At 36.9% G+C, this 288,358-nt stretch overlaps 1 protein-coding gene and 1 long non-coding RNA gene across 15 annotated transcripts; one reads left to right on the forward strand and one right to left on the reverse strand.

The window, feature by feature from the left end:
• Window positions 1–54,465: 54,465 nt before the first annotated feature.
• LOC112677943 (uncharacterized) lies at window positions 54,466–65,919 on the reverse strand. Of its 2 annotated transcripts, none has more exons than XR_003147301.3 (3): window positions 65,807–65,919; window positions 63,318–63,395; window positions 54,466–54,818 (listed from the first exon to the last, which is right to left on the reverse strand). It is a non-coding gene; the product is annotated as an uncharacterized LOC112677943 (long non-coding RNA). The 2 variants fall into 2 exon arrangements; XR_007413342.1 differs by having other exon boundaries at window positions 65,203–65,861.
• On the forward strand, window positions 65,832–236,068 carry SLC16A7 (solute carrier family 16 member 7). 13 transcript variants are annotated; one of them, XM_049115106.1, is made up of 9 exons: window positions 65,836–65,961; window positions 70,680–71,015; window positions 89,837–89,894; window positions 130,613–130,668; window positions 159,438–159,567; window positions 161,869–162,112; window positions 220,656–220,799; window positions 223,793–224,614; window positions 228,336–236,068. In XM_049115106.1, the coding sequence occupies exons 6-9, from the start codon at window positions 161,899–161,901 to the stop codon at window positions 228,605–228,607; spliced, it is 1,452 nt and encodes a 483-aa protein (XP_048971063.1). In that variant the 5' UTR covers window positions 65,836–65,961; window positions 70,680–71,015; window positions 89,837–89,894; window positions 130,613–130,668; window positions 159,438–159,567; window positions 161,869–161,898; the 3' UTR covers window positions 228,608–236,068. The 13 variants fall into 13 exon arrangements, with proteins under 13 accessions (XP_025332563.1, XP_025332567.1, XP_048971063.1 ...); XM_049115107.1 differs by lacking the exon at window positions 89,837–89,894 and adding an exon at window positions 144,992–145,215; XM_035721650.2 differs by lacking the exon at window positions 130,613–130,668.
• The last annotated feature ends 52,290 nt before the right edge of the window (window positions 236,069–288,358 follow it).

Here is a 288,358-nt window from a genome sequence, read left to right on the forward strand (position 1 = left end):
GTCATCATCTACAATGTGGGTGGAGATTTGATGGATTAAACGGACAGATGTTGCACATTGCCTGGCACATAATTGGTTTGCTAGTTCTAGTAGTAAGATTATTAGTACTAGTACTACCAGTACACTAAATCAGTGATAGTTGGGCAATTTTATAAATGTTTCAAGGTACAAGAAACTTAATGAAATCATCACAGCTTTTAACAGTTAGGGTGCATTTAATCTCAGTTCTGTAGACACAATTGAGAATCGTGACTTGCTGTTCATTTTTATTTTCATTAGGGATTTAGGAGTTTTTAAAAATAATTATGACACTGTTTTATTTTATTTTTTATGAAACTGTTTTATATCTGCAAATTTAACACATCAACTTTCCACATATTTTTTTTTTATTTTACCATAAGATTCTTCCTGATTTGTTAGAATTGGAGCATAGAGAAAAAGTAAATACTACTCTTTAACAACCACATGTGTCATTTTATTATATTTTAATACAGCTCAATAGTAGAGCTCATCCAGAAAAATATATAATTTTCATATAAAACGTAACTGACAATATTGCAGAAAAATACCATTTTTTCTTATTGGTAAAACTGTACTTGAAATAAAGACATGTTTTAGGAATATAAACTTTATTGTAGGAGTTTGATTTTGTGTATTAATCTACACATAAAAATAGTTGTCCTTTCTGGAAAAGAAAAGGATGATTTTATCATATAAACCGGTAATTTTTAAATAAAAATAATATGCATAAATAAATGCCAATTTTTCTAAGACCAAGAAACAGTTTAATCTTTATGGTTATAAGCTTTGAGATAAATTAACTAAAAATTAAGGAAAGAGTGTTGCTCCTTTGGCCTATCTGTAACTGCCCCATGTACTGTGCTTGGCAGGCATAGGCTCTGCCTACTCTCCATGTCCTGCAAGCCATGTTTTTACCTAGACTGCCAATAGGGGCAAAGATGACCAGGATGGGGGGCAAAAAAATGATAAATGAAGCTGGAAGTATTTGGACCACTTATGAAAATGAACTTTACCATATTTGTAACCCTCAAAAGGAATTGGAAAGATTTGACTCAAGGGGGAGTTTAGCTTCATTGATTACCTATGAAAAATGCAGCTTCGAAGTATGACAGAAATAATTTGTAGGATAACTGAGAAAGATTTCATTAGAGGCAGTTTGTTTGGTTCTAACAGGATGTCTGGAAGCCAGCAAAGAGGAAGTCATGGCCAGCTATCAGGGAAGTCAGAGGCAAGGCAGTACTCTACAACAAAGCCACAAGAAGCCAGATCAAACCAGACAGGCCCAAGATGGCTGGTAACAAAACCCCTGACCAAATAAGGAAGAAAGGGCTGGAATTTAAGTCCCTGCTTCCAGAAAATCCATATACAAGTAATGAACGTTGCATCCTCCAGGTAACAACTGGCTATATAAAAGAGAAAAACAAACCCCGGGTCACACAGCTCTTCTCCTTGTGCTCACCCATTCTTGCATCTTGAGAGTGTGCTTTAGCTTTAATAAACTTTCCTGCTTGCATTGCTCATCCACTATGTTGTGACTGTCCTTGAGTTTGTTCTCTTGAGGAGACCAAGAACCTCATCTTTGGGACAGGCTGAGTGGAGGCCTCAGGGCCCAGGGTCTCCCTCATTCACCCAGCAAATTGAATGGCTAAGTCCAAAAGAGGTTTAATAGTGCAGTGCACAGGCAAGAACAAAGGACTCAAGTGTCTGAAGATTCCTTGTCATTTCCAGGCAGCTCTGAGGTGAAACTCATTCTCAGACTTAAAGAGGCTGTGTGGTCCAATGGTCCTATATGTCACTTTCTAAAGACAGATAGTTACAAGGGTCCCTGGGTGGTGCAGTCAGTTGAATGGCAGAGTCTTGGTTTGGGCTCAGGTCATAAATTCAAGGTCATAAGATCAAGTTCCCCCATCAGGCTCTGAACTCTGTGCAGAGACTGCTTCAGAATCTCTCTTCCTCTCCCTCTGCCCCTCCCACTCATGTTCTTTTTTTTCTCTCTCTCTCTCAAATAAATAAATCTTGAAAAATATATAGAGATAGATAGTGACAGATTATTGCTGCCAATAACAGTTAGTTATTCGTTATTCCTTGGCAAATGTATGAAGAATGCCTGAAAATGTAATTCTCCCAACCAAAGTGTCCAGTAGACTATGCTTTCACTCTCTTGTGTCTGTCCTCCTGAGAGAGGAGCAAAAACTCCTATAAGTAAGGGGCATCTCAAAAAAAAAAAAAAAGGACTATAATTGAGGCACATATTTCATTCAGAAACATTTCCCAACACAGACCCCCCATCATTATCTGCTATCAATGGTGTGAAGCTTGATGATCAAAATACATTTTCCCAGGATCCTTTTATTCTACTAATGAGTCGGAGATAAAATGCAAAAAAAAATTATTGGCCTTATGTTGAAAAGCTGTCATTCAGGTTTATTGTATAAAAGTTTCCGAAAAATACATGATCTAGTGGTTGTGTTCTTCCCCACATACTAAGTCCCATATACCTGAATCTTCTTTAGATTATCTTGTACCTCTGTTCCATATTCTACAATTATTAGGATCTCATGTATATTGCAACATCTACAGATAGACACATCAGTTCAGGTTAGGCATGTTCTGAAAGATGAAATCTTATGTTAGATAGTGAAGGAAGACAACTATGGCTGGAAAGAATTGAGCACTGATAGACAACAGTTAATTCTCTATGAGTATGACCAATGTCAGGAAGGAAGAATTTCCTGTCCCCTTCTAGGTTCCTTCTAGCTGCACTAAGGATCAAACTGACATGAGACATACTAACAGAAGAAAATCAGATTTAAGTGTATACATACAGGGGATACACACACATATGGAAATTTCAAATACAGTCAGGCAAAATGAGATAAACATGCCACTCTGAACTAGGGAGAAGAGGGTAGGAATCTGGCACTTCTAAAGGAAAGAATGAAATTCACAGAAAGATGAAAAAAAAAATGTTTGGTAAACAAATGTTTACTGGGTCACTCAGAAACAGTGAGACACAGAGGACTCTGATCAAACAGGTCTTGCTAGCTTCCTCCATGTCTAGTTTAGAGTATAATGGAGTTACCTATGGTGATTGGCCTCTTCTCGGAACAGGCTTCTCTTTTTTTAAAAAAATATTTATTTATTTATTTATTCATGAGAGACACACAGAGAGAGGCAGAGACACAGGCAGAGGAAAAAGCAGGCTCCCCCTTGGGGGGAGCCTGATGAAGAACTCAGTCCCAGGACCCCAGGATCACAACCTGAGCCAAAGGCAGATACTCAACCACTGAGCCACCCAGGTGGCCCCACTTCTCTTTCTTTTTACTTTCTTTTTAGGCTTTTGATTGGGGGGGGGGGGGGTGGTAAAGGGCTTTTCTTGAGTCTGCTGGGATTTTATTGCTTTTTCATTCAAAAATCATCCTCATGCCAAAGTGGCCCATCCTGAGGCAATCTGCCCTTGGCCCCTACTATCAGTGTTTGGAGAGAAGTAACTCGAGGTAACAGGGATTCTTGAATAAGATGATGACCTTAGATATAAGTTTTGTTTTTAGTAAGTGTATAGCATTAATACATTTATTTAAAATTTACTTAAAAAATGTACTCTAAATTTACTTAAAATCTCCGAATCTTTTAAGTAACATCTGTGAACAGAGGATTTACTATTTTCTTTGGCTCTAAATTCTCTGACATTAGGAACAATGGAAGTCTTATTCATTGATTATTTTTTCTAATTACCAAAATGCCTGCCCAACGTTCAACACAGATACAAAGACCTTAAAATGGCCTCCAAGTCCTAAATAATTGTTCTACACCTTATCTTGTATTCTCTCCCTCCTTCATTTCAACCACATGAGACTCTTTATTTAAAGTACACCAAACTTGCTACTGTCTCAAATCTTTGGGTTTTTTTTTGTTGTTGTTGTTTGTTTTGTTTTGTTTTGTTTTGTTTTTTTTCTGTCTCAAATCTTTGTGTTTGCCATTTCCCTCTCCTGGAACTCTCTTCATCCAAATATCTAAGTGATTCACTGCCTTTCTTCCTTTAGACACTGCTCAAGTGATGCAATTATTACAAGGTCTCCTTTGAAAACTATAATATAGCACCTACCATGTACTTTAACCTTCCTTATTCCCAATCTCTCTTACCCAATTTTATTTTTTCATACAGCTTTTAATATATATTATAATGTCCTAGTTCATTTATTTGCCGTTTAGCATTAAGATAAAGATCCACAAGATAAAATATTTATTAATTAAGTTGTCTATAATATTGCTAGTAATTGACAGTCAGGATTTAAATATAAGCTTGATTTCAAACCATGTGTGTATGTGTTTTACGAGGTAATACTGTTTATCATTGTAGAGGAACAAATTTTGCCACCCCAAGACATGCCTCTTTGACATATTATTTTAAGCTAGTTATTCTTGAGAAATTGTAGACAGAAGAGAAGCTTTGAAAATCAAGTGGAAGTTACCCTCTTGTAAGAGACTTTTACATGTATAAAGGAAATCTCCATTTGTAAGGGTGTTTCCCTCTGTACCAGGAAGAACCTGGTGGCTTTAAACCTCTAGAAACTATTATCTGTGAAGAAAGCACAGGCTTAAATCTACATTACAGCCTGACCTTTGTTTACTGTTCTTTTCCTGATAATCTCCGTAACTGAATCCCTATCCCCAACATCATCTTTTGTCTTTCCCTGGAGACAGTATTTAAGGTGATAACTTTGACTATTTTGGGAAGTCACTCCTTTTCCCTGGGTTTCTCCCATGTATATAGAAGGTTCACATGCTGTTAAGCTGTTTGATTTTCTGTTACTCTGTATCATGTCAATTTGATTCTTAAACAAGCTAGAAGAATTTTGAAGGATAAAGGATATTTTTTCCTCCCCAACACCATGATTTCCTAAAGTAGATCACTTCTAATACTTTTGTGCATTTAATATCGTAGCTGTTTGAGGTAAAATAAAAGTACTTCTTATATATCTACTCAATACTTAAACCAGTATCAAATAATTGTTTACTGATGTGGAGAACAGAAGCAAAAAATACATAGAAAAATTAAATTTCCTTACATCTTGCAGCCCCATTTATAAGTTCTTAAAGACAGGCAGAGTGACCTCGTCAAGAAGCTCAGCTGCCTCAATGTTAATACTTTGCTAGAGGCAAAAGGCAGTCTTAGCTTGACATTAGCCTGACCTCCAGAAAACCACAATTATTCTTTAACATATAAAAATCCCTTTGGAAGCTTCCTTTATCTCTAATCCCCCAACATAAATGTTAGCAATCATCTCCCAAACATTTGGCCCCACTGGCATTTATCTGAAGAAATATAGTCTTACTAGACACTAGTAAATGACCTTATCTTAAACAACAGCTAGCCCCTCAAGGTCCTGAAAACCTTGCTTTCAAGTTCCTTAGAGACTTACCTGATCCCTAACCCTCTCAACTTAAAAGTATATGTCACTCCTTACAATCTCAATGCAACTTTTCTGCCCATTGGTCCTATCTTTGTGATTTAATAAACACACCTTTTTTTGCACTTAGGACATCTCAGGAATGTCTTGACCATATGCTCCCAGACCCCAAAACACATCACGTCATTTATATTTAGCAGTACATGTTGGCTAAAAGAAACTAATGAATCACTTTCTTTTGGGTCTTTTGTGCAAAAAGAAATTATTATCAGAATATTTCTATTTTGAGACTTCTATGTCTTAAAATCCATTTTCTTAAAAGTTCTTCAGCACTAAGGAATAATTCTTGAGAGAGAGAGAGAGACAAAGACAGAGAAAGCTCCAGACATCTTCAGGAGGCCCCTTTGAGGTTTTAGCTACATATTATCATTGCATTTGTGTGAAGAACCAACTGAGGCTAGTAAAAGAATAACCAGAAAAGATTTGAAAGGACAGTCCTTGGATATCTCACAGGGCTGAGAATTTCTGCTCCCACCAGCCAGAATGGAAACCCTCATAATTATAGATATATGGGATAGTACTCAGAAGGGTGTTGCCTCAATAGTAGGAAAAAATTAGGGCTATATGAAATGTTATGTTGGCCCTGCCTAACAGAGCAACCCTGAAAAAGTTAAATTCTTACATGCTGAATCCTGGAAAAATGCTTGAATCATTTATATAAACTACCTTTACAAAATAAGGTAAAATTCACAATGTCTGGCCTAGTAAAAAATCAAGCATGCAAAAAAGCAAGAAAATGTGACTAAAACACAATCCTTGAAAACAGACCCAGAAATGACTCAGATGATCAAATTAATGCAAATGAATAATAAATCAGCTATTATCATTATAATCCATAAATGAACATTTAGGTATAGAGTAGAAGTCAAACTTCATCTCCAGCAGACTGGTACTATAAAATATGTTCTTAAAAAATCCTTCAGGCACAAGTAAAATGAAAACAGTTAAAAATCTCCACCTGAACCAGAAATGGTAACTACATGGGTAAATATAAAAGATGTTTTCCTTAATATTTACAGCTATTAAAAGAAAAGAAAAGTAATAATGTAGAAGTGAAATGTATAACACAACACAAAGGCCAGAAGGAGAAAAAAAATAGAAGTATAATTTTGAAAGTTATTATACTAAAGGTGATGAATATAACTTGAATGTAAGCTGTGTAAAGGTAAAGCTATATACAGTAACACTGAAACAACCACTGAGAGAGCTAATAATCCAACAAAGTGGGTAGAATGAAGTTGTGAACAATACTCAATTCAAAACAAAGAAATAAGGAAAGATAAAGAGGAAAAAGTAGCAACATATTAGATTTAAAATCAGTCTTCTCACATTAAATGTAAATGGACTAAATATATTAATTGAGATTGTCAGAATGAATAAAAAAATAACCCTTTATGTACTGCTTATAAGAAATCTGCTTTAAATATAAAAACACTATCTTAAAAGAATGGGTATTAACTCCTTATATAGATATTTACAAATATCTTCTCCCACCAGTAAGTTGCCTTTTCATATTGTTAATGGATTTCTTCACTGTGCAATTTTTTTTTTTTTTTTGGTACAGTCCCAATAGTTTTGTTCTTGTGTGTGTGTGTGTGTGTGTGTGTGTGTGGTTTCTTTGGGGTTTTTTGTTTTTTGCTTTTGTTTCCTTTACATTAGGAGGTATTTCTAAAAACATGTTACAAAGGCCAATGCCCCAAAGATTACTGCTTATGTTTTCTTTAAGGAATTTTACAGTTTCAGGCCTCATATTTAGACCTTTAATCCATTTTGAATTTATTTTTGTATGTGATATATAAGAAAGTGGTCCAGTTTCATTCTTTTGCCTGTGGTTGTCCAGTTTTCCCAGCACCATTTATAAACAGAGTATCTTTTCTCCATTATACATTCTTGCCTCCTGTGTCATAGATTAATTGACCATGTAGGTGTGGGTTTATTTCTGGGCTCTCTATCCTGTTCCATTGATCTGTGTCTATTTATATGCCAGCACCATACTATTTTGAATTATATAGCTCTGTATATATTGAAATCTGGGATTGTGACATTCCAACTTTGTTCTTCTTTCTTGAGATTGCTATTTTGAGTCTTCTGTGGTTTCATACAAATTTTAGGATTACTTCTTCTAGATCTGTGAAAAGTACAATTGAGAGACTATACTACTCCACACCAAAAAACAAATAATATAATTAAAATGAGCAGAGGACCTGAATAGACATTTTTCCAAAGAACACATGTAGATGGCCAATAAACACTTGCTCAACATCACTAATCATCAGGGAAATGCAAACCAAGACTACAATGAGTTATCACATTTTACTGTCAGAATGGCTAGTATCAAAAACACAAGAAATAACAAGTGTTGGTGAAGATGTGCAGAAAAGGGAAACTTCATGCACTGTTGGTGGGAATATAAATTGGTATAACCACTGTGGAAACAGTATGGAAGTTCCTCAAAAAATTAAAAACAGAGGGACACCTGGGTGGCTCAGTGGTTGAGCATCTGCCTTCGGCTCAGAGTGTGATCCTGGTCCAGGGATCAAGTCCCACATCAGGCTCCCTGCAAAGAGCCTCCTTCTCCCTCTGTCTATCTCTCTGCCTTTCTCTGTGTGTCTCTCATGAATGAATAAATAAATAAATAAAATCTTTTAAAGAATTAAAAATAGAAATACCATAGGATCCAGTATATCACTACAGGGTATTTTCCCCAAAGAATACAAAAACACTAATTTGAAAAGATATATGCACACTTATGTTTACTAAAGCATAATCTACGTACCCAAAATATTGAAACAACCTAAATATCCATCTGTAGATGAAGGTATAAAGAAGATCTGGTGTGTATACACACACATACATACCAATATGTATACACACAATAGAATATTATTCAGCCATGAAAAAGAATGAGATCTTGCTATTGTGACATCATGGATGGACCAGGAGGATATTTTGCTAAGTGAAATAAATCAAACAAGGCAAGACAAATACCATATAATTTCATTTATATGTGGAATCTAAAAAAACAAACAAAACCACAAATACAGAGAATACATTGGTGGTTGCTGGTAGGAAAAGAGTTGAAGGCATAAGTGAAATAGGTGAAGGTGATCAAGAGGTACAAAGTTCCAGCTATAAAATAAATAGATCACAGGAAAGAAAAGTACAGCACGGGGACACCCCCGTGGATAATATTGTAGGGACACCTGGGTGGCACATTTGGTTAAGCATCTGCCTCTTGGTTCCAGCTCAGGAGTGATCTCACATACACCTGAAACTTGCTATATGTCAACACTTCAACTTTTAAAATGTGAAAGAATGGAGAAATGTGTAAAATGTTAATATTAATCAAAAGAGATCTGGAGTTTCTATAGTCATATTAGACAAAGTATATTTCAAAATGATATGTAAGTGAATGCATCTAGTGCGTATAGCTATTCTCAACATTATGCACCTAATAAAATACATGGAACAAAAACTATGGAACCAAAAAGAGAAATAGATGAATCTAAAATTATGGTACAAAATTTCAATACTCTTCTCTCAATATCTGATAGATTAACTATGCACAAATGTCAGTAAGGAAATAGGAAATTTGAACAGCAATTCAATCATTTTAAACTACTTGACATTTCTTGAATGTTCCATCCAGGAAAAAGTGGAAAAAAATATTTGTCAGAAGTGCACTGAGAACATTTACCAAGTAAGATCACATGCCGTGCCATAAAAAAAACTAACTAAATATAAAAGCTTTCATAAAAAGTTCAAAGTTACATCTACCATATAACACGGCTGTTACAATCCTACATATTTACCCAAGGAGATAAGGAAGTGAATTTCCATACAAAGAAGTATATGTAAGTGTTCATAGCTATTTACTTATTAATAGCCCCAAACTAGAAGCAACACAAATGTTATCCACAGGTGAATAAATAAATAAAGTGCAGTATATCTACACAGTAAAATACTTTTCAGCAATAAAAAGCAATGACTTATCAACACACAAAAAAACATAGATAAGTTACAAAATAATTATGCTGAGGGAAAGAAGCCAGACAGAAAGGGTACATACGGTATGATTACAGGTATATAAATTTCTAGAAAATGCAAACTACGGTAAGAGAAAGCAAATCAGTGGTTGCTTGGGGAAAACCAAGAGGGGCAGGACAGAAATTATGAAGAAGCCTAAGAAAATCTTTGGATGTAATTAATATCCTCATTTCCTTGATTGTGGTATTAGTTTTTTTTTTTAAGATTTTTTAATTTATTTATTCATGATAGACAGAGAGAGAGAGAGAGGCAGAGACACAGGCAGAGGGAGAAGCAGGCTCCATGCCGGGAGCCCAATGCGGGACTCGATCCTGGGACTTCAGGATCGTGCCCTGGGCCAAAGGCAGGCACCAAACCACAGAGCCTCCCAGGGATCCCTGATTGTGGTATTAGTTTGATGGTTGAACACACATATAAAATCATTGAACTTACACACTCTATATGTGTGTAGTTTATTACATATCAGTTATAACCTCAATATAAAATAATCACACACAATTAACCCTTGAGCAACATAGAGGTGAGGGCACTGACTCCCTGCACTGCCAAAAATCTGTGCATAACTTTTGACTCCTCTAAAATTTAACTACAAATAAGCTACTGATAACATAAAAGTTGATTAACACATTTTTTGTAAGTTATTATATACTATATTCTCACAATTAAATAAGCTAGAGAAAATGTTTTTGAGAAAAATCACAATGAGGAGAAAATACATTTACAGCACTGCAGTGTATGTGTCAAGAAAAATGCACATATAAGTGGACCCACGCACTTAAACTTGTGTTGTTCAAGGGTCAACTGTGTATGACTTCCCATTATCACCGTGGAGTCATTTGGAATTTACACGCAATGCATAAACCAAAACACCATGATCTAAAAAAAAAAAAAAAAAGTGCAATAGGACATAGGCTTACTTATTTTCTAAAATTGCTCCTTTACTAACTCTTCTAGACAAAACAAAATAACAGCAGGATTTTATCACATTACCTATAAAATATTCCCCGGGAATAATTTAGGCTTATAGGAATATGCTTTCATGATTTAAACCTCTAGTGCCATTAAATGCCAGTTGAAGTAATTCATTTAATGATTCCTCAGTGACCTCAAAGAATGAACACACCTGCCAAGGTTTCTAACCAAGTCTTAGGCCAGAAGAAGGAAACTGGCAAAAATCTTTTCCTTTTTTATTTTCATTCGCCCCCACAAAATTACCAAAGCATACCACTGTAGTGTAGTACAACTCAGATTTACATGAATTACATACAGACTAATAGTGTTTAATTATCTTTTCATGAATTCCTGCATCAAATTACTTTTGTTGGGGGATGGATATAAATTTTGTATTTCTTATAAGTAATTAAACTAGTTTTCTTTCCTTAGATGATGGACCTTTTATTTTAATAAGCTTGAACTTTTGAACTTTGGATCTTCTATTTTTGTAAGCTTGGTAACTCTTGAGAAAACTTTTTCCATGTTTAGTACTCATGGTGCCAAATGCTGAATTCTGTAATGGGAAGATAATCCGAAGAAATAAACATATTTTGATGACACCAACAATTAAGACAGGTTGTGGAGGCCGAAAGAGATAAGACCTTTCTGTGGAGGCCGAAAGAGATAAGACCTCTGGCTACCATCTTAAGGCCCTAGATAAGTAAAAGTCAACAGCTGCGGCCCGTAGCCCAAGTCAGTTCCAAGAAAGACTGCAGACCGTCCTTGACAGAAAGACCCATATCGGAATGAAAACAGAGCTTAAGAAACTCCCCCACCCTTTCCCTCATATCGGAATGAAAAGGAAAAAAAATTTCCTTAATCCCTTCTGAAAATCCCCTAGACCAGCCCATAAAAACCCAGCTGGAACCCCCCTTGGGGTCCAAGCCCCTGCTCCACTCTGTTGGGGATACTTGGGCCAAGCTCGAGCTTGCTAATAAACCTTCCTGCACTTGCATGGATGTCGGCTTTTGGTGGTTTCTCGGGTACGCAATCTTGGGCACATTTAGGGGCTCGTCGGGATCCAAGAGATCCCCAGGACCCCATCCGGAGGGTTCCACACCTGGTGAGTACTCAACTTTTTCTACCTGTTGCATGCATATTCTCTGAGAGCTCTATACTGTATTTCTACCTGTAGGAATTGCAATCTGTGCTAGGTTGACACTGGCTTAGGTGGACGCGCTGGCGGGCTGTTGACAGGGGTCTAGGGGATGTCCCTTGCCCCCCACCAGGAGGATGGGGTTCTCATCTGTAAGGAGGACGGGAGTCCTCATCTCTAAGGAGGATGAAGTACCCATCTGTAAGGAGGATGGAAGTCCCCATCTGTAAGGAGGATGAAGTCCCCATCTATAAAAAGGACAGAAGTCCCCATCTGTAAGGAGGACAGAACTCCTCATCTGTAAGGAGGATGAAGTCCTCATCTGTACAGAGGATGAAGTTCCCATCTGTAAGAAGGACGGGAGTCCTCATCTGTAAGGAGGATGGAGTGTCTGTGTGTAAGGAGGACAGAACTCCTCGTCTGTAAGGAAGATGAAGTCCTCATCTGTAAGGAGGACGTGGTCCTCATCTGTGAGGACGGCCGACTGCCAGCCCGTCGGTTGACTTTCTGTTTTGTCTCTGTGGCCACACTGGAACGTTTGTCTGCGTTACTGTGTCTTTGTTAAGTGTCCTAACTGTCTGTGCCTTGCTGTGGACAGGGGACATAATGGGGCAGACACAAACCACCCCCTGTTCCTATGCTCTCCCACTTCTCGGACGTTAGGGAAAGAGCTCATAATCTGAGCACAGACATACGGAGTGGCAAATTTCAGACTTATCACATGTCAGAATGGCCAACCTTTGATGCAGGATGGCCCTGAGAAGGAACTTTCCACCTACCTATTATCTTACAAGTTAAGGCCCTGATCTTCAGGGACAAACCAGACAGCCACTCTGACCAGGTGCCCTACATCCTGGTCTGGCAGGACATGATCGAGGATCCCCCTCCTTGGCTAAAACCATTTTTACCCTCCAAAGCAGGACCCACTGAGATTCTAGCCCTGCGGAAAGCCGAGAAGGAGACCGACTCTAAGACCCAAGTGCCCCTTTATCCGGTCTTGCAGGATTTCTCCCCAGAGGACCTGATCCTCCTGCCACCCTACTGGATGCCCCCTCACCCTACCTACCACCCCTCCATCGGGAGCACCGGGGAAGCTGCAGAAGGGGCGCCACCCCTCCCAGATGAGGGAGTCCCTGTGTGCGCGGATGGACCCACTGGGCAGCCCCAGTCCCTATCGCAGGGTGGCCGACTCCCCCGCCCTTCCCCTCCAACCATGGGCCCCTGATGAGACCGGCAGGCAGCCGATGTTATATTGGCCATTCTCCACCAGTGATTTATATAATTGGAAAAGCCAGAATGCAAAGTTCTCTGATAATCTGAGAGATCTAATCGGGCTTTAAGATCCTGTTCTCTTTACCCACCAGCCTACTTGGGATGACTGCCAACAGCTCTTGCAGGTTCTCTTCACCATCGAAGAGAAAGAATGAATTCAGGTGGAAGCCTGGAAGTCTGTCCTGGGAGAGGACAGACAGCCGACTCAAAACCTGGGCCTCATCCTTTCCCTTATCCCACCCCAGCTGGGACCACAACTCGGCTGAAGGTAAGGAGAGGCCCCGGGTCCACCGCCAGACTCACCTGGCAGGTCTCCAGGCTGCTGCACGCAAACCTACCGACCTGGCCGAGGTCTATGGTGTGAGGCAGGGTAAGGATGGGAGTCCAGCAGCCCTCTTAGAGACAGTCATGGAGGCTTTTAGGCAGTGCACCCCATGAACCCAGGAGCCCCAGAAATTATCATGGCCTTTGTTAACCAGGCCGCTCTGGACATTAAAAAGAAATTGCAAAGAGTAGAGAGGCTAGGAGAGAAGAGCTTGCAGGACTTAGTAACAGTAGCAGAAAGTCTATAATAATAAAGTCCGGAAGAGCAACAAACTAAACTAAGCAAGCAACCGGCAGACCCAAAACCTGGCCAAGATCCTGCTGGCCACAACCATGGACGACCCACAGGAAAGACGGAGGCACCTCAAGAAGCTGGCTTTAGGGACAGGTACGGAGGATGGCCCTGGTCCCCGTCGGGAGTGCCCCAGACTGAACAAAAACCAATGTGCTTGTTGCAAAGAAGAGGGCCACTGGGTGAAAAGCTGCCCTAACAAAAGACCTGAGGCCCCTGCCAAGATCTTGGAGATAGAGGACCTGGACGATAGGGGAGTTGGGGTTCGGCACCCCTCCCCAAGCCCAGGGTAACTAACTCTCAGAGTGGAGGGGCAACCGTTGAATGGGACACTGGGGCACAACACTCGGTTTTATTACAACCCCAAGGGAAATTGGCAAGCAAGACCTCATGGGTGCAAGGGGCCATGGGCACCGAACAGTACTCATGGACTACCCGAAGAACTGGGGATCTCAGCATGGGCCGGGGATCCCACTCCTTCATGGTCATCCCTGAGTGCCCCTACCCGTTGTTAAGTCGGGACTTGCTCACCAAGACGGGGGCAAAAATTCACTTCCACCCCGAAGGGGCAGAAATCCTAAACAAGGAGGGGCACCCAATGCAGGTGCTTGTCCTGAGTTTAGAAGATGAATATCGTCTCCACCAAACACCCTCAGCCCCAGTGACTGACATTGACCGTTGGCTGCGGGAATTTCCCCAAGCATGGGCAGAAACTGGGGGAATCGGGCTGGCCCGGCACTGACTGGCCATATACATAGAACTAAAGCCAGGGGCAGACCCTGTCAGGGTCCGCCAATCCCCCATGCCTCTCGTAGCATGTACAGGAATCACACCCCACATACGGCGACTACTGGACTCGGACATATAGAGGCCCTGCCAGTCGGCCTGGGGCACTCTTTGCTGCCGGTGCAGAAACCGCACTCTAACGGTTACAGGCCGGTCCAGGACAAGGGAAGTCAACTGGCAAGTAGAGGATATGCACCCTATGGTCCCAAACCCATACACCCTCCTCTCCACCCTGCCTCCAGACAAAACTTGGTATACAGTATTAGATTTAAAAGATGCCTTTTTCAGCCTGCCTTTAGCGCCCAAGAGCCAAGACCTTTTCACCTTTGAATGGATGGACCCTGAGAAAGGCATCAATGGCCAGCTCACCTGGACTTGACTACCACAAGGATTCAAAAATTCACTGACCATCTTCAATGAGGCCTTACATGAAGACTTGGGTGAGTTCCATTCCGAGCACCCTCATTTGACCTTATTGCAATATGTAGATGATATCCTCTTGGCGGCGGAGGACCAGGCCACATGCCTGCGAGGAACCAGGGACTTGCCCCAGACCATAGTGGCCCTAGGATACTGGGTCTCAGCTAAAAAAGCCAAGATCTGCAGAGCAGAGGTGAGCTACCTAGAGTGCAAATTAAAGGATGGACAGAGATGGTTGATGGATGCATGGAAGGAAACCATCCTAAGGATCCCACAGCCAAAAACTGTCCGCCAGGTACGTGAATTCCTGGGGTCACCAAGATTCTGTTGACTATGGATTCCAGGTTTTGCTGAGATGGCCAGACCCCTCTATGAGGCCACCAGGCACCAACAAAATTTTGAATGGACAGAGGCCATGAACAGAGCTTTTAATGACCTTAAACAGGCCTTTTGTCTGCCCCAGCTCTCGGGTTGCCCAACCTAGCCAAGGCCTTCTACCTGTATGTAGACAAGAAAGATGGGGTGGCAAAAGAGGTCCTTGTCCAGTACTTAGGTCCCCGGAAGAGACCCATAGCCTCTCTCTCCAAAAAGCTGGACACGGTGGCCGCTGGATGGCCCCCATGCTTAAAAATTATTGCCGTGGTGGCCACTATGGTCAAGGACACAGACAAGCTGGCCATGGGGCAAGAACTGCATGTCACCACCCCACATGCTATGGAGGGGAAACTCAAACAGCCCCTGGACCACTGCATCAGCAATGCCCATCTGACCCATTATCAGAGCCTGCTGCTACACCCCACCAGGACTTTATTCAAGCCACCGACAACCCTGAATCCGGCGACACTACTCCCTGCCCCAGACTGGGACCCTCTCTTCATGACTGTCCAGGATTTCTGGCACAGGTGCACGGAGTCGGAGCCCATCTCCAGGAGCAGCCACTGCTGAATGCGGACACCCCCTGGTACATGGACGGCAGCAGTTTTGTCCCGGAAGGAGTCAGACATGTGGGGGCAGCCCTAACCATAGAAACGGAGGCCAGCTGGGCAGAAAGTCGGCTCAATGGGCAGAACTGATGCTCTGGCCAAGGCGCTGACCATGGGGGAAGGTACACGAATAGGCATCTACACTGATGGCAGGTACGGCCTCGCCACCACTCACATCCACGGAGCCCTTTACAGGGAGAGAGGGCTTCTGACAGCAGAGGGAAAGACTGTTCAAAACAGAACTGAGGTCCTTGGGCCCTCTGGCTGCCCAGGGCCCTAGCCATCATCCATTGTCCGGGACACCAGAGAACAGACACCCCAGTAGCCAGGGGAAACTGGCTCCCCAATTCGAAAGCAAAGGAGGCAGCCCTTTCGATGACCCAGGTCTTAGCAACCACGCTGCCCTATCTGGGGGCACCCTCCCTGCCCGACACCCCCAACTATACTGATGCGAACTTACACTGGTTCAAATGCTTGCCTGTGACCCAGTGCTTGCGTGGCTGGTGGAGGGCTGTAGGCTCCAGCATCACCCTGCCAGAGGATCTAGGACGACAAGGCCTATCCAGAATGCATCGGGGTACTCATATGGGGACAAGGAAGATGGAAGACCTCATACGACATGCAAAGATCACTATTAAAGACTCTCGAGCAAAGATGGAGCAGATTGGGGCGAGCTGCCATGCATGCCAGTTAACTAATGCCACCGCCCATGGGTCTAACCCGGGCGCCCAGCTCCGAGGGGATCACCCAGGAGCCTACTGGGAAGTGGACTTCACTGAGGTAAAACCTGGAAAATACGGATACAGGTAGTTACTAGTGTTTGTAGATATTTTTTCAGGGTGGACAGAGGCATTTCCCACCAAACATGAAACGGCACAGACCGTGACCAAGAAACTGCTGGAAGAAATCTCACTGAGGTATGGTTTTCCTGTTAAGATTGGGTCAGACAACGGCCCAGGATTCGTCTCTAAGGTAACACGGGGAATGGCCCTAGTACTTGGGGCAGATTGGAAATGACATTGTGCATATAGGCCCCAGAGCTCAGGACAGGTAGAGAGGATGAACAGAACATTAAAGGAGACCTTAACTAAATCAGCCCTGGAGACTGGCGGGGCCTGGGTGACTCTCCTCCCCTTCGCCCTATGTAGGATGAGGAACTCCCCATATAAGATGGGACTGACCCCCTACGAGATCATGTTCGGTCTTCCTCCACCTATTATCCCCAATTTAAAACCTGAGGTGCTTGCTGAATTTGATGATCAACAACTTCTTTTCTCCCTCCAAATGTTACAAAGAGCCCAGAGCAGGTGTGGCCTAAGCTGAGGGCCCTCTATGAGACTGGGCCACCTCCAGACCCCCATCGATATTGGCCAGGTGACTGGGTGTACATGCAGAGACATCAACAGCAGACACTCCAACCTCACTGGAAGGGACCTTACATCGTGATCCTGACCACTCCCACCGCTCTCAAGGTCGATGGAGTAACTCCCTGGGTCCACTACACCCACATCCGGCCTGCTGATCCACACACCATCCTCAAGGACTTTGTTCCAGAATAGAAGTCAGTCCGACAAGGACAATCCCCTAAAGCTAAGACTGCGTCGCTCCCACTTACCCCACTAATATTACTTGCGCTGTATCCCCTCAAGGCTGAAACTAACCCCACTCACCACAAAATCTGACATGGATGATAGTTCATAACGCAGCCATGGGAGAAATTTTAAATGTCACCACCGGGTTGCATCCACCCAGGACTTGGTTTCCTTCTTTAATTTTTGACTTAGCTTAACTCCTTCAACTAACCTGGGACTGGGCTTTCATTAGCACCATTTTTATGTCTGCCCGGGACACACTGGGAAAAAGGCCTAACAATGTGGGGGCACAGCAGTTACTATTGCTCCTCATGGAACTGCGTCTCCACTGGCCACACCTGGTGGGATCCCCCAATAAGGGATGACCTGATATCAGTCAACGAATTGGCCCTATAGGCCAATGCTCTAAAATAGGCCCTAAACATAGCAAAGACACCTGCAATCTGGTAAAGATTACCTTCAGTCCTAAAGGACAGGCAGAGACAAGTTGGAATACTGGACGCTTTTGGGAAATAAGACTTTATGAAAAAAACAGAATCTTCCCAGGAGATCCCAGGGCGATATTCGGAATCAGACTCGAGCAGCGACCCCTGACTAACCCAATTGCCTTAGGCCCAAACAATGTGCTAGTGTCTTCTCAGGCAATATCTACAGCACCCCCTTTGAATTCCTCCCACAACCCGTCCAGCTGGGGCACCCCAGTCCCGACTCACCTTCCCGTGCACCCCGCTCCCCTGCCCCTCGACCCTTCTCAACACCCTCTTTGGGCCCTGATGTCCCAGACTTACAAACTCCTCAATGCAACTAAACCCAACCTTACCCGATCCTGCTGGCTGTGCTATGACATCCGGCCCCCCTTCTATGAAAGAGTTGCAATAATGGGTCAATATAACACAACCACGGACCCTAATGCTTGCAGGTGGAACCAAAAGCCTTTTAGTAAAGGCCTCACCTTACAATCCGTGTCAGGCCAGGGGCTCTGCATAGGCCCTCCTCCTCTCCACTACCAGAATCTGTGCAACGTTACACAGCCTATAAACCGTACAGGGTATCATCTACCGCGCCAAGACAGCTGGTGGGCCTGTTCCGAGGGATTAACTCCCTGCACTCACAGACAGGTTATAAACAGAACCGGGGGCTTCTGTGTGCTGGTTCAACTACTCCTTAGAATCATCTACCATTCAGATGAGCAGGTACTTCAATGGATAGACCCGGGTACCCACGAGCGAAATAAACGAGAGCCCATCTCTGCTGTCACCATCGCCACCCTACTAGGGACTGGTTTGGCTGGCGCAGGAGCAGGTATTGCCTCACTGGCCACCCAGGCTTCCCACTACAGTAGCCTTAGGGCTGCCATGGATGTAGACATAGAGCACATAGAGACCTCCACTTCCCACCTCCAAGATTCCCTAACATCTTTATCTGAAGTGGAGCTCCAAAACAGGAGTGGGTTAGACCTAATTTTTCTAGGCAAGGGGGAATCTGTGGTGCCCTGAACGGAGTGCTGTTTCTACACTGACCACTCAGGGATAGTCTGAGAATCAATGGCAAAGGTCAGGGAAGGCCTGGCCAGGCGAACACAAGAGCGAGAGCAGCAACAGGGGTGGTTCGAATCCTGGTTCAGTCATTCCCCCTGGCTTGTCGTCCTCCTTAGCCGGCCCCTCATCATCCTCTTCCTCCTTCTGACCTTTGAGCCCTGTCTCATTAACAGACTAGTGGCTTTAGTCACCACAGTTCAGCTCATGGTACTCAGACAATAATATCAGCCACTGGACCTTGTTGCTAAAACCAGCTTGGACCTATGATTGGGTCTTTCCTGAGGTTCCTCTGAGAGGGGGAAATGTGGAGGCCGAAAGAGATAAGACCTCTGGCTACCATCTTAAGGCCCTAGATAAGTAAAAGTCAACAGCTGCGGCCCGTAGCCCAAGTCAGTTCCAAGAAAGACTGCAGACAGTCCTTGACAGAAAGTCTCATATCAGAATGAAAACAGAGCTTAAGAAACTCCCCCACCCTTTCCCCCATATCGGAATGAAAAGAAAAAAAAATTTCCTTCATCCCTTCTGAAAATCCCCTAGACCAGCCCATAAAAACCCAGCTGGAACCCCCCTTGGGGTCCAAGCCCCTGCTCCGCCGTGTCGGGGATACTTGGGCCCAAACTCGAGCTTCCTAATAAACCCTCGTGTGCTTGCATTGGTGTTGGCTCCTTGGTGGTTTCTCGGATTCGCAATTTTGGGCACAATTCTACCAATATTAGGCAAATCTTTTGCTACTGTATGTTGAGATCTATATCCTATGTGTAAAGATATCACATTGAGAAGAAAAATATGAGTACTTAATAGTGATTGAATGATATCAAATTTATTCATTTTGTGGAATAAATGAATTAAAACATTCTACTAAAGTATATTTTTCTCATTTGTAAGAAAAATTCACATTTACGGTTTAGTGATAGTGAAGAATTGGACTAGGAGTTAAAAGAACTAAATTTGGGGACACCTAGGGGGCTTAGAGGGGTTGGGCATCTACCTTAGGCTGGGATCATGATCCCAGCATCCTGGGACCGAGCCCCGCATCAGGCTCCCTGCTCCTCTGGGTGCTGCTTCTCTCTCTTCCTCTGCCTGCCGCACTGCCTGCTTGTGTGTTTGCACTCTCCTGCTCTCTCTCTCTCTCTGTCAAATAAATCTTAAAAAACAGCAACAACTAAATTTTAAACCATGATTCACCTTTTATGAGTTATGTAATTACCAGGGAGGAAGATCTTCCTCTGCCCTAGGGTCCTTCTAGCTGGATTTATAATCAAATTTGCATGAGACAGATTAACAGGAGAAAATCAAATTTAATAGGTGTATATGCAGAGAATCCACACGGACATGAAATTCCAAAGACAAAGAGGCAACATGAAGCTTATATGAACTAGGGAGAGTAGCAGGGTCTGAGGATACAAAGGAGAGGAAGGCACCCCGCAGGAAGAAAGGAGATGTTTGGAAAACAAAGGTTGTCCTATTATGCAGATAAGTTCCTCCAGTAAAGGGGAATCTTTGTTGATAGCTGTTTTCCTACACAGGCTCTCCTTTCCAATGTAAGTGTAGGCAGTTGAGGAAGAGAAAGAGAGCTTTTCCTCCAGCTGCTGGATTTTGATCACCTTTGACCCAAAATAGTGTTCATGCCAAAGCAGCCTGTCTTGGGCAGTCTGCTCTTGGCCCCTACATGATCAAGCAATGCAACACACTATTGCCATTTTCCTCAATATCACAATCCTTATTTTGCAGTTATTTCATAGTATTTTGTTTCTGCATGTTCCATGATGAAATGATGGACATTGAAGTGATATCCAGACATTATCACCATAAACAGAGTTAACAAGTAGTAATACATTATTAGTTTCCACAGTGATGTCTGCACCACAATAGCATCCTGTTGGTAGAACTCCTATATCAAGATAAGCCACAGATCCCATTATCATGATAATGAGGCTCATGGTCAATCAGAAATCCAAAAGCCCTCAAGATAGAGATTAAACAAAGTACATAGGATCCAAGATGGTTCCATCTGTGATTCCAGATTCATCCATTATCTCTGTCTCCAACACCATGCCTTCTGTCCCTTAATGGGCCATAAACATGTGCTTCCATGCCTTTGCACGTGTGGCATCCCCTTTCCTAGATACCACTTCCCTACTCCCTCCCTCCATGTGGCAAAGTATCATTTATATTTCAAAATGTACCTCTTTGATTATTCCCCTTTCTCCAAACTGATTTAGTTACTTTGTGTGTTCTCAGGCAGTTTTTACCTCTCCCTGTTACAGCACTATGATATATGCTTAATAAGACCTAAGACCAGATTCTCCCCAGCATCATATACCCAGTTCTGAGACTAGTGTTTCGAGCTGAATAAAATTCAGTGCATTTAAATTGAATTCAGTGGGTGTAATGAACTGAATCCTATGTCTCCCTCAAAATTCATATGTTGGAATCTTAACCCCCAACATTAAGTATTATAAAGTAAGGTCTTTAGGAGGTGATTAGATCATGAGGGTGGATTCCTCATGAACAGGTTTAGTGCTATTATAAAATAACCCTACAGAGTTCTTTTTCCCCTTCATGTGAGGTTACACAGTGAGAAGATTGCTGTCTATGATCCAGGAAGTGGTCTCTCACCCAACACTGAGTCTGTGTGTTTCTTGATCTTGAACTTTCCATCTCCAGAATCGTGAGAAGGAAATGTTTATATTTAAGCTACCCTATCTGTGGCCCAAACAAAACAAAACAAAACAAAACAAAACAGGGAAGAGATGAGATAGGCACAGAAAGGATTTGTCTTTAAGTATCCTGCAGGATGCAGTCATTCACTTTCTGCACAAACTAATTCTTAGAGTATTTTTATTTGGTTTTCAACATAAAAACCTACTTTTTCAGAGCTGAAAAAAAGCCATAGTCAATTCACAGCTTTTTCCGTCGGTGTTGACCAAATGAGCTAGAACACTTACAGAAAACTTTCTTCTAACAATGAAACCAGTAGCACAGAGACCTGGGGGTGAAAGTGAGGCTAATGTGGGGAACAGAGCATGGAAGCTGGAACTGATTGAAGATTACAGGTGAACCTGCCTTTTCTGATATCCCAGGAGAATGTGTGAATCAAAAACAAAGTCTATGAGAGTGATGAAGTTTTGGAACAGAGGTGAGGTTTGGTGGGGTGAGGTCAGGAGCTGATGACCAAGAAAGAATTATTGAGATGTCTTTGGTGCAAAAATAGTGGTTTTAATAAAGCAGGGGGACAGGACCCATGGGCAGGAGAATTGCTACCCCGGGCCTGTGAGGGATGGCTGATTATATACCTGGGAGTTGGGAGGGGTTTTGGGATAGCATACTCTCTAAGGAATGTAGGCAGCAAGGTTTCCAGGACCTTGAGGGGGCTGGCTATTGTTGGTAAAAGGTCACTTATTACCATCTAATAAAGCCTTAGTCAACAGACCCTTCAAATGTGTATCAGTGGGCCTTGTGCTTGGGGGATGATTGCCAACACGTATCTTGGGGGTTTAGAGATAAAGGAAACTTCTAAAGGAATTTTTATATGTTAAAGTAGATTTACAGGCTTCTGGGGGTGGGGCTGAGATTGCCTTTTGCCTTTAGCAAAGTATTAACATAGAGGCAGTTGAATCCTTAAAGGAATGTCCCTCTATTTCAAGGACTTGTCAATGTGCTGCCCCAGCCTTCTGCTTTGTCCTCAGCTAGTCCTCTGTTCCCCCATTGAGAGTAATAACTGGGGATCCCAGGGTGGCTCAGGGGTTTGGCACCTGCCTTTGGCCCGGGGCATGATCCTGGGGTCCCTGGATCTAGTCCCCTGTGGGGCTCCCTGCATGGAGCTCCCTGCAGGGAGTCTGCTTCTCCCTCTGCCTGTGTCTCTGCCTCTCTCTGTGTTTCTCATGAATAAATAAAATCTTTAAAAAAAGAGTAATAACTGGACTTTAGGTTGTTAAGAGATAAATGCTTGGCATTATTATTAGAACAAGAGATAATAACAGTTACTTCGATTAGCACAGGCATCAATGAGACAAAATTAGAAATTAAAAGAAGACAAAATCAATATGTGAAAGGAACAGAAGTAACCCCCTCTTACTCTTAAACCACAAGATCATCACCTTACCTTACCAGTCTCTGGGCTGATACATTATTCTCAGAGTTAGAAACTTTGCGTTAGAAATAACAATAACAGAGTGCAGTTTAACCCAAATCTTTAGTAAAATGAATTATACATTTCCTTTTGTAATAAACTAAGTATTTGCTTCTGTTCAGAGTTCCTATTTAAGAACCAAGTAGGTTCTTAAATCCAAATAAGGTTCTTAATATCTAAATATAGAAGACACAATCTAATGACTACAATGGTACCCCAGAAAAAGCCAATTGTTCCTAATATGTCAATAGTTGTGGAAGACCTAAAAATTGATTAGATGCAATTATGGAAGCCTGAAGAATTTTCCCAGGAGAAGCCATATATCTAGATAATTCCAAGAAACTCGAATTTCATAAGGAATTGCTACTGTAGAGTTTTGGTAACTAACAGTATGTGCCAAAATAATGCATTCTATCATATTAACAGAAAACACATACCTTCTATTCATAGGCCAGAAAATAAGATGGAAAACAATGAAATCCATTTCTACTGCAGGATCTTATAGTGTACTATACAAATTTACTAGATAAAATAACAAGTCTAATATTAAAACTCCGTATCTGTGTTCATAAAAGTATTGAGTCAAAGTTGTATGCTGTTATGAAGTCTTTGAACAAAGCCTTAGAAAGGTGTATTGCACATTTATGGAGAATAAATGTTTTACTATAAGTAAAATATATAGCATAAATTAATTTAATACTATAAAGTTTTTAGTACATTTCTGTATAAATGGAATTTTCTTTATTTTGCATTACATTATTATATATTGTATAATGCATCATTTTAATACAGGAAGACAAGCGATTTTTAAAAAGTTGGTCACCCACCAAGGATTAAAGTCTTTCTTTTTATTTGCCCTTCTGGTACCCAGTTGCTGTTGTTTTTTAATCTCAAGCTAACACATCTGTAGGTTAAAAACTATCAGATATCTATAATTTTATATGGCTTAACCTAGTAACAATAATCTAATGAATATAATTGCAAACTAGATATATGAATGAATAAAATTTTAAACACAATAAAAGCTATTTTAGGATATGTAAAAAGAAGATGCCCTCTAAGGAGAAGAGACCAATTAAGAATATTGAGGCATCTAACCTAAATAATATCAGAAACCCAATGTCCAAAATAAATTGCATTAATATTTGTAATATCTTAATTATTGAAATTGTATAGCTTACAATATTTTTAAAAAATTAACTTTATAGCTGAGCCCATGGATTACTTTTAAAACTAAGAAGAGCCTGCTAAATATCTAATTTTCAGTATTTCCTCTGATTAGGGATTTAGTCATAAAACTTTCAATAGCATTAAATCAGTGTCAACACATGATATATATGTACTTTATATATTATGTCATGAAGTAGATTTGTTGTAAATTTCTCAGTGATAATGAACTCCAAAGTATCAGATATATTAACCACATTTATTCTTCATATACTATAGAACTTATTTGCAAACATAAGAAAATTGTACCATGAACGGTGTTAAAACAATGGGTTATCGATTTTAACCTATTGTTATACAAATCAAGTCATTCATATCATGAAAAACTTTAAACTTCCAAATAATAAAAAGTTCACATTAGAGCTATATAGAGCTATATAGTTTAAAAATCTCTTTTAACCATAAATTAACAGTTCATCTTTCACCTTTCGTATTTTGATTTGAACGATTAGCAAAGGATCTTACCTAAAGTGTCCTAGGAAAGGTATTTTGTTTTATTTTCATCCATATTATAGACATTTACAGTTTTTCCTTTACCATATCTATTTGAGGGAATCCCATTACCTATCTGTAGGGACAAAGTATGTGGGGAAAATGGCATAGTAAGAAGGAGAACTTCTGAAATCGGGTCACTTTTATAGGGAAAACATTCCTTCATAGAAAATAATAGTAAAATTATGGCAATATGTCACATTTGTCTAGCATTCAATGTTTTCAAAAATACTTCCTTGTACTTTACCTTATGTGCAGAGGATTTGATATATTTGTAAATGATCAAACATCAGAGGTCAATAGGGCAAATGACAGACAAGACATTGGATCGAATAAGATTCCAAGCAAACTAATAGGTAGATAAGTAGGTAGGTGGGTGATAAAGGAGATTTCTTTCATAGATTATAATAGCACATAGAAATTGGTTTGCCGGGCAGCCCCGGTGGCTCAGCAGTTTAGTACTGCCTTCCACCCAGGGCATGATCCTGGAGTCCCGGAATCAAGTCCCACGTCGGGCTCCCTGCATGGAGCCTGCTTCTCCCTCTGCTTGTGTCTCTGCTTCTCTCTCTCTCTCTTTCTCTCTCTCTGTGTCTCTCATGAATAAATAAATAAAATCTTTAAAAAAAAAAAAAGAAATTGGTTTGCCTATATCATGAATTAACACTTCTTTTTTTTTTTTTTTGAAATCTTTAAAGATTTTTTTTTAATTTTTTATTTATTTATTTATGATAGTCACACAGAGAGAGAGAGGCAGAGACATAGGCAGAGAGAGAAGCAGGCTCCATGCACCGGGAGCCCAACGTGGGATTTGATCCCGGGTCTCCAGGATCGCGCCCTGGGCCAAAGGCAGGCGCCAAACCACTGCGCCACCCAGGGATCCTGAATTAACACTTCTTTTATTGGTTATATGCAGTCATGAACAGTTAATGTTCTACATTGTATTTCAACAGTTACACTCATGTGAAAGAGTTATTTCCTTACCCAAAACACATATTGCTCTTGGAATTAATAATACACTATTGGTCAAGGCTATCTATCACAAACACATGGCATAACCTAGTCTTCATAATTAAGCATTAAATCCAAAAATGCTATTTATGATTGATTGTAAAATATTTTAAAGCACTTTTCCATTGATGATGTTTATCATAAATATCTTAGAATATAAAAAAATTGCATTTTGAGAGATTCACTTTGAAAATGAAATGACTATTTTTATGTCCTAGTTGACAAGTAAAATATTCTTTCACTCAGAAAGATAGCATTTCTTTCCCAACTTTCAAAAAACATATAAGAATATTAATTTAATGATTTCCACATTTCATAGATTAAATATTTTTATTTTAACATTTCTGAGGAATTTGGTCTGTTACAGATCTTATTGAGAATTTGAAAACATACATTAATTTGATAAGTCAAAGGTTTCGACATATTTTTCCACAATGCCCTGCTGACCTTTAGAAAAGGTGTGATATTTTCTTTCTAATGTCTTATCTCAAAAAGAACATGAGCAAAACACCAAGGCCTTTGCACTCTGAATCTCAAGGTGACATTTAAGACTGACATCTAGCTAGCAGAAGAAGATCTCAAAATTTATTCTTGTCCTGTGGGGATAAGCAAATCATTAATATAAGAAGGTATCAGGCCATTAAGTGCTTTAAACGTCAACAATAAAACTTTAAAATCAATGCAAACCCTGACAGGAAGTCAATATGAAAACTGGAGGACAAAACTGATGTACTTTGAACAGGTAAGTAGCCTCACACTGTGAATGAACTGAACCTTGGAGATTGATTTATCAAGAAATCGAAACATCAGATGTTGAGCTAGTTCAGTCGCAGTGATTATCACATTGTAGTAGTTTGAGTGCCATTCACATGCCTTTGCTCTACTCAAATGATGCGCCCAAGAAAGAACTAGCTCATAACAAGAGCATCATCTTATGCTGAAACCCATACCTAGACACAAATGAATAGTAACACTAACCTTTTTACGACACTTTAGAGTTCACAGCATTCTTTTTTAAATAGAATTTTCTGTGATCAAGGAACAAGGAGATTCACAATTGAAAGAATATATTCACCTGCTTACTTTTGTGCTACTATTATTCTGATCATGAACTTAAAAATGTTGAAGATAAATCTTAAAAAGCAAGAGTCATACGGTTCTAAAACTTACTCCTGATGTGCAAAATCTCTAATTTATGGAGATTAGTTCTAATTTCTTTTCAATATGCTTTTGTCCATTTGATACCTTACATAAAACATAACATAAATGGGGGGCCTGGGTAGCTGAGTCCGTTAAGCATGCAATTCTTGATTTCTCCTCTGGTCATGATATCAGGGTGGTGGGATCAAGCCCTGTCTCAGGCTCTGTGCTCAGCGGAGTCTGTTTGAGTGTCTCTCTCCCTCTCCCTCTGCCCCTTCCCCCACTCACACGCATGCTCTCTCACACTCTCTAAATAAATAAATCTTTAAAAAACCCCATGTAATATAATAACAATGCTAATAATAGCTGACACTGACCACTTATTATGAGACATTCATGGACTGATTTAATCTACTGCTACCATCCTAATTTTACAGATGAGGAAACTGAGGCAGATAGCCAACAGCAGTGACTAAGATTCTATAACTTAAAAATGTTGGAACTAGGATTCTGACCCCAGAAACTAATATGCCACATGTGCCATATATAGACACACTATTTAAATCTCTATCTATGCTTAATAGTGTGTTGTGTGTTTAATTTGTAATGATACCCCTTGTCGCATTGCAAATAGTGAAAAAGCAAAGTAAGAGATAAATATATTCTCCAAATAACATCACTCTTTTTTTAGTGAGTAAAATCTTTTGATGCCAATGTTCATACCCAAGTGACTATTTCAAACCATGGTGATTAGAAAAGGAATTTTATGGCTTGTTTGCTTTTTTTTTTCCTTTCCTTAAAAGAAATTTAAAGAGTGTGTTCTTGCATTGATTACACAGGATCAGATCACTGAAAGATGCACAAGTCTCCTCAAGGTGTACTCACACAAGATTTGTTAAATATAAAAGATATAGGGTGCAATAGGAGAAAGACACCACAGGCAATCATCAAAGAGTTCCAGGCCTGAAGATTCTTTCTTAGCCACACAGAGTGTGCTTTGTTTTCACATTATGAGCAACCAAGCTACACGCAAAGTGCGTATTTCTTGATTTCAAGGGAACCCAAGAAAAAGTTTACAGCAAGGCCCTTTATAACCTGCTACTCACATAAGTAAAACTGCCGTGTAACCAGTTAAAACAGGTGTAGAACATCAATAGAAACATTTCTAAACAGCATAGACAAGCTTCCACCAAGTGCCTCCAGGGAAGTTTGAACGTTCAACATCAAATCACGAATGACTAATACATCTCGCCCTTATCTTAGCCAAAGATCAGCTCCAGATTTCAGGCATCCACAGACATAAGCATAGAGCTTTCCTAATCCAGCTATAAAATAACCGTTTTACACAGTGCTCATTACTGGGTGAGGCAACTTATCAAGCAGGTGCTCAGTAAGTATTGGTGGACTCTCCTGGACACCTTGCTAAAACTTATGCTTCTCTCTTTGTTGGTCCTATATCCTGTTATAAATGTACCAGCCCCTTCTGGAAGGGGTGGTGGCCAAATTAAGAAGTTGATGGTTTTCGGGATCCCTGGGTGGCGCAGCGGTTTGGCGCCTGCCTTTGGCCCAGGGCGCGATCCTGGAGACCCGGGATCGAATCCCATGTCGGGCTCCCAGGGCATGGAGCCTGCTTCTCCCTCTGCCTATGTCTCTGCCTCTCTCTCTCTCTCTCTCTCTGTGACTATCATAAATAAAAATAAAAAAATTAATTAAAAAATTAAAAAAAAAAGAAGTTGATGGTTTTCTATAGAACTGAGAGGGATCATCTTGTTTTTAAAAAATGAATGACTAAGTTAGTTAAATGATACCACAGAGGGGGCACCTGGGTGGCTCAGTCAGTTAAGTGTCTGCCTTTGGCACAGGTCATAATCCCAGGGTCCTGGGATCAAGCCCTGCTCATCTGGGAGCCTGCTTCTCCCTCTCCCTCTGCCACTTCCCGTGCTTGTGTTCTCTCTCTCTGTCTGTCAGATAAATAAATAAAACCTTTTTTAAAAAGTCATGAGAAGCAACAACATGGACGAGCATATCCTATTCTCGATATAGGGGGGATATGACTTAGTGCTCGCCTTTCTTCACTTCTCCTAGCAGCTGCAAACACTAACCAGGAGATATTAATGGGAAAGGACAAAGAATTAGCCAATTCATTCGAGCAAATGGAGGCCAAATATTCACCTATTCCTTGGAAATGGTAATGCAAAATTCACGTGTCTCCAATTTGATTCACGTGTTTCCAATTCAGGTGCCAGCCTGAATTACAAATGGCACCTCAGAAGCATAATTTTTCTTAGATGCAGAAGAGGAGTTGCAAGTCAGAATGCTGCACCTTTTTCCTGTGCTGTGTGTATAAATCATGTTTCAATCACCACAATCTCTACATCATGATGTTGATTATATGTTACAGATTAGCTTCTACTTATTTATTTGTTGCTGCTATGGTGACATTATTATGCCCCTGATAAAAATTATAATACAGCATTGTTATTTTTAAATAAATGTTAGGAAATGAATTTCAAAGACGTTGAGAACCCCCAACTCTCTTTTTATCTTTAAGGCTGGGTAGTTATATAAATGTTCAAGCCTATAGGTCATGAAGGTGGAGATTGATGGAGGTGGTGGAAAGAGGTAGATGGCATGTGTGGAGAAACAAAGATGGAGCCAAAGACTGAACTATGGAGTCAAACTGTCATCTCTACAGTGGCTTATAACATAAGATTTGTACTTTTATGTCATATTATCTAATGAAGTCATTATATATCTTAAAGTAAGCTCCAAGCGTTAATACCAAGACTCCTACTGATCCAGACAGGTAGGATAGAATCAGCAAATTGTCTTTCCTGCCATAAAATTTCCATATCCCCATTCATATCAAACCTGAATGTGAAACAGCAGGATATCAAATTACTTTTGCCTTCCCATAGCCACACACGTGTAGTTTATGAAAAAGCTTGAATACTGATAATGCTACAGGGAGTGTGCAGAAATGAGACTTCTAAAATCGTGCTTATAATCAGTGAGCTAGAACTTTAACTATCATCTGTTCATGCTGATATCATCTTGGTAAGCAATTTTCTATTTTTTCCTCTAGAGGAAACTGACTTTTGTCCATTGTTCCAGCTGTTAAGAGTGTGCACATTTCAATTCAAATGCAAATTGTTTCAAAAGTCTTATACATGTCTTTTGATCTAATTTAATAATGCTTATTAACAGAGGAATAGACCACCAACTACTTATCTTTTAGCAAGGATTATCAAGTTTACCAAATTGTGTAATAATGCATTTATTTTTTTATTTTTTATTTTTTTGCATTTAATACCTTATTGATTCGCTCCTCAATCTTTGACTTTTGATACAATAATAGCAGTCCTATAAAAAGACACTGTGGTTCATCAGCAGGAGGAGCTATTTATTTGCTGGCAACCGACAGTATGAACATAGTAGGTATTCCTGTTCTCATTAAAGGAAATCAAGATTTTGTGTGACTTCCAAGCTAATTACAGCACAAATTCGTAGCTGAGATTAATGATCATTCCCTTATTTAGAAGATGCTCTCAAATTTGGCAGTATGACTGTAAATGATAACAAAGGCAAAGAGGAATGTTGTTCCAGTATATGCTAACAAGAATGAGATCGTTGGGCTTGTTGGACTGTAGATGTTTCAATCAATGTTTATTTATTTTTGCTCCTCTCATAGGGTGCAAGGACTCTCATGACTTTTATTTGTCTGCATTTAATTAGAACCAGCCTCAATACCACATTTCTTCCTGGGTGAAAAAGCTGGCACCAAAGGCCAGGAGCTAGCATCTTCCTCTTGATCAGGGACCATAGAACACCAAATGGATTCTCCGTAGGCTTCCATTCTCAGGCAACAAGGGATGTTTGAATTTGTCAGCCCACATCTGCTATACCTACCGTTACTCCTTGCTGTCGCACACCCTGTTGTAGAAAACTGGTCCTGTGTCATCTTTCCAAAGATGCAATTGCACTGCAGGAAAGTCTTACTTTGCCTCAGTTTCCTTCTAAGGGGTTCGTCTCCACAGGATAATTTTCCTTTTGTATTCTGTTCAATCCTGGCTGATCCCTACCCTGGCCCTTAATGCTCATTCTTTTTAGCAATCACCCCCATCCATCCCATTCTCCTGAAGTCTCACTGGCCAAGAGATTCTCTGCCTAGAAAAAGTTGAGCTTAAAAAAACTTCAACCACTAAAAACAAAAAACAAACAAACCAAAAACAAACAAAAAACTTCAACCACTGTTTTTCTTACCCAGGAATACCACCCAAGGATCTGCTTTCTTTCCAATACATCATTGGTAGGAGCACTTAGCTCTTCTCAATCATAAGGAAGATGGAGACCACAACATAAAGGAAGTCTAATTTAGCCGGGAAGCAAAAGCCCTTCTAAGGAGTGGTCCTGTCCTTTCTTCCCATGTCCACTACTGTCCTCAAATACTCAGTTAATAATTTAACACAAAATAATACTATAATACTCTGGTGAAAGAAGTACTGTAGACAGTAAGTAGTAACACCAGTTAAAGGCCTGGGGATCAGAATAAGATTAGCAAATTTTGTAATAATAAAAAGATCAATGTAACCAGAGCAAAGTGATAAAAAAGCAAGTTAGTGGGAGAAAATTTTGGAGAAAAAAATTTTAGATTTACAGGGCCCAGTTAGCCACTGGGAAGCAGTTTGAACTTTAATTGAGTGCTTCGAGCAAGGGCTTGGTATGATCTCATGTTTTAAGGAGAGCGCTTATGATTGCTATTGGGAAACAATTCAGACCTAAAAATTTATGTACAAAAATGATGCAAGACTTATTTCCCATATTTATTTACAAAATAAACTTAACCAATGTAGCTGCAGTATCCTGTGTACATTTCCTTGATCAGATCCTCCTCCTATCCCATTCTTCCCATACACAAGTAATTTTTATTCTGAATTTGGTGGTTATAATTTTCATTTCTTTATACTTTTAGAGCATATTAAATATTTAATGATATTATACTCTACTTGCTCATATTTTCTCAATGATTATCTATATTGATATGAATTACTCTGGTTCATTCATTTTTGCTGCTATATATTATTCCATGGCTGAATATTTTCAATTTTTTCTCCCCTTAATATTACAATTAATGATTCTATGAATATTATTAATGTCTCCTTCTGAGCTCTATTACATTTGTGTACATTGAACCATCTTTGGATCCCCTGAATAAATCCCACTTGATCATAGAGTTTGATCCTTTTAATGTACTATTGAATTAGGTTACCTAATATTTTGTTGAAGATTTTTGCATTTATGTTCATCAAGAACATAGGCCTATAATTTTGTTTTCTTTTGGTGCTCTTGTCTTGTTTTGCTATCAAGGTAATACTGGCCTCAGATGAGTTTGGAAATGTTCCTTCCTCTTCTATTTTTTAGGCGAGTTTGAGAAGAATTGGTACTAATTTTTTAAATATTTGGTAAGATTCACTAGTGAAGCCATCTGGTCCTGGACTCATGAGAGACACATAGAGAGAGAGGCAGAGACATAGGCAGAGGGAGAAGCAGGCTCCTCGCAAGGAACCTGATGTGGGACTTGATCCCGGATCCCAGGATCACGACCTGAGCCAAGGGCAGATGTTCAACCACTGAGCCACCCAGGTGCCCCTGTTGGGAGATTTTTGATTACTGATTCAATCTCCTTACCAGTAACTGATCTGTTTGGATTTTCTATTTCTTCACGATTCAATGTTGGTAGGTTATATATTTCTAGGAATTTATCCATGTCTTCTAGATTGTCCAATTTTTTTGGTTATATTTGTTCAATTATAATAATTGATTTTATTTAAATGTACCCTATCCCTTGATGAGTCTAGCTAAAGGTTTGTCTATTTTGTTTATCTTTTCAAAACACCAGCTCTTCATTCCATTGATTTTTTAATTTTATTTTATTTTTGAGAATGAGAGAGAGTTGGGGGGCAGGCAGCAAATGCAGAGGGAGAGAGAGAATTTTCAGCAGGCTCCATGCTCAGCACAAAGCCCAAAGCAGGGTTTGCTCTCACAATCCTGAGATCATGACCTTAGCTGAAATCAAGAGTCAGACATTTAACCAACTAAGCCCCACCCAGGCACCCGGCCAATGATCTTTTCTATTATTTTTTAAGTCTTTATTTAATTTGTTTCCCCTCTAATCTTTGTTATTTCCTTCTCTTTACTAACTCAGCCTTGTTCTTCTTTTTCTAGTCCCTTTCAGTGTAGAGTCAAGTTGTTTATGTGAAAGATTTTATTTTCTTAATGTAAGCATTTTTATTATGAACTTCCCTCTTAGGATCACTTTTGCTGCATCCCTGAAGTTTGGGTATGTTGTGTTTTCATTTTCATTTGCCCCATGGTATATTTTTATTTATCCTTTGATTTCTTCTTTGACTCATTCTCCACATACTGTGAATTTTTCAGTTTTCTTCTTGTAATAGATTTCTAGTATCATACCATTAGAGTCAGAAAAGATGCTTGATAGGATTTCCATCTTTCTTTTATTAAGACTTATTTTGTGACCTACCATATGATCTATCCTGGAGAATATTTCATGTGTACATTCTTCTTGAGAAGAATGTGTTTTCTGCTGACGTTGGATGGAATGGTCTATAAATATCTAAGTCCATCTAATCTAAATTCCGAAGTTTCCTTAGTGACTTTATGTCTGGATAATCTATTCATTGTTGAAGGTAGGCATTAAAACCCCTACTATTATTATGTTGCTGCCTATCTTTCCTTTCAAGTCTGTTACTATTTTCTTCCATGTTTAAAGATGCTTGTGATTACATTGGATCCAAGTGGATAATCCAGAATTATTTCTCCTATTTAAGATTAGTTTTTTAACAATCTTAATTCCAACTACAACTGCAATTCCCCTTTTCCATTTTACCTAACATATTCATATGACCCAAGAATTGCAACATGGGCATTTGAGGGGGGCGGTATTCTGACTACTACATGTACACACAGTAGAGTTTTCCAGGAGTATGATTGCTTAGGAAATAAGCAATTATGATAGCCATTGCTAAGTTGGTCTTAAGTAGCAATATTGCTTCATATCCTTACCAACATTATTAGTATTACTTGCAAGTTTGGTATATGTGAAATGAGATCTCATCCTGGTTTTAATTTTCATTTCTCAATACTTGTGAAATTAAGCAATTTTTTCTTAAGTGTATTGGACATTGGCTTTTCTGCTTCTATGATCTGCCCAGTTAATATCCTTTAGCCACTTTTTATCTTCTAAGTAACATTTTTCTTACTGATTTCTGGAAATTATTTATATGTTCTGAATTTCAGGGAAATAAAACTTCTTTGGATTTATCAGTTGTCCTTCAAAAAGCTCTAGTCTCCTGTGACGTGAAATGTATATGATTTGAAGGCAGGGAATGTTTGCTTTCACTTCTTCCAGAAATATATTACTCTTAATATACCTTGAGAATCTGACCTGTTTCTGTAGTTAATTGCTCTGACACACACATGCAAAATAATAAAACTTCTCTTTTTTCCCTGAGTGGACCAAATGGTTGCAGCCAGTCTAGATACTCAGATTAAGCCTCTAGTGTGCCAGGAAGACTGGAGCATGATCTCCCCAGGTATTTATAGTTCATGGTGGAATGAAGTCAGAACTTGTAGACAACTCTAGTGTCTTAAAAGGCAAGAACACATGGGGTTATCTGACTCCTTGAGATTTTATTTACACACTAATAGCTGAAATAGGAAGGAGACTCTTTTGGAAGAGAAGAGCATGCCTGTTTCCTTCATCTTTATAAGCAGAGCAACATCCTTTTTTTCTTTATCTCTCATCTATGGGGGGGGAGGTCTAGCTGCTTGCATAAAACAATTGACTTGTCTCTCATCCTGTTGTCCTAGACATAAGGACTAATAATGAGACATAATCTCATTATTTTCTGTGAGACATTTATTAAGGTGTCTATCTTTAGCCAGAACCTTGTATGTGTACATTCAGATAAAATTTAAATATAAATATTTTAATAAATTTAATATTATTTAATAATAATTAAATTTAATAAAATTTAAATATAAAGATTTAAAAATCAATAAAAATGGGTAGAAAAATCATCTGGGTAGTGGATGAGGGATATCTATTAGTAAGCAGTGACTATTCATTCATAGGGACTGGATCATGGGTAGAAGTCATAATTTCTCAAGTGATTACATACTTTGGGGAAATATTGATCTCCTTTCCTAAGTGAGCAGGAACCAACCTTTTCAATTTGGCCTTGATTGTCAGGAATAAATGCTGGGTGAGATAGTAGGTATGGCAGGTTTCTGTAGTAGATTGGAGGAAAGACGAAATGAAGACATCATCTTGCATGGGTGAAAAGGTCAACAGAGATAGGCCTAAATATTGAAAGTGGTAAAATGGTTAGAAAACAAAACCTAGATCCCAATCGAAGGGTCTACAGTAGAACCAGAGAAGATAGAGCAAGGTTTTTGGAAGTACAGCCACAGTTTAACAGAGGAAAAAGTAAGTTGTATGTTGGGGGTCGGGGTAGGGGTGTTTTTATTGAGTACTTTGGACGATAAAATAGCTGTGGACATAGCCGAAAAGAAGGGAGAGAGAAGGAAAGACAGAGAGATGGAAAGACAGAGAGAGAGAGACAGAGACAGAGAGTGAGAGAGAAGGAGAGAAAGGAAAGCAATATTGATGTCCCAGAGAAAATGGAAAATTAAGGTGGAGTCAATTATGAGAGAAGATAGAGAGATCCAGTTATTGAAACTACAGAAAAAAATGAAACATTTTTATAATAGGCTAATATAAGAATTATTCTTTTTTCTTTCTTTTTTCTTTTTGCCTAAGTATTTATTTAAGCAGGGATAAATAAAGCTAGTCATTTAACCCCACCCAATGACTCTATGACAAATCATTTGCTTTTTAGTAGATGTTTCAAAACAAACGTCTTTTAAGATGGAGAAATTTTGGAGTACTCATTTCCCAGATTATGCAGTCACTCTTATTTTGTAAATTGAGAGGAATTTCTTAAAGATGAATGTCTCCGATGTGTATGCTTGCATAATTTTCAAATAGTATAATCATATTTAAGAAATATGTTTGCCACAGGATGCAGCATAGAAATATCTTTAATTATCTACCATAGTATGAAAAAATAAGGGCTACATTCAGATTTTAAGATCCAGGGGGGGTCTGTGCCTATTTTAGTTGTTTTATTACCCTGCAGTAATATCAACTTGCTAGGGACGATTTACAACAATTTTCATAATGTTTCCCAATCTTAATGCAATTTTAAAGTAACTCTCCCTTCTTTTAAGTATGTGCCAAGCTTGAAATTGCAACACCAAACTATCAAAAAGAGCCAAAAAAAAAAAAAAAAAATTTACAAAGAGCCAAAAAAGTCAAACGAACAAAAGAGCTGTGTTTACCGTCTTGTACTTCTGTTACTGAGAAAAAGAAGATGGTGTGTTAAAATCATCTGAAATGAAGCCATGAAGAAAATGTTAATTAAATGAAAGCATCTGAAATACATCTGGCAGTTTATCAAATATAGTATCCTGCTTTGTTAAAGGCGCATACACTCAAATATATAGGATTATAAGAACATTTTACAGGAGCATTATTGGTCAAAGAGCAAAAGAGAATATACAAATTTAGAAAATATGAGATATTAATATTAATAAATATTGGAGAATTAGTCAAAGAGCAAAAAAGAATATACAAATTTAGAAACTATAAGATATTAATATTAACAAAATTGCATTTATTTGGGGAAAAGTCAATCATTTTTGTGAACCACAACCTGCTAATCTTTGCTTTGTTTTGAAACTATTAGGGAAATATGGTTACATAGTGGTTTAAATGCTCTCAAATTTACAAGTTGCCCACCTAAAACCTCGTCTGTTCCTCATGTCCCTCAAGGTGTACAAGAATTTCAACCTTAATCTTACTAGAAATTGATTTTATTCAGGCAACAGGTCTTGATTTTTCACTATATGCAGACCTTTGTACCATGTAGTGATAGGAACTGGGTGGGGGGGACTAAGTAGGAAGATAAAACATACATGTGTCAAACATTTGATGAACTCCTCATAAATGGCATGAAAAATAAGAAAGTGATATGCAGAGTACCTGGGAGGATTTCCGAGCTTTACATAGTAGGAGACACTGCTAAGTGCTTGAAAAATAAGAAATGGGCATGTGATGGAGAACCCAGGTCTTCTGAAGCTTCAAATGCATGTATACTTCTGTAGGAATACAAATGCCTGTGAACAGCCCATCCTCTATTATTTATCTTTCTATAATCTGCCCTTTACCTAAACCAGAAATGATGAAACCAAATTAGAGTTCATAAGAACTGAAATGAGAAATAGGATAGGTTGCCATCATTCATTGTCTTTGTTTTCCTTGTTTTTTTCCCCCCGCTTTCATTTAGCACAGTTAGCCAAGGCCATGCTGTGACTGTAATGCCTCTGCGAGCCCTCTGCCTGACGGCACTGAAACTCGTCTCAGATCTCAATGGCCTGTGTTATCAGGTTGAACCATTTAAAATTGCCAATATTCAATTGTTTCTTGCCTACAAAAATGGACTCTTCTTTCTTCTGAGAGAGAGAGAGAGAGTGGGGAGAAACAGAGGGAGAGGGGGAGAGAGAGAATCTTAAGCAGGCTCCATGCTGGGGCTTGATCTTGCAAGCCTTGAGATCATGACTGGAGCCAAAATCAAGAGTTAGACACTTCACCGACTGAGCCACCTAGGTGCCCCCAAATTGGCAATTTCAAATGTTCAACTTATAATATTGGTAGGTTCAATTCAAAGAACCCTGATTTTAATAATCATAATTATAACAATAGAGTTAATTTATAGGTTATTGTATCAGAGTGAAGTAAAAGCAGTTCATTTTATTTTCATATAACATAGAATATTTAAATTATTTCCATTTGCTAATCTATGTCATTAAAACTAGAAAATATTCAGACATTTTTCAATTTCTTATCTAAGTCTTGTTTTCATTTGTGTGTCTTCCAGTATTCTCCCCTTCACAAAATAAAGACTTTGGTTTTATTTATTTATTTTTAAAGATTTTATGTATTTATTCATGAGAGACACAGAGGAGAGGGGCAGAGACACAGGCAGAGGGAGAAGCAGGCTCCTGACAGGAGCCCAAAGTGGGATTTGATCCCTGGACCCTGGGATCATGACCTGAGCCAAAGGCAGATAGTCAACCACTGAGCCACCCAGGAGTCCCAAGACTTTGGTTTTATAACAAATAAAATTGACTACTAGTCTTTTTGGAACTTCAACTTTCTTAATTGGATCATCTACTCCTTAATGATCTCTTTTTTAATGCTATAATATAATATAAAGTATAACCAAATATTAGTAAGACAATTTAATTTAATAACACCTTTTAGGTGAAGAAAACCTTTTAGGCTAAGAAGTAGAGTTAAGAATATTTAATGAGTGGTAATGTGCACTAATATGAAAGCATCATCAAGATATGTTAAAGTGACAAAAACAAGGCACAGAATAATGTATGATTTGCTATCTTTTATGAAAGAAAGAAAACATATCTATCAAAACACTAGCAGCATATACAATAAACTAGTGAAAGTGATGGAGAGGATGAAAGCAAAGGTTGAAGCAAGAATAATAACTGCATATCTCTTTATAAATTAAATGTTAAAAAATATATAGGAGCACCTGGGTGGCTCAGTTAGTTGAGTATCCCATTCTTGATCTCAGCTCAGGTCTTGATCTTAGGGTTGTGAGTTCAAATCTCACGTTGGGCTCCACAATGGGCATGGAGCCTACTAAAGAAAAAAGAAAGGAAAGGAAAGGAAAGGAAAGGAAAGGAAAGGAAAGGAAAGGAAAGGAAAGGAAAGGAAAGGAAAGGAAAGGAAAGAAAAAAAGAAAAGAAAAGAAAAGAAAAGAAAAGAAGCAAAGAAAAGAAAAGAAAGAAAAGAAAAAAGTCTAAAAGGCACCAATTTGCCATTGTATTGTTTTCTTTTTTTTTTTTTTAAAGCAATTGGTTCTTTTTTTTTTTAATTTTTATTTATTTATGCTAGTCACAGAGAGAGAGAGAGAGAGAGGCAGAGACATAGGCAGAGGGAGAAACAGGCTCCATGCACCGGGAGCCCGATGTGGGATTTGATCCCGGGTCTCCAGGATCGTGCCCTGGGCCAAAGGCAGGTGCTAAACCGCTGTGCCACCCAGGGATCCCTGTATTGTTTTCAATATAAGAGTACAGCTGTTACAGAGATGCTTTGGTTTAACTATAGCAGCAATTTAGGAAAGAAATTCTCAAAAATGTTATGTAAAAGATAACTAATATTTAGTACAGTGGTTCTCAAATTTTATTGTGCATAAAATTTCCCAGATGCATTGCTAAAAACCCATATTCTTGGGGCCTAATTCAGATTATAAATTAATAGGTTTCAAGTAGAGTTTAAGAATAAGAATTTTAATAAACCCTAGATAATGATCATGCAAAAAATTTATTGGACCTACTTTAAGTAATACTGTTTTATATTAGAATGTCTAATATCTTTGCATTTTTATGCTATTATAACATTAACAGTTTCTCAAATATATCATTGCTTAAATAACTGAAAATAACAATCTCCTAAGATAATTTTTTTTCAAATTTGATATGATTTAATTATTCCAATTAGCTAATTTTAAAAGTTAATATTTAAAAGTCCAAATCTTTCTTTAACTGGTAAGGTTATAAGCCATAAGAAGACAGTAAAGAACATTATAGATTTATCATTCAAATAAAAAAGAAAGGGTCTGTAGCAACTACAGAATAAAATTCAAAATTTTAAAGTGGAATAGTAGATATCATTCACCTTTGTGCCCATTCATCTTCTGAACCTCATTTCTACATCCTTTTTTAAGATTTTAGAATTTTTATTTATTTGACAGAGAGAGAGAGAGAAAGAGCACACAAGCTGGAGGAGCAGCAGGCAGAGGGAGAAGCAGGCTTAGATGTGCAGCTTGATCCCAGGACCCTGAGATCATGACCTGAGCCAAAATCAAGAGTCGGACACTTAACCAACTGAGCTACCCAGGTGTCCTGAACCTTATTTCTGTATTTAGGAAAATTCTCCCAAGTTTTGTTCAGAAGCAGAACCTACCTTTCAATACAGAAGCTGGATATTCTCCTCTCAAAACATTATTTAGAACTGCAACCCGACATGTAGAAAGGCTAGAAAAAGCAAAAGTGGGAAAAGTAGGTTTAAAAAAAGTTAGATAGTAAAAGGACTGGCTAAATCAAATTTTAAACATAGGTGAAGATTTCTTACAATGTTAGTAACACTTGGTTAAAAAAGAACCGGTAATAATTGCTAACATCATAGCGTCAGAAACATACTGATCTATGTTAAAGGTGATGGGAAGCTTCTAATAGTTGTCTACTCAGTGATATGATATCCATTACTGGAACATCTTTTCAGCATATTATTTCACACAGTATAATATTTAACTATTTCATGCGAATGGTTAGTATACTGACTTAGTTTCTCAAGGATATATACCATAATTAAGAGTGTTTTAATTTATGATTACTCTTCTTTAACAGTAATTTCTAGCTACCAGCAGATAAGGTTTTTTCTTCATACCTTATCAATAAGTTAATTACATGAAGATATTTAAAAGTTTAATTGGTACTTCTATTTTAACATACTTTGCTTTAGTATTTTTAAGTGAAATAGCAATAATTTCTCTGTGAAGAGAACTATACTAGAATGTTTCACAAGTATTTTCATAAATTGTGTTTTATATAATAGGTTTTCTCAAAAGAAGAACAATCATTACCATATATTGCATTTTGAAAATGAATGTACCCAGGTATCCCAGAAAACATAGATTATAATTATATATATATATATTACTGATTTAAAATTGTCCCAGGCTTATAGAAATAGGAATATTGGGATCCCTGGGTGGCGCAGCGGTTTGGCACCTGCCTTTGGCCCCGGGCGCAATCCTGGAGACCCGGGATTGAATCCCACGTCGGGCTCCCTGCATGGAGCCTGCTTCTCCCTCTGCCTGTGTCTCTGCCTCTCTGTCTCTCTCTGTGTGACTATCATGAATAAATAAATAAAATCTAAAAAAAAAAAAAATAGGAATATTGTTTCAAAGAAATCCAATTCAATAGGTTTTCAATGCAGGGCATTATTATTGTCTTCACATGAACTTTTATTGAAGAATTCTCACTGGGAAATAAGTAGACATTAACAGAGTCCAGGCTATGAAAAATCCATTTAGGCCACTTTGAATATCATGCTAGATGTTATTAGACATTTATAAAGTGATGCATGTTGACACTCAGGAGTTCTGATTTATTTTAAATAATAAAAATACAACTTTCCATGAAAATTTGATGCAATATAGGAATTACTCTGAAAATTCAGTTTCTCTAATTTAAAAAGTTCCAACTGAATTATACCTTCCAGTAGAAATACTCATAAAATTGTCAGCTTGTGTCAGCAAGTTGCATGAGAAAGATGATGTAAATTTTCAAATAAACCTAATTTAACACACTATTTATAGCAACATTTTAAAAAATATATTTTATTTATTTATTCATGAGAGACACAGAGAGAGGCAGAGACATAGGCAGAGGGAGAAGCAGGCTCCATGCAGGGAGCCCGATGTGGGATTCAATCTGGCTCTGAGCCAAAGGCTCAACCACTGAGCCACCCAGGTGTCCCTATAGCAACTTTCCTTAAAATGATATTCCTAATCTTCTATTTCTCACATTCACATTTTAAGAAACCCCATTCTGATGAGATATGTGTTAATAAATGTTATAGCTATAGCTATATATGTTTAATAACTATTAAATTGATTTTGGTAAATGTTACTATACCTTAGCAACTACATTTTACTAAATCCAAATTCTTATGGGGTATTCCTTTCAATATATACACCCCACCAAACTTATACACTGATCGCTATAGACTGATAGACAATGTATTAGTTCAGTCTCTGGTTTGTTTCAGGATTGGGAAAAAAAAAACAGTCCTCATCTTCTTAATTGTCATTTGGGAAAGAGTCCAAATTATATATTGAATAAATGATTTACAAAATGTTTGTTTTCTACATTCTGTTTCCTTTGAAGAATAAAACTCGTGGACTAGAATTAAAAAATTTGAACTCTAGCCCCAGAATCATCTTAATAGATTATTTTGAAAAAATAACTTTTGCTTTCTGTGCTTTCCCTTTACCTATAAGTGACAACCACATCTGTCCTTTCTAACTCATAGTCTTTTGATGATAAAATTATTTTAAGGGTCAAATCAGTATCTATGACTGATTAAAGGAGGCATTGGCATGGTCCCTTAAGGTTTTGTTGTTTTATCACTGTTTCAATGATAAAAAAGGAGAAGACAATCTTTGGGATATATGTTCAATTTTTACATACTTCTGGTAAACAAGAGGAGAATAATGGCATATGGATATTTTTTAATGTGTTTATGTTGCACTGGAAAAGAGTGGATAGATTTTTTGTTTTATGCAATGCAGACTGTGTAATTTAGACCACAACTTACACATAAGACAATTCTATATAAAATATTTCAAATACCTTCTCTAGAATACTAAAGAGCTAACAGCTGTACTCTGACAGTGACAACAGATTGACAGCTGTCTCCTCAATAACAAAAGAAGTCAAAAGACAGAAATAATTTATCAATAGGCTGAAACTAAGCATTTTTACCATAACCTAAAAGAATCTCCGTTAGAATGAGACCTGCAGAGGCACCTGGGTGGCTCAGTCCATTAGGCATCTGCCTTTGGCTCAGGTCATGGTCCCAGGGTCCTGGGATCGAGCCCCACATCAGGCTTGCTGTTCAGAGCCTGCTTGTCCTTTTCCCTCTGCCCGCCACTCTTCCTGCTTGTGCTCTCTCTCTCTCTCTCCTTCTCTCTCTCATAAATAAATGAATAAATAAATATGTAAAGTCTTTAAAAAATGAGACCTGCAATAAAGACAGTCTCACACCAAAAATGTAAGAATTCAGTACTAGCAGACTGATGCTAAAGGAAATTCTACTAAATGACAAGTTAATAATGCATGGGGGGCAAAAACAGAGTGCAAAAACTACTGAATATGTGGAACAACTAAGTTAACATTGGCTTGTAAACTAATAATAGATATAGCAATAAAAATAGTAATGTTTCATGGGATTTAAAAGTGTAAGTGTAGTATTAGCCCAGAGATATGAAATAGATCAGTAGGTTAGAGAATCTAGTAACAGACTTGGTGATGAATACACACTTGGCATATGACAAAGGTAGTTTTGCATAACAGTGCAACAATAAATGGTCCTCAGACAATCGATTGGAAAAAAATGAAATAGGACCCTACTCCACAATGCCAATATTTATAGAACTAAATGTAGAAGGGAAAATGATAGACAAGAGAGACTTTAGAAGATAATAAAGAATATCTTCATAATATTAGGACAGGAAAATATTTCTAAGAGAGGACATAAAAATAAAGAATGATAAAGAGAAGATTTATGAATTCAGTTACATTAAAAGTAAAAACTTCTATTAAGGGCATCATTGGGGGTGTAAGGATGCAAATCACATAACAGGAGAACATACAGCATATATAATTGACAAAGGGCTTGTATCCAGAACATGTAGAGAATGTCTACAAATCTTAAATAGAAAAAGGCAAGCCAATGGAAAAATAGGAAAGATGAAGAAAAGAAAATATGTAATTGGCTGATCTATACATTAAAGGTACAACCTCATTATAAATCAGGGAAATTAAAATTAAATTCATAATGAATTATCACTGTGCAGGCACCAAAATGGATATCATAGAAATAGCGGATGACACCAAGCATTAGAAAGAATGTGCAGCAACAGGAATTCCTACAAGGCTCCTAGGAATATAAACTGACACAACTACTTTGTAAAAAGCATCCTGAAATTATCTAAAGTTGAAAATATGCAAAGCCTAAGGCAAGCAAATCTATTCCTATACATTGAGCTGTGGAAATTATGGGCATATGGCGCACTAGGAAATAAACATGAATAGGTGGCTAGCAGTATTGTAGGAGTGAAGAATCTATCAATAGCAAAATAGATAAATATGTTTTGATTCATTCATACAATGGAATCAAATAAAAGGAATGAATGGACTTGAAACATCATTGGCAAAATTGTAAAAGCAGTACAGAACAATGGAATTCGAACATGGAAGAAATACATGTATTTCTGGATGATTTAATTTGTATAAAGTTTTAAAATAGCAAAAATCAAGTTATGGTGCTTAGGAATGCATTTTTGGGGCATAGAAATATACAGCAAAACAAGGAAGTGATTACATAAAAGTCAAGAATGGGAGGTGTGGAGTGGAAAACGAAATTGGGGGAACTCTGGGAACTCACAATATTCTCTTGACCCGGGTAGTTCAGTTGCTGTTCACTTTTTAATAATTTGAAACTGTATACATTTTTGTTTTGTATAATTTTTCTTGTGTAAAGAACATTAAAAATAAGAGAAGGAGTCCAAAGTGGAGTCACTTATGCAAAGCCCTCATCAGCAAGCTGTGGCTTGACTTAATTGTGGTTTCAGTTCTCCTAGGAATGGAATCATAAGCCAGATACTCAGGAATCATATGATAGATCCCTGCCGTTCCCCAAAGGAAAGTAACCATGAAATAACCAACTTCTGTTTTGCCTGGTATAACTTCCTTGTCCCTGCTCCCTTCTGCCTGTGAAAGTCTTTCATTTTAGACAGCTCCTTGGAGTTCCTTTCTCTCTGCAGGATTAGATGCTACCTGACTCATGAATCATTGAATAAAGCCAATGAGATCTGTAAAATTTATTCAGTTAATTTTTTTAGCAGTCAAAATAACATTTTTCTTTATCTTTCAAGGCATCATAATCCATCTGCTCCTACCTCCATGAAAATTCCTTATTTAAGGGGTTTCTGCTCCTCCATATCCCTCAAATATACATCTTATCCATGGTTCCATCCTTGAGCCGCTTTTTTTTTCTCTGTTTTCCTTGATAACCCCATCCCCTTTCTAGTGATTAAAATCACCTACATATCACTGATTCCCAAACATAGTCCTTATTTCTGTTGTTCTCTTTGCATGCTGGATATTTCCACCCAATTCCTCAATTTCCCATTTCCAAAAAGGAATACATAAATTTTCTATTCTGAATCAGAATTTCTTACATACCTGATTTGGGTGAACAGTATAATTATGCATGTAGTGATTCAAGTAGAAATCTTGAATCGTTTAGCTCGTTTTTCTCCTTCAGCATTTTCAACCTCCCCTTCTATACACACACACACACACACACACACACACACACACACACACAGACCATCATCATCATCATCGTCATCATTCTTACCTGCAGTCTCCAAATAATTTTGTTCTCTATAATACTGCCAAAATTCCCTTCTTAAAAATCAAGCCTGAATATATATTTGCCTGCTTAATGTTCTCTACTACAACATAATTCTTCTACTTGACAGAGAATTTTTAAGTCAGCATGTAACAACCCAGTTACATCTGGTTTTATACTTTGTTTACATGTCTGTCTCTACCAGAATATAAATTCCTCAAGAACCACTGATAGACTTCAATCCTCAGAATAATCATTATCAAATATAAGAAATATTTATGGAATGGATGCATTCTTTGCATGGCTCTTTGCTATAGACTGACCATGCTTTAGAGCAGGAATTATTAATATAGAGTCCTTGGATCCCCATGGGGTCCATGGATAAAATTTGTGGGTCAGCAAACTTGGTTCAAAAAATATTTACTTGGGCAGCCCAGGTGGCTCAGCGGTTTAGCGCCGCCTTTGGTCCAGGGCCTGATCCTGGAGACCCAGGATAGAGTGCCACATTGGGCTCCCTACATGGAGCCTGCTTCTCCCTCTGCCTGTGTCTCTGCCTCTCTCTCTCTCTCTCTCTCTCTCTGTTTCTCATGAACAAAAATAAATAAAAATTTAAAAAAAGAAGATAAAGGCTAGACTGGATTTTTTTAAAAAAAGTAAAAAATTAAGTAAAGTAAAAAATTCAATCTGCACTAACCTCTGGCTAAAGTTAGCATTGTCTTCAAACCAGTTGTACCTATAATTTTGACACTATAAAATCATAGATTTATTCATATTATATATGAATTATTAGAGGTATATTGAATATCTTAAGCCCATAACTACTTTAGAATATGGTCATTATTAGATCCATGCTATTCCATTCTATGTAATCTGTTAATAATCATATGCATATATTACTGTGTGAAAACTTATATTTTCATAAATGTATTCCAAAGTAATACATCCTTTGCATTTTATTTTCTTTTTTTCATTACTCATGAAAACCTGAGAAAGAAGGGTCCTGTGGGCTTCAACAGATGGCCAAATGGTCCACTCCACCAAAAATGTTTGGAATCACTGTTTAAAAAATGAAATAAACAGAACACACCATTAAGAGATTTATTTTGATTCTTCAATTAAATAAACAGCTTTCTTGCTATTCACAAAATCACTAAGAATGGACCAATAAATCAGTTTAGTAAAAACTCCCCAAGCCTCAAACGATGTGAAGACCAGCAACATAAGCAGAAAAGAGGGGGAATTATTATCAATGTCTGCTCAAGGAGACAACCAGAGGCATGAGTAGAAAGAAAGAAAAAAACATAGAACTAACATTAAAATACAAGAATCTATAACAAAGACTAAAAAACCTTCATATAGTTGAAATGAATGGACGTTGAACTATTTAACTAGAATGTCTAAATCTGGGCAGCCTGGGTGGCTCAGCGGTTTAGTGCTGCCTTCAGCCCAGGGCGTGATCCTGGAGACTCTGGATTGAGTCCCACGTTGGGCTCCCTGCATGGAGCCTGCTTCTCCCTCTGCCTGTGTCTCTGCCTCTCTCTCTCTCTTTCTCTCTCTCTGTCTCTCATGAATAAACAAATAAAAAATCTTAAAAAAAAATAGAATGTCTAAATCTCCTAGAAAATACATAGCAGAAAGATAAAAACATCACCAAAGATAATGGTTTGCTGAGATAGTTAAACAAAGAAGATCTGAAGCACTTAGGAAGAGTACAGATAAAGACCAAAAAAAAACAAAAAACAGAACAAAACAAAAAAACAGGTATAACTTGTAAGTTAGTGAATTGTTATAAATTCTACATAGAAGAGAATTTCATTGTCACATATCAAGTCATAATTATATAGTTTCCTTAAGTAAAAAATGTTACTAATTTTATGTATTTAATTGAACTTGTTAGGAAATTCACCTTCAGTTTTATTGTCATTATCGTCATATTTCGAATTTCCTACTTTAGTCTTTGGTAGGTTTTATTCACATTCCAAGTACAGATTAACCACATTAAGCATCTGTTACCTACCCTATTTACTACCACCCAGTGATACAGCATTTTTGACTCTTTTTACTTGTGTCTCTTACTACCAAGCAGAACAGAGAAAGAGGTGGGAATATGGATTCACCCAATGAAGCAGAGACCATTTCAAAACCACTGGGAAAATATGACTGACGGTGCTGTTCTGACATGGAAAGGTGCCATGAGTCATTCTTTAAATATCACAAGATACCTTGAGTATAATTCTGCGTCTGAGAGGCCCTGTGTTAATGACTGAGGAAAACGAGAAAAAGCAGATACCATCAGTACCCTCATGAACTTACCATCTTGGTAGAAGGCAAATTCAATCAAATCACAACATATAATCTGATCTGACGAGTGCTATGAACAGCATAAAGGGAAGATGAATGGTATGGAACAAGGAGAATTAACCTGGTCTGGATCCCCAAGGAAATGATCTCTGTGCTAAGATCTGAGTGATGAGGGGGCTGGGGGATGAGGGTGGAAAATCAGAGGAGGAGGCAATACAGACTCAAGATGGCAGAGAACTGATATGGCCCAGAAATGGAGGCTCATCAATGATGCGCACTGAGCATGTAGTATTAGTCTACTTCTCTGTATGACAGGATCATGGTATTAGTTAGGAACTGCTAGTATCCCATGTCAGAAACAATAAGAACTTGAAGAGGGAAGTTTAATTTCCTCTCAAAACAACAACAACAACAACAACAACAACAACTGAGATAGGAAGTCCTGATTTGATGTAGCCCAGTTATCTTCGATCTTTGTGTACATTCATAGATTTTGGCTTCTCCTTTTGTCATCCCTCGGTCTAGGATGAGTTCCTGAGTTCCAGCCACACTGTCCACATTCCAGGCAAGATAAAGGAAGATTGAGAAAAGAAAAAAAAGGACAAAACAAGGTCTATCTCCTATTAAGGAGCTTCCACCAAAGACTAGGACTAAAAAACTTCCATTTATGTTTCATTGGCAGGAATTTAGCAACATGGTGTCACCTAGTTGCAAGGAAGCCTAGAAAGTATAGTTTTTTTCAGCTGAGCACATTCTCACCTCATCAAATAAAATAGGGTTTCTCTTATTAAGGCAAATGGAGGGAGTAGATATCGGGTAGGGAATTAGCAATTCCTGCAAAAGACACATTAATAGTTTTTTAGTCTAACTGAAATGGAAACCATTAAGAGATTTATGTTTTTAATTACTATACTTTCCTACCTTTTTCTCTATAAGAAGTCGTCCTCGATTCCTTCAACCGTAAGAAATTGCCTCATCCACCCTAGCCTGAATTGCTATACTGCTTGATCTAGACTTCTAGCCAGTCATTTCTAGCTACCGTGAGTTATAATTATTTATATAAATGTTCTAATTAGATTATCTACTAGGTGGTAAAGTTCTCCATGGCAAGGCTTCTCATTCATTTTTGTTCCTACAACCTAAAAGAGCATAGCACTATTACTTATTGGGTAATAGTTCAAACTCTAGAATCACACAGTCTTGAGTTACTAGATGTTACTGATTTGCTACGTGACTTGAGCACAGCCCCTAAAATTTATATGCTTTTTTCCTTACTTGCAAAATTTAGTAAAAGTCTTTCTCTTGTGTTTATTCTAAACATTAAATGAGATAATGTATATAAATATTTAATATAGTTCTTGATACATAGGGAGCACTTAGAAAATATCTATTGTTTCCATTTTCCCAGGACAAAATAAAGCCTCTGTATTTATCTGTTGAATTACTGATTCTGTCTTTGAGATCACATATGGATCTGGTTGGTAAAAAGCACAAAAGAGGCCATATCTAGTTAGTCACAGGAGAAGTGTCTTAAAATACAATACAATCAAGTATTTCTGCTTCAAGGTACATTGAATAATTACCTATTCAGATTTTAACTTACAAGGAATAGCTGTCGATTATTACCCAGCAGTTTATTCTTATGCATATAAAATGACATTCATGAGATAATATCAGATAGGGAAGGCATAGGGACAGCTGTATTTGAAAATTTACCCAGAATATTGCAATATTTCCATCTGTAAATGAATAATAAATTGAAACGCAAGACTAAGGCTAATTATATCTGTAATTTAGGAAATGAAAATAAGAAATATTAAACATAATTATTCAAATTAAATCAATTGGGACTGAGAATGAATGGGTTTATGAACTGTTTATTGTTCTAAATAGCAATCTTTTCTATTAGCAGATGTTTTCTACAAAATAGATAGCAGATAATTATTTTCATCCAACTCTGGACTCTAGTCGTTATAGATCACCCTCCTTTGATTCTCATGTTGAAACACTACATGAAAGATTATGACTTAGGCAAGTAATATTGCATACTTGAATTTTTTTTCCTCAGCCTACTGAAAGATATAAAAACATAGGACCCCCCCCCCCAATTTCCAAATCACCTTCTCCTGTTATATTTACTTTTGGCTAGATGGGAAATGCAATATGAACTATTGCCATTGTGGAAATGCAAACATTAGCTGTATTTCTTTCTCAGAAGGACTTCCCCAAAAGAAAGTTATTGTATTACTTTGGGTGGGGAGTGGAGGCATTACTTTAAATGAATGTGCATGGCATTTAAAATGCCACATGTGCTTTACACGGTTTCTCTTTACACTTCACCTTCTTAAACCTCCGGTCTCTTAGAAGACTTTAACATAATATTGATAATACCAGGGTTCTTGCCGAGGGTGAAATGCTGAAGGAGAAATAAGATTGGAGGTAGGGAAATCACTTAGAAGAGTATACCAATCATTGAGGTGTGGCTTGATGAAGTCTTGAGTTTCTGTTATCTAAAAATAAACTTTCTATCCTTTATAGCTTTTTAGTTCAAGTTCTAGTAGTAAAGGTTTTTCTCATCAAATGGACTCACAATTCAATGAAGCAGTAAGCCATTCAAATCTGAAACTTACAGGGAGAAAGTAGGTGATAATACTCAGAGTTACTAGAGTTGAAACATAAATTCATTTGATTTCATGAGTCCTGGAGCGTCTATGTGATTACTCAGTTCAAGTGGGGAATCTTCGAGAACCTTAAAGCAGTGAACTCTGAGGGAAAAAGGATCTAGCTTGACTGATTGGAAAAGACAGAAGGTGAAGCTCTGGAAGTAGGTGATGTGGAAGCTGGATTAACACATCATGTCATGCAGCAGCAGAAATTCTATTTAGGTGAATGCAAGATGTTCCAGAAGATGCGAGGGAGCTATTTCCTGAGCGGTTATCCTGATGTCTCTACATTGGAGTTAGCCTAAAATACCAGGCACAATCATGAAGGGGGATAGTTAAGAGAAAGAAAAAAAAAAAGTTAAAGAGTGGGAAAAAAAAAAAAAAAGTTTAAAACTACAAAACAAAAACCCAGACTGGGTGTTGTCAAGGGCTTGGAGTAGAAGCAGTGGATTAACTACACATTTGTCAAAACTCATTAGACTATTTTCATAAAAAAGTGTGAATTTTCCTGAGCATTTATACCTCATTAAACTTGAACAAAAAATATTCAAAACAAACATGATTTGCTTAGAAAGGTGAACATGATGGGGCAATTGGGTGGCTGGCTTAGTTGGTTAAGTGGCCAGCTCTTGATTTTGGCTCAGGGTCCTGGGATGTAACCCTGCATGGGGCTCCATGCTCAGTAGGGAGTCAGTAGGGAGAGATTCTCTCTCTCCTTCTCCCATTGCCTGCTCCCCTGATCATTCTTTCTCTCTAAAATAAGCAAATCTTGAAGAAGAGGAAGAGGAAGAAGAAGAAGAAGAAGGAGAAAAAGAAGAAGGGGGAGGGGGAGGAGGAGGAGAAGGAGGAGGAGGAGGAGGAGGAGGAGGAGGAGGAGAAGGAGAAGGAGAAGAAAGAAGAAGAAGAAAAGAAAGGTAGACATGCTAATAGAAGCCAAAAAGGAAAAAAAAAAATGTATGTGAGAGATTTAATCCACAACAATTTTAAATTACAGCATGTGGATTAAGAGGTGACCAGAGTTTAAAAAGAGGAAGGGAATGGGAAATTGCATATTAATTTGATTTTGTCATTGCTGGGTCAGTGATACCGTGTATTCTTTATGTGCAGGATTTTCACACAGTTCTGTGTCTTGAACGTGGATCCTGATGGCAGAGGTAAGGAGACATGGAGAGATGGTGCTCGGTGTGCCCCTCTATACTGGTATGTCCCTGGATTTTCCAGGAGCTAACAGTGATGCTGTGTTTAGTTAATGAGGTGTTTCCTAGAGAAAGGAAAGGGGAGTAAGAAAGATTGGGCAGATGAAGAAATCCTGCTGTGATGAGCTCCGCAGGGCCTTGGCCAATTTGACACAGAGTTCTGGAGAGAACTCGGGTAATCCTCGGGGGCATCTACTGGTCTTCCCGTCCTTAGCTGTGATAGTAAAGCCCCAGCTGCGCAAAGTATCCGGTGGTGGGGCACCCTGCCCCGCTCCTGCCTCACTCCATCAGCAGGTGCTGGTGAAACAGTGTGCACAGCTGAGGCCCACCCTGAAGAAGCTCACCCTGAGGCTGTCTGGCTCTGGCCACTGCACTCCCTGAAGCAAGTCATTACTTGAAGGGCAGCTGGCTGATGCACCTTCGCATTTATCACTGCTCATCCTTTGTACCACTGCCATAGACTTCCCCATATATGTTCAAGCATCAGCTCCCGGTGGAGCATGGACTGGCAGGCCTCTCTTCTGGGAGGGACACTTGGAAGTAGGAAGTTAGTGACACAAATGACAGGTCCTGAAATGGCAGTTGTGCTTGGAGCCTCAGCTGATCCTCAGTTGTGAGCTTCTTCCTCCATTATACCCTCTAGGTTTCCCTCCGCCTTCGCTTCCCTTCTGCTTATATTAGGGACTCGTCTAGTGGTGTGAATCAGACCCTCACCGCAACAGGCTTGAGTCCCTGCTCACCGAGCCCTTCTCAGTCTGGGGTTGATGTACCCGTCTACTGTCCCCTTTGGGTCAGGGGTTATCAACAGATGCCAGTGTGGATCACCGGAGTTCCACATGTATCATCTCTCTGCCCCTAGTGCATTGAAAGAAGCCCTATGGCCCCTTGATGATCAGAGTCAATTATTCCTGCAAAGAAAGTTATTTCTTTTCTTTCATGTTTGTCCCCGGACATAAGGAACCCAGAATGGCCAGGCACCAGCTCTAGGTTATCATTGAAGGAGATACTGGCAGTGGCCCTTGAAGAACATGTGTCCTCTTTGGGAACCAGCACATCAAACATTGTAGGGCCCAGAGCTATTGGGGACAAAAGCACAAGGTCATTGAGAATGATCATAAGTGGGGCTACTTTTCCTTCTACTCTCTGATTCTGGGTCCCATATGTTCTTTACTTGGGGAATATAGCATCATCAAAGAGTACTCAACTTTTTTTTTTTTTTTTTTTTAAGATTTTATTTATTCCTGAGAGACACAGAGAAAAAGAGAGGCAGAGACTCAGGCAGAGGGAGAAGCAGGCTCCATGCAGGGAGCCCGACATGGGACTCGATCCCAGGACCCCAGGATCATGCCCCGGGCTGAAGGCAGGCGCTAAACCGCTGAGCCACCCAGGGATTTCCCAAGAGTACTCAAGTTAATGTATATACTACACTCTGGAGGATGGCACCTCATCCTGTGGACTGTTGCCTCACAGCTGCCACTCCGGCTGCGTCCTCCACAGTCTGTTAGGCCAGAAACCTTCTAGTGCTGTAAGTCTACCATAGATAACATGGTCTGTTTCCTTTGTTGTAAAGGGCATTCCCTGATCTGTTACATGGGATCACATGCTTGTAGATCAGACCCTCTGTAAGCCTTCAGTTGGCAATGGTGGCTGAGGTCCTGAATGCAGAGAGGACAAACCCATATGGCAAATATGCTGGCTCGTCATGACTGAAGGGGCCCAACATGGTCCACCTGATACGGTTGGCTGGTCTCCATAAGGAATTGTGTCACACCAGCCCTCAGCACTGGTCTCTGTTAGCGACAGAATGACTACTTGGCAGAAGCAGTACCTCAATCAGCCCTAGGGAATCAGAGTCCAGGCATGACCTCCATTTCCATCTCATGGCTGCTTTCTTTATGTGCTATTATAACTTCACTCGAGGGGCCAACGAAAGAACCTAGCTGTCATCATCCTGCTGGTCACTTGGAGCACCTGATTGTTCAGTAACTGTTCTGTGGCAAATGCTCCCCTGGGGCCATTAGCAAGCAGACTGAACATTTTTACACTTTACGGCCACTATCCTATGTTTATCCATGTGCCTGCACTCCAGACATTTTTGTCCCCAGCCTTCCAATCTTTTTCTTTCCAGGCCTCTGAGCAGAAGCCAGGTCTCTTGCTACTGCCTACGAATCTGTTTATATTCTAGCTGTGACCCACAAGTTTGTCTACACAATGTGGATGACCAGATGTCCCACCTGAAACTTTTCCTATTAGCAGGGCTTCCCCTCATCACTGTCTTTCAAGGCTGCCCGTGAATGGATCTGTAACACAACTGTCCATGTTGAGTGGATCTATCCATAAACCAAGTTTTACCTTTTATTTCCTCCTTCACTGAACTGAATGGCCCCATACAGCCATAAGTGTGGGTGAAGGGAAGTGTGCTGAAGTAGCAGCGGTGGATCCCATGAGAGTCTGGGCTAACTGCTCCTATAATTTGCTTGTACCCTCTGGTGCTGCTTATGCTTGGTTTCAGATGCACCATTGCTATTTTATAGTAGATTGTTCCTGGGTTTACCTGACCTTATAACTTGGTAGGGCTGCTAGGACTAAGCTGATTCCTGGCAATCTCATCTGCATAGTCATTGGAAGTCCCACAAAGAGGCATTCTATCTTTAACAGGGCCCAGTAGTCAGGAGTTGTTTATAAACTAGTGTAAAAGGCGTAAAATACCACAGATTACATAATCTGGCTTTAGAACCCCAGTACCCTTCAATATGTTCCTCCCACTGGGGATTGCCACAAACCCTGTATGGTCTTTTTTCCCCACTACTGATACAACTAACACAATAAGAATGTTGAAATGTGTTTCTCAGGAAGCAGGGAACTTTCTTTCTCTGGGCCCCACCCAAAGACAGCAGCTTTTGCATCCCTCAGTCTATGGGCCAGAGCAGTATCTAAAGCTGTAAAATATGTTGCCTACAAAACTCAAAGAGGCAAACAGATGACATTCTCCCCTTTTCATGGTAGGAGGCGCAAAGTGTAATAATTTGTTTTGTAGGGGGATATCCTGGCACATTGTGAAACACTAGACTCATAAATTTTAGAGAGTAGAAGATTCCTTTTTTTTTTTTTTAAGATTTTTATTTATTTATTCATGAGAAACACACAAACAGAGAGGCACAGACAGAGGCAGAGGGAGAAGCAGGCTCCATGTGGAGCCTGATGTGGGACTTGATCCCAGGTCCCCAGGATCATGCCCTGGGCTGAAGCCGGCACTAAACCGCTGAGCCACCCGGGCTGCCAGAGAGTAGAAGATTCCTAAGTGTGTTTATCTCACATCCATGTGACTTGTCAAGAATTCTAGCATACTTGTCATTTTTTTTGGCCATTTGGCCTGAAAAATCTAATGCCATTAATGTAATAGATCAGTAGGCAGATCTGTAGGATATCCAGATGGTCAGATCTCTTCATTCTAGATCATGGGAGAAAACAGGAGAGTATCAGAGCCTTGAAATAAAACTCTAAATGCGTATTATTGGTCATTCCATATGAATGTGAACTGGTTTCTCATCCTCCTCTAAATGGCATGGAAAAGAATGTACATACCATAGTCAGTGACCTCATGCCATGTATTTGAAGCTGGATTCATCTGCTCTAGCAAAGATAACGATTTCTGCCATGGCGACAACAGTAGCCACTACTCCATTGTTGAGCTTGTGGCAGTTTATAATCATCTTTCAGAAATTATTTATTTTCTGTAGGTGCTAACTCAACTCATTAAATGGTATCACCATCCTTTCTTCCTTTAGGCCTTTAAGGGTGGCACTGATCTCCTTAACTCTCCCCCTCCTCCTTACCATGTGCTGTTTTTTATTCTTATCATGGTTAGAAGGGGATGAGTTAGTTTCTAGGGCCTTTACTTGAACTTTCCCTCTATAATAACTTGTACCTCAAAGACCAAGCATTCAATGTGGGAGTTACTCCCCAACTATCCAGTGTTTAAATCCTAGATGGGAAATGACCACTGTTGAATGGGTACATTGACTCAGTGAATTTACTGTAAGCTGGATGTTGGCAACACTTAATTTATTATCTGGAGACCATATGCCCAAAGTCTAAGAAGGAGTGTGATGATATGTTGAGTTTTGGGGTGTCGGTGTCCACTCATTAACTCTCTCCTTCAGTCCTCATGATATCTGAACTTCTTTCTTTCCCATTGAAGAAGCTGTGGCTCCTTTGGGGGAAAGCCTAGGGGGAACCGCTCAAGTATACTTGTGATAGTGTTGCAGGGTTATTTCTCCTAGGAACCAGCCATCTCTCTGACCAGTGCTACAATTCCAGGTCTGGAAATAGGGAAATAATTTGTGGTGTGTGTTTTTGTTTGTTTGTTTGGTTGATTTTTTTTCAGTTGGCTGCCCTCCACGTCCCCTCCCAGTGATCCAACTTTGATTTCTTCTCCTGGTTCAAGATGCCCTTGTCAGCTGCCCATCTATTATGCCCATTGATACTTCATGTTCTATTAATTGTTTTAATAACTTGCTGTGAATGCACCCTCCTGGGATGCCAGACCAAACTTATTAGTCATTACAATTATCAGCATGTCCTGAGTTCTGGAAGTTAAGCATTGTTATCTATAGTATTTGGGGATCATATCAGCCCCACTGTTAACAGTGAGCCTAGTCCTGGAATGTTTCCACTGAACATTCTATTGATGCTGGTGCCCCTCTTACCAGCATGTTCCTCATGCCATTGGTCAATACTGTGCGGTACAGGCCTTCCTGTAGAATATCTACATACTCTTGAGCTTCTCTTGAGAATGCTAAGCACTCATCATGGGCTATCGCTTTTTCTACTTTCCTAATACCCTTTGTAGTAGAGAGTTCATACCAACTCCTGATGCAGGTGCCACTTTGGTAAATCCCGTACCATGAGAATGCTCTTTTGGGTTCCTGTACCCAACTTGTTTGTGTGTGTGTGTGTGTGTGTGTGTGTGTGTGTGTGTGTGTGTTTAGGCTTCCGTACACACAACAAGCAATTCTCAGACACCAGCAAAGTATCCGAGAATTCAGCTCAATTCTGAAACTATTTGCGTAGATACAGAATCAGATTCCACAGGCACAGGGCTTGGTTCTACAAGACTGCCTTCTACTTCAGATGACAAGAGCAAGCCCAGGCTGTCATCCATGCTTCTGAATGACTGGCTATAAACCAGAGGCTCTGATAACTCCTCTTTGGGTTTGATTATTTTGCTAGTACAGTTCATAGAACTCACAAAACCTGTTAGCTGACTGGATTATCAATTTATTGCAATGGATATTAAAGTAGCAAATCAACAGCCAGATGAACAGATATATAGGGTGAGGTCCGGAACAAAGGAGCTTCTATCCTTGTAGAGCTTGGAACTCAGCATGGTGCCACATGGAAGCATTTCATTTCTTCAACCTGGAAGCCTCTGACCCCCTTCCTTTTAGGTTTTATAGGGGTTTTGTTACACAGGCATGATTGATTAACTCAATGACCATCGATGATTGCTTTAATCTTCAATCTCTTTCTCTCTCTCTTTCTGGAAATCAGGGGGTAGAACTGAAAGTTTTAACCCTCTATTCAGGATTGGTCCCCCTGGCAAACAGCCCTCATCCCTTGGTTCTTTCCAAAAATCATCTCATTAACTTAAACCCAATTATGGTAGAAAGGGGCATGTTATAACAAGACATCCATTGCACTTTTATGGCTGAGGCATTTTCAGGAGCTGAGGACAAGAGACCAAACAGTATAACAAAAGATGTTCTCATCACTCTTACCGCTCAGGAAATTTCAGGGGTCTGGGGACAAGAAAGTCAGGAATTATGAATGAAGATCTTGCATACATGGTTATCTGAGTGACCAAATATATATATTTCTTATAAATCACAATATGGCAACTGCCAAGTCAATCAACTTTTTACTATTTAATGTTTTGACTCCCTTGATTAAGCATCCTTAGAACCCAGTCACATAAGCACTCCCCCAGTTTCACTGGCCAAGTCTAACTGCTTTGGGGTAGGGTTTCTGTTTTCCTAGTAGATACTGTTTTCTTCATACATCTAAACAGTATGATACTTAGTTCTCACTAGTGCACACCTTCCACTGGCATGTGCCCCAACACTGCTGAAAAGTTTTAACAAATGGACCACCACCCTGTTCCAGAAGCTGATTGTGATGGGGTCCTCCCTGCCAGTGAGGTGATGAATAATGCAGCTCTAAAAGCCTATATAGTTAGTTGCATTCACAGACCCCTTCTGATACCAACTTTCAAAGGTTGGATTACCTACAAGCAGATTCTGAGAAGTTTGGGGTGCAACGTACTCATTAAAAATCAACACCTAAGAAAGGAACGAGGGCTTGGCAGGCGTGGGCAGAAGAGGAAATCAAACTGTGACAAAACTCAGCAGGGATCTCTGCAGCCAGCACTACCCACCAGGATATTTCACATTGGGCCCAAATGACTGGTTTTTATACATTTACCACACTTAGTCAACAGCTATCCAAAAAAAGGAGGTGACATCAGAAGATGTGACTTCCTGCAGCTACACAGAATGTGAAGTTGCTGACGTGTGGGGGATGCCTGCTAACCACAATGTGCATGTGGGATCTTGGAAACACAGAGGTGTTTAACTCATGGTCTAAAGTTTCCAAAAATAGTAGGTAAAACAAAACAGAACCAAGAAACACTGACCGTGACTTGCTAGTTAACAGCAGAATGTGGAGGAGACACTGAGTAACTCTGAGTTTAGGTCAATCTCCACCTGGGTCTTGGAAGGCCAGCTCTCACTCGGCTGCCTTTTGGACACCCATCAACTGTAAGAATCCTAAGCCATATGGAGAAGCCATGTTTCAGTGCTCCCATTAGGAGACCTGGGCAGGCCTAGACTTTGACTCAGTCTTGCCCAGGAACCAGACACATGATTGAAGAAGCCCCTAAATGATATTAGGACCCTGTGTTCCATTCTTTCTAATTGAGCCTCTAGACATTATAGAGCAGAGACAAGCCATCCCTGTTCTGCAAACAGAATCCATGAATGTAATGAAATTGTTGTTGACTTATAGTAGAGTTTTAAGTTTTTCATATAAAAATAGTAACCAGAACAGAAAGGAAGGAAGAAAAAGAGGGATAATCTTTACAGATCCCATACCTAGATCCGCACCTAGGAAAAGAGAGAAAATTCTCCAGACTAGTTATGAGGAAGAATTTTATTCTCAAGTTATAATTTGTTTGAAAGACAGAGGCAAAGAATATCATTTTATGTACTACTCTACCAGTGGATCTGTAGCTCCTGTATAATAAATGATTTTTCTTATAGTTACTCAAATATACATGTGTAATCTTAACTGAACAGGAACTTACTGGAGTATGAAGCCAAGAAGTGATTAATTTTTCTTTATAAAACTATTTCTTTTTTTAAAGATTTTATTTATTTATTTGAGAGAGTGAGCAAGAGAGAGAGAGAGAGAGAGCGAGAGCGAGCTTGAGCAGGGGAAGGGGAGGGGCAGAGGGAGAAGCAGACTCCCTGCAGAGCAGGGAGACTGATATCTGGGCTCAGTCCCAGGACCTTGTGATCAGGACCTGAGCCCGAGGCAGACGTTAAACCAACTGAGCCACCTAGGCACCTCTATCAAACTGTTTCTGGATTTTACAATCATCTGATTTGTTCTTTAAAAAATTATTAAGGAGATACACTTAAATATCAAATCTTAATTAATTTTACATTGAGTGTTCTCATAATTCAAATGATATCAAATCAGTTTGTTTTACTTAGTTATTTTATTTTGGAGGGATTATTTCCTAAATATGTACATATTTTACATATGATAATACCATCTTTCATTTCTGTTAAGCTTTCTAATTTAGAAAGCAATTCCATTCACATTGTCTGGTTGACCCTTCTTAATAACCAAATCAAATTTTTACTACTTATGAAGAAAGTAGAGTTTAAACCGATTTGTGTCTTTGCCAAATTAGTGCATTAATGCAGTGCCCAACTAGGCCTATATCCAGTTATTCAGATGCTAAGTATCTGAAATACTCATTTCAGACACTCTATTGCTTTTTTTTAAGTTTTTATTTTACGTATTAAAAATCAAACTTGATATGATAACACATGTCCACAGAAATACTTTCGTTTAAATATGTATAGAAGCAAGTAATAAAAATCATCCGAATATCCATCAACATGCATGTGAATTGAGAAAGAATTTGTGGCATTTCCACACAATAGAACACTACTCAGCAGTGAAAAGAACAAACTACTAATGCATACACATGACACAATGGATAAATTAAAGATAAACATGCAGAATGAAAAAAATCAGTTACAGAAGTGTAGAGAGTATATCATTCCAGTCGCATAACATCTAGAATAGGGAAAACCTGCTAGGCTATGATGATAAGAACGAGATCGATGATTGCTTGGGTTTCATAGAATATTGTCTAATAAGAGCAAGAGGGAACTTCCTGGGATGACGGAAGTTCTCGAAATTTCGATCTGAGTAGTGGTTAAGATTCATCTAACTGTACACTTACAGTGCAAGCATTTTAATGCATGTAAGTTATACTTCAATACAAGTATATGTAACATGAAATAAAGCTGGTATATTGACAGAGAAATCCACAATTTGTGTTTCAGTCTTTGGCATCATGAAAGGAAGCTCCTTCTCCTCCACGATGGGTACTGAGCAAGAACTCTACATGTCTTTTTTGAAACATATTTTTGAATCTGCAGATAAAATTCAACTCACTGACTAGGGTGGTGTATTCCAGTTTAAATAAAAAAAAAACAAAACTACAAAGAATATTATTCAAAACACCTAATATCCCAGTATTTATACTCTAGTATGTATGTATGTGTATGTATGAAAAACATAACTATGCAGTGGCTGTAATCACAGCATTAGGGTTATAATCAGTCTGAAAATTAAATAAATAATGTATAGGCTTTTTGAGAGAAGCATTACTTTCATTTGAAAAGTTTATTGCAGTGCCCGGCAGATTGCTTAACAAATATGCCGAATGAATGAAGCTCATTGAAGATAAGCATTTCAAAGTCATTGTTGGATTTCTTGACTCTGGATCTGTATTGAGAAATGAAATTTTGGTGGGCCAAGATTAAAAAAAAATAGAAAATCAATAAACTTCAGGTGACCACCTACATTGCTAGGCTCTGGTCCAGATCATAGGGCCTAAGGCATAATCACATTTTGTGGATTTGACATGGATACCTCATTTCATGTAACTGATCTCATACAGATTATTTCTTGGGAAAAGATTTGTAACGAGTGATTGTTGAAGATCACTATCAACAAGATCCCAGAGAAATTAGCCAACAGTAAGAAATCAATCACCATTACATAGCAAAACGGCACAAAACAAATATGTAGTTTGGGTCAGTTCCTGGCAGAGAGAAAGCAGAAAAAGAGTTCCTGAATGAAAAACCAAACAGCAATATGGCCTGAACTTCAGCTAAAGAAGCCAAGAAAGGGCAGCTGAAAATGTAGCTTACTGAGAAGCAGGTAGCTGAGTTTTTTAGCATGAAACTCTCTGGTAACCTGGGAGGCATTATGTAAATGCAAACAGTGACTCAACCTTCAAGGACATTCCAGGCACAGGACAAGTTACACAATGTTACAGGCAAAGCTAGTAACTTTATGGTTGCGATATATAAAACACATCCTGATCAACACTACAGACCAAAATATAAGTAAATACCTATTTTTTTGTTAATTAGGAACAAAACTCTACCATACATAAATATTTTCATTTATTAAAATTATGCATAATCTCTGTGGATCTTTGAAGTGCCTGAAAGTGCCACAGAGATTTAGAAAGTGAAGCTAAGATTAAGTGACCCATCTAGGACTATATGCACAGGAAAAGGCACTGGAACCTAGGTTCCTTGGTACCATACTCAGTCATCAGTGTTTTATTTTTAAAAATTCATTAAATATTAAACAATTTTAAGGCACTAGTTACAAGATTCCTGCCAGAAAGGTTTACAGTTTATAATGAAAACTTTTAATCAAAGTTTCTAATTTTATATGCTTTCAGAATAATTAAAATATTCAGGGTTGCCTGTCTGGCTCAGTCCACAGCGCATGCAACTCTTGATCTCCTGGTTGTAAATTCAAGCCCCAGGTTGGGGTAGAGATTACCTAAAAATAAAATCTAAAAAAAAAAAAAAAAAAAAAAAAAAAAAATATATATATATATATATATATATATATATAGAAACATATTTTTGAATCTGCAGATAAAATTCAACTCACTGACTAGGGTGGTCTATTCCAGTTTAAATAAAAAAAAACTACTATATATATTTATATATATATTCAAATGAAGGCATCTATAAGACACTTGCAATTAGAATCCATTAAGCTCACTTGATGGATAGCATTAAATAAAATGTAAAATTAGAAAAATGCCAATGGATAAGAGTTTGAATGCAGAATCTCTTTTAGAGTCCCAAAGGTCATTTATTTTACCAAAAGACCTCTCTGCGTAATTGTATACTTATGGAAAGTTACACCATATATAACAATGTCCGACATAATTGTTTTCTCTCTCTTTTTTTTTTAAGATTTTATTATTCATGAAAAAGAGATGGAGCAAGAGCAGAGAGAGAGAGAGAGAGAGAGAGAGAAGGAGGGAGAAGCAGACTCCCTGCTGAGCAAGGAGCCCTACATGGGGCTCATCCTCTAGGATCATGGCCTGAGCTGAAGGCAGACGCTTAACCCACTGAGCCACCTAGAGTCTCTCTCTTTTTTTATTTTTTTGTGAAAGGAGACTAGATTTGCATTCTCCACAATTCTATGGGAAGCTTCCACAGAAGATATTCCCAAAGTAGACAACATGGGTATACTCAAGACATAAATTTACAGGCAGTGGAAATATTTCTTTCATATTTTGCACATTCTATGAAATCAGGTCAGAGCAATCATATTCTCGGCTGCTAGCCAGCCACAATCTCAGCCATTGTATGCTGCCCACTGGATGGCAGGTAGGTACATGGTTCTTTTCACTCAGGGGAATATTTGGGCATTTGGCTTTTTGCTCTTACTTAAAATCAATCTATTGTGTGTAGTTTACACACACACACACACACACACACAGTCTACTTTGGTCTCACAGTCTTGCCATGAAAAGGCCATTAAATATCAATTTTGAGTTGTGAAGTATCTATTTTTAGCCTTGACATAAGAACACATTATACACATTATAGCATTCTCTTAAACTCACTGTTTCATTGGGTCTTTATTCCATTACGATTTATTTTATTTTTTTAAAGATTTATTTATTTATTTATTTATTTATTTATTTATTTATTTATTTATGATAGACATAGAGAGAGGGAGAGAGAGAGGCAAAGACACAGGCAGAGGGAAAAGCAGGCCCCATGCCAGGAGCCCGAGGCTGCACTTGATTCCAGGACTCCAGGATTGCGCCCTGGGCCAAAGGCAGGCACCAAACCGTTGAGCCACCCAGGGATCCCTCCATTACGATTTATAGTCTTACTAAGTAACATCACGTATTGGTCAGAATAAGTTAGGTTATGTTCTCATAACTAATAATGCCCAAAATATCAGTGGCTTAACACAATAATGGTTTCTTGCTCACACAAAGTCCAGTGCAAGTCAAGGAATCCTTCTTTATCTCTTAATGACTCTGTTTTATAGCTATTCCATCTAAAACATGAGACTGAGAAAGGCAAAAATGGAGGAAGCACACGAGCTCTTAACTTCTTTGCCCAGAAATGATATATGTCACTTGCATCTATACTTGTTAGAATTAGTCACATGGCCCCAATATAACTATAAGAGAAGCTAGGAATAGCCTTGTCATGCAGATCATGGATAGTGTGAGCATCAACAGCCTCCACCATATAACTGTTCCTTAAAATCACACGATCATTTCTTTCCTCTAGTTGGCAAACATTATTACCTTGTATCTGCAAGAATTTGTGCCAGATACTGGAAGACTGCAAAGACGAATAAAATGTCTTCTCTGCCCTCCAACAACCTAATAGATCGGGGTGACAGAAAAAAAATATTTTTGTAAAGTAGAAAGAAAATGTCCCAAACAGAAGCATACACCATGTTCTATGAAAAGGAAAACCGAGGAAGATGGAATTAATTCTTATTGAAGGAATCCTTGAAGTGCCGGAGAAGTGATGACATATTTGCGGGACCTTGAAGGTAAAACAAGGCTCAGCCAAGTTTGATATGGAAAAGAGAAAATAGGGAATGCAAAAAGTCAGCAATATGTGAGAAGATATGGCATGGCTGAGGAATGAAGAACCTGAGGGTTCACAGCTGAGGATAGAGAACCTAGAATTTGAGGCTGTGGGTAGACAGTGGAAGACATTTGAGCTTTATTAGTTTATACGCTATTTATGTTTTTACTAGTTTACTTATTTGTGGAAAATGGGTTGCTAGTATATGGAGCATATTGCTGTTCTTTGTTTCTCCACTGTTATTTCATCTCATGAATAGAAATTCAGGCCAACAAAATTAACCAAAAACATTTCAAGTTCTGATCCTATGGATTGCCTTTTCTCTAAATTGTTTTCTCTTCTCAGCTTCTGGATAATATTAAGACTATAAGTCATAGGATAAATTGACTGGATTTATTCCCACCTAATTCTCCTTTCAGCTTCCTTTCTAATACAATCAAATATTTATGTAGCATGACTAGCCATAGCAATAAGGCAATTTAAAGATGAATCCTCAAATACTAACACTGGGGTAGTAGGTAAATTGGATCCAGAGTTTTAATTGTTGGAAAAACAAGACTTAAAAGAAAACTACAGTTATGATTCATGCATTCATGCATGCTAGTTAGTGACGTTTAGGAATCTGACAATGAGTTAAATAGACCAAGAACATGGGTCTGTAAAAACAAGCAAACAAATACAGAAAAAAAAAAAAAAAAAAAGAGAGAGAGAGAGAGAGAGGGAGAAAAAAAAATCAAAAAGAAAGTAGAGAATAGGGTCAAAATTCAGGAAAGTTTTGGTCTTCTTTCTCTTCTTTGGAAGGAAATGAGTAATGAATGAGCAGGAAAAATGTCAATAGCAAACACTCAAGAACATGACCTGGAGATGTGTCTTACTTAGTGTTTTCTTTTCAAACTTTAACATTATTTTTTCTTATGAAAATGAAGTGTCTATAGTCACTGTTAGACATTCTATTACTCTCGTATGCCTATCATATTTTATATAAATGTCATTTTACACATTTTTAGTCCAAGAAAAGCTAGTCCTTTCTGGAATTTTCTGCCTTAGTTCCTTAGTTTCCAACATCACTCCCTCTGTAAAATGTCTTCCAAACTCCCAAACTTCCAAGCTCCCTCTGTAAACTGCCTAATAATAGGCAACATTTATTCACTCATATTATCTACCATCTACTACACATGTATCATCTCACCTAAATCTTACGACAGCAATAATGGGTTGATATTGCTTCTATTTTGTAGCTACAGAAACTACCATTCCAGTTTTGTAATAAGCCCACAAACCAGCTGTGGCCGAAGCAAGGCAATGTGAATTTAGCTAAGTGACTTAATTTGTGAAGGGGGGCAGATAATGCCACCCCGAAATATGCCACTTTGGCACAGTGATTATTTTGAATTAAAGTTACTTGGGAAACAGCCAGTGCCAGGAGGACACTCTGAGCACCCCCCCCCCACCCCTCCCCACCCCTGCCTTTGTCCCCCTGAAAAGAGGAAGTACGTCTCCCACGTGAAGTTACCCTCCCAGTACCAGGAGGCAGAGAGACCCCTTATCACCAGACACAGAGAATTCAGGGCTGAGAAGAACGTATAAACAAACCTTGTCTGCTTCGGTCACTTTTGAGTCCCATATTTTTATGGGCTCCTAGATTTTTCTCCTGTTAATCTGCTTTATGTCAGTGTACTTGTGAGGCCAGCCAAAGAACATGGAAGGGAAGAAGAAAAAAGTCTTCCTCCACTATACTTGTCAATTTCCAAATTCGTAAAATGTGAGAAATCCTAGTATTCATCTAACAGGGTTATTGTATCAATTGAAGTAACCCATAAAAGTGCTTAGTTAGGGCAGGGCTTGACAATGATACGCACTTAACACATAAGTGTAATTATTACTGTTCCTTTTCTTGCCATTTGTTTCCTGTCCCTTTGGCTTCAAAGCTTCAGTTATTTCAACCAAGTTATCTCGGCCTCTCATAAATGATTTCAGTTCTAGAATAAATAAGAAGAGCTTCCAGGAAGTTATTTTAAGACCTAGGATTAGCATGACTTTTTCACTTTTCAGGAGCAGAGATGTGTGTGTAACGTAGGTGAGGGTCTGCTAAGTCGCCAGAAACAGGGCAACAGGAATTCGCAAGTTCAAGCCCGCGTTGCTTTAAAGGTTCCTTTTTGTGTGAGCAGGACTTCAGCTGTGAAGACGTTTAAGGAACCTGATCTCTGGTGTCACCAAACGTTCAGTCCCAGCCCTTCCTCTTTCCGGCTGCCCCAAGAGTGTTCTGGACGGTGGAGGAAGGAAAAAGAGGGCAGAGGAAACCAGACCGACGGTTGTGGAATTGGCGCGAGCCCGGGCACGGCTCGTGGGCAGGTCGGACTCGCCCTTGGCGGAGTGAAGGGATTCGGGGGCTACAATGCAGCGGCCGGTGCACGGGCGCTTTCCTTCGCCTCTTTCCTGGTTCGGGGTCTTCTTGCACTAGTTTTTGTGCCCCGCGCCCCACGGGGTGAGGGTTAGGTTTCCCTTAGGTGTCGTGGTGGGGGGCCCCATCCCCAGCACTGCCGCTCCTCCCCGCGCCCGGGAACACCTCGGTCCCAACGGCGGCCCCCGGACACCTCCACGGCCGGGACGGGACGTCCGACCCCCGCCCCCCCGCGCCTCCCTCGCCCCCCACCCCCCGCGCAGCCCCCTCCCCTCCGCGCCCCCCCGCGCATCCCTCCCCCCACCCCCCGCCCCCCGCCCCGCTCGCGGGCTCCCCGCCTAGCTCGCTGCCGCCCCCAGCTACGCCCCGGAGTCCCCGCGCCCCGGGCCCGCGTCCGCGGGGGCACAGCCGCGGGGAGCATGCTCAGTCGGCCCCGAGTCGCGGGGCGGGGCGGGGCTCCCCCTTCCCCTCCCCCCTCCCCCCGCGCGCTCCCGGGCACCCACTGGGGCGCTCTCGGGCCGCGCCTCCCTCCGCCTCCCCCCCGCCCCCCCGGGCCGCGGGGCGAGGACGAGTCCAGGGACATAAATAAATAAATAATTCCATCCACGCGGTGGCGGCGCGGCGAGCCGGCGGCGGCGGGGGCGGCGGCGCCCCGGGGTGCGGGACGGCGGGTGAAGTAAGTGCCGCGGGCGCGGGGAGGGGAGGGGGAGGGGAGGGGGGAGGGGAGGGGAGGGGCGCGGGGGCGCGCCTCCGCGGGGCCGCACGCCTGGGTCAGGGCAGCGCCCCGGGGCCCCGCGGAGGCACAGCCCCGGTCCCCGGGCGGCCGCGGGAGGGCGCGCAGGGCAGGGGCGCGCAGGGCAGGGCGCCGAGGGGCCCCGGGCGGGGAGCGGGGGACGGCGGGTCCCGTGCGGGCCGGGGCAGCCCCGGGCGCGGCGGCGGCGGGGAGCGGCGGTGCAGGGCGGGGGGGGGGGGCGGCAACGGGGCGGAGGCGTCGCGGTCCCCTCCGGCTGCAGAGCGGGGCGCGGGGGGCCTGCGTGGGGCGGAGGGAGCGCGGCCGCGACCTGACGGGCTGCACACGGCCTCGGCGGGGGCGGCCGGGGCGGGCCGCTTTCCGGGGGCTGCGGGGTTTGGGGTCTACTGCGGGGATGTGGAAGTCGCACACGCGCGCACGCGCACACCGAGGAAGCGAGCCGCGGTTTCCCCGCAGGTGACTCCGCCAGGAGCAGAGGCGCCCAGTGGGTTGGGTCGAGGGAGGCCGCTGGTGTTTGCAGGAGAGCTCGTAGCCTACGTCCTCGCCCCCCTTCCCGGTCCAACAAGAGGCGCCGTGGAGCCGTAGGAGAGTGAGCCCGGGTGAGGGCAGCAGCCTGGGGGGCCCGGCGGGGACGCGGGACGCCCTTCCCTGGCGCCGCTGCCTTGGCCGCACGCAGGTGAGCGCAGAAGCGCTGCAGACCTCGGGGTGATCTCCGGGAGCCTCCAGCTCCAAGCGTGCATTTCCAGGGAGCGGGGCTGAGACCCAGGGCTGAGACCCAGAGCCCGAGGGGGGTTGCAGACCGTGGAAGAGGGAGCCAGGAGGTCAACAAGGTGACCCTTCTGGGCTCCTCGTAGAGCGATCGCAGCTCCACTTTGTGCTTCTGAACACACTGCCCTGAAAGCAATCTAAGCGGGCAGGCAACCGAGTGATTCAGTGAAAGGGAAAGATTATTACCTTAAGCAACTCGGTGTGTTGTGTAACAACTCATAAAGTCAGAGGCGGTTGGGGCTTTTTTTTTTTTTTCCCCCAAAACTCACATCAGCAGTTTGCAGTTACATACTGCTTTTCCCCCCAGGGAGTGTTTTAATAATGGTAAGTGATCTGGAGTTTTAACGTTGGTTTCCCAATATTCAAGCTCTTGAATCCTCCCATAAATGCTCAGCCTCTTTCTGGAGACGCATGGACTCTTTTATAATATCTGGCTTACATTTTCACCCGGGAGCCCTCCTGAAGGGAAGAAGGGCAGACTGACCTATAGAAATATCTTTTATCCAGAGTCATATTCCTGGATCATGAGTCTGGAATAAAAGGAGACTCTTGCATTTACTTTTACGTCTCTCTTCATTCACTAAACTTTTTTTTTTTTGAGACATTCAGAGTTAGACACAGACTTCAAGGTCAATTTCGTACTTTTGTAAGGTTAAGTAATTATTTAACAATCTCCTCCTCGGTTTTTCTTATCCCTACAATGTGGTTGGTGCTACCTACCCTAAAGTGCTATTATGAGGAATAACATATAGAGAAAACAGCTAAAATACAGACTAGCAATTTTTGAACCCCTTGCACCATTCCAGACACTGCACTGTGGTTATCAAGATGGATGAGGCTGACATTCCGCTCTCAAAAAATTCACATGTGGCCATCCGGGTTAATCTTCCTCCTATACTTTTGTTGTTGTCAAAAAAATTAAAAGTTTTTATTTAAATTCCAGTTACTTAACGTACAGTGTAATATTAATTTCACGTGTATAATATAGTGGTTCTACACTTTCATACAACACCCGGTGCGCATCACAATATCCTATTAGCTTTTTACCAATTTCCTTCTCAATGGAGCAAAGGAGACATATATCCTACTAACTTGAAAGGGATTTTGCTGTTGTAAGAAATAAGAACTACTAAAAGGCAATTTGAGAAGGGCACCCCACCTCAGAAACTGGTGTGTGCAGCCCATTAGTTTGCCTATTGAGTACAGATAGGAAGTGGAGGGTTTTCTTCTTGCCTTGGGGGAAAGACACTCTTTCCTTGGAAATTATCCTTACCAATGACTTGATTTCCATTTTTTTTTTGGAAGAAGAGGCTGGCCTGCAATTTCTATACTTTGGACAGAGTACAATCCACCTACTCTGAGAAGCCCAAGAGTATAGTATTATAGTATCTCTGTAATGGTTACCAAGTTCTCTGCATTGTGCTCCTACTTTCTTTAAGTCTGTTGGTTTAGGCACAAAGAGTTAACTTGTTCAGGTTGCACAGCTGGAGGCCCAGGTCTCTGGGACAAAGGAGGGAAGAGGGTAAAAGCAGGACCTCTGTAGCCTGGTCAGTCTGGGTTTTCATCTTGGCTCTGCCATTTACTAGCTAGGACAAATTTCTAAACCTCTCTAGGTCTTGATTTCTTCATGTGTGAAGACTTCCCAAAAACTTTCTTCATGTACAAAAAGAGGATAATTCAATTTCACATAATGGGAGCAAAGATCAAATGAGATAATACCCGTGAAACGCTGCTTAGCACTGTGCCAACCACGTGCATTATGGCAGCCTGTGGCACATATTAAATATGTGGCCTTGAGGCTCTTAGGCTCTTATCAGGATGACTGGTTTATTCTTCTTAATAGATATTTGAGAACCCTTAGAAGTGCCGTGTTTCCCATTAGACGGCCTACCGGAGTTGGATTGTGTCATAAACTGTTACACGGACTCTCATTGTCTGAGGTCATTTTGGTTTGTCACAGGCTTTCTCAAAACTGGATCAAAGTGATTAGGAAACTTATTGAGAAACAACTGTACACCAAGTCTCAGTCAGAAACAGACCTTAAAAAAAAATTAAAGAGAAAGCGTTGTTTTCTCAATTGGTCCCCAAAATAGTGATCCCTGGGGTCTAGTCTGCCTAGTTGGGGGAATCCAATCGTTTACAATCATAATGTGAGAGAATAGCCTAATATGGACGATTGTCTAGAGAAAAAACAAAACATTTACCCTATATACATGGCAGCTGCTAGTAAACAAGAAGGGGTATGAGCATTTATGTATAAAATAATCAAGAACACTGGGGAAAGAATTAACCACAAGTTACACAAGTTGAACTTGACTATAATAAAACTAGTCCAGCTAGCACTGGACTGAGTGGTAATGGGGTGCACCAGAGACGTTTTCAACATATTCATAAATATCAGTGTTAACAGTGATGCCAGTATTTTTGAAAACATTTTCTTGTCCGAATACAAAAATCTCTTGCAAATGTTTTCATTAATATTCATTGAAATCCCAAATGAGTTCGTGAAAATCTTGCAGGGCGTTTGAGTGACAGCTAGGCAATGCTGGCATAAAGATACTTGTGTTAAAACTTTTGTGCAGTTAGGATAGCCTTATAAAAATTGACATATGCGATTCAGTTATCTAAACTGATAATTTTTGGTAATACTTAGCTTTAAAACAGCAATTTTTTGATTAGAAATATTTGGTTCAAATGGTAAACACAAAAATATTTGTTTAGAAAAATGAAGATCTGCATAAAGTGTTGGTAGTTTTTAGAAAATTCTCTTGTGTCACTAAGACTGTTTCCTTACCTGATAACATGATAAATGTGTTCTTATTAATCATCTATACCCCTAAACAGATTCTGATTAGAGCTAATATGCAGATGAATTATAAATTATAAGAAGAAGCTGCCCTGCCAAGTAATTTACTTGCAGACCACTTTCTTTTGGAACTAGATTAGATAAGAATAAACAGCAAAACTAAAAGGCATGAATTTACTTGAACAGTTTCTAAGGGATGAACTGTAAAAGTGATACTTGCCTTATTTTAAATCTGATGCTCCGAAATTTCAGAATCCAAAGTTCTGTCGGCTCTTCTCAACTATGCAAAAGGTGTATTCAGTGATAAACAGCATCATGTGACGTGTGACGGTGTTTCCCAACAGGTGATACTGTTGGCATTTTGGCAGGACACCTCTTTGTGTGGGAATGCCTCTTTCACTGCAGGACATTTAGCGTCTATGACCTCTGTCCTCCATATGCTGATAGCTTCCCCTCAGTCATGGTGATTACCGAAAATGCCTCTGATGTTTAATTATACCTCCTGGAAGAATGGAATCAGATGCGGCTGAAAACTATTGGCCAGTAGGATCAAATTGAGAATTTCTGAGAAAATTATCCTTGAGATCAGAGTATCTCCAAAAGCATCTTCTGCTTTTTCTTCAAAAGACAAGCTCATGTGAAAAGACCTGGATTTGAAGGAATAAGTTCTTTTTTGTAAGGTATAGTAAGTATAATCCTTTAATAATCAGGTTATCCTAGGTTCCAGACTCTCATTTGTTTTAAGCTGTCAGGCTTTGGCAATATGGGCACCTGTTGCTTCTTAGACTCCTGTTTTGGCTTCCAGGCACTCCTTGTTCTTCCTCTTACTTCTCTGACTGCTTATTTGCAGCTCCTTCTTTCCTTCTGCTTTTATCTCCTGCTCAGTTTTTCTTTTGTGTATATTCTGTTGATTGACAAAGCTCATCCTATGTGACCTCTGCTTTCTCTTTGGTAGGAATAACTCCGATGTCATTATCTTCAGCCTTGACCTTCGCTAAGCTTCAAGCTGACCTTCCCAAGTGCCTGCTGGACAGCTCCCCTTCCCTGTGCTGCTGACACCTTCAGCAACATCCTCTGGACTCTCTGTCTCCCTTCTTTCCTTTGCTCCTACTGCTGCTATTAATATTAGCATTCTAGTTTAGAAGGTTAGAGACTTCCCTCCTGGTCTTGCATCTCCAAGTCAGTTGCTGCGATCTGACAATTGTACAACCAAAATACTTCTTTCATATTTTGCTCTTTTCTGATGTTGCCACAGAGTTTGGGCACCTTTGACATACTCCCTAGAATCATGTCAGTCTGTTAGTGGCTCTTCTCGCCTCTAGCGTCTTACTCTATTACTTAATTCTGTCGTTTGTCACGACATAGTCTTATGGAAGTACACCTCCCTCTCTGATATGTTCCTAACACTTTAGTGACTTCCATTTCCTGGGTCTAAGGACTAGCATTTCAGTCCTTATAATTCCCAAAAAACTTTTCTGGGCTCATCTCCCACCATCATCATACTGGAGTCCAATTGAAATGTGCTTTCTGGCTCATTTATCTGCATTCCTTTTCCTGCCACCATACCTTTGGGCATGTTGTTTTTCATCTTAAAATGCTCTAACTTCCTATTTCCGTTTCTACTTTAATCTCCTCTTCATAACTGAACTTACACACCATATTGAAATTTCCTTTGATGCCCCTAGATAAGTAGAAAAAAAAACTTTTAAAAAATTTTAGTAATGTTGCATTTGTAATCTGTCTTATTTGTTTTAAACATTTTATTATAATTGCATTTGTATAAGTCTTTAGTTTCTCTATATAGTACAGAGTTCCGGATGCCAGGTGTAATTATCTGTACTTACGTATCTTTTAACACTTTGGTGGAGTACAGAGTTGCAAGGAATTTAGAGGACTTCTGTTTCCTCCTGTTCCCTTTCATTTTTATGTACTTTAGCATCTTTAATAAACAACTGTCTATTGTTTAAGTGTACATGCTGAAGCAGTCTATTTTTTTAAGGCATTTCCAATTATGACAATGTTGTTGCTTCTACCTAGAGTTCTTACTTGGCGTTGAGGCCACACAAAATAAATCCCCCCTTTTTCTTTAAATTTTATTTGTTTCTTTGACACACAGAGAGAGAGAGAGAGAGAGAGAGAGAACGCGAGCTCACAAGCAGGGGGAGGGGCAGGCAGAGGGAGTGGGGGAGGGAGAAGCAGGCACCCTGCTGAGCAGGGAGCCGGACATGGGGCTACCATCCCAGGACTCTGGAATCATGACCTGAGTGGAAGGCAGACACTTGACCGACTGAGCCACCCAGGTGCCCCAATCCCTTTGCATTTTATTGACCGCCTATACATATGTGGTGATAGCTTACATGTCTTATATTTTCTCTATAAATTTAACATATTCAGTCTTTCTACCTGCTGTTTTTATAACCTGGTTAGGGCCACTGTATTTTTGGAGGCATTCAAGTTTAGAAAAGTCTGCATAAGAAATTGGTGAGTTGAAAAAAAAAAAAAAAAGAAATTGGTGAGTTGTTACCTCAAATCAACCTCTGGAACTAGCATAAGTTGTGCTTATGATTTTCAGAGGCATAAGCAAGAACCGATTCAGGTCAAGTTAGTCTTGCTAAATAAGCTAAATTAAGCTTTGTTTGTATGACTAAACTGGCTTTGTCCACTCGGGAATTTTCAAGGCTGATCTCTGTTTTTTATTTTAATAATACTATTTAATTGCCTTCTGTGTGTCTGATTTTTATATATAATATCTCTAATTCTTATTATTACCATGTAAGATAGATTATATTCATTTACAGATAGAATAAAGACTCAGCAAAATAAGGCTGTCCATTAGGGAACCCCAAGAGTCAGGGCCTCAGTAGATGTTTTAATGCAGGTAAGATGCTAATGGCAACTAAATCTTGCTCCCATGTCTTAAATTATTTCAAATCAGTAAATAATTAGCATTGCTATATGAAGTACTCTACATGGAGAGCTTACCTTATACAAGGTATCATTCCTGACACCCTGAGGAGACTGTAATTTCGGAGATGTTCTCAATGGGTGTAGTAGGTATGAGTATAATCCAGAGTGGAATTGTCAAAATAAACAGTAGAGAGCAGTGATAGTCTGCAACAGAGGTTGACAAACTGTAGCCCTTGGGCCATATCTAGCCTGCTGCCTATTTTTGTTAATGAAGTTTTCCTGGAATACAACTACACCCATTTGTTTTTGCATTCTCGGTGGCCAATTAATTTCCTACTGCTGGATAGAGTTGACTAAGCCCATAAAACCTAAAATATTTACTATCTAGCACTTCGAGGAAAATGTTTGTTGATCCCTGCACTAGGATTTCAGAAGAGTGAAACTTTACTATGTAATAAAGGAATAATAAAGGACTTTAATGAATGAAGTGGAATTTGTTTTAAAGCTCAGAGTATAGTCTTTAAGTGAAATTAGATGCTGAATGTAGGTGCCACAAAACTCAAGAGCAAAAGAAAACACATGGACAAATGTAAAAATTCACTGAACAAGGATCATAGCATTGTATATAATCCGTGTAATATTATAACAATTTGTGAGTGTACCTTTTGTAAGTATTCATCTAGAACAATGATTCTTAAACTTGATGAGACTTTTGAACCAATTGGTGAATTATTTATTTATTTATTTATTTATTAAGATTTTATCCATTCATTTGAGAGAAAGAGGAGGAGCAGAGGAGGAGGAGTAGAGATTGGAGGGGCAGAAGCAGAGGGGGAGGGGACTCCATGCTAAGCAGGGAGCCCAATGAGAGACTCTATCCCAGGACCCCTAAATCATGACCTCCTCTAAAGCCAAGAATTAGGTGCTTAACCGACTCAGTCATCCAGAGACCCCCAATTGGTGATTTATTTAAAGATTATATATATATATATATATTTTTTTCTTTTTACTCAGTAATCTGTGATACTAAAGTATAGTCCATATGGAAAAATTACTGATCCAGAATATTATTCACTTGATCAAAGTGATTATTTCCTGTAGAGGACAGAAAAGTTGTTTTTCTCACAAGTTATCTCAATCTTCACAAAGTACGTGTGTGCTACACATGTGTTAATTATTTTTGCTAATCACTATAGTAAAAACAATACTGGATATTGAGAACACAACTAAGTGCCACCACTGTGTCAAGAGCATTTTGTACCTTATGTAATTAAAAACTTAGAATAGCCTTAGATGTTGTTGTTCTCATTCTACAGAAGAGAATACTAAGGATCAGATAGTTTAAGACAGTAAGCTAGTAAATAGACTACCATGATTCAATATGAAATTGACTTTTTTTAAAAGGGAACTTTTGGAGATGGGACATAGATAGGAATGAACTTCAATATATTTTTTTTAAAAAATGAGCTTACCAATTTGTTCTGTTGTGTGACTGAATTCTGTTAAAAGAATTGTGCTGTATTTTTGTAAAAGTTGAGTCTGCTTTCACTACAAATGCATCTGCAAATTTTTATTGAAAATATGGATGTTTAAAAAAATACTGATGTTTTATTGACCCAGAACTTTCTTTATCCTCTGTTTTGTTACTTTCTGTCTATAATCCTGTCTCTCATTTTCTTTCTTAATGTTTGGTTGTTGATAATGTCTTCTTTTTTCCCCCTCTTTTTTCTGTAGTATCCCTTACTAATATTCATCTAGGTCCCATTTGCTTATTCCGTGGTGTCTTCAGTGTAGCAATAAAGTGCTTCAATGCATTTTCCTAAAGCAATGGCCTCTTTGAAAGGAAAAATAAAGCATCAGTGCAACTTAATACCAGTGTTTTTTTGTTTTTGTTTTTTTCCTGAACTTAGAAAGCAGCAGATACTGCAGAAATATTTCCATATCGCTATATGACAAAATAATAAGTAGATAGGAAAAGGTGAATGATTCAGAAGAAGCTGCAGGGAGTATATGAAAATGTAAATCTATCCCTCATGGGCCACATTAACATCTCTGTGGAGAGTAATCTGGCCACTTGTGCCATGGAAAGAACATTAATTACACCTAGTAATGGCCTGCTACAGGATTCTCAGATACCAGTTCTCAAGCTCACTAAAAATTGTTGCCTTTTTTATCATTAATTTTCTAAGTAAAAAATGCTATTAATTTAAGAAAAAAGCTGCTTCAGTGAAGAGTCATGCAAATTTTTTTTGTTATTTTATTTCTATCAATGACATAGGCTTGTTACTCTATCTCAGTAAGATACCTGGGCCTATTATTTACATTTGTTTTCAGATGTTCAGTAAAAAGGGGGGAAGAGACACTTCTGTAGACATATCACCAATTAAAAATAAAATCTTATTTATTTATTAAATATTTTTATTTGTTTATTTGAGAGAGAACAAGAGAGAGCACAAGCCCAGGAGTTGTGTGTGTGTGTGTGGTGGCGGGCGGGGGTGGGGTAGGGAGAGGGAGAAGCAGACTCTGCTGAGTAGGGAGCTCAGCCCAGGACCCTGGGATCATGACCTGAGCAAAAGCAGATGCTTAACTGACTGAGCCACCCAGGCATCCCAAAAATAAAATCGTATTTTAAATGCTTAGAAACTTAATTACTGTTCATTGGGATACTTCACTATTTTTGATAAAGATTATTATGCATATTTGGTCTATAACTTTCATTTGATAGTGAATGTTCCATACACCTTTTTTAGTCTATAAGCTATTTAAATTATTTCACATTTTATTAGACCTTTTATGTTACTAGCTTTTGTTTCGTAGCAGCAATACTTAATGTCTCTTCAGCTATACGTTCAGATATTGAATGGTAGTCTGTAAAAATCTAAATTTAAAATTGTAATTTTTAAAGTATTTTCTTGTGTCCTAAGGGTTTTCAAAAGGTGTTCTTCACTCAGATTTTTGAAATTGGAAAAGAGGAGAGAGAAGGCAAATAGCACACTCAGTGCTGGTTGCGTGCCAGTGAGAAGGCATGGGGGCTTTACATGCATTACCTCACGTAGTCCTGAAAGTCATTACCTGACAACCTTAACAACCCTGTGATGTGTACATCATTCTCACTAATTTAGGATGGAAATGAAGCACACATGTTAGCTAACAAAAATCCATGTTTGTCCTTCTATTCCATGTAGTCTTCCCAGGTAGAGTAGAATCTTCCATCCCTGGGTGGCTCAGCGGTTGAGCATCTAATTTTTGCCTCAGGTCATGATCCCAGGGTCCTGGGATCGAGTCCCACATTGGGCTCCCCTCGGGGAGCCTGCTCCTCCCTCTGCCTGTGTCTCTGCCTCTGTCTCTGTGTCTCTCGTGAATAAATAAATAAAAGTCTTAAAAAAGAAAAGATTCTTCCGTCCCTGAACACATATTTTCTAGAAAGCGAAAATATAGGGAAGATAAAAGACAAATATTTATAAAAGATAAATATTTAGGATTCTGTCCTTTTAAATTGTGCTAATTAAAAAAATATTTTTAAATATCAAAATCATACATGGAAGCCTTTCCCAAAACAAAAAAAGATAAAGTTAAGACAAGAAAAATGTTGACAAAATTTTATTTTGCCTCTCTTCCAAATTGTAGCGTGTTCAGGCTGCTATAACAAACACCACAGACTGAATAGCTTAAAAGCAACAGAAATCTATTTCTCACAGTTCTGGAAGCTGGAAGCTGGCCCAGTGAGAGCCTTCCTCCTCCAGGCTGCAGACTTCTGATTGTACCTTCACATGAAAGGGAGGGAGGCAGGAGCTCAACCACGGAGCCACCCAGGCGTCCAAGAATATCTACTTTTGAAAACAAAGTTTGATTCTCTAATGAAATAAAGTTAAAGAATCATGGCACTTTGATCATGGTATATTATTCTGATGCCTTTTAGTAACATAGCACATCAAAACCACTTCTTTTGAAATCATTAATGATTTGATTACAAAAGATGGTCCTTTTCAGAGGCCACAACAGTCCATGTAGAATTTTTTCTCACCCCAACAGACTATATGGGGATATCATATTTGTTTAATTCAGGATTAATAGGTTAACTCAAATCTCTAATTCTACTTTTGTGGAAGAAGCCCTATGCATACAGGAATACCTGATTTGCATAACTTCTCTCTGTTTGGATTATTGTCCTTAGACTCTTGGTTTTACAAAACTACGTATTAAATACTACAGATTGTCTAAAAATAGATGGTCTATGCTCTTAATCTGTCCATAAAAATATTCAATTAACAATGGAGCATTTCCTAGTTTACCTATCAACACTCTCCTATAAAATAGTATTTAGTAAGTGTTAATAATACCTGATAATGTTCTGATACCTTCTTGGTTGGATATTTTTTTGGAGTCAGGAAGGGATATTGTGATTACAATGCACAAATTATATTCTCTTGTCATCTATAAAGAAAAGTCCCACTAACACTGAATAAGCATTAGACACAATAAAACTTTGATAAAAAAAAGAAGGTAATAATACCAGCAAAGTTATCAGTTGTTCTTTTTTTTTTAAGATTTTATTTATTTATTCATGAGAGACACAGAAGAGAGAGAGGCAGAGACACAGGCAGAGGGAGAAGCAGGCTCCATGCAGGGAGCCTGACGTGGGACTCGATCCCAGGTCTCCAGGATCATGCCCTGGACCAAAGGCAAGCGCTAAACCGCTGAGCCACCCGGGCTGCCCGTTATCAATTGTTCTTACATTTGGTGACTCTTCTTGTTCTTGGAGTATCTTAGATGGTTTTGCCATTGCCCCAGAAATCTGTCTTTGGCTTGTTGCTCAAAGTCTCCCCAGCAACATAAAGATACTTAGATAGCTGACACTTGGGTTTTTTGGACTTTACCTTGCTCGTAAGATGTCGATTTATCCTGTGAACTCTAACATGCCAGAGTGTAAAAAGATGAACCTGTTGGAGCTTGCTTGTTGCCTCATCTTGGACCCTGGCCTGCTTCCTGCTCCATGATTTGACTCTGTTGGATCTTGGCATTGACTTTGGCCAGGACCTGGTGACTGTTCCCTGAAATGCCCTTCAGTTTAACTGGAAGGGGAAACTACAAATGATAGTCATGGGAACCTAACAGTTGCCAAAAGCCAGACTGAGAAAGGAAAGTGTCATGGACAGGCAACAGCGTGATGCCTAAAGAGACTGGCTTTTAGCTTTACTACCCTGTGACTGTGACCTTTAAGTATAAATACATAGCATGGGGATTTCATTGTATAGTACCCTACCTGTCATATAACGGAAGAGTTAGAGCGCTTATTAAAGTATGTCTCAAGGTATGAAGCATCCTGATAGTACTTGAACAATATTATTTTGTGGAAATTCTCTCTTTTGCTTCAGACCAAAGTATTTTATTATTTAGTTTGAACAAAACTTAAAAATATTAGACACCACCACCAACAATCATTTGTCATAATTGAGATATTTTGGGTAGACCACTAAAAGTGTCTAAATGTGTGCCTAAAATCTCTGTAAGTAGGCTCGTAGTTTTTCTTGAATTTATTTTAAATTTTGATGGCTGTTTTAGGTTTTAATAAAAAATTTTGAGTTAGTTTCCACAAATATATAAAAGAAATATTCTGAATTTATTTTTAAGCTACCTGTTTTGGGTTTTATTGTGTAAAAAGAACTCCATCAAAAAAAAAAAAAACTCCATCATCTTCTTAAGACTCTGCTTGATTCTGTTTCTTAATTATTCGATTGTCTCAACTATTTGTAAGGGTAAAAAAAAACACTGTTCAGTAGAATGAACAAGGGGAACTGAGTCACTTTTATTCTGGAAAAAAAGTATCATCCATGAATATAAAGGAATTTCATCATTTCCAGAATAAGCTCATTGTATGAGGAGAGCTTAGGAGCATGTTATTTATTTACACAATTCCCCTGACATTCATTATTTAAAAGGTAACTTAATTTTGTCTCTACTCTTTTACTTAATAGTCTGTTTTCTAGCATCATTACCCAGTTAAAAGTCATATTCTGTCTGAGAATTTGCTTAACATGAGTGAGATTTTGTAGAATTTAGTATGGTATGTGTTTTGGCACTAATGCATTCTTTGGAGAGGTGGCTGGCTAACTTTATAAATCATTAATCTCGATTTTTTTCTAATGCATAATATTCTGCGTTAATATGTAGTGTGAGGAGAAAATCACTTCTATTTTTTGAGCATTATTATTAGATCCATTTCACCATGAAGTATGGAATCCAAAAATATAATCTACATATATTGTTGCTCTATTCTGCAAGTTTCTACTCATGTGAATGTTTTACTTAAATTAGTGTACCTTCCTAAGATTTATAAAGGCAGAATGGTTTCTTATTAAACATGTGCCCCCTTCCCGTCCATCATTGTTAATATACTCATAAAATTCTACTTGGCTTTGGACAGGCACTAGGCTCTAATCTATAGTCTATGCAGGCAATTCCTTAAATTCAAAATTTTCCAAACTTACTTGATTACAGATGCCACTTTTGAACAGAATTTCCTAGCATTGTAATTTAAGGGAGCACCATTTAGGAAACATTGCCTTGAGGCAAGACCTTTGTGTTTAAGACAAAATAGATTTTTGAAAGAATTATTTATAAAGCCCTGCATGTGCCTGAAGAGTAACTAAATTCTGGATTTCATTGTCACAGTTCTAAACATGTGACATATTCCTAGGTGTCTTACAAAGCATAGCAAATTAGGTAGCCACCGTCCCTGTTTTCATAAGAAAATGACAAACATCAAGGTTATATGGGTTACTAAGATTTTAATATGATAAACAACAATAAAAGGCAAAATGACAAATGGAATTATTAAGGTGGGGAATTAATTGTTGAGACCTGGGGTCTGTCCTAATACACTCATAATAATTTAAATCTAACTCATGAACTAAATGAACAATTCCCATGTGAGAATGGGAATTATCTTGTTTATTATTCATCCAGTCACTCTGCCTTTCCAAAACTTGGGGTTTTAGTCATTAGAAAAAGCATCTATTTTACTGACATCTTGTTCTCCTTGTTTCTGTGGATTGCCACATCATACATAGAGGCATTCTAAAATTTTGAACTCCTTTACAGGTAAAAGCTTTTAATTACTGAAATATAGCTTTATTGTCCGATGATTGTCCAAATTTTGTGTAATCCTGAGGGTTTTTTTGTTTTGTTTTGTTTTGCCTTAGGGGGCAAAGAAACCAAGTGTGTATCGCAGGAATACTAAGAAAAAAAATTGAAACCATTCCTTGTTATCTGTCACCCAAATTATTTTTTCTTTTATAGTGTTTTGTAGCTTGTAGCCATATCGCTGACTTACTTAATATCTGCTGAATAGACTCAGCATCCCTCAATTACTCTTCTCACCACATTCTAAAGCTTTATTCCTACCTCACACTCAAACTTTTATTAAACCACATAGCTAACCAACATAAGTTGTTATATGGTTACAGATTTTAAAATATGGATGCTTAGATTTTCTTGCTAATTATTTTTTGCATATAATATCATTCCATTCTTTCTAGTGTGAAAGAGACCAAGGTACCAAAAAATATTGTTGTACTAAATAATGGGGCTAAAAGATGAGTAAAAATCACCTGCATTCAAGAAACACAAGAGCACGTTTCCTGAATTTTGACTAATGTTTGTCAGTCTACTAAAACAGCACACTGGACTTTTCTTTCCATACTTCCTACACTCTTTAAGGTAATGAAAATTAAGACTATGCAAAGCCAATCCTTTTAAAGCAGAATGTTGCCTCCCAAGTCCAAAATGCATAGCAATTATCAGTCTTCATTGCTCAACACACACACTAACTGGTGTTAATTTTCCCTTCTTGATAGTGGTTCTGGTCATAAGGTGCACAAAGATATTAAGGTCAAGAAATTCTGAAGAGAAATGGTGACTTTTGATCACTCGTACCACTGTCCCCTTCCTTCCCACAACTCACTTTTTTCTTGATTTTGTGGAAATCACCTATCTATATTGAATTTTTGGTGCCATAAATGGTATCTTTGATAGTAGAAATTATATTTTACTTGGAAACTGGCTACACTTTCTATGTAGAATTTTATGCTGATATAATTTTGTGATTTTTCTATTCTTATATTTTCCAATTTACAATACCTGAAGACTTCCATGTATCCATTTTATTTCTCAACCACACTAAAAATTCTATATGTCAGATGTATCTAAAGTGAACATTTAAGGTTTTTGGGTGAGCTTTCACTTTAACATAAAGGTTTTACCAAATATTTTCTATTGAGATGGACTTTTAGCCTTTGCCAAATAGGATTTACAAGGTTTATACCCTGTCCCTTTTCAGATTTATAGGGTAAACAAAGGAAAATTTAAATTCTAGATTTGCATTGAATGTTTTGAATTTAGTATCATGGATTTCACACAACGTCTGTATAAATTAAATCATGCACTCAAAATACTTAGCTCAGTATTTCACCCAGTGTAGTATTATCTACTGAATCCACAAAAAGTGATTACCCAACTTCGCTTAAAAGGTTTGCAGGCATACAGTGACCTCACCAATTTACAAATGGCTTATAGGTTTCTTAGCCAACTTCGTTTGTTAGTAAGTTTAGCTTGAGTGAAAAACTTCCTATGAACTGTGTTCTTCACATTTTCCTTAATTCCTAGGAATTGGCAATATTTATACCAGAAAGCAGCCAGAGGGAAGAATGGCACATATGCCCCAAACAAGCAACTATAATAATGTTGTCACAATGACTTACATTTACTTAGTGCTTAGCGTCTTGGGCAGTATCCTAAATACTTCATGTGCTATCTTGTTTAATTCATACAGGTAACATAGGTACCATTATTACTTTTTTTTTTTTTTCCAGAAAGGAACAAAGGCACTGAGACATTAAGTGACTCACAAAACTTCACAGAGTTAGTAAATGATACAGATAATGTTTAGGCGTAGAAACTACAGATTCTACTTTTTTAATACTTAGATCATATTCTTAGCATCTGAACTAACTGCTCAGGGCCCTAGAAAGACAGAGGGCAGGCAACTCCCTAACAACGAGTTCTGCAGTTGAGCTTTGTGTCAATACCGTTTTTGGTTTTGTTTTTGTTTTTTCTCCTCTTCTCTTTAAGCTATGCCAAGTGGGTTTTGGTTTCTTGCAGCCATGGATCCCTGCCTTTTTTTTTTTTTTTTTTTAAGATTTAATTTATTTATTCATGGGAGACACACCCAGAGAGAGAGAGAGGCAGAGACACAGGCAGAGAGAGAAGCAGGCTCCATGCTGGGAGCCCGACATGGGACTCGATCTGGGGTCCCCAGGATCATACCCCAGGCTGAAGGCAGGTGCTAAACCGCTGAGCCACCCGGGCTGTCCAGGATCCCTGGCTTTGAAAAAGGTTTGATGAGTCATGCTCTTCTCAGTTTGACCGCATAAAGAACTCTGAGTGTTACAGGTTCATTGTTGAGATTCTAGATGCAACACAAAATATACCCATTTGGAAAGTATCTACTGCTTCATGTAAAAACCTTTTCCTCTGAAAACATCCAAGTTATCACTGAATTTATAATCAAGGATGTTTATGAAAAAATTGTATATGCAGATATCACAGTATGGTCTGCATTAGAATTAGTATTAAGGAGGCAGGCCTCAACCAAGTGGTCTTACCTATGAGAGGTCGAGAATGCAGTTTTTGGCATGTGGTGCTCAAGCAGGTATAACATTTCTCAGCATTTTCATTAGCCTGGAAAATCAGCGACTAAGGCTCTTGTCATCAGTTCCTGGTCTTGGTTTTGCAAAAAGGATGATGTCTGTATTTACACCTCTGCGACAAAAGGGTAGAATTAAGGTTCTGTGTCTCCTTTGGAAGGAACAGAACAAGGAAATTGGCAAGAGAAAAGGCATAAGAATCTGTGTAGCAGAGGAGGAGTAGGAGGCACGCATTTGTGAGGAAGAGAAGTCAAGCGTACAATAAGAATACACCGCAAAAGAGAACCATATGGAACCATTAATCAGAAATATAAGATCATGCACAAAAATGTACCCCCTCCAAATGTTATGGCTTCTTGTCTGCTTTCCTTAGCTGTGCAAAGTCGGCCCACTGATTGTACTTACAGGCCAGCTCAAACATCTGGTTTGACAGGCCAGTCGGAATAGAGGCAGAGTATGTAACTGAGCAGCCTCTGCCTAGTGTGGTAGGAGGTAGGAGGCTAAGCTAGAGTTGGGTGCCCCATTACTGAATTAGAGGGATTAGCCTCTAGCAGTGTTTCTCAACAGCAAGTCTGATTTAAGAGTTGGTGGGATCCCTGGGTGGCTCAGTGGTTTAGCGCCTGCCTTCAGCCCGGGGTGTGATCCTGGGGTCCCAGGATCGAGTCCCACGTCGGGCTCCGTGCATGGAGCCTGCTTCTCCCTCTGTCTCTGTCTCTGACTCTCTCTCTCTTTCATGAATGAATAAATAAAATCTTAAAAAAAAAAAAAAAGAGTTGGTGTACTGTGGTCGACCAGTGTTCTCTCAAGTCTCATTTCTCTCTCTCTCTCTCTCTCTGTCTTTATAATGCAGCTTACACGCCTGCATTCCAAGCCTGATTTTCCCAGCCTCATTTTCCTTTGCCGGTAGGGCTATGCCTGTCTCCACGCACTGATTTTTGGTCCTAGAATTCTCTGGCTTCCCCCCAGACTTGCATGAGAACTGGGGCACGGCCCTGTTCCTTACAGTCTCTTTCTTTGGGGAGAGGAGACCTTGAACCTCAGCTCTGGAGGTGAAGTCCTGCTACCCTAAAGTGGATCATGTTTGTGGTTAACTTCTAGCCCGCATAGACTTCAGGCTATCACCCATCATGCACTCTCCGTCCATTGGGTCAGGATTCTGATTCATGCTATGGTCTCTTCCCAATTATTACTAGTGATTGTCATATGTCATCTAGTGACCACTCCGAGTTGAGTGTCCCATTCTTTCCGCAGCCGTCTAACACTGTTCAACTTGTACCAGAATTGCCAAACTACTAATTGATTTCCTCTCATTCTTAGATTACAAAGACCTTGAGAGGTGAGAGGTGAAATCATGTCTCCTGAAATCCACACGAAGTATTTCCATTGTTTATTTCTTTCTGACAAATTAAAAAGTCTACTTGCAGAATCATTGGCTCATACTCACACTGACCTGAGTGGGATCAAATTACCATGTTTAAGTATTTGGCACTTCATGACAGTAATTGATAGTTTAAATTATTTTGAAGATTTTTAATTTTTTTTTTTTTAGTATGCCAGAATAGAAGGTCAAAAATCCTCTAATGCTTCTCTTAGAATTTGGTTAAAATTAAGATTTAGTGCAAACTATGCCATTTGGATGTGTGGTGTGAGTGTAGTTTTCTTTTTTTAATTTTATTTATTTATTCATGAGAGACACAGACAGAGAGAGAGAGAGAGAGGAAATGAGAGAGAGAGAGGCTGAGGGAGAAGCAGCTTCATGCAGGGAGCCCGACGTGGTACTCGACCCCGGGTCTCCAGGATCAGGCCCTGGGCTGAAGGCGGCGCTAAACTGCTGAGCCATCCGGGCTGCCCGTGAGTGTAGTTTTGTTTCAGATTTTAAGGTATGTAAAAACTTTTAAAATTCATGTTATTTAAAAAAATAGTAATAAAAATAAACAAATAAAATTCATGTTTTTGGGACGCCTGGGTGGCTCAGTGGTTGAGCGTCTGCCTTTGGCCCAGGCCTGATCCTGGAAACTGGGGATGGAGTCCCGCATCAGGCTCCCTGCAAGGAGCCTGCTTCTCCCTCTGTGTGTGTTTCTACCTCTCTCTCTCTCTGTGTCTCATGAATAAATAAATAAAATCTTAAAAAAATAAAATAAAATTCACTTTATTAAAATCTGAAAATATTTTTCCATATAGTTGTGATTTTTTTTTTTTTTTTTTTTTTTGTCCTGTGTGTGTGCTTTGGCAGGTGTGGGAAGGTTGTGAGGGGGTGATAAGTAAGTGGCTGGTGTGTTGAATACTTATTCATGTTAATTCAGGATTGGAAATTTGCTTTGCTTTGAGGAAACTATGCATTTCAATCATATTTTCAGTATTTCCTCGTATGTTTATAACAATCTACTTTCTCCATTCCACCTTCCAACCACACACACATTTGTATTCTCTATTTCTTCTGATTGGAGTAAATATGAAATTAATGCCATAGTCATCACCAATTTTACACCCAGAGTGAGTAGGGGGTGTGAATATGCTTTCCGAGTACTTTTGTGTGTTCAGAATAAAGTAAAATTAAATTGTTAAAGGAGCTAGAAAACTCTATCTTTTAATTAAGGATAAGCTAACATTGGAAGTATCTATTTAACTACACATCAAACATGATTATCGGCCCACTTCCATGTTGCTGGGCTGCTGTCTAAACCAGTATAACCTCCCTCCCAGGCCAAAAAATAGGTTGTTGTTTCCCTCCTTACTCTTGTTGGTTTAAAATGGGGCATGCAAATTTGTCAAACATTTTAGTCCACTTATATTGATAAAATAAGACTGTAATTATCATTTTCTGTCATCAAATAAAGTATCTGATAAGTCTTTTGTCCCTTTTTCTATAGGTGTATTTTTCTTTTTATTGCTTAGATAGGTTTTTATATATCCTGAAAATTTTGTATAGACATATTATAAATACCTTGCTTCAGACAGAGGCTTTCTTTTTCATCTTTTATATAGTGTCTTTTGGTACATTCTGAATTTTAATAGCTGAATGTACCATTATTTCCACTTTTTGTTTTAATTTTTTATTTCTTCCTTAATACATCTTTCTCAACCCTAAAGTCATAAAGACAATATCCTAAATGTCTCTCAGCACTGTCCAGCAGACTTTTCTACACTGAGGAAATATTTTTTTTTTAAGATTTTATTTATTTATTCATGAGAGGCACAGAGAGAGAGAGAGAGAGAGAGAGAGAGAGGCAGAGACACAGGCCGAGGGAGAAGCAGGCTCCATGCAGGGAGCCCGACATGGGACTCGATCCTGGGTCTCCAGGATCACACCCTGGGTCTAAGGCAGGTGCTCAACCGCTGAGCCACCCAGGTGTCCCCGGAGGAAATATTTTTTATCTGGCACTGTCCACTATGTGGCTGTCACTAGCACCTGAGATGTGGGTAGTGTGACTGAGGAACTAAATTCTTAAATTTCATTGTAAGCAATTTAAGCTTACATTTAAATAGACTCATGTGGCTATTACATTGGGTAGCTCGGTTGCAGCTTTATCTTCTCCTAAATGATGATTCACCTACTGTTTATTTTTTTCCATGGTGTGAGGGGAAAATCTCATGTCATATTTTCCCGTGTGGATGATCAGTGCTTTTCCCTAATCATTGATAATGCCAGGTTTGGAATAAAAAAATAAATTGTGTGTGTGTGTGTATGTGTGTAAGAGAGAGAGAGAGAGAGAGAGAGAGAGAATATATTTATTTCCTGGCTTTCTATTCTATTTCTTGGTGAATTCATCTATCCTGGCACTAGCACCTCTCTGTCACGATACCTGTAAAATAATATTGATATTAGTAAATATTGATATTTAGTAATATTGATAATTAGTAATTTGATATTTAGTAAAGCACATCCCCCTCCATTTGTTCTGGTTTGGGACTGACTTTGCCAGACCAGGTCTTGGATCTTTCAATACATTTTAGACTGAGGTTTCAAGTAAAACAATGGGATTTTCATTGCATCTGAATCAGCACATCAGTTTAGCAGTTTTACGCCGTTAAGGCCTTCAATCCATGAGTATGGTTCAGCTATTCGTTTAGGTCTTCCTACCTGTCTTGCATTTTAAAAAATTGTCCCTGAGAAGAGTTTTCCTTATTTTGTTATATTTTTATTCTTGTATGATATTTTATCTGTCAAACTGACTAAACTATCTAATTAATTCTAGTGTTTTATTTGCAGATTTTGCATCCTGTGCAGATACATATATCTGTAGTCTGTGTATAAAAAGAATTTTGATTCTGAGCCCTCCTTATACACAATTTCTTTTTCTTGTGTGTTACTATTTTGCCTACAACTCAATAAAACATTGTATAGATCTGATAGTAGCAAGCATTCTTGTCTTGTGCCTAATCTTTTACAGTGATAACAGTAATTCTGATGTTACAGATTTTTATTTGTTTTGTTTTTTTGTTATTTTTTATAGATTTTATTCATCAGATTAAGGAATCCTTCTGTTTTTAGTTTGGTAGGGTTTTCAGATGACTTTATGATTTTTCCTGGATTCTATTAATTCTATAATAATTGTTTCTTAAATATTTATGTGTGTATGAATGTATGTTTTGGCCTGCAAGTTTGTGACCTGCTCTCATTACTCATGTGAATTTTAAATTATTTGTTAATAATACAGTGAAAACCAGTGAACCCACTAAACAATTTGAGAATTAGAATATTATTAGAAATTGAAACTTAGCTGTGTTCACCTCCCTAACCTCCTTCTTTGCTCCTCATTCTGTACCCTCCTGACTCTTCTCAGGGTCAATCACTATTACAAATTTTATATTTATTATTCATTTACCTTCATTTGGTTTTGTTTGGCTTTAATAATAAGTTACCTATGGGCAGAAGTGTTTGATTGTTCAGTTCTTGTACAATTCATCATGGTCTCTTACACATTTACTCCTTTCCTTTTTAAAGCATATTTAATATATATTTTCTATTTGATAATTTTGTTATCTAGTGTCTTTGTGAACCTGATTCTCCATCTGTAGTTTCTCCTGGTTCTTGTGTAATGACACCTTATAAATAACCATTACTTGGATCTTTGTCATGTGGGAATTTGAAGTTTGGGCTAAGCTGGGTTCCCTGTTGAGAGAAGTTGCATATCCTTTTGCCAGGGCTTAGCACATTACCCAGCACTGTTAACTGTTTTTATATGTTTGAACTACCTTGATAATATGAAATGGGTTGTAAAGCCATGTTGGGAGTGACTGCTGGTCATGAATCCTCAGGTGATTTTTTTGTCGTTGTTCCCCTGCATTAGTGCCAAGTTTAGAAGCAGACTGGTTGTTTAGCAGGGGCCAGCTGTGTGTGTGTGTGTGTGTGTGTGTGTGTATGTATATGTGTGTGGACTGTTGCAAACTTGTTTTGGTACAATGACGATATAGTTCTATTGGATTACAGGAGGGCATATCACCTTTTGGACTTTCCATCTCTGGCTGGCTTTGGGAGCTGTGATCTATTGCAAGCATCCTTTAGGCTGGGGACCTAAAGTCCACGTCTGCCCAGTTAATCAAATGTCCCAAGAGGAAACCCGAATAAAGTATGTTTATACATACGGTTTCCCCTTTCAGTTAGCTTTATTTTCTGGATATTTCTAGCCATCTATTTTACCTATTTTATGTGCAATTTTTAAGTGCTTCCCTTGGGGGGATTTTTTTTTTATGTTACAAAGTGCAGAGACTTGCACAAATTAACTCAAGTAATAAACTCAGTAATTGGAAATACAGAGGGATTTCTCAGAGCCTAATTTCAGGAAGTATAGTCAGGTCTTGCTGGAATGGTAATGCAGGGCTGATTTTCCCCCATGGTCTACCCATTTTGCATTTTGTTGCAAGGCTAAATGACCTTATGCTTCTTTTTTTTTTTTTATTTGACCTTATGCTTCTTGTGTCTAACACAGTTCAACTGACTCAGTCTTTGCATGTGGTTCTTCAAATTCTTTAGATAGAAAATAAAATGGTCTTAGCTTAACCTATAGGTAGTAGTAAGATAGCATACTATTACAAGACAGTATACCATAGTGGTTAGAGTTCAGGTTCTGCAGCTGGAGTGGCTAGATTTGAATCTCAGCTCCAAACCCTGCTAACATTGTAATAATCTTAGGACACTTTCCTAATGATTCTGTGACGTAGTTTTTTTCATCCATAAAGGGGGATGATAATGACAGTAACTGCCACATGATTGTGGTGAGGAATAAATGAGTTACTACCTGTGAAAAGTAATAAGTAAGAGAGATGCCTTGTGTATGGGAGCTACTGGGAAAATATTCATTATTTCTTTCCCTTCATTGGTGCAACCCCTGGTCCAATTAGCTGTGACCGAGGGTTGGAATCATGTGGTACAAGCCTGTCTACCCAGGTATGTTCCATCATCACCATCAAGAAGCCAATTGAAAAAAGGAGGGGGAATAGCAAACTTATCTTTTATAAACATATTTTATTTATTTATTCATGAGAGGCACAGAGAGAGAGGCAGAGACACAGGCAGAGGGAGAAGCAGGCTCCATTCAGGGAGGCCAATATAGGACTCGATCCTGGGACCCCTGGATCACGACCTGAGCCAAAGGCAGGTGCTCAACCGCTGAGCCCCCTAGGTGCACCAATAGCAAATATATCTAATTTAGACTGGTGAATTAGAAACAAAACAACTTGTCAGTTTGGGGAAAATTTTTTAATGTAATTTTCTTTACATAAAAATATGCTTGAATGATAATATTGTTACCTAAAAAGATATTTTTCTTACAATTTTATATTGACTGATGTATATTATGTATAACATTTCACAGCTGATATTTTTCTAATTTCAGTTTATCATACATTTAGTGACAGTGGTATTTCTTTTTTTGCCTCTGGACTTTCAGGCTCACAGCTGATGAAAACTTGGCCAGTCTGAGTAACAGGGAAAACAAATATTGTTTGGTAAGATCTAAAAGTGTATATAGATCGTAACCCGGACAGTTTTAATTTCTTTGCCACTGAGTAAAATAGATTTAACTTTCCATCTGAATATATATCATGTGGAAGTTCAACGTGTACCAACAAGAGACTTTGTTCTTGTTTATAAATATTACTTAATATAGTTTTTTTCCTACTCTCAAGAACATAGAGAGAAGTTGTTTAAAGTACTCGACCTTTAAATGCAGAGTGTATAAATTAATTCATGTTATTACTTCAGTTTCACAGCTGAGTTGCCTTGTAAATAAAACTTTTCCCTCATTAGAAATGAAGCCAATCTTGCAGTTCCCTGTAGGTTTCATATCACTTACACCATGCTATGCTTCATATGTTGACCTGGCACCCAAGAGAGTTGATGCACAATTGGTGAATTAAACCAGAAATAATTTCCTATGGCATTGTGTCATAACCTCAACGATGAAAAAAATTCCATTAATTTCTTTTGCATTTAATTAGAAAAATTTAAATGAATCCTTTCAGAAGTACATAAAATTTGATAGGTCCCCATTTAGATTTCTTGTGCAGTGAAAAGTACATATCCTTTTCTTATGTAAACTGTGTAATCATGCAATTATCTATGTGTGTCTGTATATACTAGTCTTTTTATTTTTATTTATTTTGTCATGTTTGATGTTTGTCATTAATTTTGCTAGAGAGAAACTTTAGCCCCCGAGGAAGGATTTTTTTTACCTTTAAGTTACGACATATTTTTGCCCACAAAGCTTCAGAGGAAGTAAGATTAAATATGAGGACTCTTTCTGGATAAATCCATTATCTTTACTTAGACGTTGCGTTTTTGTTTTTGTTTTTGTTATATATATATATCTGACAGTCTCCCTTCCTATCTTTGTCTCCCTCATAGACTCCACTGTTTTTTTTTAAAGAATATTCTAAGATTTTTTTTAAATTTTTTTATTTATTTATGATAGTCACACAGAGAAAGAGAGAGGCAGAGACACAGGCAGAGGGAGATGCAGGCTCCATGCAGGGAGCCCGACGTGGGATTCGATCCCGGGTCTCCAGGATCGCGCCCTGGACCAAAGGCAGGCGCCAAACTGCTGCGCCACCCAGGGATCCCTCCACTGTTTTTTAAATCACCCAACACTATTTATTTCTGAAATATATGCTTTTTTCTTTCCTAATTCTTTTTTTTTTTTTTTCAGTGACACACCTGTCTTCAGAGTTTCAGCTCTGCCTTTCTAAGGGTTATTTTCCAGTCTACAAATCTTGCCCTAATTGACCTCTTTTGATTCAGTCCTGCATGGCCATTGCCTCTGTGCTGTTCTACTTATTGCTGTGCTTCCACCTATTAATATCCACCCTATCTTGCGCATTGGAAACACAAGGTCATTCTTGACAATTTTTTTAAAGATTTTATTTATTTATTCATGAGACACAGAGAGAGAGGCAGAGACACAGGCAGAGGGAGAAGCAGGCTCCATGCAGGGAGCCCGATGCGGGACTCGATTCCGGGTCTCCAGGATCATGCCCTGGGCTGAAGGTGGGCACTAAACTGCTGGACCACCCTATTCTTGACAATTCTAACCATCTACATCCAAATTTCCATCAAACCCCTAAGACTCAATACCCTTCTTTTCTCTTTTGTAATTCTCCACATTACCCTCAAAGCAATTGTACCAAAAAACAAAACAAATTATTTCTCTCCCATGCTTAAACATTGACCCTCCATTTACTGTTGTAACCCAAAGCAATTGTACCAAAAAACAAAACAAATTATTTTTCTCCCATGCTTAAACATTGACCCTCAATGTACAAGCAATTGTACCAAAAAACAAAACAAATTATTTCTCTCCCATGCTTAAACATTGACCCTCCATTTACTGTTGTAACCCAAACTTTCCTTTTACTGTCAAGCTCTATCCTACATTTCCAGTCTTCATTCATGCCCCTTCTGATCATAAATCCAAAGATTCAGGGCCTTTCAAGAACTATGACTTTGAGTATCTACTCTTTATATCTGAAATGACCTAGCAAACCTTTTCCTGCTTATCTTTCATGACTGCATTCAATTGTCACTTCCTCCAGAAAGTTATGCCAGAACCCCATAGGAAGCCTTTATGGCTTTCATAGGAACTTAATCTATCCCTATTGTAGCTTTCAAATGCATTATAGTCTTGTGTGTGTGTGTGTGTGTGTGTGTGTGTTTTAATCTAACACTTAGCCTTCCATATGGTAGGTCCTCAATTACTGACTAAATAAATGAATCAATTAAGTAATGTCTCACCAGCACTCAGATTAAAATTTTCCATCCTTAAAGACAGAAATAATTTGTTTTGGGGGGTGCCTAGGTGACTCAGTTGATTAAGTGTCTGCCTCTTTATTTCAGCTTGAGTCATGATCCCAGGGTTGTGAAATTGGGCCTCATGTTGGGCTCTGTGCTGGGTGTGGAGCCTGCTTAAGATTCTCTCTTTTCCTTTCACTCTGCCCTTTCACCTCCCACCCCCACCCATGAGCTCTGTCTCTCTCTTAAATAAGAAAGGATTTCTTTTTATTTATTTATTTTTTAAGATAGGAATAATTTCTTAAGACTACATTGATTCTCAAAAGACTGCTCTCTGTTTACTTAGAGGTCAGTTTGTTTGTTAGTCAATCTATCTACCTATTCATCTGCCTTAGTTAGTTGCATTATTGTAACAAAATCTTATAAACTGGAGACTTCACAGACCTTTATTTCTGCCAATTCTGGAGATTGGGAAGTCCAAGGTCAAAATGCTGGTGCCTGGTAAGAGCCCTTTTCCTGGCTTCCAGAGAGCCATCTTCTTGCTGTGTCCTTACATGGTGGGACAGAGAGACAGAAACAAAGAGAGAGAGAGAGAAGTCTCTGGTCTCTTCTAAGGATACTAATCCCATCATGGACCCCCCACCATCCTACCCCCATGATCTCATCTAAACCAAATTACCTCCCAAAGGCTCCACCTTATAATATCATCATAATGAGGATTATAGCTTTAACATATGAATTTGGGAAGGGGTCATATTTCGTCTATAACATTTTTCATCTGACTATCTGTTGGTTGCCCGTTTTGCCGTATGCAATGATAGAATAATACTTGGACAATCCAGTTTTCTCAAATGATAATAATCAAATTTTCTATCTAGAAGCTATGCGCCTGAGTATTAAAATGATATGCCCTTCTCATATTTGTTTAAAATACGGTATTATGACCAATGTCCTTATTGTACATTAAATCATAAAAAATTAATTACTCATAAATAATAAAAATAGATTTCTGAGCAACTTTTTTTTTCAAAGTTTATTTATTTATTTTAAATAATCTCTACCTTTGATGTGGGGCTTGAACTCACAGAGTTCATATTCCACTGAGCCAGCCAGATGCCCTTGTTTTATGAGCAACTTTTAAATGGAAGTGGTTGATGATATTTATATCATTGCCATAAAAACCTCCCTCTACAAAGCATTTCAGAATGTGTGCCTATGTAGAGTTTCTTAAACTTCACATTTTATTGTCATTTCCCAAATATGTTATACAACTTTCTGTATGTAGACTTTTGATTTCTCAATTTAGTGTATTTTCTTTTACAGTGTCTACCTATCTATATTAAGCCTGCCCTTCAGGGGCAGCTTAACTTCTTGCCTTTTCAATCATGCATATCCCTGTGACCCCAGCGAAAATAATCTATTTCCCCTTTTGAGTTTTCCTAACATTTACTGATTGAATAATATTTAGAACTCATCGTATATTAATTTCTTTATAGAATTTTTATACATTTCATGTAAACTTTCTGAAGAAAAACATTTACATCTTTTTATGCCATATGGGAGGCACTAAAGTGCCTTCTACACAGTAGGTCCAAATCAACAGTTGTTGAAACAAGGAACAAAGGAGTGTGAACTGGATTGACCTTGTGGGAATAGTCATGCTTCTTGATTCTCCTTTGCTCTCTGTATGCTCCACTGAAAGCCCAGCAGAATGGTGGTTTCCTGTTGTCACTTTCCTGGATATGCATTTCCTCTTGGGAAGCTCCAGTCCTTCCTTGACCTTGAACATTATTCTAGCTTAATACCAAGCTGCATATATTGATTCACTAGTGGAACATGCTTAAAAAAAAAAAAAAAAAAAGGAACATGCTTAAAATATGAGCAAATTGTCTGCCTTTCATAGGTTAGATGATCCAGAACATTTTGCAGATGGTGGTAGTTTGACATAGTTGGAAGATCATGCTTTAGAAGTGCTGTTTACCAGTGGCATGAAACCTGGCAACTTGCTAAACCTCTTTGAGGCTCTTTCCTCATTTGCAAAAGGTGGGTGGTAAAACTGCTCTTAGCAGGGTTGTTGCAAGTACTGAATGAGACACACATGGAAATTACTTGACTCATACTGGGTACTCAAAACAAGTCAGCTGTTTTTTTTCCATGGATAAACAATTAAAATGATTCTTACTTAGTGCAGAATCAAATAGCACCATGAGAAAGTCTAACATAGTGGCCCTATGACCTCACAGTTTGGAAGTTATCATGTCAATGGAATACATATGCATTTAATCCTTAGTATAATTATTATTTCACAGTGTCTATTTCATAATAAACTTGTAAGATCAGAGTTGAGTCTTTCCTGGTACTGGTTAAAAGTTATGCCAGTTCTCTGATAGGAAGATAAAATGATTAAAGTTATTGGTTTCATGATATCCCTTGGAGAAGGCCTTGAGTTTCCTTTCTGTCTAAATATATATTTAGACACATATAGTACATTTGTTTCAAGGACGGAGAGCCAAAAATTTTGACTGTATGACATTCTATATTGTATTCGTTTTCAGTGGGAGATATTTATAGTTACATATTAACTACTTAGCTAGTCATAGCTTATTTTTGGTTAAAAGTCAAAAATAATAATGTTTCAGAATAGGTCAAGGTGAGGTAGGGATTGATTCAATGTGCTTTCAAACTGCATCAATTTGGCTTCCTAAGGAGTTTGACCTACTACAAAAGCTGTTCCTTTTACTAGGAATTGAGTTGATTTTCTTACTGAATTTGGGCTCAGAGCTCAAGCAAAAACAGAGTTCTTATGCTGCTAGAATAGGCCTGTGGGAAGGAATGAAGTTCCATTCTGGGCATTTGTTTGTAGCAAAATGTCGTATCAGTTACCTGCTAAAGACAAACCAGAGGCTGATGGGAAAATAAATGTCAAGAAAACCTGGTCTGTGCCCATAAGGTGGTTAAATTACTGTGTGTGCATTTGCATGCATGTGGGGGGTGAGGGGTGGGAAGGGTTCAATAAGCAAATAAGTGACTGTAGTGCAATACAAGACGAGAGAGAGAGAGAGACCGACCCACGAGAGAGAAACAAATTGGAAAAGGCAGGGGTCACATCTTGTTGGAAAAGGTGTGTTGGCATCGGGGAGTTTCAACCAGATTGGGTGAGTGAGAGCAGCAGATGGAAGACTAGGGCCTGGGCACAAAGGCTGAGAAGGGCACAAATGATTTAATTTCATTGTAGACATGAATGGGAGTAAAGTGAATTAAAGCTAAATACTAGAATTTGTTATTATTTCACTTTTAGTCACATTTAACAAAATGTGATTTTAAATTTGTAACTTTAACTGGAAAAGGGAGAGAATCAATTTTCCAACTCTGATTTTCTTTAGGTTCTTTAAACCAAACTCAGCCCTGTTGATATCCTAGACTAGATAATTTCTTTTATAGGGGATGTTTAGAGGCATCCCTGGCCTCTACTTAGGGCTGGGCCACAATATTTAAGGAAGCATTCATTCTCAGGGTCATGAAAGTTTAATTTTGTGCTTGCATGACCCTAAGAATGGGTGAGTGCTTCCTGAAATGTTGAGCCCTAAGCACCTTCCTGGACTCTCCATAGCCTAGGACTGCCTCATCCCCTTGAAGCCATATCACATTCCCAGTTGTGGTAGCCAGATATGTCTCCGAACAATGCCAGATGTCCCCTGGGGAACCAGATTGCCGTCCAGTGAAGAACCACTGAAATCTAACTGGAATAATTCAGCATATTTCTTTTTCATTTGTAAGATATCCAAAAGAGCAGCCAGCCATGTGATCTCTTTTTGAACTCAAGGTAGCAACTAAAGGCAGGTGTATTTTGGGTAGCATATGAGTGGCTGAAACACACTTGGTACTCAAGGTAGCAATGCAGGTGTATGGTGGGCTGTGCAAGCATTTGTAGGGAGAGCTATGGAAAAAAACTGCTAGGGGTGCCTGGGTGACTCAGTTGGTTAAGTGTTTACCTTTGGCTCCTGTCCTGATCCCAGGGTCCTGGGATGGAGCCTGGAGGTGGGCTCCTTGCTCAGCAGGGAGTCTGTTTCTCCCTCTCCCTCTCTTCCTACACCCACCCCTGCTCATGCTCTCTCTTTCTCTCAAATAATACATAATTTTTAAAAAAGATTTTATTTATTTATTCATGAGAGACACACAGAGAGAGGCAGAGACACAGGCAGAGGGAGAAGCAGGCTCCACGCAGGGAGCCCAACGTGGGACTCGATCCCAGGTCTCCAGGATCATGCCCTGGGCTGAAGGCAGACGCTGAACCACTGAGCCACCCAGGCGTCCCCTTTTCTTCTTTCTTTTTTTCTTTTTTCTTTTCTTTTCTTTTCTTTTCTTTTCTTTTCTTTTCTTTTCTTTTCTTTTCTTTTTCTTTTCTTTTCTTTTTTTCTTTTCTCTTTTCTTTTCTTTTCTTTTCTTTCTTCTTTCTTTTCTTTTCTTTTTTCTTCTTTTCTTTTCTTTTCTTCTTTCTGCAGGGACAGGGCTTACCAGTAAGTTCCATTGAGGAAAGGATGGAATTCAGTTAAAAGGCTGTCCCTTGCCTATTGTGTTTTCCTGCATTCTAGTGCCACTAGTGCCCTGAGAAGGAAAGTACCCCTTAGAACTATTCCTCTAGCTAGTGTTAATGAAAATTGTGTCGTGCCACCAGTTTTTTTTTCTGAAGCCTGAGGCTAGAATATTGTCTCACCAGTATTTATTATTGTCATGGAGCCATTAGCTTTTGCCATTAGAAACTATACTTATACTAAAGGTGTTACAGCTCGATGTATGTGCTCCAAATTCTCATTACATGCTGCTGACCTTTCCCTATAAATCTCAGCTTGGAGTTATCAGCTTTCTACTTGTTGGCCCTAATTGGAAAGTTCTCTGCTATATCCAGGTACAAAATGTACTATCAAGAGCTTGAATTTCTGCCCCTTATTAACATTGCCTTTGTGACTTATTTCCTCAATTCTCTTGCCATTGGCAATCCAGCTGAAACAAATTCCTTAGTTTTATATACAAATTGAGCGTATGGTGGAGCACATTACAAATCATGCAATGCAACAAATGAGAGAGCACAGTCTAATACTTTTACCATTAGGTAATATTAAAATGTCCTTTACTAGTTAATTACTTGCATGCCATTCTTTTCACTTACTAATCTAGAAATAAATTCATGAATTTTTCAGCAGTCAGCTTACAGTTTGAAAATCCAAAAAAAAAAAAAAAAAAGAAAATCCAAGCATCAGGTATACACTAGCAAATTTCATGAAGGGTTTCCAGGGAGTTGTTTTATAATTTTGTGAAACCTACTTACATTTTAGATGGATTCTAATTTGGCAAGATTTGTGTAATCCAAAGGTGTAGAGAGAGAATGTTTGTGACTTGATTTGTCTGGCTATGAGAAAAAAATATTTCCCCGAGAGAATCCTTCATATTTTCCATTCAAGTCATTCGTTTAAGCTGGTGGGTTTCCCAGTGGTTTACTACCGCGTTCCTCTGATAAGGTAGGATCCTCTATATTGTTCTTAGAAAACTCTTAAACACTCAAACACCTCTGTTACAGGTTTTTTATGTATATCGATAATGATATACTAGAAATCAGTATTACTCACAAAGATCCACCTTAAGTGTAAACTTAGAAGCATTTATGTGTTCAGTATAGATTTAAATACGTAAACATATTACTTTGAAATAATTGTGTAGGATAATCTGGATGTGACTTTTGTGCTTCTTAGGCATTTATTTATTTATTTATTTATTTATTTATTTATTTATTTATTTTCATTAAAAACAGATTCAGCAGTTTGAATAAATGAACTCAAACTTCATGAGCTCATGAGATAAAGTGACCGAAACTATATGGGTTCTAAATTAAGACCTATGTTGAATTATAGGGATTGTGGGCAAATTCACCTGGAGACAGCATACAGTAGGTATGTTGAAAGATAAACCGAGGCACACGAACAATTTTAAGAGTTTATTTGAGCAAAAATCTATTGAAATTCGGCAGCACCAAACTGCAAGTGGTTAGGAGCACTCTACCCATGGGAATGTGGGGAGGGACTTTTATAGAGAAAAAGTGGAAGCAAAGTAAAGAAATTTTTGACTGGCTGGAGCTTAAAGCGTAACTGATTCTTTGGGACTGGTTGTCTATATAGTGTTTTGATTTTGCAACCCTGAGGCATCTACAGGCTGAGATTTCAGTTGGCTTATGTAGGCCACCATGGCATCAGAGCCACCTCAGTCCAGTCGTCTCCTTGCTTAATTAATTTAACAAATAGTAGTACATATTTAAGGATATATATTATGAATTTGATTGCATGAATTTAAGATTGGAGATTTCAGCTTTTGTATAGCACCAGACACAATGTGTTAATTTAAATTTTATTCTCTGTACTCAGAGAATTATTTTTCAGATAGTTTGTAGATTTTGAGAAAATAATTCCTGATTTCAAATAATTTAAAAATTCTGTTTCTATTTCCAATATGGGTCCATACCAGTCAAGTACCACTGACCTCTTGATTCATTTTTTCATAGAGAAAATTGAGATCGAATGAATGGTTAAGAATAGTCAGCTTCAACCCTTTCAATATTAAGGAAGAACTATCAACCAAGTCACACCATTCAATTGTAAATCTAGTTTTTTCTGGTTTAGCAGAAATTCTCTTTCTTTGTTTTCTCCTTCCTCTTTCTGTTTTAACATTTGCCTATAAATAGAAATGTTTCGGTCACAGCACAGCCTTTTTAAAGTTGCCATTATTTTCCAGTGTGCATTTCTTCTTTTATAGAATTCTAGATGGAGGAAGAATTTTAACAATACTCTTTTATCTATCCTGTTGTCCTTTCCAATGTGTTAACCCTTTTATTGGAAAAAAAAAAGTAATAATGTTGTATGTCATATAGGTACTCAGCTGTCTACAAGTAATATCAGTTTATTCTTTCAGTGACCTATGAGGTAATACCATTTTAAAGATGAAGACATTTTCAGGGGTTAACTAAATTTTCCAGGTTCACATGTTCATTAGTGGTTGATTGAAGAAAAAAACAGATCCCAACTTTTAATTTTTAAATAGTCTACAATTCTTGATATCTTAGAATTAAGCATTTATTGAATCTTTACACCAGTCCATCAAGTATAAATACCAAAATCTTCCATGATAATGGTTTAGAAAAATTATTTTCTACAGTTTTCTAAAAGTGTGTACCAGAATATCTGATAGTTCTTTTTTTTTAATCTCTGATAGTTCTGTTTGCTTATAATTAACACAGGAAAGAGAATACTTACCACTTATAATAATATCAACTTATAAGAACAGTGTAGGTATTTTCATTTGTCCTGATGGGTTATTACTATTTTTTTTTTTTTACCTTTTCTGTTAATAATTGGTTTGCACTATACCATGGTTATTGACATGATTTGAATTAGAAAAACTAATTATTTCAGCATCAAATACTGATTTAATAGCTTGCAATCCTGTCTGGATTTTAATCTATCATTGAGAAGTATCAATTTGGTAATACATACCTGAGCAAACTTGATAACCCTTCTGGTTCATGGGCTTTGACTTTAAAGCCTTAAATATATGTTGATTTTTTTTCCCCCCAGAGTTTCTTAGCAATTCCAAGACTTGATGCAGGAGTTGCAGGCTAATTTTTCATAATGATCTTGTAGTTCTTACCATCATTCTTTGGCTCTATTAGTCCCTATTTTGAAAATTAGTTTTTAGTTTGTTCTTTCAATTTTTGTATGATACAAAACAGTGTTATTGTGCCACTCTTTTGTCTCTTATATGGTTTCTACAGATGTCACTGCTTATAAGCAATAAAGCAAACACTAAACAACCTAAAAGTAAAACACAAAGCTCTTTGTGGTAGTGAGGGAGTTGAAACCATGCTGTATGACCAAAGTGATGTAGCAAAAGGCAGTATTATCAATAAGGAAGAGCAGCCATTTTCACTGTATTATTCTCTTCATAGGTTTATGATTCACATCTCTACTAAGAGCAACATCAACAGCCTACTTACTTATGTTTCAGCCTTGTGCCAAACTTAAGTGCTTGTAAGGAAACCCAGGAATATTGTTAGAAACATAGGAGACATTGGACTTATATTTTTTTGACATTGGACTTCTATATTAAATAAGCAGACCAAAATGACATTTGTGATTTATTCTTTGTCTTTAATATTTAACTTTTTGGGGTAATTTTATGATTTCCACTATACATTTGATTTAACTTTTGGTGAATGTCTCTTTTTGTCATTTGAAATGAAATCTTACATGAACTCTGCATTATGACAGAAAAAGTACTTTAGGATTTTACTTTTCTAAACATTGTGATCATTATTTTTGTTTGCTACAAGAAATTAAATAACTGAGATTCTGAAAAAAGAATGTAGTGCTTTCTCTAAAATAATCTGGGATTCTATCTACCCAAATAACACCAAGGATCCAAGCCACCATTGGCTACTAAAGCTATTTATCATGCCAAGGGCTTGCAATTTTGTAGGATTTTTTTCAATTATATATATATATATAAATTTTTTTTTTACCATTTTATTGACAGATATGATGAAAGTCACTGGTAGCCCCTATTAAAAACAAGTGCTCACAAAAAAAGAAACAAGAAAAACAAAACAAAACAAAATGCTGCCATGTATTAACAATTAAAAATACCCAGTTTTCATCTTGATAGTCTAATAAAGAGCCTAATATTCTAAATGTCTTTTCCATTTTTTTTTTTTTAATTTAAAAAGGGATTAGTTTGGTGCTCAAAGTTCACTCAGGAACCTTTAAACTAATGTAGTATCAATTTTTTGAGAGGAACTGCATGTATGAAAAGTGACCTGTATCGGCAAATTGAGAAGTCTAACAGTTTCTGGTTGAATAAAACATGGAGGGCAACATCTGTACAGTAGTTCTTTGTTTAGCGTATGTATATATACACTCACACACAACATATATATACATACAGATTATTTGAAACAATTTTTTTTGAAACAGTTTTCTTTTTAAAGATTTTATTTATTTACTCATGAGAGACACAGATAGAGCGAGAGGCAGAGACACAGGCAGAGGGAGAAGCAGGCTCCATGCAGGGAGCCTGATGTGGGACTCGATCCCATGACTCCAGGATCCCACCCTGAGCCAAAGGCAGATGCTCAACTGCTGAGCCCCCCTGGCATCCCATGAAACAGTTTTCTATAAAATCTGTAAGCTTGACTTTCTTTGTCTATAAATTGGAGGTGTGATAGCTGCCATTGTAATGACAACTACATGAAACATCCAAAATATTTACCTAAAAAAAAAAAATTACCTAGGTAAATCGGTATCCTACCCTCGTCTCCTCCATCACAGAGGCCTTCCCTAGTCAACGAGCTAAGGGAGTCATTTCCCTCATGGCTTATATCTGTGATTCTTTTTCACTTTACTTCATATAAAGTCTTTTTAATTTTTCTGTTTGTGTCCCCTACTAAGGCAGAGACATTGTGTATTCATTTGCCAAATTCTCTTGAGTTAGTCTAATACATAATATGCATTCATTCATTCAAAAATATTTCCTAGAACTTACTTTTATTGAGATAAGAAAGCGTGATGAAAATTGAAGGCCTTACCCTGATGGGACATAAAACCATATGTTATATCAATAAGTAAATTTATTTTATGATGTGTTCAAATTTATTTTATAATTGTGCAGTAGTTTCTAAGGCTATTATTATGCGTGTATGCGAATGGGAATAAAATTAGTCCTTTTTTTTTTCAAAATGTTTTTATAACATTTTTACTTTTACATTTTAGTGTGCCTATTTCTGATTTGGAGACAATCACTGAACATTATCGAGTATCACAAGTCCTTACTTTCTCCATTTGTGAAAAGAGAGAGCCAATTCCCAAGCTTTTCTATAACCTAGGGCTTAATGAACCATTATCCATTGTGCCTGCCAGTGTGTGTCAGTTTCCCTTTATAGAAAACCTTTGTGGTCTTCCCTATATATCACTAATAGGGCAGTTTAGAATTTGTGCTTGGTAGGGAAATGTATAGTAATGCTAATACTTCACCATTTTGAAATATATTACTATATTCATATGACCTGAAACACCGAATAAAATAGAAGAAAACAAATGTTTCCGAATATTGCCTTACATGGTGTTAGAGAAAAATGTTTGAATTTACAGATTAAAAGAAAAATCATAATGTTAATTCCTCTTAAACACAATCTAAAACAAACCCTTGCCTACTCATTTTTATGCTGGAGATATCTTTGTAAACTGATGTAACTAAAGAATTTCCAAGTAAATTTGATGTGTTAGCATTTACTATATGACTAGAAGATCATTTGTTTATGATCTTAAGCGAGTTTAGAGTTTAGAGTAGTGCTTCATACCGGCCCGCAGGCCTGGAATGCCCCTACCCTTGTCCTGTTAACCCATCATTCCCTCTTTTATCTTCTAAGAACCAGTGCTTTCTAGGATTCTGTCCCTGTACATTACTTACTTACTCCAGGCTGGTTAGATATCCCATCTCTGTTTTCATAAAGCCATGCACGTAGTTAATTCACTTACCACATTTTTCAAAACTATTTCTAAGTTTGCATTCCATAATTAGATTGTGAGCTCTTTGATACTAGAGACCATACTGTGCTCCTCTTTATAACTCTGTCATCTAACATAGTATCTGGCATATAGATTGTGCTAGTCCGTTTGTGCTGCTATATCAAAATTCCACAGACTGGGAAGCTTATAAACAACAGGCATTTATTTCTCACAGTTCTGGAGGCTGGAAGTCTGAGACCAGGGTGCCAGCATGGTCAGATGAAGGCCCTCTACTGGGTCATGGATTTTGTGTTGTATCCTCAAATGGTAGGAAAGACAGTTTAGCTCTAGAGCCTCTTTTAAGGCACTAATCTCATTCCTAGTTACCTCTCAAAGGCTGCACCTTCTAATACCATTAACTTAGGCATTGGGTTTTCAACATATGAACTTTGGGGAACACAAACATTCAGACCAGAGTATAGGTAGTACTCAGTATATGTCCACGAATGAATAAATAAATATTAAGGATTTAGATTGGACCTGATTCTTCATGCAGAGGAAAGAGCCTGAAAGAAGGTACAGTCCAGAAGGGAGAACACAATTTAGGGAAGATTTGCTTTTTCCACTATGATAATGTTTGAAATTTTGGAATATAGGGCAATAATGAAATGAAAGTTGATTGAGAAAAAACATGTGAGAAAGGCCAGAGAATTGAACTAGGCATGAAGTAAGATTGTGGTTAGGGAGACTAATTGAGATAGATTCCAAATAGTTGTGAAGGATTTGGAAATAGTGTACAGAATAACAAATGATGAAATTTAATTGAAATTAGCTTATTTAAACAGCTTATAATAATTGGGAAAATAGGCATGAAGGTGTTGGGAAATTCCTTTTGGTGCCATAAATTATTGATGAATTATCACTGCCAACATATGCTCAAAAGAGATTTATTTTGTCGATTTTAAAAAGCCTTGGGATAATTTATATTAATATAATTCACTTAAAAGCTATATGAAATACTAATAAGTGATATTACCTACCTCATTAGGAACTTTCTCTGTGCCATGGACTGTGCTGCATACTTTTATATGCGTTATCTTTAACACTTATTCCAAGGGAATTGTTCACATTTTACAGTTGTTTAATACAATACCATGCAAATCAGAGGGTTAAAGAGTTCAATCTACTTGCATTTATCACACAACCACTAAATACCAGATCTGGTATTAAATCCATCCTATTTAAATTGAAAGTCTATTCTTTGTTACAGGATACTGCACTATGTCCCAACAAGCTCTAAAATAGGTATATACTTTCAGCATGAGTTCAGAGTGACAAGCATAAATGTGTATAAATTTAGTTATCCCTTATATGGTCACCATTCATTCATTCATTCATTCATCAAACACTTATTGGTTGGTCCTCTGGGCACTGTACTAGGTAACTCATATGCAACTCTTCCACATGCCCTTGTGGAATTTATAGTGAAAGAGAATGGCATTAGAAATACAAATAACTGTATAACAACAATTTTGATAAAGGCTATGAAGAAAAATATAGAGCCCTTTATTAAGTAGATTACAGAGCAGGATTCTCATGTACTTACTTTCCTGTGGGCAAATGTAATTAGATTTACAATATAGCTTACTGTAACCCAAGAAGGTGCTTAAAATAGCTTTAGATAAGTTGTACCACACCAGTGTAATCAAGCTGAACAGTTTGAAAACATCGGCCTTCCAGCAGCCCTTCTGTAGCACAAAGGGAATTTTGGTGAATTGAACAAAATTGTATTATACTAACGGGTTTTGAAAATTTACTAAATGTCAAATCTGTATTCCAGTGTTGGAAGGTGACTTTGAAACTGTCTTAACAATGACCTACATCTGTTCACAAAAGCGTAAATATCCATGGAGATGATTAGTACATTGACCTTAAAGAGTAGTATCTATTCTGTTGCAACTCTGAGCATGTGGGTTTTGTACTAAATATTGAGAGTATTCCATTAGTTTGAATATTTGGCCTCATATATTGCTAACATTTGGCATAAAATCTAAATAGCAGCAAAGCCAGGAAAATTTATGTCAAATATAACTTAATAAAGCTGAATGCCCGAAATAAAACAGACAACCAAAAAAAAAAAAAAAATGCAAGCAAAGCAAAGCAAAACAATGTGAAATGTTGCCAGATGTTAATAACAAGCCAGGCCCTGTCTTTATTGCAATTCAAGGTTATAAAAACCTTAAATTTCAGTTTCAGAAGTTACCTTAGGGCTGTATTATAGTGATATTATAACTAACTGGTATTTAAGGAATTTGTGAAAATTGCAGAAAAATAAAAATCGGTGACCTCTGTTTATTTGATTTTGATTTTCTCTCCAACAAACGTGTGTTGTAGCTTGACTTCTTTTCCTGCTTTCTCCTTTCAACTAACTTCATAAACAGATGGAAAACTGGTAATTTCTTGACAGTTGGAGATATTTTTGTAATTATCTGCAAATTTGAAAGGCTTAAGACTCTATTTCATAGCTGTCAGGGAGCAGTTGAAATGCTTTTCATGAAACAAGTGTAAATGTATGTGAAAGATAGAAGTTAAGCAAGAAACCCAGTATCAAAATTGAAAGTCATTATCATCTCTCAACTCTAGATGTTGTGGGGCTTTCTTGTTATCACCTTTCCTGGGCGGGTTTTTTTTTTTTCTTTTTCCTTCCTGCCAATACTTCTGGTTATCTTCTCCCTCATGTCTTTCTTGTGTACCGCTCTCACAGAGGAGGCACTCTTAAATTGGGTCTTGAGGAATAAATAGGAGTTTTCCTAACAAGAGTCAGAAGGTTCCTCAATAGGCATTGATACCAACTAAGGTAGTAAAGACACTAATGTGTGAAATAATACGGGAATGAGCTGGAAACTGAAATTAATTCAGTGTAGAGCATCCAGTGCAAGGGAAGAAATGGCATTACAGGAGATTAGAGAGGGGTTAGATCAGATGGCAAAACCATCAAAGGTGAAGAAGAAATAAATGACCACCTATCAGCTGAGGGCATGTGGGGATGAGTGAAGAACTGATAGACACACAGAAATGTGTATAGGCAAGAACAAGACTTTGTGAGACTTTATGCCTGGTCTGATGGCCACCGTTTTCTCTAAGAATAAGAAGCCAGATGGACCACAGGTGATGACTGCGGGTGGCTGGGGAACTTGAGAAGAGGGGAGGGTGTATAGAGCTACAATGAAAAGGAAAGGGAAATGCCAGCTGCTGTGAGGAAAGGTTACGGGAGAGGCATTGAGGAGCTTGCTGAAATTGAAATGTGTAGTGGCATCATTCTACACAGGTAATTTTTTCTCCCAGTTCTACTCAGCACTATACTCGCAGGGCCCATTCTGAGTTTGGAATTTTCAAGCTCATTGTTGGAGGAAGACGCGTGGTGATGTTAATATTTATTGAGTACTTATGATGTGCTAGGAATTATATTTAGCATGTTAAATATGATGCCATATTTATTCCTTTCTTTCCTATGAGGCATAAGTGCTTATTCTCATTTTTAAAAAACAAACTGAGGATCCAGTTAAGTAACTTTCCCAAGATATTTTATCAATAAATAGCAGAACTGGGATTTGAATGAAGATCAGCATGGCAGCTAGACAGAGATGAAATGGAGTTTAGAAAAGGACTAATAATTTGGGAGAAGATGTCAGAAAATATAAAGGATTGGTGGAAATAACATTTTTAAGGTTGCATGAAAGATAGGAAACTAATCGAGAAGTTAGAATTTCAATGTTTCAGACTCCAGTGGTAGAGGCATTCAGCTTGGCCATTAGGTTTAAGTTGAAAATGAGTTACTAAAAGGAGAGTGGGACTGGAGGTCATGAATTCTGTGGAGAAGATATCAATCATAGTGCATGGGTATTGATTATGGATATTGATTATGATGGAACTTGGGAGTGAAAAGAAATGGGTTTTGAGGAAATGACCTGAAAGCGGAGGAGTCTTAGTATTCACGGTGATAAAGCTTGGTGAAAGGAACTTAATTGAAGAAAGATTTCCTTATATGAGTTAAAAAAGAAATGAAAGCCACAAAAGAAAGCCACAAAGCAGAACAAGGATTATGCTGAGCCTGTGTTCTGGATTTGATGATATGGATATGTATTCCAGGGTACTACATGTGAGTCAGGGCTTTAAAAGGATGTGTGGAGACAACACAATGTCTGTGTTAGGAATGAGAAAGTTTGTTTATTAAAAAATGGGTGGAAAAAAAAGAGACTCAAGAAGATATGGTGGAAAATGTTAGGAAGGATATCAAGAGGGTGTGGTAGGATGGAGAGCATAAACATAATAGGAAAAAAATACCTAGCCCTGTGAATTGAGATTGAGAAAGAGGATTAGTGATTAGAGAAACAGTTCATTTAGAGCTTGAGAGTGATGGAGAGCAGAGGCACCAGTGGAATTTGTAAATGGAACTTTAATATAAAGGTGTTTTGCTATTTTGATTCCAAGTAGCGCCATGACTTGACGTCAACCATATTAACGTTTGAATGGAGTGGGGGGTGGTGCTGTCTAAAGTTCTCTAGGTACTGGCCTCATACCTTGTTGGTCAGTTCAATGAAGATTTAGATAAAATTGATTGGATTTATATTTTTGGTTTTATCATCTTGCTTAATAGCATTTACCTGAAAAATCCTAAATATGATACTAGTACATATTTTGTAGACACATTTTTCTGATATTTCACTTGCTCAAAGCATTACACTGTTATTGATTTAATGTTTAGTGTTTAGGGATGCCTGGGTGGATCAGTGGTTGAGCATCTGCCTTTGGCTCAGTGTGCAATCCTGGAGTTCCGGGATCGAGTCCCACATTGGGCTCCCTGCATGGAGCCTGCTTCTCCCTCTGCCTGTGTCTCTGCCTCTCTCTCTCTCTCTCGCTCTGTGCCTCTCATGAATAAATAAATAAAATCTTTAAAAAATAATATTTAGTGTTTAGAACTTATATGTCATCTTTTGATTATTAGAACAGATTCCTAATAAATGATATTCATTTTCATTGCCATATTTAAAAACAACATAGTTTTACCTTAGTACTTTGGTGACTATAATACAAATTAAGAATTTTATTTTATTTTTTAATTTAAATTCAACTTGCAAATTAAGAATTTTAAATTGGCTCAATCTATACATTTCCTTGTTCTATGATGCATGAAAAAGAAAGGTGGGGTATATGAAATAAAACAGCTATGATATTGTCATGTGAATTTTCTCATAAAATTCATCAAAGTTTAGCACTGGAAGTATTTTTACACACCATGTAGTTTGACCATCGCTCGGTAACTGATGCAAACATTCAGGATCATTCAACTTCTAACTTTATGGTGATTTTGGAAAGAGAGGGTGAACAAGTTTGAGGTTGGAATATTGGCTCCTGCTCCTAAAAGTGTGTAACCCTGAAAGCATGGCTTCTCTAAGCCGAGTGTTTCCTGTTCTGTAAAATGTGGATGTATTATCACAGAGTAATTGAGAGGATTGGAGCAGTCCATTTAACTTTTAGATACCCCTATCAGAGGTTATATTTACAGGGAACAAAAATGTCTCTGTGTGTAGTTCTCTAGCCCATTTGCTGCAATCAGCTTCCTGGAATACCACCGGGAAGCTGAAAATTATTATTTTTTTTTTGAAAATTATTTTAAAACTAAGTTTCACACTTAGTCATTTCTGATGTTTGTGAAACAGCCTGAGTTTGACAGCTTAGGAATAATGGTTTATTTCCCCCAGAGATAGCTACTGAATATTCAATTTAGGCCAGGCAAGACCGTGAGGGAATCCCCAGGCCAACATCGGTCACCAGAGAAGTCCCATGTGTCCCAGGTACAGTCTACTCAGTGTCCCTGCTATGCTCATGTGCTGGCTGGGAGCAGCCAGTGGGAAGTGAGGACTCTACAAATCCAGCAATGGATTTCAGAGCTCAGCCGCTTGGGACCTTGGTCAACTACACTTCCTCTAGTTGGAGGCTCTCAGGTATATTCTTAAGGGGACCCTACCATATTTGTCCACCCTACTTGTATGTAAAAACAGTATTGCTAAAGGCTCTGGTGGAACTTTGCTTCATAGAATGAAAGATAAATGTAAATTTGTCTGTAGGGGAGACAGCAACAAAACAGCTAGTAGAAGTTCCTATATATTTCTCTTCACATTTCCCATACAAGCCCCCCCTCACAGCCACCCCCACCTGCATCGTAGAAATAAACGTGGTGACACAACAACAAAAACACTATGCTTAAGATCTGCTTCTGCAATGTGTCTTGGATTTGTCCCTCCTCATGGTTAATTTTCAGTACAATGCTAAAGAAATTATATTTGTTTTCAATACCAGTACATTTTCTTTCATGTCTGACTTCCTCATTTAGAAGGGAAGAGGATTTATATCTCCCTAACAAAGATACGTGAATGAGATTAGTGCGTTCACATTTTTTGTTAAAGTTCTGCAATAAAAAACCTTTCGTTTTAATGTTTTCTCACTCCGTGTTCATCCTGAGATGGTGTAAGTCATTTCCTTAGATTCCACTCATATAATTTTATTATACTTGTTTAGAGATTTTAGATGATACTGCTGGTTAAGGTGTGCAATAGAATGTCTTGAAGTTGGCCATGAAAATGGCTGCATGTAGTAGCTGTGAGTACTGTTTCTGCAGTTGCATGTGACAAGGCTTGGGAGACTGTGTCTCCTATGACTTTCAAAGATCACCTGTGGTGGTTGTGTAAGCTTGAAACAGTGGATTTGTTTTGGGATATCTTAGAGTATGACGTGGTGCCACATGCCAGTCATTGAAGCAAAAGGAATGTTACTCGTTAGCTTTGCCATAATGTCCTCACTGTTCTCCAACCGTGGGTCTGTCAGCCATCTATCAGCTGATGTGGTTTTACATTTTTGCCTTGATCAAGAATAGCTTACTTTACATTCTCCTTTAAGTGTTTGCCATTTGCTTCCAAAACAAACATATTTTCTTGGCTTTTGAGGAAAAGAAGGGAGAAGGAGATTTAAAGGAAAATAATAGAAGAGTTTTCAGTTATTTTTGGTTTTATTACTAACGCTAACTACTATCATAAAGTATGGAGTTAGGATTGAGGGACGAATGAATAATTCATTCGAAGAACTTTTTCTTAAGCTCTAATGAATGCTGAATGTTTGTAAAACGTAAATAGATGATGCTCATAAATTTGGGAGAAAACTCTTTCCTAGGAGAAGAGGATTACATGCTCTTTCTTCTAAAAGTTTGGGTATGTGTGTTAGTAGTAATAGTGTTAAATATTACTTTTAGCTTTACTGTGTTTTCCAAAACAGTTTCTTATTTTTGGAGGAATTCTTGTCTATTTTTTGTGAAGTGTATCTATAAAATTACCTATTTCAGCTAATATACTTTTTCATTTTTATCACTCTAGATAATAATCAACCATGTGTAAACATGAATAACATATTTCCCTCCACGACATCATACAGTGAGCCCCTTTAATAAACACCTTTATAAAAATATATTTTATTTATGTCTTAATTAAAATTTTTCCACAAGTTAGAAAAGATCATGAACCTTGGGTAATTCATTTTAATTGCAATGAAAATTTCTGTCAATTAATTTTGAGATGACCATATACCAGACCTAGAACTCCCACTCTTAAAAAAAAAAAGATGGAAGAATCATGTAGCTGTCCAGTTAGTCCTTTTGTGTCAATTGGCCATTTAAGTTTAATAGTAAAAGACTGGTAATGATAACAGTGCATCGTAAAACCTTCAGAAAGAAAGGAACATGTTTTGTGGACCATTTTGTGTGTGTGTGTGTGTGTTTGTGTGTGGCAGTTTTAAATTATTAGTTTTTAAAATCAGTACTTTGGGGCACCTAGCTGGCTCAGTCAGTAGAGCATGTGACTCTTAATCTCAGGGTCATGAGTTCAAGCCCCACGTTGGGCTTGAAGTCTACTTAAAAATAATAATAAAATAAAATAAAACATTTAAAAAAATAAAATCAGTACTTTTTAATGGAAACAACTTGACCAAAAATCTGTCACAGAATTTTGTTTTTTTTGCATATCAGCCACAAACACTTACCTTTTAAGGTTTGTTTCTTTAAAAAAAAAAAAAAGATGCACATTAAAGCAAAGGAGAAAACTTACTGCCCTATTTTTATATAACAAAATACTGTACATTAAAATTAACTCTATGTTCTAAAATTTAGGGTGAAATCAGAGAATTTCTAAGCTCACGTTCTTTGGTGGACCATAATGCTGAGATTGTGACCTGAGCCAAAATCAAGAATCTGATGCTCAACCGACTGAGCCAGCCAGGCACTGCTAACATATACATTGTTTTCTAGATTTATAGTTGAGCTACACAGAGAAGAAAAAAAAAATTATGAGTGTCATTATCTTATCCCATTTGGGAATCAAAATATGAGAGAAGTTGCTTTTTAGGCAAAGGATAAGGAATGTAATTATGTAGACAAAAGGAGATTGTAGCAAGCAAATAGTACCCGTATATCATTGCATCTCTAAATAAAATTAATTCAGAATTATATAGTTCAGTGGTAGTCACTGAAGCCAGAAAGAAAATTGTCATAGGATGTTACGTCCTTAGATATGTTAACTTTATCATATAAACTTACTTATTGTGGTATGATAATGCTAGTAATTTTTAAAAATGTATTCGGATATTGATTCTAAATGCAAATGAATTTAATTGTCACTGCAAGGGAATTCTTTGCAAGTAGAATTGACAAATTTCCATGTGTTATTTACTAAAGGAGACAATTATATGTTCCTAGTCTGCCTAGGATAGTCTTGGAACTTAACACAATAAGCAGATTGACTGCCAGTCTCGAATTCCTTCCATTTTAGACTGTAATGTCATAGTTCTCTGGTCAAATTAGGTGACAGTATGACACTGGGCTATTCAAATGACACTGTATTTCCTCCATTCTTTCCTCCTAGTCTTTGCTCCTGTGAAACATATTTAAATAACCTTTAAAACTTTTGAAGGTGTTCTTGGTTTATTGTTAGAGCTTAGAAATCTTCCTCCTGCTTTAATTTTTTAAATGAGTAAATTTAATGTAAATAGAGTTTTTATGTATTTATGTAATAATTTCAAAGGAGAGCTTTATAAGACTCCTAACTCTGGGAGACGAACTAGGGGTGGTGGAAGGGGATGAGGGTGGGGGTGAATGGGTGACAGGCACTGAGGGGGGCACTTGACGGGATGAGCACTGGCTGTTATTCTGTATGTTGGCAAATTGAGCACCAATAAAAAATAAATTTATTATTAAAAAAAAGGAGAGCTTTATAAACAGACGTGTACAGGTACTTACACGTTACCCTACCAAAAGTGGAGGGACAAAGTCTCCTAAGAGTTAAAAACAGGTCATTGTTTTGAAGGCCCAACTACATTGGACTGAAGGGAATCTCTTTGGTGTCCTTGCAGCAACTCCCCAGCACTTTGGGAAATAGGACTTAAGGCAGAAAATGTGAAGGCAGGCACCGGGGTACAATGGAGGATTCGTGGCAAAGTGACGTGATTGAATTAAACATGCCCATGTCTAATGAGGGTCTCTCAATACAACCCTGGAGATTTAGAGAAGACAAAGACCAGTTCCAGCCAGAGCAATAGACCGCTCCATGCCAAGTCTTTCAGACATGGACTTGGATACCTTTTTGTTTTATTTTTAAACATGCATCTCAATATTTAGATGGTTATTCTCAGTTTCTTGTAGGGTTCATTCTTCAGAGGTGATGCTTCCCTGTGAAAACTTAGGGGAATCTTGGAAACCAAAGGACTCCGGGACTCTGTGCCAACAGAACTGTGTTGTGAGCACCCTCAGTGTGTCTAGTGAGGCCAAGTCATGCTGCCTGTGGAAATGATCGGTCTTAACGTGAATGGGAATATTGACTTGGCTGGTGTTTCAGTCTGTTTTTAAAAATTGAATGGATTTTAAAGTTGGCACTAACAGCCTTCAGTCCTTCTATGATTCCATATCCTGTGTGATCTCAGTCAAGAGATTAGGCTTCAGTTTCTCCGTGTATAAAAAAGAACTGGATATAAACTCTTCCTTCATCAGAAATCTATTTTTTTTAAAGATTTTACTTATTTATTCATGAGACAGAGAGAGAGAGAGAGAGAGAGAGAGGCAGAGACACAGGCAGAGGGAGAAGCAGGCTCCATGCAGGGAGCCCATGTGGGACTCGATCCCGGGTCTCCAGGATCACGCCCTGGGCTGAAGACAGTCGCTAAACTGCTGAGCCACCCAGGCGTCCCAGAAGTCTATTTTAAAGGTAATAAATGATAAATTTCAAAAATAAGAAATATGTTATTATTACGAATGCAAATGCTGGTTTTAAAAGAAATGTGGAGACTATAGGTGATGTAGTTTTTCTAATGTTTTTTGGTGAGGTTTGTTGGGGTCCGGAGCCAATGGACAAGAAAGAATTCTTGTGATGTCTTTGGTGCAAAATAGTGCTTTAATTAAGGCACAGGGCAGGACCTGTGGGCAGAAAGAGCTGCTGCTGCCCTGGGATTATGAGGAGTAACTGATTATATATGTGGGGATTGGGGGAAGTAAAGATAAGGGAAATTCCAAAAGGATTTTCATATGCTTAAGAAGACTCACAGGATCCTGGAGGCCTTGCTGTTGTCAGGCCAAGGTGGGTTTTCTCTCCAGCAAGGCATTCCCATGGAGACAGGTGGGAGCTTCCCGAAGGAAGGTAGCCTCAAGTATTTGTCAGTGGGCTGGCGGTTATAAGGACATTTAATTTTATCTACATTTCCTTCTGCTTTTGTTCCCCATGTCATAGGTACATACTTTTTAAATTTATTTTTGGAACCCTTTAAAAAGTAACTATAATTTGAACAAAAATATTAATTTCTTATATTTATATTTGTATAAGGCTTTCTTTCAAAGGGTTTCCACACCCATGATTTAATCTAATTTGATTCTCAGTACGATCCTGGTGTAGAGCAAGTGTGAATGAGAAAACTGATGCTTGGTACTGAATCAAGACTCATAAATTGTTAAGAGAGAAAATTTGAAATCTGATGTTCTTATAACCAATAACGCTTTTCAGAATTATATTGAAGTGGCCAAATTTCCTTTTTGGGTTGGATTCCTGCCTATTGTGGCTGTATTGTTAGAGGAGTGTGATAAATTTACAAAGCTGTGTCAGCCGTTTGTCATGAACAGTTTCTAGACCGACTGTAGGGTCTTCTACCTCAAGTTCATGAACAAATTGTGGTATGTCCATGTGGTAGTCAGAATCATGGCTCCCATATCCTAATCCTCACACCCTATGAATATGTTACTTGGTGAGGGAGAAGTTTGGGTGCTAGTCTGATGACCTTAAGGTTATCCTTGATTATTTGCATGGAGCCAGTGTGATCCCCAGGAACCTAATAAGTGAAGGAGAAATGGTTGCATTAAAAGGACTTCAGGTGGCATTGCTGGTTTGAAGATGAAGGACTGCAGCCCAGGCCATGAAATATGGGTGACTTTTGGAAACTGGAAAAGACAAGGAAACAGATTCTCCCCCTGGCCTCCCACTGACATCTTGATTTTAACCCAGAGAGACTTCTGACCTTCCAAAACTATAAGATAAATAAACTTGTGTTGGTTTATGCCACTAAGTTTGTGGTTATTACGGTAGCGGTAGAAAATTAATAGAGGCTGACACTGCACCTGGGGGAAGCCTGAGAGTAGAATGGTTTATGCCAGAGTAACATTAGGTCAGTCATGGGGGGATTGGCTCCTTTGATTTGTTACTTTCTGTCCCATACTAAGTATCTTATTTTTGAGATAGGTTATAATACATCATATGGTTCCTTTGGGATGCATGATTTACTAAGAGAACTGGCTGTCTCTGACTGCCCCTTATGAAGTACACAGATTATGGATCCTGAGACTATGAGTTCAAATCCTGGCCCTGATTCCTAACTAATTATAAGCTAAGCATCACTTTTTTTCATCTGTGAAATGAAAAGAGTAAAAAGCATATTTTTCATAGGGTCTCTGTAAAAATTAACTGTGCTCATTTATGTTAAGTACTTAGGTACTTGGCACACAGTACAGGCTAAGTATTAGCTGCTATCATTATTATTACTTTTATGTCTTCAATATTTTTTTTTGTCTTCAATATTTTTTTAAGATTTTATTTATTTATTCATGAGAGACACACACAGAGAGAGAGAGAGAGAGAGAGAGATAGAGAGAGAGAGAGAGAGAGAGAGAGAGGCAGAGACACAGGCAGAGGGAGAAGCAGGCTTCCTGCAAGGAGCCTGATGTGGGACTCCATCCTGGATCCCAGGATCATGCCCTGAGCCGAAGGGCATTGAGTATCTACTCAATTGTGGGCTACCCAGGTGTCCCTTATTCTTTCAATATTGTACTCTCTAGAGTCATACTTTATTTTCAGATACAGTCTGGAGAGTGTCCAAAACTTTTGGGTGAATGCCTGTGGTGTAGAGGCATTTTAATGCAACTAAATTCTGTCAACTTCATTATTTGCTATTTAATGTAATTTTAAAAATCTCTTGTACTTTTAAATAACTCTTCCTTGTCTGTTCTCATTATCACTAGCATGTGGATGGAGCAAATTTTGCATAGTCTATAATAATTCACTTCATTTAATTCATCTGTATTTCAATTTTACCTGTCATATTGTTAAGTCTTTGGGTTTGTTTGGATGTCACTGTTCAAGCATGCACATTTCTTGGTTCTAGGAAAAGTATGCAGCACCCTGTAAAAAGAGAGCCTAGATCTAAAAAAAAAAAAAAAAAAAAAAAAAAAAAGTACTTTGCAAGTGAGAAACAAGTCTGAATGTTGAATTTGCAAAGACATTCTGTTAAGAGAGGAGCTAGGAAGTAGATGGATAGAAATTGCTGTTTCTGTCAATGTGATATTCTCTATGCCTGGCTGTGGTGTGGTGGGTCTCCTTTAGGCCTGATAGCATATATTAAGTCAGCCTTTTGACTTTGGCCATAGTAGCCAAATATTCCAAGGCACGATATATTCAGCCAAATGTGTCATGCACCTCTGAATGTCAATAGATAAATGATGTCTGTTCAAGGCTTTCCTACTACTGTGAGGAAGAACCAGTGACCCCTGAAATAGTAGAGTCCTAATGGTGGAGTTAGGCTGGATATAAGATCTCCTTACTCCTTCCTATATGCAAAGGCCAGTAGGAAAATGCATTGTTCTTATGGAATAACTGGCCTTTGCTTTTTTTTTTGTGTGTGTGTGTGTGTGTTTTGTTTTGTTTTGTTTTTAATACTCCCCAAGTTTTCTCTAGCAATTGGATACCTAAAAACTATAATCACAGGTGAATTTAGTATGTCATTTAGAAATATTCACTGGGAATCACATTGTGTGCTTTTAGTTAAATAATATTTCTATTTTTCCTCAAATACGTTTGATGTCTTAGTGGTACCCTTTAGTTAGTTCCTTTAACTTCTATTTTACAGGCCTCATTCCTCTCAAATGTCACCAAATGGCATCTCATTTGCCTGGCTGCAGCCAAAAATCACAGAAAATTAGGAGGGCTTTCGCCAAGGCATATAACTGTGTGGAAGTAGGTAGATTATTGTGTGGCCTCTTCAGAGAAACTTGAACACTGAACCTATGAAGGGTATCGCTTTTTCTTGCTTCTACTTTACTGTGATCCAGCAGTTGACAGAGGGTGGCAGAAAAAAAAAAAAAATTTGAACAAAATAGTCACTGGAATGAATGAGTCAATGGAAGATTTCAAGTAAATTATGTACCAAATACTCTGTATGGAGGTAAACTGAGCATCCCGGACAATATTCTCCCCATAAGACATTCCACTAAGTCCCTCACTGTGTCCTCATTTCTTCTACACAAACTATGGATGCTGTGGGTTGATGTTAGTGGTGATGACCAATAATTAGGCTTTTCTGTCAGGCAAAATTGGCCAGATTTATATATTTTTGGCAGTGTCTTAAACCTAGGGAAATTTTAAATTAAGTATTTAGTCTTCTCCATTCATGTTATGGTCCAGAAATAATAAATTGAGAGTTCCTGTTATAAGCACATCAGCCACATTTTCTAATGTATCCATGGAAAATCTGGTTAATAATGAATCTGTTGGTTTCAGATACAGGAGAACATTTCTTTCTTTTTTTTTTTTTTTTCTTAATTATTTATTTGAGAGAGAAACTAAGAGAGTGAGAGAGAGAGAGAGAGAGGGTCCTGGGGAGAGGGAGAAGCAGGCTCCCTGTGGAGCAGGAAGCCTGACATGGGCCTCCATCCCAGGACCCTGGGATCATGACCTGGACCAAAGGCAGACACTTGACCAACTGAGCCACCCAGGCAACCCCAGGGAAACATTTTTGTGATATTGTTCTGATTATCAAATCCTACCATTTCTTAACAGCTTTCTGATGTTATGGCAGATGCCTTGAGTAGGCCATTTTACGATTTTGGTTCTTACCTTTAGTGTATGTGAATGTATGAGTTAAATTATACAAAATGAGTTAAATTATATAAAAACTACAGTCTAAGACAACTCTAATAATACTTTATATCTTTATTTTAGCTTTAATAATTCAGACTTGTTAACTGTATATTAATCTGTCTTCCATCATGGAAGAGTGACTATTTGAGAAGAGAGGACTTGTCTTATTTATCTTGGCATCCCTACTATTCATAATATAATGGCTTTTGTATGGTAGCTACTCACCAAATGTTGGTTAAATTAATAGATACAAGGGAAAAATAGATTCAGCTAGTCCTTTCAACTCATCTATTTGATTCTTAAAAATGATGCTAACCTGGAAAATATGGTTTGGATATGTCATCAGATGGGGTTTCTAGTTGAACTTATTTCCAAGACTTGGGCTTTTCCTTTGTAGGAACAGAGCTTGCCCTAGTAAAATTATCACATGGTAGAGACTAAACCAGAATGTACCTCCTCTGTAGGAAGGTGCATATGGAAAAGAGAGAGCCTAGAAATATCTGTACTAAGCTTGCTTTTAGTTTTTTTTCCTTCGTCTAAATTCAGCAATCACATGGGACATGAACTGAAGTGTTATTTTACCAGAAGTGTCTCCATAAGGAAATATGAAACCAGTAGGTAGGTGAGAAGCCTGAGACTCAGAGAGGTTAGGTAATTTGTTCAAGGTAGGAAGTAGAGTGTATGTCTAAACCCAAACTTTCTAATACTAAGTGAGACATTAAAAAAAAAAAATCCTTTAAAATAGTGTGAAGAAGGACAGCAAGGAGCTATGCTGCACCATAGTAGGAAATAGAAATAGCTGGTTCCCAAGAGGGATCAAATCTAGTGAGTAGGCTAGGACCTGTCTCACAAGGCCAGCCAAAGGCAAAGAAGGTCCCTGTACTCTGTCTGCTGCTCAGAGGGATACCAGAAAAGTCAAGTCCACACAGGGAAATCAGAGGAATAAAAAAATTGAAGCCATATGATTTTTATTAAGTCCTAGGGCATGGATATAACTCCTATAAACTGCCTTTACCATGTGACTTTACATTACGTTTTTTTTTTTTTTTTTCCCAGTTCTCTTGTGGTATAGAGTTGACATAGAATGTTGTATAAGGTGTACAAGTGCTGATTTGATACAGGTATATATTGTGAAGTTATTACAACAATGAGGTTGATTAACATGCCTTACGTAATTATCATTCTCTTCTTGTTGTTATGGTGAGAACAATGAAAGCTCTATTCTTCTAGCAACTTTCAAGTATACAATATGGTATTGTTAACTATAGTCCCCATGTTGTCTTCAGATCCCCAAAATGTATTCATCTTATAACTGAAAGTTTGTACCTTTTGACCAACATCTCTTCATTTACCCCACCTCTTAGCCCTCCACCATTCTACTGTCTCTATGAGTTCAGTGTTTTTAGATTGATTCTACATGCACATGAGATCATACCTATTTGTCTTTCTCTGTTTTACTCACTTCATTTAGGATAATGCCCTCAAGGTCTATCAATCTTTTTTTTTTTTTAATGACTGACTAATATTCCAGTGTGTGTGTGTGTGCATGTGCACACACATGCATATCACATTTTCTTTTTCCATCCTTCCATTGATGGACACTTACATTGGTTCCATACTTTGGCTATCGTGAATAATGCTGCAGTGAACTTAATATTAATAGCATAGATATCTCTTCAGGATAATGATATTTTCAGGTATATGCATGCATAGAAATGGGACTGGTGGATCACATGGTAGTTCTATTTTTAATTTTTGAGGAACCCTTCTAATGTTTTCCACAGTGGCTGCACCAATTTACATTCCCACCAGCAGTGCACTGGGGTTCCCTTTTCTCCATATTCTTTCCAGCATTCATTTCTGGTCTTTTTGGTCATAGCCATTCTACTTTTCTTGTTTATATCCCATTACATCAGCATTTGAAGGTTTTATACTTCCATTTACAATAATTAAAGGGGCAGTTGGCTGACTCAGTCAGTGGAGCATGCGACTCTTGATTTCAGTATTCTGAGTTTGAACCCCACACCGGGTGTAGAGATAATGTAAAATTCTTTTAAAAATGAAATAAAATAAAAAATTTTAAAGCTTTTTTAAAATTAAAGAATAAACTTACTTTGAAGTGTGGAAAAATCTCATACCTAGTGAGATATGACTGGGCCAATAGATGAAATGTTGCCTTAAACTCCCCATTTTTTCATATCTTGTTAATGTCTAATGTCTTTGTAGTGCCTTTAAAACCAGGAGGATTAATGGCTTCTAATTTACTAATGGCAATGAAAAGCCAAAGCACATTAAAACACTACTGTTAGCATTTTTGGCTATAGCAATAGATGGAAAGTACACATTGATCATATGATTTTATAACTTGTCCCCTTGTATTCGTGTGTGTGTGTGTGTGCGTGTGTGCATATAGAGGACTGTGGTGTGTCAGTGTTGGGAAGGGGTGGCAGGTAGTTACTGACCAGCTTTGACTAGGAATGTGCTACGGTCTGAACCTATATTAGCTAATTTAGATAAAGATATTGAGGCTTTGCTCAAATAGAGAGATAGGATGCTGAGATAACAATTGGAAAGCTACCAAATTTATTGGAATTAAATGATGTTTGTGGGAAAAAAGAAAAGGAGATAGATTTGAGTCCTTGTGGCAGAGAAAGGGAGACAGTAGTGCTGACTCTGAGACTTTGAGCTGAGTCATGAGCAGGATGCCCATATACTTAATGGAAAACTGTGAGGCCCCAGTGCATTCTGAGGGTGATGGCAGAGAGCTGAGTGCAGTCAAAGGTTCTGGGCTCAGAAGACATTTTTTCTTTCTTTCTTTTTTTTTTTTTTTCAGATTTTTAAAGCGCTCTCTCAGAACATGTTTCCTAAATTGGCTGAATATGGTAAAAAAATTTTTTTAAGATTTTATTTATTTATTCATGAGAGACAGAGACACAGGCAGAGGGAGAAGCAGGCTCCCTGGAGGGAGCCCGATGCAGGACTCGATCCCAGGACCTCGGGATCACACCCTGAGCTGAAGGCCAGACGCTCAACTCCTAAGCCACCCAGGTGCCCCATATGGTAGGATCTCCTATTGACTGGATGACAGACAAAGAAGGAAGGGTCTTAAGTATTTCCATATACATAAATCACTCTCCAATAATTCTGTTCAACCAGTGGGTCACTGTCATCAGCAAAAAGGGGGGACTCTGTTGAAATGGATGAATACTTGTATATTTTGTGTTTAGGACTGCATTGGCTCCCGTTGTATTTTCCTGTGGCAGCAAACCTTGAAGGAATCATTGAAACCTTAAAGGAATTATTCTGTGAAAGCAAATTTAACTGAAGACTTTTTCCCTTTGCTGCTTATCAAGGTTTAAAAAAAAAATTCCTTTTTACATTGTAACTCTGAGGGATCATTAACTGAGGATTGTTTTCTTCTGTTACGTATTCTTTTTATTTCCATTATAGTTCTGGAATTCAGAAAAATGATAGGATCACAATCAGTTGTGCAGAATGAGTGTTCAGATTATGATACTCTTTCCCAGGAAAAGAATAAGATAAAAAGTTTTATTGGGGTGAGAAAAGCAATCCATTGGAAGATTCCTATCATGTTTGGGAGGCATTTGGGTTTTTTCTCTTTTTCTTTTTCTTTTCTTTTTTGTTTTTTCTTTGCCTCTGACTAGTTCCCTGCTTTTCTCACCCTAAGTATATACCTGAACTTTCTGCTCTGTGGAATTTCTTGCACATTTTATTCAGATGATAAACTTTGGCTTTCCACATTAATTCAGTTTTTACTCCTTAGTCATAATACACAAAACATCAAAATCTCACAAGGGAAATGTACAAATGCTGCGTGGAACTTGGGAATAATGCTATAAACAAATTCATTGCCAAGAACTTATTGTCATGTTTCAAACGCAGAATTAATAATCTATTCCAAGAGCACACATGCTATTCATCAAGGTTTTCCCCTGAGACTATATTTCCTCTCTTTACTGTCCCCACATTATTGAAGAATTCTAGAAACTAGAATTTAAAAAAGTCTCACATTACCATATTTTTTAAATTGCTCTTGAGAATTTGTAACCTTGGCAAAGGTTAGTCACCTCCAGCCCTTTTTCTCCCCAGGGCTTGTGATGAACAAGTCTGTTTTGCACGTGGCTTTTCTATTCTCAAAGGTTTGTGTAGCAAACATGACTGTCAGTATTTATCTCACATCCCACAGAATTTAGTTGTTCAACTTTAATAACATGATTTCTCTGTGATTTAACTAAGATACATTTCTCATTTGAAAAAAAGCCAACTTGTTGAATGTTTTACTGTGATTACATAGGTGTCCAAAGTTGCACGTTAAAGACAGTTAGTTATATTTGCCATTTTTTCTACTTCAGCAAATGCTAATTTTAAGTTAGGTAATTTTTTGACTTTTTTGGTAGATCTGCTAAAAGTGTATATTTAAGTAAGATGATAAAATAATTTGGTGGGAGAAATATCTTATATGAAGAAAAATAAATTCTACATTGAAAAAGCAAATATTTATAATTAAGAGCTCTCTAAATTTTTCTGATGGACTTTCTTAACAGACCATGGGTTCTATCCCTTGAATAGTAATTTTTCAAGGATTTAATATTGTGATAATCATAAACCAAATCATATAAAATAAGTACAAAATATATTGTACAGCCTCCTCCCAACTCTAATCTTTATGGGCCTTATATTAAGTTACCTTCTTGATGACATAATTTTTACATATCAAACTTAGATATGTGTCTGTAATTCTCATTTTGTTTAGCTGTAGAACTTTTATAATAATACTAGTGGAAAATATAAATTATACATTTGAGAGCTTTTCAAATGTAGCATTCTCGATATAATTAATAGCATGCTTTACTTAATAAAGTGATAATTATTTCTTTGTGTAAAATTAAGTCTTATCATATTTGTAATATATTAAAGCAGTTGATAAAGCACATGACTTTATTGAAATTTTATTCCATTTTTTTGAAAATGAATCTACTTTGAGGTATATCTACAGAGTACAAAATGAAGTTATTAATTGATTAATTATATCATGTCAGGTAATTTTTACCCCAAGTAAATATAATTGAACATTTGTTAGCTACTAAACACTGTGCTGTTCTCGAACAGAGGTATTTGAAGATTGTCTGTAAAGATGTTCTCTGCTTTTGATTATTGTATATACTACATAAATGTGAAATCCATAGTACAATTTGTTCTGTGTATTTCAGCTTAAGTGTATATCTAATTTTGCATTAGGCAAAATTTCTTAACTATTTTATTTTATTTTTTGAACTTAGTTTTAATAAAAGAGACAGAATAATTGCATGCCATATTATGTATATAGGCATTTACTTTATTTCATTAAATAAATTAGTGGAAATGTCCAGAGATTATTTATGTTATTATTTGGTTATTGTAACCAGTATATGCATTTAGAAATGCAGCCCTTTAAAATGTTTGGGGGACACCTGGGTGGCTCGAGTAAACGTCCAACTCCTGATCTTAGCTCAAGTCTTGATCTCAGCTCAGATCTTGATCTCAGGGTTTTGAGTTAGGGCTCTGTGTTGGGCTCCACACTAGGTGTGGATTCTACTTAAAATTAAATAAATAGATAAACAAATAAATAAAATATTTGAGCAGCATATTTTACAGCTAGCTATCACTTAATGCTTGGGTATAAATAATAACATCTTTTATGTGAGGAATCAAATTCCCCTCACCCACTGACCATGGGTAGGATGGCCTGCTGTTCACTGGAGAGGAACAGGGATTTGAATCCAAACTAGAATTGGAATCCAGGACCCAATATTTATCAGACAAATGACCTTACATATGAGTAATCAAAACTATGAGCTTCAGTGTCCTCATTAGTATGTATCATAATGTCTATATTTTATGGCTTAGAGAAAGAGGTCATGGATATAAATTGTTTGGTAAAATAATACCTAGCATATGAGAAACACCCAGTAAATGATAGCTCTTCATTTCTCCAAAGGTTAGTGTAATTTCTTCAAATCAGAGATGGTGACACTGACTCACTATCAGAATAAATGTCACACTCATACGCTAGGACCCTTTCTGATAGAGGACATGCATTTACAGGATGGCTGGTCAATACGGAATATGATTTATGATTAAACAACAAAAGGAAGCTAACTGCTTGAGAAATTCAATACATGACCTTGGCCTCCTTTTTTTTTTTCCAAAGATTTCATTTATTTATTTGAGAGAGAAAGCACATGCGTGTGTGCACAAGTGAGAGCACATGAGAGGGAATTGGAAGGGAGGGGTAGAGGGACAAGCAGACTCCCCACCGAGCAGGGAGCCCCATGGAGGGCTTCACCTGAGGCTCATCCGGCACTTGGTCCTGGGACTCAATCTCAGGACCCCAGGATCATGACCTGATCTGAAGGCAGACACTTAGCCAGCTGAGCCACCCAGGTGCTCCTGACCTTGGCCTCTATATTATTGTTCATACCATACTGAATTATCTAGTCCTAGACTCAGTGAAGAGTCACTGGCATATTAATTTATATATTATAGGACTTTTGCATTGTTTTCTATACACAATTTGAAATCACGTGGTGGTAAATACACTTGAAAATGTGGTATATCAACTCAGAGAAAAAGAATTAGAAGATTAAAGTTAGCAGTTCAAATTGACAGAAATGGTTGCTTTCTGTGAGCTGGGATATGATCTAAGCCAAGTTAACTTTACACTGTGAAAGTCTGAACTCATTGTGCCTGTCAAAGCAAGTTCTTCCAGAAAATAGAGGGCTACCTTTCCCCTATTTGAGAGAAGAGAGAGGAAAGGGAAAAGCAAAGAGTCTCTTGAGGTATGTGTGCAAGATTGCTTCTGGCTAAAAGTTAATGATCAGTTGCCTCTGTTCTCAGCTCTGAGCCCTGCGAGAAGTAGAAAACTTCTGTTCTCCATCCAGGTAACTTTTAAAGAATACAAATTGTACCCATGTTAGGCTATTCTTTAGATTATAGACGTGGGTTTTTTTTTTTTTTTCATTAATATCAACTGATTTCATGTTCTAAGCTTAAGGAAAACAATGAAAAGAACCTATAAATATTGACTAGCCCTTTTGTAAAGATTTTGCTTTTGAGTTGTATAGAGGTAAGGCTAATGAGGTATTCTGTGCTTGCTTTCGATGGAAATAGGATTTAAATGTTTTTCTAAAACTGACTTGTCATTCTTAAGCCTCTTGGCTAAAAAGATATATTAATCATAATTACTTAAAATTATATAGCTTGCCAAGTCTTCATTAGTAAGGAAAATTTTAAGGTTTGCTTAACACTGACATTTTGAAAATAACACAATCTTTAATCACTAAAATTTAATTTTTATTTGATGTTATATAACAATGTCAAAAATAAGCTGATTTTCTCATTTTAAATCATGTTTTATAAATTTCTGTGTGTACTTCACTGGAAAAATTATAAAAATAAATTAATTTTTTTATGAGGCTTAGGTAATTTCTTCCCAAAATATTAGGGATTGTATTATGACAAGATAAGAAGTTATTGACAGTTACATTGCAGGTGATACTATCTGTATAGTTTAGACGTGATTAAAGACATTGCTTACTAAATTTTACAGTTTTCAAAGCTGGTTTCTAAAAATAAAAATATCTATACATTTATAAGGTGATCATATTCTGCATTGAATTCCCAGGATAAAGAGAGGGATTGTTTAAGCCACTAGAGCTGCAAATTAGAAGAATTTATGTAGAGAGTCCCGTTTTTTTCTAGAGCGTCTGGACATTGTTATCTTAATTTAGCAAGCATCCAAGGTCAAGAAAACTGGTTTTAGAGGTTGTATTGGGACTCAAGTGATAAAGACGAGTAATTATTAAAAGCTAAGTTTTATTGTGGTGGTTTTTCATTTATATTTCTTTTGAATTACAATTAAATGTCAGTCAGTGATCGGTGATTTTGCAATTGGAATTTGGAGCTAGCAGGCATCTAGGAGAACATCACATTATGTGCAAGGACCAGAGTCCAGAGAGGGAAAGTAACAACAGCTATTGGGAGACCTGGGACTAACACCAAAGTCTTCATTTACTGGAGGACAATAGAGTTAATGGTCATTAGCGTTCCTACTGTTTTTTGAATGGGAAATCATATTTTATATCTTAATACATTTTTATGTGGAAGTATAGCTAAATAAGCACTGGCATTTAAGGTGTAATACTCTGGTGATATTTTCTAGATTGACCCTTGACATTGCTAAAATGTGTGTGTCCGTTTATTCTCATGTATATAGTCCTGTTCTTCTCTCCGTATATGGACTTGCTTAGGTACATTTAAATTCTCAAGGTTAAAGAAGAAGAGTGTTGCCAATACTCAGTTTGATATGCATTAAAACCATGCTGACACGTTCATAATTTATAACTTAACGTTTAAGTGGCTGTAGTTTCACTAATTACAGAAATGTAAAAATGAGTAAAATAAAGATATGCATATAAATAGGAACTATATTCATTTAAGTTTTGAAATAATCTGCATGCTCTGCAGAGATAAAACAATTATTTGGCTTACGAGGATTTTAAAATTTAAGTTTTGAGACCCTGGCGATTAAGACAGTGGTTTTTTAAAGTGGAGTATGTATAGATTTCTTATCACGTTTTTAGTAGACTCTTCTATTCAACCTTTATTATGAGATGTGCCAATATTCAGAATCAGGCTTGCACATATTAATATGTAGGCGCTATTCTAATTCACTGTGTCCATTGGATATTCACCTACTTCTCAGTTTTCCTTTGGGAATATGCAAATCAGGTTACCATCAAAAAGTCTCTGTTCCTTTAGCCCATTATCAGATGTGCTCCATGAATTGCTGAAAAGTCTATTAAATCCCTTCTGCACTTACCTACCTACACACACACACACACACACACACACACACAGATCTATCTAAAAGATAAACAGAGAATACCAAGCTCCCAATGCTGTAGAGGGTAAGTGTTGGAACTCTTAGCTCAAGGCCTCAGCATCACAGGTAACTTGCTTTGCAAATTGTGTATAAGTCACATAACCTATAAGAGGCTCTGTTAAGTGAGTTATAAATGGGCTTTATAACAATAATAATAACGCTTCCTTCGCTTGTTTAGTATGAGAATCAGGCGAACCTACATAAAACTTTACTTGGTAGACTATAAACCCTTATTGAGCTCTTCCTAGGGCTGCCATTACTACAAACTAGGTGGCTAAAAACAACAGAAACTTAATCTCTCTCAGCTCTAGAGATCTGAAGTCTGAAACGAGAGCTTTGTATCCTCTGTACTTTCTTGGAAGCTTCAAAAGGAAAGGGTCCTTCCTTTCCTCTTCTATCTTTTGACGGCCACACCCAGGCTGTGAGAACGTGACTCCAATCCATGCCTCAGTCTTCACGTGGCTTTCTGTCTGTATTTCTGTGTCTTATCTGTTCGTATTCTTATAAGGACACCTGTCATACTGGATTAGGAGCCACCCTACTCCAGCATAACCTTAACTACGTATTTATTGGCCCTATTTCCAAATAAAAGGAAATAGGCTATTGGAGGTGAGGACTTAAATGTACTTTTTTTTTTTTAGGGACACAGTTCAACCTCTGACCCTCTCCAAAGTCATGTCCTTCCCATGTAAAAAATACGTTCGCCCAATCCAATCCCAGTGTCCTCCAAAGTGTAAACCATTGTAACCTCACCTCTAAGCCCAAATTCTATCTAAATAAAAACAAAACAAAACAAAACAAATTCTATCTAAATCGGTTAAAGGGTGTGACTTGGGGTATATAGATCCTCAGGGGCAAGGTTCCTCTCCAGTTGTGGACCTGTGAAGCCCAGAAAGCAAGTCATCTGCTTCCAAGATAAAACAGTAGGACAGACATAGAATAGATATTCCCCTTCAAAAAGGAAGAGCGTGGAAGGGAAAAAAAAAAAGGGTGACTGGTCTAAAGCAAATTTGCAACTTAGCAGAACAAGTTCCCTTGGGTTTTAAGGCTTGAGAACAATCCTCTGTAACTCCGTGCTGTGTCCTCTGCATCAGTCAGAGTTCTACAATGAAGCAAGACTGAGAGATTAGTTTTAAGGACTTGGTTTATGCAGTTACAGGGGCTGGCAGGTCTGAAATCCGCAGAGAGGCTAGCAGGCTGGAGATTCACGTAAGAGCTGATGTTTTGGTCTTGAGTCCAGAATTCGTAGGGCCTGCCAGGAGGCTAGAGACTCAGGCAGAATTCTTTCTTCTTTGGGAAACTTCAGTTTTCACTCTTAAGGCCTTCAGGTGATTGGATGAGGCTCACCCTTGTGAAGGGCAATTTTCTTCACTTCAAGTCAATTGGTCATAAATGTGAATTACTTCTATAAAATACCTGTGCAGCGGTTATCGAGGCTATCGGCCGACCCAACAGCTGGCACCATAGCCAGGCCAAGTGGATGCATGGTATTAGCCATCGCAGACAGTAGGTAGAGGAGAAAGCATATGGAGAAGCACCTGTTTTTTTTTTTTTTTTTTTTCTCAGTGTTTTCTTTTATCTGTCTTTTTTATCCCCCAGATAAAAGTTGATTGGGAATTTGGAGATTTTCTAGGGAAACTAGTATTTCTACTTTTTATCTTTTGCCTCTCCATTCCTTCTTTAATGACTTATTTTCAAAGTGGTATAGGCTGCTTAGAAGTTCTTGGAGACACGAATCCATATATAGTGCATGTATCCCCTCTCCCACCTAACCCGAGAGTTCTGTTAAAATAACCTGGCATCATAACTCTTCTTTGTATATCTGGGTATGGGTTACAGTGTACCTCGACTCTGCTTCATGCCGAACTTGTCAGGCAAGTTTCTTCTCTGATTCCTCCTCTTTTTCTACTGGAACATAAGTTGTGTAAGGGCAGGAGTTTTAGTCCGTTTTGTTGATCGCTTATCCGCAGTGCCTAGAATGGTGCCAAGCACACAGTATGTGCATAGTATAGTTACTAGTACTTAAGGACTCATGATGCATGGATGCAGAGGGAGACCCATGCTTTTCTCCCCTCCCCTGTTCTCCCCTTCTTCACTTACCTGTTCCTGTAATAATGGACTTGCTGAATTTGAGGGTTATTCTTATTATTAGTTTTATACTTTATATATACACACACATATATATGTGCTTCTATGTATAATATTTCATAAAGTTTTATGAGTTATCAGACTTCATATATTGGCATCATACTGATTAATCCTTTTGCCATATGATTTATTTGAGCTGGCTCAAACATATAGTTTAGCTGTGTATATATTAACTCTGTATATTCCATTTTAACTCTGTATATTCCATTCCATGAATATACATATTTTTTTTCAGGTTTTTATTTAAATTCCAGTTAGTTAATATACAGTGTAATACTAGTCTCAGGTGTAGAAGTTCATGATTCATCACTTATATACAACACCCAGTGCTCATCACAAGGGCCCTCCTAAATCCCTGCTACTCATTTAACCTTTTCCCCCACCCACCTCCCCTCTGGTAACCATCAATTTGTTCTCTGTAGTTGAGTCTTTTTTTTTTCTTTTTTTTTTTTTACCCCTATGTTCATCTGTTTTGTTTTGTAAATTCCACATATGGGTGAAATCCTATGGTATGTGTCTGTCTTTCTTTTTTTTTTTTTGGTATGTGTCTTTCTGTGACTTATTTCGCTGAGTGTAATATTCTTTAGCTCCAATCGCATTGTTGCAAATGGCAAGATTTGATTCTTTTCTTTTATGTCTGAATAACATTCATTGTGTGTGTGTGTGTGTGTGTATGTGTGTGTGTGTGTGTGTGTGTGTGTGTGTATATATCATCTCTTTTTTTATCCATTCATCAGTCATGGACACTTGGGCTGTTTCCATAATTTGGCTATTGTGGGTAATGCTGCTGTAAACATTGGGGTGCATGTGTCCCTTTGAATTAGTGTTTTTGTATCCTTTGGGTAAATACCTCGTAGTGCAATTGCTGGATCATAGAATGGTCCTATTTTTAACTTTTTGAGGAACTCCATACTGTTTTCCAGAGTGGCTGCACCAGTTTGCATTCCCACCAACAGTGCAGAGAGTTCCCCTTTCTCCACATCCTCACCAAAATCTGTTATTTCCTGTGCTGTTAATTTTAGCCATTCTGACAGGTGTGAGGTGATCTCATTGTAGTTTTGATTTGTATTTCCCTGAGGATGAGTGATGTTGAGCATCTTTTCATGTGTTTGTTAGCCATCTGTGTCTTCTTTGGAAAAATATCTATTTATGTCTTCTGCCTATTTTTAAACTGGATTTTTAATTTTTGAGGTGTTCAGCGTGATATGTTCTTTATAGATTTTGACTACTAACCCTTTATCACAGATGCCATTTGCAAATCTCTTCTCCCATCCAGTAGGTTGCCTTTTAGTTTTGTTGATTGTTTCTTTTGCTGTGCAGAAGCCTTTTTTCCTGATGAAGTCCCAATAGTTTATTTTTGCTTTTGTTTCCCTTGCCTCCAGAGACGTGTCTAGTAGGAAGTTGCTATGGCTGAGGTCAAAGAGGTTTCTGCCTGTGTTCCCCTCTAGGATTTTGATGGTTTCCTGGTTCACATTTAAGTTTTCATCCATTTTGAATCGATTTTTGTATATGGTGTAAGAAAGTGGTCCAGTTTCATTCTGCATGTTGCTACCTAGTTTTCCCAATACCATTTGTGGAAGAAACTATCTTTATTCCATTGGATATTCTTTCTTGCTTTGTCGAAGATCAGTTGACCATATAGTTGTGGGTCTCTTTCTGAGTTTTCTGTTCTGTTCCATTGATCTGTGCATCTGTTTTTGTGTCAGTACCACACTGTCTTGGTCAGTACAGCTTTGTAATATAACTTGCAAGTTTGGAATTGTGAGGCCTCCAGCTTTGCTTTTCTTTTTCAAGATTGTTATGGCTACGTGGAGTCTTTTGTGGTTCCATACAAATTGGAGAATTGTTTGTTTTAGTTCTGTGAAAAATGCTTTTGGCATTTTTATATGGATTGCATTAAATGTATAGATTGCTTTGGGTAATATAGACATTTTAACAAGAATGTACATACGTTAGTTATCTAAACTTTTATTGATGTACATTTGAATTGTTTCCAATTTTTTAAAACTCTTATTTCCATGTAGCTACAAACATTCTTTACTTGTCTTCTTGTGCACAAACGGGTACATAGGAGAGGAATTAATGATTATAAGATATGCATCGCTTCAAAAATCCGTTTTCAAAGTGTAAGAGAGTTCTTACTCCTCCACATCCTGTGCTTGTGTGAAATCTATAGAAATCTAGACATAAGCCGTGGACTAGCTTCATTTGATTTTTGTTGCAAAGTTCTGCCTGTGTCTCTTTGGCTTCAGTGTAAAAAAATATTGCCCCAGGTGGTGATGGGCAACGGTTTTATTTTTGTTTCTTCCATTCAGGAGGAATTGAGGGAGTGGAAGACAGGCCTAGACTGGCACCTGGCTTGCATCAGTGGGTGAGTCTCATCTCTGATCTTGCATGGAACACTTGTTCAAGTCCTCCCTCTACTACACAGAACATGAACTTTTGCTTCATTGACTGCTTCTGGCTCCAGATTCCAGCAGACTTATTATTTTTTTGGCTTTTTACTGTCTGTTTTAGGTTTTAATTTTTTGTATATTTTTTATTGGAGTTCGATTTGCCAACATATAGCATAACACCCAGTGCTCATCCCACCAAGTACCCCCCTCAGTGCCCATCACCCCATCACCCCAGTCCCCCGCCCACCTCCCCCTCTACTACCCCTGTTCATTTCCCAGAGTTAGGAGTCTCTCATGTTCTGTTTCCCTCTCTGATACTTCCCACTCATTTTCTCTCCTTTCCCCTTTATTCCCTATCACTAATTTTTATATTCCCTGTATGAATGAGACCATATAATGTTTGTCCTTCTCGATTGACTGACTTCACTTAGCATAATACCCTCCTCCAGTTCCATCCACATTGAAACAAATGGTGAGTATTCATCGTTTCTAATGGCTGAGGAATATTCCATTGCATAGACCACATCTTCTCTATCTATTCATCTGTCAATGGACACCGAGGCTCCTTCCACAGTTGGCTACTGTGGACATTGCTGCTATAAACACTGGGGTGCAGGTGTCTCAGTCTTTCACTGCATCTTTGGGGTAAATCCTCAACAGTGCAGTTGCTGGGTCATACAGTAGCTCTATTTTTAATTCTTTGAGAAACCTTCACACAGTTTTCAAGAGTGGCCAGCAAACTCATGTTTCACCACACTGTGCTTGTAGTCAGTGGAGATGTTTATTATTGTTACTATTATTATTACCATTACCATTACCATTTAGTTTAGTTATTTATTTTGGTTTCTCTTTTCAGATATATTTTTCATCATCATGTGCTTGCAGCAGAGAGCTTATATCCAAATGCAAATTTGCAGGAACACCTTTCTTTTTAAAGCTTCAATTTTAATTCCAGTTAATTAACATACAGTGTAATATTTCCATAGTAGAACTTGGTGATTCATCACTTACATACAACGCCTAGTGCTCATCACAAGTGCCCTCCTCAATCTCCATCACCTATTTAACCTTTCCCCCCAGAAGACCTCTCCTCTATAGAAATATCTTGATCTATTAGCTGACTTTTGACTAAAGTTGGATAGCAAACAATGAAGGCTGAAGTGGCTGGCAGTTCTGTATCACCTATTGCAATAGGATAGATCTGCTTTATATTCTAATTGTGTGAGACAATGGAAAAATGACATTAGTATGTAAAATCATAGCTTTACTTGTATTCTTACCTGGAGGAAGGATGTTCCATCCCTATACCAATATGGTTCTGCAAGAGTACTTTATAGTAGTCCAAGAACTTTAATTCAAATGCAGTTTTGGATCTAGTCAGCTATTTGAACCAAAGCTTTAATAAAGCTGCAGAATTCTGGACTCTAAAGCATAAAAGAGTTGATCCTGACTTTTTGTAGTCAGGAAGTTTCTATCACCTCTATCATAAAATAACTTACAAGGCTCTTAAAAAATTTAGAATTTGGAGTGATGTAATAAGCATGTCAGGATGATTTTTCTACATCACAGTGTCACGTATAATGAAGCTAACCTGTTGGATAGAATATTTAGCATTTTATATCTGGATGTAGAAGAATATCTACCAAAAATGATGAGTTAGGTTTAGCAAAATTAATACTGAGCTATTCTTTTTGACAGTAGTTGGCAAATAGATTCAGTTGTTTCTTTAGGCTACTTCTGAAATATTCTAGTAAGACCATGTCATCAACATGGAATAAATATGGAAGATAAGAATCCCAGGATGTTGAACAAAATTAAACCTAATTCAGTAAAGGGATGCAGTTTCTTATGGACTAGACAAGTTGCCAGTGAATATGGGGTTTTTATTGTCTACTGATAGTCCTTTGTAATTTTTAGCAGGAAGACAATTTATATCAATATTTAGTTAATACATTTTTCTCCTTAATGTAGGTTAAAATCATGGAAATAGTAAATAACTGTCTAATACAGCCTAGAAGGACATAAGTCAGCAACAATGAAAAAATCATAACATCTATTTCTTATAACACTGAATTTAATATTGGAAACACTTTATAAAGATGAAACTGTGTTTTTCATGATGTCTATTACTTCTTCCAAGTGACTTTAGTCTCTGTTGGACTTTGCTCTGACATTTTCTGGGGCATCTTTGGCTAACTATCAGAAAGAGGGAGCCAGATTTATCAGTTCTCCAGTGTACTAGCATCTCTCTTACCAAAAACTTGTACAAAATATTCTTTTTTTTTCTTTTTACTTTATTCTTTTTAAACAGGCTCTATGCCCAACATGGGGCTTGAATTTGCAACCCTGAGATCAAGACTGTCTGCTCTGCTGACTATGCCAGCCAAGCACCCCCAAAATATTCTTTTTGGATTATTTTTCTCTTTTCTTTTCACTTAAGTACTCATGTTCACCAATAAAGACTCAAGAAAAATACATTTATAATCTCCTCAGGCTGATTTGATTATACTTCCTAATACAATGGCTATTAGCCATTTATTACCATAGACTTTTTTCCCAACTAGAGTTTGATTACAACTTAATGCCATGAGTCTTAGAATGGACTGAATTAACATACCTCCTTTGTATTGAGGTGTATAATGTTTATGTAAGATATTTGGGACCATTGAGGAAATAGTCACTCAAGTCATTTCTGTATTTGCTGGTTCAGATCATTGCAGTTGAGAAAAGCTACCACAAGAGTATTGTAATTTGCCACCTTTTCTTGTTGATGTCTCCCAAAGAATTACATACTTTGTGAATGCATGAGCTGTGTCTTGCCCCATTGTTGTGCCTCTAATTTTAGTCTATTGAACTCTTTCCTTGTAGGAGTTGTTAGATAAATATTTGTGAATCAAATGCTAGACTAAAGGAAGCTTCTTTTGCAGAACTCTGGTGGTAGAACTGTTTAAGATGATCATTAATGAATATCACAGTGTCCAAGGAGGAATATGTGGGCCTAAGTCACAATACTAAGTTAATATTTGAAAGGCCCAATGAGGTGTGGAGAGTGGTAGTAATCTGTGATTATAATTGCCTCAGAGAGTGGTGAGACTAATCCTCAGCTCTAAGGTTATTTTACTCATGACCGAGCTAGTCTGGATCAGCAAGAACAATGATGGAACAAAGCCACATGTTCCTTTGTAGCAGCAGGCCAGCTTGGGTTGGGTAGTGATGGCAGGGCTCCCAAGAGAGGTTATCAAATGCACAAATGGCTTTTAAATACCCACTTGTTTCTTATTTGCTATTATTGCATCGGCCAGTGTTACAGACTGAGTGTTTGGGTCTCCACCCCAAATCCATTGAAGTCCTACCCCTCAATGTAATGGTATTTGGAGATGGGGCCTTTGGGAGGTAACTAGGTTAGGAGAGTAGGGACAAGGTCTGATGGAATTGTTGCCCTAGTGTGAAGACATACCACAAAGCTTGATATCTCTCTGTCTGCACATGTGCATTAAGAAAAAGCCATGTGAGCCCGCAGAAGGTGGCTTTCTGCGCGTCAGGAAAAAGGTTTTCACCAGAATGCAGCCATGCTGGCACCTTGATCTTGGATGTCCAGCCTCCAGAGTGTGAAAAAACTACTTTCTGCTGTTTAAGCCCCCCAGTCTATGGTATTTTGTTAGGATAGCCTGCACCGACTACTACACGCACAGTAAGTCACATGGCCAGGTCCAAAGTAAATATGAAAGAGAACTATTTTGAGAGGTAGATGCAGGGAGGGGAATAACTTCTAGGCAATTTTGCATTTTTACCATTTTTGCATCATGGTATTTAAATAAATATGATGCATGATATAATAAAATTTAGGTAGGTATCATGAACTAATGAATGATGCTTCTTTGGATATACAACATTTTTTTTAAACTCCAAAGGCTAACCTTTAAAAAAAATGATTTGGAATCAGATATACTGATATTATTTGGTGCTTATATGTCATGCACTTACTTAAGAGTACTTCAGGACTATTGTGTGTTTTACTAGTTTTGCAGGCTGCCTCATATTTGCCAATGGATATGTATATGAGACCAAATGACAGTGCAGGCTACATATTCATTAAATCCACCTTCACATAATCTGTTCAAAATTTAACATTTCTATTATTTCATTGCCAATTGACCTTGAGGCAAATTCTCAAGAAATTTATGAGGGTAACAGCATGAATATGTGTTCTCAAGTGTCTCTTGGGTAAAATATGACTCATGGCTTTCTTGCTTCTGAAATGATTAAGCCTCAAACCTGAAGTTGACAGTAGAGTCATTGTACAGATTGATGTTCTCAATGACTAACATTTGACGGAGTTTGCTTCTGATTTATTACGCTTCTAGTAAAAAACAATTTACCTCATTTTTTGGTATTTTGACTATGTGCTTTCACTAATTGGATAAAAAAATTCAATTTCTTTTATATTGAGGACATGTGCATTTTGAATAAACTAAACATTTTAAATTAAAACTTTATTTTTAAAATGTATAGTTGCAGTGTGTTTCTAAGTATGCTGATATGGTCCTGCTCTTTTCTTTTTTGATGTCAAGTAGCTCCTGATACATTTTTTTTTTAATTTGTGCCTAACAATAAGCCTAATTCTTATATCAAAATCCATTTACTAATTATTGGATTTTTGTTTCAATTATCTATTTGAGCACAGCAAATGTACTTGAAAAACAATCATACACAATTAGGTACAGCCCTCACTAATGGAGCTTATAATTTCTGGAAAACAGAAAACTAAGAAATCACTTTTCTCTTTCTTCTCAGGAGTATTTTCAACTATTATAACATTATAAATTTATTTTTTTAAAGAATTAAAGTATGTCACCTTGAAAAGGAAACAAAATGCAGGAAATAGAGGGAAAGAAAATAATATACAATTCCTTCCTACAGTATTTTCACCTACCAAGAAGATAAAATAACATTACTATTATTATGTATTTTATCTATCACAAAAACATATTTGATAAATACAAAATGTTTTAAGTAACATACATAAATTAGAATGCATATTAATATAACAAATATCCAGAAACCTACCATTCAACTGAAGAATTTATTAGAAACATCCCTTGAAATGACTGTTCCTCTCCTCTTTCATCCCTAACTTGCTCCCAAAGGAAGGAACTGTTGTCCTAAATTGTTTTTTTTAAGAGAGAGAGAGGGAAAGGGCGGGGAGAGAATCTTAAGCAGACTCCACACCCAATGTGGAGCCTGAGGTGGGGGTCCATCTCGCGACCTTGAGATCACGACCTGAGCCAAAATCAGGACTGGACCACTTAACTGCTTAGTCCGTTGAGCCATCCGGGCACCTCAGAGGTAGCTGTCATTCTAAACTCTGTATTGATCCACTGCTTTTGTGTGTGTGTTTCTCAGCTTTACTGAAGTATAATATTGTATAAATGTAAAATATATGATGTGATGGTTTGATACATTTACATATGGTAAAATGATTACCACCCTGGGGGTAGTTTACACTTCCATCACCTTATATAGTTACTGTTTTTATTTTGTATTTAAGAGAGTATTTAAGATCTATTCTCTTAGTAACTCTGAAGTATGTAATGAAGTTTTGCCAACTATAGTCACTGTGCTATATATTAGGTCCTCAGAACTTACTTAGCACTAGATGTTAGTACTCTTAGGTAACGTCTCCCCAATTCCCCCACTCCTTAACCTTTAGCAGCCACTATTCTATTCTCCGTGTCTATGAGTTCAATATTTTTAGATTCTACATATGTGAGATCATACAGTGTCTCTTTTTCTGTCTGATTTATTCCATTTACCATAATGCCCTCAAAGCCCATCCATGTTGTCATAAATGGCAGACTTTCCTTCTTTTTTAATGACTAAATAGTATTCCATTGCATGTATGTGTATATTTTTGTGTGTGTGTGTGTGTGTGTACACATTATATATGAAAATCTCACATTTTCTTTATCGATTCAAATACTTAGAACATTTCAACAAACAGTTTGTTTCTATGTCCCGGCTACTGTGAATAATGCTGCAATGCACATGAGGGTGCAGATACGTCCTTGAGTTAGTGATTTTATTTCCTTTGGATATATACCCAGAATTGGCACTACTGAATCTTAGAATAATTCTATTTTTAAATTTTTAGGAATCTCCTTCCTCTTTCCCATAGTGACTTTATTAATTTAAATTCTTACCAACAGTGCGTAAGTGTCCTTTTCTCTGCATCTTTGCTAACATTTGTTATCATTTGTCTTGTTAATAATGGGCTTCTTATATCTTGGCTATTATAAATAATTCTTCAATAAACATAAAGGTGAATATATCCTCTGAATTACTGTTTTTTGTTTGTTTCCTTTGGGTAAATACCCACTAGTAGAATTACTGGATCCTATGGTGATTCTATCTTTAATTTTTTGAGGAACCTCTATACTCTTTCCATCATGGCTATACCAGTGTGCATTCCTGCCAACAGTGCAGGAAGGTTTTTTTTTTCTTTATATTCTCCCAAAACTTGTTTCTTTTGCTTTTCATTTTAGCCACCGTGACAGGTGTAAGGTGCTATTTCATTGTGGTTTTGGTTTGCATTTCCCTGTTGATTAATGATGGTGAACATCTTTTCGTGTGTCTATTGGCAATCTGTAAGCACCTTTATGTGTATTGCACCATTATTTACAATAGCCAAGATACGGAAGCAACCAAGTGTTCATCCATAGATGAATAGATAAAGATACACACACACACACACACAAACACACACTGGAATATTACTTAGAAAAAAAAAAAGAATGAGATCCTGCCATTTGCAACTACATAGATGGACCTAGAGAGTATAATGCTAAGTGAAATAAATCAGTCAGAGAAAGGCAAATACCTTATGATTTGACTCGTATGTGGAATTTAAGAAAAAAAAAAAAAACAAATGAACAAACAAAGAAAAAGGAGACAAAAAACAGACTTAAAAACAGAGGAAAAGGGGATCCCTGGGTGGCTCAGTGGTTTAGCACCTGCCTTTGGCCCGGGGCGCGATCCTGGAGTCCCGGGATTGAGTCTTGCGTTGGGCTCCTGGCATGGAGCCTGCTTCTCTCTCTCTCTCTGTCTATCATGAATAAATAAATTTTAAAAATCTTAAAAAAAAAACAGAGGAAAAATTGGCAACTGCAAGAGGGGAGGATGGGGGGGATAGATGAAACATAAAGGGGATTAAGAGTACACTTATCTTAATGAGCTCTGAGTAGAGAATTGTTGAATCATTACTTTATCACTTAAAACTAATATAACACTGTATGTTGATTATACTTCAATTAAAAAAACCTTCTAAAAATAATAAAAATAATAGCCCTTCTAACAGGTGTGAGGTGGTATCTCATTGTGGTTTTGTTTTGCGTTACCATGATGATTAGTGATGGTGAGCATCTTTTCATATACCTTTGGACCATTTGTATGCCTTACTGGTATGATCTTATAGGAAAAGCTTTTAGTTTCCCCTGTTGAGTATGATGTTAGCTCTGGGCTTGTCATATATGACCCTTATTATGCTGAAGTACATTCCTTCTATATCTAATTTCTTGAGAGTTTTTATCATGCAAAGATGTTGAATTTTGTTAAATGCTTTTTCTACATCTATTGAGATGATCATATGATTTTTATCTATCATTCTATTTATGTGGTATATCACATTTATTGATCTGTGCATATTGAACTATCTTTGCATTCTAGGGATAAATCTCACTTGATCATGGTGTGTGATGATTTTAATGTGCTGTTGAATTTGTTTGCTAATGTTTTGTTGAGAATATCTGCATCTATGTTCATCAGGGAATTTGGCCTTTAATTTTGTTTTCTTATAGTGTCCTTATTTTATTTCGGTATCAGGGTGATGCTGGTCTCAGAATAAGTTTGAGAGTATTCCTCTTTTTTTTTTTTTCAATATTTTGGAAGCATTGGGAAGGATTGGCATTAATTATTTTTTAAATATTTGTTAGAACATTTAAATATTAAATAATCTGGTCCTGGCTTTTCTTTGTTGAGAGGTTTTTGATTACTGATTCAATAACCTTACTTGTTATTAGTCTGTTCAGATTTTCTCTTTCCTCGAGTTTCAGTCTAGTAGATTGTATGTTTCTATTGAATGTATCTATTTCTTCTAGGTTATCCAATTTGTTGGCATATAGTTTTTCATAGTGGTCTCTTATGATCCTTTGTATTTCCATGGTATCAATGGTAACGTTTCCTCTTTCATTTCTGATCTAATTTATTTGACTATTCTTTTTTTAGTCTAGCTGAAGATTTGTCAATTTTGTTTATCTTTTCAGATAAACCAGCCCTTAGTTTCACTGATCTTTTCAAATTTTTTCTGGTCTTTATTTATCTTATTTCTGCTCTAATCTTTGTTAATTCTTACCTTATGCTAAGTTTGGCCTTATTTTGTTCTTTTTTATAGTTTCTTGAGGTTCAAAGTTAGTTTGTTTATTTGAGATATTTCTTTTCTCTTAATATAATGATTTATCACTGTAAACTTCCTTTGTAGAATTACTTTTGTTACTTCCCATAAGTTTTGCCATGTTGTGTTTCCATTTGCTTTGTTTCAAGATAATTTTGATTTCTTCTTTGGCTGGTTATTCAGGAGTATATTGTTTAATTTGTACATGGGTGAATTTTCCAGGTTTTTTTTTTCAGTTATTGATTTCTAGTTTAATTCCATTATGGTGGAAAAGATACTTGGTATGATTTAAATCCTAAGTTTGCTTGTATTTCCTTTGTGACCTAATGTATGATATAACCTAGCGAATGTTCTGTGTGCAATTGAGAAGAATGTACATTCTGTTGCCATTGGATGGAATGCTCTGTATATACTGTTTGGTCTATTGGAATAAAGTATATTTCAAGTCCAGTGTTTCCTGATTGATTTTCTGTGAGGATATTCTATCTATTGTTGAAAGTTGTGTATTTAAATCCCCTAATATTATTGTACTGTTGTTTTTTTTTTTTTTTTCTTTTCAGATTTGTTAGCATTTGCTAACTACAGTTAGGTGCTCCATTTTTGTCTTCATAGATATTTAAATTGTTATATCCTCTTGATGAATTGAGCCTTTTATCATTATATAATGACTTTTTCTTTGTCTCTGCTTAGAGTCTTTGACTTAAAGTCTATTTTAAGTGCTTTAAACATAGCACCCTAATTTCCTTTATTTTTGTTTGTATGGAAATTTAATTTCAATTACATGTAAGAACTCTACTTTTTACTTCCCTTCTCATATTTTATGTTTTTGATGTCATAATTTACTTTTTAAATATTGTATATCCATTAAATTATTATGGTTATTGTTATTTTTAATAAATTTGTCCTCCAGTTTCCATGGCTACTGCTTTCTCGTGTCTTTTTTAGATTACTGCAATAGAATTTAGCTACTTTGTTAAACCATTTCTTCAAACATATTCTTCTCTATACTATCTGTAGGATTATTTTCTAAAATGCAAACTAACTAAATCATTCCCTTGCTCTAAAAACAGAATGTAAATTCCAAAACTCTAAGATAAATAGACTATATGCCCTTTCACCTCATTTTTCTCTAACATCATCATGATGTCATGCTGTCTCTTATTTCTAGGACATACTAACTAATGTATTTTCTTGACATCTGTTACCACTCCCAATCCCACCTTGTCCCAATCCAACCCAAGAGTGGATCTCATTCATATTTCAAGACTCAGTGCACTCAGGTCATTGTGACTTCAAATACCCTTGAGTAGTTGAGATATTTCCTTAACTCATCACCATGTTGTCTTGGTTTTTCTTGTCTTTCTCCATAGAAATCTGAATTTATCTATTTAATGATGTTTATCATAATATGTTGTAATCATCAACTTCATAATTTACCTCCTACACTGAGTTAGTTCATAGGTCAGAGACAATATTTTGTGTGTTAGTCATCTTTATATTCCTAATGTCTGGCATAAAATGAGATAACAGTAAATGCTGAGTGGATGAATGAATGAACACTGGAAATAAGAAGATATGAAAACACAATGTTCTATCTTGATTTTGTCATAAGGGCAGAATTAGATCAAAGGAAGAGGCTTTTAAGGCCTAAGAATAAGAACTCAAGATAGAAATTCATCTCCACTTTAATTATCATTCAGAGAGAGGCAAGATCTGTAATTGAAGATCAGCACAGTTAATACTCTGTAAGCTGTAGAACTTACCCGCATTTATCATTTTTACTATCCCTATATGTTTCTCCACAGTGATGATTCATAATAACCTGAAAAAGAAGGGAGTTTTCTGTCTAACTTTAAGACCATCAAGAAAAGAAAGCTTTAGGGAAACTATGCCACTTTGCAGCCAGGTTGCAAGAGTAGAACTTAGAAAGGACAGAGAGGCAACAGACAAAAGATTAGAAAACAGGTTGAGTCTCTCTGGGACCATAGCCAAGAAAGAATTAAGTAGGGGGTAAGTGGAAAGCTGCTCTAATCCTTAGAGTTTCCAAGAGCCCTGGAGCTCAGTGTTACAGAAAATGAGGGACATTTTCCAATAAAATGTTTTCCAGATAGTGATTAACCAGATTTGAAAGACAACTTGAACTTCATAGGGATTATATCTAGTCTTATTTCTCTTAGACTGAGGATGAATTATCTTGATTGCTATTATGTTTTGAATTGAGAGGAAGTCAGGGAGAGAAGGTTCTTCAGCTTCTACTCTTTAGAAGTAAGTGAAACAAAAATGCTTCCGCATTTTCCTTTCCCTGGATACTTTATTTGCAAAATCTTTTTTTGTTTACCCCACCCCTGAATGATGAATTTCTATCATAATACCCTGTTTATTTTCTTTGTATACGATATCAATATGTAATTACCTCGTTCATATTTTTAACTTTCTTTTGACCCCTCTCCTCCACTGAATTATACGTCCATGGGTAGGAATTCATTTGGCTCAGCAGTGTAGCCACTGCACTTGGTACATAGTAGGCTTTCAATTGATATTTGTTGAATATTAACTGAATAGGCAGTCAATTTGATATTAATAATCCTAATTCTTCTGACTCTTCATGCTTGGCTTTTTTACCAGGACCTTGAATCCTCTGAAAAGTCTTCCACCAGATATATTTCTGGGAATCACATGAAGTCAGAAAGGGATCAAATGAACTGTCCACTACTGTTTCTTACCATTGTTAATGCTGTCAGTGTAAACAACAGCAGCAAGAAAAACAAAATATTGCCTATGGAAAGACCTGATCTTCTGATGCTCCAAAAGTAATTGATTACCTAGGACCTGAGGCTGCGATGCAGGCAGTAATGGCAAAAATACTCCCTATACAAATCTATACCAAACTTTATCTTCTGAATCTTAAATCATCAGTGTCTACAAAGCTTCAAGGTCTTTGAGGAAAACAGTATCTTTAGCCTCTGTCCATAAACTCTCCGTCCTTTAGAATTCGCAGACTGGACAAAATGGGTACCATGCCATCCATCTTGTCTACTGTTTTATTTTACTCTCTCATGAACTCTCCTCAGGCCTCCCTGCACTCTTCTCTCAGCCTGTAGTTATATAGGATGACAAAAGAAGAACAACAACAATGAAACAAAGTTTTCAATGCATGCAAATAGATTCCTAGAGTCATCTTCAGTTCACTAGCCCTCTGGGCATAGTTTGGAACCTCCATTTTACTTGTATCAGAACAATTCTCTGTATAAACCACTGTTCTCCTTTAAATCTAGAAGCTCATTGCAAACATTTTCTTAAAAATAGAACTGCTTCAAAAATTGTAGAAAAAATGTTGATAGCATTTTTTCCTAACCAAATTAGCTGCTGTAATAATCTCCCTGTTTATCAAGAGATGCATACTTATTAGAGAAAGGTGTAAGCATGGTGGGGAATGAAGAGGGATGAAGAGTGGTTCTCATTTTGCAGCCCCTTTTAAGATCAAGTATTAATGAATGCAATATTTCAAATAGTGATTCAACCTATGGTATTCTCATATTTGAATGGGAATCTCTGTTACCAGTTCCTTTGAGAGAGTCAGCTCTAGGCACAGGTGGCATTAGTGGCATTCAGGTAATTTTTTTGAAGGTCTCTGAAAAACATGGCTTAGTCAATCTGAACTCCTCTCAAGATAGGGCTAGATTCAAAGGTATATTTATTTCCATCACTTAGAGGGACCAGCTTAAAGCCAGATAGTCCTGAGACTCCACAAATCCCTTGATGCAGCTTTATTCCCCAAGGTCCTTGGTAATGAATTTTACATGTTTGATCCCAAAGGACATGGGGGAAAGTGGAAATTCTAAGTAGTTTGAGTGGAATTTGACTGGCTTTTAGAAAGTTTTCTGTGAGACCAAAATTTACCTACTATCATTTAGTGCTGTGTGAATAGTATACTTCATTTACTGAAATAAATTTAGCTATTTAAACTAAATCTATTGAGTAAATTTTGTCACTATCTGCAGACAATGAATCTAGCCCCAATGTCTATTTTAGGATTGTATGAGCAACAAACGCCACGTTAAGATTATTATGTTATTGCTAAGTACATAAATTTCTTCATTCTAAAGGCGAACACTATAAAAATAGTGTCAAGTTTTATATATCCTGGAATGAAGTTATTTACTGAATCTGAGGTTACAGTGGTAGATACTCTAGAGATTATAAATATGATTTATTCATGGTTCATGGTCTCAAGATACTTACAGTCCAGGATGGGAGATAGACATGAGATTTTCAAAAATAAAATATGGTATGCTATAATCAAATAGATTTGAGAGTTTAGAGAAGGTAGATATTCCTTTCTCATAAATTATTAGAAGGACTTTCATGATTTTATTTAAAAGGCATCATTTATTTGTGCGGAAGGATGGGTGTTATTTCTTCATGTGACAATGTAGGAGGGTTGGCAAATGAAGGGATGGTAGATTTCCGGGGGGGGGGGGGGACACTTTCTGCACTAAAAACAGTCTGGGAGCTTTGTGTCCTGTAACTAAAGCAAATTGAAATACATATTAACATAGTGAAGACTTTGAGAAACTGTGAAATAAATCCACCATTCAGCAGAGAATTCCTCAAATCTACTTGATTATTTATATCCATATAACGTCTGTAAACATCCTGTGGGACAGGTGTTTCCTGATAGAATATTATGCAATTTAAGACAGAGAATGGTAAAAATGAGCAAGACAGTCAAATTTTGCAATGCCTTGAATTTAAGACTGCAGTGCCATTGAAGTCTGAGTGATAGAGTAACCCAATCTGAAGATACTGTTCGGAGATTAGTCCTACTGGGTGCGGGGAGGCTGGCTGTGTGGAGAGGTATGGGAGGCAAGCATAGGATACTGAAGATGAGACAGTCCATTAGGGGATAATGTGAGATGAACAGGGATGTGAACCATGGTGGTCAAAAGAGAAATGGAAAGAAAGATGCATTCAAGAGCTATTAAAGAAAATTATGTATGCAGAAGACAGGACTTGTTCAGGATAGGAACTGACTGTTATCACCATTAACAGACTTAGGGGAATTTTACATTTCAGTGAGCTATCCTTCTGAAAATGTGTAGGAAGCAGTAAGAAATAATTATAAATTAGGGGGCGCCTGGGTGGCTCAGTTAGTTAAGTGTCTGCCTTCAACTCAGGTCAAGATCCCAGGGTACTGATGTGGAGCCCCGTGTTGGGCTCCCTGCTCACTGGGGAGTCTGCTTCCCCCTCTTCCTTTGCCCCTGTCCCTGCTCATGCACTCTCTCTCTCTCCCCCTCTCTCTTTCTCTCTGTCAAATAGATAAAATCTTAAAAAAAAAAACAAGAATTATAACTTAGAAAAAGCAATGCTATAAGGGATAGAGAATTGGAACACACTACATATAAAAATGGTAACTGTATAATAGAGGTAGATAATAATGGAGAGTAAGGAAAGGGAAGAGAGAATCAGCAATATAGCCCTTTATGAGAACCCACATATGTTGGACATGAAGAGGAAAACTAGCTATAGAAGGAGATATAGTGAAATAGTGAAGTCTCTAGTACAAAGTACAATGAAATATTGTTAAAAACCATAGAACATATGAAATGAGCCACAGTGGTTTTGGAGATTAGGAAGTCATGGCTCATTTTCAAGAGAAAATTAACTCAGTGAAACTTGCTAGTGAAAAGTTCGAAGCAAGGAATTATGATTAGGTGGTGAGAAAGTAGAGTTATAAAGAAAGATGGCCCTTTCATGAAGTTTTGAAGTGAAGATGAGAGAAATGTAACCATGGCATGGGGAAAAACAACAACAACAACACTGGAGAGGTCATGCTTTCCTATTCTTTTTAGGCTTTGGGAGATAAACACATTTTATGGGCCAGAGGAAAGAACCAGAAAAAAACAATATATTAAAAATTGAAAATAAAGTGTGAAAATTATTGGAGCCAAATCTTTTAGAAAGGCGGAGACTTCATTAACAATGATGAGTAAAGGAATCAGCATGAGATGAAAGAAGGCTGTGTTTTTGTTCTGCACACAGAATAGGAAGAAAAGGTTTGTAATAGTGGTAAAAGGTAGGTAATCCCCCTCCCCCTCTTTTTTTTTTTTTTGGTAATCCCCTTTTTGCCCTTCCCAGGTTTGTAAAGTTCTCATGAAAAATGATTGCAGCTCGCAGCTCCCACCCCAGCTCCTTGTCCTACTGTCAGTCAGATTGGCATGTGTGGGGCTGGCAAACAAGAAGTGGAAAAAAGCTTAGGGCTCTCTGGTGAAGCAGGAAGAAATGTGAAGGAAGTGAGAGCTCTTCCCTGGCCCAGCAAAGTCAGAACAAATAGGAGCAAATCGCCTGGAACAGAATGGAACCCAGGCAGGCAGGACAATCTCTGGCCTGAGAGGATGGCTGGATGCCAGGATCTAGGAGAGGAGGGCGAGCTGGAAACCAAACTAATACAATGATTACAATGTAGAGAAATTAAATTAGGAATAAATTATTTGGAATTATCTATATCTTCCCTGGCCAGGTATCTGCGAAACCTGAGAGAGGAAATCCTCCAGGCTTTTAGGAGAAAACTAAGGAAGGAAAAACAGATGCCAAGTGCAAAGACAAAAAGGGTTCTAATAATTTCGTTATTTCTAACTTGGTGTGGGGGCAAGTGTGTCACCTATCCTCAGAGGACTGCATTTGCTTGTTTCTGTGCTTCTGTGGGATTCGCAGTCTTGACGAGCACTGTAAGGCGGAGAAAGGGAATGAGCCAGTTTTCCTTTCTCTGCGTTGGGGGATGATGCTTCTTTCTGGTGACCTTCCAGAAGTGACAAGCAGGATCGAACCAATTGATTTATTTTCAGCGGCTCCTATAGCTCTCATCGAGGTTATATTTAACTTTGGGTTCATTTTTGTTCCAGTCAGCTCCCACTTCATTATCAGGGTGCAGTGCAGATCACATAACAACAACGTCAGATGCTACATAGAAGGGCTTGAGATTGGGAATTCTGTGGAGCTTCCCAGTGGGGCTTCCTTAGAGAAGATCTTCATAGTGAATCTTGAGAATGTCATAAAACAGGATGAAAGTAATCACTTTCGGCCCTGCCTCCTTTTTCAGTGAGGTTTTATTGATCTCCTGTAAGAAATGACTCCAGTTAATGGTCCCCACTGATGTCAGTGTCATATAATTTATATAGAAGTTGGACAAGAGGAATACCTTTTGGTGTTTGTAAATAGTCGATTCTTATGCATTATTAATGATCTCTTTAGCAACTATTTAAAATTCTATTGAACATGTTATTTTTACTGAACAAAATATGATGACATGATTTCCATTTGGTAGTTGTAGACTATAATTTTTTAGGATATGTAAATTGGGCCAATATGGGAACTAAAAATATATAGTGTATGAGTTGAAATATCATAGTTCTTTAAAACACTTTGAAGATCTTTTAATGTGCAAGGTGCTGCTTTCATTCGTAGGAAAATATCTTCATGTGATTTATTTACAACATTGAGCCAAATTGTCCTGATTTTACGGGAACATGGAAACATGCTCCACTATTTTAATCTTGATAATGAAAAACCATTCAAACGTATACCAGGCCCTCTGAGGATCTTAGGTAATAATTTTTATGGAAACTGAATAAAATTCTCGGCCCATTTCAGGAACTAACACTTGGCGTTTAGGAGCCTCTTGCATTTAAGAATGTTGCCCAGTCCCCTTACATAATGGAATTCCTTCGGAGGATTCTTTCAAAAGAACTTTTCTCATTCAGCCCGTAGTTTTTAGAATCTTGGGAAACTTGCTCAAATAATGTCTATCTCTTCATTACTTATTTTTGAATGGCAGTAGCATTTTTCCAGAGAAGGAAAGAAATTTGTATTTCGGAAGCTAAGAAAGTCCATAAAATGGTACTATTTTAGTGTCATAGAATCAAATAGAAGCTGAAAGAGACCTCAGAGAATGCCTAATCCTGCTGTCTTTTTACAAATAAGGAAACTAAGAGCCAGTGTGAATGTCACTTGCTCAAAGGGTGACAATACTTTAGTGACATTTATTGTGATATATGTATTTGAATTTTCCAGTGTTATATCTCTGTATGTCGCATAAAGCAAGATACAGAGTATATGAGTCATTTTAATCACTTGGTCATTTTACATGTCCAACAGACACTATTCCTTTCCATACAGGCTCAGTACATTTTAGAATATAACCCTTAAAATTTTTTTTTAATTATTTGATTCTAGTTAGTGTAAATAAGAACACTCTCAGTTCTTTGTGAGATATGCCTCTCTAAATACACTTAATTATAGACAATTTAAGTTTACTAGACCTCCAGGGACTGCACTATTCATTTCTTCACCCCTGTTCCCAACTGCTTCTTAAACTGAAAGAATTTGCTGGTGTTCGACTTAACCCTGTAAGAGATTTTAAGAAAAAAGTACTAAGGCTATACCCTTGGTTAGGTCTTTCCTTGCTTTTGTGACTTTTTGATTCAGTTTTTGCACTGTGACAGTGTGTTCATTTGAGAATCTTTTTATCAGGCTGAAGGTGGGGAAAATGTGTCTTACAATCCTGCAAGTCCCTCTAATACATGGGCTGTCCCTTCTTCCAGTTCATCCCTGCTTGCAAGCAGATCAGATCTTTTATGACCTCATTGCCTCTGCTAGTGCTTATTAAATATTGCTAATTAAAACCTATTCTTTCTACCAACATCATTTATCCATATCTCTTGTCTCAAAACCCCAACTGCTTTGTGTGCATTTTCCACCTTCCAAGATATCACAGACAAATAGTTTTATCAAATATTTCCTCTCTGCCTAACATAAGTTGTCATTTTTCTAATTTCTTCTAAGAGTCCTCTTGACCATCTGTCCATCCCTGAAGCCAATGCCACACATTTTAGGATTTTGTTTTATATACACCACCTCAGATTTTGTTGTTCTATCAAACAGCTCTAATATCTTAAGGCTTACAATAGACATCATTTTTTATTCATTCATACTACTTGGTCAATTATAGCTCTAGTTGGCTCTTGGGTGACCTTCAAAACATACTCTCATTTTCAGGGATCTAGGGACCTGTTTTCATATTAAAATGTAAGGATTATAGGTATAGAGTCAAAACATTCAAATATATTTTAAGGTGACTCAGATATGGTCCAAACATGATTGATTTATATCCCATTGACAAAGCATGTCCTAAGTTAGTGGGAAGGGAATATATTTTGTCTGCAGAGAAGCATGGCAAAGATGGGTGGACCAGGACAGATAATTATGCATAAAAAATAAAATTGTCAATTGAATTCATTCATAAATGTATAGTAGAAGAAGCATCTGACAACCTTTTTAGGTTCCTGAGAGTTCCACAGGAACTTCCTTTCTAAATTTTATAATCCTGACTACTGATACTATTTTTCTAAATCCACTGGATGGTAATTTTCTGTGGGATCTAGCTATTGTTTCCTCTTCCTATTTTGGCAATTATCAACCAATTGAATGTCTACTGAAGTCTCTGGGGGGAAGTACATAGCTGAAATGGGCAAGCTGAACCTAGGCAAGTGACTATAAGCAACGTAAGGATTGGAACAGGTCAAATATAGCAGGGGGGAGAAGAGCAGTGATATGAACACTGCCAGTAGTTCCTGATTGCAGAGTAACACCAAGACGGTAGGAAGTGTACAGTCCTTAAGTCTATGAGAGCCTGGTCCTAGGGTGAAACCAATGCTGCAGATAGACTCAAAACCAGACACTTAACAGGATTGAATTTCCAGTTTCATTATCTGCAAAATGGAGACTATAGCTCCTAAACAGAATAGAAAAAATACATGTCAAAGTGTCAGGTGTCTTAATCAGTGACTTAAGAGGTAGCAGTAAATGTTATTTATATGGGTAATTGGTAATCAGCAAATGTAATTTATATCTAAATCAATGCATGGAGACCATCTCTGGGTATCTTCTTTACAAGTTATAGAAAAGCTTCCTAATTTCACTTAGGTATAACTAAAAACAAAACAATATAAAATAAGATAAAAGGACACAAAAATGGAGGTAAGATCTTTAAAAATATAGCTTGTAATTTCACTGTATTACTTACTATAATCATATTTGGATTGGTTGTAGATGAGTTAAAATTAGCCTGTTTTTTAAAGCAGACATAAACCTCAAAATTAGGGCAAATACTTAAATGTATAAGATTAAGCTAACATTTTATATATTAAGATATTATAATAATAGTTATTTCAAATTAGTATAATTAAATTAAAAAATATATATATATATGTTTTTTTTTTTCCTACAAACCTCACCTTAAGACTATGACCTATGTATTTTTTTTAGTAGGCTCCATGGCCAGCATGGAGCCCAACGAGGGCTTAGACTCACGACCCTGAGACCAAAACCTGAACTGTGACCAAGAGTCAGATGCTTAACCTTCTGAACCACTCAGGCACCCTGTCTGTGCTTTTTTTTTTTTTTTCTTTTTTTTTTAATGCATCTCTTTTGTCAGATATTTTGAATTTTACTATCATACACATACATATCACCGTATTTTCTCTGAACGTTATATCATAAATATTTCCCATGTTATTACACAATTTTCGTAATTCTCATTTAATGTATGTATAACAGTCTATCAATTGAATGACAGTAATACGTTCATCCACTTCCCAAGTTTGGGCATTAGGTTGTCTTTCATTTCCCCATGCTCTAAACGTGATTACTCAAGGGAGACAGGGGGCAGGGCTTATAGCATCATCAGACTATGCTGATAAGACATTGGGTAACAAAGATGTATGTCATAGATGGAAACAGATATGTTCAAGATACTAAAAAGAGCAATGTTTCTTAGGGACTTTCAGCCACTTGGTGGGCAGAGGAATCAGTAGACCAGGGGAGCTTATCTCCGTAAATTGGAAGACCCTGTTACTTCATGCCTCTGGCCTGAAGGTTGATTCACCTTGCTTTGGTACTATTTCTTTATCCTGCCCCTAGTGGTATTGTATTTTAAAGACACTTCTAGGGGATTTTAGCGTATTTTTGAATCTCATAGTTGGTATCAGGAGATCTTAATGGATTTTTTTCTTTACTTGATTTTTTAAAAAATGGGCTTCTTAATAGAAAAGTAAGAAAGATATTCTCTGGCCCTGTAATCTTCCTAGAAAAATCCAGCAATTTTTTTAAACACCCCTTCCCTAATGCCAGTTAACTACCTTCTTTTCAAATTGAGCAAAGAAAGAAACACCAGAAAATTGTTGAAGACGAAATGGAAATGCAAAATGAAAGCTATAATTACATTTATTCCAGGTTGACCAGAGAATGTCACTGAATATGAAAGGTGAGAAAGATAATAGGAATGCCTTTCCAGCTATGCTCCAAGGAATTCTAAACATCTTAAGAGGAATCTTAGGGACCATTTCATGGAAGGAGTCAGGGAATTATAATAGCGATGGAAGATCTTTATGACTGACTACCCACTCTTCCCCCCTAGTAAACCAGAGTAGCGGGTTTGGGTACTAGGATTCTGAGTAAGACTTTGTTTCTAGAAAGGATTCTATGGCTTTAAAACCTGTTGAGGGAAAGGGAGTAGAGAGTAAAACCACACTGATCTATTGCCATCGTCCTTACCTACAGAGCCATACGTATTTTATGGCTCTAGGAGAGAAGACTACACATGCTAATAGGTAAAATACTATTAAAATACTAAATAGGTAAGTTTTTCTCTAGACATGAAAATATATTTACAAGTTTGGGCTGATTCCTCTTATCTAAACAAACTAGATTGCATACTGTTAATGCTATTAGATAAATAATTCTAATAATTACTAGAGCTTTATCGAATGTTTAATTGATCACCACATTTGTTCGATAGTCACTGTTAAAATTCTCATTTTACAGTAGTGGAAACTAAGAAATTAAATACATCTTGAATGTAGTGGGATAGAGGTTTGCATTCAGAGAGTTTTGACTTCAAACACAAGGGTGTTTAACTTCTTTTTTTTCTGTATGGCACAGCTGTATGCTAATTCATAAGCAATAAAAATTCTTATTTCCAAGACACTCATTTCTCTTTCACCTTTTTTTTAAAATTTTTTTAAAGATTTATTTATTTATGATAGACATAGAAAGAGAGAGAGAGGCAGAGACACAGGAGGAGGGAGAAGCAGGCTCCATGCCAGGAGCCTGATGTGGGACTCGATCCCGAGACTCCAGGATCGCGCCCTGGGCCAAAGGCAGGCGCTAAACCGCTGAGCCACCCAGGGATCCCCTCTCTTTCACCTTTGAGGATATTTATTGAACACCTACCAAGTTCTGAGAATAAAATCAAATAAGATAGAGTTTACCCTGGAGAATAGGGGATGGTGCCAAGGAACTGATATATATGTTATGTGACATACATATTATGGAATATTATGCACAGGGAGTTAGGATTGGGATTATAGTCAGACACAGATAAGGGAGCTGATATCTATCTATACCTTAAATTATAGACAGGAGTTAGTCAGATAGAGGAAGATAGTGGTGAAATAGTGGAATAAATAGCAGATGTGCTGTGCAGTGGTGGGACATCATGATGGCTCAAGAACTACAGATAGTTCACTACAATAATTACAACCAACTCTTGCAGGTGTGTTAGAGAAAGAGTCTGACAAGCAATTTTCAAACATTCAAAATCACCCGGGGGATTTACTGAATGTAGCTTGCTGGGTCTCACTCACAAAGTTTTCATCCAGCGGATCTGAGTTGGTGCCCTAGAATTCAGTTGTCTAACAAGTTACTATGTAATGCGTATGCTACTCAACCAGGAGCCACACCATGAGAACTACTAGGTAAGATCCATAAACAGAGGCCAATTTCTTTTTACTGTAGTATGGTTAAAATTTGGCTAACAGGAAAAAAGCATTAGAAACAAAAGGACATGAACAGTCTATATGTAACACAAACAGAACCATCTGCTACAACTCACAACCAAATTAATATATAAGGAAATATATCTTTGCATACTAAAGTTTTGTGTTTGGCGATTTTTGTAAAGATTAATAGAAAACTAAGATACACTCATTATATATTTAAACATTTTCAAAAATATATGAATTACACATCACCCTTTTCCAAAGTCACCAGCTACTAATAGCTTCTCACGTGTATGTAGAAGACTGGCTTGTGGATGCATGGCTTCCATTTTCATATCTGTGCCTCCTCTCTGTGTTTTTTTGTGCGTCTGTCTTTATTTTTTTTCATGTTTTTAAATTTTTTTTTATTGGAGTTCAGTTTGCCAACATATAGCATAACATCCAGTGCTCATCCTGCCAAGTGCTCCCCTCAGTTCCTGTCACCCAGTCACCCCAACCGCCCCCCGCCCACTTCCCCTTCTACCACCCCTTGTTTGTTTCCCAGAGTTAGAAATCTCTCATGTTTTGTCACCCTCACTGATATTTTCACTCATTTTCTCTCCTTTCCCTTTTATTCCTTTCACTAATTTTTATATTCCCCAAATGAATGAGACCATATAATGTTTGTCCTTCTCCGACTGACTTACTTCACTCAGCATCATACCCTCCAGTTCCATCCACATTAAAGCAAATGGTGAGTATTTATCTCTTCTGATGGCTGAGGAATATTCCATTGTATACATAGACCACATCTTCTTTATCCACCATCTTTCGATGGACACCGAGGCTCCTTCCACAGTTTGGCTATTGTGGACATTGCTGCTATAGACATCGGGGGGCAGGTGTCCTGGCATTTCACTGCATCTGCATCTTTGGGGTAAATCCCCAGCAGTGCAATTGCTGGGTCGTAGGGCAGGTCTATTTTTAACTCTTTGAGGAACCTCCACACAGTTTTCCAAGTGGCTGCACCAGTTCACATTCCCACCAACAGTGTAAGAGGGTTCCCTTTTCTCCGCATCCTCTCCAACATTTGTGGTTTCCTGCCTTGTTAATTTTCCCCATTCTCACTGGTGTGAGGTGAGATCTCATTGTGGATTTGATTTGTATTTCCCTGATGGCAAGTGATGCAGAGCATTTTCTCATGTGCTTGTTGGCCATGTCTGTGTCTTCCTCTGTGAGATTTCTGTTCATGTCTTTTGCCCATTTCAGGATTGGATTGTTTGTTTCTTTGGTGTTGAGTTTAATAAGTTCTTTATAGATCTTGGATACTAACCTTTTATCTGATGTGTCATTTGCAAATATCTTCTCCCATTCTGTAGGTTGTGTGTGTCTGTCTTTTCCTCTCTCTTATAAACTACCTGTGATTGCCTTTAGGGACCACCTGGATAGTTTAGGATCAAGCTCCTCTTTCAAGATCATTAACTCAGTCACATACTTTGCTAGAAGCCTTAGTCTGTTGGGGCTGCTGTAGCAAAATACCATAGGCTGTGTGGCTTTCTGGAGGCTGGGAAGCCCAAGATTAAGGTGCCAGTAGATTCTGTGTCTGGTGAGAACCAGCATCCTGATTCATAAATGGCCGTCTTTTTGTGCCCTCTCATGGCAGAAAGGGTGAAAGAAATCTCATGGGCCTCTTTCATGAGGACATTGATCTCACTCATGAGGGCTCCATCCTCATAACCTAATTACCTCCAACAGGCCGCATCTCCAAATATCATATTGGGGATTAGGTTAGATGAATTTGGGGAGGATATAGCATAGACTCAAAAGTCTACTGTATCATCTAAATATTAAAATCAAATATAGGTGTGACTCAAGGTATGAATCATCCAGAGGCAAATCTTCTCCAGCTATGAACCTGTGAAATCTTCCAAAATATAATGGCGAGATAGATGTAGGATAGATATTCCCATTCCAAAAGGGAAAAATTGGAAAAAAGAAAGAAGGGATTCCAAGTAAATCCAAAACCCAGTATTAAATCTTCAGAGCAAACAACATTAAATCTTAAGGATCAAGAATAATCTTTTTTTCACTAGATTCTCTGCCTTCTGGACCCACTGGGGCTATGATCTCATTTTTGCCGCTCTCACAGGTCAGAGTGAACATCTCAGTGTTCCCGCACACAGCCCGTTGCCCAGGGCTCCTTTGTACATCACCCTCACTAGGGGTCCCTGCCATAGCCCTATCCCTGTAGTAGTATTTCGCCTGGGCTCTGCCCCAGTAGGATGGCGTTCTATATCCATGACTCTCCTTACTAGGATCCTGATGCTGCGACTCTTTCAGGCATCTTCTGGAATCTAGGTGGAGGCAGCCATGCTCCCATGGCTCTTGCATTCTGCACACTGACAAAGATGGTAGAGGAGTATGGAAACCACCAAAGTTTACCTCCTGTGTCCTCTAGAACTGCACCAGGGGCAGCCAACGAGCTCAGTTCTGGAGTGCAGAGAGCAGAGCCCATGATGTGAGGTAGCACTGGGCAGCATGTCCCAAGGTCTCACTTACATGAAACCACCTTCGGGCAGCCCCACCTTTAAAACCACTCTGCACTGTGGACCTGTGATGGAAAGGGCCGCCCTGATGATTTCTGAATTGTTTTTGAGGAGACTCTTCTTTGTCTTCAACAGTAGCTCATGTTCCTGTTGAGGTGGCTGACTAATTTTATCAAAGTGTTTTGCCCACACTTTTAGTGTTCTCTTCTGACCACACTTTCTCATTCTCTTCAGTATGGATTGGCTGAGAGTTCTCCAAATCTTAAATTCTGCTTCTTTTCTGATTAACAGTTCTGCCTTTAAATCATTTCTTTCTTCTGGCATTTTACTATAAAAAGTAATTTTACTATAAAAAGGCCACTCCTTCAACACTTAGAAATAACTTCAGCTAAATATCCGATTTCATCACTCACAAGTTCTACAGTAGAGCTAGAAGATGAACACAGTTCTTAGCCACTTTATGGCAAGGGTCACCTTTGCCTCATTGTCTAATGATAGCATGTGCCTGATTTCCATCAGACCTCATCAGAATCACCTTTACCTCCCATATTTCTACTAACATTCTGTTCAGGATTAACTCTGATATTCTTGGAGAAGACTTGGGCTTTCTTTACAGTCTCCTCTTTTCTTAATTGGCTGTCACTAGAATCACCCTTAATCCATTTATGGTAATAGCCTTTCTTCACGTGCACCCCAAAATTGGCCCAGCTTCTCCCCACTACCCAGTTCCAAAGCCACTTTCACGTTTTTAGGTGTTTGTTATGACAGCATCCCACTCCCAGTATCAATTTTTTATCTTAGTCTGATAGGGTTGCTGTAACAAAATACCATACACTAGGTGGCTTATAAATAACAGAAATTCATTTCTTACAGTTGTGGAGGCTGGGAAGTCTAAGTTCAAGGTGCCAGCAGATTCAGTGTCTGGTGAGGACCCTTTCCTGGTCCACAAACAGCCATTCTTCACTGTGTCTTCACTTGGCAGAGGGAGCAACCTTGCTCCCTGGGGCCTCATTTATAAGGGCACTAATCTTATTTATGAGGGCTTCATCCCGCTGACCTAATTGCCTTCTAAAGGTCCTACCTTCAAATACCATCAGAGCTGGGGATTGGGTATCAACATATGAATTTTGAGGGAATGTGAACACTCAGTTTCTGCAACCATATAAGATATATTGCAGGTTCTAGGGATTAGGACATGGACATATCTTTTTCAGGGCCACTACTCTGCCCACTGCAACTGTTTTTACACAATTCTTAAAACATAGTATTAGAAATCAAGAATTGGTTGGTGTGGGATGTCCATTTCCAATTCCTTATAAATAATTATGTGCTGACATATTATTTTTTTTTAATTTGCCCATTATCAAAACATCTTTAGTTAATTTGACTTATTATCAATTAGCATTGTCAGAGTCCTTTTAACTACAGCAGTGGTTCACATCTAAAAATAGGTTTTGTGTTACTGACATTTTGTGGGCCATGCACTATTGATATGTCTCTTGTCTAGTTGTCAAAGTAAATCAGTCTATAGGATTTAAAAGATGGTCCATCTGGAAGAGTAAAAGAACCTCTCTGGAATAGATTCCAATTTTAATTCAATTACCTGTTGGAAAAGAGAGTTGGTTCAGTTTAATTCCTGTTGGAGGATTGGGCGAGTTGTCATGTAAACTTAAACATTGCACATTAATTTGACACTACTCTATCTTTTTGTATAAGAAAAAAACACATAGAAATCTTAAAGACTAGTTCATTATTCTTTAAGGAACATAGTAATTCCTTTAGGTGAAAACACAGCCACTTTATAGGTAGGATGTGAAGAACAAGTCATGCTTTATCTCTAGGCTATCTAGATTAATTTATAGTGAAGTCAATAGTCTCCTAACATCCATTGATTTAATTTGGGACTTAGACTGCTGAGTACGTTATTTCTGGACTGTATTTTGAAACAGTAGACTTCTGGATGGCATAGACTATTGATAAGGGTTCATAAAATTGATTCATCCTGATTTAGATTTGGGTAGTTGAAGAAATATTCACAAAGTATATAAAGGAAATTCTGATATTCTGTACAACTAAATGAAAAAAGACTTTAAATGTAACACTAGAGTTTAACCATTGATCATCACTGATAGTTTTATTGTCTTTGTCCTATGTCTTCCTTTCAGATTATCTCTAGAAGGCAAGGCAGGATTTGGGGCTTCAGCACATCCGACCACATATTTTTTTTTTTAAAAAACACTTGAAATAGACAAATGTTTTTAGTAGTTATTAAGCCACCCTTTTGTCAATGACAATGGTATATTGTAGTCTATATACTCAAAAACATTATAGACAGGGTAGATGTAAATAAGCTGAAATAATGATGAATTTCTAAAGACTTTTTGAAGGATAGTTGAGGTTTAGAATTACAAACATCAAATATTTGAATTCCAGTTGACAAGACAGGCAAGGATAATGTGCAAGAACTTAAATTTGGAAATTCACCATTGAAAATAAAACTGAAGAAGTATATTTGTGAGCAGAAAGAGCAGCCTCTGAGGTTCTGTGTCAAAGTAGAATCAGTAACAATACGCCTAACAAAAATACTAGTCTTGATACCAATTTAATCACTTATTGGACATTGCACTTTGGAAAAATCACTTTGTACCTTTGATTCTTTATGCCCATATCTCTAAATGTGACTAAAAAAACTACTTCTTCATTCATGGGATTATGATAATTAATTGAATTTTTGGAAAAAAGTTAAGCATCTTTTTTTCATGCAACCTGTTATAAGTAAAAGTCATCATGAAGCAAGTGGCGTATATGTGAACTGCTAAGAAACCAAATTAGCTGAGAGCCTAGTCCAACTTCTAGCTATAGTAATTAACACGGCTTTTGTAGGGGCGAATAAACTTTGTGCCTCCTTGGACTTTAGAACGCAATCTCCAAAATAGTTGCATTCCCAAATTAAATGAAAGTCTTCCCATATTCTGAGGAATTGTTGATCTCGGGGTGCCTGGGTGGCTCAGTTTTCTAAACATCTGCCTTCAGCTCAGGTCATGATTTTGGGGCCTGGGATTGAGCACCATGTTGGGCTTCTTGCTCAGTGGAGAGGCTGCTTCTCCCTCTCCCTCTGCTCCCCCTCCCCATTCCCCATTCGTGTTCTCTCTCTCTCTCTCTCTCAAATAAAAATCTTTAGAAAAAAAGATTGTTGATCTCCTGTTTTTTTTTAGTGTAACACACAATTCTAAAGGACTGCTTTTCATTTTTAAAGCTAAAGACCAATATATGGATCATATGAATATATTTGCATAAGCATGTATTAAAATAGGATACTTTAATAGATGTAGAGAAGAGGATGTAAAATAGATTAATATAACTACCAAGCAGGAAGTTATAGCTTCCTGGATCTTTTGCCAATTTGTTGAAAAAAGCCATGGATATGGGTTGATCTTTCTGTAAGAAAATAGGCTAGCAGTTAGGTTAAAGCACTGAAAGGTTTGTAGAAATGTTGGAGAGCATTTAGAATGTGGACTTGTCAAGATCTCTTGTTGTGGCCTCCATGCTGACCTCCATAAAGCATGATGATAATTAAGCATAGACTGAAAGGTCAGAGCCCAATTTTCAGAAATGCCTCAGGCTTTCCTCTGAGGCTTTGCCCTGAACTCAGGGCAGCTGTCTCTGCCAGAGGAAACTGACAGAAATGTATTTCTTCAAAATATGAAAAGGGTTTTCTGCACTTGAGTGGGCTGGTAGTAAGATGGGGCTGCCAACTCTGAAGTTACCACGGCTCCTGGTAAGACCAGAATAGATGTTTCTTCTCACGCTGTTACCCCAGACCTTTTAACGTAAACTCTTTATTCCGAGCAGAAGTTAAAACTTTAATTTCAGGGGTACCTGGGCAGCTCAGTTGGTTAAATGTCTGACAGTGGATCTCAGGGTCCTGGGATGGAGCCCCGAGGCAGGCTCTGCACTCAGCAGAGAGTCTGCTTGAGATTTTCTCCCTTTGCCCATCCCCCTGCTCATACTCTCTCTCTCTAAAATAAATGAATAAAATATTTTTTAAAAAACTTTAATTCAGCCTTCTCCATTTCTCAGATTTTATTCGTGACTTTATAGTTCCCTGACTAATCTTCATTCTAGTCCCCACCCTCAGTTTCTCACTGACTTGGCAGCTGGATCATAGGCTTTCCTCATCCTCTCATACAAATCTCATTTGGCCTGGTGGCTCTGTTGCTCTCCTTCCACACTTTAGGAAACATGGCCCTGCACGCGAAGCAGGCAACTGGTTATTTAATTCAAAGAGTTGACTTTTTGTCAACTTTAATTTAGGCAAAGGAATGTCCAACCTCAACAAATTAAACTCTGAGTACTAGCTTCTATATATTCAGCACAAGATTACGTTGAAATAAAAGTATTTGATGTATTATGGAATTTTAGCCTATTGGTCTGTCACCCAGATCTGATTAGGAAGTTTTGATTCTAAATCAGAGGATCCCTAAAATACTTTTAGTCCTTTTCATGATCAATCTAATTGTGAGACATATATGTTACTGATAATATTTCCAATAATTCTCTTTTAAACTTTGTTTCCATTGTCAATGGATAATATCTTTAAATGAATTTTAGAGTAAATTATCTAAATGAGTATAGGAAATTGAGTGCCAGCAAGTGAATGCCAATAAATTTCCTTCTCATAATGGTAGATATGCAATCTAATGTTATTTTTTTAAAAAACCTATTTCTTCATTTTATACTTATAATTTTTTTCTCATGCATATATGTTTGATCATTTTGTTCATACATTAGGAGTTCTATCAATGGATTGACAAAGAAATTTTGCTAATTATTAAAATATGGTTACAATATCCTGGGATGAATAAAAACTAGCAGCTCTAATGAAGCTTATGGAACTCAATTATACATGTAACCTTTGGTGTTTTTCATTTCTCTAGGTAATTGAGAGTCTGTTCTACCTCTCTCCCTTGGCATTGTCTTCACATACCACTTCAAGGAATAGTGACTAGGCTCGAAAGTTCCACAGATAATCCAAAAAAATCTGTTCAAGTTGGCATCTATCAACAGGTAAAATTACACTTTTAATTCCTGTTTGTCTTGATTATTTCCATAAACAAAAGGAAAAAGACATAACAGCTATGAGTTGTGAAGAATATTAGACTTGTGCACAGAAAGATAACATGAGACCAGTGAGTATGTATGAATTGGATCTTGACTATTGATCAACCCAAGAGTTGTTTAATAATGAACAGATGGTAATCTTGGAAGTGTAATTTTTCCAAGGTTAATTGGGTAGGGTCCACTCCATAATGATTTAGGTAAGAGATCATAAGATACCAATTTATGTGGAAAAAAACTAAATAGCTAAGAGATAAGTAAGTAAATTGGTATGAATAGTGACTCTAAGCCTGGAGTATGCAATTATAATTAAAATCAAGCAAATATGCTGAAAACACATAAAAAATCACATACAGAGATAAACTGGTGAAAAACTAACAATACAAAAAAGGAGGATTATGGAGAAAAAATAGCCCAATCATATAATCTTCTTTTTTAAGGCCCTTCAGTTTTCTATGAGCATAGATTCCTGTCTATACAATAGAAATCACATCAACCTAGCTCATTAGTAAATTTCACTACTCATATTTATAACATGATTGGGATATTAGTAAATTTCAATATTCATATTGATATAATAATATTTAAATAATGTATTTAAGATTATTTAGAAATGTGGTTTTGAAGTGACTGAAAAACAAATCATCCAGTTATATTTCTAAGTGTTTACAATAGTAGATGTGATAAAAGTTACAATAGTTTAAACTCATGAAATAATAATGAAAGACAAGTTCTTTTATGCAAACAGGAAAATTGCAGAGAACTGCTCTAACTATTTTAAGTTTCATTTTTATTATTTACCTATATGAATTTTTGAAATCAAGTCCTTTCAATAACTATGGACCAATTAGAAAAGTTTAATATACAGAATATTTCCATCTAAAAAGTACATATAGAAGATCACTGAAAATATGTTTGATATAATTTGACAGTAAACAAAAATTAAACCCATCTCTGTTTTTTCAGAAATATCTATTTAGTTTTTTGGTGGGTTTTCCAAAAACATGTGGCAAAATTAGTTTTTATTAACTTACCTCCAATATTTTTAAGGATTTTATTTATTTATTTATTCATGACAGACACACAGAGAGAGAGAGAGAGAGGCAGAGACATAGGCAGAGGGAGAAGCAGGCTCCATGCAGGGAGCCTGACGTGGGACTCAATCCTGGGACCCCAGGATCACACCCTGGGTTGAAGGCGGTGCTAAACCGCTGCGCCACCAGGGCTGCCCTACTTCCAATATTATTTTACCAATAGAAAATGGTTTCATTTTCCTCTACATTTCAAGTGGAACATGTTCACAAATAAAATGAGAGTAGTAAGAAGATATTGAGAAATGTTGACAACACAGCTAAGAGCTAGGCAAATAGCATTATTCAACAAAGAAACAATGATGTTAGGGAACCAGATGTTTTTAATTTAACTTCAGTTATGTGAATCTATATGTGATCATTTCTTCCACAGGAGAGTATGTAGTGCTCTATACCGTAAAGCTAGCATAAGTGTTCCTAGGCACATCCAAAGAGAAAGTCCTGTCTTTTAACAAACAATAACATACCACCTATTTGTTTATCACTTTTAGTGATTTTATCACTATGAAAAGTATATAAAATATATCATTCATTAAATAATAAGTAGCACCATTTTGAGAAGTGTAGCAAAATTAATTCATTAAAGCCATATAACTCCTAATGCTACAAGTCTAGAAAATAGGTCCATGCTGAAATATTTTTAAGTATTCTCAATTATTAAAAGTAGAAAATTTCTAAAATGCTTCTAATAATCTAATATTTCTAAAAATTAAAAAACCTACTATTTAATTCTTTAAAATCAACCGGATTTAATACATGGTCCTTTTTAACCTTTGTAAAGAAAATCTTAAATATTTTTGAATTAAGAAAGTATTCTGTTTTTAAGTAATGACAGCTCCATTTTTATTATGCTTAGAATTCAGATTGAGATAGCTTTTATTTTTAGGTTGGTACTTTAGTACGGATTTGAATTCTTTGAGTAATTTTTGAGTAGTTTTTATTTCCATAACAAATTAAATGCTCTCAATGTTTAGCCCATAACAAAGTTACATATCTCAATCCACTTTTTTTGTTAATTTTCGAATATAAGAGTATTAAAAATATTCATGAGAAATTATATACTTATAACCAGAAAATGCTATTTTGGTGACTGACTATCAAGAGTAATATCTGAAAATGGAAATATAGTTTAAACTGTTATTTCATTTTTTTTTAATAGGTTACTTGAATTTCAAAGAGAGGAGCAGAAATGCCACCACCAGTAGGTGCCCCACTACATCCACCTCCTGATGGAGGCTGGGGCTGGGTGGTAGTTGCAGCATCTTTTATCTCCATTGGATTTTCATACGCATTCCCCAAAGCTGTCACAGTGTTCTTCAAAGAAATTCAGCAAATATTCAACACTTCCTATAGTGAAATAGCCTGGATATCATCCATTATGCTGGCTGTTATGTATGCAGGAGGTAAGGTTTCTGGGAATAAATGGAATTATAGATTAAGAAAACAATCCTTCCAGGGGATCCCTGGGTGGCGCAGCGGTTTGGCGCCTGCCTTTGGCCCAGGGCGCGATCCTGGAGACCCGGGATCGAATCCCACATCAGGCTCCTGGTGCATGGAGCCTGCTTCTCCCTCTGCCTGTGTCTCTGCCTCTCTCTCTCTCTCTGTGACTATCAAAAATTAAAAAAAAAAAAAGGAAAGCAATCCTTCCATGCCAGTGTTTTACATGTAATGTCTCCGTATGTTAAAGCTCTGTTTTTGTTTTGTTTTGTTTTATTTTGTTTTTTTGCCCTCTCATCCCATTTATTAAAGAAACGGTAAGAAAAGATACAATGCAGGAATGTTTTTGTATTATAGTCACTTAAAACCAACCAAAAATATAATTCCAAATGAATTTTTAATAATTTTATTGACTCAGCAGCATCTTGAGCTATTCACTTCATTTTTTAGTATTACTAAATGAATGAATGAATGAGGATTTCTCTGAACAAAATAACATTTATTTAACTTATGGTTACCTTAATGTTTGACGTTTACTTTACTTAAATTATGGAATTTCCAAGGGAGGCATGATTCGCTTTAATCTGGCATAAAGTCTATACCATAGTGTTAGCATCATTTCCTACCATTGTTACGGTTGGTAGAAATGCTTTCTTCTTAATGAGAAAGAAACTCCAGTTGCTGAATCTGTAAGCCTATGAAGTACTTTCACCTTCAGCTGCAAAAATTGATGTACATTTTAGATCCATTCAAGTTCTTGTGATGAAAATAAGTCCTTATCTCTGTAGTACTCATTAAATATGACATTTTCAAAAAACATTCACTTATTTTGAGAGTTAGGGGGAGGCAAGAGGTAGAGGAAGATGGAAAGGGAGAGAGAATGTCCATCCGACTCTTCGCTGAGGCAGAGCCTGACATGGGGCTCCATCCCACAACTGAGATCATGACCTGAACCAAAGTCAGGAGTTGGACACTTAACTGACTGAGCCACCCAGGCACCCCTAAATATGACATTTTAAAATGTAAATAGTCACCTGACTATTATCTTGTTACATTCGATGTTCAAATGAGGGTAAGATTCATGTGGCTTAACAAATCAAAGAACCATATCACTTCTGAATGTTTAAAGAAATGGAATTATAGTGCATTATTATGTCACTTATTTTCCTTAAATCCATCTCAACAGCAGACCCGTTGGTCTCTACATTTTTTAAGTCATTATCTAAAATATTTTGGTTTTAGAATTTTTATTTTTCAACTGGATATTTGACTTTAGGAGACAGATGTAGACTCAGAATATAAGCACTGAAAGAAATCCTACAAATCACCTGGCACAATTTCTTACCTTATAGTTGAGGGTGATATGACTCGTAGTGACATGGATATACCATTAGCAATGATATCCAATATTTGTTAGTATTTACTTTCAGCTAAGGCCTCTCTAAATGCTATCTCTATGTGTCACATGATTTAATCCTCTTAGCAGTGTGTGAGATAAGTATTATTCTTTCTCCATTCTATAACAGGAAATAGAGACATAAAATAGTTTTCCAAGACCAACATCTCATTAGCGGCAGATAGAAATTGAGACTCCAAACATTGAGTCTCTGAGCTCTTCTGCCTTTCTCATATCTTCCTCTTTACCTCTAGAAAGTGATAGAGCCAGATCTAGGCCAGGCCTTCTACTGACGTGATTCAGGCGCTACCCCTACCAAGGTCATTTGTCAATGACATAATAATTTTTCTATAGGATATTGTCTCTTTATTGTACTACCAAGGTGAAAATTTGATCCTCTAATGATCCTCTTTGTGTGTGCATACTCATGTGAGTGCATATTGGTATGTGTTTTCCACTTTGTATGTGTCAGTGATTTTACATTAATCCAGTATGTCTCGGGACGCCTGGGTGGCTCAGTGGTTGAGCACCTGCCTTCTGCTCAGGGCGTGATCCCGGGGTCCCGGGATTGAGTCCCACATCGGGCTCCCCATGGGAAGTCTGCTTCTCCCTCTGTCTGTGTCGCTGCCTCTCTCTCTCTCATGAATAAATAAATAAAATTTTAAAAATCCAGTATGTCTCCCTTACCTTTTTAGTTAGGTTAAATTGCTGCATTTTTGTTTCACTACCAAAAGTTATCTTTAAAATGCTATTTTAGTGTATCAGTGAAAAATTCTGCTTCTAAAACACTGAATATCTCCTTGGACAGTTGCTTTAAGGATTCTAACTGTATTATTTCTGATGACTATAGAAACAATAGACACTAAGTACCTAGTTTTGTTCCTTTATTGCAGGGATTATATGTTTTTTAATAGTGTCCTGAGCTCCAAAATATGCTAATGTTAAGATACATAGTTTTCCCCCATTCTTAAATACAATTGAAACAGATTACTCTAGTGAATTCATAAAAGTCTACTGAATTTGAACTATACAGTCATAGTTTTTTATTGAATAGGTAGTTGACAAACTCATAAGCAAGACAGAAATTTGTATAACTTTTTGTTAAGGCAAGTCTTGACTTTATTAGTTTTAAGCAAATAACCTCAAAGCCCCAGTACCTCAAAGGAATACAAGTTTACTTATTGCTCAAGCAATGTTTCATCTCGTTCCTAAGCCGCCACCTGAAACTTTGTGGTGTTTCCAAAATCTGCTCTGCTTGGCTACACAGAGCATGAACACAAACAGCATGGAAGATCATGTGGGATTTCACAGAGAGGCAGAGATACAGGCAGAGGGAGAAGGAGGCTCCCTGCAGGGAGCCCGATGTGGGACTTGATCCCAGGAGGGTCACACCCTGAGCTGAAGGGAGATGCCTAACCATCTGAGCCATCCAGGTGCCCCCAGTATGCATGTTAAAAAAAAAAAAACACACAAATGAGGGGCACCTTGGTCCTCATTTAAGTGTCTGACTATTGATTTCAGCTGAGGTCATGATCCCAGGGTCATAAAATGGAGCCCTGCATTGGGCTCTGCACTCAGTTCAGAGTCTGCTTATCTTTTTCCCTCTGCTTCTTCCCTCTGTTCGTGTGTGTGTGCATGCTCTCTCAATAAATAAATAAAAAGCACAAGAGAGAACTCTTTTGAAGCTCATTAAAAAAAAAACAATAGTTTGGGGTGCCTGTGTGGTTCAGTTGGTTAGACATCCAACTCTTGATTAGGTCTTGATATCAAGTTCGTGAGTTCAAGGCCTGTGTTGGGCTCCATGCTAGGATGGAACCTACTTAAAAAAAAAAAAAAAAAAAGGTAGCTTCGTTAAGTAAGTAGTTATCAGTTCCAGGAGGGAAAATACCTTAAAATGTTTAGGATAATAGATGAAAAAAATCTGTTTTTATTAACAATCGATGGGGATTTTCTGGTTGTTTCAAGAAAACAAATGCTAAATACATGAAAAATACTTAGTATGCAGTAATCGATGATGATAATATCTAGATGAGATCTACCAAGTAGTTGAAATATTACTTAGCATCCTTAGTCATCAGAACTAAGACATTTTATCATTACTGCCCATGGAGAAAAATCAGTAATTGCAGAAATTCTGCTGCACTGTGGTCTTTCCCTTGAAAGTGGAAAAGTAATCCCAGGTGCATGGCCTGTAGGGTAAGAATGTTATTACTTGCCATTTCCACTGGCTAAGGGATAACTCATTACACCTTACATGGTTTATTGCAAATAATATCTGTGTCTTACCTTGATAATTGTTTTCAATCTTTTAACAAGAAATCATTGGTACATTTAAAACTATAATCTCAATATGAAAAACAGTCCCCCTTATGTGGAGGCAGATAATTTTTTTCAGAAACATAATAACTATTTAGAACAAAAAAAATCTGATAGTCTCAATTAATCCAAGACACAGATATTGGTCCTGTTACCAAAGTGGTAGTATGTTTTCAAGTAAGGTCCATAGACTTTCTGCTTCTAAATTGTGTCTCTTATTAAAAATGCAGAGTTTTGGGTCTTCTCCCAAATCCCTTTTTAGCAGAATTTCTGTTGGTGTAGTCCAGAAACTTGCATTTCAACAAGCATGCCTGAAAAACACTTCATGTCCAACATACGGATTCACTGTTGTAGAAGAAGATCAATAATTGATTTAAAAATATTTAAATTATCCTTTAATATTTGAAAGATCTCTATTTATGCAGACCTTTTAGGTTGATGATTATAAAATAAATTCATAGACCACAAGGTGAAAAGCCATATAGTTTAGTGTGAAGTTTAATGAGGCTCTCTACCAAGTAACTGAAATACTCTGTTCAACATAATGCTAATTACGTTAGCCTAGAGAACATCTAAGATCTGACACACTCATTAGGGCTTAGCACGCAACCTATTAATCACTGTGGTGGGGTCACTGGGTAAGGTGGAGTGTGTTCTGAGGCCTGGCCTGTGATGTCAGGACTGGAGTCTCTTGTAGTAATTAGTTGGCATCTGAGCCTCGGTAGCAAGGTATTATCTTCCCTTTTGATGTCTGAATTAAAAATGAAACTAATAAAGGTATGCAGGAAGGATGGAAAAGAATGCAAATTATGTTTATCCCTTACTTCATCCGCAGAATAATGACATTAAATTACAGCAACCCATCTGGTCATCCATATGGTCTCCTGGAGTTCTACCGAATTTCAGCAAATAGGTCAAGCACAGTGGTCACTCCATTAATAAAACACTAAGTAGAGGTAGAAAACATATTACAAATTAAACTTTCCAGGTTGTTTAGATGGATATAGGGATTTATTTATAAACAGTGATTATTCAGGATTATCTTTCAGTACAATGTTTGTCTTTGTTACTCTATCAAAAAATAATGTGAACATTCTTAGCTACACAATTACTGAATACAGATTTGGGGCTGCCAATCTCTGTGAGGACCTCATGTTATTTTTCTGGTAATATCTGCTATGACTTGAAAGAAACAGCCATTCTGGAGGGGAGAGTTGGCTTTGTCTCCATGGTAACATACTCTTCTGTTTTATGTGAGCGGGGACTGCCAGTTGTATTAAGGGAAGGGTGATGGTTTTATGAAGGAATACTTTACACAGGGGGCCAAGCATCAGACCACTCAGCCTTTGTTACTGGAGGCCAAGAAGCAAAAGGTTTCAGGCACGAGACGTTGGTGGGCATAATATATAATGTGTATTTTTCTATTCTTTTTTTAAGTCTAAGCTCACTATATTATTTTGCTTTGTGCTCTAAATATTTTGCAGAATGAAGGAGCCTATTACAATAATTCATATAGTGCTGTCTCTTAGCAGCAGCCAAAAAAATAATAATAAAAGAAGTTCGTTCCATTCCTGTGATTGAGATCTACCTAGGGCTTTCACCTTAGCTTTATAAAGCCCCAAAAGTACACTTGGATAGTCCTATGCAAGCAAGCAGGCCGGGCACCTTTTATACCTATGCTATGATAGATTTTTTTTAAAATCCATGAATGCAGATATTGCTAAAGTTTTCCTAGGAAATAGGGTATAGTGTGGCAGAAATCATTTTGCTCACTGTGTATTCACGTGCTCTTATGTATTTTCCAACTTTCCTACACTCAGATTCAGACCAAGTGATTAGTTCTGACCAATGAAAAGAGAATAGAAGGATAGACAGTATCCCTGGACACCTGAACAAAATAGTCCCAGCAGGTGTGCATCTTCCTTTTTCCTTTCCTGGCAAGCGTCTTGTTACATATGACATGGCTACAAGGGGATGATCCTTGGCCCACTGCATAGTTTGAAGAATTAAAGAACAAATCTTTATTAAGTTTCTGTAGTTTGTGGTACAGAAAAACCTAGATTATACTGATTGATACAGACATGAAGGCTTAGATTGTTGTGTAATTACAATATAAATTATGTAAATGTAAGTGTGGACTAGAACAGACTGTGGGATGTCTTCAGTCATTTACTCGTGTCGTGAGAAGGTTTATACATGTGCTACTTCAGAGCTCTGGCGGAGTAGAGGAAGCCTTCTAGGGTCTCAGATGAAAAGAGGATCTGAACGTGGCACTCAACACTGCCAGTGTTCCGGGGGATAAAAGTGAGAGACAGACACTTGCACGTTAAGGCATAGAAATCAGGATCAAGGGCAGCCGGGGTGGCCCAGCAGTTTAGCACCACTTTCAGCCCAGGGCCTGATCCTGGAAACCCTGGATCAAGACCCACGTCGGGCTCCCTGCATGGAGCCTGCCTCTCCATCTGCCTGTGTCTCTGCCTCTCTCTCTCTCTCTCTAAAAAAATAAAATCTTGAAAGAAAGAAAAGAAAGAGAAAGAAAGAAAGAAAGAAAGAAAGAAAGAAAGAAAGAAAGAAAGAAAGAGAAAAAGAAAGAAAGAAAGGGAAAGAAAAAAAAAAAAAAGAAAGGGAAAGAAATCGGGATCAAATCATGCCTATGGAGCTCTCTATGTCCCTTCTGAGACAAGGAATGGAAAGAGGCCTGGATCAAGGGCAAATCTTGAGTATGTTCAGTCCTAACCATTCAGGAGATACTGTCCCTACAGAAAGCTGATGATTCAAATAATATTGTATTATTGCTAAATTTTATTTTCGGCAGAAGAAACATATAAGAAACTTTAAGTCCTTTTCGTTATGTGTTCTTTAGACAGTGAATGTTTTGCTTACCGATGTATAAAAAGAACTTACGTATTCATTTATGTCCTGGTAAGAATATCTTTCCTGATTTTGGACTTAATTTCCTCTAAAATATGTTGTTGTATTATGACATATTTTATGCAGATGTATTTTGGTTGCAAATGACAGAAACCTGATTCAGCCCCCTAAGGTCTAAAGGAAAATGCTCCCATGTACAAATGAGAAGCGATGCGTAGGTACCAGGGCCTTCCAGGTCAACCGGCTCTGGTGATTTCTGTCACATTGCTCTGTCTCCTCTCTCCTCTGCTTCTTACAATGAGGCACTGACAGAGGGAAGGATGATTACCAGCATCTCCATCCCAAATTTGACACAAGACTCTTCCCTAAGTTAGAATCCGACAAATGGCTCCCTAATAGAAGGACGACATTGTTCCCAGAAGACGGAAGGTTTTTGAAGAGATAAACAATCAGTGCTCATGACTATACTCTTTTTAAGGTAGACTAATGATTTCTTTTTTTTTTTTTTTTTTTTTTAGACTAATGATTTCTTAAGAATAAAACCATGAGTAGCTCTCCATTTGGATAATTTCTTTATAGCCCAGTAACTGGTTAGGTAATATGTCAAAATGCATATTCTGTATTTAGAAACTCGATCGCCTAATGGAATGTAATACTTAGTAGTTATCTAGAGCACTCGTTTGCACCTTACAAGAGTTGGCCCCTTGAGTGGAGCTTAGATATGGAAAATCCTGGGATCTCACGGGGGTTTATTAATGGTTTAATAGTCCAGTGAGAGGCAGAGGAGCATTGTCATGAAAATCATGAGCTCCAAAATATATAAAATGTGAACTTTGTGACTTTGTGGTTTGGGCCACCCGTTTGACCTTGGATCTTTAGTTTCTCCTTCTGTAAAATCATAGAAAAAAATATGTGTATGTATATATGATATCTTACTGCTCAGAGTCATTGTTGTGAACAAATGATTACGATGTATGTAAAGCACCGAGATTCATGCTTAGGGATTTTTTTATGTTCCATTCATGGTCGTTTTGTCTTTTGTTGTTAGTAGTCTTGATATTAGCCATTATAGTGTTATATAATGAAACCACAGGTTAAGTACAAGGAAGATAGTTTGATTAGAACAACCTATACTAGTAAGATTTTTAAACCGAGGGTAAGGTAAAAAATAAACAGGTCAATAATCAGTTCTAAAAAATAATTCCATGGTGTTTACTCATATTTGCTGTGGCATTTTGCTATGCCTCCTACTATTCAGGTAGTGGAGTGGACATTTGTCATTCTTTTGGGCTATCATGTACCTTTGAAATCCTTCCTGTGTTAAGGGGATTCCCAACTTCATGATTTCCTGCCCCCCCCCACCCCCAGTAAAAAGCGAGAAAGTCACTTTCTCAGAGTTCCTTGCATCCAGGGCACCCACCCTGCATCAACCTACTATAGTAAGGCTAAGTGATTCAGAAACTACTGATGTGAAGGAACAGATGCCTCAAGGAATACATTCAGGTGAGGTGGTTGATCCAGACCTGGATCCATGATCCAGAAGCAGCACAAAAGTCATGTCGCTGTTGGAAGTCACTGGGATTAGTAGTATAGGCTGTAGACCAAGTGGCCAAGTGGTCTACAGCAGTGATGTACCTACTCGAGCAATCAGTTTCACAATGTGACTCGGACAGTGCTGTGGACTGAATAGTGTCTCCCCACAAAATCTCAAATTCAAATGCTGTATTTGAATATAGGGCTTTTAGGAGAAATTAAGGTTGAATGAGGTCATGGGGTGAGGTCCTATTCCAGTAGGATTGGTGGCTTTATAAGAAGAGGAAGGGAGGTAGCTCTCTGCATTTTCTTTTTTTTTTTTTTTTTCTCTGCATTTTCATACACCCAAAGCAAAGGCAATAGGAATACACAGCAAGAAGGGGGCCAGTCTCATCAGAAATCACATTGGCCAGCACCTTGGCCTTGGATTTCAGCCTCCAGAACTCTGAGACATATTTTTGTTGTTGTTGTTGTTGTGATGGCACAAGCTGACTAGTATAGGCAGCTTCAGACTTTTTTTTTCCCCCTTAATGTTCTGTGAGTTACTGTAGTCCTTACTGAATGTGTTCTTTAGGAAGTATGGCTATGAGACTCCTGGGTGGCTCAGCGGTTGAGCACCTGCCTTTGGCTCAGGATGTGATCCTAGAGTTCAAAGATCGAGTCCCACGTCGGGCTTCTGCATGGAGCCTGCTTCTCCTCCCTCTGCATAGGACCCTGCCTCTCTCTGTGTCTCTCATGAATAAATAAACAAAATCTAAAAAATAAGGAAGTATGGGTATGTGATAGATATATGTGAGGTTAAGATCCTAAAAGTTTCTAGTGAGTTCTAGCATGACATACTTTCTTCAACTGCATTGATTAATTTGAAGACTATTTCTGTGAATATTTATTTCAATACAAGGAACTGTTCTATGCCCTCTCAAACAGCATTTATATTAGGATTGAGAATATGCAACAGGTTTTTTCCAATTAACTATTTTAAAAGGACCTTATAAAAACAGTAATTAAATTTCAATTTTTCACATGCTGTGACTTAAGTTTGATGGATTATGGCAGATGATTTGAAATACTCTTTGATTACTTCTTTCTCCTCCCTCATCCATCCATCCTTCTTTCCTTTCTTCCTTCCTTCCTTCCTCTTTCCTTCTTCTTATGTCAGTAGTAACTTTGGCAGAGTAATTGCACTATTCTAGAGAGATCTTTTTTTTTAAATTTTTATTTATTTATGATAGTCACAGAGAGAGAAAGAGAGAGAGGCAGAGACATAGGCAGAGGGAGAAGCAGGCTCCATGCACCGGGAGCCCGATGTGGGATTCGATCCCGGGTCTCCAGGATCGCGCCCTGGGCCAAAGGGAGGCGCCAAACCGCTGCGCCACCCAGAGATCCCCAGAGAGATCTTTAAATGATTAATCTAGATGGCTGTTCTTGTGTAAATATTTGCTCAGCTAGTTAGAAGACGATATGCACATATGGGGTTCATAGATCTAACCTTACCATGAGGCCGCTGGCTGTGACAAACTCTGGCTCAGCACAATTAGTGCGCAAGTATTTGTTTGTGATCATCAGAGGTGGGGGTATGTGGGTAATCCAGTGTCATAACTGGGGAGAAAATCATATAATTTCATCCATTTATTTATTCTGACCATGAACTTTATTTATTTACACTGAGCATGAACAATGCACATGAACAATGTACAAAGTACTGGCTTGGCACAGGAGCGTCACACCGAGCCATCAGACACAGGCTGTACTTACAGGGTAATGAATTTTATTTATTTAATTCAGCTTTCAAATATATGAGTAGGGAAGCACAGTAGTTGCCATTAAACTATGTAGAAAACTATATAGATCTCATAAGTGCATGATAAGGAAATGTTTTTGAGCTGAACTTGAAGAATGAGGATGCAGCCTTAATGAAAGGAAGGGGAAGTACTGGAAGCAGAGCTAATAATATAAGTGAAAGCCTTAAAGGGGGAAAGGTTATACAGAGCTCTAGGAGTCCAAAGACAGTGAAGGTGATTGAGATATATGATGAAAAGATGGAGAGAAGTGTAGTTGATGGCCTAAAATCTACTGAAATTTTCCTGGGTGACTTATTTTGTGTCCATGCAGATGCAAAAGGAGAGAATCAGATGATGGCCGTCTATGATACCAATATCACAACTCTGGGCACTCACCCTGTTTTTGTTCTATTTTAGGATCATAATTCTGAATGTATTAAAATGCAGTGGATTTTCTTTACTCACATTAGTTATGTTTTATGAAATTGCTGCAGACGGCAATTCAACCAGTAAATATTGAACCCTTGCTCCTAGGGAAAATACAAGGTTAGGTTCCTATGAGCCCCTAGTCATATTTTCATCAACTGATCAATATATAACCTTGTTTTGTGTGTGTTTCTGCTCAGAAACATCTTATTTAATAGTTGACCCATTAACACTGAACTCACACCAACAACGGTGACACTGCCTGAATGAAGCTTATATATAACATATATATTTTCTCCATAAGGCACAGCACAGTACTAGCCTATAACTAAACCAGGAGACTATAAGACCATTTTTAAACAGTAAAATCATCAATAAAAAAGTACAAAAATGTGGAAAACGTGGCACTAAATAGGGAAAAGAACACTTGTTTACAGTATGAGAATGGAAATAAGGCAGTGTCACCTTGCTTGACCTTGGGAACTTGCATGGCAGGAGGTTCCAGTTTTTCCCCACTTTGTACATTTCTGTGAATGACTGTGAAAGCACTAAATTTTAGTGAGTAGGCAAGTTCACCTCAATACGGAATCTGGAGATAAGGAGGGTCCACCCTACCTGTAGACTTTTTCTGATAGAATTGCTATTTCCCATGCTGTATAAAATGATTTGGAATTACCCAATGTTTTCCTTACAGTTGTTTTAATTATATTAGCATTTATATACATACACATTGATTATAACCCTGGATCTTACCAAAGCTCTCCTAACAGAATACAACTTTCTCAAGCAATTAAAACAAAAATAATTACACCTAGAATCACTATAATCAATAGACGGTGCTTAAATCTAAAGCTTTGGAAAACTGCTATGGAAGCTTTGATAGATTTTTGAAGACTGCTGCTAAGATGGTGCTCCATAGCCTTGAATAATTCTGATTAGAATGCGTTCTGCAAACTTTGGGAATGTTTGAGGATTATAGCATTTTCTTGGTTCACATTGTTCTTTGGCTTCACCAATTCATGCAGTGATGGGATTAGAGATTTATTCAAGGGACCAAATGGAAGCAACCTATGTATTTTCTCAGCACCCCAGGAATGAGTGTGAACTCCTGGAAAGCTGAAAAGGAATAAGCTCAGAAAAATAGAACTCTGATTTATTTCAGATTTATCCATTCATTTCAGAGTATAACTAAAATATAATCTGTAAACAAGAAAATGAATGAAATCTAGATAATGAACAAAGGGGAATAAAGGGGGAAATGTATATTGGTGATTTGGAATTTCTTTTAAATTTTCCAAACTACCACCAGGTAATCTAATGTTCATAACCATGACTTGACATCTATATAGAAAGAATAAGAATCCTCTAGGTACTCAAAGCATTTGAAGTATCCTTTTAACATTAATTAATATCCTATTAATTAGGAGAAAAATTCAGAGAGTAAATTTAAAAATACTGGAGATTTTAGCTCAGCTGGTATAAACTCTCAGGATACTACTGGGAAGATGAAATGGTTTGTACTGTGGAAATGATAATTGTGAAATCCATGTGGCAAGAACAGACAATTGGCTATTTGACTTTTGGACAAGAACTGAGCTACAGAAACATTGAAACAGAGGTCTGTCTCAATGGTACAGATTTCTATCATCCTCCAAAGAGTAGGCATTAATCTAGAGATTGAGAAATTTTTCAAAGTGTCTCTGTATTCTATGCCCTTGTTGTCTGGGACAAACTTTTTTTCCTCTATCAGAAATATGCAAAGGGTTGAATTTTAATAACCTCACTTAGAGTGCTCTTGAACCTATAGAAGCTGTCATTACCCTTCCAGATGCTTCTTGGGTAAGAGAAGTGTTTCACAGTTAGTTTAAAATATATGTAAAATATCTATGCAGAATTAATTTTTCCTTTTCAGATAAAGAAAAATAAGTTTGAGGAATTGACTCCAATAAAATTAATGATCATCCTTTCTTGTGAACACTTCTTCACACAAGAAATAATATTAAGCACCTTTATGTTGTGCAAAAATATTACTTGGAGGTATTCCCGAAATCAAGCATGATGTGTTTTAGAAGCTGGATAAAACTTTCCAAGGGCAGCATAACCTCTGCTCCTTAAAGCTGGCTCCCATATTAGTTCAAACACAACTGAACTAGAAGCTGGAGGCAATTTTTAAGTGCTTGTGAAACGACATCCCTGACACAACAGCCTGCGTCATTCTATTGACATTCCAAAATAAGTCTGTGGGAGAAAAAAGAATGACAGTTTTATTCACTTCATATTTTAAATTCATATTTGTGACCTCTTATTTTGTCTTTTTTGACTAATTCTGTTCTCTTAGATTTAATGAATGAAATGTCAGTTAATGTTGAGTAATTATTAGACATAGGTATTTTTTTCCCCTCTCTACTTGTGAAAAATCAAAATAGAAAACAGAAAGTATTTCTGTTTATTTTATGTTTTCTGTTTTCTGTTAATACTTTCTGTTTTCTCTATGTTCAGCACTCATTCATTCTCCCTTGAGGTCAGTAGTAGCAGCAGAAAAACATGTCTCACAAAGAATCTGAATTTCTGTTTGGTTTCACACAATACATTTTTGTTACTTTACCTAGGTCATAAATATTTCTTCATCATCAAATGATATAATAGGCCTCAAGTAAGTTAGCTAAACATTTGGGTTTTAGTTTTGCCTGCAATCATAATTATTCATGAGCTTCCATCTGTAACTGTTCATGTTTTTTTCTTTGAGAGAAAGAGAGAGCATGGGGGCGAGAGGGAGAGCATGGTGCAAAGAGAAACTTAAGCAGACTCCACACCCAGTGTGGAGCCCCATGCAGGGCTCAGTCTCAGGGCCCTGAGATCATGATCTGAGCTGAAACCAAGAGTTGGATGGATGTTCAATGGACTGAGTCACTCAGATACTCCTGGTCATGTTTTTTTCAAACAGGTGTTCTTTTTCCTACTGGTAGTCTGTTTCATTTATTCTTTTGTAGTGCATAATCATTGATTAAATGAAGAATCTAGATGCTTTGATGTTCTAAAACATACCAAAAACTTTTAGAGATGAATAATTGATTTTTTCTTTAGTAAATTCTTAAACAAAAGAAATATTTTTATACCTTTTTTTCCCCCCCTAAGAGGTAGTATAACATAGTGGAATAGTGGTTTAGGGCATGGACTTGAATTTGGCTGTGTTCAGATTCCAGTGTTGCCACTTACTAGCTGAGTAGCTCTGGCAAGTTACTTACTTCTCAGCTTCAGTTCCTTATAAATAAAAAATCCATGCTGCTTTTCATGAATATATTTCCAAACTCTCTATTGATTAGTTTCATCTCACCTAATTATACACAATAAGGAAGAACAACTATGATATCTTCCCATCTAAACCTGTGTGTGTGTTAAGGTAATATTCTAGCATTGAACTTATTTGAACAATTTTGAAAATTCAAAATTATCCAAAGATCTGGACAGCATCTCTGATGTGGAAACCAGGAAAAATGGATTAAGGAGGAAAGAAAGTCTCATGTGATAATGCCACCTTTGCCTTAGATGTCAACCTACAAAAAATTACAAAACTCAGGGGGGGAAAAAAGATCCTTTTTTCTATTACTTTGACCACATTTGCCTATCTTTTTTTCTAGACATTGTCTAAATTAGATGATCTTAGACCAGGTTTATGTTCTAAGTCTCTTTCCCCTCCCTTTTTGTCTATTTTAACGCAATAGCCTGAGAAAAGCTATCTGATGTGAGAATACATGAGTTGCAGATTCCATCATAACAACGAAGCCATTGTGCTTTGTCACCTTTTGCTGTGAATGGCTGTGTATTGTGTTTGAACAGATTTTAACACAGCGTATGCACACAATGAGCACCATACAAATAACATAATGCAACCAGAGAGAAAATTTGAAACAGAGAAACAAAAATGATCAGAAACATGTATTTGTGAGTTTATATTTGTTTTTGAAATGGAGAATCCTCTTCTATCAAGACAGACAAATCAGATTTTATCTTTACACGGTGGAAATACCGAGTCTAAGAAGAGATATAATAAAACAATATGAAGTTCTGAAGGGTATGGATTATGTGAATAGATGTGTTAACTAAATTCTACAATATTGGAATTGTAGTAAGAGAGAAGGAAATGTAGGGACCAAGAGAAGACTGAAAAAGATAATTTTTATTATATGAAGGAATGTTGATCCAATAGAATTTATGATCCCAATAAAAAATGAATTAGACCAAATTTTTAACAGAATCAAAGTTTAGATAAATTCAGAAATGATAAATCTACATATAAATGGAAATAAAGTTATTTAATATATATTCGTAACCCATCCTTATTGAGGTTGTTGAATTGTGAATTTACTAAGAATAAGATAGCATGTGGATCTTTCAAGGAGATATTAGAAATGGAACTCATACCTTGGACTGTCTGGTTTTAAAGCTCATATTTCTCTTAACTTTTTTTCCCCTGTTTTAGTGTTCTAAGAATGCTTACCAGCAGACCTCATAATTTTCCTTCTTTATCTCACCTGTTTACATCTGGACCTATCTGCTATCGTTTCTCTCCTGTACTGTCTACGTCCCAGCTGAAGCCACCCTCTTTACTCACGCACTTCATCTTTTGCCTCTCATCTGCTGCAAGATAGTCCTACAGATGAAATTTGCTTCTCGCTCCTTCATTAGCCATAGTTCCTCTTAAACAGGATCATTCCTGTAGCATATAAACATGATATTTTATCTTCCAAATTGGAAAAAAACAAAACAATATAAATAAAAAACATTCTCTGGACCCATTTTCCCCACCAGCCACAATCCTACTTATTTCCTTCCCTTTAGGCAAAACTTCTTGAAAGCATTGCTATATTTAGTATCTCTGATTTCTCTCTTTTCAGTCTCTTTGCCCCATTCCGATTAGATATTTCTCCCACCACTCATCTGAAATTGCTGCTTTCAAGATCTCCCATGACTGCTGTGGGATGTTTAGTAATTTCTTGGTTCCCATAATATTGACCTCTCAGCAGCATTTGGCATGGTAGCTGCTCACTTTCTCTACCATCAAACACTTTCTTAATTTTACTTGTAAAAGACCACACTCATTTTTTCTTCTGATGCTATTAACCAAGCCTTCTCTGTGTTTGTTTCCAGTGGTTTTTTTTTTCCAGAAACTTTCAGCATTGACATGATAGGCTCTTGGATTTCTGTATGTATTTGCTCCATAGATGACGTGTACTTCTGTATGACTGTAGCGATTGTAAGTTGATGCCTTTCAAATTTAGGACCGGATCTCCAGGCCTAATCCCCTGAACTCTAGACCTGCATATAAATATTCTTTCAGCATTTCCACTCAAATGCTTAATAGATATCTCTAACTTAACCTGTCTCAAATTGATCTCCTGAAATTCTCCCTCAAAGCTATTGATCAGACCACAAACAGGAATGTTTCTTGATTACTCTCCGTTTCACTCTCTCTCTCTCTCTCATTCTCAGAATTCTGAGTAGCGCATCTTTTGGTTCTGCCTAAAGAACCAAAAGATGGTTCTAATTTGTATTCTAAATAAATACAAAATTTGATCACTCTTCATTATGTCTGCTGCCATTACTTGGTTCAAGACACTATTATTTGTAGTCTAGATTACTACTGTAGCCTGTTAGTTGGTGTCCCTGTTTCTGTATATAGCTGCCAGTGAAATCCTCTTGTAACCTAAGTCTGATCTTTTCTTTCCTCTTTACAAACATATCTGAGGCTTCTCAGAATGTCAGCTGTCCCCCATTACTTCCCTGACCCTATTCTTGCTCGCTCTGGTGTCACTATATCGCCCACCTACTATTTCTAAATATCCCAGTCATGCTTTCATCTCAGGGGCTTGTGCTTATTCTTCCCTTTAATGGATGATATTCCCTTGAATTTATAAATGACTACACTCATGCCTCCACTTCTTTCAGGTCTCTACTCAAAATTCACATCCAAGAGAGGTCTTGTAGAGCTAGCTTGTCTAAAATTTCAGCATCATATCCACCCAGTTCTATCCTCTTTCCTTGCATTATTTTTCCCATCTGTTGTATTTTTATCATTATCCATTATTTAGTTTTTACCATAATGCTTCTGCCCTATAGAACTTTCTGTGATGGTAGAAATGTCTGTAAATCTGATTGTCCAGTAAATGTTATCCACTTTCATGTGTGGTTATTGAACCCTTCAAGTTACTTTGAGAAAGGAACTAAATTTTTACTTATTTTTGTTTAATTTAAATTTTAAAAGCCTCAGTTGGCTAATGGCTACCATATATACCATATAGGGCACTGCAGGTTCAGAAGGTAAATTTTCAACCCCACGCTGGAATATAAATCCCATGAGACCATGGACTTGTAGATCTTCAATGGGTAGATAAGCCTTGGCACATAAATAATAAGTGCTTGATGTATAAAAGGAAGGAACAAATAGATCATTATCAAAACTATTGTAGCAATCATAAAATAAGCCATGAAAAATTGGGTCTTGTTCCTGGATATGCTATTCAATAATGGCTTGATTTTTCAAGAGTCACTTTTTCAAAACCTAAATTCCTTCACTGAGATTCTTTTTCTTTAATTTGATAAACATGCGTTAAGCTCCTCCTATGGTAGATATTGATGTCCAAAGACAAAAAAGATATAGCCCCTACAAGTTTTGTCCAGTTGGGAAGAAAAAGAAGTGAAAAATTTTAAATCTATGTGATAATTTTAAAGACAAAGATATGAACTGCTATGGGAAAAAATAAATTTAAAAATAGCCTTAATGGTCAAAAGAATAGTTGGTAGAAATGGGAAACATAAGGCTTCCTGGAGGACAGAGAGGATTTAAACTATTTAGGAAAAGTCAACATTTTAGTATAAGGACTACATCTTTGAAGTTAGTTCCTTCCTATAACATAAAATGTGGAAATGTGGGATATTTGAGTGCAAGGCATTGCATAATATGACTTTGTATGCTATTATGAGGTCACAGTGTCCATATGCAGAAAATACTGTCATAAATTTGGAAATCCTTCAACTACTTTCTGTTACAAAATTCTAAAAAATAATTATTTGTTTTCTACTCTTGTTCCCCTTTTTCCATTGCTTTTTTATTTCCACTGCTTTTCTTTCTATGCGAATAAATATTTTCTTGCTTACAGTAGGTGAACATTTTACAAATTCTTTTTTATTCCTAAGCAGACATGCAGTTTATAAAGATAATGAATTTTTTTTAGATAAACTTATGTTTTATTATACTTTCAAAGATTATGGTCAAGTTCTGTCTGCTATGCAGAATCTTTTTCAATCGTCTCATTTTTTAATGAAATTTAAAATTTTAATTCCAAAATATTTAGCATACAGTGTTTTATTAGTCTCCGATGTACAATATAATGATTCAACAATTCTATACATTCCCCAGTGCTCATCGTGGTAAGTGTACTCCTAATCCTCATCACACGTTTTATCCACCCCCTATCCCCCTGACTTCTGGTGACCTTCAGTTTGTTCTCCATAGTTAGGAGTCTGCTTTTTAGTTTGTGCCTTTTTTTTTCCTTCTGTTCATTTGTTTTTGACAATGAAAAATTCAATTGTAGAGATTTAAAAAGTATGTATACATAATGTTATTATGCGTGAGATATATGTGTGTGCATATATGATTTTAATATCAGAGATACCGCATCAGCTCCGTAAGTAGTCATACACACTCTAAGGAAACTTGAAAACAGAAGAGCCTGAAAGACTGAAAGACTTCAGGGCAGCATCTCATGGATCCTCGGTGGACTACGACTTTTGTGTCCGTCTCTTATTCTAGTGCAGAGGATTAGGTGACAGTGGAATAAAAAGTACTGTTAATTTGGTAAAGCAAGGTGCTGTTTCACCTTTCACACAAGCCAAGGAACATATCAGGTATCTCTCCTGAAAGCATAGCTTACTGTTGTAGTTCAATATCAGTTTTCAGGTGTGTCTATCTATAAGGAAAGAAAAATAAAATTATTAAATAAAAATAATATTAATATTAACAATATCCCTTGCAAACCACATCTCAAGTCTTTCTTGAGGTGAGTCTCTGGGTTTTTATATCAATTATAGACAATAAAAAAGAATCATAATTGAACTTGCTAATCTGATATATTATTTCCCAAGTAAACACATGTTGTGTTTTATAAGATAGAACTTCTAGTAGACTTGCTGGAACCAGTTGGATATTTATATCTGAGGTGTTTGCCAAGTTATAAAAGAGAATAGGGCTGGAATTTAAGACATAGATGTGATTCTGTTTACTCAGAGCATTGTTAATTAGTTAATGATGTCATAATATTTTCATTAAAAGTATAAAGAATGGAGGTGCCTTTGTATTTAGGGATAATTTTTTTTTAAAAATTGAGATACATATGGCAAGTCTCATCTGAGTCTTTTACCTGTGAAATGAAAGTGGTAATAGAAAACTTCCAGCTTATGAAAATACCAATTAGGCAAATTACACAAAGTGTAGTTTACTTCCCACTATGTAATCAATTCCAAAAAAAAAAAAATAGCTATTGATATTCCAGTGCCAAAGAATAATAATACAGCTTCACAAATATTGTTGTATAAGCCCTTTCCCTCAAAAACTCAAACACATCAAATCAGAGATACAGGAATTAATCATTTGCTCATATTCATAACTAAATAGAATGCTTTTAGTGGGTTCTTAGCATATGTTGTTGGTATAGTTTATCATTAAACAGCTAGAATCCACTTCCAACTCCATATAATTTAATATTATTTAAAGAAACATTTCACACTTTGCTTCATAATTATATGCTTTCGTAGACCTTTACAAAGTGAAAGTTTCCTTCATCTTGCTGCTGCTTTACTTTGCAGATGAAAAACAGACCCAGAAAGTTTTGATTTTCGCAAAAGCTATATAGCAAGTAGCAGTGGTAGGATGAGGGCATTGGTGTCTGACTTCCAGAAGTCGTTTTTCAGGATTCTTTCTCCTTGTTAGGTCATTCTCTATCCTTCTATTAAAAATAGTACATAACATTCTTCCACTAGAAATAACTGTCTTCAAATTATTCTCACTACAAAAAAATGTTTTAGGATTTAAAATTTATGTACTGCTTAATTACACTCTGAGATACATGAGACGTATTTTGAAAATTATACTAAACAAACATAAGCTATATAGTGATTATTATTATTATCCTGCTTGGTGAATAATAAATGCTTTTATTTTTCAACATGTTTAAGCCTTTCGAAAAACATGAGCATCGCCCTCGTCCGTATTATTTGACCAAGCTGCTTATTTTCTGTTCTCTTAATCATCCCTCATAAATCAGTCCCTAAGCCTTTTAGACATTTCACTTGTTTCTTCCTGAACTGCCTCCTACATGTTCTTATTATTGTAATTTATTTTTTGAGTGTTGACAGTTTACTTGGCACCATTCAAAACGTAACATCTTTCTATTTAGAGAGATGATTCAGATTACCACATTGCAGTTCATGTGGTCTCAGGAGACCACAGAAGCAGTGTGAACTGTGAACTGAACCATCGTAATCAAGTTGAGGATATGAGGAAGGGATCAAAACAATTAGTGGATAGAGCTCAGAAGCATTTTTTAACCTCAAACTCATTTCCCCCCTGACTGTGTTTAAACTTATCTCCTTTATAGTGAGGAGTGAGTACATGTGGCTAATTCGAGTTACATCAGACCTATGGATGACCAGAAAGCCCTGAATAGCAGTGACATTCATATTGAAAATTAAAGTGACTTGAAACTCTTTTGAGAAAGGTCTTTGGACTATGAAGAATGGCAATTTTCAGTTAGCCAGTGTTTTTTTTTTTTTTTTTTTTCATCAATATTTTAAACTGTTTTGAAAACAAAATATGCAAAGTTTTTAGATATAGACTGGTAGATATTTAAGTATCTGGCTTTTAAGTAGACACTTCATTTTAAGAAAGAAAAAGGAATTAAAAGGTAGCGTGGGAAAAAAGGAAGGGGGGAGATACAGATTTCAGGGACTATGACAGGCAGATTGCTTGTTTAGTACAACCTTGTCACTGTTCTCACTGACCTTGCATATCAAATTAAAAGGTCTAAATGTTGTTAGCCAATTTCTGATCCACTAGATTTTAATGACTCTCTTAATACTGAGCAAGTTAGTAAATAGCATTGAAAATTAATAGGATATAGAACCAGGCACCAGGAAAGCTGACTACTGGTCCTGGATCCTCCATCTTTGGGCTATTAGAGTTGCTGGCTGTGATGGTACGGGTTGTGCTCTGCTTCACCTACCTGTCCTAAGACCTACCACCCTCAATTCAAGTCCCCCAAACCCTCACCACTCAATAATCTTTACTTATATCTCTGGAAAAAGGTTAGGAATTTTGTGTGATACAATACTTGGAAATAAGATCATCCACTGATATGCTTTATGGCCAATGCATAAGTGCATCAGAATGAAGATATGCAGTCACCTTAAATATTAAAAAAAAAAAAACCCTCTAAGCTGTGGGAGTAATCATACTAAATCCATTTATTTAGCTAAATAAGAATGTTATTCAAAAGGAGGGTGCTGAGGCAATACTTGTCAGTGTCAATCCAAACACTGTCCCGGGTGAAGGAACCTTAGCTAACTGATAAAGAACGTTCCAATTATATTAGCAAAATCATTGAAAATATGGGGTAAGTACGAATGTTGTATTGGGAGGGATAAGTGTGTACACTTAGGTAGAGTGGGGTTATAGTCCTAGTAAGATGAGTTAGTCCCTGGTGAGGACTTCTCTGGTCTCACCACCAGCCTGACTGTAGGGAGGTGGGTTTAGGGTGAGGGAGAATTGGTGCTTTGAGGACTGAAGGAGTTGTGTGTGACATCTCTGATGGTGGGGAAGCTAGATTATTAGAAATTATAGAAAAAATGAAAAAAAAAAAGAAAGAAATCATAGAGCAAGTGAAATGAAAGGCCCAAGTTGTTGAAGGGGATGTTTGCATTTGAACAAGGGGAGAGTGGTGCCTATTGGTTGATGACAAATTCCAACTTATGGCCATTTCAGTGTACAGGGGTAGAAGGTGAAAAAAACAGAACCAAAGGTAAAAAAAAGATTGTGGGGGAAGGGACTTTAAAATATGAGTTTGCCCTTGAAAAGCTGAGTATGTTGTCAGATTACAGACAAAACTCATGTTTCAGTTTATGACTAAAAACCTGGCATCAGAGAATGTTCTAAATAATGAATATCACACTGTGAAACCTATGGTATAATATTAAACCATGCTTCCCCCTGAAAGGACACATACTTCTATATACTGTGGTATATTTTTCTTTATTATATAGGAAAAGAGAAATCTAGAAATTCTAAGGAAGTATCCAATAGATAGGTGCCTTATGTAGATACCTGTCTGAGATTGTTTTTCCAATTTGTCTAAACTTTCATCTTAAAATTCATTTTTATAGATTAAAATTTGCAAAAATATGTTTCCACTTAAGATTATAAGCGGTACCATTAAATTGGGTGAAAGTCATGCCCCATATATACTGTCACTGGATACCCAGAACGTTCTCATTAATTATGTCTGTGCATGGTTTGGATAATTAAATTCATAATTATTCACATTCCCTCTTAAAGTCATTTCTTCTTAATATCAAGCTTACTGTTAAAGTCTACACAATTTCATAGATCCATAGGAGGTAAGGGAATCTATCGTGTCATCATGTTGATTACTAGGCTGGTCAAGTGGGTATTTCTTTATCTTTTTTCATCATTTCCTTATGATTTCTACTTCATGTAAGTGTTCTATAAAAAAATAAAATTAAATTTAAAAAAGTAAAGTAATTTGCCCAGAAAAAATGGTGTTCTCACTCTTTCTGTCTCTCTTTTATTTCTCTCTTTATTAAATGCTACTTTCTAATTGCCCTATCATTATTCATATTCATTCAAGTTTTTCATTCCTCTCATTTGATTTTAATGTTATAGCCTTAATTCTTTACTTGTGGAAACCCAAGCTTTTATGACTCACCTTTCTCCATAAGAAGTTCAATTTTATTTTATTTTATTTTTTTAGAAGTTCAATTTTAACAACAAAATTCTAGTATAGTTGAAACTTGTAAAGATAGGTTTCACTAGGTCTGTGCTTTTGTGGCTTTTAAAATAATCATGCAACAAGTGGATAGATCCCTACCCTACCCTGTAAACAGATTAGTTTCATTGTTTTTTATTTTTATTTTATTTATATTTTTTTTACCTAGACCAAGTTGTCACTTAAACGTGGCCTGTTAAAAGTAAGCATCTGAAGACAAAATGACAGTTCAAGAAAAGCTAAACACAGCTTTCAAACAGCACAATGAAGCCTGCTGACAATGTACCTGACTTTGATACCCTAGTTGGTGCTATCCATTTGTCTGTGGAAGAGTTAAAAGTAGGTCTAGAAAGAGATTTCTTTAAAATTATTGTTAATTATTGAGGACCTACTTTTGTCGTAGTAGGTGGCCCGCCAGCTTTCACATTTATGAAAAGATTCTTCAGTGCCTACACAGAGGTCAATTATGACACAACCCTTTGTGAGACTCTAGAATGAATTTCCAGGACAAAGATCCGCAATCATTAATTCAAGATCTACCAGGAATTGTCAGTGCCTTATCTTGCAGGTGTCCATGCCACTTATTGCCACCACACTTTTTTTTTATTATTATTATTGATAATGTTCTTGGGGATCCCTCACACAAAAGGAAGATTCCTCTGACATTTACTTAGGCACATCTCTGTCAGCACTGTTGACCGAACAGAATTCTTAATCTTCTAACTTCATCCACAGGAATAGTCTTAAGTCTGCTCTAGAAGATTGAGTTCTCTAAGATTAAAAATAACCAGAAAATGCAGCTCCTAAAATTATAAACTCCAGTGTTTCCAAAGTTTCCCCTGTTTCCTGTGCTAGTATGTAAATACATTTTTAGTATGAGAATTAGACATGTTAGCAGTAAGTATATATAAATTTACTGTTATGTAGTTGCATCTGAGTAAAATATTGGTAAAGAAAAAACAGTATTATTTAATAAGAGAAGTCACCAAAAAACACAAGGAATGACTTAACTAAGGAAAACTAGATTGGTGGCCATATCACAGAGAACATTTTGCTTGAGTATCTTGGCAAGGTCCATCTGTTTTACTTTTTCTTTTCCTAATTTATTTTGAGATATATTCAGATCCCAAGTGACTTTTTTTTTTTTTTTTTTTTTTTTTGTGCTCAGAAACTCTCTTGAAATACATGCTTTTCAGAATGGAATGGTTTAGTACTATTCCACCAAAATATGACTCTCTTAATAGATCTCAGGAGCTTTCCAGTTCTCAGTCTCTTCACTACCTGTGCTTATCCATAACAGTGTTTATCCATCCAGACTCCCCACGCATTTCCCTAGACCTGTGGAGTGCTTTTTAATAGATTAGAAACAAACGGGGAGGAAAATATATCACTCCATAAAGTGAATAATCATGATAATGAAATCTAAAGCAAACACGTTTATTAAATATCTGCCAGGACAGGTTCTAAATACCTTTATGCCCAAGTGCCTTCTTTTTTTGGCTTAGTCTAGTTCCTTTTATGTAATAAACAGTTAATAATGTATACCGCAAATGAAATTAAATGCAAAACATTCATGCACAAACATGTTCAGTCTTTTACATTTTATTCTTATGTACATTCAAAACTTATGAATGAAGTAAGAATCTACCCTAAGACGTTTTCAGAAAATCTTAAGTGACAAAAAAATAGTAACATTTTTATATTTGTGCCGCATTTTAAAGTTTATAACATTCCTTACCATGAATTACCTTATTTGAATTTTAAACAATTTACGAGTTTGGGGAATGATATGATCATTTTCTAGATTACAGAACTTCTGAACTACAGGTTAGAAAGGTTAAATGACTTGTGAAAGATCACAGGACTAAGTCTATAGAAAAGCAAACCTTGCAGCCCCAGGCTCAATGCTTTGAAGTGTTTGATAGCACAGTAACAGTCCCAGATATAAGTCCCATTAACTTTATCTCTGCTTTTTCAAATCCTTGAGTTTATTGACTATCTAAATTCCTTGGATTAAATATAAAAAAGCCCATATTCCAGCCTTTATTCCAGTGTTTGTTAGCCATGTGACCCTCATGTAAGTCACCTGAGCTCTCTGAACCTGACTTCTCCATCTGTAATATGGTTTATAATGCTGCTCTTGGCTCATCCCAAAGAGGTCATTGTGACCCACACTCAAAAGAGAAAGTGTTCTGAAAATGACTAAGTGCTGCTGTTCTAGAATGTAAAATATTTGTTTAAATATTATTTCATAACACCATTGCATTTTGTAATGAGGATTTCACCCACGAGTAAAGAAATAGAGTCCAATGTCTACTCCACCGCTAGGAGCTATGAGATTCCCAGCAAGTCCTTGAACCAATGTGAGAATCTGTTTTGTCTACTATAAAGTAATGATTTTGAGTGATATTTATGTCACTAAAATAGTGATAGTCACGCATTACAATGTGGTGAGAAGTCAAATAGAATAAATAAAAGTGTGAAGGTCTTCATACACTGAAAAGGTGCTATGCAAATAAACATATATGCAGAGAAAAGTCTCAATGTGTACTCTATTTTAAAATATTACGTGTTTTAGTCCTTATGTTGGAAAATGGAATGCTCCTGAGTCTTTATCAGTTGTATAGGAAATAAGCCAAAGCAATTATATGAAAGGGTACTGTGTACAGGAAGAAGACCATCCATAACTGAAGCCTAGGGGATGACTTTTAACTGGCTTATCTTTTGCTATTCTCTGGGGGTTTCAACTATTTTCTTCCCCTATTTCTTAATTTTCTCAAATACCCAAGGTTCTTATTTTTCTGCTGCTTTATAAGGAATTTCATAAAAGTTGAACTGACATTCCATACTGACTCCTACCTTCATGTGTGATTCATACCCCATCCACTCCTTTCAAGTGTCTGCATGCTCCAGCGGATTCAGTTAGACTTCTAGCCTGGTCAGCTCTAGGACTTCCTCACCCCTTTCTGTCAACACCAACTTTGCAAAAGTGAGGGTGTTAAAGGGTTGATTTCTATAAAAGTTGACATATGAGATCACTTTTTAAAAATGTCTTTGTTGAAAAAGTATGCAGTACATTCTCACTAGTGTATGAAAAATATCCCTGAAGTTGCCAATGCAAGAGACACAAGGGCTCTGGGAGGTGAACAAACATAACTAAGTGGTGACTTTATAACTTTGACGTACAGATGCTATGGATTGTCTCAATTCAAACCTGACTTTCTGGTTACAGAAGGAATCCACAGGATAGTCTGGGAGATTCAAGTTATAATCACAAATATTCCTAAAATTTCCTTATAGTTACCATAGGTGATAATGGGGATTTGGGGGCTTTGATGATGTAAATAATTGCAATTCTTTATTTTGGTAACTAGATATTGTTCAAATGTTATATTCCAAAGAAAAATTATGAAGATATTTAAAAAGTTGTTTCATTAGGTTTATAATCACATTTAAAAAAATCCTCCCATATTGCTATAAATTCCTGCATTCATGTATTACTCTCTAGTTTCTTAAAATTCAGCTTGGAGTTTCCTTTTCTGTGACACCAACAGTAAAGCCCGGTGCATTTCCTATATAATTAAATCATCTTGAAAAGAGTTTAAAACATGATACAAGAATGAAAACCAAATTGCCTTTTATAGCTCATGAATATATTTTGAACACTCCCTCTGTGCTTTGTGATTTAGGTAGCAAACCGCTAAGATATAAATAGTATACCACTATGAGGTTCCTGAAAAAGTCATTTTGATTTGAGGCATATTTAATTTCTACCTCAAAAACATAGTTTTTATAATGGAAGAAATGCATTTTGTTAGTAGGAAATCTAAATAATATTCTCATCACAAGCATAACATGCTATATCCTTCCTGAAGTCAGTGTATTTCATTGGATCATTTTAATGTGCTCTGACTGAAGAATATCAATATCGCTCTTCAGATGAAAGGTGGTTCCAGTAATGCCTGATGTCTAAGCATCATTTGTAATACAAATGATGAGGAGCCTGTGGCTTAATGGCCACTAATTTATTTTGAATTTATGATGCATTGCAGCCATTAGAAGTAAGCGGCCCTACATCAGTTCATGGGGAATAAGAATTCTGTTTGTGGTGGCTTTTATTTCTTGATGTTTGATAGGAATATATGCCCATTTCAAAAGGTAGAAAAAGGGAACAACCTTTTAGGTTGTTAGGATCAGGGCAGGATCTGCCAGTTGTGTGTAACGGTTCTCATACACCATGAATTTCACTGTGCCTTATTATAGGTAACCATGAAGTTGCTTTTAGATGAAAGAATGTGGATTGATAGTTTTGAATTATATTTAAACATGAATTCAACAATAATTTTCAGTTCTAACAGTTTCTTAATATATATTTATCATTAAATATGCGAAGATTAAGTAAAATATTAAAATTTGTGTATAGAGATTGCCGTATGTTTAAAATACACATTAACATTAGAATAAAATTCAACTCTAACACTTATCAATTATAAATATTTTGTGATTGATACTAAAGGAAGAAAGAGACATAGAGCATTCAATTGTCTGTTAAGATTACCATCTACTTGAAATAACAAGATTTTTGTAGGAAAATACATTTTAATGCATGGTTTGAGTAAGAATTCAAGGCAACAGGTAGTGAGATTCCATTAATCAGTAAGAGACTTATTCCCACATCTGACAATAGGTGGTGCCAGTGGTTGGAAACATGAGAGCAAAGCTCCAAAGACAGACCCTTTTAGACTTTGTGGAGTTTAAGCTGGATTTTAAAGGAAGAGCAAAATATGAACAGGAACCACATGTGCACAAGGTAATATGGTAGAGAGTCCAAAGAATAAGAAGAATTTCTAGAGTGTGGTTGTTAAGTCGAATAGTTTATCCGGGAGCAGAAATTTCATAAATATGGAATAAGAGAAGGTAGAGTAGGCTTGGGTGAAATGCCTGCCCAAAACAAACAAAACTTTTCAAAAATAATTTCAAAAACAATATGCAGATTTCTAATTATAGCAGCCACTAAGGTCCATTGAAGGGTGAATTCCTGTAGTGAATTAATTTTCTCCTCAGCCTTCTGTTCAGGTATCGCTTCAAGGCTGGATTGGTCCAGGAGGCTACACATGGTCTCTCGTTGCGCTATAAACTGCTGCAGATGCCATAAGCTCTGCAGTTCAATAATCCCTTCCAAAGAGCAGTCTGGGAAGACATCAGTTTAGTGTCCCAACAAAAGAATTTTTGACCAGCCTCATTAGACTTCACTGCCTGGTTCTGTCCAGAAATTAGAACCATTTAGTTCCTTATTTCTATCTAGCCTTTAATAAAGCATACATTTTCCTGGTCATCTGTTCTCCTCATGCATTCCATCCTCCACATTCTGACCAACGTTTCTGCGATGATTTCCAACCCCCCATCGACATCCCTCCTAAACCTTCTCACTGAGCTCTCTGGAACTGCCTTTATATACTGTGTATTAGTAGACGTGTATTATGTTCGCTAGTCTCTACATTGTCAGCCTCTTTCAATGAATAAGTCCCTTGTCTCCTTATCCTAAGCCAGCCCTAGTTTCTTCTCTTACTTCACTACCTCTCAAGTAGTGACTGCCTGTTGTCCCACATCCCACAGTATTTTTTTGTTGTTATCTTAAGATTTTATTTATTTATTCATGAGAGACAGAGAAAGAGAGAGGCACAGACACAGGCAGAGGGAGAAGCAGGCTCCATGTGGGAGCCCGACGTGGGACTCGATCCCGGGTCTCCGGGATCACGCCCTGGGCTGAAGGCGGCGCTAAACCGCTGAGCCATCCGGGCTGCCCTGCCCTGTTAAAATAAAATGTATTTTAACATTTGTGTCACCACCACCTTCCCCCACCCTTCAAGACTCAGTGTTTGTGCTTATGCTCCAAGGCACAATCACAGATTTAGTAGCGGGGAGCCAATGAAGCACAAAGGACATTGCAGGTCAGCTTCTAATAGGATGTACAACTTACTTAGCCTCCTCTACCTGATGGCTATCCAGAAGGCTGTCCTCTTTGAAACCGTTCTGGTACATACCTAAAAGCTTAGAGAAGAATAATAATAAACTGCTTATTATTCTATGAAATCATTGACAAATTAAAATTGAAGTTTTTTTTAAAGATTTTATTTATTTATTTATTTATTTATTCATGAGAGACACACACACACAGAGGCAGAGACACAGGTAGAGGGAGAAGCAGGCTCCACGCAGGGAGGCTTATGTGGGACTCTATCCCGGGACCCCAGGATCACACCCTGGGCTGAAGGCAGATGCTTAACTGCTGAGCCACCTAGGTGTCCCAAAATTGAAGTTTTATAATTAATTAAAATGCCAGTATTTGGGCTGATTGCATTTTGGAGAAAGGAATTTCAGACCAGTTTATTGGTGTTCTCAGAGTGATTATTGCTTAGTAATGGGCCTTTTAAAATAATCAATGCCGTCTCTAAAACCCCATTCCTTTTGTAGCATCATTAAATAATTTTATTACTAACAAACTGTTGATGTTCCTTAATTGCTCTGGCTGGGATAAAAGTGAGCTGACTTTTTGAGCAACTGGGTAAGTTACATGGGACTTTCCCTAGTTTTTCTAATGCCATTGCTGTGATATAAAGAAAAGAGACTTCTTTGGAGTGACTCAGCCTCTCATCTTGACTCTAGATTTGTCCCTATCACAGCTTCCCCATATCTCTGAACCACAGAATTTGTAGAACAGCAGAATTTTTAATTTTTTTTTTATTTGAGACAGAAAGAGAAAACATGAGTGGGGGGGAGAGGGGCAGAGGGAGAGGATGAGTAAGAAGCAGACTCCCCGCTGAGCAGGGACCTGAACCCGGGGCTCCATCCCAGGATATTGGGATCATGACCTGAGCTGAAGGCAGGTGCTTAACCGAGTGAGCCACCCAGGTGCCCCAGAACAGCAGAATTGACTGATACTTTGACTATGGTTTTGTGTCTGTCCTACCAACTCACAAACCAGTCCAACAGAATAGTTCCTTGTTTCTTTAATGGCTTATTGTCTCCAGCTGCGTCCCATAAGTCATTGCTCTAAACTAGACGCCACCGAAAGAGCTCTTGGATCGCAAAGACTAGTAATGCTCTGCCTCTGTGGTAGGAAATAATGATCACCATTCTTATATTTCAATTCACTATTTATGAGGTTTATATAAAATTAAATCCTGGGAGAACTCTAGGCTATGCATTATCCTGCTGCATTATCACAGAAATAGTGCAATTGAAAAAAAAAAAATAGGTTCACAACACTTCCAGGACAGATACCTGGCCTGAGCTCTCCTGCTCTGTGCTGAGCTCTACTGTTCAGCACACCTACCACATTTGATTTGGGAAGTTTCAGGTTTTGATTTAGAGAATCACTTTAGTAGTCTAGGTCATACCGTTGCAAGAATAAAATCTTTCTTCTAAGGAATAAATTTACATTTTTCCACCAAGTGTGGAACTATACTGTAAGATTTTCAAAGATTGTCCATCATTTGCTAACAAAAATACGACTATTAAAAGCATATGTGTGAATGATTATGAAATGCAACTATAAATTGGAACCGAGTTCAGAAGATATAGCCAAACTGAAAAATAAAATCAGGGTGTTAAATATTGCAAACTACTTGATATTCATTCTTATTCTTCTTTAGTATTTCCTGACTTGGTGGGTTGCAAGAAAATGTATAGGTCTGGGCACTGGAAATAGAGAAGTAGTTCTTGCCCGATGCCTTCTGTATTCTCCACATAAGCCTAGGAAGGTGATCTGCTGAATAATGGCAGAGTAAGAAAGAGGGAGGCTTGAAAATGTGAAGAGGTTTGGAAAAAAAATAAAATAGCCATTGCATATAATTTGAGCGACCTGACGAACTAGAATAAGATGGTTGAACAGCTAGGCGATTTAGGTACCTTTAAATAAAATAGGTGACCATGAATTTCAATTAATTACAATGTCTTACTAGACCTTAAGGGAATAAATACTCGTCAGTGTCAGATGACTGCAGCAGGCCTAATGAGTAACTGGTGACATGGTCAGAAATCTGAGTAGGGCAGCTTGCTGTTGGAAACAGGACAAAGAATGCATTCATGCTGGATTATGATCACATTTATAAAGTGAGGCAAGATGTTGATACGATGACTTTTTGCTTTGAAAACTTTCATGATTTCATCAAAATAGGGGATTAAATTATTTCTCAAACATTAGCACTACTTCGACTATTAGATCTGATGTTAGATAGCTGGCTTGCGTAGCTATACCTTTCAAAGGCAGAAAGAAAGGTAATACCAGTAAACATGCTATCTTACCCTAATGAAAATGCAGTGGCTCAAACAAATCTCTGAAAGAATTACTCTGGGCTGTGTCCTCATTAAAATCCTCTTTTTTTCATCTTCTTATTTGCCCATGATTTCTAAAAATTTTTGGTTATTTTTAAGTTTTATTTTATTGTGGTAACAATACTGACCGAGATCTACCCTCCTAACAAAGTTTTAAGTGTATATGTGGTATTGTTAGCTACTAAGAGTGTTTTTTTTTGTATTTTTTTTAATTGTTTTTTATTTATTTATGATAGTCAAACACAGAGAGAAAGAGAGAGAGAGAGAGAGGCAGAGACACAGGCAGAGGGAGAAGCAGGCTCCATGCACCGGGAGCCCGACGTGGGATTCAATCCCGGGTCTCCAGGATCGCGCCCTGGGCCAAAGGCAGGCGCCAAACTGCTGTGCCACCCAGGGATCCCGTTACTGAGAGTGTTGTACAGCAGGTCTCTACACCTTCTCTTGCTTAACTGAAAGTTTATGTCTTTTGATTAGTAACTCTCCATTTACCCTGTCCCCTCAGCCCCTGGCAACCATCATTCTACTCTTGATTCTATGAACTGGACTATTCTAAATACTTCATATAAGTGGAGTCATGTAGTATCTGTCCTTCTGTGACCAGCTTATTTCACTTGGCATAATATCTTCAAGGTTCGTCCATGCTGTCTCATATTATGGAATTTACTTTTTAAAAAATATTTATTTTTTAAAGATTTTTATTGATTTATTTGGTAGAGTGCCAGAGAGCACAAGCAGGGGGAATTGCAGAGGAAAAGGGAGCAGACTCCCAGCTGAGCTGGAAGCCTGAGGCTGGGCTCCATCCCAGGACTGTGGGGTCCTGACTTGAGCTAAAGGCAGATGCTTAACCAGCTGAGCCACCCAGGTGCTCCTATTTACTTATTTTAGAAAGAGAGAGAAATAGCACACACATATGTATTAGCGGGGAGAAGAGCAAAGGGAGAGAATCCCAGGACCTAAGCTGAAATTAATGTTGGTCGCTCAACCAACTGAGACACCCAGGTACCCCTGGGATTTCCTTCTTTTTGTAAGGCTAAGCAATATCACACTTCATGTATGTGCCACATTTTTTTTTTTATTCATTCATCCATTGATGGACATTTAGATTGTTTCTCCATCTTTGCTGTTGTGAATAAGTATTTAAATGTACATGGGAAAGTGCTAATACCTCTTCAAGGTTCTGATTTTCATTTTTTAAATAAATACTCAGAAATGGGATTTTGGGATCATATGGTGGTTCCCTTTTTAATATTTTGAGTAATTTCCATATTATTTTCCGAGGACTGCACCTTTTTACGTTGCCACCAACAGTGGAAGGGTTCTAATTTCTCCACATCTTGCCAACACTTGTTGCCTTTTGTTGGGCTTTTAAATAGCCACCCTGGCAGGTGTGGGGTGATATTTCATTGCTGTTTTGATTTGGAATTCCTTGATGATTGGTGATATTGAAGATCTTTTCATACACCATTTATATGTCTTCTTTGAAAGACATACAAATGGAGAAATGTATTTTTTAAAAAATCAGCTCTTAGTTTCATTGGCCTTGTGGGTTTTTAAAGGTAGAGTGTCCTACATGTCTCTCACAGTTATTCTCTGGATTTTTAAAATCTTGTTTACTAGCTCCAAATTCTGACATAGGCCAACTCTTCATTTTGTTTCTAAAATATGGACTGTTTTGACATTCATTCTACCTTTTACTGGCATTTCAACCTTTTTCTAAACTATAGATAGTTGATAGAAACAGTTTTAAAATAAGCATCTCCCCCCAAAAAATAAAATAAAATAAGCATCTACAGAGACTATCGTGATCTAAAAGATAAACTCAAAGGGGAGATACATAATAGGAATTGTTTATAGAAAAATGATTATTATTTAATAATATGCATTTCTGTAGAGATCTTTTAGGCCAAGTGAAAAATAAGAAAGGAGAATGAGTGATGTCCATGGGCTACATCTTCATCAATATCTTCATCAATGAATCAAAATATGTTTTGGAGATTCCCTTTTCTTCATATTATTTTTCCTTTCTACATAAATTTTGCACAGTTAACTTTTATCATAATTTTTATTTTAGCTAAATCACTAAAGTTATGTTTATTGAATGTTTAAGAAAGGATCTTTCCATCTACGAGAAATCATATGTGCCTGTAAATTGTTGAACAGATAGATGATTTAATGCACAGAAATTATTCTGACAAGGGAAGAGCCATACTTTGCGAGCTTAATATGTAGAACACTAGGCTGCAGGAGAAGCAATGCTTGATGTACCCGAGGAAAAATACATAGAAATAGCAGCTATTCAATGCATTCACTGTGCTGTTTTACTAATAATTAGCAATGTTGTGTTAAAAAGAGAATTTAGTAGGCTGACACTAGAGAAAGAGAGATTAAAATAATGACTACAGAATCAGGACAAAGGCAAAGTTTATAAATTACTTACCTCTAAACTGATAGAATTTTCCTGCATTGATTTTTTAAAACACCAAAGTTGTATTGACAAAATATGTCATTTGTTGTTTAATTTCATTTGTTTTTAAAATTCAATCAAGCAATTTCTCTAACCTAGAAACACATACTAAGAGAAAAGGAGATATCATAATCTTGCATGACAAACTTTACATTTTTAAGTGCATTTTGCTGTAGAAGCCCTAAACACATCTTTTCTCCCATTTCAGTGGCTCAAATTAGCTTAGTTCTAATCTTCCCCATGGATGAGATTTCTCTCACTGGCCTAGGGTCCTAAACTTTTCATCTGGGGTTGGTATGAATGTTCCCTGATGATGATGACAATGACAGAGGGGATGAAGGGTAATTGCCCTAGAAATTCTAAATTTCAAGTAAAGATTTAAATCAACAAATAAGAAACTGTGCATAAACAACAAAGTGGACATCAGTGGGTTAGTCACCAAGACCTCAGCGAATGACACAAAAGAATTTACACTCTGGTGAGGAAGACAAATATATCAGAACAAAGTAATGCATGTCATAACGCAAACTTGAACCAGTTGTGATACATGTGAAGTAAAGGAGAAAATATCTCTTCCTGAGAGATAAAGCCCACAGGGAGTTACAGTTAAGACAAATTTTGGAGTTTATGTAGACATTTTCTATGTTGGCAAAAAAATTATTCCAAGCAGAAAGAATTAAAATGAATGCAGTAGGAAAATAGGAAGTTAAATTCTCTTTTGCTCACGTTGTATCCTTGATGCTTAAAACTGCCTAAAACATGGTAGACACTCAGCATTTATAAGATCTGTTAAAATAACATTCACGAAAATAATAGGTAATTAAGGAATACAAAAAGCAAAGTAGAAAAGTGTGAAGTTAAAGACAAGTAATATACGGATGAATGAGTCATATCTTATTTTTAAATATTTAGTCTTTATTCTGAAGCTCATAGTCAATTAAGGGTTTTGAGAAGAAAACCCATGATCAATAATATGCTTTTTGAAAGATCACTCTGGTCATCTATTTGTGTCCAGTAAAAGGTGGTACCAGCTTCAAGTAAGGAAACAGAACAAGAATAAAAAGAAGCAAGTGGTTTCAAAGTGTAATTAGGAACTAAAATCGACAGAACTTTGTAATTAAGTTGATATAAGATATGAAAAACAGGGTTATCTAGAGTGGTGTCTAGCATTCTGGCTTGATTGAATGGATAGTGATGTCGCTAAATGAAATCAGGAATGCAGGAGCAGAACAAATTTTATTTCTGAGACTTAAATGAAGCAATATTCATGATTTGACCGATTTTGAAATGTCAGTGATATACACTGCTGAAAATGCTGGAAAGAATTTGTTTGTCCTGTGCTATAATCATTAAAGAGTTTTTGTCTGGAATTTTGAATTTGGGGCTCCTCTAGAAATTAAAGCCTGAAGAAAACTTAAGAGAGTAGAATGAGAAGACGGTTTCGTATTGAATGGTGAGCTGAGCCAGAGCAGTCAGTTTGGTAATATGGCTTTATTGTTGTCTCCAACAAGAGCATCCTTAAGAGTATTCCAGCTTGGGGATCCCTGGGTGGCGCAGCGGTTTGGTGCCTGCCTTTGGCCCAGGGCACGATCCTGGAGACCCGGGATCGAATCTCACATTGGGCTCCCGGTGCATGGAGCCTGCTTCTCCCTCTGCCTATGTCTCTGCCTCTCTCTCTCTCTCTCTCTCTCTCTCTGTGACTATCATTAAAAAAAAAAAAAAAAAAAAAGGAGTATTCCAGCTTAGTTCCAGCCATATTGGGATTCCTCATAGACTTGGCCCCTAGGCATCTGAACCTAGCAGAAAAATTATTTGAGTTTTCCTTCAAAGAATATTGACACAGTAGGCAACAGAATACTTAGGGATTTTTATAGATGAAGATATCTGTGCAGTCTGATTTTTTTCTCTAAAGTCAGGCAGTCCAGATTTAGTATTCTTATGTTGTTTAGGATTTAGTATTCTTTATGTCTAACACAAATGAGAGTTAACTACAAAGAAATATACCTACATACATATAGTGACATAATAACATGGAATAAAGGCTCTGAACATTAAGTTACTATTTAAGCAGAAATTACTCCAATTATTAGCTATAGACATATAATAATGAAATTATCATGCAACACAACAATCCAAAAATATATCTGTACAGAAAAATAATTCATTTATAATTTCTTCTGATTATAAAAATTATGAAAGATTTTTCTATTTGTCTTCTCTTTATTCTAATGAGTTAACACTGGATTGTCTTCCTATTCTCTGATCACCACTACATTCCTAGAACTTGTGATCTTACTTTTTTTGGCTTGCTAAATGGAGGAGCAGAGTCGAGTAAGAAATGAAGAGCATTGAAGTAAGAGAGGGTGAAAGGTACCCAGTTCACATATTTTAAATCAGATGATAATCATCAAATAGACCCAATCCATTCTAAGACTCTAACCAATCAGATTAAAATTCTTTCTCCTTAGGCCTAGAATGGCTAATATTATCACAGTTGTATAATGAAAAGGGTGTAAGCAGAGGTGATCTTGGTGTAGGAAGAGGAACTGGACTTTATTTCTTTTTTTTTTTTTTTTTAAATTTTTATTCATTTATGATAGTCACACAGAGAGAGAGAGAGAGGCAGAGACACAGGCAGAGGGAGAAGCAGGCTCCATGCACCGGGAGCCCGATGTGGGATTCGATCCCGGGTCTCCAGGATCGTGCCCTGGGCCAAAGGCAGGCGCTAAACCGCTGCGCCACCCAGGGATCCCTGGACTTTATTTCTGTAACTCTTCCAGAACTTTTCCATGTGCATTTGACCTCATTTGATCTTCCAAAGATCCTGTGAAGTAGTCTATAGATCATAGATTGAAAACTCTATTACAGAAGCAATATGATTACGCTAAGTCATTAATTGACAAGTTGATCTGAGATTTGACCATAAATTTTTCCTGATTTTTTAGAAAGGATTGTATCTGTGATTGTGTTGTGTGATATACTGCAAATAGACTTCACTTTCTGTCACACACAGCATATCTGTCTTTGGTGTTGAACCTGTATTTGACACATACAACCTATAGATAAATATTTAAAGCCTGTGTTTGGTGCAACACATGGTACATATGGTGTCTTTTCTGATCAGTGGGTGAATGGGCTGGGATGAAGACTAGAATTTTGTATGTGTGTGTGTGTATTGATTCTTTTTAAGAATACTTTAGCAGAGGAGCACCTGGGTGGTCCATTTGGTTAAGCTCCTGACTCTTGATTTCAGCTGGGATTGTAATCTCAGGGGAGTGAGAACCCTGCATGGGGTAGCTGCTCAGTGTGGAGTCTGTTTGAAATTCTCCCTCCCTGATCCCCTGCCCCTCCTCTGACTCATGTCTGTGCACATCTTTCTCTCTCTAAATAGATAAATATAATCTAAAAAAAATACTTAGAAAAGTTGAATATGAACTGAGTCACCAATGGTTAACCACTTTATATGTATGTAATACATATTTGAAAATAATGTGTAAACCATCGTCCACTATTATGAGTTTTTAGTACCATTTCTAGGCCTTACAAATTTAACACATTTCTCAGCTGTGGTCATTTCCCATCATGTTGCATTTTTGTGTGCACTTTTCTGTTTCCCTCCATTTTATTTTATTTTTAAGATTATTTATTTATTTATTTTAGAGAGGGGAGAGAGAGAGCATGTGAGCAGGGGGAGGGGTAGGGGGAGAGGTAGAGAGAGGATTCAAGCAGAATCCCTGCTAAGTGTGGAGCTGGCCCTGGAGCTCAGTCCCAGGACTGTGAATCATGATTTGAGCCAAAATCAAGAGTTGATCGCTTGACTGAGCCATCCAGGTACCCCTATTTCCTTCCGTTTTAAGATAAGTCTGTATTTCACAGTTAACTTTTTTTTTTTTTTTTTAAGATTTTATTTATTTACTTAGGGAGAGAGCAAGCTAGAGAGAGAGCATGAGCAGGAGATAGGGGCAGGGAGAGAGGGAAAAGCAGACTCCCTGCTGAGCAGGGAGCTGAACACAGGGCTCAATCCTAGGACCCTGAGATCATGACCTGAGCCAAAGGCAGCTGTTTAACCAATTGAGCCACCCAACTTCCCCTACATCTGATTTTTGAGCATCTATTTCTGGAAAATAAACACATCTTAATTTGTGAGACTGCTTTAGGATTACATTATTTTAATGATTTTTTTTTTCATTTTTTGTGTCAGCTTGTTGACAATTTTAAGGCTGTGAGCTTTCTTATATAATTTGATATAAAAGATATTTTTGGATCAATCACAAATTTTTATCATGACTCTTCTGGATGGATTTTTTTTCTATGTAAGGAATGGCTTTGAATATATATTCTGAAACTAGACATTTTAATTCATTGTGTGATAATTATTAGCTGTGAGTATAATAACAAGCTTATAATATAGAACTTTTTCAGAATCATGAAATTCAGCAAATGCTCTATCATAGTACTTATGATAAAATGTAAAGAAGTATTTGATAGAGTACCTAAATTAAAATCTATCAATCTAATAGCACCTGGGTGGCTCAGTCAGTTAAGTGTCCAACTCTTGATCTCAGTTCAGGTTTTGATCTCAGGATCATGAGTTCAAGCCCTGTGTTGGGCTCCACACTGGCTATGGAGTCTACTTAAAAAAAAAAAAAAAATCTGTCAATCTATTTATCTACCTTCCTGTCCATCTATAAAGATCCACTTTTCATATGAGATTATATTCTTAGAAACATTAAAGAGTAATTAAAATCATATCCCATTTTCTTATTCACTTAGTAAAAATCACTTCATATTTATGAAAATTTTTCTTAATACCTCAACATAATTAGTGAATTATGAAATTATAAATTCCCCTTATGTTCCATTGTTTTTCTCTAAATTATTAGGCTAAGAAAAAGAACAAGACTCCAAAAAAGGGATACAGTTTTTTTTTTTTTTTAATAAATGGAAATAGACTTCTCTCTAGAGACTTATAGGTTTAAAACACAACAGGAAATATTTAATTGGATAAATTTAGAATAAATTCAGAGGAAAACATTTTAATTCAAAACGCTTTTGTGTTCTGCCCCTGAGTGATAGAACAATATAGTGATATATTTAGGGGTAAATTATGCAGATATTGAAAACAGTGTCTGTTCAGGAGAATTATTCTTAGGTCAGTTCTTTTATAACTCTGTTTCTTCAATTGTACTGGTTACTAATATTAGCATGATATTAAACCTAGCCATTGTGTTTTTCTAATGAGATTTCTTTGTGGATCAGAAATAGCTGGCCTGTGTTCTCAGCCATCATAAAGAAACTAAATGTTACATTTTTTAGCATGCTGGAATTTTTTCCAACTCTGTGGATCACATTAGTTTAAAAATCATAGGTTACAGTGGCTAAGAAGTACATAGATTACTGTTACAAGAAGGAAGTAATCCAGGCTTTGTGAGATTAAGTTTAAACTGGGAACTTTTATTTAAATTGCAGCCAAAAATACTGACCTGTCTAGGAGTGGATCTAGATTTTGTTGTCCCTATAATATTATATCATTTGGAGGAAACTTTTCAAGAAAAAAAAAAGTAAAAATATCTTACTTTTCAGATTTTACTAAATACACGACCTAATGAATATGTCTCTATGCCCTTCCAGGGCCTTGCAAGAGACCCATGGAAATGCAGGATTCTGGAGCTTAAGCTGTTTAGTTTGACAGTAAAACTACATTTGGATGTAATAAAAAGATATGAAGCAAGAAGCAGATTGGCTAATGGCTTCTTTATCATTAGTTAAATATTTGGTAACAGTGTACATGAATTCTCCTGTTAAATATTAAATCAAGTATTTTTTTTTAACCAGCTAGTTCTCAGTACTCTCAATATTTAATTCCATTTGCAAAAAAATTCACATGTGTCTTGACAATATGCTCTTATTGCAAAATGTACATGTGTTTGCACATGTGGAATATTTAAAACTTTTCTTGTTCTCTACAGCATTCATTCAGTGCAGCCTAGAGGGAGTTTCAAGGACATGGAATTATTCCTTGCTTGATCACCAGTAGATAAGACTGAGGTTTTTTTTCCCGTTTTCCTGCATTAGAAACCTTTGTTTCCTCTCAGTGTCCCGCAATAGGTTTCTAACTAAGTATTTAGGTTGATACATTTAGTGCTTCATTTCAATGTCAGGAACATATAAATGCTTTCTTTGTTATTTGTAATGGAGAACATCTAAAACCTCAATGCATATGTGATTCTCTCACTAGCAACTGTGTTATAAGGATATAGGAAATAGCGATTTCCCTTAACCTCTATTGCACCCGTGTCTATTTGTTCAACCCTTTTTACATGTTTTAACTTTATTTGGCTATCCTAAGTTATTTTATTTTTATTTTTAGCTGATCATAGTGATAACAAATCTTAGTATACAGTTTTATTTGAAGCATAGATTGTTCTCTAAACAATATACCATGAGTACTTGTATCTATCGATGAATATTTATCATTTAGCATTGCAGGTTAAACAGTAACTATTTCAGGTGAACAACACACACTCTTATCAAAAAACAGAAGAAAATGCCTGATTCCCTGGTGCCGAGGCACAATTTCCAGAAAACAACAATGCCAAAATGCCCAAGGAACCTCTTGGCAGGGCTATATATTTTCACATGTTTTTCTATTTATTCCCTTGGTGGCAAGCCTCTAAACACAAATTCAGAGCATTTGCATGTTGTCTGGGCATAGTTCCAATATTTACTCAAAGAGGAGTCCTGAAGGTAGACATTCTCTGGCAGGAATGAGTAAGAAGGGCCTTAGGCAGTGTTGTGTTTGATCTCAACCAGTTTTGCTCACCATGTCCTCTTAAGAGCCTTCTTTCTTTACTACTTTGGGCCCTCACCAAATTACCACCGTAGAGGGTGGAGGGATGGTACACCTGAGCTCGGCTGAATTGTACCCTAATATTAACTGACTCCAGCAAAATAATTGAAAAGGGGCTCGCTATACCAATCTAGTGCTTTATTTATAATTGTCTCTCACTCTAGAGTCAGAGTTGCTCTGGCCTTAACCTGTTGTTGGAGAAATTCCATAAATTGAGTTTCCTAAGCCAGAATGCCGTGGATGGGGAAAGAGTCATTCTCTTTATACTATCTCTTAGAACTCATCATGGAGAGCTTCCTTATCGAGTTGTTTCATTCTACCTTGTATCCAAATAGAATGTCTCAGATAAATTCATAATTACACTTCCTTTATTTTAGAATGTATTTAGTTATGACATTGATGGTGGAGTGGATGTAATGTTTTATAAAATTTTGAAAGTTGTGTCTTTGCTCATATTTTGTTTCTAGGTGCGCTTAAAATTAACCTGTAACCTTGTAAACTGTCCATCAGACACAAACACTATCAAACTACCATTCCTAGAACTCAGACAAGTCTAAAGGTTTTTCTTTGAATTTTCTCCCTGCTAAAAATTTTTGTACAAGAAAAGGAGAAAACAGTGACTTCTTTCTGAAGCAACAATGGAATCTAAATACCAAAATGATCTGCAGACCATTATCATTCATCTAAAAAAATAAGTGAATGAGCATTTGAACAAAAAAATGACACATTTTGCATTCAATCCATATTTGAACTTATGTTTCCCTTATATTTCTGCAAATTACTTTCATGTTTCAAATTTTAATTTTTTTTCTTTCTTTGCAAAAATGTTGCATATAAATCCAAGTTAATTTATTTTTAATTATCTGGGATTATAAGGCATTACATGTTAAGAGAATTATTCTGATCAAGTTTCATTATAATATTATTACAGCAGATTTAATCAAAATAAGATAAAAAGTAAGCATTTAGTGGAAAGATATTTTTTAATGAAATTAACAGGCTGCCTATGTTTTCACACATGAGTATTCTTTAATACTCTCTGAATAGATACAGATTTTGTCTCAATTATATTCCTTTTTTGTTGTTGTTCCAATAGATGTAAGCAGTGAGTAAACCTTTTACATAGTAAGGTAGACCACAACTCTGAGTATTTGATGTTTAACAATACCAGTCAGCTCTCTGAATTTTCCAAAAATCACATAATGATTTATAATAAAAAATTGTAATGATCTCTTAGCTAACAACTCAAATTAAGTCTTTCCTCAATTTTATGAGAAGAGCATTGATCTCTCAACTTCTGAGAAGTTTGCTTAAAATGTTTACCAAGACTAACTAAATCATAAAAAATTACACTGCTCTTTTATCATTTAGAGGCAAATTTCTAATCTAGTAAACTCATACAGGGTAGAGAAATTAAAATATACACCTTTTCCAATAGAGTATTTGTGATTAAAAGCGTTGTCATGTTTTACGTATATACTTATAAAAGGGTTGGAAATGCAGACTTAGCTTGTTCAGTGTGTGTGGAAATTATATCCACTAATTTAATTAGCAAAGCCAGTCCCTACTCAAACTAATCTGCTAAAATGATTTAATTTCAGTCAGAGAACGTCTGAATTGATTTTCAAATTCAAATAAACATTTTAATATATATTTGAAGATTATTGTAAAAGCACCAAAAACCAGTTACAGGATGCATCTTATAAAAGTTAAAATTAAATGTTGGAACATATTTAGGTGTTTTTGCAAAAAGCTTAAAAACAAGAACACATCTATAAACTGTTACTGATACTTATACTTACTGTGAAATAATTTAGTATAATATGTAGTTGATTATTTATTTATGAAGTCAGATATGACAAAAGGCACAGTATCATTTCAGTAAATATGTATCTGAAAGTGTTTTTAAGGGACTCCTGGGTGACTGAATCAGTTAAGTGTCTGTCTCTTGGTTTCAGCTCAGGTCAGAATCTCAGGGTCCTGGGATTGAGCCCCAAGTTGGGCTCTCTGCTCAGCATGGAGTTTGCTTCAAGTTCTCTCTCTCTCTCTCTCTCTCTCTCAAATAAATTAAATTAAATTTTGTAAATGTTTTAAGAACCAGGTGTAAATATTCAGAAATATCTCACTTTATTTTTCGATTCATTATTATGAACTTTTCTTATGAATTTAACAAACAGAAAAGTATGCTGCTGAAATATAATTAGTCCAGCAGCTATCTTAGTATTTATTTATGAATTTAAAGTAAAAATTTGGTACCCTGGTAAACATTTCAGGTGCAATTACTAGTATATTCTTCAGTGATTCAAACTGCTCCATCCATTCAAGGGTGCTTTTATTTCCAAAGATGTGTCCTAGGAGTGAGAAGAGAGAGTAGCTGAAAATAATTATTTTAAATTTTGAAACAGTCATCTTTAACAAATGTTCACTTTTATCAATGCTTTCTACATTGTCCTCATCAGACTCTCTCTCAAGAGCAATGCATTCTTTGTAGTTGTAAGAACTGAAATCACTTAACGTAAATTACCACCACTTCTGCTATCCACACGACAATGCATGATTTCTGAACACTTAAAAATAAGACCTCAGATAATCCATGTACAAGCTTGTATTACCTCCAACATTAATATGCATAAGACCAAGAAAGTCAGGAGGCTTCACGGTGTTGTTGTTTTTAACCTTTGTTAATCATTTAGAAACATCTAGGGAAACTTTCCAGTTGTCTCTTTAGTGCCTTGAGGGTTTTAACACCTCTAAGTAGTGGACTCTTAGGAAAGCAGAGGTAGGATAGAAGAATCTACATGATATTTGGATTTAGTACCTATGGAAATTATGAATTGAAATAATTGACTCTAAACTACCCACACTTATTCTATCCTTTGGAAAGTTTCCATTACCTATAAGGGTAAGTACACCTCAATTTGAAACCCACTTATCTAGAGAGGTTACAATTAACCAAATCTTTCCACTCTCTAGAATGTTTTCCCTCTTACCAACTGTTGTTTCCCTGACTCTTGGAAGCAACCGGCCTTTTCTCATAACTGGCTTGAGACCTCCATAATAACAACATGGGATTGCAATTTTCTCTATTTCCTTATATGTCTGAACCACTCTCATTTACTAAACTCTGAGATCCTTTGGAGTAACATTCTTCCACCCCCAGCTTTCACGTAGATGTCTTTTTTTATTTCCAGCAACTAAGGAAACACTTAAAATTCCTGGCATACAAATGATGCTGTTTATATTTGTTGATTGAATAAATGAATTCCAGAACGAGTTACTAAGAGATTGGATTGTCAAACTTTGTTATAAAGAAAGCTTAAACCTGACTTAACCTAGTGGTTTTCAACAATCATTCAGTCAAGTGAACCAGGGTCTTCATTGACAGAAACAAAAACACTTCTTCTGAGAATCTTTTTCGATGTAAAAATCTGCCTCTTTGATAGTATGATCTCCATGACTGCTCAAGCACAGATGGCTGAATGGTAATTGAAGATACTCAGTGATGTGCTCAAGGTTGTAGAACCATGACTGATTTTTCCAGCTTACTAAACAGCATTACCATTTACTCTTCATTTCTTCATTTGAAATGAAAAACCAATTATCCATTACAAAATGTTTGGAAGACCATCCTCCTCACTACCTTCCCAACAGTGTGCTCAACATCTAATTTTTGATGAGCAATTAATTAACGGAGACAATCCTTCTTATTAACTTAAATAAGAATGAACTGTGTGTGTTCCACAATTCTGAAATTCACTTGCATCTTTTTAAAGTGCTCTACTTTTCTAGCATTCTTTTGTAATCGTGTTATTTTTTATGCTATAAATAAAATTATAAAAAATGTCACGAATAATGACTGTTAATACTAAAATAGCAAAATCAACAGAAGGTAAGAAAGCTCATACAGCACTTTACCTAATAATAAGTTTATAGATTCCATATTTATTGCAGGAAACTAGTTATGATAAGTAATTTACATTGTTTTTTAAGAAATGTAAGAGGAGGGGCACCTGTGTGGCTCAGTGGTTGAGCCTCTGCCTTTGGCTCAGGTCACGGTCCTGGGGTCCTGGGACCGAGTCCTGCATCGGGCTCCTGCATGGTGCTTCCTTTCCCTCTGCCTATGTCTCTGCCTCTCTGTGTCTCTCATGAATAAATAAAATCTTAAAAAAAAAAAAGTAAATGTAAGTTGAGGCGCCTGGGTGGCTCAGACTTCTTAAGTGTCCGACTCTTCATTTCAGCTTAGGTTATGATCTTAGGGTGGTGAGATTGAGCCCTGAGTCGGAGAGTGTGGAGCCTGCTTAATATTTTCTCTCTCCCTCTACCTCTGAACCCTATCTTTCTCCTTCTCTAAAAAATAAGAAATTAAAAAAAATAGAAATGTAAAGCTCCCCATTGCAAATAAGACTCAAAAATCATTTCAAAACTAGGTTAGAAAAAAAAACCCCACTAGATTAGAATTAGTCATGAAATGAATTTGTAATTTAACATATTTTAAATTGCAGCTTTTGTTTGTAGATATATGAAATATTTTATTTGGGAATCTTAGGATTAAAAGACCGTAAGTGTCTGACCAACCTTCAGTCCTTAGATCTCTCTATAATATTCTTGGTACGTGGTCACATTACTTCTGCTTGAACAGTTTAAGGGAAAGTAACTACCTTTCAAAGAATTAAGAACATCTTTTCTATACAAAATCAAGCTTCTGTAACTTCTGTCCTAATTACCCTCTCAACTGAATATTCTTCAAATCATGAAAGGAAGCCATTATGTTTTTCCTAAATTATCTTTATCCGAGCTAAATATATACTTTTTCCAGCCATTCCTCAAATAACATTGTATCAAATGTTGATGTGTGAAAGCACTCTCCTCTTCAGATAATCTACTTCTATTTATCTAGCCCAGAGGATTTCAATGGGAGCTTAATGGAATTTAGGATTGAACAAATCTTTATGTAATAGGTCTTGGGCATTGTAAGAGGTTTAACATCTCTGATCCCATCCACCAAATACTAACAGTGCCCCAAATACCCATGTAAACAGACATATTCTTTAAAATTGCCAAGTGTCCAAAGTGAAGAATAGATTTTATCTCAGCTAAGAAGTTCTGATGGGCAAAGGACTTGAATAGATATTTTTTCCAAAGAAGACATCAAAGTGCTAACAGGTATATGAAAAGGTACTCAACATCGCTAATCATCAAGGAAATGCTAGTCAAAACCACAATGAGATATCACCTCATACATGTTAGAATGTCTAACAAAAATTACAAGAGATAACAAATCCTGATAAGGATGTGAAGAAAAGGGAACTTTTGTACACTGTTGATGGGGATGAAAATTATTACAGTCACTGTGAAAAACAATATGAAGTTCTTTAAAAAATTAAAAATAGAACTACCACATGATCTGGCAATCCCACTTCTGAGTATATATCCAAAGGAAATAAAATCACTATCTTGAAGAGTTGTCTGCATTCTCATGTTCATTGCAGCATTATTCACAGTAGCCAGGATATGGAAATAACCTAAATGTCCTTCAACAGTTGAATAGTTAAATAATATGTGAGGTATATATCTCTATCTTTATCTATATCTATATCTGTATCTATCTATATCATCTATATCTATATCTATATCGTCTAGCTCCCCCCCTCCAAGAAGCAAATCCTGCCATTTGTGACAATATAGATGAACCTTGAGAGCTTTATACTAAGTGAATTAAATCAGAGAAAGACAAATACTGCATCTCACTTATATGTGGAATCTAAAAAAGTTAGACTCATAGAACCAGAGAGTAGATGTTGCCAGGGGTGGATAGAGTAGAGGAAATGAGATGTTGGTCCAGGGTACAAACTTTCCATTATAAGATGAAAAAGTCTGGAGACCTAATATATCACATATTAATAACAATGTACTGTATACCTGAAAATTGCTAAGAAAATAGATTTCATAAGTTCTTACCACACACAAACACACAAAAGCTAACTATGAGAGGTGATGGATATGTTAATTAGCTTAACTGTGGTTATTATTTCACAATATATACACATCAGATCATCATGTTGTATACCTTAAATATATATAATTTGAAAATATAAGCTCTGGTAATGTAGGTGAATTGGGGAGGGATTGGTTTTTTTTGTTTTGTTTTTTTTTTTGGTAGTCATAAGTTCTCTAAGTTCTCTATTACTTGAAGTCAGTTTAAGAATGTTGACCTGGGTAGGACTTGCCAGTCTTCATTGGCAGACAATTATAACACTTCCTATAATTTTTGTTAATATTAATCATTACCATTTTCCTAATACACTCATTAATCCCTAGAGCCAACTAACATATTCCATGTTGTATACTAGAATTTCATTACAGATATGGTAAAATGTCTTAAAAAAGATTGGTGTGCTATTTTCTGTATTTCTTTGGCCTAAATGTACAGAAAGAAAAAGTTTAGTTTTAATTGATAAGCATGTTGATAGGCATGTTGGGTTCTATTGAACATAAAATAGAACATATTCTGGGCCTTAAAAAATACTTTCAATAATCTAATTTGTTCCTAGAAACCTTCATAATTTATTACTCATTAATCAATGGAAAACACATTTTTGCTCGTTTCTGAGAAGTGGGTTTATGTTTCCGACTCTACTTTTCTCTAACATCATCCTTATTCTTTGTGTTTTATTTTAACACAATAATTTAGTTACCTCATCAGCATCTGTCAGTGCTGAGAAATACTCCTTACTTTTCTGTATTCTTTCTCCATAAAAATCTGATTTGAATCTCATACCTATCAAGTGTTTCAAGTGTCACACCTGTTCCCTTCCTCTCTCCGTTTGTCTTCATGATTCCAGTTTTAATTACCTGAGATGCAATATCACTCTTCCCTTGAGTTTCCCATTCCCTTCCAAAACTCCACACGTCTTCAGTTTTAGTAATCTTAGGCTTATTTTGTATTTGTCTCATTTCCTACTCTTCTGCACCACGTGATTAACCTGTATGTGTCTATAGGTAAAATAGTTGTTATGAAGGGGTTACAATATAAACCAACCACAAAGACATACCTAGACAATGTCATATATTTTATCTAAATCCCCATGAAGTTCATTCAAAACATCAGTAAACCCTTGTCAACTTAATTTATGAGAGCATGTAGTACAATAAATTCATGAGTGCCACTTACTTTGGGAAACCTGTAAAAAAAAAATAGCTATTAAACAAAATAGCCAGATCTTAAAGTAAAATTACAGCTTTTCAGTTAGACATATAATTGAACCAAACTTTTTTTTGTTGTAATTATTCTTGGTATATCCAACTCTTTCCTTCAATATATCACACTATTTAAGGAATTTTACTGCAAGTTTATCTGCTAGCATACTTTCAGCTTATGCACTCAATAGGTTTAAGCCATTAGTAAACACATTCCCCTATTCAACAAGAATTTAAAATCTAGAGTGATGATCTAACGGTATCATTAGGGTTCCAAACTCATTTCACTGAGATGCTCTTGGAACTTTCAGCTTCTGTGTGCTTCAGCTTTTTCTTCAGGCCAGCTCTCTTCACGTTCACAAAATGATTGCTATACTTCAAGGCAGAAATCACTTAATGATTTCTTTGTATCTCTCTTTAGGAAAAGGAGAGCTTTTCCCAGAAATTGCTAGATTTCCACTCGTGTCTCAGTGGCCAGAGCTGTGTCATAGGTCCAGCCCTACATCATTCAGTGGAGAAAGGAATTAGACTATCACACCTGGTTCTCTATGTAAATCAGGATTTACTCCCACCTCCATAATTCCCTTAGCTAGTAGCTGTGCAGTGGAAAGCAGACTCTTGAAAGGAATCCATGTTTTCTCAAAAGAGAAAGCAGGAGGAAACAGATGCAAAGTTGATAATCAAGAGTATTAGGCAAGGGAGGACTCATTTAAAGATTAGTTGTTATTTCTCTGATGATGACTACTCCCTGGAATAAGTAGAGAATATTAATTGTTATCACTCTGTAGTTTTATACCCCAACTTATATGTAAATAGTGCACAAAGGATAGTGAGAGAACATTCTCTTGGTACTGTGTCCCTTAGGTTCAAAATACATACGTCCACACAAATACATCTATAGCTTCACTATGTACTGTCATATAGGTAATAGGTAGTGACAGGGATGTTGGGGTATGTGGACCTCATACCTTTAGTGAGGAATTTTGTTTGCTTAAAATTAGTCTTATAAACCAAGGCACTTTTAAAGAAAAGAGTTAAAATGAATGGAGATCATGTACATGTCTCTAAAATGATCTTTAATTTGGCATGTGTGTTGTATTTTTTGTTTTATATATGGTTTAGAGAAGGAGAAAAAAGAACCCAGTCGATTAAATACCCTCTTTAAAACTTGTCCGCTATGATAAATACTGATATTATGCCAATGAAGTGATGGTGGCATCATATGACAATTCTAAATCAACTTAGAAAATAGTTTAATCTAATTTCATAAAAATAATTACCATCTACTATATAAAATAATTTGTCTTAAGCCTAAGTGAATTATAAATGAGTCACAATATGCCCTTACCCTCCAAGAGCTGAAATATGCAAATAAATATATCACAAAGTAGAATATTAATACTAACTTAGAGAGAGGAACAAAGTAGTATAATAGCTAGAAGGTTAGGGGATTTTATTAGACAGATGGGTTCATGGAATGCATTATGAGGATGTTATTTAAAACTAATTTTGAAGAATAAATAGAAGGAAAGAATATAAAATTTCATAGGACTTAATGCAATATTCTATGTAGAGTAAGAGTTATGAACAGAAATGTATTTTAGCATGCTTTAAAAATAGTCGTATTGCTTATTAGTTGCCTAAGACATGTATGAATATTCAATTTATGAATTGAATTTTCCTGCCTGGTTAATGGAAATATATATATTTTAAGATACATTATGAATTAAATATCCACATTTCAAAAATCCCATTGAGGTTAAATTATTATAACATTTAATTGAGTATAACAAATTAGAAAAATATCAGAATCACTTTAAATGTTCTGCAGTTAGATCACACTGAGATAATTTTGTGAAAGTAAGTAATCTTTCAAGCTTAAGAGGAAAAGAAGGTATTTAGCAGATGTTAACTACTTTTTAGTGTGAGATAATATTAACGGTATGAAATTTTTAATAGGAATTAAATTTTTTCTATTATTATATTAGGATGTTTTAGACTGTAAGCAGACAAAAATGTAGTGTCCATCGGTAAACTAGGCAATACTTAAGTTTTATCATGTCATACCACCAGAAGTCTATAGGTAGTGCCTCTGGTTTGGTTGATTTACTGGCTCTTTGATCTAATCAATGGCTTAAACATTCACCGTATCTTTAAGCACCCTTCATAGTAGAAAAGATGACTATGGCACCTAAGATATCACATTGTTATGAAAACATACAGAAGCTTTATTGCTGTATAAGATTAAGGACATCCTTGCCCTGAAGCCCTCAGAAAACTTTACCCTGTATAAATTGCCCCAAAACGTTCATCTTCAAGCCCATATTTGGTAATGAGAATGGTCTTAACATGATTGGCTTATGGTATTTATGATTCACTCCCCAAGAGTTAGGCCTAGGGTGTCACAGAAGAAATTAAGTATAAAACAAAATCAGAATTCATTTAGGAAGAAGGAAGGGGGCATGGCTCTTGGGTAGGCACCCAACAGTTTCTGCAATATAGTCATTTTTCCTGCCTTCTTAAAAAGTATTCCAGAGAGCAGGGAATATAAAGTATAAGTATTCCATAATGTAAATTAAGTATAAATTTTTATTTTGAAGAAATGAACATCATACATGCGAAAGAGATGTAATCACTTTTCTCAGGAAAAAATGGCACTTCCCAGGAGTGCAAGGTATGCTCTAGCCCAGGCAGTCCTAGTAGAGTGCCTGAGCAATCCTTAAAAGCTGTTATTTTGTACCTCAGTTTCCTTACATAGGAAAGGGCAATGAAGAAATACTGCTAACTTTTAGAGAAATTATAAGCATTAAATGTGAAGAGTTTAGAAATGTGCTGAGTCCTCAGGAAATGTTTGGGGTTTTTGTTTTTGTTTGTTTGTTTCATGTAGCCATTGTTCCTGGTAGAAATGTCTTTCCTTGTTGAGAATAATGTAACCTACAGACACCAATGCAGTGTCTGTCATTTCTGTCCATGGGCACCGAATACTCACTTTTAAACCCTTTGATTTGTAGTAGTAAAAAATTTTGATAAGATGTCAATTTGTCTACTCTCCCATCCCATCCCCATACAAATAGTATGACCATCCCTTTCAATAGCTATAAATGCCAGTTTGGAGCAATCTATGGTCAAATGAATATAGAAATGCAGAAGTTTATGTAGACAGAGGAAAAGATGAGGGAACATAAAAGTAACCATCTTATTTTTTTATAATAAATTTATTTTTTATTGGTGTTCAATTTGCCAACATACAGAATAACACCCAGTGCTCATCCCGTCAAGTGCCCCCCTCAGTGCCCGTCACCCATTCACCCCCACCCCCCACCCTCCTCCCCTTCCACCACCCCTATTTCATTTCCCAGAGTTAGGAGTCTTCATGTTCTGTCTCCCTTTCTGATATTTCCCACACATTTCTTCTCCCTTCCTTTCTATTCCCTTTCACTATTATTTATATTCCCCAAATGAATGAGAACATATAATGTTTGTCCTTCTCGGATTGACTTACTTCACTCAGCATAATACCCTCCAGTTCCATCCACGTTGAAGCAAATGGTGGGTATTTGTCGTTTCTAATGGCTGAGTAATATTCCATTGTATACATAAACTACATCTTCTTTATCCATTCATCTTTCCATGGACACCGAGGCTCCTTCCACAGTGTGGCTATTGTGGACATTGCTGCTATAAACATCGGGGTGCAGGTGTCCCAGCGTTTCATTGCATCTGTATCTTTGGGGTAAATCCCCAGCAGCGCAATTGCTGGGTCGTAGGGCAGCTCTATTTGTAACTATTTGAGGAACCTCCACACAGTTTTCCAGAGTGGCTGCACCAGTTCACATTCCCACCAACAGTGTAAGAGGGTTCCCTTTTCTCCGCATCCTCTCCAACATTGGTTGTTTCCTGTCTTGTTAATGTTCCCCATTCTCACTGGTGTGAGGTGGGATCTCATTGTGGTTTTGATTTGTATTTCCCTGATGGCAAGTGATGCAGAGCATTTTCTCATATGCATGTTGGCCATGTCTATGCCTTCCTCTGTGAGATTTCTCATCATGTCTTTTGCCCATTTCATGATTGGATTGTTTGTTTCTTTGGTGTTGAGTTTAATAAGTTCTTTATAGATCTTGGAAACTAGCCCTTTATCTGATATGTCATTTGCAAATGTCTTCTCCCATTCTGTAGGTTGTCTTTGAGTTTTGTTGACTGTATCCTTTGCTGTGCAAAAGCTTCTTATCTTGATGAAGTCCCAATAGTTCATTCTTGCTTTTGTTTCTTTTGCCTTCGTGGATGTATCTTGCAAGAAGTTACTGTGGCTGAGTTCAAAAAGGGTGTTGCCTGTGTTCTCCTCTAGGATTTTGATGGAATCTTGTCTCACATTTAGATCTTTGATCCATTTTGAGTTTATCTTTGTGTATGGTGAAAGGGAGTGGTCTAGTTTCATTTTTCTGCATGTGGATGTCCAATTTCCCCAGCACCATCTATTGAAGAGACTGTCTTTCTTCCAATGGATAGTCTTTCCTCCTTTATCGAATATTAGTTGACCATAAAGTTCAGGGTCCACTTCTGGGTTTACCCCAAGATTGCTAGAACTCATACAGCAATTTGGTAGCGTGACAGGATACAAAATCAATGCCCAGAAATCAGTGGCATTTCTAAACACTAACAATGAGACTGAAGAAAGGGAAATTAAGGAGTCAATCCCATTTTTTAAATTTTTTTTATTTATTTATGATAGTCACACAGAGAGAGAGAGAGAGAGGCAGAGACACGGGCAGAGGGAGAAGCAGGCTCCATGCACCAGGAGCCCGACGTGGGATTCGATCCCGGGTCTCCAGGACTGCGCCCTGGGCCAAAGGCAGGCGCCAAACCGCTGCGCCACCCAGGGATCCCCAGGAGTCAGTCCCACTTACAATTGCACCCAAAAGCATTAGATACCTAGGAATATACCTAGCCAAAGAGATAAAGGATCTATACCCTAAAAACTACAGAACACTTCTGAAAGAAATTGAGGAAGACACAAAGAGATGGAAAAATATTCCATGCTCATGGATTGGCAGAATTAATATTGTGAAAATGTCAATGTTACCCAGGGCAATATACACGTTTAATGCAATCCCTATCAAAATACCATGGACTTTCTTCAGAGAGTTAGAACAAATTATTTTAAGATTTGTGTGGAATCAGAAAAGACCCCGAATAGCCAGGGGAATTTTAAAAAAGAAAACCATATCTGGGGGCATCACAATGCCAGATTTCAGGTTGTACTACAAAGCTGTGGTCATCAAGACAGTGTGGTACTGGCACAAAAACAAACACATAGATCAATGGAACAGAATAGAGGACCCATCTTCTCATTAAAGTAAAACCCAAGAACTTTTCTTATAACCATGCCAATGACAGTCAGGTTTTAAGATACATGAAGAAAGAAAAATAGTTAATATCAAACATGTGGATAATGAGCTATTGATGTTTAGGTGTATTTTAAAATAGCATTTAGTACCTTATTAAAGTTTGGTAAGTTTATGTATTGGAATGATGAAAAGTCTCTCTGAGGAGTTGATATATCCGCAGAGACCTGAGTGTGAGAAAAATAAGCCATTTATGTATAAAGGGGAGAACTGAAATGTCAGAGGGAACAGCAAATGCAAAGATGAGTTTATGTCCATGTCATCCTCTAATCCCCTCTGTCCCTAGTATGCTTAAGTATACCTAGCATATTAATCAACCCTTTCCTTGATTTTTACTACTCAAACCATTAATTCACGACCTTTATATACTTAAAATTTGAAATACTAGTTGAATGCTGAGTGAATATACTGTGAGTGTCTACCATAAAGATTAATCTTTGTAAGTGCTGGATGCACTCTAAATCAAACTGGCTGTTATCAATGAGCAACATGCTAACTGAGGATGATTTACCTGAATAACATGTTTGTCTCCATCCTTTGTAAAGGCAAATGTAATCGCTGCTTCCTAATTATTAGGGATTTTCCCCTCATGTTTTTCACTGACCTTAAATGAAAAGAGATCACATGGAGAGAGAAACTAGATGAATTTTCAATCCCAACTTCAGTGTAGGGATAAACCTCAGGCAAACAAGTAGTTAATGAAGAGGATCCCATCCTCTGTCCAAATTAAAATAGCAACAGTTTTCTAATTCAAAAAACCTCTTTGAAAAAATCTTTCAAATTTAGAAAGCCCCTGTCAGTGAGAAAAATACTACAGTAGTAAAAACAGATAAATTTCTGTAATTGCAAACAACTTTTTCCCAGTCCTGCACTAGTGCTTTTTATCATTTGACTTGACAGGGTATCATATATACAAATTTGAAATAAAGCAAATGAAAAATAAATTATAGCAGTTTATCATTTCTTCTGTTAGTGTTTACACTATGCATAAAATTTTTATATAGTTCAAATTGATAGTCAATTCCAATTCATGGTTTTAGATTGATCAAATATATTTTATGAAATGTTCATTACATAACATATTCTTTGAATTTTTTCACAGTATTTGTCATGTGCTCATGCCATATACAAAAGAAATAAAAACAAGCACTATGAGTTCATGTTTACAGAACACGGTAACAATATACAAAAGAATAGACCAGTCACATATACGTAGGTCTAGGTCATATATTTTTAAGATACTTCACACACACACACACAAAAAAAAAAAAACCATTTGCTTATAACTATATGCAAAACTCTAAATTAGAAGAGATATACTACAGTAATTGTATTCAGAATCCCCAAGACCACTTTCAGGTTTCGTGATTCACTGGAAAGATTCATAGGACTTAACAATGTCTTTTTCATGCTTATTTATTACAATGAAAGGATGCAAAACCGTCAAGCCTAGGAAAAGCACATGGATCAAAGTACAGGAGAAACCAGATGCAAACTTGCCAAGTGTCCTCTCCCAACAATCACCACGAAGGATGGGCTTAATTCAACAACTAGTTGTGAAAACGTAGGTGAAGTGTTGCCTACTGGGAAGCTTAGTAGAGACTGTGTGCTTAAGGTTTCTGTTGGGTTGCTGGTCATACAGGCATTCTCTGTCTTGCATGTCCTAAAATTCCATGCTCTGGGAAGCAAGGCAGGTGTTCAGCATAAACCGCATTGTGAAACAGTTTGGGCACAGTGAGCCACTCTTACCAGTTAGGGAATGGTGGAAACACACTTCTGAAATCGCAAGTTCTCAGGTGCCAGCCGAGACCCAGCCTTACAAGCAATCCTTTCTAAGAATGGCAGCCCCATACCTGATACCTTAAATCTTTTCTACACAGTAGTGAAAAGTACAAGTTTTATAATTGATGACCCTGGGCTCATCAATAAGTGGTGATGACCACTTATATTGATGTGACCTTGAATGAGTCATCAACACTTTCCATGTCTCAGTTTTATCAACTGTTACATTGCTGTAATAATCAGATTGCCATGAAAATCATATGCCATAATGCATGCACAGTTCTTAGCACACTGCCTGCAAAGAGTAATAACTCAATAAGTTAATGAATAATAGAATAATAATAGGATAGATGGCAACTACTTTCACAGAGCTTAGAATAGGATATATGAACAACACTCAAACAAATGAAATAGAGGGTAAGTGTTGTGGAGTGTGTGTGTGTGTGTGCGCGCGCGCACAACTATAAGTGCAACAGGAGTTCTAAGAATGGGAAAAAGCTCTCTGTAATTTATAAGAATGCACATAAGCTTCCTTACCAGAGTAAGTGTTATGGAGCCACAGCCATAAAGACAGAAGTAGCTTTCAGAAAACAAGTATCTGAAATATCAGTGACAACATTGTGATCCTTACGCTGCTCTCTAACGAAGTCCTTCTTTACAACTTCACAGCTAGCATGAAAATGGCTATTATACTTGACACTAAAAATTCTGAGACTGGAAAGCTGGAGCAGAAGAAATTAGTGGGTACATGAGTGTGGTTTAGATATAGTCTGAAACTTGTGTGAATGTTTTTGGAAATAAGACAATATTATTCTTGTACATAATTTTTTTTTAACCACTAGACAAACATAACAAAGCATTCTGAAAAACAATACCTTTGCTCTACTGAGATAGGCTCAGATGGAACTCTCAGCAGGTAGAGGATTTTCTTTTTTGACATAACTAATGATTAAACATCATGATTACTTGAAAAACATATGTTGAGTAAAAACCTTCATCCTGATTAAATTAATAAATAAATAAATGACCTCAGAATATAATTAGGCCTAAGGGTCATCAACAAGGCACACCTGTGAGGCTAGCTCATGTTTAAGAAAAATCACATGTGATGAGAATTTATTTATTTTCTTGAAACTTCATCTTTCTTGTTTTTTTTTTTTTTTTTTTTTTTTTTTTTATCTTTCTTGTTAATACAATAAACCATGCAGCTTATAGATTGGAGAGAGAGAGTATTGGATAGTGTTGTGTTTTACATCTACTGATAGATGCCTCCTCAAGCTAATGTTAAGCATTTAAAGATTCTTTACAAAATAAGTATATTTTGTTCTGTATCATAATTTTAATTAGATCGACAACTATTACAAAGTAGAAATATTTTATGACATTTTATAAGCATTTAATATTAAGGGTAAGGAGCTTTGATTTCTAAAAAATCAACTTAAAAATACATCTTCTTTTGCTAGAAAAAGATATATGGATTATGTAAACACATCCCTTATAGATTATCTTGTAAATTATCACCTAACTAAAGTATATTTTATTTAGAGTAAAATCAGTTGTTAAAATTACAACTCTTAATGCATCTTGATTGATACCACAGTAGAAATTACCAGTCTCTTCAAAAAGAAAAATATCAACGCCTCTAAATGTTTTCTTTACTGGGTACTCTTAATCAGAGTTGTGGAAAAAAAGCCTTGATGTGATTATCCTAAACTATAGATATACTTATTTGCCACACATTGCAAGTTAAGTTGTGATTCATAGCCTATGTTCAAATTTAAATTTACACCATTTAGGCAAACACATTTATAAAATTTAGTAATTAGTAAATTTTAAGTTATCCAGGAATCTCACAGAAAATGATATACTTATAATATCAATGATACTAAGAAAATTATTAGTCCAAGTAATTGATAAATGCCTTTGGATTCATTATGATAGTCTAGTATTTATCAAAGCATCCATCACAGTTCTTAAAATAACTTGATAATTTCTCCCTCTGGACTATAATGGGTTGATGATTATAGTTATGCTTTTATTATTTTATTCTTGGCGTGTGCTGACTGGTTTTATGCTAGAAGCTTAAGAAATTTCATTGAACTGATTTGAGTTAAAATGAATTGAAGTAAAGTGAACTGGTTAAGTAATTTTAAGAAAAGGAATCAACACTTAAGTTCAATAATTAATCAAAGCTAATCAATTCATTTCTCACAAAGGCCATTTGAATTTAGCTATGTGCTTTTTAGTGAAAATGCTCATTTCCAAAATCATATTAGTTTTTACCATAGTAGGGACTAAAATCTATTTTTTTCACATAATCTTGTACAATTTTCATTGATTTTTTTCCCCCTCCAACTCTGTTGTTTTTATAGAGCTATCTTTTATATGGCCGTTTTTAGTTTTGTTTTTTTGAGTGGTGGGGGGTAAAATGCAAAATGTGGTATCCTATTTTTGAGTTCTTTTTGTAAAATTATGTCTTTTTACCAATATGTTTTCAAAAGATATTGTGGAAAAAAAAAGATATTGTGGAATAATATTAGGCCATGAAGGTTTTCTTTTTCAAACTTTAAGGAATAAAAATAGTAACTGTAGTTGTGTGAAAGAATAAAGCTCTATTGACAAATGAAGCTTAATATATTTTAAAATCTATCCATGTAGAAATTCTCAAATGCAGTATAATAGCACTTAGCATATTTTTAAGTTAAAGTATTAATTAAAACTCATTTAATTTTTTGCTAGGCTAAATATTGGACTGGGGATTCTGACCTAATGTAATATTTTTTCCTCAAATCAACGGCCCTTGTTTTACATGAAATATAATTTCAAATTAAGAAGTGTCAAGTCAAACCATTTCCACACTGAAAGGTCTCATAAAGTAATAAGGACTTTCACTGAATCTAAGATGATCTCAGTTCTTAAGTTGCACCATTATTTTATGATGCACCACTAAAAAAAATGCTATGATTAAAATAAAACAACACACACTATTAATATTTAGAATGTTTATTTTATAACTACCAAAAGGGCTTTCTTAGACATAGTTAAACATAGATGATTTTAATCATTTTAACCACTCCTGCATATTTTATATGTATACACACACATACATTGGGAAATGTACGTTAAATCAATTGAGTAAAGCACTCCTAAAACCTCTTCCCATTCTGTATCTGGCTGTCACAAATTACTTTTCAGGTCAGAGTTCTCAGTGTTCATGTTTCACACATAAGACTTTCTTTGCCCATGAGCGTATCGTATTAGAGAGATCCATCTTTTTCTCTGGTAATTTTAATCTCAGCTGCTCTACTCATTCAGTAAGTTTTGATGGTACTTTCTTGACATTATCAGAATGTGTCAACATAAGATTTTTCAGACAATAATCAAGATTCATATTCATGTTCCTTCTTCAAATGCTCCTTAAATGGTTTGATTAAAGTATGAAGAATTGCCATTGTCCAGCCAACCACAGAAATAACAACCAAATTCAAGCATGCGTAGGCACTGATAGCTACATTGCTACCTGTGACCTCCATCTGATGAACAGGGATTGTTAAGAGACCTCAAGTGTGACACCTCTTTATTTATAACATAATAATATATGAAAACAATTGGTACCTTAGAATCAAAGAAATATAATATAAAAGAAAAATCATACTGTGGTATAATGGAAAAATAATTTGAGCTCTAATTAGGAGGATATATGTGTGTGCACATATATTATTCTAGAAAATAAAATTATAACACAGACAAGTCTTTTTATGATTTCTAGATTATTGTTACATAAATTCGCCTGCGTTTATTAAATACTTGGATAGTATAGCTATGTCCTGCTGAAAAACTTTTCCATCAAAAGCTAAATGATTATGGCCATAAACTGTATGTTAAACACTTCTAGTTTATTATTTTATGCGCTGTCATATATATGGTTAAAGATAACCAGTCAAAGTGATTAGAAGTCTTGAAAAGTTTTCATTATATTCTATGTGAACTAGTATTTTTCTTTTATCATTAAATATGCTTTCAAAATTAACAACTGTTAAAAATAAATAAATAAATGACCCAGCAACTGAACATTTCTTAATTTCCTCCCTACCGTAGGTCCCATAAGCAGTGTTCTGGTGAATAAGTATGGTAGCCGACCAGTGGTGATAGTAGGAGGTTTATTATGCTGTTTGGGAATGGTCACAGCCTCTTTTAGTACCAGCGTAATAGAGCTTTACCTCACTATGGGACTCATTTGTGGTAAGTCAAGTTTTGTTTTCTGCTTATTTTCTTCTTAACATTTCTATTGTTTGCAAAGCTCTGTAAGAAGCATAAACAGAACATTTGTATTGCATTTACTTTTTACATCACATGCTATCTTATTTTCATCCAATATACTGAAATACTACCTTGGAATGGCCAATCAAGCTTCTTTCAAGAAATCGAAAAAACAAGTTATCCAGACACATTAGGTGCTAGGATATAAATGTCAAAAAGAAAACAGTTTTGATTTAATTTTACCATTTCATCCTCTATTCATCAGCCAGTTAAGATAGTATTATGGACACAGAATTTCTTGCAAATAGCTTAATTTTTTTAAAGCTAGTTTTCATTACTTATTACTATTTAGAGTATCTGACTTATCAGTCATTATAGGTTAAAAAACGATGCCAAAATATATTTTCTGCATGTATTGATTTGGTTCTAACAATAGAATTTTTATCTGTGTTCTGGTTAGTGGTAGAGCTCTGTATTGGCGTCCCTTCTTTTCCTTACAAAAGATTCTAATTGTTTAAAGGCCCTGTAAGGCATATATGCCACTAAACACACATTTTAAAATGTCTACTGTCATTTTATTAGAGTTGTTCCTCGTGCATAATGTCTTTTGTCTCAAACTGACCTAAATACGTACATTTGGAAAACACCATTTTTATTAGTCTCAACAGTAAACTACATTAAACAAATCTACACTCAAAGTTTTAAGAAAAATTAGATTTTAATATATAAAGGAACTGAATCTTTTACTTATGCTTGCAGAAAAATGGTAAATATATACTATTTTTAAAGTAATTTTAGATCCATCTAACCTTGCACTTTTGTATCATTTGATGAAAAAGAAAAGATATATTTATTAAGACTATAGTAATTCTGGTGTTAAAAATCTTTCTCTTTGCAGCCTTTCCACAACTATCTTCCTTTCTGTTGTGGTAAAACACCTTTCGACATTATAAATGAGACTCTTATATCTAAGAATTGTCATAGTGCCGAGGATGTCCTTTCTTTTGTGCAGAAATACTATATATTACATTTGACTGTAGAAGTCAGGCTGGGCCCACAAGTAGATGTATTATGGAAAAGATTATTTTGTTACTATTGTGTTACAAATTTCAATAATATGCTATTCTAATTTCAATTCCATTTATTTTGAATCTCGAAGGCTTTGGTGCTTCTAGAGTCAACCATTAAATATACAATGAGAGATTTATCGTAAGGCATTATCAGCCAATACTTTTTGGTAGACTGTCTAGTTTTTAAAACTAATTGAGCACATATTAGGATCATGAGTAAATTAGTCTCCTTATGTTTCAGCTTCTTCGTCTTTAAAATGGGGGAAATGATAAGCTCTTAAAAATGAATTCATAGTACTTTACAGAGTACCCAGAATTTTGTTACTTTTAAATAAATATTAGCATATAATTATCATCATATGTCATCATGTAACATCTTACAGTTCTAGAACTTAACTTTGGCAAAAGCTGTGGTTGAGGGTATTGGAACTCAAGAAGTCTAAGTGTTATTCCAATAATGTATATAGTAGTTGAGGCAGATTCAGATCTTTGGATTTCAAATCTCATGTTCATTTTACAAGGCCAGAATAGGAAATAGATGGCCACTGTCTCCTAAGGAGAAGTTGGATTAACAACGTGAAGGCAGAATTTTAGGGGACAGAATAGGGCCGGGGGTTGAGGGCAGGTGGCATTAGGTAAAGAAATTTGAAAAAAAAAAAAGAAATTTGAACTTCTAAACAAAATTCCCGAGTTTTAATTTGGATTTTTCCATTTACAAGCCGTTGACCATAAGCTGCTGGTTTTCTAATTTATAAATTACACTTACCCTGCATGTCTCACGGGTCGGGGCTGTGGTACAATCAGAGAGCATACTGCCCTGTTACTCTCTAAGCATGTTCTTGGTTCCTTTGGGTCAGCTTTTCTACTCACAGAAAATATTTGTGTCAAAGGTTTGCAATAAGTATTTGTACTGAGAACAGAGTTGTCCCAGAGTCTAAACACTTAACCACTTTGCAATACTGTCTCAATTTACATTAACTGGTAAATTCAGAATTCTTACTTCTATAGCCTTTAAACAAATAGAGCATAATGCACAGGCTAAGGGGGAAAGAGAGGTACCTTATCTAGATCAATTTTATGTGCTTTTAAACAAATTTAATCTTAACTATTGCTAAATAATACCTTGGCAAACTATAAGAAGTAATTCATCTCCCAAAGCTGATACTCAGCACTGCCAATGGATTCCCTAGACAGTAGGAACTTTTGACTCATATAAAGAATGAGGTTTAATCCCTGAAATAAAACGTTTAAAGCAAAAATTTATTTTTCAGCCAACACACACGTGCATCTAATTGCATGAAATGTGGAATGTGAAAGATATACAGCATAACATTAATGTTGTTAATTCATTACTCTTGTTTATTTTTTGTACCGTTCTAAAAGAAATATTTCTGGAGAGACCCAAGATTTCCTTAAACAACAACCTTTATAATCTGTTCACTCTGTTGCACTCTTAAAAAAAAGAAGTGTTTGCATTTTAAATGCACTCTTGCCCACAAGAAAGAAATCTATTCTATATATATGTATATAGTTATAACACATATAAACATATATGTTTATGCAAATAGAGGATTAACTTATCTGTGGTATTAAGTGATTGTAATTATGAACTAATAATTGCATCCTAATTTCAACCTATTCTATGATTTTGGAAACATCAGAAATTCTTGGTTTTATTCTTGTGCTTTCACATGAAAGGTATATGAAGCTGTCATACTTGCCAAGCGTCCAGTTGTGGATGTTTATGCACAATTCCATGGTATTTATAATTATCGAAAATTACTACTTGCTTTTGCACTTTCAGTCCTGCCTTCCCCACTTGAATGTACATTTTGAGGAGTAATTTTCTTTTGTGAGTGACATATTGTGTTTGTGTTTTTCTTCCTTTTGTTCTGTTCTTTTTAGGTTTAGGTCTAGCCTTCAACCTGCAACCTGCCCTGACAATCATTGGCAAATATTTCTATAAGAAACGACCCATGGCTAATGGCCTCGCCATGGCAGGAAGTCCTGTTTTCTTAAGCACACTGGCTCCCTTCAATCAGTACCTTTTTAATACTTTTGGCTGGAAAGGAAGCTTCTTGATTTTGGGAGGTATATTGTTGAATGCCTGTGTGGCTGGGTCCCTCATGAGACCCGTTGAACCCAAACAAGTTACCAGGAGGTCTAAAAATAAAATTGGCATAAGAGTGGATGATGATTCAGATGTGACGAAAAGACTTAGGAAGAAACCAACATGGGAAAGAATTAATAAGTATTTAGATTTCTCCCTTTTTAAGCATAGGGGATTTCTGATATACTTATCTGGAAATGTCATTATGTTTCTGGGGTTTTTTGCCCCCATTATATTCTTGGCTCCCTATGCTAAAGACAAAGGAATCGATGAATATTCTGCAGCTTTCTTGCTGTCCATTATGGCTTTTGTTGATATGTTTGCTAGACCGGCTGGAGGAGTCATTGCAAATTCCAGACTTATCCGACCCCGAATCCAGTACTTCTTCAGTTTTGCAATCATGTTCAATGGAGTGTGTCATCTCCTGTGCCCGTTGGCAGAGGACTACACAAGCCTGGTGTTATATGCTATATTTTTTGGTCTTGGATTTGGGAGTGTTAGCAGTGTCCTCTTTGAGTCTCTCATGGACCTGGTTGGACCCCAAAGGTTTTCCAGCGCTGTGGGACTCGTCACCGTGGTGGAGTGTTGCCCGGTTCTTCTTGGTCCTCCTCTCGCTGGTAAGAATACTTCTCCTCCAGAAAAGCAAGAACCATAAGATGAATATATCTACTAGCCAGGGCATTCTTTGTAGTGTATGATGCGGCTTGTCATAATACATACTAATAGGCTAAAGGACTGTGAGTGTGTTAATTTCAGGTTTTCTTATGTATGTATTTTTAAATTTCATAAATAGTAGATTTTAGACCTAAATTTGCTTCAGAGCTAGGGGCTATGGACTTAAGAATTTAAGTTAGACTGATAATTAGTAACACAACTTTCAGGTGTTTACCCATATCCGTTGTTTTGTGCTTATAAAAATGTGTCATGATAAAAGTCCACTTTTGATTTTTTTATCATTGATGAAAATTTTATTTTCTGCTTATATTAAAATAGAGTCAATAATTTTAAATACTGCGACAAAAGGTCAAGATTTATTTTTTACTAGAGTACATTAGTTATATTAATACGTTACATGCCTAAGGGTAGCATACTTTTATAATATTGCTGACAGAAATATATGTATATATTTATACCTATGTATATTATGTATATATATACCCATATATGTACATATATACTCATATATATTTATATGTATATTAAATGCAATAAGGAAAAGGAATTAATTTTGAACAGATACATTACACATTTATAAATTATAGTGATTTTAAGATCTGAAATATTTTCAGCAATGTCTATGAAACTATCTGTGCTAAATTACACAGTAAGGAGACTAAGACACTTGTATAAGTGCCTTTTTGAAGGTAAGACTTTGTTCAGTCTTAGACTTTAATGTTAAAAATATTAAAAACAGTATGCGGGCTAGCCTTTCACAGTACATAGTTTTGGTTAATACTAAACTTAGGTATTCACTGAGGCTCTTGGCCTGACCCCTAGTGGTCACAGTAACTGCCAAGTTAAATGTAGATTTTTCCAGTCATTAAACTGTTACCTACATATCAAGGTGTCATTTTTTTTTTAAATTGCATTATAGTGAACAGTGTTGCATTAATTTCAGGTGTACAGTATAGTAATTCAATAGTCCCAAACAACAACAAATCATTTTGAATTGGGAAAGTTTGTATTTAATTTTCGATCTTAGAGTATCATTGACTTCTTGCCATGCTTTTTTCACTTGGTCAGGAATGAGTGGTATAGTTGTTGAATTTTTCTATCTACCAGGGCTGGCCTCTTGTATCCAGGACAGAAGTTTTGGGTGGTATATCTGTTAATATTGAATATACTAAGGCATCAAAACAATTTTTTAAAAAGAATGAAAGCCAGTCAGTCTGTTATCAGCCAATTGATTTTGTTACATAAGACAGGCACAGTTGAGCTACCTTTTCCTACAGAATTAATTTTATCAAATGGGTTTTAGAAGCCTATTCATTAGCAGCAAAGGTTTTAGTATCAGCAGAGAAAATTGTATCTCACCAGCCATGGTGGGATTAAAAAAATTAAGTCAGGTTAACAGATAGTGGGTGGACTCTAAGGATGTGAATGAAGGAATCTGATTTGACTATTCCTACCTGCACTGAGAACCTATATTAATAACATTTATATCAGTTTCAGTGATCTTGAGTGCTTCTTGTCTTAGTATTACCAAACCATTGCACCAGTAATGACAATGGCAAGAATTGATTTTGGGCTCCTTGTTGAAGTTCTCAACCCATAGCTGTAATAAATCCATTTTTTTTCATCCTATTTCTGCGACCCTTGATCCTTCTTGACTTTTGGACTGGCTTCCTCTCTGTTGCCTTTGATCACTGTTAGAATGGTGCCTGTCACACGTTAGGCATTCATCAAATACTTCTGAATGAATGAGTATCATTGTAGTTACTATTCACACAGTTGCTGCTGCTGCCGCCACTCTTGTTAGTAGAGCAGTAGGAGATAGAGTATGATTTTTAGTTTTGTTTTTTTTCAGCTCAGACTTTCTGTGCTGTACTCACAAGAGCTGAAGCTTTAGTTCTGGAAATCATATCTGGTTTCTTGATGATGCTAAAATACTCCCCACACATTTAGAAAGTATGTTGATATGGCAGCCCAAAGTGATACTAACTCTGATAGGGACGTAGACCTAATGTTTATGTATTTAGAAGTATAAGAATCATTGTATGAATAGAAATATTTGACTAGCACTAGAATGGAAATTTAAATTATACATTTTTGTTATGTTTATCTATATGGCACACTTAAATAAGCCGACTCCACCATTTAACTAATTAAACAGAGGACTTTGCTCAAATAGGCAATTTCTTTTTTTTTTTTTTTTTTTTTTTTTTTTTTTTTTTTTTTTTTTAAATAGGCAATTTCATAAGTAGCTAAATTTAATACTGAGCCACTAACTAGATTCTATCCAGAATGAATGAGATTCTGATTAAAGAATCAGGCCTATATCAGAATCACCTAGAATATACATATAATAAATAATATAGATTTGTATATACTATCATTGTTAAGATTTAGGTACCTGCATAACCAAGAGGCAAAATTAAGTAAAGCTGAATTATTTTTACAAGTCAATAAACCAGGGTGCCTGAATGGCTCAGTTGATTGAGTGCCCGACTCTTGGTTTCAGCTCAGGTCATGATCTCAGGGTTATGAGATAGAGCCCCACGTCAGGTGTAGCTACATTGGGCACAGAGCCTGCCTAAGAGTCTCTGTCTCCCTCTCCCTCTGTGCGTCCTCCTATCCCCCGCTACTCTCACTCAAAAAAAAAAAAAAAAAAGTCACTAAACGTTCAGGTTATATGATATTAGGCTAGTTTTTAAATGTTCCCAATAATCAAATGTAATAAATATTTTCTTCCTGATTAGTCTGGCTTTAATAATTTAGAGTCAGATAAACTAAATTGCTTTTAGCCCAAAAAGTTATGGTCTGACTCTTAACCAAAAGGTGTGGTGAAGCTCTTTTGCAGAGTAGTTAAGAACCTGAGATTCAGGGACCTTGGTTAGACTCCTCATTCTGCCACTCACTGGCTATGTGGCCACATTCAGATTACTTCATCAGGCTCTTGTAAGGATTAAATTAGATATTACCCCATTTAAAAGTGTTTAGCCTAGGGGCCCCTGGGTGGCTCCGTCAGCTAAGCCTCTGTGTCGCTCAGGTCATGATCCCAGGGGCCCAGGATGAAGCCCTGCGTTGGGCTTCCTGCTCAGTGGGGATCCTGCTTCTCCCCCTCTCTCCCCTCGCACTCCCTGTTCATGTTCATCCACTGTCTCTCTCTCTCTCAAATAAATAAATTAAAAATCTTAAAAAGAAAAATGTTTCTATGCCTAGTGCTGGACATAGAAAAAGCATGTCAAGAACCTTAAAAAAGCCTTTGGGTCTTTCTTAAATAAAAAATATAATTTTTTCATTTTTATTGAAAAGCTTGGAAAGGATGAAGCAGTCTCAATGGTAAATATTAATAGATAAATATATCTAGATACACATAGATACAAAAAACATGTCTCACACATACATGTATTTAAGAATATATACCTACTTTGTCTTGGTTGTACATTTTTATTGAGGGGAATAGTCTTTAGTAAACTTAATATGCTGGTAATATAATGCTGTGTGTGTCCATAATTGCCTTTTCTATGCATATATAGAATTCATAATCTGTAATATTTTTTGTTAAAATCTCATTTAATATTAACTTAAATAAGAAATAAGTACATACTTTGTAGAAGAATTTATTGGAACATGTTATCATTTTCTGGTTGTTTTATTATGTTCTCTGTCTCTTAGGTAAATTGGTGGATGAAACTGGACAGTATAAATACATGTATATAGCCTGCGGAACTATTGTGTTCCTATCAAGTGTGTGGCTGCTCATTGGCAACGCTATAAACTACAGATTGCTTGCAAAGGAAAAGAAGCAGGAAGAAGGAAGGATGAAATCATTGAATATACCTGAATCCAAAGAGTCTGAACCCCTGAACAAATCTAAACCTCATGACATTGACATCAAAAGTACAGAAACAGGGAACAATCCCTCAGAAAGAGAAACTAATATTTAACAAGAATCACATCTCTGATTTCAGTGTTTATGACTTTCTTAGGAGTTTTTTTTTTTTTTTCAAAATTTCGGGAAAGTTTTTACTTGAAATGAGGAGTCATAATTAAGGATGGAGATCAGACTTTCCTCAATGGCAAATTTTTATAAGTTTGTTTTTTAAACCTTGTTTGGATAGTTAAATTCTGAGATTATGCCTATAAAAAATCCATGCAATGGGTTTATTTCCATTCATGACTCGGGCTGTCATGGTTAAAATAATTTTAAAGTCTTCCAGTGACTTCCAGTCTTGGTTATAGAGATCTGAATCCCAAACCCCTGGTTCAAGTAGTTAGAAGGAGTCTGTTTAATCCAATAAGAATACCCTGTCCAAATTTTATTTTTAGTGTTAAATGAAATTGAAAGAAAATGAATTTTCTTCTACTTGCACACACACACATCCACACTCACTTATATGTACACATGTGCACAAAGTATCCAGCAAACAAAAGACAAATAAGTTCAAAAAGAATATTATCACTTTTTTAACTTAAAAAATAAATACATGGAGAATGAAGACATGTGTTATATCAGCATAATACTTTATAATATAAATTTTGAAGATAAGAACATGGGTGAAAATGAGGATGATCTTAATTTGAAAATGCAACTAACTGAGTAAAAAAAGTATTTGCATATATAAAATAAATTTGAAAAAAAAAAACCCTCTCCATTTTAAACCATTATTTCTTCATACTGTTAGATTTGATTAATTCACGCACATGACTTCTTTGAGGATGAACATTAGTACCTGGTGCTAGAGAATAGAACCCTCCAATAATTCTTACTTAATATGTAAATCAAATTAAAAGCCTAAGTGACTCCTCACAATGAGCTGCCTTCATTGATTTTAAAAGGATTTTAGTTACTAATCCAGAAAGTAATAACCAGGGATTTCTTTTAATCAGAACTCAATCCAGACTCAACTGTCATACCGAGACTTCAAAATGGAATCTACCAGAATCCTGGTTGACAGGCTGACAAATAGGCCAAATTCTAATTTTTCCCAACATGTTGCAGCAATCAGAGTGTTACTGTTATGAATGATCCATCTGAGTAAAGCTGATTAAGAGTGAGAGGTGCTTATACTGAGCCCTCTAAATTCTCTCATTTCTCTTCCCTCCCTAAAATGCAAAAGCAAAACACAGAAATCCAAGCAGGCCTTTTGCTCAGCCACTGAAATTCCTCATGTTGCAGGAATGGCAACACTTCAAAATCCCACCCCCTCCTGATGAGACTTTCTGCTACCTGGAACCATAACTGGGAGACCGTTAGAAAAGGTTTCTAGAACTGGAAGCTGCATGTAACTTGGAACATACACTCGTGAGGGGTAGGCATAGTTCACCACACTATAGCAAGAAGCCCGCAACATTGCCGGCCACTTTCTTTTAGCAGTTTCTCATTTTCATAATGATGCTAAAACATCTGAGAACCTGAATCACCCTTGGATATAGAGGCATAAGATTTACTGTGTACTCAGGACTAAAAATACCATTTAGAGTAATACAGTACTTTTATACAAGAAAGGATTTGTGCCTTATGGCTAAAGTTATAAGTATTTACATCAGTAAATATGAGTTTAAATTAAGAGTATGATCAATGAAAAACCTTTAATGCTTGATTATTGAAGTGATGTTACTCTTAAGATGTCAAAAGGAATCTGCTGTTTATTTATTTATTTTTTTTTTTATTGCAGTGGAGGCAGGTGCTATCTTATTTTCTATGAGATTGTACCTGGACTCCAAGCTTTTGAGATAGTTGACATTAAGGATCTGATTTGTAAAATCTATGCACTGGTTAAGCACGTAGCTCCTATTTAGGAAGCTACATAAAATCCCATATTTCATTTAGCATTCACTTCTTTCGCAGATGAAGACGAATTTGTGTTTTTTTAAAAAAAATATTAAATAAAACCACTTGTGCCAATACCATAGGTAAATAAATCAGGCTAAATGTGGCAGTGTATGGCTGTTTTTAATTTAGTTTTGCCCAATCTTGAGTCTTGAATGAGCTACTCTCATATTATTAGTGCTTTTGTATTCAACTCTGACTCATCATAAGAAACGCAACACCATAAATTGTGTAGTAGCTCTCCAATCTTAAACATTTCCAAAATATGTATTCAGTTCTCTGAGGACACATATTTAAATTAATATACATATCAGATCCCAGGGGGAAATAAACAGCAAAGTAATGATAGTGGGGTATTGGGCCCAAGGCTTCAGTCCTTTTTGTCACTTGCTGGTAGAGACAACCTGGCAGGTGCATTCCAGTAACTTCCTCCACGGAAGGAGATTTATTTACTTATTGATGAGGTTTTTGTGAGGTCAAAACCAGTTCATATACGTTTTGTTGGTCTTTGGTCATCTTCATTAACTTTTCGTTTCTAACACTGTATATTAAATTGTTAAAAAAAAAGAAAGGGAAGTAAAATTGCACATTTCAAAGCACATCATATGTATACAGCCATGCCTAGCAGCAGCACCACACAAAGTGTCAAATTTGCGCACATATTAATTCCCATAGGAAATTTTGGAAACGAGAACATTCATATAGTCTAGAGAAAGTAGTATAGTTGGCCTCTGTGTCTGCAGTGATCGGTGTAGAACTAATTTCTACCCCTAGGGAATGACAGGTTTTAGCTGTTCAAGAGGTCATGAAGCAAAATCATAGTACACCATTAAAATTTCTTTTATTCCCATTTCCCCACTGGGGAATTGCAAAGAAGGGAGGTTATCAACCTGGGTACTAAAAGAATTCATGATCCCTGGAGACTTTAAGTATTTTTCTACTTATGGTAACTAGTAGTCCATGTTTTTCACAATTTAACCTTAAATATGCCTTCACTAATTTATGAATAGAATATTGGGTATAGACTTGTCCTGACCTGTCCCTACCCTCTTTCCTGATCCTTTTTTTGATTCCAATCAACACATGTCTAAGAGGCACTGGGTCAGGCTCTAGTGTGCTTCACATTGGAAGACATTGGAAGACATGTTTTCTCAATGTAAATTCACATGAGTTTCACTTCTTTAGTATCAGGTTCCAACTATCTTATCTCATGCCCCACCCATGGACACTAGAAAATAAGTAAAATAAGTTTGAGATATTTGAATGTACACTATAAAAATCTTTTTTTTTTTTTTTTTTTTTTTTACTCCTTTTTCTTCTGGCTGCACAAGACAATTGAGGATAACTGAAAAAAAAAAAAACCCGCAAGATGTATGTAAATGTAAGTTTTTATGTTGATAATGTAAAATGTAGAGATATCCTTAATCAGTATTGAAAATTATTTTCCATCCCAAAGTACCTTTTTAAAAATCCTCTTGTATGTGTTGCACTTTTAATAAAATTAAAAAGCATGATCATTAGGCTCCATTTAACGGGGGAGAAAGGGTATGAAGTGAGAGGGGACTAATATTTATATTGTGCATTTCGGCCACCTTTTAATATTCAAATTGTAAGTAGAGGCTGTTGGCCTGATATAACAGATGAAAGGAAACAAAACAAAAATCAGACATGCAAAGTTCAGCTAATTACCCAAGGTTGTAAAGTAGTATGTGACAGAACCAGAACTAAAATTCAGATTTATCTAAAAGCAGGAAGAGCCCCTAGGGTGTTCACTAGCATGCTGCTTTCAATAGAATCTATAGAAGCAAAGGTAGATAAAATATAGATAACAAAAAATTTAAACCCTATATAGTAAACCAATTAGGTTTAACTGCAATTTGTATTCTGATTTATTTAGTGCTCGTTAGAGACTGTTTGCTATAAACTGAATATATAATTTCAAGTTGCCTGCTTTTCTGGCCAATGTAAATTATCCCAAATAGTGGTAATGATTGTATAATAGCCATAATTGTTTTAATATGACTTTTTGCACAAAAATAATGACATATATATATGACTCAGGAATAATATATTTTCCCTGAGGTTGGATTTAGAGGAAAAATGTTATTTTCTTTATGGATAAGTAATTCCCATATTGCTTGCTACTTATTATGACTCAAGAAGTACTTTGTGGAAAACGTATTTAGAGTTACAGAGGTTCCCATTTATAGGATCATACAGCTACCAAAGAAAAAAAAAATTTTAAAGATTTTTATTTGTTACCAAAGACATTTAAAAAGATTATAAGATATAAATGACTTGGTTCATTTATATAGTCTATGCAGTATATATTTGTTTTCGTAATTGAATACAACTGCCCCTACATCCTAATTCATTTTTTAAGTTTTCTTGAACACCTAGAACTGCCATTGTCTTGTCTGTACTATAGACAGAACAAGTGTCATTACTTTTGTCCTTTTACTCTAAGACCTTGGACATCCATGGAATAGTGTTCTCTTTAGCATTATTTTAGATGACGTAATTCTAGAGTCTTGTATCTTTCCCAAAACTCACACGTGCTGCATCTGGGCTTGAAGAGTTGTGATTTGTAGGAATGGGCCTATTGCTGGAGAAAACAGAGTATACTTTTGGCCATGACCTTTCATCTTCACAAGTAAGGGAACTCCTGTGGCCTTAGCTTGAGGTATCCTGGAGAAGGAAGGTGCCTGTAATCTAGAAGACGTTTTGTTGATATGAGTCTTCCTTATGCATGATAAATACATTAATGAATATGATTTTTAGGAATCTAGAAAAAATCAATCTTTCTGTTTTTGGCACTATCTTGGGTGTTTCTGATTTCCTTACAGTGCCTCACAACTTTGAGAAACAAAGCTCACCCCACAGCACAGCACCATTCTATAGCCCATATACTCTCTCATTGAGAGACAGTGACATCCCCGGTACATCATACCAAGTAGATTCCCTACCGCAACGCTTCACAATACCAAGAAGCATTAAAATGATTCAGATATAAATTGAAATTATAACTTTTATTCAACTCACTTTGTTTTTTAGCTTTTGATTTTTACACATCCATGCGCATGGTCTCCATGCACTGAAAAGCTGAGAGGCTCAATTATCAGTAATTATAATGCTTGTATAATTAAAATCATAAATTATCTTTGTTGATAATTAAAACATGAATAATTTGCTGAGCTCACATCATTTTTTGTAGTTCTCATTTTACTATCAATTGTTTGTAAACTATTTAATTTCTAACTCCTACAAGATCCTACGATCTGGCTTGTATTATTCTCCCACACTGCCTTTCCTTCACTTTATTTCGCTTACATGCAGTTCATGAAACCATTGTTCTAGCATTGAGAATCATAATTTTAGGTCCCTGCATTAAAAGGAAAAGTGATATTGCAAACAGAATTTTTGGTGTTTCTAGTAGAGCGTATGGAAATTTTTTTAGACTGAATTATTTCTCCCACCCCAATCCTGAGCTACCTTACCTTCTCAGTTCCTTTTTTTCTCATGATTATTTTAAAAAATTATTTTCCTCCCATTGTTTTTCACAATGTCTAGGTCAGCTTCTTTAGCATTTTCCATCTAATTCTGGGCATTTTTAATACGGAATTCTTGTTTCTTTGGTGGGTTTAGTTATGCTTCCCTTGTGTCCATGAACACCATGTTTTTCAGTCTCCATATGTGCTTGTTAATTGTGTAACATTCAGGAGTATTTCACTAGGTGATTAATTCATTGCCATTTCAGCAAACATTTTTTCTTTGCATACCAAAACAAGTTTTTTTGTTTGCTTGTTTAAAATTCAAATATGGCAAAATAATCTAAAGAAGCTCTGTATGAAAACACTCATATTCAATATTCTATCAAGGTATGAGTTGGTAAAAAGTTCTGCTCAGATGAGCAAAAAGAACAGAATTCTTATATGAACTTCAGGGTGAATTTTGAAACATATTCTTCTAAGCTTTTTATTCTGGGTTTGTTGTTATTTTATTTTCATATGCATCTAAAAACAATTTTGAAGTTGGACCTAGTTTATATAGCTTGTTTATTAGAGTCAACTACAAATTTTGGATATACTATTTAAAGGACTTTATTTTTTTACCACATGCTTTCTATTTGTAACTGAAGTATGAAGATTTCTGGATTTAGCAAGAAGGGACAATGAACACTTGTTCATTTTGGGGATGGCTGGGTGGCTCAGTTGGTTCAACTGATTCTTGGTTTTGACTTAGGTCATGATCTCAGGGTTGTGAGATCGAGCCCCGAGTTGGGCTCCATGCTCAGCATGGAGTCAATACTTGAGATTCTCTCTCCCTCTTCCTCTGCTCCTCCTTCTGCTCTCTCTCTCTCTCAAATAAATCTTTAAATAAATGTTTATTTTCTAAGCATTAGATATAATTATATTTTGATTTGTATTCTATTTTTTGATATATTTATGTATCAAAATATATTTAATTCATACCATCTTCTCAACCCTCGAAATTAGGTTTGTTAGATATGCACCTTTTTACAGAATAAGACTATAACAGGTTAAGGGCTTTGCCTAAATATATATCTATCTTTTGAGTAAATGCAGGATAGAAAGTTGAACCGTGTCTTTTGGACTCCTGACCTGCTTTTTTTTCCCATTGTGCTGCTTAAGCCATCCTATTTGACCTGCTTTTTTTTCCCCATTGTGCTGCTTAAGCCATCCTATTTGGTAAACTTTGTAGATTGAATGCATATTTACCTGGAAACACTTATACTATCCTTGCTTGATAAATCCTTTATTTCCAGAATGAAATCTATTTCTCCTGTGTCATACTTTGCAAAATCATGTTCGTAAATTTAGTTTGAAGAGTTTTAATGATTCCCACAGTAGATAATTCTTAGTAAACTGGACATAATAACTGGTGGGATGAATCATTTTGCACAATATATGTTGTTATAGCAATATCTAAGTCATTAAAAATACCAATAATGTGTTTATAGAGTCTGTGTGTCAATATTCCATTAATTCTTCCTTTCTTTATGTTCATATTTTATTTTGGAAGCATCATTTGCTTGTTCCCTAAAAATTTAATTCCAGAGCACAGAACACACAATGCAAGTTTGTTAAATTATTAAGTTGTATGCAAGAAATTATAACTTTGAGGGGAACACTCCAACAATATTTCATGATCCAAGAATCTGAGGATGAGTTAATGAAATTATTAGGATAACATCTATCGAGAAAATTCTTGCTGTATTAAATGGTCACTTCATGTAGTTAACTCAAAACCTACAACAGGTATCTGGCAACTGTAAAACTAGTTTCTATTTATCTTAGAGATACCATCTTCCTCTGTCCCCATTTTATCTAGATGGACTTTTTTTTTTTTTTCTCCAGATTTTTCCTTTTGATTCTATTTCAGGAAAAAAAAAAATCACTTCTAAGGAAAGATCCCTAACAAAGGGGAGAATGGTTGCTATTAGGAATTTGCTCTATAAATGTATAAAAACAACCTGTACTTGGTATCTATTTGCTTAATTCGTCAAGGATATTTACCCCAAGAACATACTTTAATAAAAGTCTTGATAAACTCATGTGTCACAGTAAAATCTTTCATGAACAGGGACCTTTGTGCATTTGTAGTCAGTGACATGTTAGATTCAGCCAAACTGACATCCATATATACTTTGCTTTGTCTTTGTGATAGGGCAAGCTTCAGTAGCTGCAGTGATTGCATCAATAAACATAAGGCCCCTTCTTTGTAATAATGATAAAAATGAGATCTCAAACTACTTAGATATGATTCAGGTATATAAATTCCTATGTAGAAGATGGACAGTAGGATATTCCCATGTATTTGCTAAAATTTACATTTGATTTGAAGCCTCTTATTTAAAAGCACTTCCCTCCAAATATTTTAAACTACTGATTGATTAATATTTCCTAGAATGAATAACTCCCTGTTGCAGAGAAATTTTTGAAAATATTTACTACTTATATTCTCCAACAAATATCTCTTTCTCATCTCATTGGTATGTTTGGGCAAATATTAAAAGTAAGATTATTGGGATAAAATTTATACATAATGACATGTTGCTAAGAAGACAGATAAAAGACATTGCTCGGCAATGGCCACACCTAGCTAACTTTTGCAAGAATACTTTAGGAGTTGGATTTAGCGGTTAATCCGTAGAGTTATTTTTTAAATACAAATTGTATCTTGAGCTGTATTTTTATGATTTTTAGGTGAAAAAATGTAGCTGATTTGTTTGTTCTGTAGGTACTTTAAAGACCATTGAACAAATGATCTTACTGTCACATAGTCTATCAACTATAATTACTATGACAGGGAAATGAAGAGAAAGGGTAGATTTGCTTGACACCTAAGATGATCCAGTCAGCTGTTTTTACGTGACCTAAATCATGGCTGTACATATTTCATTTTTCAAAAAATCATTATGATATGAAATAAATGCCAGTAAAAGTTTTAAAATGTAAGACAGAATGCACTTCTTCTTTGCCTTCTTACAGAAGAATGTACTTAAAGTGATTGTGATTTGATCTTGAAATATTTATTTCTATGATTTTTGCATATACAGTAGTTCTGAACATGGCAAATAAAATATGGAAAAAATTAACAAACTGAAAGGACTAGCATTTTCATGCAAATACATATTTTTATTTTTAACTAAACATAATATAGATTTATTTAATTCAGGAATACGTTATGTTGATTATTTGAAAAGTATATTCAGTTCAATATGTTCCTACTTCATTTTTTCCTACTACTACTCTTTTAAGCAAACTTGTTTGACTACTGAATCATTTACCACTCAATTTTCATTTATACTGTCTCTATTAATTGTAGTTTCTGTTTCTCTGCACAACTAATTTGAAACTAAATGTTGAATTTCTTCAAGGAGTACATATTTTGCCTGCGGTTTTGAAAATATTTTCAAATTCATCTCTTTGTTACTAGAATGTGGACAAGGATGTTATCTTAGTTATAATACCAGCTTTAATGCCTAGCAAAGTGCCATGCACAGAATGATTCCTTTATCGAAATAAATGGATGGATCTAGATTATTAAATTAATACTGCAGTATCCTATGATGCAAGCTGACTGGATATTAGAGGAATTTTCTGACTAATTTTCAAAGTAAGATACAGAAAACAAATAACCATAGCATTTCTGTTATTAAAAATTGATACTTTATTTTGAGGATTTCACTTTTATTCCTTCAGTAAACACTCTATGCAAGTTCTGAAATATGCAGGAGCTAAATTTCATGGTACATATTAACTAGCTTATTTACAAAATCAAAAATGCTCTCTTAGGCTTCCTAGAAATAAATGTTGACAATCATGTTATTGACCAAAGGTGCTACTTATTTTCTAGTATTTATATTCATCATAAGTGCTCTTGTCTACTAAGCTTTAGTTATTTTTTGGGTGGGGGTAAGGGAAGGAGCACACAAAATTAAAATATCTTTCTGTCTGAATTATGCAATTTAGCATTGTATATGTTCCTTTGTAGTCTATTCTTATTGTATTTTAATTATTATTTCTTATTGCTCACTAACTTTTTTTGCAGGCCTATGCTATTTCTTGGAAAGTATGTGCATATATATTTATACAATATGCAAGAAAAACCTGTATTGTGCATTAAATTAAAATTAAAATGACAAATAAATGTTCATGTTAAATTTTGAAATGAAATCTACTGCAGCTTTTTCTTAAGGACCATTAAATGCTATGCTACACTATGCTAATCAAAAACAATTTCCAACATCAGCTCAAATATTAGGGTACTACTTTTTTTTTTTTTCGGAGTGCACATAATTGATTAATGCCATTGGAAGTCAAACACAGCCAAAATAAAAATCATTCTTAAGGGCTGAAATGAATGCCTGCTGTTTGTTAGTTTTTCATGAGTGTACAGAAGGAACACAGTCAGTTTCAAAAGAGACCATTACCTGCACCACAGAAGTGCCCTTCAAACCATTTTAAGCCTATTTTCCCTCCTGTAACTTTTTAAAAAATATACTTTATTTTTTAAGCAGTTTCAAGTTTCAGCAAAATTGAATAGAAAGTACAGAGATTTCTCATATACACCCTGTCCCACACATGCATAGTCTTCCCCCTTGTCAACATCCTCTACCAGAGTGGTACCTTTGCTTCAACTGATTTTTGTAAAAATACAAAGCAATTTTAAATTTATCTTGACATTTCTTCTTTGACCCATGTATTACTTATAAGTATGATGTTTAATCCCCATGTATTTGGGGATTTTCAAGTTCTCTTTCCATTAATTGATTTCTAGTTTAACACCACTGTGGTCTGACGACACACATCGCCTACTTTCTATGATGTTAAATTTATTCAGGTCTGTTTTATGGTCCAGAATGTGGTCTATGTGGGGGAATATTTCATGTAAATTTGATAAGAAAGTATATTCTGCTGCTGTTGGATGAAGTAGCCTATAGATGTCAATTATAGTCCATTGTTTGATAGTGTTGTTGAGTTCAACTGTGTCCTGACTGATTTCCTGCCCGCTAGATCCAGCATCTGTCCATTTTTGGTAGAGGATTGAAGGTCAGCTGTCATAACAGTGGATTCATTAATTTCTCCTTGTGGTTCTATCAGTTTTGACCTCATATACTTTGATGCTTTGTTAGGGGCACATACATTAAGGATCGGTGTGGAGAACTGACCCCTTTATCCCTATAGAACATCCCTCTTTATCCACAATAACTTTCCTTGCTGTTAATAAAGTGTGTGCTGTCTCAAGCTATACAGCTCCTCCCACCTTCTTTTGATTACTGTTAGCATAGTATATTTTTCTCTATCCATGTACTTTTTAATCTATATGTGTCTTCATATTTCAATTTCTCATAGGCAACATATAGGTGGGTCTTACTTTTTGTTCTACTTTGATAATATCCTTTTTAATTGGTGCATTTAGATCACTGACATTTAGCACAATAACTGAATAGTTGGAGTAGTATCTATCGTATTTGTTACTATTTTCTGTGGGTTGCCCTTGTACTTTGTTCCTCGTTTTTGTCTTCCACTCTTTTTCTCCCTTTTGTGGCTTTAGTTGAGCATTTTATATGATTCCACTTTCTCTCCTTTCTCAGCATATTGGTCATATTTCCATGTTTTCTCCTTTGTTAGTAGTAGACTAGTGTTTGCAATATATATTTACAACTAACCCAGTCTACTTTCAAATAACTATCACTTCACAGGTAGCACAAGTCCCATGTAATGACAAAACAATCCTAATTCTGCCCTCCTATCTCTTGTATCATTGCTGTTATTCATTTCACTACACACACACAAATTGAATATATTGTTGCTGTTATTGTTTTGGACAAAATATGTGTTAGATTAAGAATAAGATAAGTAAGTTTGTATTTTACCTTCACTTATTCTTTCTCTAATGCCTTCCTTTCTTCCTATAGACCTGAGTTTCTGACCCATATTATTTTCTTCTCTAAAGAACTTTTCACATTTTTTTAAAGGCTAGTCTAGCAGCAAAAAATTCTCTTAATATTTCTTTGTCTTAAAAAAAGTATTTCTCCTTCAGTTTTGCAGGATAATTTTGCAGTGTACAGAGTTATGGGCTGGTGCGGTTTTTTTCTCAACATTTTAAATATTTCATTCCACTCTTCCTGCTTGAATGGTTTCTGAAGAGAAGTTGGACATAATTCTTAGCTTTCCTCTTCTATAGGTGAGGTTTTCTTCCCCCACTCCGGCTTCTTTCAGGATATTTTTTCCTTATTTTTACTTTTCTGTAATTTGAAAATCATATGCCCAGGTATAGTTTTCTTAACATTTAACCAAGCAGGCTTGGTCCTCTCTGAGCTTTCTGGATCTGTTGTTTAGTATCTGATATTATTATTAGTCATCATTTCAAATATTTCTTCCTTTCCTTCCTCTTCTGATATTCCCATTATACATATGTTACAACTTTGGTAGTAGGCCCAGTTTGGGGATGTTCTGTTGTGTTTTCAGTCTTTGTTTTTTTGTTGTTGTTTTTTTTTTTTTTTTTTTTTTTTTTTGCTTTTTAATTATGAAGGTTTCCATTGAGAAAGCTTCAGGTTCACAGATGTTTTCTCTTTGCGGTGGCCAGTTGACTAATGAGCTCATCAAAGGCATTCTCCATCTCTGTGAGAGTGTTTTTGATCTCTAGCATTTCTTCTGGTTCCTTCTTAGAATTCCATCTCTCTGCTTCTATTGTGCATCTGCTCTTGGATGCTGTCTACTTTCTCCATTAGAGTTCTTAGCATAGTTGTTTTATGTTCTTGGTCTGATAATTTCAACATCTCTGCCATAACTGAGTTTGGTTTGAAGGCTAGCTCTCCCTCTTCAGGCTGTGCTTTTTGCCTTTTAGAACATCTTGTAAATGTTTTCCTGGATTGTCAGACATGATGTTGGGAGAAGAAACTGGAAGAACGAAGTGTTTACTTAAGCTTTTAGTAATATGGTGGTTTGGGAGAAAGGGAAGCTTTTTATAGTACTATGAGTAGGTCTTTTAGTGAGTCTATTCCCTGCACTGTGTAGTTCACAGATGCTTCTTATCTTCCCTCCCTTCCCCACCCCCCAACTCTGAGTGGGACAGGATGGCTAGAACAAACTGAAGTTGAATATTTTCCTTCTCTCTGTTGGAAATTGGATATTTCCCTGCCTCTTTGTTGAAGACTACAGCCAGCTGGAGCTGAGTATTTCCTGTCCCTCAAGTCAATTAGGCTCTGATAACCCCTGCAGGTTAGGCTCTAGTTAAATAGTTTCTTCTGAGGGCAGACCTTAAGTAAAAAGGAGAATGCTCTGGAATATTCAAAATGATTCCTTTTCCTTTTCCCCTGCCAGAAGCATGAGGGAATTTTTCTCATATGCTCACTGTGAGCACCTAGTTAGGCTCCTGGAGGAAAAAACACAAAGTATGGGGCTCTCTTCTGTGTTCCCCTGGAGTTTTTAATTCTCAGACTTTTCCATACTGAGATGTTAGCAATTCTGACAATTACTGCTCAGGTTTTCCTATCCTGGCATGGTTCCTGTGGAATATCTGCTCATAGGTTTCTGCTTGGTAAGTAGTGATCATTTATATGTGTCTCTCTCTCTCCAATTTGTGAGGGTAGGGGGGTGGGCAGCAGTCTGCTCTGGTACCTCACCTCTCTTATGAGTCTAAGAAGAAATGTCGACTTTTTAGTTTGTTCAGCTTTTTCACTGTTGTTAGGACAGACTGGCAACTTCTAAGCTTTACATAATAGAGGAAATCAGAAGGTTTTGTTTTGAAAATTGCCTTTGAGAAGGATCTCACCATTTAGTTGTAATTCAAGGACATAATTCACCATTTTAAATTTTGTCATGAACTTTTTTTATCCTCGTGTTATTTCATATTAGTGATTAAAACTACATTTTCAGAAAAATAAAGAGAAATGGCTCTGAAAGGTTTTTTTTTTTTTTTTAAGTTTTTATTTATTTGAGAGAGACAGAGACAGCATGAGAGAGAGCGAGCACAAGCAGGGGGAGGGGTAGAGAGAGAAGCAGATTCCCCGCTGGGAGCCTGCTTCTCTCTCCCCCTGCTTGTGCTCTCTCTCCCTCTCTCTCAAATAAATAAATCTTTGAAAAAAATAAATGCTGAGTTTGCAGTAAACAAAATAGTAAGACATTCAGACCTCATGGAACTTAGGTTCTACTGGAAAAAAACAAATCAATTTACCATGTTCATGTTAGGTACTCGGTTCTTGGGAAAATATTAAAGCAGGGAATGGGATATAAAGGTTGCAATTTTAGACAGGGTCGAAAATGTAGATTAAATGACATTTGTGTAAAAACATGAAGGAAGTGAAGGAACAAGATATGCAGATTTCTGAAGGAAGAACATCTGTGTGAGAGCTCTGAGTTAGGAACGTGCCTGACAAGCTCAAGAAAGGGCAAGATGCTTAGCCAACCTGGAAGAGGGAGAGAAGCTGTAGAAGATTGGGGGAGGGATTAGGGATCATTTTTAGAGATTTATTGGTCAAACAAAGGACTTTGGCTTGTACACTGAGGGGAAAATAGCATTTTTTTTTTACTTTCATTCAGATAGAATACAAAAAATGAAAAATAATGCAATTGTTGAAGAAACCTGAAACCAAATCGACAGTGCTGTACCATGTCCACCTATACTACCCACCCCATCTGCAGTCTCTGTCCCAATTCACAGAGGTCTTTAACAGTCTATTTTTAGCATCTAATCCCCTAGGCTATTTTTCCCCATGAAATTTTTTCACATCCTATCTATATTTCTATCAAATAACCACCAGTCTCCCAAATATTCAGTGAACCTGTTTTGTGAAGAAAAAAAGAAAAGAGTCCTGAGCATGGTATTAAAAATTCTCATTAGCTATTGCCACTTACCTTTCCAGACTTATTTCTCAATAAATCCTTCTGTAATTACTAAAATAGAGTCACCTGGTTCTCTCCTCGTTCTTATAAATCTGCCATTTCTTTTTGCCTCATGCTACTCCATAAACCTTTAATATTTTTTCTCATTCCTTGACCTGATGGATTCCTACTTATAAAGGTTCAGCAAATGTTTTTCAGCTACGGACTTTTATACTAAAGACTTAATTATTAGACTTCAGTTAAGATGCGATGCTTCAATATATAAATATAATACCACCATTCCATATTCTGAATAAAATTATCGATAGGCTAAGAAAAATAATCTACACTTGTATTTGAAATAGGGAAAAATTATGTAAGTGTCCCAGAAGCTAAAATTTTTCCCTAAAGTGTAGAATGGCCATGTACAAAATGTCAGAAGAACATTCTTTTTTGGGGGGGAGGGGAGGCAGAAATAGAAATAGACTCTTACCTATAGAGAACGACTGATGGGTAGGTGGGGGGAATAGGTGAAATAAGTGATGGGGATTGAGGCACCTGTTGTGATGAGCACCAGGTGATACACGAAGTGTTGAAATCACTATAATGTGCACCTGAAACTAATATTACACTCTGTTATGTAACTGGCATTTAAATAAAAATTAAAAAAAAAAAAAAGAAAAAAGAAAAGCAATCAGACAGGAACTTCTACAAGCTCCTGCCTTCACCACACTCTCCAGTGAGTGCACCCACGTTCTCTGACGACTGTGAAGTAGAACTCCAGACACCTTCTCCTTTGACCACCCAGGGATTCCAGACCCTGCTGCACTACTAAGCCCATATTCTGCTCTCTTTGAATCAAATTCAATAGCTCCTCTGAGTTGGATGATACCACAAAGACCGAAAATAAACCATGGTGGGGATGTGGATCTCTTTTCTTCTGTTAAATTAGACATTTAAATCATTATTTTGTGCTTTGTCCCCTGGATATGCTATCATTTCAACAATCCAAAGGCTGGGCTCCCTTTATTTTCCTCCAATAGATGCCAATTTATCTGGCTTCTGGTTATTTCAAGTACAGTGACCCAGAGAGGACACAATAAGATTGGAATCCTAAAAAAAAAAAAAAAAAAAAAAAAAAAAAAAAACCCAAAAAACAAAACACTCCTAATATATGCTCCCTATAAAATATCCCCTACTTATCTTACAAACTCTTATCTTATTCATCACTCAACTAAGATATAAAACTAAAAGTTCTATAAACTTTTATCTACTGCTTAATAATTTCTCTAGGTTTAGCCCTTTGTTAAGTCATTATTTCCAGAGCCTGACTTTTCCTCCAACTTTACTGAAGTAATCTTAACCAAAAATAATTGTATATATTTAAGGTGTGCAATATGATATTTTGATATTTGTTGCAAAATGACCACAATCAGCTAATTAACATGTGCATCACCTCACATAGTTAGGATTTTATGAGTGTGTGATGACAATCAAGATTGATATTAACTTCTTACTGGGAATATGGTTTATAAATATTTTCTTTCATTCTGTAGATTGCCTTTTCATTCTTTTGATTATTCCCTCTGCTGTGCAGAAGTCTTTTAGTTTAAAGCAATCCCACTTGCTGATTTTTGCTTTTGTTGCTTGTTCATTTGATGCCATATCAAAAAAAAAAATCATTGCTTAGGCCAATGTCAAGATTTATACCTCTATTTTCTTCTAGGAGTTTTATGATTTCAGATATTACATTTCAGTCTTTAATATATTTTGAGTAGACTGTTGTATTTAGTGTTAGATAAGAGATCAACTTCATTCTTCTAGATGCAGTATCTAGTGTTTTCCCCACCATTTATTGAAGAGATTATTCTTTCCCTACTGTAGGCTTTTTGTACCCTATCAAAGATCACTTAACAGTAGATGCATAGATTTATTTCCGGGCTCTCTATGCTAGTTGAAAACATAGAGCATCTCCTCTTAGAAGCTCCTTCAAAAGTTCTGGGATTCTCTCTCATGGATGACTTTGGGTCATATGCATATCTTTTAACTATTCCTTGTTTCTAAGGTAATTCAAGGATTTATTTGACTAGTTTGAGTCTCAAATGTAGTCCTGGCTAGAGCCCCTTCTGAACTTTGTTGCCTGAGTGTGGATGGAGGATATTCCCCCAAAAGCAATTTGAAATGCTGCACCAGAGAGCAGAGGATGCTGGATAGACAAAAATGAAAATGGCTATGTTGGAAAAAAAATGATGAACTTCAAGTTGCTATGTTTCTATTGATTATGTTTTTTTTTATTTTTAATTTGCTTTAATTGCAATAACTGATGCCTCATGAGGTTCAAATTAGAAACATCATCATCATTATCATTATCGTATCAACCTTCTTGACTTCTATATGAAAGGCATTCTGCTAAAATGAAGTTTGCTCATTACCCAAAGTGGAAACTCATTTAACCATTTCGTATTTTAAGAACTAATTGACTATAACGCATAACTATATTCACTATCACAAAGTTAAACTTTCATTTTTCACTCTTCAAGCTTAATTATCAACAGGAAAATCTATTTAGAGCCATTTTCCACATTTTCTTCTTCATAGAATTTTCTTTGTAAATATTGTTTTTACAACTTTTATTTTAAAATTAAGTCAAAAAAATTAAGTCAACTTAAATCTTGGGTCTGTTAGTTTTATATAATATTAAGACTCCATGGCCTAACAAATGAATATTATGTTGAAAACATAATGATAAAATGTAAATCACTTGAATATAATTTTCAGAAAAATATATTACCAAAGTTTTATATTTACATTAGGAAATTGGTGGAATCATATATTTCTCTAAAGCTTATTATTCTGAGTTTTTCATATAACATATTAGGTAAAAGATACTTATAACAAAAGTAGTATGAGGAGGTAGAAATTGTTTAATGATATCACAGAGGAAACTGTGATAGAAATATGCAGCTATTCTCATACTAATGTGTGTCTATACATAAATATACGTATATGCATATATATATAAACAAACTGGGGGATCTAAACAAAAGTCAAAATCACAAAAAGTAGAAAAATAGTTACCAAGGGGATGGGGTAGGGGGGAGGATATGGGAGAGATTGGTAAAAGGGTACAAACTCATAAGATGAATAAGGTATGAAGATCTAATGTAAAACATGGTGAGTAGAGGAGTTAAGATGGTAGAGCAGTAAGGGACCCTAATTTCATCTGGTCCTTGGAAGTCGGCTAGATAGTTATCAAATCATTCTGAACACCTGCAAAATTAACCAGATATCTGAGAAAAGAATTGCTGCAATTCTACAAATAGAAAAGCAACTTTTTTTTTTCAAGGTAGGAGGTGCAGAAAAGTAAACCTGAAGCAATGTATCAGAAGATAAACCATGGGGTACAGGGGGGCCTCAGGAAGCCAGCTACTAGAAAGAGTTATAAGCAGCAGAGTACAAAATCAGGACTTTTAGAAGTCTACATGAAAGGTACTCAGTGGTGAAGCAGGATGGAATCCCAGGTAGGACAGTGTAGTCCCAGGATCCCCAGGGTCACAGAAAGAATGAGGGTGCCTGAGTGCAGCAGAGTTCCCAAGCATCAGAGCAGGAAGCTGGCTACAAAGAGTGAGCCCAGGTGCCAGCTTTCTGATCAGTGTTGCCATAATCCTCAAACCAAGCTCAGTTTGGTGACCACTCTTCAAGCAGAGGCCCAGCAAGAAGCAAATGTGCAGTGAGCTGCCCCTCACTACCCCAGGAGGAATGGTATGGGTCCACACTGCAGGAGTCCGTGAAGTGTGGAGACTCAAAATGGGGTTGTGTGCCTGAGTTTAAAACACTCAGTCACAGAGTGGGCACAGAGTGCAGACAGAAACCAGGGAGACAAGAGTGACTGACAGCTTCTCTGTGAGAGCTCACTGAAGACTCTATTCTCATTTGTTTAGTGTGTATTTTTCTGGTGGTGTTGCTATTTTTGTATTTTTTTCTTTCATTTATTCTTTTCCGAACATAAAGACAGAAAACCTCATCCAGAAAGAAAGAATAGGAGGCAGTACTCACTGCCCAGGGGTATAATCAATATGGGTATATTAATATAATAAATATGGAAATAAATTAGGTGTCAGAACTAGAATTTAAAACAATGATTATAAAGATACTAGCTGGGCTTAAAAAAAAGCATAGAGAAACTAGAGAATCTGTCACTGGAGAAATAAAAACTAAAATCTAATCAGGTTGAAATAAAAAAGGCTATTATTGAGATGCAATTATAAATGGAGTCTTTGGTAGGATAAGCCAGGCAGAAGAGAGAGTCACTGATATAGAAGACAAAATGATGAATAATAGGGATGCTGAGAAAAAGAGAGATAAACAACTATTGGATCACCAGAGGAGGATTTGAGAGATCAGTGATAAGATAAAGCAAAACATTATTAGAATAATTGGGGTCCCAGAGGAAGAGGAAGGAGAGAGTTACAGAAGGTTTATTTGAACAAATTATAGCTTAGAACTTCCCTAATCTGGGGAAGAAAGCAGGCATTCTAGGCTCAGAGGCACAGAGAACCCCTCCTCAAAAATAGTAAAAATAGGTCAACACCTTGACATATAATAGTGAAGTTTGTAAATTTCAGAGATAAAGAGAAAATCCTGAAAGCAGCTCAGGACAAGAAGTCCTTAACCTACAGAGGTAGAAACCTAAGGTTGACAGCAGACCTCTCCACAAAGACCTGGCAGGACAGAAAGGACTGGTATGATATATTCAAGATGTTAAATGAGAAAGTATGCAGCCAAGAATACTTTATCCAGCAAAACTTCATTCAGAATGGAAGGAAAGATAAGGAGCTTCCAGAACATACAGAAACTAAAAGAATTTGTGATCACTAAACCAGCCCTGTAAGAAATATTAAAGAGGATACTTTAAGCAAAGAGAGAGCCCAAAAGTAAAAAAGAAAGGAACAGAGACAATCTACAGAAACAGTGACTTTACATTACAAGTAATACAATGGCACAGGATTCATATATTTCAATACTTATTCTGAATGTAAATGGACTAAATATTCCAAAACACACAGGGTATCAGATTAGATTAAAAAAAAAGACCCATTGATATACTGTCTACAAAAGACTCAATTTAGCCCCAAAGACCTCCAGATTTAAAGTGATGGATTAGAAAACCATTTATCATGCTAATGGACATCAAAAGAAAGCTGAAGTAGCAATCCTTATATCAGACAAACTAGATTTTAAACCAAAGACTGTAATAAGAGATGGAGAAAGCTATAATATAATAAAAATGTCTATACAACAAGATCTAAAAATTGTAAATATTCGGATGCCTAGGTGGCTCAGCAGTTGAGTGTCTGCCTTTGGCTCAGCATGTGATCCTGGATCTGGAGATCCAGCCCCATGTTGGACTCCCTATGAGGAGCCTGCTTCTCCCTCTGCCTATGTTTCTGCCTTTCTCTGTGTGTGTCTCATGAATAAATAAAATCTTTAATAAAATAAAAATAAAAATCATAAATATTTATGCCCCTAACTTGGGAGCAGCCAATTATATAAACCAATTTATAACAAAATTAAACACATTGATAATAATAGTAGAGGACTTAAACACCCCACTAACAAGGAATGGACAGATCATCTAAGCAGATCAACAAGGAAACAAGGGCTTTGAATGACACACTAGACCAGATGGACTTTATAAATATATTCAGAGAATTTCATCCTAAAGCAGAATACACATTCTTCTTGAGTGAAGATGGAGCATTCTTCAGAATAGATCAAATACTAGGCCACAAATCAGGTCTTGACTGATACCAAAAGATTGGAATTATTCAATGAATGTTTTCAGACCACAACACTTTAAAACCTAAACTCAATCATAAGAGAAAACTTGGAAGAAACACAGATACACAGAGGCTAAAGGGCATCCTACTAAAGAATAAATGGGTCAACTAGGAAATTAAAGAAGAATTTTAAAAATTCATGGAAACAATATGAAAACAGTTCAGAACCTGTGAGATGCAGCAAAAGCCATCCTAAGAAGGAAGTATATAGCAATACAAGCCTTTCACAAGAAACAAAAAAGGCCTCAAATATACAACCTAACCTTTCACTTAAAGGAGCTGGAGGGAAAAAAAAAAAGCAAAGCTTAAGTCTAGAAGGAAAAGAGATATAATAAAGATTAGAGCAGAAATCAATGAAATAGAAACCAAAAGAATAGTAGAACAGATCAACAAACCTAGGAGCTGGCTCTTTGAAAGAATTAATAAGATTGATAAACTTCTAGCCAGACTTATCAAAAAGCAAAGAGAAAAGGCCCAAATAAATGAAATCATCAATGAAGGAGGAGAGATCACAACCAACGCTGGAGAAATACAAACAATTATAAGAACCTATTTATGAGCAACTATATGCCAACAAATTAGTCAATCTGGAGGAAATGGATGCATTCTAGAAACTTATAAACTACCAAAACTGAAACAGGAAAAAATAGAAAACTTGAACAGACCCATAACCAGCAAGGAAATTGAAGCAGTAATCAAAAATCTCTCAAAAAACAAGAGGCCAGGACCAGATGGCCTCCAAGTGGAATTCTACCAAACATTTAAAGAAGAATTAATACCCATTCTTCTGAAGCTGTTTCAAAAAAATAGAAATGGAAGGAATACTTCCAAACTCATCCATGGAACTAGTTCCATGAATCCAGCATTACCTTAATCTCCAAACCAGACAAAGACCCCACCAAAAAGGAGAATTAAGACTCCTATTCCTAATGAACATGGATTCAAAAATTCTCACCAAGATACTAGCCAATAGGATCTAACAGTAAATTAAAAGGATTATTCACGAGAGCCAAGTGGTATTTATTCATGGGCTGTACGGATGGTTCAACATCCACAGATCAATCAATGTAACCACATTAATAAAGGAAAGGACAAGAATCATATGATTCCTTCAATAGATACAGAAAAAGCATTTGACAAAGTACAGCATCCTTTGATTAAAATTCTCCACAGTGTAAGGATATAGGGAATGTACTTCAATATAATAAAAGCAATATATGAAAAACCCATAGGATATATCATTTTCAATGGGAAAAACAGCTTTTCCTCTAAGGCCAGGAATACCATAGGGATGTCCACTCTCTCCACTGTTGTTCAACATAGTGTTAGAATTCCTAGCCTCAGCAATAAGACAACAAAAAGAAATAAAAGGCATCAGAAAAGGCCAAGAAGAAGTAAAACTGTCATTCTATGCAGGTGACATGATACTCTATGTTGAAAACCCAAAAGACTCTACCCCAAAAGTGCTAGAACACATACAAGCATTAAACAAAGTGGCAGGATATAAAATCAATGCACAGAAGTCAGTTGCATGTCTATACACTAACAATGAGACAAAATAAAGAGAAATGAAGGAATTGGTTCCATTTATAATTTCACCAAAAACAGTAAGATAGCTAGGAATAAACCTCACCAAAGAGGAAAAGGATCTGCACCCTAAAAATTATAAGACACTTAATGAAAGAAATTGATAAAGACACAAAGCAATGGAAAAATGTTCCATGCTCATGGGTTGGAAGAAGAAATATTATTAGGATGTCTATGCTACTCAGAGCAATCTACCCATTCAGTGCAATCCCTATCAAAATACCATCAATATTTTTTACAAAGCTGGAACAAATAATCCTAAAATATTTATGGAACCAGAAAAGACTGAAAAGAGCCAAAGGAATGTTGAAAAAGAAAACCAAAGCTGGTGGCATCATAATTCCGGACTTTAAGCTTTATTACAAAGCTGTAATCATCAAGACACTATGATATTGGCACAAAAACAGACACACAGATCAATGGAACAGAATGGAGAACCCAGAAATGGACCCTCAATTCTATGGTCAACTAATCTTTGACAAAGCAGGAAAGAACAGCCAATGGATAAAAGACAATCTCTTCAACAAATTGGGCAGCCACATGCAGAAGAATGAAACCGGACCATTTTCTTACACCATAGACAAAAAAACTCAAAATGGTTGAAAGACCTAAATGTGAGATAAGAATCCATTATAATCCTAGAGGAGAACACAGGCAGCAACTTCTCTGACTCTGGCCACAACTTCCTGCTAGACTTGTCTCCAAAGACAAAGGAAACAAAAGCAAAAATGACCTACTGGGACTCATCAAGATAAAAAGCTTCTGGACAGCAAAGGAAACCGCCAATAAAACTAAAAGACAATCTGCAGAATGGGAGAAGATATTTGCAAATGTCTTATTAGATAAAGGGCTAGTATCCAAAATCTATGAAGCATTTATCAAACTTCACACCCCCAAAACAAATAATCCAGTCAAGAAATGGGCAGAAGATGTGAACAGATGTTTCTCCAAAGAAGACATATAAATGGCTAACAGACACATGTAAAGGTTCTCAACAACACTCAGCATCAGGGAAATACAAATCAAAACCACAATAAGATACCACCTCACACCAGTCAGAATGGCTAAAGTTAGCAAGTCAAAACAAGTGTTGGTGAGGATGTGGAGAAAGGGGAACCCTCTTACACTGTTGGTGGGAATGCAAGCTGGTACAGCCACTCTGGAAAACAGTATGGAGGTTCCTCAAAAAGTATAACCCAGCAATTACACTATTAGATTACCCAAAAGATACAAAATAGTGATCTGAAGAGGCACCTGCACCCCAATGTTTATAGCAGCAATGTCCACAATAGCCAAACTACAGAAAAAGCCCAGATGTGCATCCACAGATGAATGGATAAAGCAGATGTGTGTATATACAATGGAATACTACTCAGCCATCAAAAAATGAAGTCTTGCCATTTGCAATGACATGGATGGAACTAGAGGGTATTATCCTAAGTAAAATAGGTCAATCAGAGAAATATAATGATATGATTTCACTAATATTTGAAATTTAAGAAACAAAACAGAGGATCAGAGGGGAAGGGAGGGAAAAATAAAAGATGATGAAATCAGAGAGGGAGACAAACCATAAGAGACTCTTAACTATAGAAAACAAACAGGGTCACTGTAGGGGAGAGGGTAGGAGGGTGGGGTAACTAGGTGATGGGCATTAAGGAGGCATGTGGTGTAATGAGCATTGGGTGTTATATGCAACTGGTGAATCACTAGACTCTAGCTCTGAAACTAATACACATATGTTAATTGAATTTAAATAAAAACCAAGAGTATAGTTGATAACACTGTACTGCATACTTAACATTTGTAGAGAGAGTAGAGATTAAATGTTCTCACCAAAAAAAAAAAAAAAAAAAAGATAAATATGTGAAGTGATGGATGTGTTGATAAACTAGATAGGGGTAGCCCTTTCACCATTTATACACAGCAGAAATTATCACAATGTATATTTTATATATCTTATAATTGTTTACTATAGTTATACCTCAATAGAGCTGAAATTAGGGTTTTTTGTTTGTTTGTTTGTTTGTTTGTTTTTTAAAGGAAAGAAAGAAACAGATGAAGGATGATGACGTATGTTTTATCTCCAGGAGGACTTTCCCAGTTAATTTTCAGACAGCGTTTTGCAGAGATAAAGGCCTTTTTCAGAAAGTAAAGGAGCCACCACTGGGACAAGGGGAACTCCACAAAGACACTACAGGACTAGGAGCTTTGTTACCTGCTTCAAGCCTAACAACTTTTTCTGTGGGGGGAGGGTCCATCTACTATTTCACTTGAAAAAGATTCCATTGCTTTAAATAGATGTCTGAAGATCAAAACAAATAACCTGAAATGTTTAGTAATTGTATTAGCCATTTCACTAGTGTGTAATTGGAGCCCAACTGGATTCAGCTTAAGTAAAAGGGGAATGTATTAACAAGACAGAACGTACTTCACATATTGAAGGAGGACTTGTACATCTCTGACGTATTGAAACTTGACTCAGGGTAGTTTCTGTTGTTTCTCATCTCTGCTTTTCTGTGTGCATCTTCATTTTCTGCATGACAAGGCTGTGTGCTCAGGTATTACATTCATAGAACTCTATGACCACAGGGGGAAAAAATTATCCCCCACCCTCTCTACACATGCCTGTGTACACAATATCCCCAACTCCAAACACAGACATATTAGTTCCAGTTAAAAATCCAGAAGAGGATTCCAGTTGTCCTTTCTTGTATTATTACTTCCACCTTGGACCAGTCTATTTGTCTGTTTTATGGATTATAAGTCTCCCAACTTGGATCGCATGGCCCTAGGGTTAGGGGCCAGGTTCTGTTAGCAGAAGAAGGGAAGAGGACTCCTTGCAGACAAAGATATCAGGGACCACAATAATTAAAGAAAAGATGTTGGTTAAAATAATTTCAATAACAATTTTAATTCTCTTTTTGTTTCCCTCTGGGTCAAAAGTATTAAAGATTAAATAATAAATTTGGGGTTTAATGAAAGCAAGGCATGTGGGGAGCAAGCATGGAGAGAGTCATGTTGGAATTTTTGAGGGACAACTTAATTTCAAAAAAGTGTTTTCAGCATTGTCAGTACCTTTATTAAAATATTTAGCTATTTTGTAATTTTAAATTGCATTTAGTGGGAGATTAATATTTTAATGTTTATCAAAAGAGACCATGGATCTCTTTAGAAAGCTAGTATAACAGGACTTGTCTGTTGACAAAACATAAACTCTGAAATTGATCCCAATGTAATGCTTGCAAACAAATGTGCTGAAAGTCAGCAAATGAACAAGGATTAACTTTCCACTCATTTGCCACTCTATATCTAGGGAACATTTAGCAAATCCTTTGGATATTGCTCAATGAGCTCTAATTTCTAATTGGACTTGAGATAACATCTCCAATCTCTTGTTCTTTGTCCTTCTCCATCATTATTAAGAAAGCGAGAAAGCACAGCATTCCCAACAGGATTATCAAATACTTTCCTAAGTGGCAGAGTATTCCTTGTCCTTCTCTGTGAAATTTCTAGTTTTACCAATTTAATTTAATTTCTATTTCCTGAAGACATATACTAAGGGAAGGGATTTAGTGAACCAATCCATCTCATGAATATTTACCAAAATTTTATCCATGTGTTTGTGCTTGTCTGTGCACATACACATATATGGAAAGAGAGCTCACAGCTTTTATGAGAATTTTCAAAGCATTTGTGAACAACAACAAAGCCTGAGGAGGGCCAATAAGAATGTTGGAGACAAAAATAATATTGTTTATTTAAATAGAAATGTATCAGCAATTTTAACACTTTGGTCTTGCTTCATTCCACTGGGAACCTACAAAATATATTGAATATTAGTAGTGGCAATACTCACAAAAATAAGTAAAGTGCTTGTTGTGGGACAATGTCTGTTACATTCCACACATTATCTAATTTAACACTTGGCTCCCTTCTCTGAAATAGGTCTGATCAACCCCACATGATAGTTGAGAATATTGCAACTCGGAAAAGTAAAATACTTGCCCAGGGTCACAAAACACTGAATTAAAGAACCAGAATTGGAATCTATTCCTGGTTATCAACTCCAATATCTTGCCAGGAATAGGATAAACACGCGATAAATCTCCATTGACATGAGGAGCATGTAATAGGATGAGAATGAAATATTCACCCACCTGCCTCTCATTAAATTACCTTCAAAAAAACTATAATAGTCCTTCTACTCTATCCTCATCTCATAAATGTCTTCTTTCTAAGGATTTTTGAAATATGTAATAATTATATTTAGTCATCTGATCATCTTGATCGTTTAGATACAGTGTGTCTCCAGAGGCAATATTCCTTAAAAGTACAGAGAACCGCTGAACTATCACATCCTTTCTTCTGGGCACTCGACTTCTATTAATGTAACATGTGGTTACATTAGCCTCTTAGTCATACAAATCATGTTATAAATTATGGTCAAGAAAATCTGAATCATTTTTACATGTGATTCTATAAAACTACATCTTCATCTGAATACTTGCTGTAGGTTTTTGGATACAATTATAGTATTTTATGTTCATTTTTTGGTTACATATTTGAAGTGCTAAGCTAAGCTAATAAGAATTTTGAGACACTAATTGCTACATCCATATTAATATTCCTCTTTTAAGGCAAAATGATTGGATTTATAAATAATCCAAATCAAATAGAAATGCAACTTTGGAAAGAGAAAAGTTATATTGTTCATCTTATTACGATTAATGATGAAATTAATACATAGCTATTTAGATGACACCTTCTCATTTTCCTTCAGAGGAGAGAGAATGATCAAACCTAGCTACCTAGCAGAATTAGCCATAAAACAACAGATTGGAAGAAGGGGACGTACTGCTGGAGAAAATCTTTGTTACTCTGAACCAGCAGAATACATGCCTGGGGTGGCTGAGGTGGGAGAGAGGGTTGTAGATAAGGACATCATCACTGACTTTTTCCTTTCAATCCCTGCTGTAACGTTGGAGACAACCCAGACAATTGGTGCTGATTAGACTTTGACATATTTTAAAGCTATGTGAGAAATTCATTAAACTGTTAGAGCTATTGCAAGAAAGCAACTAAAAAGCCAGGAGATGGGATCCCTGGGTGGCGCAGCGGTTTGGCGCCTGCCTTTGGCCCAGGGCGCGATCCTGGAGACCCGGGATCGAATCCCACGTCGGGCCCCCGGTGCATGGAGCCTGCTTCTCCCTCTGCCTGTGTCTCTGCCTCTCTCTCTCTCTCTGTGACTATCATGAATAAATAAATAAAAATCTTTAAAAAAAAAAAAAAAAAAAGCCAGGAGATTATTTTCTACGAGTCCTAAAAAGAAATGAAGTCACACCACTTAAAAACCTAAAGAAGGTTTTCTGAAATTCTTCCTATGCCTTGCAATAATACAGTTGGGCACTGAAGCATGTCTTATGAAAATCATCACACTCTGGTTTGTTATAAATAAAAGTTTATAAAAGTCTAACTGGAAATATCCAATCCCAACTTACATCACCAAAATATCTTGCAGGCAATTATGGGAGTGGAAATGAGATCTGCATCTGTCATGGGCTCAGGGCTGCTCCAGTCCAAAACACAAGAAATACAAGTGTGTTTTTTGGGGGAAGTCTATTGAACTAGTTTGAGAATTACCTTTGACCTGAGAAATAGTTGTCAGTCCCCAGGGGACAAGAGCCAGAGATGAATAAAGTGAGGAGGAAGGTGCTGTATCAACTTTTAAGCTTGACTAGGGAAAATGATTTCTTGAATTGCACCCAGCAAGGATAAGATAGGATGTTGGAGAAACATTTGGAGCATAGGTAGTAAAGTCCTGTAGCTAGTAAGATGAAAGATTTAAAGTCCACAAAGTTAAGGATATATTTTATTAAACATCCCCTTAATCTCATTAATTTCATGTCTTAATTCTTTTTTTTTTTTAAATATTTATTTATTTATGATAGTCACAGAGAGAGAGAGAGAGAGAGGCAGAGACATAGGCAGAGGGAGAAGCAGGCTCCATGCACCGGGAGCCCGACGTGGGATTCGATCCCGGGTCTCCAGGATCCTGCCCTGGGCCAAAGGCAGGCGCTAAACCACTGCGCCACCCAGGGATCCCTCATGTCTTAATTCTTATATGGATTTTAATTTGAGGATGAGAACAGATCTGCTTTACAATTAAAATGGAGAAAACAGGAACCATAGAGATATCACTGTAACATGATTTTTCCACTTAACATTGATATTTTAAATAATTATTTACCTTTCATTGTAACCAGATTTGCAAGTCCACATTGATGAACTGTTTGGATCAATTAGAAATGGTCAATAGTCTAATAAAAACCAAGACCTTTAACTTGGTGCCTTTGGTAAATGCTAAAAAGATTTAACCTCACATACCTCCTTTATCTTATTTTTAGGTGAAATAGATAAAAATATTTCAATTATAGATAAAATAAATGAAACAGAAGTACTTGTCATGCCCAAATTTGCAAATAATGGAAGACAAAGAGGTTACATATGCAACTTCCTACAATAGACAAAATTGCCTCAATTTTTCCATCTAGTTGCATACTAAAAAAAGGATAACAGATAATATAATAACTGACCCTAATTAATAACCCATACTTGATAGAAATGTACTATTTGCTGTATGAATTTAAATGTTAATGTTCTTTAGTGTTGAGAGAAAATAATAGAAACTGAGACGATCAAGAAGAGAGAATATTGAAAAACTGTGAGAAGGAATACATTAAAGGAAAATTTCTATGTCACTTAATGGTGTTTTTTGTTTTGTTTTGTTCTGTTTTTTATTTCTGTGTATAGCTCCAACGAGAGCTATGTGGATAGCCAGACCGGAAGAAATTTATCTATAAGCCCTACTTCACCTCTTCCTGTGGAGCCAAGTCCTGACAAATTAATACTAAATATTAATTCCCTATGGTGCTGTCTAACTAATATCTTCAGAATTATCATCTGTTTCATTAGCTAATAAGACATCACTGAAAATTATTTTCTCTTTCAACTTTTAAAGCTTCCTTCTACAGTACAAAACTTGGGATGAAGACTTTGTCTCATCCTTAAGATTTCTCCCCATTTTATGTGAATCAGATATAAGTGAAGAGCTAAAGGATACAAGAGATCTATCTCTATGTGGTGAATACATGAGAGCTGTGTCTCATAGGAGATATCACCTATTAATAAGCATGTCCTTTTATTACATTTTAATGTTTAGGAAGATAACTTTTTCCTCTACTCTCTTGGGTTTTATTACTGGGGTTTTGAATTAGACTGACAAAAGACAGATTAGCAGGAGAAAAAAAACTATTTACATATGCAACACACACACATGCAGGGGAACTCAATGATGAGTAACTCTAAGGGGTGATTAGCACTGGGGTCTTATATACCATCTTAACAAAAAGTGATAAATCTGTGCAGAAGTGACAAAACAAAGGAGATTTGCATTTGAACATGAAGGGGCAATAAATAGTGGGAAGGTAAATATATGGAGGAAACTATTGAAAGAAAAGAGTTATTTTAGTAAGATTTGTTTGTCCAGAGCCATCTTGGTGTTACCTTTCTGTCTCCAGTGATGAGGGTCATTTTCCTCCTCCTGGTATGGAAGACAAGGGGGAGAACACACGAAGGAAGTTTATATTCTGCTTTTAGAATGACAAAGGGCTTTTTCTACATTTACTGCTTCTTAATTGCCTTCAGTTCAAAATAACCCTTATGCCAAAATGGTGTATTTTGAGGTAGCATTTCCTGATCCCCATCAATCTCAATCCTTCCTATCTTCTTAGAGGAGTGAATGAAGAGAGGTAATGGCCATGGTTGTTAAATTTTGTGATATTGAAAGTAATATGGCAAGAGTAACTCTTCTGAGTGGTGTTGCCAGAAGAATTCAGTTTATTTTTCTTCTGGTCTAAATGTTTCTCTTCGGCCATACATTGCCCAATAAAGAAAGAACCAAAGGAACTATGATAATGAGATATCTGGATACTGATAAATTAGATACTAGGAAAATTTTATTTTTATTTTTTTATTTTTTAAAAAGATTTTACTTATTTATTCATGAGAAACACAGAAAGAGAGAGGCAGACATAGGCAGAGGGAGAAGCAGGCCCCATGCAGGGAGCCTGATGTGGGACTCGATCCCAGGACTCCAGGATCACACCCTGAGCCGAAGGCAGATGCTCATCCGTTGAGCCACCCAGGTGTCCCAGTATTAGGAAAATTTTAGAAAAGGATAGACCTATTGATCTTTCAAACTTTTCTTTGAGATGTGCAATAACTAATAGGAATGGGAAAATATCAAGTTATGGACATAATTGAGTGTGACAAAATACTTAAAATGTGAGTTTTAAATAGCTATATATTGTATCAGTTACTAATTATGCTAGAGTAACAAACATGCCTCAAGTCTCTGCCTTATTTCCCACTCACATGACATGTGTGTTGTGTGTCAGCTGCAGCTCAACTCATGATTTTTCTTTTTTTTTTTTCAGTTGAGGGTCCAGACAACAGGAGAGCCCCTGTTGGGATATACTGTGCTTCTGGCAGTGGGAAAGAGCAGTAACGGAGCCATAAGATAGCTCTTTAGGTTTCTGCTCAGAAGCAGCAACCATCACTTTCCCATTTGAATGCTCAGAGCAAGTGATATGATTAATATTAATATTGATGTTAATGCGATAGGGAAGTAAAATCTTTTAAGGGCATAATTTTGAACAACAAAAATCCATGACATAAAGACACACTTATTCCTTGTTAACAAGTGCATATTTATCTCCTAATTTTTTCTACAATTAGTAAAGTCTATTATTTCTCATTACAGCTTTGTTCTAGGATCCTCTTACTTCTGTTTGCACTGTCCTGGGCCTCGTTTAGCATACTTTCATTTCTTTTTCTAACTATGATTGCTGTTGCTTCCTAACTGGTTTTCCTTCTTCACTCCTTGTCTCTATCCCCAATATACTCTCTACACAACACAGGTCACCTCCTTTAAATACAAGTATAATCATGTTAGTGTTTGATGATGATGATGTTTGATGATGATAGAGTTATCATCATTTCCTTTCACTCAAAACTATAATTATTCTCCATGGTAAGAATGCTCTGCATCATCTCTTTCCTACTTTCCTCTCTATATTTTCTTCCATACTTTCTCTCTTCCTCTAGACACTCAGTATAGATCAAAATCATTCCCCTAATTCTTCAAACGACTCATTCCATTTCTTTATTTTGTACTCAGTTTAAATGTCACCTTATCAGTGAAGTCTTCCTCAATTAATCTATGAAAAGTAAAACTCCTACTCTGTTATTTTCTACTTTAGCCACATTATTTATTTGATATCATCAGTCTCTAGAATGTCTGCTAAAGCACTGACACAATATTGTTGTGTCCCAAAGTTAGAATGTATGGGTCTGGAATCAAGGGGTTATGCATAGAATTAGGCCTCTTCCCATTATTCCTGGGGACCCACTTGGAAATGTCGTTCCCATTTCTGTAACTTGAGCCTCTGCTGAATTAGTCCATATTTCCCAGGAAAGGAACACTTCCACAACTGAACACAATGATATTTTCACTAAAACTGAAGCTATGATAGCTGCATTGTCATTTGGAACATCATATGCTGGTAGACTTGCTAAGAAAGAAAGTACTTCTCATTCTACTAAGGGAAAACTGAGCTCTGATTATCATGAGGAGCTAGATCCACTGCTACATAATCAGAATGGGGAAGAAAATGTCTAGAACTTGGAGAGTTATTGGACCATCTTTCCAAGTTTTCTTGCTTAGAGTTGAAGGAGAATTGCATCTTCCACAGCTTGAGACAAAAGCAACACATCCAAATGCTCAGACCCCTGGGGAATAAAGCTCTGAATCAGCTTACTTAGAATATGGAGACTTACTAGGGCATTTCTCAGCATCTAGTCATTGATAAAGAAAAGGCAACCAAAATCTCAGACTCCTCAGGAAAGATCCCCTTCATCTGACTAGAAAAACTCCTGCAGGAGCTTCAGTGCTAGACAAAGGACAATCTAGAATGAGTGCTACGGGGTGGAGATAATGAATATCATGACCTCAGGAAAAACTGCTGCAGCGGGTACTGTAGCTTGTCTCTAGTCTAACTCTTGAGTCTTTTTAAGAGAATGTAATTGGTTATCCCCTTGAAGAGTAGTTGACAGTAAAATTCACATGGGTTACAAATTGAGCTGCATGGTGTTGGAGCAGATGCTTTTGTAAAATCCTCTTACCCCACCCCTACTTTCAGTTGCAGTGGTGGTAGACACTTTATGTGCTGACGGTCTCCTCTTCAATCCTGCGCCATTCATCTTGCTGCATTTCTTTCTCATAATTTTCCCTGATGATGCAGAAGCCCACTCAGCTCACATGCAGGCAGTGCAGGGGTGCTAATGCTGCAGAGCTGCCCTAGCCATCCTCTGTAGGGACACTGTTTTGAGGCACTCTATGTATTTATCAGAGGACCTAGTTGAGTCAAGCCCCTGTTGCGTACAGCAGAGACCCTAAGAATGTGCCACTTACTGGATTTTCCTAGTCCATAGCACATTTTCCGTGTTCCCTCACTCCAACTTTCTGTAATGAACTCTCAACTAAAATACCTGTACCAAAGTTTGTGTCTTAGGCTCAGTTTATGGGAGAACTTAAGTTAAGACAGTTATGGTGTCATTTTGGAAAATGAGGATATGGATTATATATAATAGAGTGCCTGTAACAACTAGCTTGGGTGTCTAGAAAGCCAAATAGGACAAAGAATTGCCAAGTACAGTTATTTAGCAGCAACAAACAGAGGCTTACATTACATAGCTGGGCATCCATTAAGGATGTTATTGTTGGGGAAAAAGTCCATCTGTCATTTGTATTAAGATGCTTATTATTAGCCCTCCTACGTTGCTGGGCTTCTTGTACCAAATTAAAATAGATTGAGCAGAACAAGTGTGTAAGCCGCTTATCTTCTCAGTGTTTTTTAATATAGCATTTATTGTGTATATTCCTATTTATAAAGTATATATATTCATCATAGAAAATGTGAATATTACAAAAACATATGGAAATATTACTTGCGAGCTTATCATCCAAGAATTTCCATCAGGTAGTGTGAAACAAGTTTAAAGTTCAATTCCACAATTCCATAAATATAAATCTGTGAATGTATTTATGCCATGTGGATATAAGATGAAAAGTCCATATTTCAGACTCTTTATGAATGTGAAGCTCAGCTATCTGATTCCCTGCCCCTCTACTCTTTGTCCAATGTCTCTTCAAGACCCCCCACCTGTCATAAACTAGATAATATTTCAGCCTACAAATATTCTGTGGTTTGTTGACCTACTTTTAGACTATCAGGATTATTTGAATTTTCATTATTATTATATGGGAAAACCTACAATGAGACTAATAGACAAAAAGTTAGAAACATTTTATTTTTTTAACGATATTACTGGATTGCTTTTCTCAAAGCCTAAGTCATCCCCTTTCTACCAGCTAACGGTGAATAAAACGCTTCTACCTTTACCAATATTAGGTTTTGTTTTGTTTTTCTTAAATGGTGGTAGGCCCGAATTTTGTATTTTAAAAGTGCACTACTGGGCCTTAACAGGTGCCTCATGAGAACAATGAATCTGAACACTTAATGAGACCTTTGCATGCTACTACCTAGACCTGAACTAATCATGGGATCTATATCTAATTCATAATCACTTGCCCACTTTTGCATGCATATTGTTGGTTTTTTGACATAGAAATATGTTTAAAAACGTGATCCTAAGAGGTGTGATATTTTAATAAGAACTGAAACTTTAACTTAAAACAAAAACCAGATCATCCTCAATGCTGTTTGGCCCTCTGAGTCAAACCCAAGCCCTCCCTCATGAGTAATGCTGTCCTCATAATTTTTTTTTTCCTGCCAGATGGCTTGCTAATTTAAAATCCCTGAAGTGATAGGTGTTTTATTATAGACAACCCACTTGGCTGGGAAAAGTAAGACTACAACCTTTCACACCTTCACTGATGAAGTTAATGAGTTCATATCAAGTTCATGAAACTCATTTCACTTATTCAGACTTGCAGAATTGGATATAGGGAGGACAAACATGGGTTTCAAATTCCAGGAATATTTTGATAAAGTCCATCCAGAAGTAGTTTGGGAATCAAGAGAAAAAAGAATAGAATGTTCTTTTCCATTAACATTACTGATACTCCTAGTCAAGGCCTTTATTAATTCACAACCAGTCCATGGCCAAAGGTTCTCAGTTGTTTTTCTGCTTTTAAACTCTTGCTTCTCCAAACTACTCTTCATATGGACATTGCAATAAAATCCCCCTGATGTTTCTAACATCATGTAGCTGATTATAATTTAAGGTCCAACGTACTCGGCCTGTTATTCAAGTCATGCACTAACCTTTTCACAGTCTTCTGCACAAACAATCCACCTTGACCAAGGTAAGTCCACTCATAGTCCAGTCATGTTAATTTTGATCAGTTCAACTTTTGATTATATCTCTGGTCTTGGTTTATCTGTTTCTATTTTATTTAACCAGATTCCAGCCTAGGAACCACCTCTCTTACTAAGCCCCCTTTATCTCCTCATGTATGCCTCTTCTGAACTCCTATAGGACTTGTTTTCTGCACCACCCATGGACAACAATTTATATATTGTCTTTTATTGCAATTAGTTAAATTTATATGTGATCACTATAGATAACAAGTTACTGGAATGCAGGGAATATGGTTTATAGATTGCTTACATTCCTTACTGTACTTACTGAACAGATAACTTTGCAAACAGTAGGTATCAAATAAATATTTATTTATTAATTTCAAGTCCAGATGTATTTTCTAGGTAATCTTGATGAGTATTAAATGACTCATAATAGTATGGCACAGTGATTTGCTCACCAAGAAACATTTCAGTACAAATTAAATAATGTGCTTTCGTGTTGGCACTGCTAGCTAAAATACATAAACTAGAGTTTTCTAGTAACAGATCTAATTGGATAATGTGGATAACTTTAAAATAAGAATTGTGGTATATGCTTAAAATAGCTCAGACTAAGATATGACATTTAAATGAATAAGATACTATGAAATTAAAGCATATGAGATTGCAGGTACAGAAGGTCATATTTAAGAAAATTCTATAATTTTAGTTTGATAAAATAGGCTTTTTCCTTCCTTAGTTAACTATTATGGAGAGGTTTCAATATTTTTCAAGGAGAATTTAGAGGGTCTATATCTCTCTCAGTACCTTTTGGGATAAAATTAGCAAAATTAATATACTAATAAGCTTATCTATGAAGAGTTCTGTCTCTCTTCTACATCATTTAAATGTTGATTCGAAAATTGTGTAACGTGTTAACAACTATGTGTTGGAGAAGGTCATGGGGAAGATGCCTCCACTGGTTGACCTGTGATGTAGGCAATCAGAGGCTCCTCATGTACTTCCTGTCCATGGAATGTGGGCTCCATTTGCCTTTCTTGGTCCCAGGGGCGGCTCTGAGGACATTCCCTTGAGATAGTGATGTGGTGTTGAGAACACCTGCACAGTATATGTGACTGAATGCAGTTAAGTCCTTTACAAGTGTTTACAATTTGATAGGGAGTGGTGGAGGTTCACTTGCATTGCTGTTGCCCCAAGACAAGTCTTGTATGTAAGCTCCCTTTGCTTATTAAAACTGCTACCTACCAACCTAGAGAGGCCTGCCTATTTCTTCCATTTTCAGATTTCACGCAGGAAGCTCCCAAGAGGTTACAACCAATATATGTGTTTTTTGCTGAAATATCAGTGTAATTATAGGAAACCATTTCTCTCATGTTCTTTGAAATCTCCTCGTTGCTTTTCAAGAGCTAAGAAGATGAAGATTGTTAAATATTCATTTTTCAACAAATATTTATTTGGCATCTTTTATGTACCAGGAAGTATTTCAAATGGCAAAATATTACAGATTTAAACTTGACCATATGGCATATATATTATGATTGGGTAAGGTAAACCAAAAAAAGCAAAACATAATAAATAATTAAACTTATATTACATATTACAAGTTCTTAAGGTAAAAGAAGTAGAAAAAAAGGTTATTAGTTTGGAAGAGTACAGCTTACAGAATTTCTAATTTAACTTTCAGTTTTGAGTTCATTTTTTTTATAAATTTATTTTTTATTGGTGTTCAGTTTGCCAACATATAGAATAACACCCAATGCTCATCCCATCAAGTGCCCACCTCAGTGCCCATCACCCAGTTACCCCCAACCCCTGCCCACCTCTCCTTCCACCACCCTTAGTTCGTTTCCCAGAGTTAGGAGTCTCTCATGTTCTGTCTCCCTTTCTGATATTTCCCACTCATTTTTCTTCTTTCCCCTTTATTCCCTTTCACTATTTTTTTATATTCCCCAAATGAATGAGACCATATAATGTTTGTCCATCTCCGATTGACTTATTTCACTCAGCATAATACCCTCCAGTTTCATCCATGCTGAAGCAAATGTACTGACCTAGTACAAAGTAAAAAATAATATCATTGTGTTATGTTATGTAGTCCTGAGAACAGTAATGAGTCAAGGTAAAACAAATTACCAATACGTTTTATTTATTTATACATTACTCATGAAATATTCATTAAACACTTGTTTAATTTGTTGCTCTTGTGTTGAAGATAGAGTGATGATGAAGAGACAAGTTGTCTGCTCTTATGAATCTTATGATATAGGAAAAAACTAAGTAAATAAACAACAAAACAACATGGTAATAATAATATTGTGCCATAAAACTATTGTCATATTTATATAGTAGAGAATAATGGGAGAGTTACCTAAAGGTAAGATGGTTAGAGATGGGCCCTCCTACTGAGTGAGGTAGGGGAGACTTGCATGGGATCAGGTCAGAGTTAAACAGGGTCAGATGCTGGAAGCTAGTACATATGGGTATACCATAACTATATTTCTATTTTAAAATACTGCTTTGACTGCTATGCACAAAAAAAGAAAACAACAACAACAACAAAAAACAGACTGGGAACATGAAAGGCTATTACAATTATGAGTCAAGAAATGATGGTGGGTTGACTAGATTAGTAACATGTTTTGGAGAGAGAACCCATAGCACTTGCTCACATGATAAGTAATACAATAATGAGATATTAATTAAGACTCTTTGGTGACTGACACAAAAGAATGACGCCATTTACCACTAATGGGAAAGACTGAAAAAAGTAGAGGATTGGAGAAAGTTGATATAAAGATCAAGAGCTCTGTTTTACAGGAAGTTCAATATTGGTTACCAGGGGCTGGGGGAGAGGGATAAGACTGACATTGTTTAAGGGTACAAACTTGCAACAGGTAGGAAATAAGCCAGAGAGATCTAATGTACCATATAATGAATATAGACAATATTGTACTATAATTATATAGTGTGGTAAATATCACTACAATGGCAATCCTATTACAACATAAAAGTGTATCAAAGTAACACATTGTACACCTTAAATTATGTCAATTTTTTCAATTAACAGCAACAAAAAATTCTGTTTTAGCTGAGTTTAGTTTGTTAAACTAGTAGATACCCTTGTCATCAGATCAGGGAGCGCATTACCCATGAACCTAAGGTTCTGGGAAGAAATCAAGGCCGGAACTCCATACCAAAATCAGTTTTCTGAACTAAATAAACTAATGGCCTTGAAAATAAGTTAGAGGTTTCTTTTAGAAATTATATCTGTATCACTCTGGTAATATACTCCCATAATGGCACAATTTGTGGAAAACTTAGGCCAGAGGCACTTCCTGGGAAGCAGTAATCCAAGACTCTCTTTTATGTTGAAACCATATGGTTGGGGCACCTGGGCAACTCAGTGGGTTAAGTGTCTGACTCTTGATTTCTGTTGAGGTCATGATCTCAGGGTCATGAGATTGAGCTCACAGTGGCTCTCACACTGCGTAAGATTCTCTCTCTCCCTCTGGCACTCGCCCTCTACTCCTCCAACCCCCCATCCTCAGCACACCTGTGAGATCTCTCTGTCTTAAAAAAAAAAAAAAAAAAAAAAAGTAAAAAGGAAGAAAAGAAACTGCAGGGTAGAAATGGAGACCATGGCTTTACAGTCTGCAATTATTCTTATCACACTTACTGTTTCAGAATATAAATGAGTTGTTTATACAAAGTCAAACATTTCATAGATAGATGAAAATCTTTAAATATCCTTTAAGGTGTTTTTGCAGGAAAAGTTAGATCTTAACTGAGGAAATGTAACCAGTATTATCAAGACCAATGGAGAAGAACTGAAGTACTTTGCAGAGTTAAAGCCTCATTGAAGCCAGTTTTCAATGGTTAAATCTACTTGCTTATTTTTTCTCTTTGAAAAACTATTAAATTCTAAGCTCATCAAGGGGATATTGTGTTCATCTTATGTGTTCATCATTCAGGGCATAAGAATTACTCATCCTGCTGGGATTATTTTTCCTAATTAATCACATTAAGTTTTATATTCTTCAGATCTCTCACAATTTTTGCAAATACCTCTCCAACCACACACCAAGCTGGTTTGGGAACATTTCGTCATTATATGATGTCTTTTTATTTCACTTCTGTTTGACTCTACACCAAAATATCATTGCTGCCAATTTTTAAAGAATTAACGGCTGTATACTCTATCAATGTCATAAGGAAAAAACACATGAACTGTGAAAATATTTAGAAGTACACTACGGTCACATTAGTTATGCTAATTGATATCACTAGCTTGCAAAAGTGAAAAGCACATGTTTTCAATGTGTTATAATTTACAAAATCTCTTAAGGCTCCAGGAACTGCAAACTGTAAAATTTTTTTTGAATGTGCAAATAATTCTTTTTTTATTATTTAAAGCATTCCTTTTTTTGTATATATTTTTAATTAGAGTTCGATTTGCCAACATATAGCATAACACCCAGTGCTCATCCCATCAAGTGCCCCCCTCAGTGCCCATCACCCAGTCACCCCCACCCCCCACCCATCTCCCTTTCCACCACCCCTTGTTTGTTTCCCAGAGTTAGGAGTCTCTCATGTTTTGTCTTCCTTCCTGATATTTCCCACTCATTTTTCTCTCCTTTCCCTTTTATTCCCTTTCACAATTTTTTATATTCCCCAAATGAATGAGACCATATAATGTTTGTCCTTCTCCGATTGACTTACTTCACTCAGCATAATACCCTCCAGTTCCATCCACGTCGAAGCAAATGGTGGGTATTTGTCGTTTCTAATGGCTGAGTAATATTCCAGTGTATACATAAACCACATCTTCTTTATCCATTCATCTGTCGATGGACACCGAGGCTCCTTCCACAGTTTGGCTATTGTGGACTTTGCTGCTATAAACATCGGGGTGCAGGTGTCTAGGTGTTTCATTGCATCTGAATCTTTGGGGTAAATCCCCAACAGTGCAATTGCTGGGTCGTAGGGCGGGTCTATTTTTAACTCTTTGAGGAACCTCCACACAGTTTTCCAGAGTGGCTGCACCAGGTCACATTCCCACCAACAGTGTAAGAGGGTTCCCCTTTCTCCGCATCCTCTCCAACATTTGTGGTTTCCTGCCTTGTTAATTTTCCCCATTCTCACTGGTGTGAGGTGGGATCTCATTGTGGTTTGGATTTGTATTTCCCTGATGGCAAGTGATGCGGAGCATTTTCTCATGTGCTTGTTGGCCATGTCTATGTCTTCCTCTGTGAGATTTCTGTTCATGTCTTTTGCCCATATCAGGATTGGATTGTTTGTTTCTTTGCTGTTGAGTTTAATAAGTTCTTTATAGATCTTGGATACTAGCCCTTTATCTGATAGGTCATTTGCAAATCTCTTCTCCCATTTTGTAGGTTGTCTTTCAGTTTTGTGGACTGTATCTTTTGCTGTGCAAAAGCTTCTTATCTTGATGAAGTCTCAATAATTCATTTTTGCTTTTGTGTCTCTTGCCTTCATAGATGTATCTTGAAAGAAGTTGCTGTGGCCGCAAACTGTAAAACTTGAGGAGAAAAGATATAAAATGAGGAATAAACAGTGTATTTAATATAGTTAATTCCTTTAATCTTACTGTCACCAAAGATACATTTATTAGTTAATGACTAAGAAAAAAAACTAATTGATGGTAAAATGCTAACACTTTTGCACTCACTTTGAGTATAGACATAGGGAGCATCATAGATTCCTTTTAATTACTGCAGACGATACTGATTGCTCCAGCATCGTCTGTCCTAATTTAGCTGGACCTTTCATTTCCAACCCTTTCTTTTTCTGTTCTGTGATTTTTTTTTTTATTTTTCAACATTATGCATTGTATATTCCACTACTTTGAACCCATTGTGATGGTCTTTGAAGAATCAGGACAATGCAAATTTAATATGCGTATGAATCAGTGGTATTTTGAATAGAGTAGTCACTTCTGTGAATCTTCCTCTGTTGGCTAACTTAATAGCTCGTTCCTTTTGTGTGCTTTACCCTCCCCGCAGAAGATAGCATCACTAAGGCAAGTCACTAGGGTACATAAAGGAAATTTCAATTTTTATTCTCTGGTTTTAGATTTCCTACTTGATTAAAAAAAAAAAAACCTTATCCAAGTAGGCCTAAAAGTCTTATCACACATTTCTATTTTTGAGATGCTAATGAGATATGGTGTGTGGCATGTGCAGGAGTTTATTTTCCCCCTGTTTAAAACTAAAAATGACTTTTATAGTTTTGTTTTCCTGAGAAATCCATACAAGTTCCTTGCTATTTATGATAGTCTTTTTTTTTCTTTTCACAAAGAAAATAACACAATAAATTTCTTTTAAATAACTGGCTTAAGTCAAAATGGGATTTCTTATTTCTAAAGGTAGATTTAAATGAAATAAAGCTTGTAAATTGATTATATTATTTATTTTATTTATTATATATTATTTATTTTTTAAAAGATCTTATTCATGAGAGACATAACACACAGAGGCAGAGACACAGGCATAGGGAGAAGCAGGCTCCCTTTAGGGAGCCTGATGTGGGACTCGGTACCTGAACTCCAGGATCAGGCCCTGAGCCGAAAGCAGAGCTTAACCACTGAGCCATCCAGGCATCCCTGACTATATTATTTAAAATGGGAGAAATTATTGTCTGTTTATTTATCACTTAATTGATTTTATTGTCAATGTTTTATAGTAAATCTACTAAGAATTTCTCACAAAACAATATGAATAAAAATACAGTGCTAAGCCAAAACTCCTTACAAGACTATGACATAATGAGGCTCCAAACAGATCTAGCAGTTATACAATTATTATACATATGTGTTTTTGTATCTTCTCTAGAAATGCACATAAACATATAGCATTACTTTATTTTCTATGAAACTTGTGCTTGCTTTTTGCTGCGAAGAATCAAATTTGAGATAAGTACAGATAACTCCTTTTCAAATGAAGTCGGATGATTTCCAACACACGTATTGTGAAGAATAAACTTGCTCACACATGTGAGGATTGTAAATCGCAGCATGTTGTTCAGTGCTTTCCTATGAACTGCAAGTTATTCTCCTTTCACAGAAATCGAGAACTTGTCTGGGGCAATTTGGTAAATTTTGTCTTCAATGTGTCATGAAACTGCAGTTCACAAAGTTTTTCCTCTTTTCTCCAAGTCATTTCTCAGTTTGAGAAGATTTGAAGAAAGGGTCACCACCCTGTTATACACTTACAGTGAGAGGGGGTAACGGGGGAGATACTGTTCCGTCCTGTATTGTGACTCCTCCAGATGGTTTTCAGGAAGACTTGAGATCTACCAATATCTTTTCTCACTCTCAAGACCAAGAGGCAGTGGGGCCATTTCAACATTTCCTTTTGCAACATAAATTTTCAAAAGATTCCATTTTCTCTCAAATTTAAGACTCGCATCTTTTGAAGTCAAAACATTTTCTGAAGGGCCTTAAGGGGACTTGTTCAGCTGGTTCATGTGATTGAAAAAAAAAATTGTGCTAACCGGGCAGGTTTTGGTAACCATTCTTCATTTTCAAAACACTCAGAAACATCTGCATTTTACCTCTCAACTCCACTACTGTTAAGAATTCTTCCTTTGCTAAACCACCAGATTTCTGTAGGCAGCAAGAAAGTTCAACTCTTCCAGGTTTCTACAGGGTTTTGTAAAAAGCATCTGCAAGTGAGATATCATTGTTTAAAAAGTTAACCATTTTTGTACTATCATACATTTTCTTTTTTTTTTTTAAAGATTTTATTTATTCATGAGAGACACACAAAGGCAGAAACACAAGCAGAGGGAGAAGCAGGCTCCCTGTTGGGAGCCTGATATGGGACTCGGTTCCAGACTCTTGGGATCACGCCCTGCCCCTGAGCCACCCAGGTGCCCCTCATCCACCCATTTTTTTGAAAATTTCATTTCTAAGGGTTTTTTTATTCCAGCACTTCTCTGAAAAGAAAGCAGTGTGTAGTGACATTATTTTATAAGAGATGAAACATTTCCTGAAGCCAATCATTGAAAGGGCACTATCAATACAGATGTCAACCCAGTTCCTCCAAGATAAATCTTTTGCTTACAAAATTTGAAGTATATCTTGACTTTGCTCCCTTTTCATGCAGTTTGTTGCAACAGAAAAAGTTTTCTTGAATTTCAGTATCATTTACAAATCTTACAAATGCTATAGCATGACATTTATTGGTGAAATCTGTTGACTCATCAACCTGGAGAGAGGAGCTGTTGTTTTTCAGTTTATTATATCCAACCTTTTCAGCATGATGTGACACACCATCAATACATCAGCTTATTTACTATTTGAAAGTGGAACCTTTTCGTTTTATCATACTGCATCTTGTAGCATTTTACTCTAATTTTATATGCTGGCATTATTAGTTTTCTTTCTCCAGGCAGTAAGTTTTGCTGCTACTAAGTAAATTGCTTCCCCGGCCTTCCAAAACTAGGTTTTCATTGTCTGTCTTGGGATTCCAGTAGCTGTTTAAACTGATCAGCAACTTTATTCAACAAATGGCTGTGAATTCGGTGGAGCCACCGGTGGTGTCTTTGGAAGTTGTTTTCCATAGACAATGCACAGTGGGAGAGGAAGACCTCAATTACCAATGCACATGAAATGTACTCATAAGTAACTTCCATTGTAAGAATGTGATTTCATATCTCCCGTTCCCCTACTTCAGTGAAATGACACGTGGGATTTTAGTTCTTTATCATTGACCTCATCAAAATTTCCAAGAGACCTAGATCCAGAATCTTCCTCTTGTGTTTCACATTTCATCTCCAAAAATTCCACCTTAGACCTCGGATATGTTTGCAGTATCTGTGTAATTTGTGACATGTAGCTAATCAAATGTAAAACAGAAGGGCTAATATATATATCTAAACAAAATACTGCAAAAAATTACAAAGTCCTCAAAATATAATTTATTTCTAACTTATACCATCCACATTTGATAACATTTGACTCCAGAGTAAGGAAGTAAAGAATGTCTGTGCTACCCAGAGCAATCTACACAGTCACTGAAATCCATCTCAAAATATCATCAATATTTTTACTGAGCTGGAACAAATAATTCTGACATATGTATGAAACCAGAAAAAAAAAAAAACATAAGGAACCAAAGGAATGTTGAAAAAGAAAACCAAGGCTTGTGGCATCATAATTCTAGACTTTAAGCTGTATTGCAAAGCTGTAGTCATCAAGACAGTAGGATTTTGGCAAAAATAAAACCCAGATCAATGGAACAGAATAGAGAACCTGGAAATGGACAATTAGAGAAGGAGAGTGTCTTGAATCATGGTACCTAAGATTTCTTTCTATAAAATAACAATTTCTGTCAGGTCTCCACCCTCACAGCCTCTCTCTCTCGGTTGCATGCACTTTGGTGAAAATCAAAAATATGGGTGTCTTATAGGTCTTGCTATGTCAATAAACATGAAGAAGGAAGGAAGACAGGAATATCATGAAGGAAACCTCACACCTTGTTTATGGAGAGACTCTTCTAGAACTGGAGGGAAATGTCACTATTATGTTAGCAAAGATTTCTTAGTTTCCACTGCTTTCCAATGTGATGGAATTGAAATGTCCAAAAAAAAAAAAAAAGCCCTATTGGAATTACTCAGGAAAAGCTCACTAGAAGCCACGAGAGTCAATTCTACCATTGGCTCCTCCACCCTGTGGACTTCAGTTGTCTCATCTATAGTAGGTTAAATAAAAAGAGAGCTTCAGGTTCTGAGATCCTATAATTTTGCTCCTTTGTCTTGACAGGATGATTATATTAAACAAAGGTTATTTCTCCCTTTATCATAAATTCAGATTTTTTAAAGATACTCCACCAATGCTCCACTCCATCTGCTTTGTTCTTTTAAATAAGGAGGCAGAGTCTTCAAACTGTGGTGAGTCACCTGAAGAAATGAATGCTTTGAGGTAATGCAGAAGGAAAGAATAATAGGCAAAGTGTCATGGAATGTTAAACAGAATAACTATGGTGAAAAAATAGGGACATCACTTCTTCCCCCTACTATCCTGCCTTAGGTCTCAAAGTCTGTGTGTTCACATCCTGCAAAGGATGTGGGAAAAATATCATCTGAAATGTGCCTTGCACGTAGGTACTCAGCCTGTTTATCTAGGACAGTCATGTCATGGCTCAGTCCTCAAACTGCACGACTAAATATTCAGCATCTGTTACACTCCTCCACACTTTATTGTTGATTAGAAGCCAAAAAAATCATGCCTTCCTCTCTTCACACAACAGAAGGTAAACTATTGGCACTCAGATGTTAAATAATGCCATTACAAAAATGTTATGTATGAAAGGTAATTAAAAAATAAACTCATGCCACTTGAAGAGTTTTTTTAAGGATATGCTCTGGTAAAAACAAATAACTACTGATCATTTTCAAATCTGTCCTAGGTATATCAGCCAAAAAAGCAGGAGCTTCAAAGTTAAACTTCGTGTTATAAACTTACTTTTTGAACACCAATTCACTCAGACTTGCCCTTTTGAAAACACTGGATTATTTATGTTCATTGACATGAATAAAAGTTGGAATGTCACCTCATATATTCCTCTCCGGCTCTAAAATGGAATCTAACTTTTAAAATTAAGATTTTAATAGATGAACTTGGATGACTCTGACATGTTCATTAATGGTGGCTCTCTAGAGGTCAAGCAATGATAAATGTAATATCCTGGGTGCTTTTATATTAATTTGCTAATTGGTGGATGGAGCCTCCATTCAGGGCCATTATCTATAATAAAATTAGCACCAATAATTGTCATAATATAAACCCAAGTATTAGAAGGTTAATAAAAGAAGTCTCAACCTTATAAGATGGTAATAAAGAATGAATAACTTCATTGTCAGTCATACTGGGTCTGAATCCCAAGGCATTCTCTTGCATGCGGGACCAGTTATAAGCTCTCTCATCCTTGGTGTCCTACTTGTGAAGGGGATGATTCGATACCTCTCTCATTGGGTGGTTTGTGCATCACATCCTAGATGTAGCTACAGCAGTGAGCACATTGTCTTGTACGGAGTGTGTAGTCCTTGGAAGCCTCCTTTATCTACTGCTCCAGATCGCCAAGCTCCGTAGAGAAGGATCAGTATCTCCTTAACTGTTGTATTTTCATCGCATAATGCGGTGTCTGGCACATAGTGGACTTGCTCCTGTTACATTTTTCTTTTTTCATTTTTTCCTGTTACATTTTTTCAACTCACTTTTCTTTTTCTATCCTCAGGTCCCACCAGCATACTATGTTCTAAAAATTAAAGTTGTAGTTGCTTCTACACTTTTGTCAATTCTTTCCTACAATTGAGACCAATTTCTGTTCCTAAGACTATGAAGAAAGAGAGAAATATATATTTAGAAAAATATTATTTTTCTAATCAAGGACATTCTATCATTGGTCTCTAGCAGCTTCACTTCCCTGGAGAACTAAAGATAAGAACTAATACTCTCGGAAGTATGTCCATGCTGAATATGGCTAGGAAATCACTTTTCTCCCACCTATGCAACTTTAATAATTGGTGCTAGTTAATATCTCCTTAATTATGAACCATGTATCTCAAATGTAACACTTGGTCAACCCTGAAAGGCTATACTTGGCAGCTGCAGTTGGTGCCATCTCTGACAACCAGGGAGCTTAGATGTCTATCTAAATGGTAACTAATTTTAAAAAGTTAGCGGATAGCCAAGATCTCCCCTCCTCTCCTTCCTGTGTATCCTAGTTTGCTTCCACTCCTCATGAATAAGAGACTTTTTTTTTTTTTGAGTTTCTGAAGAGTTTTTTTTTTTTTTTTTTTAAACTTTCATGGCCAGTGCTCAAGACTGATGCTACTGTGGTAGCTGTTTGGACTTTCAGCTGATCACTACTGTTAGCAAAGATGGAGGGGCATTTCTCTCCCCACTCCTGTTTTGGTTCCCTAACACTCAGGTCCTGGTACTTGGGGGTGAGTGGCAGAGAAGCATGCATGCTAAAAGGCACCCCACTCCTCTAACCAAGCTACGTGCCCATCCCAAAGCTGCATCCACCTGGAGAGGCTCCTTGCCACAATTTCACAAGGAGCCTCTTGGGCTAGTGGTCCACCTTGTTTCTCTTTCCCCGACACCAGCATGAGAATAAGAATAGCTGTCAACTTTTAATGAGTTGGCATTTGGGTCACAAACAAGGATTTTTGTCTTATCTTTCTTTTTTTTCCTTAAGTTTTTGTTTCAATTCCGGTTAGTTAACATACAGTATAACACTAGTTCCAGTAGTAGAATTTAGTGACTCAGCACTTACACAAAACAAGCAGTGCTCATCGCAACGAGTATTGTCTAATCTTTAATTGTTGCTCATAATGAAAGCTTTTTCCTACCCCATCTCCTGACGTGCATCAGTGCCCTAATCTTAGGGAGGCGGAATCTTTCCAATTTGGGGGAAGTTATCTGGTTATATCCTCCCTGCCACAAACTCCCAGTGCAAACCTCCTTCCAAAAAACACAATTTTGTGATTTTATGGGTGTTGACATGAGAGATATTAAATATTTCTTCTTAGCTGCCTCCCTAGCTTGGAGGAAGACTTCTTCTCTTCTCTGTAGTAGGTCACGTGCAAAAATAGAAAAGGAAAGATTCCTGATATAAATCTCAGATACTAATTAAGAATTCTTGATTCCATAAATGTTTTATAAAGTTCCTACTTATACACATTTTTTTCTTATTTCAAATATTAACAGAAGGCCTATCTATCCATCTCTCTATCTCTCCATCCATCCATCCATCCATCCGTCCAATCTGACTCTCCCCACTCTAGTTCTTTAACCACTGCAATTCTGGGCTCCTTGAGAAAAGTATTTTCCACTATAAAAGAATTGTACAGAATAAGCTATTGTTACATCCATGGATTGTATCTCAACTAAATTCCTGGTTGAAACTCAGCAGGATTGAAAGACAACAATTCAGATCGGGAACCCACTATTGTATATACCAATTTTACTGTTCTTTACTCCTTACCCACCAACATAGATAATGGGGATTTTTTTTTTTTTAATGGAAAGACCCAATATGAATAGGAAGCTTACACTGACATGGATTTCATGTGCGTTCAAACACTGCACCACGGTGACCATTACATTACAGAATGGTCAACACATCTAAAATAATTCTTCTTTCAGCTTGGTATGCTTGGGGCATTCTTCGATCTTTTATATTATACAACCTGTGTCATTAGTTTGGGATAAAAAATAATAATGCACTTATTTAACTTTGAAGAAAATTCACCAAATGTTCCTCTATGCTCTAATGATAATGTTGTTCATCTCTCCTAGGGATCCCTTTCCTTAATATACCAAACGTACCTCCTTAGGGCATCCCACTCCACCAGTTCACTACTGGTCACTAGACTTTCTGCTAGAGAGGGAAGTTTTATCTGTGGCCCTGCCTGGCCTGCCTGCTACTAGAAGTGGGAAGTCTGTGGGATGCTCTTGTGGTTGCTGAGGCCGAGGCTGGAATCACTGCTCTGATTCCCTAAGGTTCTCTATAGGCCCCTCTGCTCATCAGAGACTGGAAGGCCTCATTGCCATCAGTAGGATTTAAAAGGACTACGTTCAAACAAACCAATAAACCAATAAACCAACCAACCAACCAACCACATTCTTCCCCACGGAGCCTGGAACGCAGAGAGACCTGAAGCCAAATGACTCACCGTCACTACCTGAAATTAATTGTTCTGTGTCACAAATGGACTAAATACCCAAATGCCATAGCTCTGCAGGGACACACCTCTTTCAGTATGGCCTCTCCCTCTCGACCCCATCCCCACTTTCCCCCCATGATTTTATGCAACAAATTTCCCTAAATTTGTCCCTGTTTAAAAAATGAATGGAATCCTATAACTTCTATGATTCAACACTACAAGGCTTCTGTTTCTTTATAGTAAAAGTAAAAAAGCCTGACAAGATCTGCCCACCCACAATTATAATGTTTTAGACTTGTGACCTCAAGTCCTGCCACTTTTACCCGTGAGAGGCACATTAGCTTCTCACTTCTCTGTGGACAAGTCATGCATTCTCTTATTTCCAGGTGTCTCCTCCTAATGTTTTCTCTCCTGGAAACATGCTTTCTATTAGATATCCCTCCATATCCATTTCCACCAAAAATAATCTTTCCTGATCTTCTTTAAGCTTCTAAACGAATGTGAGCATTTCCAATAAGTCTATACAGACCACTCCACTTACTTCAAAAGGCTTCTTGCTTCTTTGCATTTTTATTTTGTAAATGCTTATATTTTAAAGATTTTATTTATTTATTCATGAGAGACAGAGAGAGAGAGAGAGAGAGAGAGAGAGACAGAGACACAGGCAGAGGGAGAAGCAGGCTCCAACACAGTCCAACATGGGATTCGATTCCGGGTCTCCAGGATCACGCCCTGAGCCGAAGGCAGATGCTAAACCACTGAGCCACCACCCAGGGATCCCACTTCCTTGCATTTTTAAAACGTATGCACATTATTTGATTCCATAAGTAATATTTATATCCTTACACAAGTAAGATTTTTTTACTATGTTTTAAAAAGTTTAAATGGGCTTTATTTTTTAGAACAATTTTAGGTTTACAGAAAAATTGAGACATACAGAGAGTTCTCACACACTCTGCAGTTTCTGCATTAACATCTTCCGTTGCTTTGGTGCATTTGTTATAACAAATTAGCAATACTGATAAATTATGACCAACTGAAGTCCCTATTTTATTTAGATTTCCTTAGTTCTTACCTGATATCACTTTTTCCTGATTTTTTTTTTTCTTCCAGTCCTTGGCCTTCTCCTTTTGGCCACATGCCTTATTTTTGGAACTTATTGTCTTTGTATGTAGCATGGTCTCATACCCTCTTTTCTTTTCATTGTCTGACTTGGAAATCTCAGTATCCATGCATATCTGGGTTTGATAGATTGCTGCAATAGATCCTCTCCTTCTCTCCCTAGTGCTAATGTCCACACAGTTTATTGGCCTTTCCTGGTTCCTGCTGCTAAGCCCACACAAAAATGCAGACTCTACCAAACTGACAAATGCCATACCTCACTGAGAAATCCTAAAATCAGAGAAGGCACCTTCACTTGCATAATAGCTTGTAGCACTGGAATTCTCTCTCTCTAATGAGAATTGCTTAAGCACGATTCACGATTAACATCACGCACAACTTTCTCTTTTGGGTCAACATTCTATAACCCTTTCCAACTTCCAATTTAATAATCTGTCTGTTCTCACTCTGGCAAAAAAAAAAAATCCATTTTAAGACCTTGTCAGCCAAGTATCTGGAAATATATACACTATTTGTTTTATCTCATCCTTGCTTGGGTTTGCAAATAATAAGTATAGCATTTCAATATTTTATATTTAAATGCATACATTGTTTTGACATGTCCCTCTTCCCTTGCTTGGATAAAAAGCAGAGAATTGACATTCTTCCAATTTAAATTTATTCTTATAGACTGTTTATCTCACAAATATCCTTAGTCAAGAGTTGTGGATGCTTTATTTGGTCTTGTAACTCTCTTCTATATACTTTCGAACTAGGAAGAAAATCTCCACCATGTTCAATTGGACTGCCCTCTATAACAAATTGCTCTACTAGATCACTGAGTTTTCTCTTTAAGCATTTCCCACTAAGCCCTAGATTTTTATATTAAAGATCCTAATCTGATTTTCCAGTTCACTGTCTTGCCGACTAAATATATTTATGCAGCAAGCTGCTTTTAGCATAGCCTCTCACTGAAGTCTGAAGCTCTTTTCCTCCTTTCAGAGCCACCTGATTTTCTGACTTCATTCCCCATGATTTGTTTTCATAAACAGGCTACCATACAAAGATCAACAGTAAGAGTCCAACATCCTGAAATTGAGCACATGGTCATTATTTAATGTGTCTCCTTTGCTCTGATTCAGGTATGAAATAAACTTTGCTTGGAGATAGAACACAAGGATATTTTGTTTTGCTGCATGGAACAAATATATTTGGTAAGAGCTCGGGCCTGAGTGCATTTATTCCCCGTCAGAATCGATATTAGATGGCCAGAGCATTTCCATTCCACAACTCTCTGGACAAAAAAAAAAAAAAAAACAGAGCACAAAAAATATACTTTCTATAATAATCTGTATTTTAAAATAAAAAATTAAAGGCTGGGAAGAGATGCCAAATGGACCATCATTTGGCCTATCTATAGTATAGGCACATGACACCTAAGTCAGTAAAGCCGGATGTCCTGCCCTACTCTGTCATTATGCCTGAATCCTGATCCAGAGGGACCACTGCTCAGAATTAAAGGGCTTTTTTTTTTTTTTTTTTTTACTTTGCTGCTCTGTTGAAAACTTCGATTACATTGTCAGCTTGAAGGCACAATCCAGTTCACTGGGCCCTGCCTTACGGCCTGTTTGGTTCTCTCAAAAGCCATTAAACAGATATCTGCTAGTATGGCTTTAGGTCTGATGGGGTTCAGGGCTGGCTGCCCCAGAATATGCCACTTTGGCATGTGGATTATCATGAGGTAAAGATGATTAAATTCTGACAAACTCAAGAAGAGATTTTTACCTCCCCATTAACTGGCAAAAAAAAAAAAAAAAAAAAAAAAAAAAAAGGAAGCCTATCCCAGGAAGAGAGGGTTTTTCTTGTTTCTTAAGATTTCTCTTTGTATGGAAAACATTTGTTTTTTAAACGTTTGCTCTTCGCATCTTCCTTATGAACTGTCTTCTTCCCCTTTGAAGCCCCACACCCGACTCTGTTCTTAGCTCAAGATGGTGTATAAGCCTCAATGCCTGCCTGTCCTAAAGTTTCATGCCTTTGTGGATCTCCCATACCTGTGTAATTACATTTGGTTTTCTCCTGTTGATCTGTTTTATGTCAATTCAGTTATTGCAGAATCTGTGCCATTACCAAGGAAAATTTATATTACTCAGTCTTGATAAAAACAGATGTTCTTACAATCAGTGGAAATGCATAGGCCTTTTAACAGATAAGAAACTAGACTTACATATGTAAAGGTATCACATTTCAAACTTGTTTGTTTTCTTTGTTGATTTTTCTTGAGATCAATATATTGGAATTATATTAAAATGATCAACTACCAAAAAAAAAAAAGTTTAAGTACTGCGTTGAATTTCTCTCAAGTAAACCTATTACCCATTGCTTCCCAAAATAATCTCTGCCCTTTGACATCTATGATTTTTTTTTCTCCCATACTCTTTCATCTGCCTGAGTTCTCCCCACATTCACCTTCTCTTTCCTTTCCTTTCTTGATTTCCCTGAATACTCCTTTTTTGTTTCTGTATTTCTTTAACATTTATTAATGGGCATAAACATATAAACTGGAGCAGATGTAGATCCTCTTCCAGCCACTAAAATTGGGTACTGAGTGCAGTAATGATTAAATTTTACTAACAACAAATACAGCTAACCCTGCAGAAACACTCTTCTAATGACCATTTTGCCTAATTCATTCATCTCATCCTCATACTAACCCAATGAGTAGTCATTACTATCCCCATTTTACAAATGAGGCCAGTGAATCATGGAAAAAGTGAATGTCCCAAAGTTCTTCCAACTAGAAGGTGGCAGAGCCAGGACTGAAGCCAGCTAGTCTAGTGCCAGAATTCTTGCTTGCAGCCACCACACTACAGTAGTCCAGTAGTAATGGCGCCTATCCCACAGAACAGTAAATAAATATTAGTTGTCTTCCCATTTTCTTTCCATTCTGAACCTTTAAAAATCATGTCTTTGCTTGGGTAATTCAAACAGCAAATATTTACTTAGTTTCTCCTCTATCCCAAACATTGTCCTCCATGTCTGTGATAATATGGTGGGTGACTAAGGCAAACATGTGACTCTCACACATCAGATCATGCTTGTAATATTTTTGTTCTCATGAATGCCCCTTGTGGGATGATGTCTGTCTCCCCTAGAATTTTAGCATAGGCACTGCAATCAGAGCAAAAGCTGTGTGAAAAGTGAGTGAGTCATTTGAGTTCTGTGTGTCTCAGTTTCCATATAAGTAATTTGGGAATAATAGTGCCTGCCTCTTAGGGTCGTGGGGATCATTAATGAGTTAATTCAAGTAAAGCACTTAGAACCATGGCTAGCACCTATTAAGTGCTCCATTGCTCTATTTTTGTGCATCCTCCCCATTCCCATCCCACCCCAAGTCCTCATCACATATACTTTCCTCAGTAATTATTTGTTGAATAGATAGACATATACAAAAAGGAACTACTCCCAACACTGCTAAAGATAATGCTATTTTTTGAAAGCTCTTTCCACTTGACTAATTTGCTGTCATTTTTAATTTCCTTTAGTATACAGTGCTGAACACAAATCTTACCTATGCAAAGGTCTGCCTTTAGCCTCTATATACTATTAGTAAAACATAAGCTTTCATCATTAGTCAACTAATGAATAAAGGTTCAGCCATTGCTGGAGAGATCTGAACTCAGAAGAGAAAAGGGTTATCCTTTTTTCATTGTAATGAACCTTTTTATATGAGAATAACCATTATGTCTTTGGTATGAAGTCTGTGCTTTTTGGACAGTTTCTTGAATTTTATTCCATTTCTTCTCTTTTAATAAACCTGTATTAGTCTCTTATTCATTACTGATTCTTTTGAGAAAGGATACCTTTTTTCCCTAATCTCCTAGACAACACAGTTGTAGACTCTTGTTTTTGCTGTTAGCAAGATCACATTGCCCTTGCCAGAGAATTTGGCAGGGATGTATTTAAACTTGACTTAAATTAGTTAATTGTACACATTCCCCAAAGTTGAAAGAACTCACTGTAAAAATTCTATCCAAATCACCTCAAGGAATTTTCAGTGCATGGCAAACTCTCAAGGGTTCCATCTGCACTTCTGTATAGTGCTAAAGTCTTCTGTGACTGGTGGTTTCACAGTGGACTTGAAGCAAAATACGAGTCAGCTAATACATGTAAAAATATCAGGAAGGTATTTATAATCAACCAGAAAACAAATTTTCCGGCAGATTATGCCATGAGTATATTCATGTAATCAAACATTTATTGAACATCTCCTAGGCATCATGCCAGGCATTGTGCTAGGTGCTGAGATCAATGATGATGAACAAACATTCTCTGCTCTAAAGGACATCGCAGAATAGTTTGAAGAAGCAGACTTGCTAATCAATTGTTTTTCTTTTGAATGGAGAAATGGTAGTGGCAGAGATAACATGGAAACACCTAGTCTGTCTGGTGGTGAGGGATAGGTAGGAAAACTTCTTAGAGGAGATAAGGCCAAGCTAAATCTCACAGGATGATGAGGATTTGCTAGACCAAAGATCTAGCTGGGTAGGATAAGGCATGAACAAAGACATGGGAATGAGAGCTAGTGTAGTATGTCTGCAGAACTGTTAGTGGTTCTGTGTTGCTTGAGTATAAAATATAAGACAGAATGGCAGGAACTGAGGTCTAATATTCAGGAATGGGTTAAATTAGGGTGGCCTGTTTGTTCATTTTCTGTACTGTTAAGGAGATTTAGCTCTAGCCTCAGGGCTATATGGAATTTAGTTGTAGGTTTTAAACCTAGGATGACATCGTCAGATTTGCATTTAGATAGATTATTCCATAAATTGTATGGAGACTTGCTTTGATAGACCCAAATTTGGACATTGTGGGTACTACAGAAAGCTGTGGTTGCAAGAGATGGTAAGAGCCTGAAATCAGGTTGTGTAGTAAAGCTGGAGGGGGTAAATTTGAAATGTATGCTTGTTTCGATTTTGCAGATGATAATTCAAGGATGAACCCAAGATTATCATGTAAGTGATTAAATGGATAAGGAAATTAATTCCTTTTATATTACTTACGCAGAGCATATTTCTATACCTTGTCTAAAGAAAATAACAAAACACGTATGTCATAATAAGCAGACCAAATTGCAGAATGGTCCTTTTTCTTGGCTCTAAAATAAGTAAAAATAGACAAACTGAGTACTTTATGAAAAAAAAAACCCTGAAATTACAGAAAAAATAGTCATTTTGTACAAATACATGTAAATGTATCCTTGGAAAATTAAACAAAGACACAGAATTAGGTGGATTTATCCTACTAACTGTTGTCTTAATGCCACTTTGGCAAAGAAGCTAGACTGTCTAGTCTTGGTTTTACATTTCTACTGCATTGACAAACCACAGAAAACTAAACATACGGAGTCTTGATCCAATTTCATGATAGCTGCAGAAATCTAGCCTGACGGTTTGTTTACTATTGTTGGTGTTCACAGTTTTCCTCATACCCCAAGTCTGGCTAAATTAGGTACTATTTTAGTTGGTCTGAGGGTTCTGACTGTGTATTCTTTTTCTCTGATGAAAGGAAATTAATAGCCATTTATTTTTATTTTTATTTTAGAGAGAGAGAACGGGAACACGTGTGTGCACGGGTCATGAGGGGGAGGGGTGTCACAGAGGGAGAGGGAAAGGAGAGAGAGAGAGAGAGAGAGAGAGAGAGAGAGAGGATCTTAAGCAGGCTCCATGCAGGGCTCCATCTAACAGCCCTGAGATCATGACCTGAGCCAAAATCAAGAGTCAGATGCTGAACCCACTGAGCCCCAATAGCTTTTATTTTTAATCTATGTTCATCAGATATGTATTTCCTTCATTCATTATAAAAATTTCAGTAGTAGCCCTGTCATACAGATAAGTAAATGGAGGCTAGAGACATCATAGAGAAGGAAATGAAGGAAAGGGGATTTGAACTAGCTCTCCCAGAATGTGCATAAATGTCCTTCTGGCAGCGCCTGAAATAACCCTTAGTGTTCTAAACACTGGACAGAAAGAACATGACACCAATTATCTTCAATCACTCTTTGTCTATTATAATTTATTCTTAAGCTTCCCCCCCTCCCTGTTTTTTTTTTTTTCATAGATAATACAGTTGCTTAAGTTAAGGGGAATGTGGTTAGCAACTAAAACATATTTACTGCTTACCATGGGCTGCCTCACACATGGACTAAGATGTGGAAGTGGCAAAGGTTTTAAGCCATGTTGACTCTGGTTTGACTCCAAGTACTCCTATGTGGCTCCAGGCAGTCATTTATTCTTTATAGGCCTCCTTTTCATAAAATTGAGTTTTATAAAGGCTAAATGCAATGTTTCAAAAATATTGCATAAAATTGGTAGCTTCTCTTATTTCTCTTCTAACCATTGGTCTGGGTTATTTCATACACATAAGTCTACAAACCAATTTGATGAGGTCATTTAAAAATGTAAACATTGAGATACCTGAGACAGAAATTAAATAAAAACATCAACATTATATTATTAAAATGAAGTGGAAGAAAATTTAAATTTCACATTAATTCCCAAAAGCATTATTTTCTACTATATAGAATGCATTTATTAAAAGTAGTAGCTTATATTTACTGTTTACTTGAACCAAGCACTTTGCTTAATATTTTTTTGTGTACTTTTTTAATTCTAAAGACAAGCTTTTAGGGAGGTAGGATTTATGTCCCTTTTGTATAAATGAGAGAACTGAGTTTTAGAGAAGTTAATGAACCTACCCAAGGTCACACATTAAGAAAATAGTGAGCTATTCAGCACTCTAAACACACCATTAAATAGATACATGCTTTAAAATAGATATCTTCCAGGGCACCAGGCTGGCTCATTTGGTAGAGCATGCGACTCTTGGCCTCAGGGCTGGGAGTTTGAGCCCAATGTTGGGTGTAGAGATCACTTAAAACAAAAACAAAAACAAAACAAAACAAAACAAAAAAACCTTTAAAGTAGATATCTTCGTCATCAACCTATTTTGTCAGCTCATATTAGGATCTGTGAATAAAGAATTATAAAATCAAGCTTGAATATTGTTGCATAAGTGATTATGACCATATATAGTTGGGCCAGTCCAAAGTATTAGTTGCATACATCATGAACTGGGTCCAACCCATTGGAGCAGCAAAAGAAATGTATAGAAAGAATACTGAGTAATGGGCAGTTTCAATGGGAAAGCTGAAGTTGTGGAAAATCATCAACAACATAGCAGACAGACCACCATCCTCAGTAAGACATCACAAAAGCAGTTCAGTGAGGCCTCCAGAGCTGCGAGGGCCTCAGCTCCCTCCTGCTCTGCACACAGACTTCTGGGGCAGCACCATTCCCCTGAACCCCAGGGAAAGGGTATCTCACCTCTGGAGTGGCCACTGTTGGCCTTCACATTGATCCTCAATGAGCTCTGGCCAGCTTTAGGGGAGATGGGCAAAGTAAGTATCAGGCAATTTCAAATTTTATTGTTTGAAGTGTCTTTGATTCCCTCTATCCTCAAACACAGAAAGAGAGTTAAGGTTCTGAGAAGCAGCCCTTCCCCACAAAGAAAGACTAGTATATTCTCCATGGCACATGTAGAAATGATCATTTATTTTACTTTTGTGCTTTTTGTAAAATATCTGTCCTGAGTTTCTTTTTTTAAGGCTGAGTTAATGAATATTTAAAATCATTTTGTAATGTGCACTTTTAATTGACCTCATGTACATTCATTACATGCCTTTATATCTATCTATATATATATATATAGAATTTTGGGAAACTTTGTGACTCAGTAACAACTGATCCAAAAATATTGATTAGTAATAAGCAGAAGGCAATTATGTTATAGATTAGTCAGCCAAGTGACTCATGAGATTCTAAAAGTTTAAGACCAAAAGAGTCATTGAAAGTTGATCATCTCATCCCAACACCATCATTTTTAAATAAGCAGAGAAAAGCCCAGAGATATAACAAGACTTTTTCTGTATCCTATAGCTAAATAGGGACAAAACAGGAAGTTTGTCTTTCTATATAATATTATGTCTATCAGAGTAAGCACTTCTTGAATTGAATTGGCTTGAGCCAAGTTTCCATGACTCGCCAACCTTTCCATTAAGGATGGTATAGTCCTTTCAGTTCTTCTCTCATCTGTTTATATTCTTGACATCTAGCAGCATAGACTGAAGTGGCATAATTAAGACAATGTGTGGAGAACATAAGATCAATTAAACCAGTGCCACATGCTATCCAGCTCTAGAATTTACATGTGGATAGAGAATACCTAGTTATTGTTTCCATAAATTCTATTTTTGGACTATTTAGCTGAATACTATCACCCACAAAAACAGAAACTTAAATTAAGAGGGAGCAACTACCTAGCACATTTCTAGGAACTGTGTTTTTCTTTGGTAAGTATAGCCTGCAAAATCATAAAGCTGCCACAGAGAATTACCAGGAGCAGCTACCATCATCTCCTGCAGGCAAGGATCTTGAGGGGAAAAACCAAGACCTGTAGTTTCTACAGAGGAGAATGTACCTTGGGGCACTTAGGCTTTCTCTGCGTTATTGACTATAGGGGCTGATCCTTTATCTAAAATGCGGTAATGCACCTACCAGCTATTAGAAAGCAAATATAGGTTGTTTTGTAACTCACTGCAGGCTTTTCCAGCCAGATCATTCTCGATCCTTCCATTTTCATGGTACTAGCACACCCTGTACAGAAACAAGATTTCCTAGGTCTCAGATGGCACTAATTGGGCCAGTTTTTGGAAACGCTCAACACTCATTCTTTAAGGTTAAAATCTAACAAAACATTCGAAAGCAGCAAACATTGTGTCTCTGTTGTGGTCTCTCACATGCATGACACATGTTTTTAATATCTATTCAATGTAAAGGAATTGGTTCCTGTTAACGAAAGTGAATGTCACAATACACATCTGAATGAGCTGGGTGACGCAAAGGAGGTGAAGGTGAAGCAAAGGTGTGGGTTTGCAACCTTGGGATTTCCCTGGATGAAATTTGAAACTGACTCTACACTGAGGCCAGGAGAGATGGGAGAAAGAGGCAGGCTGCTCCAGACCAGGAGGTGGCAGTTTGAACAAATAAGGAATTTACACACAAGGCTGGTCTTTAGGGCAGCAAGATGGCTAGATCTCCATACCCATCCTCCAGGTCTTAAACATTTATAAAGCGCTCTTAATTGGGTTTAATCACATATCCATCCAGTCCAGATGGTCCAGTAATAGTTTAGTCTCAAATGATGTCCTTGAAACAGCTCCTAGTGTGGCAATGGCAGACAGAACATGCATTCTGGGGTCAGGAGAGAGGGTGAAAAGCCCCTGATGGCCTGGTGCCAGCCAGGAGGTCAACCAACAGTCATGTCTTGTGGGTGAACTTGGCTGGAAGGTGCATGGGGAAGTAGGAAAGTATTAGGGCCACCTCAGAGGAACAAAATGTGTACCATTTCTTAGCAGTACTCGGAAATGATCCTCTAAATGATCTTTTGAGAGGCAATGCTCTGTATCAAATAAGGCACTGGACTTGGGTAAACAAAGAGAAGTTGATTCTCCCTTCAGAGTGCAATACCATGTAGCAACCTGACAATTGAGTGACTAAGAAGCTGCTTCTAATCAAGATATTAATGAATAGCCTCAGGCTAAGTCTGGCTTTTGGGAGATACTGAAACTCTGGTTTACTCTATGCTATTAGCAGGCTGTGTTAAATAAGACCCCTTCTATGAATGTATTTGTAGACAGTACAAAAGATAAAGTGAGAAAGGAGAATTATGCTTTATTCTGGACATCTGGGAAAGTCTGACTAAGCAAAGGGGCTCAGATACTAAAACCCTTGACAGGTAGGTTTATTTCCTTAATCAAAGATAAGTGCCAGAAGCTTGCTTAGATTACCAAAATTCTTTGTTCTAAATCTGTATCTATCAAGCAGGCTTTTGATTACAATTTAACTTCCCATGTACTTTCCCAGAGGGCAGAGAACATAACCGATCTGTGAGCATTTGAGGAAATGTAACTGTTTTATTTGTCATGACCTAATGCTTGAGTTGTTTTGAAACAGCTTCAATAAAACATGATTCATACGCCATTTAACCATTCACATACCACTTAACCATTCAATTCAACCATTTAAAATGTATAATTCAACACTGCTATTATTGTCATTTTGTATATTCATAGAGCTGTTCAACGATTACCAAAATAAAAGTTGGGTTTTCTGCTACTTACCTCATCCCCAAAAAGAAACACTACTTATTGATTTTGTTATGTCTTGTTTTGCTTTAGGATATTCTATTCTAGTTTTATAGAGATATAATTGACATATTATATACATTTAAGGTATGCAATGCAATGATTTAGTACTCATGTATATCACAAAATGTTTACTATAATAGTTAACACATCCTTCACCTCATATAAATATCACTTTGACCAACATCTAATTTGCCGCATTTATCAGTTGATATACATCTGAGCTGTTTCCACTTTGTAGCTATAATGACTCAGTGTTCTATGAATATTCATATATAAGCTTTGGTGTAAATATGTTTTCAATTCCTTTAGGTAAATACCTAGGAGTGGAGCTCCTGGGACATATGGCAACTCTATGTTTAGCATTTTGAGGAAAAAATAGATAAATAAAAACATTTTGAGGAAATGCTAAACTGATTTCCAAACTGACCTTAGCGTGTGTGCTTGTCAGAAGTGTTATTTCCATTATAGCCATCCTAGTGGTTATGAGGTGATTGATATCTTATTGTGGTTTGTGCTTATTGGCCATTTGTATCTTTTTTTTGGGAAATGTCCATTTAGATCCTTTGTTCATTTTAAATT

Source organism: Canis lupus, chromosome 10 (genome assembly GCF_003254725.2).
Source record: "Canis lupus dingo isolate Sandy chromosome 10, ASM325472v2, whole genome shotgun sequence".
Classification (NCBI taxonomy): Eukaryota; Metazoa; Chordata; class Mammalia; order Carnivora; family Canidae; genus Canis; species Canis lupus.

What these genes read in the sequence shown, in the direction of transcription:
- SLC16A7 (XM_025476778.3), top strand. Translation starts at nt 161,899, where the DNA reads ATGCCACCACCAGTAGGTGCCCCACTACATCCACCTCCTGATGGAGGC. An exon ending in CACTATGGGACTCATTTGTG is followed by an intron (nt 220,800 to 223,792) that starts GTAAGTCAAGTT and finishes TGTTCTTTTTAG; the next exon opens with GTTTAGGTCTAGCCTTCAAC. An exon ending in TCTTGGTCCTCCTCTCGCTG is followed by an intron (nt 224,615 to 228,335) that starts GTAAGAATACTT and finishes TCTGTCTCTTAG; the next exon opens with GTAAATTGGTGGATGAAACT.